The sequence below is a fragment of the Ptiloglossa arizonensis genome, chromosome 11 (genome assembly GCF_051014685.1).
Source record: "Ptiloglossa arizonensis isolate GNS036 chromosome 11, iyPtiAriz1_principal, whole genome shotgun sequence".
Taxonomy (NCBI): domain Eukaryota; kingdom Metazoa; phylum Arthropoda; class Insecta; order Hymenoptera; family Colletidae; genus Ptiloglossa; species Ptiloglossa arizonensis.
This window is the reverse complement of record NC_135058.1, coordinates 3,780,422-4,068,779: the sequence shown is the minus strand read 5'-3', so window position 1 is coordinate 4,068,779 and position 288,358 is coordinate 3,780,422. Positions and strand designations below refer to the sequence as shown.

The window sequence follows — 288,358 nt, the reverse complement described above, 5'->3', positions numbered from 1 at the left end:
TAAGTCGATCAATCTTCTTTTTGGAAGATATTATCTAGATATATCTGGACAAAGAACTGTTTGAAATGCACAATAAGCTTTCAATTATATTATTAAACGATAGTTGGAACGATACTAACTAACTTTAACGGTGTTAATATTCGAACGAGTTAATATTCGATACTCGCGAACGATACTAAGAATGTCGTTACCGAACATTTGCGTAACGAATTGTCTCACTTGTATCGAGTTTGCGATGATTCGTTTTTTTTCGGAAGTCTTTGAAAACAATGGTGAATTTACTTTGTCAAAATTTTAAGGTTACGTTTCTAGATTTGCGGTTAAAGGGTAAAGTAAGGTAATTTTTCAATTTGCTTGGTCACAGCTCGTACAGGTTTCTTAAGAATTGGCACGTGGCTGAGAAATACCAGCTGGTATTCTAAAGGAAAAATCAATGTCCCGAAATCATTATCGGACCTTCGTTCGTCTCTGTCTAAGCGATCAGCAGTCCCGGATTGTCTTGAAAGGAATTGAAACCTTGGAATAATATTGAACCGGTTGGTAAGAATCGAAGAACTTTGCATTCCGTGGCACTTAAGACTTGTTTTCATATTCATACTTTGAACTTCTTATACTATGCACACTTACTACCTTGCGTTTCGTCTGTCGTTCGTACTTCGTTAGCGCCAATAACACGGATATTGTCTGGGAATAAACTTTCCCGTCTTTGCTGGGTAATCGTCTTCATGAACTCCGTGGTAGTTGACATGACCCGTAACGAGATTATGCTACAGTGCTAATGACCTCTACAACGGTGTTGACTTACTTATCCAATTCTAAGCTTTTTCATTTTCTATACAATCTCTGTAATTGTTCTTCCCTCGACGATACGTCAGTATCGTTTCAACTGTCGTTTAATAATATAATTGAAAGCACATTCTGCATTTAAAACAGTTCTTTTTCTAGAAACTTGAGTCTGATTAATAATATCTTCCGAAAAGAAGATTTATCGACTTAGATCGAATTATCCGGATCTGTAGTTCAAGTGATGCACACATGTCAATAAAGACTGTTATTTGAAACATCTGGCTATCTACCAATTTGATCGAAAAAATATCCTATTGAACAAATGCCTTTAAAACGTTTTACGTCATATATTGATAATTACTCATACACGATAAGAGCTCTCGTCGACTCACTCTGTATAGTTAAAAATACAGTTTATTATCTTTAAGGAATTGGTGAGTATTTAGTAACTAACTGACTTGTCTAAAAAAAAAAATGTCTATCGAGTATGGAGGAAAAGTACAGTGTCAATCGTAACGATTCGAGCCCATAAAAAGATCTGTCATGGGGCGAGATACATATTCGATGGTAAGCGATCTGTTCACAATATCGACGATAAGGTGCGATATAATCGAGCAAAGGTTAAACGTCCGCGATTGCAATACGATTCTAAGAAACTCCGTGGTACTATCAAGAGCCAGAACGGAGAATCAGATAACGGATTAGTCGAATGCAGGGTTAAACCGGCGGCTAACGACGAGGCCAGGTGCAAAGGTCCGCAGAGTCCGAAACTTTCGGTAATTAAAGCGCGATATGCCTGTGCACCGTGTCGGGTATAATTGCTAGTAGTTAAAGTCGAGGTTCGACCCGACGACCGCAGCCCTGTGGTCGCGTTACAGTAAAACCGCATGGAGAAAAGTAATTTATATTCGCGAGACAGAGACCAGGAGCATGTCCAGTTTCCAGCTGATGTCAACTTTCGGTGGGGTTAACTACGAAACCGTGGCGTTACCTTTAACCAACCGATGGAAAAGAATATAGAGTGTCGACGATGTGTAATTATTCTTGTCCGACATAGTAATTAATTCGGAATATTCTTTAACCAAACACTTTCAGTGTACAGTCGAAAGAAAGCTGGAAAATTTCTCGTTGGTCGAAATATGTTGTATCAATTTTTGTAGATTCGTGTCGATGAATAATATATTAATTTTATTTCTGGCTCGTAAAAATCTTTGTTTTTTTTTTTTTACATGCAGGAGAATTAAATCGATACACGTTTTACGACGAAGATAACCGATCTTGAGCGAAGCGATTATTCGTATCGGATTGTTATTCGAAAGAAGTTGATCGGTGCGATTGAAGCTTACAGTTTGCAGAGTCAGCGAGAATTGTGGAAAAGTTCAATTAACGAGTAGTATTTCCACGGTGTTTTAGGGATTCGGAGGATTCTAGATTTTCCAGGTTTCCCTCGATCGATCGTTTGTTTCGCGTAGGCTGCGCCATATTGCGGAAAACCGATGAAAAATTGTACCGTTTCCGTCGTTCGCACGGGATCGCTTCGCGAAATGTAAATAATCGATAGAAGCGAGCCGGCAACGTTCCGGGTGAACGTATCGACAGAAGCCAGTTCACCTGTATCAATTTCTGACTAATACATATCGTAGGAAAATAGAATACGCAGGAGATTGAACTTCCGGCGTGCATAATATCTCTTCGGCTGGATGTCCCAGTCGCTTCGATGACATCCATGTGTTCCCGAAACAGGACTCGTTGCATCGATGAAGTATCGTAGGGCACGCGTGTCCGAGATACACGGTGTAGTGTAAATAAAATATAACATTCACGAACGAGCTGGCACACGTATAGGATACTGCGTCGATACTAAATCAATGTTAAACCAAAGAGTAACGCCCTTTCATTTGAATTTATTTGTCGAAATTTATCTTCAAGTATCGATATCGCGTGTACCGAATACCGCAGTATCCGAATGTACCACGGATATATAGGGTGATCTTAATATCGCAACGGTTATTTTTAATAATCGCACAAATTTTCGAATAGAAGTTTTCAAACGAGAAGTTACGACAATATAGGAAATAAAATAATATTTTTTCGGTAGAATGCGATACTCTCTTCTTGAAATATTTTTATCCAGTTATATTTTCCAAAATAATGGAAACACAAAGTGTTATTGATCATCATCGTGTATATAATTAACATTGACAATGTATTTGTATTTAGAGTCGTCAGCGCGACCACGATCGGCCATTAAAGAATAACCGTTTGATAATGAACCGTGCGCGTCGGCCATCATTTTCGTTCACTGGCATAATCTATCGCGCGCGAACGATCTCTGCACGACAGAGATTAAATCTCGTCGAGAGCATTATCCCCGCGTACTAGACGGCGCAGACGAAGCGGTATCATAACGTGGAACGATCCCATAAATTATTTCTCGTTCGGATAACTGTCACTCAAAACAATACACGGAGCAGGGAGCTCAAGGTTACGCCATTGCGCATTTCTACTTCGCGTGTCCCTTCGGAGTTCGAGCCGCGGAAACAACGGGACGCGTGGGGTGATTTTATCGAGAAAAAAAAGAAAGAAGAAACTATGAAACGACTGGCTTATCGTCGGCTATACAGGACTTCGTAATGGTGATCGAAGGTCGGATAGGACACACTTATGTAAGACTATAAAACGCGGCGCGCACTTACGAGATGCACTTATCGAGTTTTACTAACCTCTAATTCCAAGTTAGAGTTTAGCGAAAAGAGATGCTATTAGTGCTTAGAAGAAAAAAAATAATGTAAATCCTGGATAAAAGTAGAGAGAGAGGCGAATCGGGATAATTTTTATAAAATAAAAATAGCATCGATTGTGCGTGCAAGTATATATCTCCATGTATGTACAATATACGATCTATGTAGAAAAAATAATCTAAATGCGAGAGCAAAATGGAAAAGGACGAGCGGGAAGAATTTTTACGAAATAAAAATAGCATCGGTTGTGTGTGTGTAAATAAAAAGTATGTAAAAGTATATGGGGGAAAATTAACAAAATTTAAACGGTTAGAAAAAAACGATCGATGAATTACTTCCGAAATAAAATTGACAATTTAATCTTTCCGAGTGTTTCAAGTGATTTCTTCCTTGAAAATCAACTATTTTTAATTTTTTTACATTTATTCGAGCTTTAATTGAAATTGACAGACTGTAGAATTTTCACGCGACTCGAATGCTTATAATTTTAGTTCAGCAAAAATTTCATATATCGATCTCAATCGAATACGTAATGTATTTCAGTTGGTACGATATTTTTTAAATTATAATTACGGTGCAAACGGCATTTGGAATTTTAATAAAAGATGTCATGTTTTTTTCCTTCGTTAATTCCGCATCGGTAAAAGCATAAAAAGATAGGAAATTCGCCGGTTTAAATAAACCGAAAACCGTACCCAATTAAAGTTCGATTCTCGTTTAGATTATTGTAAACCGATTTTACGAGAGAGATGGACGTGCATTAACCGACGATCAATATGCGGGCACGTTCTAATTTTAACGAATAATCCTGATGACACAACATTTTACCTCATCGGACACTTTTAGTTTATTTCGAGCAAATATTTCTAACCCATTGGACGTAACAAATTACGCGCCGTAATGCGTTTAAATTTGAATTCTAATTTCAGAAGAATATAAAAAGATCTCTCTCGAGATTCAAATTATTGGATATATACTGCGTATGATGCAGTTTCTGTCAAGATTCGTTAGAACCTAAGTCTATTCAAGTTAAGTTTCTATCTCTTCTACACCGATCGTTCGCACAACGATGATACGTGACTCTGTGTATAAATATTAACAAAATTTCAACAGCTGTCGTAATTAAAATCTCATTAAAAAATGACCAAGTTCGTCAAAAACGAATACGTTTATAAACGTTAATTACACCAGCGATTGATCACCGAAACGCCACTCGGTTAAACTATTTTCGATAACGTTCAAAATAATTACAACGGAGTTCAATTCGTAGAATCGCGTTATTAATTTTCCAAACAAGCTTTCTGATTGGACAATACCCGGAGGCGCCACACTGAATTGTGGCGACACCTAGCGGGTCGTACCAAACCGTTATATTGAACGCCATATTGATTTCTTGTTATACACCTAGTCTTTTTTAATTTTCGATCCTTTCGCTATATATAATTAATTATATTGAACACAATATCTATTTCTTGTTGTACATCTAATCCTCTTCACTTTCCGATCCCTCCACGGTATATAATTGCTCACACATTACTTACAATTAGAATAATTCAACCTGTACTTATTCTTATCGGCCAAGGTTTATATCCAAGGGTTGCAAATAGTACTCGAAATCATTTTTTTTTGTTGTAATCCCCTTTATACTTAGTCTTACTAATTTTACACATTTTATACGACTTATATTTTACTCTTCGGTCGCACAATCACTGGTTCAACCCTCTCACTTACAATTACACACACATATATATATATATATATATATATAATATATATATATATAAAACAAATATTCTTTCACAATCGAGAGACTCTTACGATTTGTGTTCACCTTCTCGAAGACGTCCTTCCCTACGTTTCACCTCTCGGGTATATTTCGAGCCAACGAACGATATTTTTACCAACGAGAGGTTCAAATCGGTAAACAATTATAGCGGCCGAAGTAAAGCTTACGAAACTCGTTGGGGTGGTCCCTAAACGAAATCGGTACCTCCCTCGCTACGTCTGCCGTCAGCTCGATATAAACTCAGAGAGAGAAAGAGAGGAAAAGCAATTTCTCGCGAAGATTTGTTGTTACGGTCGGGACGAAGACGTCGAACGAAATTCCAAGTCGATGAAAAGTCAACAACCGAAACGATTCTAGGACCGATAACGGTTTCGCTGTTCGAGCTTGGGAAAACTCCAAGGCAAAGACCGGCTTCGTGTCGACAGTGGAAACGATTACCTATTTTCACGAAAGTCCGATGATTAATAGTGGTCGCGGCCACGGTGGGTCAAGAGGGCGTGGAAACGGTCAAAGGACATTTGGCTTTGTCGGTGGCAGTCGTCGTTTCTCATCTCGATCGCGCTGGAAAGAAGCATGGTTTTATCGCGTCGACGCGAGGTTACCGCAAGTAATGACTTAATACCGACGACGTGAACAAACGATCGGCCATGGTCGTCGCGCCGGTTATAAAACGATGCTCGCATTAGTAGATCGATACCCTCGATGGTGGGGAATCGTAACGGGGATAATATTTTTTTGTCCACCGTACGAACGGCACCTGTTGTAACCGATGAACGGGAAAATCCTCGAAACGTTCCGCGAAAGAGGGTTGAAGCTTATGGAACCGACGTGCGCGGGTGTACGTATCGCGACTGTACAATGTGCGAATAACTTACGATATCGCGAGATTGAAACGTAGACGAAGTTAGTACGTAGCTCCGAATATGTAGTTTTTAGAAGCGTGTAATTAATTTATCTTGCTAGAACGGAGCAGGTGGAGAAAGTAATTCGACGTTGAACGTACGTGGAGAAGAATAGTCGAAATGCTGGAACAAGGTAGAGGGTGGGGATAATTTTGATACGATAATAGTGGCACGATCGAAATTACACTTGCAGAATTAAAGAATCGGTGGAGTTTGAGCGGAAATATTGTAAAATTTTGAATATCTGTAGTTTCGTTAGAAATGGAAATAAAATTATGACTTCTTTTTAACTAAAGCTCAAAGTTTCTATTTTATGACGACTTCTTTTAATTCTTAAGTAACGTGCATTTTTACCAGTGTGATACCTGAAATGTAGGGTATGTTCGTGATACCGAAAAATTGTAAAGTGTAGTATTTTCAATGGAGCTGCAAAAATTTACTTGGCGCGTACCGTTTGCATCATTGTAAAGATCAAATCTTTCTCTGTAATTTGAGTGAAAAATTAAATAATCTTCAAGTCGGTACAATTTTTGGTTATTGTTGAAGATCGATGATTTTTCGACCGAAATTTACCAATGGTTTGCGAGTGTATTTAAAACATACTCGATGAACCATGGTGTGTGAGAAACGACCACGTAGAAAATACTTTGGACTCGTAAAACTATCAAGACACTGAGCTAGGATTAATATGCACCAAAATCCGAGGTAGAAGACTGTCTCGTGCCGAGGAAACTAGGAGGATTACACCCAATGGATAATTCTCCAGTGACCCCGCTGGAATACTGGTGAAAGTGATGGTAACAAACACGTACGAGTATAAGATGAACGAGAGGGTTGAACCAGTGTTTGTGCAAACGAAAAGTAAAATATAAGTCGTATAAAATGTGTAAAATTAGCAATACTAAGAATAAAGGAGATTACACGCAAAAAAAAATGATTTCGAGTACTATTTTCAACCCTTGGATGTAAACCTTGGCCGATAAGAATATGTACAGGTCGAATTATTCTGTCCAAAAATTCATCGAGCTTCTTTAAAATCGGTAATCGAGACTTCGGGTTGGTTTTTTGCACGGTTAATCTTGATCTCGAAGAGAAAGTACGTTCCGTGTACTCGTTGTTACGATTAATGCGAGCAAATGGATTAAAATCAGCTTTAATTAAAACTTCTCGTGACCCCGTGCAGAGCCCATCAACCGCGAGGGTTAAGGATGACTATCGTTCAAACTCGACGATACTTCGCGACCGCCGGCTCGAGTGCTTCGCATAAAGCAGAGCTCTACTCCGGTGAATTCCATAAGCTTGGAGAATTTGTTGAAATTTGAACAACGTGAGCCGAGCGTCACGATTCATCCACCATGGTCGCCATGTGTGTTACGGTGGGCGGTATCGTTACGTTCTAACCTGATACACGTGCTCGTCGCACGATACCGAGACCAATGAGAATTCGATACCACGATTTTGCTTCGTTTTGTTCCCGTAAGAGCATCGTCGTCTCAAAAACTGGAGAGAGGACGAACAAAGAACAAACAAATGACGATACGCAGAAAACGTCCCTCCGTTTGAATATTAAAGATCGAGATTCTTTTGTCCTCCGGTATTCGTAATAAAATATGTCTGGTTGTTGGAAAAATGTCATTTCAGAAACTCTCGATTGCATAAACGAAAAATAAATAAACGACAATGCGAGCGAAATAACGTTCTTTGGTTTTCTTTTTACTCCATTTCAGTTTCTGTACAATCTTCCCCTACGGAAATAAATACGTGTATATTGAGTTTGCAATATCATTCAATTTAAATATCACAGTTTGTGATTTTTTGCTTCCTCGATGTCCTCCGTAAAAAATGTTCAATTATCGGAGCATCGTTTCAAAGACTCCAGAATGCACGAACAAAATAATCTTCAATGTCCATCGGAAAATATTCAGTTATCGATGCAACGTGGCGGAATCTATTTACGTACATACGATTAGACGACGCGAAGAGAAAAACTCGCAATAGGTGTGCAGACGGTATATCACTTTGTTCTCAAATTATCCGACAAAATTTAATCCTGCGATGTCAACCTAGTGTATTACTTTCGAGGTTTAATTGACGCGCGGAACTGGAGCAATTTCGTCGCGTACAAACAGTACACGGTTACTTGCAAAAATTAAACTCGACGTCCATCAAACATCAGGGATTAAGCAAGATACCGTGCATCTTGAACGAGACGAAACTCGTTAAATTTTAATCTTAAAAGATTGATTTTAAGATCAGTCTTTGGATTAAAAATACCCCGAATGAATGAAACTCGTATTTCGAACTTTATAATGCAACGAGAGGACTAATAAAGTACAACCAGTTGCGTCTATTACGATAGCTTTCGCTCTAAAAAAATTATGAACACCCGTTGGGGTCGGAAAAGACCCGAGGAACTCGCTAAGGTTAAGTAGTGCTATCGACACCGGATAAATTCCGTGGAAAGTTCCATTGCCTACCCGACAGAGGAAATATTACTCTTAGTCGTACGTTATCGTGCCGCAGGGATCGCTACAATTTTCGTAAAATCATTTTTCCAAATACCATTTTTCATTTCTTTGAGAAACCGCGACCCACGTCGCTCTTCGAACCCAGCATTTCGATAGACATCGTCCATTGAAGAAACGTGAGATTTACAAACCACTCGAAGAGTCTACGAACCTGATCTTTGAAAAAGAATTCCGTTTCATTTTTTATTCTGCATCGACGCAAACAAATTTCCAACAATCTAGAAACAATCCAGTCCGCGCACCGTAGACAGGAAGATCCACGGATGGACGATATTTGTTACTTCGCAGAGAGCCGATAAATCGTAACAAAAAGAATTCACATCTCGAAACGTTGAAGAACATATACGAAAAGTGACGGGAGGTTTCGTCGAGGTTTTACGTTGGAGAAAAATGACTGAAAATCACTTCTGGTTCAACGTTTTCACTCGAGTCTCCTCCCTTAAGTCGACCACGAGTAAACGCTGAAAGCCGAATTGTAAACGCAATGCCACCAAGAGCTCGTGGTCGGTTAAGACCTGGAATAAATGACGAAAGGTGGGCCGGTCGTTCCGGAAACCGAGAAACAAAGGAGAGTTAATTTCCATTTAACGATGAATTTCTCGCGATCGTGGCCTAGTATCGCTAAAACGCACATTAGTTTTCTCGCATGTTGCGTGTTTCCGAGGATTTCATTTTTTTTCAATGTATCACACGCTCGAGTTCTCCCGAATCCACCGTCTGGTTTACATTTACCACGCTGGATGACACGTGACAGATGTTAAGGTGGATGAGCCGAATCTCGGATTCGAAATAACATTCCTACGGGATCAAACGTCGAACTAGGTGTTACACCCCATTTTAATCTATATTTACCGATACCTTTGTTCAACGCGACAATATCGCGGTTCAAAATCAATCGTCGGTTGATAACTTACCGCAACGTGGTAAATTTTCGTTACGGTGTACGTAATAATAGTAGCTATGTAAAGCTGTATAATAATAGTAGCTCGAATACGATGCAAGAAGAAGCGAATTTGTGCACGAAAATATTAAATTTTTCTAAACATATCGAACTGTACCATCGAGTGTAAAACCTACAAGTGCCTGTCGTTGGGTCTGGGTTAGGTGAGGTCATTAGCAACCTAAGAAGATGCATGTTTTCATCCAAGAAGGAAAAGAAAAATTGTAATAATAATTTGAAATCTCCTTAGTATCCCGATCTAATTTCGGTAATAATTTTGTCACCGTACGCGTATCAGAAAACTATTACATCGATACACTAATCGAGAGTTACAAGGGACAAAGCGATTTCGAATAAAGTTACACGATATCGCGAGAGAAACTTGTTGCACCTTGATTCCATGAATTCGTTACGATCGAATTTACGTACGATTCCTTGTGGATTGTCCGTGGTTTTGTACTTGAGATATCGTAGAAATTTCAAGGAACGTCTCGAGCCGAAAAATACGATACTCTTTGACGAGTAGCGAGTCACAGTGACTTAAATTCCGATGTGAAAAATTTTCCAAGCCACGTTGCAAGCACGCGACGGAGTTACAATAGGTAGAGTGTGGGAACTCCATTATTTAACGCTACTTTGTCGTGTATAGAGAGTTCCTTGGGGGTAAAAAAGGCTGTAGAAAAATAAAAGCTTTTAAATGCACCCTTTGCATGCGGGAACTGACACACTTCAGACCTTACTCGGCGTATCTCACGAATGGCTAACTTAAATGTGCAAGACTCGATACTCGTACTAGTCGTATTCGTTGCAAACTCTCCGGCAGTATTTTACGCAGATAACAAATAACCACTGTCTGAGAAAAATAGCAGGCATTTTCATATCGTCCAATGAATCCACGAAGATTTTTCCACGAAAGCGAATAATGCTTCTCGAAGCAGCTTTTAATGCAACGTACGATACGAGCGAGCAAATTTGAATTATTTACTCCGGAAAGATAATAACAACCGGTGTGTTTACACGGGATTATATATCGCGACGGGTGAAACAATCGACAAGGAGTCGATCTGTATGCAAAAATAAATCGAAAACGCGGAATACAATTTTCTTTTTTCCGCGGGAAGTTTCGTTTTCGAGGAACTCACGGTTCGAAACTAACACGGTTACCGGCACGTTTCAATGGAATTCCGGTTCGATGAATCTCGCTATGGATAACTATTATGTTTGCCCACGGTGAGCAACGATAACAATTTCTCGATAAAGGTACCGCGTTCTTTTAATTGATTCTCCACATTATGCGTAGCTGTATAAATTGGATAAAAATGACATTCGAGATTGATTCTCTCGCAAACGAAACCCCCGATGAGAAATATTTCACCGGAAGTTCTCCATTCGTTTCGAATGCATACGAAGAGCAATCAACCCCTAAGTAAAATGTTATCGTTGCACCCAGATCCACCGTGTAGGTTGTATCGCGGAACTCTATCCGTGTTTAAAGAAACTTTCAATTTTCGACGAACGTTCGAATTCCGAAAGGATCTCGAACTTGGATCGTTTTGTACCGGACAAATCCGCGAATAGATCGAGGGTATCGGTCCGAAGAAAAAAAGAAGTGTTTCAACCCGGTTAGACTAATTCGACACGGAGGATAAATCCGATTCTCGCGGAGCTAATTGATAATTGATACGGTGAACTCTTTCGCTCTATCGAAACTCGGGTGTGTAGGTCGAGGACGAACCGCAGCGTTCGAGGCGCAGAAGCGAAATCCGCTTTCATACTTTTCCTCGTCGTGATCGCGAAAAGAAGAAGAAAAAAAAAAAGGAAAAAAAGAAAGAAAAAAAATGGATAAAACCTTCGCGCCGGGGGAAATAAAAAAATGAGAGGAGAGAAACAAGGGAAATATAATATATAGTCAGCGATAAAAAGCAACGAATGGACGCAAGACTAGTATTTCACGTTCGACGATTCGAGCTTTTTTTTCCAAGCGTCGCGCTAATCGTCGCGTCAACGGAGATATTCATTAACGCCGAGTAAATAATAGTCATCGCTGGTATTCACGGTTGGCCCTCACCGCGCGAGGAATCGATGTTCCCGGTTCAGCGACCTCTTCGCGCTGCCGACATTTTCAAAAATCTCGGCCCGCTTTGGCGGTCGTCTAATCCATCATAGCGGTGGTGGTATTTACGCGCAACCATCCGCCACGGATGCAGCCTAGGTTTTACCTGAAAATACCTTTTCAATCTGATCGAGGCTCTTCAGATATTAACGCGAAATTCCACCGCTCCTTTTCCACCGATAAAGCGTTCTCCGAAGCTACGAAGACCGGATGAAACGCACGAGATCGCACGGCCCCGCCATTGTTCGCCGTTGGGTTCGGTTTCGCCAAACGACGGCTCGCATTAATTACGTAATTTAAGTGAGAGGCTAATTGCGCAACGGTCGTGTACGTTGGATGGCCGATTCAACAGCCGAGGACTCTGGAACAACCGTCGCGAACTACGAACCTAACCGGGCGCTCATGACGGAGATAATTAACGGCATTAATTAGATGCAAGAGTTTCGTATTTTCCCCGACGGGTGTATTATACGTTCATTTGTTCATTTAACCGGGAGGGATGCACTTTTCGCGTAAGATGCGACGGATAAAGGAGAAGGAGAAAGCCAATGTAACATTTTCTCCCGTATCGAACGGATGGGAACAAATGGATGGGAAAAATATATTTTCGATCATTTTGATTCCTCGCGAAGTATTCCACCGTGTCGAGATAAGAGAGACACCGTGTTAATTTTATATAATTTTAATAGAATGTTCAATTGTGAACCTCGGTTTCCATAAAGCGATACATTCCGAGTATTAAAAATACTGAAGCATATTTCATACTAAACGTACCGTATCTGAGATGTTTCAGTGTTTCGCACTGAAGCATGTTCGAAATGTCGGTCACGTGCATCGATGAAACATTGTAGTCTTTGAACTGTTTCGCGATGAAAGTAATAGAAGGAACAAAGTCGTGTAACTCGAAAACGATCAGTTCTAGGGCCGATGTGTTCTTGGTAGTTTTTCACTCGGGATACGGATTTTCAATTCCTTAATGCGCGCGATACGCGTATCTCGTGTAGCAGGTAAACGTGTATTTTAATACACGTGTTTCGAAACCGCGATCTCCGATAGACGCGTACAGATACGAACTGCTGATCAAAATGAAACCAGAAGAACGAAAAAGGAAAGGCGGTCGTGATTTGTAGCTACAACGTACCGAGCACGTAAACACCACGTTTGGCTTCGTCTTACCAGGTGTTTCTCCAGTTGGTTTACACGCGTAAACGTTAAAACCTCGTGTACCTTTATTCGATAATTTCCCCTCACCGTTCGGTACGATGGTTACTTCCCAGAAATCGCGATAAAAGCTTTCTGGCCTCCATGTTCTAGGGTTCAAAAGCTACGCGAATATTTTACGCGGGTTTTTCGGAGGAGCACGGTGCTAAAATCCCGGAAAATTCCGCGAAACATCGCGACCACCGTTGCGAATTAATTCGTTACAGCGATAAAGAAGATTTACCGTTGGATACGCGTTAATCTGCTTTTGCCGTGAATTTATCTTCGCGCTTCATTATTCGTGAAATTAAGGTACGAATGGGAGGGGGCACGATACAATCAGCTGCTGGGCACCAACAGAGAGACTATATTATTCAAACACGCGCGCTTAACGCTTTCTACGAATGGATTCAGAGTTCGAATTAACTTTGGAACGTTTCTCGGGTCATTTTAGACCCGGTTGCATACATCGTTCGGTTGTAGGTATCTCTAAACGTTTCGTACATAAGTGTGGATACAATAGGACATTGATTAACCGGAGTTCGATTATTCAGATTCTCGATTATTCACTGGTTTGGTCTACTGGGGTCTCTATTAGCAAAGGTCTCTATACGTGCAAGAATGGCTACCTCAAAATAATACACAGAAATCACCGAGAGGTATGCAATCGTTGCTCAAAATGAGCCCGAGAATGAAAGTACAGATAATGAACAAATTTGTCATAATGAGCTACGAGTGTTTCAATTTGAAACCAAGTTTAAACCAAGAGCAACGTGACGTTATACTAAAAGAAAATTGATGAATGGTGACAAGTTGGCGCGAGAAACACGTATAAATGGAAAACTAACAAAATAAAATTTAAGCAGATATAAATTTGATTATGATCGCATTACGCAAGGAAATGTATCTTCCGAGAATAAAGAGCTCGTTTTGTAGAGAAAATGAATTTTTAGTTATTTTCCCTCTTTATCCGGACTGCCTTCCGATTAAACCGGTAAATCGAAGCCTTATTGTATATATAATTTTCTATAATTAAACCTATCATCCGTATCCGTCCCGTTGTATTGTAAAGTTAAAAGCATGACTTTTGTACACTTCTGTCATTTTTTGCCCAAAAACTTCCGGTGTACAATCGAGCGCAAAAATTCATTAATGCTAAAGCGACCAATTCGATGCGGTTTACTCTGCGCAACGACGAATACAAAATTTTCATCGTTCAATTCTATTGTAATTTCTCCTCTTGAAATCGACCATGTGAACGAAAGGGGATAAAAAATCGAAGAATGAATATTTCAAGTCACGTTATTAACCCTTGGCATGCCAAATTGGGATGGTCGACGTTCTTTACCAAGAAGAGTTCTTAAAAGAGTCAATAGCTCTTCTATTGTTATATTAGTTACAATCACTTTGTTTCACATCGATCCTATTAATCTGGACAAACCTACAAAAACCACTGCTTCGTTATGACCCAAGCAGGTATAGTTTACAGTTTGGAACAACTCGTATTTCAATATTCCATTTACAATTATCCAAGGTAGAATACAATATCAAACAACTGATTCTCATTCGTTTAGACACCGATACGCATTGTGCACTTTGCCCTATTTTTTATACAAAGCCAACTCATTATCGATACAATTCAATCACCGAAACAATTAAAAGGAAAGAAACTGTACACGATATAAGAAGATTGTAAAGATTTTTAATTTTATTGCACTTTAGTTGATTCTTTCCTTTCTTGCCTCGAAAAGAAAAAGGAAAAACATAGATTAGGGTCTCCGAGGGACTCCAGTCCTGGTACGATAAGGGTTAAGGTATTATAAATTATTGCAAGCTGGAACGACGACCGCGGTGTACGTGCCGCACTCGTACGTAGGGAGTTGAAACTTTTCAGTCCGCGGTCGTTCAAACAAACTTTCAATTACAAGCGGTAAAAACGACATGAACGGGGTTGGAGACGTGCCAGGAGATCTCGGCGCAACACGTATGCGCGAGCGACTCTTCTACCTTCGTCATCGTGTAAACCTAACATCATTTCCAATCATTGTTTCCGCTCGTCAAAGTGAGAGAACCAAGGCCCGAACGTAGCGCCAGCGGAATTAAAAATCGACGTCGATCTCACGCCGCGAAATAATATTATTTCAGCACCCGTTCACTTTTTATTTCGCTGCCTTTACGAGTGCTCGACAAACGGAACAGATCGAGCGGAACACGATTTTGCGGCCAATCTGCCATCGATGGTACAAATCTCCGTGTTCGAACGATCACGTAGCGACGAATTGTCAAAACTCGAAGAGTTTCGCGGATAAAATCGTACACGTTCATTTCGTACCTTAATTTAGCATCCGCATGCTCGACTGCGACCTACTGATAATAAACGAGGCAATCAACTGTAACCGATCTGGACCTATTACGAATTCGAGTGACCAAAGTTTCATCAGTGCGGTGTTAACTTCGTCGAGACGATACACAGCACGAAATGTTTAACGTGGATGAAATATTTCCGGACATAAGATCGACTAGATTAAGACACCGAGAAACGGTGAGAGCGTGTGTTCCAAATTGAATTTTTCTATTCGGGTCTGATGTTAATCGAGTAACTTTTAACTTTGCCACCAAACATATTTTTACTCGACGAATAATTTGGGATTAATTGTAGAGAGATTATTTCTGATTGTAAAATACTTTACCTTTTTTTATGTATGCATAAATCTATTTCATTTTACTGTATTTTATTTAACGAATGTACATTTCTCTTTTTATGAACTTAAAACGATGTAAATGCTGTTTGATTTATCTCGATACGGTTGGGTATCTGACGGGTAACAAAAAATGATGGTATCAAAAAGTATCGAATTTTTTATACAGAAAAGGGTGGAACGATTATTTATACAATGTTTTTTATACAATTATTTATAAGTTTCCTCTCCGTATGAAACAATTCTTTGAAGAATATATATTCGAATGTTCCTGTTCCTCGACTTTCATTAATTTGTAAGATGCATTTACACTGACACGTGTATATGTTACTTTACCAACATTTCACGAATGTACGTACCTCTTCGTCGTAATTCTAACAAGTTCTTAGTCGTTAACCTTCTTTGCAGAATGGAACTCGGCACAAAGAGTTGTAAACGTCTTAATAGACAAAACAATGGAGCTTGGAAAGCAAGCTTTCTATTCACCAGGGAATTTATCTGTTGTGTTGTAACTCTCGGTTAAACGCATTTGGCACCACTTAAAGTACCTAGTAAAATCTCTGCGTCAGGATACAAGCACTGCTGGTTCGACTCTGAATCTTGTCGGATTTTCCTCCAACATTTTCCGTCTTTTACCTCCACCTTCTCACTCGTATTTTCCTCGATCTCTCTTTACATGCACCTTCACAGCTTCCATGACTCCTTCCTACAGTTTCCTAAACTTCCAGTCTTCTACGAGTTCCCTAACTGAGACCCAATCCAGATCTTCGCCAATAATAAAAAAAAACGACAAGAATTTACCTCATGAGCGAAAATATAAAATTTAGCCGAATCGTCGATCATCCACTTCGACCTTTCACTTTCCACGCTTTCACTAAAATTCTATTTTCGCCAAATTACAATAAACTATTATACATAGCGTGCAATTTCATACTCCTACATCGATCACCCGAGATTAATTCGGCACGTGACGCGTGGTCAAACATGACATTCGAACACGAAACACGATTAACAATACTGACGTTTGTCCACAAATTCGCTATGAAGGACAACTATAGTCGATCGGTCGATCGCGTGCGGTAAACGCCCATAGGCGTTCAACGTGTGCGTATACTAGGTACGAGAGAAAGTCTTCCGCACATAACCGATGTTTTGGGTCAAAGTAGTCAAAAAATTAAAAATAAGGGAAAGTTGCTCACAACGGAATACATTTTGCGTAGAAGTAGTCAGAGACTTACAAATAAAGAAAAATCTCATTGGAATATGTTTCACGTCAAAGTGGTCAAAGATTTAACAATAAAGAGAAGTCGCTCGACACGAAAGACATTTTGCGTCAAAGTAGTCAAAGAATTACCAATAAAGAAAAGTCACTCAACATCAAAGACATTTTGCGTGAAAGTAGTCAAAGAGTTACCAATAAAGAAAAGTCACTCGACATGAAAGATATTTAGCGTCAAAGTAGTCAAAGAGTTACCAATAGAGAAAAGTCACTCAACATGAAAGACATTTAGCGTCAAAGTAATGAAAGAATTACCGATAAAGAAAAGTCGCATCGGAGTACGTTTCGCGTACAAGTAATCAAAGAATTACCAATAAAGAAAAGTCACTCAACATCAAAGACATTTTGCGTCGAAGTAGTGAAAGAATTACCGATAAAGAAAAGTCGCATCGGAATACGTTTCGCGTACAAGTAATCAAAGAATTACCAATAAAGAAAAGTCGCTCGACAGAAGGAAATAAGTTTTGCATCGTAGTCGTAATCGTCCGTATGTCGAAACGTTGAAGAAAAACGATCGTCGCTTGAAGAGGAGTTCTCGCGTAACGCTTGGACGAATTCAGCGCGACGAATATTCGTAAGACGAAGAGTGCAGCTCGCATCGTCTCGTCCCCGTTTCGTCGGCTCGATCGCGATCCTTTGATCCCGGGGGCAATCCGTAATATCCTCGACACCGTGAAATGAATTAAAGATCGCGGCGGAGTACGAGTGTTTCAGCGATACTTAGCCAAAGAAAATCGGGAGATGTTCGCTAGCGTGCGCGGGTTACGTGGCTCGCTTCTCGAATAACGTTCGCGGGTTTACCCGGAGCGTGTGCTCCTCTGTCAAGGAATACCGGAGCGGATCGGATGTGGAACGCGCTGAATGTATACACGGCTGGCTAGATTTTCGGGTAGTTCAGAAGCAACAGCGGAAAGCACTTAAAAGCGTTTGAAACCGGAGTATTTCGTTCCCGAAAGCAAGAGAGACACGCTCGGAGAAGAAACGGGTCGAGCGACCGGGAAAAGAGACAACTTATTGCTGGAGCGATTTATGGTTGGTTGGCTGATGGAGGGGAAACTGAACGAGGGGCACGGGCTAGAAAGAAAACGGGAACATCCACTTGGAGGCGCGCGTGGATACGTGTAAAACTGTTCTCACGCTGTTGTCTTCGTAAAAGGTGTACCATTGTCGCTTTTATTACTGTCGCTCGACCGTTCGAGAATCTGCCACTTTCGTCTTTCTGGGTCGTGCTTTACCCCGGGACTCGGTATCGCCATCGTTGCGTCTTCTTTTGCGTCTCGACGTCCACTTTACGGCCCCCTGCGTCCCCGACGTGTTTACGTCCCGAGTCCACCGGGTCTCGAGAATACGTGCGGTCAATCGAAGAACTTGTTCCAAGTTACGCGTACGTGTAGGTGCATCTCGAGACTGTGGCTCGGGAGCTTCGAATGCCGAACACGGTTAGAAAAATAAGATTTGACGCGAGAGGGTCGATTAACTCGAAAGACTCGATCGAAACGTTCGAACGAAGGTGATTTTCGACAATTCTTTGCCCAACGTGGAACCTCGACGAAACTTCTCATCGATTTCCATAGACACGTTCATCAACTATGATATTAATTCTTTTTGTTACATCAGCTACTCGCTGAACATTTATCCAGCGATAAGTGTTATCCCCCATGGAGATTTCTATCCACGACGCCGGAGTCTAGTACTTTTTTATGTCGATCTACAATAGTGTGAAACAATTAAGAGAAGCTTCTTTTGTAACAGAATCGCGCATCGTGTGATTTACATTTCGTATCGCTCCTCGACGCGTACCTTGGCATCTTCTTGGCTCTGGCTTCAGTTTCCAACGATTGTTCAGATCTTTTGGCTGAACGCGCGGTTGTGTTCCGTGAGTTAATAATCTTTGGCAAGCGAGGAATTGTTCGTCGACTGCTCGCGATTGAAATCGTCGTAATGAATTACGAGGGGTTCTGATCGCATTTGCGTGTTTCTTGTTCAGAAGTTCGCCGGAACAAAATTTGAATGCGGAATTAGGTCATCTGAGATACAGCGGGGAATTCCGTAACACGCTGTTTGAGATTACTTTCGAGAGACGCAGTCACAGTTGGCCGGTGTTGCGGCACCAGTGTTCGCGTGCAAGGTTATGCATATGCACTTCTTCTCGCAAATTTGCCGCACTCTCCCGGTGAATTAATTCCAAGCGGGAGTTTACTGGGCCGATTGTCTACAACGGTGTGGATCTTTCTCCAATTTCCTTTTATCACAGAAAAGTCCGAAATCTTCGAATCGTCGATTTTGTATTGAAATTTCGAGTACTGAGAGATTTTGTTGCTCCATTTACGAATATATAGACACCGTTACAAGATTGGATACTCGACATTTGTAAATGGAGCACCAAAGTATGAAAAAATTATCTTGGACTCATCTTGTCGAACGTAGAATGATCCTCTGTAGAGTGGAGCACGGTCTTGGTTTCTCATTCGATACTTTTTTATCACAGAAAAGTCCAAAACCTTCGAATCGTCGATTTTGTATTGAAATTTCGAGCACTGAGAGATTTTGTTGCTCCATTTACGAATATATAGACACCGTTATAAGATTGGATACTCGATTCTTGTAAATGGAGCACCAAAGTCTATCGGTGCTCGAAATCTCGATCAAATCGACGATCAGAAGATCTTGGACTCATCTTGTCGAACGTAGAATGATCATCTGTGCTTACTCTGTAGAGTGGAGCACGGTCTTAGTTTCTCATTCGATACCAGTTTGTTTATAGTTTCAATCTCGTCGAACGATAACATAGAAATCGATGATTATTCTTTACGAGTTTTCCTCGAGTTTCTTTCGATTGACCACGTTGTCGAATCGAGATAAACGATACATTCCTGCGTAATAAACATTACGATTTTCTAATTCGCGTGTTCTACAGAACAATCGTGGAAATCTTGGGAACGGATTGGTTCGTGGGCGTGATATGTTTTTACAGTAATTTTTTACGCAGAAAGAGCCATTCAAAGAATAACTATTGCTCTGAGATTCTTGGAATTCGCTTTTGTTCGATCACAATGTCCCTCGGTCGAGACTGCAGCATACGAGGTATGCAGCTGCCCAATAATTCTGAGTTTCGTTTGGTTTGAAAGCGTAAAAATGAGCCTCGAGTCGCCAAGATCTTCGATTGTCCTATATAAATACAGTGAACTGTACAAAAAGGAATATTTTTCAACTCAATACTCGCCGATCGACCTGTTCCCACAATATACCAATATATTCTCATGAAAATTGAATGCGAAACCTGGTTCATGTATCGTTGTCGATAAAATTGCACAGTAAAGAAATCGAATCCGATCTCCGGATGTTAACTAATGGTACTCGACTTGCACCAAGATTAATTCGTGACCGACGAGAGACTAACCGACTTCAACCACTTCGTACAAGAAGGGTACTAAGGTCTTAACTACAAGTGGAAGGCTTGATGACTCTGGTACAAGGGCTATGAGATGTTTCCAAGTGATCACCGTCCTGATGACTAATGTTACGGAGAGTGTTGCAACAGGGAAGCTAAATCCAACTAGCGAACCGTAATACTGTCGCTCCTATGGAAAATTAATCCTGAGAGCTAATTGGAATCGTATAGAACAACGATGAAGAAATACGATGTATACCATCTCAGTGGGAACTTCGTGAGCTACTACGTGCATCGAAGCACACCCAAGTCCCTACCTACGCGAAATAATTGAATCGTGTGTCATTGAATCTACGCGCATTACTGCTTTCTTCGACAAGAATAAATTGAAACGTGTTCCTCCGACCGTTGTTAATACGCGAAAAAGAGTTCCAAGTTGGAATATTGCTGAAGAAGTTCGATGCGTTTGATTCGTTCGAAAACGTTCCTTACTTTGACAATGCAATTCGCTAACCGTCTAGGATCACTCGAATTCGTCGTCGCGATATTATTTTACTTTCGAAAATCGATACCCTCTCGGATATCTTGGTCCGTCACGGTCAGCGTAGTCAATCACCGCTCGAATCGAATCCCGTGCACACGGTCCGCGGAACGTGGCAGTTAATTGTTTTTCAGCCAGGAGCAGCTCGATTAATTGGTCCCGTGTCAGCCAGAATGCCCGTTTAATGCCATACGGCTGATCTATTAGAGTCTGTTCCGTTGACTTCGCTCCGCGCGGCAAATCAATCCGGCTGAATGCGTCCCGCCGCCGAATCTCGGGGCTGCAGATTGTCCCGTCACCTAGCTACGAGCGAAGTTTCCGGGAGGCTAGAAGTCAATTCCGCAGATCCGACGAACGGTGGCTGACAGATTGCCGAACACAGAGAGCAACGCGGTTGTACAAGGAAGTTATGAAATCGTGAACGGTACCCGGGTCGGACGATTTCACGCTCGAAGGGGAATATCCGCGATCGTGGATACGAAGGAAACGCCGAGACGACGACGAGGAGGGGTGCTAGTCGCTCGCGTTACACGGACAATCGAGAAACCTTGGAAACCTGCCACGTGGAAATTTCTTTGAAGACGTAAGATTTCGGAGGAACGTCGTGCTCGCGGTGGCTTGCGTCGCGGGACTATTTCCGAGCGTATTTACCCGGTGAAGTTGCGTTCAACTGTAGACAAAGAGATTCACCAAGGATTAAGATCCTCGCGAGTGACGGAGAGTCGAATTTTAGGTACTTGACGATTACGAGGGTATCTTGTTATTGCTGGTTGAACGTCTTCGATAGAAGTGACTCTTACGGTGAGGGATACTTTTGATTGTAATCTTTGGATCGATAGGGTTCAAGGCAGTTGGACTGGGTACTCGCGAATGCTGTTAAATGTATAGTTATTCTTGGTTACAACAAGGGCACTTGCTCTGGACATTCGTGAATACGATGAGAGGGTCGAGCCCCTCTAGAGAAGATTTCTACGGGGATAGATATTTATCATGGTGATTATCGGTTCAATAGGGTTTAGGACACTTGCTCTGGGCACTCACGAATACTATGGAAGATCTAGTTATTCCTAGTTAAAATCTCCTGGTAGAGGTGACTTCTATGGGGCTAGATATTTTTGTTCGTTATCTTTGGATCAATGAGATCAAGGGTATTTAATCTAGGCACCCGTGCAGAGAACTTTTTTTGATGGTGTCACGGATGGAATTGCGTTAGACTCTATTGGTACGAATGACTCGAAAATAAACATCCTTGCGACTACAGGAGACTGGAGTTTGTATTCGTTGATTCGAATACCGCGAATTCTACGTATTCCGAATGAAACATCCCTGATAGAGGTGGCCACTGTGTAACTAGATATTCTCGTTCACGATCTTCGGATCAATGGGGTTAAGGGCACTTAGCCTAGGCACCCATAAATACGATAAGAGGTCTAGTTATTCTTAGTCAAACAGCCCTGCTAGAGGTGGCTCCTATGGGGGTAGATATTTCTGTTCGAGATCTTCGGATCAGTGAGGTTAAGGGCACTTGGTCCAGTCATCCATGAACGTAATACACGGAACTTTCTTTAATGAATATCTTGTATAGCTTATCCAGAGGAAGACAGGTAAAAATATCAAGTTGCTATATACGTTCTTCGAGAATAAAACTCGTACAAAGAGAGTTTAATAATATTCTCATCGATACTAATAACGATGAAAGAATCGCAGAAGAGAGATTATTATTACACAATGCTATCCTAAAGGATTCCAACTCGGGTACGGTATAATTTTAATGGTGGCCCGTAACGCAAAGGACAAAAAGAAATAAAACCACCACTGGTCTCTTTCTATTCGACACTTTGTATTCAACGAAGTTACTTCGCTAGAGAATGAACTATTCCGGAAATTCAAACTTTTCTTATCCTTGTATCGACTTAATACACGATCAATGGTTCCGTTGTACCCTGTAACTAGTCAACAAGGAAACAGGAAACTTTTCGGACAGAGCTCGAACAGAGTAACAACGCGTGTAATTATCGATCGGAAACCGCTACTTCTTTTGTTCGTGGTTTTTACAGCAGTAGTCAGGTAGAGGAGTATTTTCAAGAAACGAGCGTTGATAAGACCGTTTCTCACTGGCAATTCAACCGCATCCGATTGTTCGTCCGAGTTGAACTCGGAGAAAGAGGTACGAAGAAGTCGTATTAGGTCGCAAAGTTATCTTCGCCGTTGTTAACCGTATCTTATTTCTCGTATCTTTTAATGTATACAGAGTCGAGGGAGATAACGACGATAAAATTTCACCCGAGTCTCGTGCTATCGTAGCTCCTTCTTGAGAAGACAATACTGTAACACGTTTCTTAGAATCATAACGGGGGAATACCTCGTTCCATGAAATTCTCGTGAACGAGTATATCGAGTAACGTACTCTCGGAATCGCGTCGAAACCCAAATATTTGTAACATTGGCTCTAGAGAATTCCAATGATTTTGTAATTCTATTTTACATATTTCGATTCGATTTCTACTACCATCGAATTCGAGTATACTTCTATTAATTTCTAGGTAAGGACGTTCTTGAGTATGAATTACTGTACTGTCTTTTAGCGAGTTTCCTGAGATTGTACATCGCCACAGAATAATAAATTGACACAAAGATATTACAGGGTAGCGCCAACTCCCGTCGAATGAGCTTCACAGTTTATTTGCACCCTTAACGTACGTCCTTGCGAGAGACTCGAACGTAGGCTTAACTGTGTCAATATGGCGATTGTAACTCTCTCAAGTTGAATGGATACCCTAGTTCGCTCTAATGGTTCCTTGCGTCGAATGGCGTGTCGTTCGAGTCTAAATTGTATCCGAGAAGTTAAATTCTCGCATCCATTCGAATAAGTTGAAATCAGAAAAAAAGGGTACAAAACGGAATCGAATTCTATCCGATGTCTCTATGAGAAAGACTCGAAAGTAGGCCTAACTGTGTCAATGTGACGATTGTAGCACTGTCTCGCAAGTTGAATGGGTACCCTAGTTCCCCGCAATGGTTCCTTGCATCGAACCGAAATTGCATCCGAGGAGCCAGAATCTCGAATAACTATCGTAGAATAAACGAGTTGTCAATGTTTTCATACGATTGAATAAAAATTATAAACAGGAGTCGATATTCTTGTCTATCATTTATCGCATAATAAATCTAATTCTAAGAAGTAACTTTCGTCCGGTAATTTTTTTTCCATATCGTACAATTTTCAAGTTGCAACAAGTAAATGAAAAATAGCTGAATATTTGCGAATCGATTTCTATCCCTTGTTGTGAAATTGGACAATGAAAATAATTACGCGATACGTATCTATATACATCCTACGTACTATCAACGTTTCAGAATTTTTTGTATTTCCAAGTCGGGGATCGTCTCTTGTTAGCCAAGAGCGACAATGTATTTGCGTAAGGGCGCAGCAGTCGCGTCACGACTGATGTTTCTCCTTCCCTCTGTAACTGCTTAGCTTGTAGGACAACGATCAACTTCTCGCGTAGCAGTGGTATACGCCCATCCCTACCAGTTTCCCGTGCTTACACAATCAAGATGCGTTCGGCCACGAGTCGCGACTCACTCGTGCCGTGCGAGAGAACACTCTGGCGCGGTCACCGGTGAAGCAACTCGACGGGAGGCACTCACTAGTAGTCACTATCGCGAGCAACTGTCTCTCGGTTTTCCTTCGTTAATACTAACAGCGCTATCAGAAATGTTTCATTACCGAGGCCCTAGTTTTCGGTCGTATTTAACGAGACTGTGCCGGAATATAGTATACGTCTACACCGTCGATTTTTCGTCGAAAAAAGCTCGCTTGACACAAAAATTCACCGCCGCCACACCCGATGCTCCTTTCTTTTTTTCAACGGAGCGTCAACGATACGCTCTTTCCTTCTGTTTTTGTTTTCTTTTTTCTCGAAGGTTCATTGAAGCGTCGCTGCTCTCGCGACCCGTGAAACGCACGAAACGCGGCGCGTCAGTCGGCGTCAGTGGCGTCGGCAATCAGAAAATCGGTCCTCGTCGTCGACAACGATTTTTACCAACAAAGAACACCGACAACACACGAAATAGAAACGACGAAATGTCGGCACGAGGTCGCGCGGAAACGCAACGATAACAATGACTCGGTTTACTTTTTTATACGGAGAACCAAAATGGCGCACGCCAACGAGACAAGACTGTAATTGGTAGGGGAGAGAGTAGACTGCGAATTAGCGGGGAAAAAGGATACGATTGTTTCGAAGGTTTTTCTTCTTTAGTAATTTACAAGTATCCGGGATTGGGATTACTTTTATTCGACACGGTTTTCTATATCTACTTGTAATTAAAAAGTTCTTCAAGCTCGAGTGAAACGGTGGTTCCTTTAAGCTAAAAGCGTTCTTCTGTTCGAATGTACGCTCAAAGTGTTTGAGTGTTTGGTTACCACAATGTATTGGAATTTGTGTTTTTAACACAATGAGAGAACTGAAGAATTGGATCGATGAGAATTTGCACAAATTATCTTTCAAATTATCTCTCAAGAGTTTGCAGTTTCCGTTTATCGGCGTGTTCGGTATTTACACCTAACGTGTCAAATTTATAGAAAGTACCAATAAAATAGAAATCAGGTACACGAGTGTACCACGTGTCATACACTTGACACTTGGTCAAAGACACGTGGAAAAATATGTCACGTGGTTCTATTTGCGTTACCCGATCTCGTAAAAGTATACACTGGATATTTTCTAAAAGACGCATGGAAAAATATGTCACGTGCTCGTGTTACTCGGTCTCGTGAATGCGTCTATCCGATATTTTTTCAAAGACACGATGAAAGAATGTATTACATATTCATTAGCGAATATATTACATACTCGATACGTTACGGGCTCGTTATTGTGGCGTTTCCTTTCATGAAAATTTATGTGTCACGAGAAACAAGGTTACAAAGTTGGAAAAGAGGATCGAGCTTTCGTTCGGTTGTTTTTACGGTCCCGGAGCGTTTGCAGCGCTGCGAAAGCGTTTAACGAGATACCGGCGTCGTTTACGCCACAATTTTGTCACGAATCAAGTGCTTGATACGCGTATCAAACGGTGGGTGCTAAACTAGCTCTATCGTCGGTGTTTCCCACCGGTTCTTTCGCGATTCGCGCGAACGTCGCGAATATAAACGACCGAAAAGCCGTCGAGCAGGATTTACGACACACGCGACTCCCGTGCGGTGTCAGCGGCCGGGAATTTCTCTACTCCTGACCCAAGCGTTCTCAGTTTACTGGTACACGCGCGGGAAAACTCGAAAATCTAATCGAGGCTCGGAGATCGGGAGTATTTTCTTTCCATAGTCCGCAGGGACATCCAGTTACCTTTCTTCTGTCCTGGAGTTCTAGAGCTTGCTATATGTTGCGTGAAACACAATAAAATTGTATTTTATTGGGACAAGAAACTTTAAGTGTAAAGATTAGCAAAGTTCTGGTGTAGGAAATGATATCCCGGTCCGAGTCGGCGAATGTTGCCGGGCAAAGTTCTTTTGGATTTATAAATGAAACGTAGGGGAAAATTAGCATCCCTTGTGTAGTCGTTAATCTTAAAGAGTTCTTTTATTCGACCGTATATTCAAAGGGTTTGATTAAAAAATATCCCGATAGTGTAAAACGCGTTTTTAACGAAAGGGTTATAGAAATGCAGGACCATTTGGTTACATTTGTTATAATAGTTTCCATCGTAGTAGAGTATGTTTATGATTTAGAAGTAATATGTTTTTCTATCCTCTCGTTTAAAAGGCATGTCGATAAGATCACGAACAGTGTTTTTAGAAGGATAGGTTTTATCAACAGTGCGTCCACGTATTTTAAAAATACAAACACTATCCGTTATTTATACCGAATTCTCGTTCGTTCGAAATCGAAATATCGTTGCATTGTTTGATTTCCATATCACCGGTGTCGAATTAACACGATAGAGAGGATACAGTGTAAATTTTTACATCCGTTCGCTATATATTGTACATATTGGAAATCCTATGCCAATTGGCAAGCATGATTACTCGTGTGTCTTATTATTAAATTTGATTCGATGTTCGCATATGGAATAATCAAGGATGGCTTTTCGCACTTTTTAACTCAACTGTACCTACGATAATTTAAATGCATAATTTCTTCTTTCGAGAGGAGTTCGACACAAAATATGCACACCGTGCATGTTTAATTGCACGAATCGCATAATAATTAATATGAATAAATTTTGCGAGCATGTTGACATTTTCCAATTTACAGGTAGCTTTGTACGTTACGTATATGCAGGATTTCATTAGAGGAATCGATTCAATTATGGACGTTATTATTTTTTGTTATTGCAATTCCGATGTAATTTTTCGTTCACTATTGTTATTACTACTATTATTAAATTGTTAAGAAAGTTCATCATTTTATTTCACTCTTATAAATTATCGTATATTTATATTTTACACTAAAGGGACACCGTACACCAACAATGAAATAAATAAATTATTAAAAACAATGTATTATAAGATAGCGTTGGGTCAAATGCAGTAGGGTTAAAAGAGTACGTAATCCTTAGATTATAGTAATCCTGTATTAACTGAGAATATATATATATATATACATAAAGTGTTGATACGTTTAGTGTTAAGAGAGTATGCCAGTCGTTAAATTGCAGTGGTTATTTTCGAGTAAATCAAAGCTTAATTCTACGTTGAAAAGAATTCAATTCGACTCGCGAACCGACACGACTCGACCGGTGAGACTCCCAAACCGACACGACTGGGTCAACGTTTCCAAGATTCTCGACTTTCACCAATCGGGACATCACATTCTATTTCGTGATTTCTATCTCTGAACCCTCAGTTTTATGATGTTCGCCGAGTCGAACGTTCGAAATTCGTACTTCGAAGATGGGTAACTTCTATCAAACCTTTCGTAAATGAGGTCTCGCGAATCACGGATCCAAAACGAATCGAATACCTACAGAGAAACTGTTACCCTCCAGCCATCGTGTTCCTGTGAACGTTTTCCTACGTCTCGATCAGGTAGTCGGTACCAAAAGCACACAACGAAGTAACGAAGCATCGACTTCTTCGGTGGAACAGCGTTTTCCTCGAGTAACGCTCACTCGTACAGAAAACGAACGAGAAAAAAGAAATTTGTGACAGCACCTCGCTCGTTCCCTCCACTCGACGATCGCGTTGATTTTCGAGCACTTTCCACGATCAATTACGACCAGTTCGGATCGAATCGCGATCGCGAGCAGCGAGGGAATAACCGCGCCTTTGTTGACATCTGCTCGATGCCGCAGCCTCGACTCGATTGAGAAATAAAAACGAAGAGTCGACGCCGAACGGGAAAACGGTGGAGGCGCAATTTTCCACCTGATTTGTCACGACTTATCTTCGATACTGTGGATACAAGTCTGGATTCGAGAAGAATCGGATACCGTGTGGATTATTATCACGTGGCCCGTGACTCGCGAAGGTTACGATCTCTTCGAGGGTTTGGCAGTGGTTGCAAACAATGGTTCGATTCAATTGTTTCTCGACCCCCGTTTTATACACCACTGCGTGTAATTTATTCAGAGTACAATATTAAAAGTTTTTTTCATTTGTTTGTCTCGACTGCACACTTCGTGTACTTGTTTCTATAATTTCATCTCTTTCCGCTATTTCGATTAATTAATCGTTCCTACTCGACCGTCCTTTACGATTTCTTTGTTCCTTACTCTTAAAGGACTTTTATCCTTTTGTAATTTTATCTCTTTCCGAGATACACGTACTTCGATTAATTATTCTTCCCTCCTTAACGATCTTCCATCATTATTTCTTCGTTCCTTACTTATGGAAGATTCTCAAACATATTTAACTGCACCACGGAGTTAAATTCAAAATTAAAGTGGACGAAGCGATTTTATTAAACCCCCTCCGGCATTGTTCAATTGTATTTGTACAAAGTGGACTTTTCGCGACCAGTGAACGAATCAGAATTTTTCTTATCACGGATGATACGATTTCGAGGGATCTTCGAGGTAATGACGTTTGATTTTTTGTACGTCTTCTTTGTGACGAAGGTCTTTCGAAATCGTATCGTCTATGATAAAGAAAATTTGATTCGTCGGTTAATTACAAACAAAAATTGAGTCGATCGAGTCGGATAGTCAACCGTGTACATTGAAATAGTATTTCCTCCGTTCGTTTAATTCTTAAATAAAATTGTTCCTTCGTACGTAGTCTTCGATATCCTCAATGAAGAAAAAAGTGGAATAAAATATCGCGTATACACTTTCTGTCGACGTTGATTAACTCGTCGAACTACGAACCATGAAATTTGAAAAATTATCGATAAAAGATATATTCGATTTGTACTTTTGTTCGCGTCGATTCGATTTCAAACTGTGTACCGAGAAATTGAAAAGAAATTGTCGATAAATGATCAATTCAATCCATAGAAGAGATCTGTACACGTCTTCGAAAATAGTATGCCCAACACCGATCGAGATGCACAATCCACGAAAGTTCGAAATTCAACCATCGACTTCGATCAGCTGCTTTGTATAATATAAAAACAGACGATTCTGAACAGGTGTGCCGATCGTTGCCGATTCGAGGGATCTAAGTTACGAGCCCGCAGCGTCTCGAATTATCTAGCTGGTCCGGTAAGCATCCGAGCCACGCGGTTCGTTCTGCGGAATGTATTCCTATCTCAGCCTAGGCTGACTCGTACTTTATGCAAATGATGCGCTCGACCGGGGAATCGCCAAGTTATCGAGCCCGAATCAAGGAAATACTGCTCACCGTTCCACGAACGCTATCTGCGCTCTCAAACAGAAATCATCCGCCGCGTAGCATCCATTCCGGTCTCGTTTAATCGAGCACGCTCGTAAATTGAAATGTCGTTTTTCCAACGTTTATTGCTTTCGATGCTCACGGGCAATCTTGGTGAACAGATCCCAAACTCGTTCTTCGATCGAAATTCACCGTATGTAAATTTCATCGCTAGTCGACGTTTAACGTGTAGGGTGAAGTTTGAAAAGATTAGGTAGGCAAACCCATTCTTTCAGAGTAGTCAAAATAATAAAGCGAAGTATTGTACCTACTGTATTGTAGTCAGATATTAAAATATAACGTTGTAATTTATACTTGGTATACAGATACAATAGGTACACTAGAAATAGATAGTTGAAAAAATAGACTGAATCTCACGAGCAAGAAGTTTGGAAGAAGACAGAATGGACAGAGTTGGAGAAGTAACTGGTGTACTTATTGTATTAGTATACTAGGTATAAATTACAACCTGACTACAATAGAATAAAAGCACCTGTTACTTCTCTTACTGTATCTAGCCTGCTTTCCTCCACTCCTTACACGTGGAATTCAGCCTGTTTATCAGCGAATTTTGTCATTGTCAAAAATTCAATTCACTCGGTTCTTCGACAAGACTAATTTGCAACGTTGAATTATCGTTTTCTTAAAAACGTCTAGAAGTGTTTAAATAACGATACGGGGTCCTACAGACCCCACCATACGCGACGAAATAATCATTATACCGATTAAGGGTCAACATTGTCTTCGATCTTTAATTTCCATGGGAATTAAAGTTCATTCACGGTATGAACTGGCAGAGAACGAGAGGGGACCTCGAAGCTATAATTTCAATAAAGGAAAACGTCGATGGAAAAATGTTATTTTATCCAACGAACGCGTTCTCACCCGTGCTTCAAACCAGCGTTCAACATAAATCGTCCCGGTATCTCCGCGCGTGTAAAGTGTGAAACGGCTGCGGGTTATCCTGTAAATCAGAAATACACGATTAATCACGATTAGTCGAACCATCCCTGCGAATCTATCCTCGGCCTTGAATATGCATGAATCGATCGATCGAGGATTTTTCACAATCCCTGCCCCCGTAACTCGGGGGAAGTAACGTCGAAATCTTTGTTTTCACAGTTTATCGATGAACCGCTCGCTCTTCGCGGAGAGACGACGAGTTTTTTTTTTTGTTTTTCGTTACGGCTTACCGAACATTGACGACGCGACTGCGACGATATGGAAATTTAAAAAAGTTCGAAACTTTACAGAGACGTATTCCGAGCGATGCTAATAATGTGACTATCTTTTCTTACGGTGATAAAATCGTCCCGAGGGTGAAAACAATCCCTTGTAAAAATTGTAAGATTTTATAGTATCGTAAATATCTGTGAAAAAGCGAAAAGAATATCGAAAAGCAGTGCGAGTCAACGTTTTACGGTTCTCGATATTTTACAATTCAATAAAGAAGAATCTTTGGAGATTTTGCAGAAATTTCGATGTTGTTCGAATAATTCCCAACGCTTTTCACAACGTTGAAGAGACCGTATGATTTTATAGTATCGTAGGAATCTCTGGAAGAGTAAAAAATATTGAAAGAGTAGTATAATTCGAAGTTTTCATGGTTTTTCATATCTTGTAACACGGTGAGAAAGAATCGTTGACCGAATTATTGTAGTTCTTCGAATAATTCTCGTCGTTTCGATGATTGGCCGTGATGTTTGAATTGCAACGGTGCTGCAAGAAATTGCAACCAGTCTATTTCGTTAACGAGAACTTGCTTCGTTATCCGTTTAATACCACAACGCAATTAGGATTCGATGCGTATCGGTGATAATGAGTGAGTCATTTGATTGATCGAATCATTACCGATGATGGGCCAAACCGATGTTCAATTGCGATCTTCGTCGAAAGAAATTCAACGAACGTTCATTACGATGTACGAGGTCGCACGGAATTTATGGGCGAGGCCTTACATGCTCGTTTGGCCTGCATTTAGCTGGCGCTTAATTAATGACACCGGGCTCCCTGAAGTTCAAGTTCCTCGTCTACTGATTTATTCATCGGGCAATAAATTCATTTCCCTGTTCTCCGGGCTATGCACGCTTGTATCTATATAAGCGTTGTCATACGCTTGTCTCGTCGTCTATTTACGCTGTCTAATTTGTTACTCGCGATTCCTTTCACTCGATTGCTTCTCCAAAGATTCATTTCGATGACATTTCGTTATACGTCTTCTATTCTTAATACGAATATTTATCATTGCGTATTTCGATTCATTCGCTCGTCCATTTCTCTGTGTGCTTATTTATATAATATTATTTGGACACAAATATGGGATCGACGAATCACACGTACGTGTATACACGTTTGAATTATTCTGGACGATAGTGAATTGAGTTGAATTTATTCATCCATCGTTTTATACAAATGTCAGAAGATAAAGAAACTATGCTCGCGTGTACGCGCGTTTGAAATACTTTGGACGATAGAGAATCGAGTTTGGAGCCTAATGTTTGGAATTGTACGGAATAGTGCTTGTTTATTTCTAAGGTGTGCGCGTTGTCCTTTTCTTTTACGTGTAAGAGATTTAGAACGAACGAAGCGAGTGAAGAGTCGGTCAAAAGACAGTCTTGGAATAGTTCTTACCAATTCTTTTTGTTTTTTCAATTTAAAATATACCGTCAACCCTATATTCCAACCTCGTAATATCTATCTCTGCCTACAGAACGTACAATACAGAAACGTAATCGTATATTTATTTATCTCATTATTTTCACCATCTAACCGTTATTAAGGTGTCATTTTACTGTCCCTTTTAATTTCATTTTTTATCATTACATAGCTCGTGTCACGAACCACTCGACCATAGCCGTTAAAATTTCGAGAGGATAAAACCGAATGTCACTATACGCTCCGAACGGTTGGACATTTCGTTATTATTTCTCTGGCGGAAAGTGGGTTAAAAATAACACCCGGAATTTCCCTTTCGTATTTTCTGCACTGCGGTATGACTCGTGGATTAAATTTTCTGTGTATTCTGCATAATCGTGCGATATAAATTTCTGCTACAAAGCGGTATTCGTCCGGAACGATGACTATAATTACGACACAATATTCGATTAATGATCCTTCGCCAGCTGCGTTCGCTAAGAAATTAACGTCCTACGTAACCGTTTCGATTATACGTACAAATTAAATTTATAACGCAAAATTATCGATGAAATCGCGCGCGGCCTTTTCGATTGTACGCGCGAATTCATAAATGCACAATCGTTGAAACGTTACTTTTCTTTCCGTTTTATCAAAGAGATTTTAAAGTCTCTACGTTTATCAATTAGGTACGCACAATTCTTGGATAAAATACCCCATAGAACTCCCGTGACTTTTACTCCGATACGTGCCAGCGACAGTTTTCGAGAAAGTAAATGTAAAATCGGTCACGAAAATATTCTAATATAAAGAAATTCTCTTAATCTCTGCGAATAATTTCAATGAAAATGTGAGCATGTAGAGCATAATAATTCATACATGGAACAATCTTTTTGCCCGCGAGAAATTTCTCCAAAAAGGTGAAATCGAGTATCGAAGCTTTCAACGTCTTCTATATTTTTCTAATGCAATTTTTCTTGAGACTTTTCTTTACAACAGAACGATAGAATACAAAGAACATTTTTCCTGCGAAAAGTTTTGCTCCATTTTCCATCACTACGAATTTGTATTCAAAAATGGCGCTTTTTCACTTCGTACGATTAGGGATCTTGCAAGGATTTTCATTTTCTCTTTAACATCGCGAAAGCAAAAACTTTTCGCACAAAAAAAATGTCCAATTTATAGCGTTGTATCGCTCCGAAGTAAAAAAAGTCGCAGAAAAAAATTGTATTAATGAAATTGAAAAATTTTCGGTGTTCGATTTCATCCTCTCATATTTTTCGACAAAAAGATTGTGTTATACATAGACCAAGTATACGCACAACATTTCATTGAAACTGGACTTACAGGTTAGAGGAATTTCCTTGTAATGTAGCGTAGGAATATTTTTACAAGCCACCGTAAAATTCACCGAGTGTGTTGATATTCAAACTTCGTTCCCGGGACACATTCGAAACGATGCCAAATCTCAAAAGAATACGTTGTCCGTCGCGCGGACAGCTACGGGACCGCGCGATAGATGTATTATATTTCTTCATTCGAAATTCAACGTTTCGGTCTCGCACGTGCCCACTTCGTTTCGTTTTCTTTTTTTTTTTTTCTTTCTTTTCCTTTGCACGTGTCTTTCGTCTCGAAATACGTGCCGGAGCGTCGAGAGCGCGTTGATTAATCGACTCGTCGAATATATAACATTCCCCGGAGCAAAGTTCAGACATCTCGCGAGATAAAGGCGAAACAACGAAACGAAGGGAACAGATGGAAGGAAATTGTTCGTTTATACGGGACAATGTTACGCAACTTGAAACGCCCGTGTCAACTGTTTTTCCCGCAATTTGCTATCGGATTTCATTTTAATCTCTTTCTCGATCCATCAGAAAGTAAAGCGTTGATAAAGCGCGCGCTGACACACGGCTCTCGCAATCCCGTGATGTAACTTCGGTTGCTCGCCAGTTTGTTCTTAATCCGTCATTACACGCGAAGAGTGGCGAGAGATCGCTTACTCGAGGAAACATTTTTTTTAAATTCCATTAACGCTTCACGCAACGCGATATCAAACAGTTCTTGTACGTCACTGAAACAATTTACAGATATTTCGGATAAATACAACCGTCTAACTGTAAAAAACGTTACTTTTTCCACGTGGAAAATATTTCACTATAATTTAATTTGCAAATCACGATGGACCACTGTACCGTACACTTCGCATTCGTTCGAAGTCTCTATGTACAAGCCTCTAACATTTCCCTTATATCGCATTTCAAAAATATTTACTTTTAATATTCACCTAATATTGTGTCCAGAAAATATTTCTGTTAGCTAATATTTAAAAAATACTTCCTTTCGTCCAACACTGTGTAACATTCACCCAACACCGTATTTGGAGAAGTATTTGTCTTCGATTGATATTCACGAGATACTGTATTTTGAAAATATTTCTATTCTTGGAAAACACATCCTGAAGGTGTCCATGGTGTTGGTCGGTTACGTACGTTCGGTAACTCGTCGAGTTAAGTCGGACACAGTGTTCGAAATTTCACGAGCTATGGAATTCGGCAACTTGCACGGATTCGACAAGTTGTTCCGCGCCTCGTTGTCGGAATGTCGAACGACGGGTATGGTCGAGCTGGGCTCGCTCGCGTGCCGGATTTACGTGCAGAAACGCAGTCGGACGAAACCAAACGGTGTGTACGATCGGCGACCGTAATGAAGCCTCAATCAAATTGTACGAGACAAATCGTTGGAACGGTGTGATTCGCTTGCCGGCAAATGCAATTACCGATACGCGCAACGAGCCACTGATTTCCGGGAGGACGTGCGGCGGTGGTAACAGGTGCACTTAGCGCGCGGTAATAAGGTACGGGGAAAAATTCGCTGGAATTTATTAAACGGATCGTAATTAAAAGTGTGACTCTCCATTGTTTGTATTGTGTTGCGGCACGCAAAAATCGGCGCAGTCCGTCGAGCCCTACGTTTTATGGCGGGATTAGTACGGGTGCCGAGCATGTCATCGGCGCACATGCTACCCCCCGTCAACTAACTACCCTGCCTGGGTTCTTGGAAGGCTGCTAAGTAGCTGCAAGTAATTAAGGCGACTTTCGCCGTTTTATGATTTTTAGTAACTTTGACTTCCAAGAACCCACGTTTTAAACTAACAATCCCACTCCTGGGATCCCTTTCCTGCACCACCGCTGTCCACCTCCAAATTTCCTCGACCAATCAGATCCTGAGCCGAGTGTATAAAGCGGAGGGTAGAGACGCGAAAAATGTCATTACATCCATTACAGTCATTACACTCTACGTCATTACAGTCACTACGTCATTACACCATTACACTGTTACAAGTGACAAGACTCTTACAAGTTTGCCACGAGTCACCATCACTTACAAGACTTACAAGTTTGCCACAAGTCTATCACTTACAACGTACACACGAAGTCACTGACTTACATATTTGCCAGAAGTCACACTTGAACATTCTTACACTTCGCTTACACAAGTCAACAAGTCAGACTTGAACTACAACTGTGCCAGCAAGTTAGACCAACATTCTTCGCCACATTGTACAAAATATATTATTGTTGAACCACATCGACAATAGTGCATTTTTAATCACCAACCATCTCGAGACCTCTAACGAGCTGTCGAGAAGCGCGGACGACGAGAATCTACAACCATCGACAACTCCCGTCGTCCAAGGCGCAACATATTGGAAGGAACTCGAGCCTCGAATAACGATCGCGCTAGAAGTTAATGAAAGAAAGTTCGATTCTACACCGGTGCACCTGACGCGAAAATGTATCGAGTTGATTCGGATCATCTGGCGATGATAAGAAAGTTGTGAAAAGTTTGGAAAGAGTCTACGTAAAGTGTACGATTAGGTGGTCGGAGTGCTGATTCGACGGGATTGAAATTTAATATTTAGAACCCGTTGGTTAATCATGAGAACCGCGGTGTCCCGTGCTGCTGGTGATATCGCAACTGTGATAAACGAAATTGCGCCTTCGTTGTTTAAAAATCAATTTCTCCCCGTTCTAAATTACGCGGCTGGACGGAAGCGAAGGTTTGCTTGTTCTCGCGTATTTAAATATCGCGACAGTGTTCTCACTCGTGAAATAACGAACAGCTAGTTGCGCTTATTAAATGCGAAATTTCGAATGTAAATAATCGTTAACACGAAAACAGATACATTCCTAGAAGCGAGTCAACGTTTATGGGGAAATCGATACCGCTCTGGCCTGTTGAATTCATTTGTGAAGTTGAAACCGTATTTTACGAAACGACACGCATTAAGAGTAATAATTTGCGCGAAATTTACAAAATTGCGCCGATTCTTCGGAAATTATGGCGCGAATATGTTCGCTACTCGTAACGATTCATCGAATTTGTAATTCTGAAATATATCTTGCTCAATCGAACACGAAATTGCATATGAAATACTAAAATATGATTGAAAGTATGTCATCGGTGGCAACACGCAATGGAAATGATCGAAATGTACTAACAGCGGGTACAAATTGAAAGCGTAGCCAGATTAGAACAAACGTTTAGATAAACCTTTCTCGCTGAAGAAGAAACGTTACAGTCAGCCTTCACGCTGTACATATTCTACTCAAACGTAATACTACAAAGTCAAATTTCCGATCATACAACCGCATTTCAACTTGTCTGACCATACACACGGATACCTGCTCGTCTGATCATATATCTATAATTGTCTGACTATACACTCGTATTTCCACTTGTCCGACCATATACGGATGTAATATCACTTTGTCGGGGGTCTTACTACTCGTCCGACCAAATACAGTGGTCATACCACGTGTCTGATCATAGACGGGTCACACTACTCGAGTACTGTAGGAACGTAGAATTCAGACAGCAACCACTTTGTTAATACTGAACTCAGACTATTGCCACAATAATCAAAGTAAAGCTCAATCCTTCCACTTTCTTCCCATCATGGCCTATTTGATTGTGGTCGATGCACAAGCAAGGAAATCGAAGAGTGGGTTGTCAAATTTTAACACTTGTTTGCCATCGAGGTGGCGTATGGCCCATAAAAAATTCGATATATCGACATTGAGGTACTCTAAATCCGATATATCGAAATTGCGGTGATATGGTCAGACAATTAGATATAAAAGAAAGAGTTAGTAAATTATTGGTCAAATTGTCGCATAGCGCAATCATTTGCCTTTCAAATAAGCGCAAGAACAATAAAATGTTATAACCATTTAACGAAACCGTTGCTTTCTGAGTCCTTGCCTTTTCTTCGTTACTCGAGGGCAAGTAGAATTGCCCCCACCAACGATCAGAAAAGTAAAATTACTCCGTCTATGGTCAGACAAGTAGAATTACCCCGTATACGGTCAGAAAAGTAGTATAACATCCGTCTATGGCCAGACAAGTAGTATTACACCTGTATATGATCAGAAAAGTAGTACAGCCCCCATTTATGATCAGACAAGTAGAATTTCCTCCTTCACGGTTAGACAAGTAATATAACCCCGTCTATGATCAGACAAGCTGTGCAATCCCGTCTATGGCCAGACAAGTTGTATTGCCCCGTATACGATCGGACAAGTAGAATTACCCCGTATATGATCAGAAAAGTAGTATAACCTCCGTCTATGGCCAGACAAGTAGTATTACACCTGTGTATGATCAGAAAAGTAGTATAACCTCCGTTTATAGCCAGACAAGTAGAATTGCCTCGTTCACGGCCAGAGAAGTAGTATAACCCCGTCTATGATCAGACAAGCTGTATAGTCTTGGCTATGGTCAGATAAGTAGTATAAGCCCGTGCGTGACCAGATAAGTAGTATAACCCAATGTATGTGGCCAAACAAGTAGTATGGCTCCCGTCTATGGTCAGACAGGTAGAATTACTCAATATCATCCTCTGTAAACTCCAAAATAATTTCAAGTCTGCTTTTAATTTTTCCATTTCTTTTGATCTCTCTTCTTATACATTTCTTCTCTCTTTCTCGTACCGTGACTATAACCTATTATCTAACGTCTACCAAAAGAAAAACGGTCCCTACGACTAACCCCCAAACACCGAAAATCTCAATTGTATCGACCCCTTTCGGAACACTCGGCTCTCCCAAATCAGCTAAGAAAGTCCACCGCGAACTTCTCGTTCCGTTAATCGAGCCACTTGTGTCGCGGATGCGATTAAACACGGCATAAATCGAACACGGTACAACGTTCACGGGGAAACTGTAATATTTATAGATTCTGGACGGTCGCCAAATAGCTTGTATTAAAGGTTGCCGCGCGTTCGCGATATAATAATACCGTAACTACTCGTTCGTTCTCTACTCTCCCGGGTGGAATTACGAGTTAATAAAGCGACTATTCGACTGTTCACTGGGGCCAGCGATTATTCCGAATTAGCGATCTTCGTTGGTACGGCGTTACTCGATGACCAGAATCACGTTACTCGTTTCGTTTCCTCGAACTTGATGGCGATCCGCAATACCGCCGCGCGTTCGTTGCCCATTTGCATTTTCCCGCGTGTAGGTGCGCGCGAGCGTGCACGCGGGAACGAACCGTCAAATTGAAACCTATGAATTAACGTAATGAATAATGATCGACCGGCTGACCGTGCCCGATTATCGTTGAAATTGATGCCATTCACTGCGCGCGCAATTCGAACCTGTTACCTGTCAATTCCCCGAATCGCAATAATCCTCGCTCGCAGCTACGACAGCTACCGGTATAATGAAATTTCTGCGAGTGTTCCAGCTGCGTCTGGCAATATCACGCAAACGGAACCGTCGGCGGTGGAATTTTTGACGTTACGTTACCTTTCGATCCTTTTTTCCAGCGGATTCTACTTTTCGCGGAGTTACGTAAACATCCGAGCTCGATCGCGCGGTTCGAAGAAGTTTCAGGGGGAGACTTCGTCCGTAGAATAGAATACGATGGGATTACGTTCAAGTGGGTATAACGCACAGGGTGAATGGATTATAGTTATCGTTTGAAGTAAGTAAAGTTACTCGAGACTTTGGGCTTGTATTGCGCACAAAGTGTGCGTAACACGAACGAAGAGTGAATTGTAATTATCGTTTGAAACAATTTATGAGTTATCAGGGATGTAAAGATGCTCGATATTCAGAGCTTGTATCGCAATATTCATCGAACTGGCTCGAATTGTACGATCTTGCGTGTAAAACGATGCGCGTGGCGCCCTTTTGGAAAATTCGTGACCACCGTGACATCTCGAGAAACGCGAAAAACGAAACGAACGGAACGTTCCAGCGAAATCCGTGAAACACGATACGTTTCGAAATCGATAAACATCGTGTTAGTTCGCGCGGGCAACTGTTATCGACTCGGCCCGTATTTGTGCATCCGTTCGCTCCATTTTCTTCGTTCGATTCTTTCTCAGACAGTTGGCAAGATCCTGCACTCGGTGCGCATTACGATAGTTCAAAGAGAAACTTGAAAAGTTTCGAAGCGAGTCATCCGACCGATGTAAATTCACTTCGAAGTTTCCTCCTCGTCTTCGAGTGTCCGCGCGACCGGACTGTCCCCGCTTTTGATTCAACGGGAACGTGCGTGTGTATCGCGAGGAACGAACAAACGCCACTCTTTTATGGAAAATCCATCGCTTCGAAATTCCGTGTAGCTTTGTATCTTTGTTTACGGTACGGCTCGATACGAGCAAGAACAAGCTATAAAGTTCCCATCGGACGAAGACAGATCGGAGGCAACCGTATCGAAGAACGGTTTTATTCCGCCAAGAAAGTTCCACGAAACTTCGTCCCGTTTTCACGAACAGAGAACCACTTCTCGTATTCCCGCGAGAGTGGAGCGTACGAGGCACACACGTATCACCTTCGCGGGTTTGATATTTCACGTGTACTCGCTAACAGCCATAGCTCGGATAGAAAGGTGATTACACTCGGCGTATCGCGTTTTCCCTTCGTACGGGAAGTTTCATCCGAAAAAAAAAAACGAAAAAAAAAACAAAAAACGGGGAAAAAAACCAGTATCGGAGTCGTTCGCGTGACGGTGAACGTTACCTCCGATTCGTTCCCTGATACGAAAAGGGTGACAGGGTTCGGATAATACTCGTCATGAAAAACGAAACGGTTGATAAAGACAATGGCGAAACGATGAAAAGACACGAGTCGACCACCTCGGTGCTGGTTGCCGACTATGAATTTCCACCGTCATCGGCGCGATACACACGATCGTGTGTACAAATGTGCGACACATTTTCGAATAAACGACGACCGATTACCAAGGACTTTCCAGTCACGCGAGTTCGTCGATCTCTCGCAGCCCTGCCAACGTTACGAAGTTTCTCGTATCCTGTCGTCTCGTTCTCGACCACGTTACCAAAACTCCGTTCCCGGTTGTGTATTCCCAACGGGTCGATTTTCTCCTAACCATTGAGCTTCCGACCTTAAATTACTTCCTATTAAGTCAACGTTCACGAGCCACCAATTTCAAAATTGAGCCGGGAACGTTCCTCGGAAGCTCAACGTTGGAGAACCGGTCTCGCCGAGCGCTAAGATTTTCTTGTTAATTGGGCGTTCGGTACGACAACGAAAAACCAATAATGCGGTGTCTTAAGTACGTGCTACGATTTTACGAAACGCTAGAAACAATTCGACGCGACATGTAGATCTCAGGAGAATGGACCGATCCTGGGTCAGACTTTTCACTGTGCAGTTGATAATAAGTTCAAGATACGTTCGATATATTTGAACGCTCGTAACGGCCGAGATGAGTACGATTTGTACGATGTTAGAATTTTATAAAACGCTAGATATAATTTAACGTGATAGTTACAGGTTTCGGGAGAATGATCGAACCACTGTTCAGACATTTTATTACATAGATATGACAATGAATTAAGAATACTCTCGATACGCTTATGGTCCATTTAGCGAGTCGAGTGACCAAATGAAAACAAAAGGTGCTGCGACGAGCAAGAAAGGTACAACCATAAGCCGTAATAACTCGTAAATCGCTGATAGATTGTTAAGATACCAGATGACCATCGATGGTTAAAAATTATGTCGCAACAAGGAACATTGCACTGAAATTTACCGACAATATACATAAAACTAGAAGAAAAAAATGTTAAGAAACATAGGTCTACGGATAGATCTTGTCAGTGATCACTTTCTTTTTTTTTTTTTACTTGGAAAAACATAGCATAGGATTTGTGACACCGTTCTAACCGCCAAAGAACAAAATCGAGCCATACGATGAAATCGAACAATTCTTTCATTTGAAAACGCTCTGGAAAGAACAGAATAGAGCAACACAACAAACGCGGATGGCTGTGTATCGCGTTGAAATTTTCATTGACAAATTCCCTCGTGCATGCTAGTCGCTCACTGTCGCTTTTGTCATTTTGAAGCTGTTAATTGGCCCGAACGATGTCATCGATCTGGTGTACAAAAGAAAAAAGAAGAGCAATCGAGAAGTTTTAGCCGGTCGCGATTAGAGAACTGGCTCTTTGTATTTGGATTTTGTGCACTTCGATCGCTCGAACCGGATCGGCTATTTTTGATAGCGAATTGTACGTTTTCAGTGGAATTGGACTGAGAAGAATTTACCGACGGAACTGGTGACTTTTCTCTTCGAAACACACCCGAATCGGCCATCACGGGTATCAATTAACCCAGGTAGTTGTTTCGTAATGTTCCCCGCGGATTGCCAAGAAATAATTCAACCGGTTTATCAAGAATTTTTTATTTTACACCGCTCAGGTAAAATACGGCATCCAGAGATTGTGGTTGTGCAACGCAAGCAACCTGTATTTCAAACAGGTCTCTGTTATTACGAGCCCTTTTTTCCAGGACATAAAGTCCGCTTTTTACACAAATGCAACACCGTTTAGTCTGGTTCCGCGATGGCCCCCGGTGTTCACGGTAATTATGGTGCTACATAAATCTCCGGAACTTTATTGGACGTGGACGATGCTAACGATGTTAGAGCGCTAGTTTTCGTTCAGTAAAAATTGTACGATAATCGAAACGCGCACGATCGTTTTTCTCCGAATGAAAATCCGGATTCGAAATTCGAGACTTTGGGAGATTCGTTTGTGTTTGGGATAACTTAAATATTGGTAGATAATTGAATTCTAAAAATCCGGATTCGAAGTTCGAGACTTTGGGAGATTCGTTTGTTTTTGGGATAACTTAAATATTGGTAGATAATTGAATTCTAAAAATCCGGATTCGAAGTTCGAGACTTTGGGAGATTCGTTTGTTTTTGGAATAACTTAAATATTGGTAGATAAATGAATTCTAAATTGTTTACCATTCTGTTTTCGAATGGAACAGAAAATAGATTTACAATCATTATTCGTCTGTATAATTTTTTAACAGAGTCCCAGGGAGTATTCAAAAAACACTGTCGAAGAATCACGAATATGATAATGGGAAGAAAGTGGAAGAATTAAACTTTAATTTGATTATTGTGGCAATAGTCTGGGTTCAATATTAACAAAATGGTTGCTATCTGAATTCTACGTTGCTACAGTGCTCGAGTAGAATGATCCGTCTATGGTCAGACAGGCAGTACGACCACTGTATATAATCGAACAAGTAGTAGGAGCCCCGTACATGGTCCGACGAGTGGTATTACATCCGTCTATGGTCAGACAAGTGGAAGTGCGAGTGTATAGTCAGACAATTATGGATGTATGGTCAGACAAGTAGAAATACGTGTGTATGGTCAGACCAGTTGAAATGTGGTTGTATGGTTAGAAATTAGACCTTAATGAACGAAGAATGGGACTAAAAGTGTGAATAGGTGATTAAACATTTTACAACGAAGACGAACAATTTTTTTGTTTCTAAAAATTAAGATACGCAACACCAATGTTTCGTGTAATTAATACCATGCCGATGATCAGAGCAAAGGTAAAATAAATGCGGAAAGAACCAACGGGACAAGCGATACGTCGTCGATATTGAAAGAAATAAAGTAAAAAAAAAAAAGAATAAAAATAAAATGACTATACCTGGCACGTGATCCATTGAAATTCTACGAGACAACCCGATTTCGGTTCGCAAATGGATGGTCTGGACCCTATAATCGATACACACGTGTTCAGAAAACAACATTTCTGCGTTAAAATGTACAATCTAGCGGCTGATACTTGAAATATAGACCCAGGGAGAAATTCGGCGCGCAGAAGTGACACGAAAGTTTGCGCAAACATTCGTTCTATTTAACCCCGTTTCGAAGTGGCGGCCATTTCGATGTTGTAATTTGTCGTTCGCTTCGCGTGCTATTAGAAATTTTCGATAAACACCGGCCTCGACGAGAGAGAACATATCGAAACGGTATATCGGGTATTATGTGTTCGTAAATAATCAACAAGATCGCACCGGGGACATTAAACATTAATTGTAAACGTATTCCAATTAAATGGTCCACGTCGGTGAACCGAGACCGAAATTATTGAAATACCGAGAACGACCGTTTCCTCGGAAACAGGGACAAACGATGCGAAAAATTTATTTTCAGCTTCTCACGTGTTCGAGTGCAAACTCGAGAAAAAGTCCGTTACTAATTTCAAATTGCATTAGGAGATTTCTTCGAGAAAGTGAAATCGATTCACGGGGGTTTCAACGCGTTTTCATTTCGTAATTTTTGTATCTTTCATGCGAAAAGTTTTGCTCCATTTCGAAGTTACATATTCGAAAAATCGAAAAGAACAATGGCGCTGTAAAGGTTGTCTTCGAATGATTTCGTTCGATAAATATGACGAGAGAGCAACGACTTTCATTTTCCTCGTTACTTCGCGATCGTAACGAACAAAGCACTTTCATACAAAAAATGTTGAATATCCAGTACTCCGTCGCTCTTCAGTGAACAATTTCCAGAATGAATTCTATTAAAAATCCCCAAAAAATGTTAAATTTTCAAAACTTGATTCCATCTCCGCGAGAACATTTTCCGTCGATAGAGGAGTTGCATCGTGTGCATCCCAGTACGGCAACTTTTATTAAAATCCGATTTATAGGTTAGAGGAATTTTCGTAGAATACGACCAACGAATATTTTTACGAGCCACTGTATCCGTTCATAACGTACGGTGATGTGCATTTTGACAACTTTGCAAAGAGTTTCCAGTTCACACTGGGAATTTTCTTATTTGTATAAAGAAACAGTGCGAGCGTTATAGAAATCGGCGTGCAACGATCGAGGACTGTCGAACGTTCGCGAATTCTGGCAGCTTCGGTCCGCGTGAAGACAGGGGACGAGCAGAGACGAGTCAATTAAACGGAAATGCAAAGTAACCTGAACACTATTCGCCGGTGGTATCCACGCGGAGCGTATATTTGGTATTCGTATCGGGGTAAACCGAGACCACGGTTCCCGGATTTAACGGCGATTTAGCGTGGAGAAACGCCGCAGAACACCGCCGTAAAATGTAAATCGTGTCATCGGTCGTTCCGATGGTCCACGATTTCCCCGTACCGGTAGTTGCGGAAAGAGTGCTCGATATTCCGCCAAGCGACGGCTACGAGCTTGATATACCCGCGCTGTACGAGACGACTATTAACGATAATTATACCATGAAAATGGTGTCGTCAGCGCGAACGCGCGAGCAACGTCCCTAAGGGGGACGAAGATCGTCGAATTTTGCATACCAACATCGTTCGATGGATACTAGGATTGAACGATGAGCTCGCGACTGGCGAACCTTTTCGAATACGATCGTTGAGAAACAAGATTACGATTCACGCGTCAACTTCCTTTTTCGTCGAATACGATTTTGAGAAAATTATGAAAAAATGTATATATATATACATATATACGGACACCTCTCGTACCCGGAGTCCTCGAAGCGAGCAATATCGAGTTAACGCGATCACGATCCCCATAAAGTGCAATATGCACCAACACGTGTTCTGAATTTATTTCCGATTTATAGACTGTATTCATTACGTACTTTCGGAACTGGTTTCTAATAAGACATTCTTTTTTATCGTGTCGTGACGCGGTAGATAGCAAAGGTTTCTTCGAAGCTTTTATTACATATCTCGTAAAGATATGTAACGGATGATTAAACATTTGTTGCACGCTTCGGATAGTTTGATTCTACATTGAATGTAGATGAAAGGAATGAAATTTTGTTACACGTAGCTTCGTTACTGAGAAAATCGATTTCAAATATTTGTTTATTACCCGTCGCTGGTTATTTCTACTTGTTTCTGTGTTTGAAATCGTCTGACTGGTCACGAGTTATTGTCTTCAAAGTGAAAACAATCAGTACCGAAGCATCGTTAAAGATTCATAAACGCAAGTAGAAATATCGAGCAATGGACGGACACTTGTACGAATTTTCGTACGAAAAATATTTATTTCGCGATTTCGATTCATTTTCACGCGCAGAATTGTATTTTTAATTGTCCCGCGAATTTTATACCACATTTATACAGTAACGTATTTTCAAGAGGTGGTGTCTTTCGTGAGAACAAAGCTACAACTCCTTATTAGAAGGTAACAAGGAATATTCGCTGAGTAGACGACCATGATTTTTACGAAACTGTGGGTTCGTGCCCAAAAATTACGATGGCGTACTATTTTTACCCGCTACGTATGAATTTTAAGGGAAAATCCCTCCTTGAAATTTTAACATCCTGATGCTATCTCGAAAATGATGGAAGATACTTAGAAGTTTTCAGATACCTATTTCGTGCTTTTGAAATATAAAAAAAAAGGAATGTATACAAAAACTTCTAAACTTAACTCACCTTACCTAAAGAAAGTATTTATTTTCGACTGTTCCACAAATCTGTCAAGTTTCGTAAAAATCGAATTCGAAAATCGTGCGAATTTTCTTCGTAAATTTATTTCAACTTGTATAAAGTTTTAACGAGCACACTAGGGAACAAAATAAAATGATTCGTCAACGTACAAATCGCTTATCGTGTGGCTCGGTTGTGTTCTTTCTCAATTCTTGATATTGAAATAAAATTAGAAAATACAATCGAATAGGTAATCATCCGAGAAAAAGAATGATCGTACAACGACGCTGTTTCGCGCGTGTTCACAAATCTCTCGAAATGATCGATAATTCTAAATCGCGACGAAGCTTCGAAATTGTCATCTCCGGTGTCGATCCGCGGTAGTGTATCGGCGGTGCACATCACGTGTATTTAATCATAATCGTATTCGTTGCGACAAACACGTTTACCATCGACGTGCCCAAAGAAACGTGTTATCCTGACACGCTTCTCGCATAACTGTACAGATATAGTACACCGACGTACACAAATTCGAAGACAACGAGAGCACGTTGTCTCTTCGAGGTGAAACTTAAGTTCCTTTCTTTATTTTTACAATAAAGGAAATTTTTGTTCGATTTCCTTTCTATTTTACAATTTCTCCAGCAGGACATTGGACAAATTGTTACATCGAATCCAATAGTAATAACGACACGATAAATTACACATTAAGTAAACTGTTACATCGAACCTAATTAATGTAACGTAACAGTAACGATAACATGGTAAATTATACATTAAGTAAACTGTTGTATATCGTTGTGTCCTACCTAATACTAACGATAACGCGTAGACGTTAGATATTATTTTTCGCTCAAAATTTAGATATTATTTTTCGCTCAAAATTTAGATATTATTTTTCGCTCAAAATTTAGATATTATTTTTCGCTCGAAATTTAGATATTATTTTTCGCTCAAAATTTAGATATTATTTTTCGCTCGAAATTTAGATATTATTTTTCGCTCAAAATATAGATATTATTTTTCGCTCAAAATTTAGATATTATTTTTCGCTCGAATACACAAAATGAAAATATTCATTTCTCTACTAACTAGATCGCAGTATACGGTTTCGTGTGTACGCGTATTGGACGCGTGAAGTGAAGCTTTGCTGTAACGTAAACGCACACCGAAGTGCCCCTCCGTGGAGAAATTGAATAAAATTGTCGGCGTATTGTTCTCGCCTTATCACTTTCACGACGTCCGGGTATACTTACGTTTAATGATTTTGCGCGAAAACTTCATCCATGGGAAGCTAGTACGTTATTTCTGTCGTATCATGGTTTTCAACGGGCGTTTAGGAGCCGGGTATAAACCGGTGCTATCGCATGGCAGACGTTTATTCAAGATCGTAATAATACGCCTGTCTACCCTATTCGCCCACCATCATAATTAAGGACAAAGCATTGTGCGAAGATAAGACTCACCTGCGACCGACGATTTCGCGCCCCGGATCGATACGATTCCCGGAGAAATTGAACAAATATGGTTACTCACCTGCAACAGAAAATAAACATACGATACATTAGACGATCTTCTTCGTAACGATTTGCATAAATAAACTATGTTACGATGCTTATCGTTAATGATAAATTCCTTCTTTTCGGAGAGAATACAATTCGAACGAACCAAGAGGAGTTTGAGTAGCTTCTGAGCAGCCTTTGGTTGTACCTCGCGTTTTAAGAATTATATAAATATTCAGGTACAGAGACATAATGGTAATAATCATAATTTATTTCTTTGAGATTAAAGAAAATGTATAAAAAATGTGACAAGCGATGAGCTTACGTATCATCGTGTATTTTGTCATATTATTGACGTGAAATTTATTTTTCACTTCGTTTATATTTATTTAGAAACGAATTCAAGAGTTTTTTATTTCACGTAATTAGTTGTCTACAAGAATAATAGCGAGGAAGGGTACAATATGTACACGAACTATACAAACAAGATGAATATATATATTAATACTGTAACTTTGGAACTTCGAATGCTTCGTATTCATTTAGAAGCACCAACACCGTATTGATTGTATATATTAAATATTGTATTTCGCAGTTTTGTATTTCGTAAGATGAAATTTCACATACGAGAAATATTGTAAACGATATAACGGCTGTCACGGTGATTTCATAATATTTTTCGCACGCGTAGTATAGTCAGAAGCATAATTGATAACTATACGTAGAGTACATGAATTCATGCATTCACGCCATGAAATACCTTCTACCGTAAAGGACGTCTCGTTTAGAACTCGGCACACATTCAATTAGTTAAATGTCAGAACCATCTCTGAGGAAGTGGGAAACCGACTGATATTCTGGATGGACTTATACATAATGAAAATAAAAATGATCGTTCAAGAATTGCCTTGTTTCTGAATACGTATCGCGTGTAAAATCGGTACATGTAACTGCTCGTACAAATATTAATTAAATACGAAACGGTTAAACTCGATCGCAAAATAAATTTAAGACGATTCGGGGATGATCCAATCTACCGAATATTCGATTCAAAAAATTGTACAAAAAGAAGAAATACACCTCGATGTGGTAAACAAGTTTTGCACAGAAATCTCCATCTAATTTTGCGTTTAAGAAAGTCTAAAAGTAGCAACTGCAACTCTATTTCAATATTTGTTAAAAATTCGAATACCATTATCGTAAGTGGAAATTAAGGCAGAGACAACGGGTGAAAGGTAAATAATTTGTTTATATGAGCTCCACTTCGAGGTGTCCTTATTGCCAGTGAACGAAATGGAAAAGCTTAATATAAATAGAAACGAAAATGACATCGACAGGTCTATTATTATATGCAATTAACTGCATTTAAACGCGGCGTAGCAAGCACAACAAAGCTCGCTTGTAAATATGAACAGACCAGAGAGGCCGTTTTAATTATTCCGTCGTACTCATGAATAAACATGAGCACTGGGTAGAGCGCCGAAAATGTCTCTAGAAACATGTGCTGGAAAAGGGTCTGGGGAGAGATGTATAATTCTCGTGGTGTAAATGAAGAATTGTTCGGTGATCGTGCACGTAAATTGTATTTTTCAAGAAATTCTACTCGGCAATTAAAATTTCAACAGTTCGCGCAACAAGGAACGATAATTGAATGAACATAAATTGGAACAGCGAATGTCCATCGCTGCGAGCATTCGCGCTGGTATATTTACACATTTTTATAACGCGCTCTTAAAATTTGAACTGGAGAACTTTGTAAGTAATTAAATTATCATCTATTCGGGTGTAAATTAATGCGAGACGAGAAGGTCGAGCGCGTCACGCAACTACGAGACCTTAAAACGATACAATGACCGCAACTCGCGATGTTACAGTGGTCGGTGTGATAAATATGCGTGAAAAATTTCAACGCAAGATATTTATTTAATTTTTTTCCGATCTTCTGAATGTCTGTGCACACTTTAGACTTCCTGAAACGCATTTCAAACTAACTATTAAAGTTACTACGGGGCATTCAATTATCGTGTGAATGAATTGAAAATATTTTCGAAACGTAAATGAAATCTTGATAGATCTTTGCTCAATGCCACGTGGACTTAAGCGAACGACCAAATTCATCGAAACAAAATACTCGTAATCAGCGTTACGTATCAGTTCTCGCATAAAAGCATTACGAGAGTGGAATTAAGAATCACGGAATACAAATGAAATATTTCAGAGCCTGGAAAGCTGATCCCGTGGATCCCAAACTCGTGGAACCCGATACCGAGTAGAACAGCACTTAGCGCACGATACTCGGGACTCTGGACACATGAAATGTAACACCGAAGAACTCGGTCTAACGGAAGTCGATTACGACTATCCCGTATCGTGGAAGTCGATTTCGAAGACCTTCGATGACACGAACAAAGAGGTCACGGACGTCGAATGCAAATACGACTGGATGATGGAAAGTGACTTCGAGGTGTCTAGGATCGGAGGACATAATTTGGAGGACACACCAACGTGGAAATCGATCTCGGGGATAACAAGGTCGTACGCGTAGATTTCGGGGATAACAGGATCGTGTAAGTCGACTTGGAGGAGGAACAGGGGCGTATAAGTCGATTTCGAGAATAACAGGGTTGCACGAGTCAATTTCGGGAATAGCAGGCTCGTATGAATCGATTTCAAGGATAACAGGGTCGCGCGACTCGATTTCAGGGATCACAGGTTTCGTACGAATCGATTTCAGGGATAACAGAATCACGCGAGTCGATTCCGAGAGTAACAGCTTCGCACGAGTCGTGTGAGACGATTTCGAGGACGACCGGGTCGTGTAAGTCGATTTCAAGGATAATGGGATCGTATAAATCGATTTCGGGTAGAACAGGGTCGTATAAGTGAATTTTAAGGACATCAGGGTCGTATAAGTGAATTCTAAGGACATCGGGGTCCTGTAAATGGATTCTAAGCACGTCAGGATTGTATTGGTTGATTTCGGAGGTAACAGAGTCGCGCGAGTCGATTTCGGGGACAACGGGGGGACGCAAAAGTGTATTTTGAGAATTCCACGACGATGGACACCGATTGCAACCGGGACAATCGATAGCCCGTAAAACGCAATTCCAAGCGCGATAAGAGTCCAGGATTCCACGAAGTTGAATCCTACAGATGTCAAGGATTCGGAATAGTTTCAAAGGTCTCAGAAACGTCGGACGTTCCAGGGGATTCCAAGGGAATCGGGTGTCTATAAGAAGTCCAGGCGAACCCACCGGCTGCAGGCACCCCGAAGATCTAGAGGGCCCTCGGGATACCTTCGAACCTGGAACATCGCTGAATCTCTGATACCCTCAGGGCCCTCTAGAATCACCTGTGCGCCCTGGAATCTCGAAGACTTCCGGAATTTCTGATAACCTCGAGACTCACAGAATACTTCGGAGCACCTGACACGCTTGGGATCCCAGGAATTCATCATATCGTATTATGAACCGAAACCCTAGGTACCGGGTCTCGTGTACTCGGTGTAACCGAGTTAGAGTCCCGTGTTTCGAGAGTCAGTGATTTGTGTTCTGTAACTCTGCTTTCTTGAATAACAAATCTCGTCGGCTACGGGTATATTCAGTTTCGTGTTTCAACAACCGTCACAATTGTTTCGTATAAATTGACCATTCTGACCGCTGTCGTGTACCCAACCTCAACGATAGCGAATTTTGTGAACACAAGAGACGACATCTCGTTGCACTCTAGATTTTATCATTGACATTTGACGTTGAAAAATTCTTGCGACATTGAAAATAATTCTCTGGCTAGCTAACAAACAATATCGAAACATTGGAAACTTGACGTGCTTTATTATTCTCTCGAAACATAATAACATTGTTCGAGATACAAATTGCCGCATAGCGTCCATTCAAAGGCCCATCAAATTACAGTTAGCAAATGTGTTGATTGCAACGTAAGCCACGTTAAATTCGCATTTGGATCAACGATCGCGCTCGCAGTGCTTTCCGATGTATCCTAATTGCCAGCGTAGATAAACTGTTCTAATAAACGCGCAAACTTATCGCAAAATTTCGCACACTGAACGTGTACCTTTTCGCGTATGCGATCGTTTACGAAAAGGTTCTGTATGAAAATATTTGAAGAAGATTTCGAAAGATTTCTTTTTCGGGCACGAATTATTCAAACTGATATTGAATCACAATTTCTATCGATTTTGCGACGATGTGGCTGTGTTTTACTATTGGAATATTTCAAGGAGTTACATCCACGTTGCAATATTTAAAATATCTCAAATCCTAAATGTATGCATCACTATCCTCGAAAAGATCGAAATTATTTCGAAGACTCGTGTGTTCTATCACTGGAAAATTTATTTAAAATTTTAACCGGTTACTTCCACGTTTCAATATTTAAAATATCTCGAATCCTAAATGTATACATCACTATCCTCGAAAAGATCGAAATTACTTCGACGACTCGTGTGTTCTATCACTGGAAAATTTATTTACAATTTCAAGCGGTTACTTCCACGTTGCAATATTTAAAATATCTCAAATCCTAAGTATATACATCACTATCCTCGAAAAGATCGATTCAAATTACTTCGACGACTCCTGCATCTGCCTTTCGCGTCTTAACGTATGTTTTGCATTGTAGCATCATGTTTGCATTTCCAGTAGCATCGTTACAAATACCCGTCGACACCTACGTGTGTACGTAAGTACAGTATATATATATATATATATACAAACAGAAAGAACACCTACATCGATGTCGAAATACAATTTCGTTCACGTTGAATTTAATCGGGGGGGATTTCATCCCGTGTTCTTCAACCGGAGACGTTTGAAACGATATCCCAGATACGATCGCGCGGAAGAATCTCATAGAAGGGTTATCCACGGGACCATGGGGTGGCTGGAAGACTCGGTAGGGGAAATATTGCGAGAGACTGCGAGAGTACGAGAAAAGACAGTCACTGTCTCGTTTGCCTGACGGAACGGATAAAGGAGACCGTTTTCAGAGATCTGGACCAGAACCAATCGGGCCGATTCAACAGATATGAACATTCTCAAAGGGACCGAGGGACCCCTCCTTTAACTTCTTTCTCGCGGGGCAATCTCTTCTGCAAATACAGAATCGCGGATCCTTTGAAAATTGAAAGGAGCTTGCCCCGGAACCGCTGTGTTTATTCGATGGATAAAAAGCCAGGCACACCGATGGATGTTTCGTTTCCTTCTTAGGCAGATCTCAAAGGTAAGGTGAAATTGTACAGCCCGTGGATGATGCATATATAGGTGCCTACCTACCTATGTACCTACCTACCTACCTACCTATCTACTTACAGCGGAAATACGTGAAAACGTTCCTGGAGTCGAGGTAAATTTTGATTGGACCCTGAGAGATTTAACCCTTTCACGGTTAATGAAATTATGAATATTTCAGTCGAAGGCACCGGCGAAAAGATTTCTTTTCTCTCTTATTTTTAGGTATAATCTCTTTTAAGACTAATGCACCCAGAGCTACCGATTCTACGTCTTTATCGGCTTTGAAGATACACAGGTGACTTGTTTCACTCTCGTAGAGTGTACAAAGTGATACAAAGAGAAGGAGAAAAATGCACTTTTTCCCGTTTAAAAATTCGAGTCGTTGCGTTGACCCCATCGCGGAGGGATTAATCGAACGAACGATAAGTTCCAGATGGGATTAAAACGTGGTCGAACGGGCCGGTTTGAAAATCGCTCTTCCTCGTAATAACGCTCGGCTATACGTTTCACTTCCATGAAATATTCACAGCCTCCGTACTCTCGGAGGATTGAATCAACAAACATCTATACGTATCATTGATCTTCCGCATCTTCCGCGTATCGCGACACAACGTTTTCCTATTACGAATCTTGTGAAGCGAACGATGGGACGAATAACTTTATACGAATTTTACACCGAATGTTTTACATATCTGGGGATATATTTCACCTTGGTGTCTTCCTTGGGTCGTTGTCGATCCACCCCGTTTCATAATATATTATTTTTTTATATATATAATTAAAACTATTGTAATAGATGGGGTGAATAACTTTATACGAATTTTACACCGAATGTTTGATACATACGGAGATATATTCACCCATAGAAGAAACTTAACGTCAATGTCAAGAGCACACGTCGCGACGCACGAGACAGCTAACGCAGTCACCAAAACGCATTCAATAAGAACACACCGGAAACTCCTACAAACGTTACGCGTCCCAGACACACGCTGCTACGGTCACATCGATTAATAAACTGATTCGCACACTACTCGAAACTTGAGTTTTCGAACCTACGAACTATTCACCCGATATTAATTTGTCGCGCGAACCAGGCACAAGAATTTCAATAATCGGGCGTCGAAAATTATACATACTCTCGAGCTCCTGAATTAATTAAAGTCGATCCCAGACTCTTAAAATCCAACAATACGACTCGTATAACCGCGAACAAGTGATCTATCGCTTTTCACGCGTTTTTCAATACCAATAAGAATATAAATTACATCGATTCCGATGTAACAACAATGTACAATTTCCCACATACGTTGGCACACGCATAAAAGTACATCGCTATGGTTACATCTTTAGACACTGGTTTGGAATTGAATCATTCCGAAGAGAATCCAAACTGTAGACTTTTAAACGTTGGACGTTCTAAATTGCTTGCAAACTAACGAGACTTTTAAAATTCAAAATTATTTCTCGTACAACCACGAACAAGTGACCGACTACTTCGTATGCAATTCTTAACACAAATAATTGTACAAATTACGTCCGATTTCAAATTCTGTTCCACAATTCCCTGAACGTGTCACTCTACACATAAAAATACACGTAGATGCTAGTTTCCAAACGTTGAACGTTCGAAATGGCTTGCAAACGACCGAGACGTTCGTGGTTTAATCAAAGTCAGAAAGAACGGTCGACGATTTCGTAAATTGGGGGAGAAAATATTCGAAGCGGCCTGAAAGAAATAAATGCGCGGAAGATCGAGCCGATCTAATAATCTCGAGGTCGCAACAACCGCTCGTAAAGCAATCCGACGAATAAGCCTCGTCGAAAGCGAAGCTTTGCGTCTAACGACCGCCACATTTGTTACCGTGGCATCTTGGTAATAGCGCGAGTCAATCACGCCTAGCGTTAACAAGCGCCAAGAGGATTACTCGCGCCTTGAAGAGCTGGGCAAACCGTGGCTACGGCTGACCACGGAATCAACCTAATCCGAGATCGATCGTTTCTCCGGACCCTATCGAAGTCTCTTCTCTTTCCAAGTATCGTTCGATTACGCACTCGCTTGCCATGAACGAACCGCGCGAGTGCGAGACGAGCATCGTTGCGAACGTGTTCAACTGCGAGAGCATCTGTTCCCGTCAGTGTTCTTCGCTCGTCGAAAGTGTTCTAATTACGAGAGGTGCCGTGTTACGCTCGAACGAAGTACACTCAGGTGCAAAATTGATTTTAGCCATCGACTATGCGACCGAAGTATGTACACTGAGCGTGTCGACTGGCGCGAATCTGTACACACGCGTGCACAGGATCTCGAATCGGGAATTTCAAGAATTTTATTCCAATCTTAGAGTCTGCATTGATGCATATTTTCATCGACTAAGTTTCACAGTAAAAGTACATCGAGTGGAAGATTCACAATTCTTGATTTTCCGCAAACTTCTTACGCGTAATGTATTACGTCAATGGTCGATGACGCGTGTAGGAATTGATGTACGTGTACGTATAGTTTCCATTTTGAATTCACAATTTGTGAATTAGAAGAATTGTATTAAAATATCTATTACATTGTACAATATCGAGTTACAACTCTACAGTGTACATGTTTCATTCGATTCGATGTTATAGTAATAACTTTTTATTGAAAATATTATACGGAAAATGTATATGGCGGACAGCTTTAACCGCGCATCGACAATTCAATTTTCTGTATTTTACGAAATTTTCAATCGCAAAATACTCGTCGTTACGGATCGATAATACGGAACTCGACCGAACAACACAAATAAGAGGAAACAGAAAGTACAATATAAAATTGTTAAAATTGTTACAAGAACGTAGAAATTTCAAGTCCTTATACATCAAATTACGAAGAATTAAAGAAAAATGCTGATCTGACTCAACCCATGGACATTCCGCAACATTGTTTTCAACTCGACATAAATTGGCAAATAACATCAGCATTTATACCGTCCATTTTTTTGTCTATTTTACGCTGCAGTTTCTATACTCGATATTACATAATTGTGTTAATTCCTCTGTTTACCGAATGCTCGATACACGATTAAAAATCATCTCTCATTTCTCCCAATTTGATCACTGAATATAAAAGGGGCCGTTACCAAAAGGGAAAGTGGGCGTAGTCAAAAGGGGAGGGGCGTTGCCAAAAAGGGAGATGGGCGTGTCCAAAGGGGGATGGGGTGGTCAAAAGTGAGTGGGAGCGTGGCCCGAGGGGGCGTGTTCGAAAAGGGTCGTGTTTGAAGGAATAGGCGTGTCTGCAGGAATGGGCGTGTCTGAAGAATTGGACGTGTCTCAAGAAGTGGCCGTGTCTGAAAGAATGGGGGTATTGGGAATGAGATTGAACGATGAAACGTTAGATAGAAACATAAGCTGATTTCTAAGCGCGAGGATTGGGAAAAGTAACATGTGTTTTTATTGTATTGATACACCAAGTATATGGTACAACACGGTATATCTAACTAAAATACAATAGATACATCCGTTACTTTTTCCACCCCGCCCATGCAGCCTTGCCCCACTCCTCACACATGGAATTCTGCTTGCTTTTCTGTTTACGTTGCCGGTGGGTGGATAAATTATTTAAAATTGATAAGTAATAAATGAATCACAGGAAACTTTTCTAAGTGATCGATCTATACATTTCTATGCTTGGAATACATTTTCTGATTGATCTTCCTACCAGACTGCTCGAAAATCCTATTAGACTCTCGTGTTCAAAAATATTACATCGAGTGGAGAGAATTCGTATTTCTTAATTTTCTACAAATTTTTCGCACGCAGCGTATCGCGTAAATAACGCATACCAGTCAATACCAATTTAAAATTTGCAAAGAGTTAAAAGCGATATACTACGAATTATCAGAGTCGCAGTAAAATTTAGAAAATTGCGCGCCGTGGAATTAATATTGTATGGACAAACAGAATATTAAAATAGTTACTTCCATTCGCGAAGAATTTCCGAAAATTTCATTTGCCCCGTTATGAGCGTCAGGCGAGAGACGAAACTGTTACAATTTCAGGAGCGAAAAATAATGTATTATATATCCCAACGAGGCCTGAACTCTGGATTCTATTTTGAAGTTTAGACGGTAGCCACGAGACCACGGTTTCAACCCCGTGGGGCGTTGAAACTTTTTGCAATGCTCGTGTATGCGTTATAATGTTTACGTTGCTGTAAACACGAAATTTTCTTCGAAAGCTGAATTTCACCAATATTTACACGAGAAAAATAAGGTGTATTTATACACCTACGGAGCGCCCCATAGTAATTTACGATTTTATAATCGCAACATGGCGTGCGCTCGAGCAGTTAAGGGGTTAATTATCATCATTATAACGTCTTTATGACGTAAATTAAAAGAAAACGAACGTATCGTAACAAAGAGTAATTACGCACTTGCATGAGGGCGACATAACTTAACCTTAAAGTTGTTCGAAGTTGTAAAACGAAAGGAAACGAGCCGGAATATTAAAAAAGGAGAAAAGTCTCGACCGTAACTGTTACAAAAGAAATGTCTCGATTTCAAGCCGTTAAAAACGAAACGTCTCCATCTAAAACTGTTAAAACTGAAACGTCTCGACCGCAGACTGTTAAAAATATCTGTTTCGTTCTCAAATTATTAAAACGCGGAAGCTCTTGTCCTCGAACTGTTAAAAAGTAAACGTATCATCGCACAAGTCCATAAATCGTAAACAATTTTCACCGAATTTACTCCAAGGTAACGACTCGAAACTGTTAAAAGAAGGAACGTCTCTACTTCGAACTGTAAAAAAAGAAACATCTCGATCTGAAATTGTAAAGAAGAGAAATTCTGAACCGCGAACTGTTCAAAAATAAATAGACCGTACGAGTTCGCAGATCGATACCGGCCACGATCGAATTCACTCCGAAAAAACACTCTTCGCTTCAGGGGGCGGTGTAAAAAAAAGTTGAATCGCATTAAGCGAAACTCGACTCTGAAACGTCATGTTCGTCGACCCCTTTCGAACGACACGACAAATGTTTCGCGATTGCGTGTACCCGGTGACCCTGCTCAATGGAGTAGGACCAGCCGAAACCACGGCGACGCATATGTCTGAGATTTTTTCCCCATTTCCTCCTGGGAACCAGCAGGAAGTGCACAGGTGGTAGGATCGAACTTTATCGTTCGCTGGCAACTTTCTCACACGTACTTCCGCGCCGTGGCACGCTATATCAGCTTTTCCCCGGAAAAGTCGAGCTGGAGGCACAATGGTATTCCGCAGTCGCGATGCCGCACGAGCGGCATATATTTTTGCGGGTTTATCGGTTGGAAGGAGATTGCCGTATTGCCGGCGCGACGATAAATTCCGATTCCCGAAGAGTCTTTGTTTTTGCAGGAACAAGAAGGTACCGGACTACCGGACAGGAAGACACCACCAGTCTGGATCTTTCGTTTACCGGACGACTGATCCAACAGATTGAACCGCGCAGATAGCAGACGAGTGCTTTCTCTCTAAACGTAACATCCAAACACGGCCGTCCATCTACTGCTTAGTTAGCTCGATAAATGTAACGGTGCCCGCCTAAGCGAAACTCGAAGCCCGAAATCACACATAAAATAAACGCTACGTAATGCTCAAACTCGTGGACGTGTTTCCAGTTTACCGTACATTTCGTTACCGGAAGTCCATTGAAATTTTCGATCGAATATCCTGCTGCAGCGAGAATCGTCCGTCTGGAGTAATACAGACGGAAAATAATTAGGAATCTTGGGGAGGAATTCGAATTGTTCCCTAGATTTGAAACTCGATTCGTACTCGGAGAGTAAATATGGACGGAAAGGATGTAATCGAGAATCTTGAATCGGATCGAGTTCGAATTTCTTCTCACCGATCGAAGCTCGATTCGAATTACATATCGGTGGAAAATACGTAATTATGAATCCTGAGTAGAATTCAATACGAATTAATTCCACCGTCTTTTTCTTTTTATCAATTTTATTACAAATATCGTTACGAAACACATCGATAATAAACAAATAAAACAAGAAGTAAGGGAGAGATGTTACGGAAGAGCTGTTACATCTAGAATTTGAATTTTACTTCTCGTTTTAGTCACAGTCGACGGTATTCGAATTGAACCGCGAGGAACGAAGTCAAAATTTCCCGCGAAACTCAGAAACTCTTTTAACAATCGGTCTTGTTACAATTCTTAGAAGTTTGACGCTCGTTGAACTTTCGACGACAGGTTATTGCGCCTTTAACGAGGATAGAATAGAAGAAACAATAGACGGTAATATTCCGATATAATAGAATTCATTCCCATTTTGTCGCGTAGATTCTGGCAGAGGTAGAAACTTTGTTTATTAGAGCCTTTGTATCCATTGTGTACACACATTTTTCCGGGAAACGGAGCATTATTCCCGTCTCCTGTGTATCGTCAGACGCGAACTTTAAAAATGCTCTTTGTACGCGAACCGGTCCAAAGCAAACTGGAAACGCGGGACAAAAATTAAAAGCTCCAACGAAGCACGGGCTTTATGGTGCGCAACGCGGGAGGAAACAGAAATTACTGGGGTCTACGTGACTGTACGGAAAAAAGAAAAGCAAATTTCCAACAGTCCAACTCGCGAGCAGAAGTTAAAGTGACAAGTACCTCCTTCAGGATTTCTGAGAGTCCTTTCGAAATTTCGAGGAACTACAGTCTCGGTCGATTTCAACGACCGTCTGTCCTTCTCATTTTCCACTACAGAGGCCTCCGATGTAGCGTTAAAAACACTCGAGATTCTGACTTTAAACTTCGCCTCGCACTTAGGGAAGTTTATGGGGAACTCTTATGGCGAACGAGGCAAAAATCTCGACTCGAGATGTATTAATTCGGATCGAAGAATTTAAACGAATTGAAGAAATCCAGCAACAATGACTCGAGAAAATCTCTTCTTGTTGGAACACATTGAAAAGTTATGGTGGAAATAATTGTTTGTAAAACACTTTTTACTCACACTTGTATCTATCGTTTTGGGAGGACAAAATGTGACTGTAAAAACCTGGAATATTGTTTACGATAGGAAAAGTATGCGAGAAGAATATTTCTTTTGTAAATAAACGAAAGAAAGTATCCTCCATTTGTTTCGATTTGTTTTTGCTTTTCCTTGTCAGTTTTTAAACGCTCTGCAATTTTGACTCTCAAGCAATAATACTTGCACGTATGTGTTACAATTAGTTAATTTCCAATTTATTTGTTGCGTATATTTAGTTATATAGTTAACTTGAAGTGTATTATAATTTTGATTTGCTTGTGTCGTATCAAAGCAAACTAAGGATATTGTAAATAACCGATGATGTTCCGTGGTAAAACCTACAAGAAGCATATGCATGTGATACATATTTACAAGAGAAAATATATAAATTATTTAAAAGTATTTACATATGGGTCGCTGCGCGTCTAAAATGTATGCCAGGGGGTTGAACGCTCTAAGAGGCAAAAGAAATTTCAAGAAGGTATCGATACACAGCTGGAAAGCAAAGCACGATGGGAAAGGAAACATCAAAGTATGAGAAGCTTCCTGTCGGAAATAACGCTGGAGAATTATTTATGAAACACGTACGATTGACTCTCGAGCCGTACTAAATTTGGGATCTCTGACTGCCTTTATTTTTACTGGAATATTGACCCTCTGCGAGTCTCGATTATTTCCAATATTTTCAGAAATACATTTAACGAGGTTAATTTAACGTTTAATATAAAAAAAAGTGTCAATTTGAACTAACTGGAACAATTTCAAAATGAACAACGTTAATAACAAACATCGAGGTAACGTTACATATTTATCTCGAAATGATTCCAGAGTGGCCAAATAAAAACTTTTTCATCGCGCTTCATCTGTGTTAAAATTTATAAATTACTAAATCATTTTTAAATATTTAATTTCAATTATTTTAATATTCTTAAATATTGAATTTATTTGCGAAACCTTTGATCGATGCAACATATTAACATTGTCGTAAATGTTGCATTACCGTTGTCAAGATACAAGTACTTTGTTCTATACCGGACCTTTGCTAAGGTGACAATGTGGTCCGTAACAACAATGTGGACACGTTAGAAGAGAGTGCCATCGTTAAATTTTCAAGTGCTCCGTTGTTACAACTAGAAGTTGCGATACATCTCATTAGATTGCTATGCAAGTTTCAACCTTCCTATCGGAAGACGGTACTTCGCGAAACTTCACACATCCTCCATAATATCTTAATAAATAAATGATTCGATCTTGATTTGCGAATTTTCTTCACCGTAGATTATCTTCTCGGACTCAAGTTTCATCGGATTGAAATTCGAGGAATTTTTCGTATCGATGAAAGAAAAATAATATCGTTTGCAATAATTATTGGTGTATTCTCGATTACGATAAATATTACAAAGTAACGCGTACAGAACGAATTGAAATTCGTTAATAAAATTAATTAATCGACTATTTTACCCAACAGTTCTATGAGAGCAGTTTTTTCTTTCAGCACGTGCCAAAAATACTAAAATTGATTTTAATTTCGTTTTCGAGTCGCATTATTCCGAAGAATTCCACGATATGGACCTCATTTGCACGCGATCGTAGCAAAAGGAGACAGACTCTGCTGAAATACCGCGAAAAGCACTCGTCTAATTAATCCCATAATATTACGGTAACTACGTTCACAATAAACTTAACCTTTCTAGAGAGAGATTTACAAAGTTAATCGCGAGATAATCCCAAGGCTCGAGAAGTTCTTATGTATCTTATTATATTCGTTACAGTCGACTTCACAGCAGAGACAGATTTCCAACGCTTCAAGGACAAATTACCTGGCGTCTGGAGTTAAACTTCGAATCTCGAACTTTCTTTCCCCACTACCGACATCTCGTTGTTTTAAATTAACGAGGTAACCCTCACCTTTTATAATTTTTTACGTCCCCTGTACAATACGAACACGAACGAAAATGGTTGCAATGTTCGAAACGAATTCAACTGGTTGAGACTATCTCGACTCTGTTATCACTGGTGGAGAATCTACAGATAGTGCAACTGGGTGAAACGCGCGAAGGTGAGGGAAAATTTACAATGTCTAGACTCGTAAATGGAGTGAAACCTGAATCGAAACTATTTTCTCGTGTTTTTCCCGACGTTGAAAAATTGTCGACCGACACGTACGTATGTATGTTAAGTTGCTCACAGTAGCGAGCACGAGACTAGAATCTTTCGTTCGTAATTGATCCGAAAACCACGAAACGAAAATATCTATCCACGTAGAAGTCGCATCTACTAGGGGTATTTCACTTGGAATAACCTTGTGTACAGTTCTCTGGTATTCGAATGATAGAAGATCAGGTAAAGGACACTTTAGATTCCAGTCTGTAACAATTGCAAGGAAATTGGGCCATTTTTGCTGCTCTGGAGTTTAACGAAACTCCATCGAGGATAAACCACCTGGATTATCAGAGGACAAGGTCACCAAATATTGGAAAAACATTCGCCATTGACCCACAGTGTCTAACCGCTCTCCAATGAATTAGATTTTAAAGATTCGTTAAGGAGGTCTTGGATCGAAGATCGGGAAAGGAAGACTTCGATCTAAGAACAGGTAAGGAGGACTTTAGATTCCAGTCTGCAACAATTGCAAGGAAATTGGACCATTTTTACTGCTCTGGAGTTTAATGATTCCATCGAGGATAAACCACCTGGATTATCAGAGGACAAGGTCACCAAATATTGGAAAAACATTCGCCATTGACCCATAGTGTCTAACCGCTCTCCAACGAATTAGATTTCGAAGTCGGTCGATTCCTTGGTAACGAACTAACAACTTTCTCGGCGAGTAGGGAGCACGATCCGAGGCAACAGCCACAACAATAGGTGTTGAGAAGAGAATGCAGGCCATCTGCCGATAGAGAGCACCGTACGAGGGAAAGGGACGGATGCACCATGAATATTTCAAGCTCCGTAAGTGTCTCTCGCCGCGACTGCAGAAGCTGTTTCAAGTTTAACGATACGCTTCTAGTTTTAGCCCCTGCAGCCCCCTCTTGTCTACGGTCGATAGCGTTATTTTTTACCATTAACGCGTGCACGTTCCCCAGGGATAATTTCGTCGATGCCAACGATAAGAGACGCGGCGAACCGTACGTTCGTTTCCTTTTTTCGGTGTATTTCGGCCAGTATTCTGCACAATTTTTCAAAAGAGCGCAACGTGATCCTCTTTCGAGGCAAGGTTTCACGCATCGGGTGATGCTCGATCACCTTCTCGAAATTGGGTTCGAGCAATGTTACACGTTCGCGAACATACACGTACCTACGTTTCGTCGTCGGTTTATTTTTCATTCGGTCGTTTACAGTCGCGTCAGTCACTCGAACGAGGTCACCTTTTATTAGCCACTTGGTTGCAACTGTTGATTACGATACTCCTCGAAAGAATTTTATTCGTTTGGCAAATTTTATTGTGGAAAGTTGGGATGCGCGACAACTCGAAATATCGAGCCGGGTCGGGAACACGACATTTTTTCGGGATCGAGATCGAAAATTTTGATTCTCGAATTTATCGGGATTTTCGAAAGAATCGGGATTCCCAATAGTTTCTTTTTCTCAGCGATACTGCTCAATAGTGTACACAATGTTTATGTACTAAGCATGCAGTCACACGTTTGTTTACATCGGATCGCACGATTCTTAGAATCCGTGTTTCCAATAATTTCACGAAAACTGACGGACGAAATTGGAAAAATGTTGTTCATTGCGAATTCTTTTCAAGTGTCGTATAAAGAAACGTGTGACTGTGTATTTATATATTTTGTGGGCTGTTATACAGCACTGCAGAGTAGGTCGAGAAATGGTAGCCGAGTTCTCGAAATTTTTCGAAATTTCAATTTTTTCGATTCCTTCGGGAATCTCGAAATTTTCATAAACCCGAATCGACCCGATTTGTCCCGACTATCGAGTTCTCGCACACCTCTAATAGAAAGTGAGGTGCTTCTTTGGGATGCGTTAAATTATCTTTCATAAAAGAGAGATTAATGTTAAAGAGCAATCTATCGGGTAGAAAATTTGTTACGATGAAAAATAAGACTGTTTCACGGTAAAATGGAGGCGATGTGTTTGTCATCGGTGATCGTTTAACAAATATTAGCAAGTGTAATACTTCTTTGGAGGATTATATTTCGTAAAAGAGAAATTAATATTAAAGAACAATCTATCGGTAGAAAATGTATCGCAACGAAGAATAAGGGCGACGAAGGGTCAATGACGATATGAAATCTAAAGAATAATATTCTAATACGGGAAACAAAAATTTAAAAATTACAAAGACAGAAAAATATAACCGAACCTTTGCCGATATTAATAAATGTGATTTTTTTTTTCACGATACTTGAACGGTTGTGGTAATAATGTTTGTCGAACCGTGTCCAGATTTCCCATCGCAACTATCGCGAAATGTTGCAACTTCTGGTAACATTTCTTATAAAATTTTACGACTTCGTATACTTTTTTCATTACTCATTTTCAATCCGTGATGTTTGTGGCACACCAGTCAACGGTATCGTGCGGTGTAAACAAAAAGGTAAACAGTGCGGGCTCAACGCTTAACGCGTTAAACAACAAAACCTACAGTATTGAGTAAACAAAGACAAGAGTTTGCGCTGCGTGTCGATGAACGCGTACGTCGATGAACGCAAAATATCGATGTCGGTGAAATGGGGTCTGTAAAAAACAACTTGTCGGTAAAATGATTGTCGGTGATTTCAACGTGATGCAATTTACGAACTCGGAGTCGATGGTTCTCCAAGAGCTCAGGATTCATAACTCTTTTGCTCTTTTTGGGTAACGTACAGGTCAACGCCTTCACGAGGGTGGCCCGAGAAAATCATCGAATCGGACATAACTTAACAAATCGAATGCCAGCAATCCTACCAACGCGAAGTAACGTAATTCTATCGGACAAAATTTAGTCGCGGTTTCCAGTGGGATCTCCTCGACCAGTTTCGGACAGATAGTAAATACGGGAGATAAAAAATATTGAAAAAAATTGTTGCATTTAGAAGAAAGGAGAATAAGCTACGTTCGATAAAATAACTCACACTCGTCACTGTACACGTAATTTTTCTCTGAATACAAAAATAGGAACTGCTCGTGACTGCTCACATATATTTTTCTCTGAATAGAAAAATAGGAAACAATATTTAGTAACGTGTTCGACGATTTCGTTTCTCAACGAATCTAATATCCTCCCAGGTAAAATTCCGAGAAACGGACAAGATGAAAGGTGAAATTTACGGCCGTCTTGAAACACGAATCGGAAAATGGGAAAACGTAACGTGTCGCAAACACGGCACGTATTTTTATTAAAATACACGAGGACAGTTTACTACGTACGCGCGTCAGGTGTTTAAAGAGATTAAAATAGTAACGGGAACGTGTTGCAGGTATTTTCGTCGATATAAAAGCCGCTCGTAATTCCTCGAAAAACGTTTAGAAAGGAAAAGAGTAGGTTGGAGAGTGACTTTTAATCTCGTAACTTGCTTCCTGTAAAGCGGACGATTTTGCGGTGACGAAAGAAATTAGTATGGAGCTGCGTGCGCGATAAATGTATACACCACCGTAAGTGTTCCGTATTCCCGATCGTTCCTCGCTAATATCACCACCTACATTATATCGCACGATGTTTATGGAAGTGAACCGCGTTATGGGATAAGTATCGACTCTATCCCGCACGATAATTCAGATATTCACTTTCTGCACGAAAGAACGTGTCGTTGATTTCAAAATCGAACAATTACCATAGATCTCTGGCCCAATAATATTTCTTTTTTACATCGATACTCTTCTCTAGCTTATCGGCGTATTCGTTTGTTTAAATTGTAACGCTCGCTGAATTTCTACGTATCGTTCTCCGTATTGGAATCTCACTGATGAAAAAATGACGTAACGATCGAAACAATGTAATATGCACAACGTGGTAGTCGATACGATAAAGAAGTGTCTATAAGGATACACTCGTGACCGAAAAAAAGAAAAGCAAACGAACCTAATTACTTCTGCAATTGGAAATTCTACGCAAAACAAAGTCAACTGTATACCAATCTTCTTAGAATACTATTAAATCGATTCGTACGCGTCCTATCGATACCAATCATCTACAAATAAATCATTACTTCTTCGAAGAAAGAATACAGAACGTAACCTCTGTGCGATTTCTCCACAGCAAGAATCTTTCGTTCCCAAAATCACCTTCAAAAACACACTCTACTTCTCCATTTTAAAATTCAAAGCTACTCAGAAAACATATCTTTCGATTGTTCACCTACTTGCCACCGAAATCTTTCGTCCTCGAAATTAACCTCTCGAACACCTCTAATCACCCATCATCGACGAATCTCTCTGAAATTAAACTCGGTCGGTCGACACCATCATTTAGATCAATTTCAGCCTACAACCCCCGGAAGTGAGAACTCTAGGTAGATCTCGAGAGATTTCACTTACGAGATCTCGTTTCAGAGTTCTGGGACTGAAGACCATCATGCGTCTCTGCTTCTTGATGAGTTTGCTGAGCCTCTGTGTTCTCTGGGCGCAGGTTAAGGGTTTCCCGGGTACGTGACACTCGTCCTGGAGCTCGTCCTCGAGGTCCTCGACGCTCTTTTCAACCGGTGGGCTGTGCCTCGGGGTCACCGTGCTCAAAGGTACGGCCCTTGCGATCAGACTTTCGCTCCTCACGCTCCACGTGGAGGCGCCGTATTTCTTCATGTTCATCAGATCGCCTATGCTGCCGCTCACGTATATATTCCCCAGTTGAAGATACGTCCGTGACAAAGCCGGTGAATGAGGAAGCGATTCGGAACACTTCTCCGTGGATCTCACCACGTCCGGTAGCATCGGTTTGCTCTGAAGTTTGTCCAGGTCCGACAACGACGAACCTCGACGTATCTGGGGACTCGGTAGTTGATTTTTCTTGGCTATTCGCTCCTTCTCACGGTTCACGCTCTTGGACGACAACGACGACTTCATCGCGAACAGGCCCGCCTTCAATGGAAACAGCAACGCCCATTCGATGGACTTTTCACGCGCCTCCATCGTGAACTTTCAATCGACTTCGACGGAGATTAGAATCTTTTCACCGTTAGAGCGGTGAAACGATCTTTCGAGTATTAAAACAGCGGAAGAGTTTAAAGAGTTTCGACGTCATTTTTCAGCTCGAACTTCGAACGACGAAGAGAAATCAAGAAGAAATGGTTCGCGATGCAAAAGTCTCTGCAACCACGTACGCACTCAAAATTAAAGTTTCTCGATTATCGGAATAGTAACGAAGAGTTCAACGAATTACGTTGTATCGTTCCTCGAACGAAACTTCAGAGGAAGAAACATTCTCCGCGAGAAGAGTAATATCGAAATGCAGTGGTTCGCGGTACAAGTGTCCCTGCGATTGCACACACGTTACAAGTTGCACGAAAATCAAGGTTTCTCGATCACCGGAGCGGTAACGGAACGTTCAACGAATTTCGATACGGTTGGTCGAGTTGCATCGAGGAAGAAAATCTCTCCGCGAGGAGAGACGTAATAAAAAGCAACGATTCGCGATACAAGAGTCTCTGTAACCGCGCACACACTATTCGTTCACCGTGTTTCGACTGGCAACTACGCGCCAGACTCCCATTATCCGCGTTGATACCGCGACATCCGGTTAGCCGTGCAACTCGTCCGGTCTCGGACCGTTATCGAACTTCCGAAGTTGCAATTTCACGAAACGTGAACGCACTTCTCCAATATTCTCCAACAGCTTCGCGAACGATTCCGCTCGAAATCTTCGCGATCGTTGTCTCCGGTGCACGCAATCGTTTCGTTATATTTTTAAACACTTGGAGGAATACGATCGGTTCGCGGGACACACCGATCAGCCACGACGAGCAGTTTCGGTCGACGTGGACACGTTGGATCTCGCAACGATCACGGAGAAGAAGAGGAGCATCCTGCCTCGAGGAGCAACGCGATCAGACTCTCTGACAGATCGTGCGGGGAATTAAGGCAAAGGAGGTGGTCAGCCTCTGACGGACCTCTTGGTGATATTTTCACTTAAGTTAACACGACCCCCCGTGTTGATGTACCCTCTGCGCGCCATCGACAACACTTCCGTCTAATAAAAGCCTAATAACGATCGATAGCGTCGCCTCACGGAGGTTTTCTCTGCTTTCTCACGGACGTGTGTTTGCCGATTCTTCCTCACGGTTCGTGAACCCCCCCTGAAGCGGACTCGAGACCCGCGCGGCGTGTGGAAGAAAGAAAGGGGGAGTTTACCGGAGAGCCCGCAGACGGTACCGTAAACGAGAACCTTTTTCCGATGGTTTCGCGTGGCCGACGTCCGGTGAACTAATACGCCGATACCGAAAAAGGATGCCAAGTTCGTACGTAATGACAAGCGACAGCTAGATGATAAGAGAATGGCGGGAGGCGCGAGACCTTGTCGCCGAAGGTGATACCACTAACTCTGCGGCTGCCACTCGACATACGGGCTTCCGATTACGGTTGGGCCGACTGGCCTACATAGATTGCGGCCCTACGAGGTCCTATCGCGGCGAAAAAAAAAAACAGAAGAACGCGGTTGCGAGCGGGACAAGGGAACGTGCCGCGCCTTCGAATGCGGATTCGTTTCACGGCTCCTTTGTCGATGGAGAACAACCGAGCCACCTTGTTCCATGCTTTGGCCACGGGTTGTCGGTATTTTTTTCTTTTTTGGAGTACAGAGGTCGATTTGTTTGGAACAGTTACCAGGTATTCGTTAAAGTGATCGATGTAGAAACAGAATGTTGGATTAGGGATTGTACAATTGTACTCGCGATGTCTGTTGGTAGCTGGATGTAGGTTCGAGAAACTTAGCAGAACTATGGTGTGATAAAAGAATGTTGGATTTTGTACTCGCGATGTTTCTTGGTAGCTGGATGTAGGTTCGAGAAACTTAACAGGACTATGGTGTGATAAAAGAATGTTGGATTATGGATTGCACAATTGTACTCGTGAGGTCTGTTAGTAACTGGATGCAAGTTCGAGAAACTTAGCAGAACTATGGTGTGATAAAAGAATGGATTTTGTACTCGCGATGTTTGTTGGTAGCTGGATGCAAGTTCGAGAAACTTAGCAGAACTATGGTGTGATAAAAGAATGTTGGATTATGGATTATTGTACAATTGTACTCGCGAGGTCTGTTGGTAGCTGCATGTAGGTTCGAGAAACTTAGCAGCACCATGATGTGATAAAAGAATGTTGGATTATGGATTGTACAATTGTATTCGCGATGTCTGTTGGTAGCTGGATGCAAGTTCGAGAAACTTAGCAGGCCTATGGTGTGATAAAAGAATGTTGGATTATGGATTGCACAATTGTACTCGTGATGTTTGTTGGTAACTGGATGCAAGTTTGAGAAACTTAGCAGGACTATGGTGTGATAAAAGAATATTGGATTGTACAAATATATTTGTGATGTTTGCTAGTAATTAAATAAAATTTCCAGAAACGAGCGGAATAACTCAAACCATAGATACAAGTCGTCGCTGTTCTTTTCTTTTTCATGTATAGAGATCGTTTTGTTCGAAATAGGTATCGGGTGTGTGTTAAAGCGATAGGTGTAGAAAAGAAGCGTTAATTATATTTAAGAAAACATTGACACAGTTCTGAGCAAGAACGATCGCGGCAGCAATCGATTCTCGTCAACGTTTTTATTAGCTGGCTATCTAAATTTCAGACTCCACGTTCGCACCTTTGACAGAATAAATCGTTTAAATATCTCGCTCCACGTTTCAAATCTGTCTTCGAATCGAACGAGGTACCATTCTCGTAACTCGTTCTCCGTAACAATTCTCCGATAATTTATTGCCGGAGTTTTTCGATGCAAAGGAAATCGCGCAGATCGTACCCAGAGTGTCCCGGTATAAAGAACCCGAGGGAATCCAAATAAAGTGCAGACCGAACACGGTCCAGGAATAGGAAAGTGCATCTTTATGCGAACGATAAAACGGCGCGGAGCTCAGGGAATTCCTCAAATATGAAGTAACGTCGTGAGACCAGCATTTAGAAAGGATAAAATGGCGTCTATACGCGAGAGACGATTCAGGGAATCCGACAGAGGAGACTGTAAAGGTAACAGTCGCCAGGGTTTGCGAGCTCTCTTGCAAATCGTTTCGCTTTTGGATTACGGTTAACAGAAACCGTCATCCAGCTTTATAACATCTCGGACAAACGGTTTTCCCAGTTGTTCCGACCAAGAAGAGATAACGCGACTGTGCATTATCCGTCGAGGAATAATATCGAGGCAAGGGCGAACTTAATTCGTCTTGAAACGTTGCGCGATGGAATTGCTGAACGTTTTCAACGGAAAGTTAAAGTCCCGTAGAAAGTTCCATACTATGGTGGTCCACGTTTTTCAGTAACGTTATCCGATTCTATCGGTTTCTCCACAGGCTGGTGTTCCGAATTACGGTCAATCGACTCTAATTGCTCCTGGATGACAATCAATGAAATCGATGGTCTTCCTGTGACATCTACCGGGTGTCTCTTTTATCTGTACACGATGGAATATCTTACGAGAGATCGAGAAAATATTCTCACGGGCGTTATTCGATACGAAGGAGGATGGAACAATTATTTACATTGCGCAATGTCTTTCTTTGTACCGAACAATTTGTTTAAGGATATATTATTGATACTTTCGATTTTCAAGAGATATTCCACCGTATAGAAGAGACACCCTGTACGAGGGATGTATCGAAACCATAGACGAAGTCTTAACCGACTAATGGAACTGCACGCCCCTAAATTCATTAATCACTTTCTCCGGATGATCCCGCATATATTCTTATTACGTTCGATCATAATACACGGCGCGTAATGAAACATCCCCCGAACCGTTGCACCCTCGACCGCTCGAGCCCTTTTTCTTCTTAACCATCGCTCCCTGGTTACTCCAAATGAACACGTTCATTACCATTATCCGCTTGGAAAACCCACGGACCATCCTACACGTTCGTAGTCATTTTATCTGACGTGGTAGGTTCAAGTATGTACGGCTAAAAATATATTATTCGTTAAATATATTATTAACCCTTTGACTGTGGACGACTTCGACGCAGAACGTACGCCATGTGCGGAGACCTTCTTAAGCATTCAGTGTGCATACATTGTGAACGCCTATAGGCATTCGACGCACACCTATGAGCGTAATTAGTCGATCGAGCGTCAATCGAAGGGTTAAATAAATAAAAAATAACAATTATAGTTTCTCCTACGCGTCAATAGATCATTTTCAAAAGAATGTTCTCTGTTGGGTCAATAAGATCGATAACCGTTGAGCGTTAAATTCAATTCGACGGTTTAGACACGGTCCTTTTTGTGAGTATAACGAATTAGGTTACCAATTTTAGATTGTAACCTCGTTGGGTGTAGTTTGTCACAATTAAAAATAACTAGAAATTTTCTATGTAGGAAAGCGCGTGTGAATACGTCTGTAGACAAATATTATACAAATAAATTTAGCTTTTCAACACCGTGCGCACCGATATCGGGTAGAAGCCAATAAATCGCTGAAAGCAAACATATAGCAACAGGATTGGCACAGCATCGACCATGTTAAAATATGTACATATATTAAATGGACCGGCTGAATGTTTCGAATATTGTATCATACGTATGCGACACTGATATATAGTAAATATTTCGTTCCTCGTAGAGATGTAATTCCGAATATCATCGCTGTCGCTCGTACACGACGTTGATCTCTCCCGAAAATTGTGTATACGGTAGCTGCTCGAAAGTTTGGAACAACCTTCGAAATCGATAGAAACAGAGATTCATTATTCGTGTATTCTCGTTTCATTGAAAATTTTACTCTTTCATAATTGACTACTGGGCCTATTGATCAGCTTCTGTAAATTTATTCAAAGCTCAACGTTTTCGACCAATGGAAAATTAAATTAATGTCCTTCGAACGAGTTTACGATTAAAATAAATACTATCTATACGCGTGCGTGAAAAATTCAAATTCGACTTAAATCGAGCATCACGTGTACAAAATACTGTAAAATAAGAGTTATTTATCACGAGTCGATAATATCGTTAACGCATCCTACCGAGGTGATGAAATTTATATTTTTTTCTTCGCTGGTAATTCCTTTAAAGCGATTAAAAGATCTCTTTGGCTTTTAGAGAAGAAACACGATCTCCGAGGAAAAGCTATTCTTCATTTCGCGCGAAGGGGGACTTAAACTAGTCAAGATAAGGTCTGGCGAAATAAGAATCGTGTGTAATAGATCCTTGTTTACAACTGTTCTTGACATTTTTCTAGGGCAATTTCAATGAAAACATTCAGGGCTTTCGTTTCTGGCTTCCTCGGGCAATTGGTCAATGGTACAAAAGCTTGACAGAATATATAACACTATAGTTCGGTCGTCTCGTAACAACAACTGTACTAGTATTCTACTGTAAGAGCTACAGTAACTGTACTCTATAAAAACTACAATACTTGTACTCTGCTACAAAAACTACAGTAACTGCACTCCACTATAAAAGCTAAACCAACGTTTCTCTATTACAACAATCGAATTTTTCAAAAATTTCGAATCTAAGCAACAGTAGCTCAATTCCATTATCCGATCTACTAAAGACAAAAGATTGGATAATGGAAACGATCGATGAATAATCTCACAAACATTTATCGAGTACCTCTTTAATAGAAACGTGAAGAGACAAATGACAACGATTCGATTCGTTAACGTTTAAAAACATCGCGACACAATTCGAACTACTCTCAATTTACAATTACAAAAGAATTTGGTAACAAGTATCTCTTTGAGTCGCATCGCCATTGCGACAGATCTTATTTTACTAATATTCTAGAATTCTGTTCTACATTTCTCTAATGCTCTAGAAACTACTATTCAAAGTGACTCCAAGAGAAACACGCGAGAAAAAACAAAATCACCTACGAACGAATACAATCGACTCGTTAAGTGTGAACTGTGCTCATAAGCATCCGTTTCGTTGAAAGAAGTTCAACGTGATCGGTTCAACGTTGAAAATTCCACGAACGAGCGGCAACTCGAACAATATCCATGGACGTTCACGTGGCTATTATGCACGCCGTGTAAACAATACGCCGAAGGAGTCGCGTTTTACGCGACCGCATCGCAAACGAGGCTAAACCTCCGTGTTGGGTTTCATGGTGGCCCGAGGTGATCGAGGTTTATTTTACGAATTTCATAATCGCGCGTTTTCGACACACCGGAGCTGGGATTTTGTTTATCGAGGGTGCAACGGGCCGGGTTTCTGGACGATCGATTCGGAAATGCAAATTACTCGCGTTTGTTCGCAAACTGCAGCGACCTGGCCCGTTGGTACAATTTTGAGCGGTGGACTGCGCGAGCAAACAGTAGCCTTCGACGAACTTCGTTCCTCGGCGTCGTTCGGCCCCGCTCGAATTTACATTTTCACGGTGGACGGGATCGGAGGGAAGGTTTCTCGACCGTTAATCGACGACATGGACGACGTCGACGTCCAGGAGCGCGCGCCAGGTGCGTACTTAGGGGGCCACGATTCGGGCGACAAGGTTGAGTTAATGGAAGTTTCGTGTCACTCGCTGTTAATCCGCCACTCGTCGTCGCTCACGGATCGGCCATTTTCAAGGTGACCGATAGCGCGATCACTTTATTCAGGGAATAAAGAGGGGGGGATTCCTTCGTCCCCCGATTTCGAAATATTTTTTTTTTTTTTTTGCACCCCTCCATTTGTTACGCTCTCTAATTTTCTTCTCTCGAAATGCAAACGAATCTGAATTCTTTACGCTCGTCGAATCCGTGCGCGTTTCTCCATACGCGCGGAGGTAATCTCGTATTTTTCTGCCCGCCCCCCTTCCTTTTGCTCTTCTGCTCGTCGATAAAACTTTTAATGAACATTCGTTGTACAGCTTTAACGGCTCGTAAAGATAACGCGCGACTGTTATTCCCAGCGCTTGCGATATCGCGACGACACCGACGATATTTGCCCGGTAATTTATACGATCGTTGCGTCTCTCCTACACGGTACGAGGGTGTGACTAATACGAGTCGAATCGTAATGAAACATCGCGCCCGCTCTTTATTGATATCGAATCGACGACGTCGGATCAAAGCAATTTCCAGACGTTTACTAATACGAGGTCAATTCGGGGCCCTCGGTATAAATTCCGGGCCGTATACGAGATCTTTAATTAAGATCGGTCGATCGGGAGCTCGATCGCGCGAATTTATGATCGTTGCGGAATCTGCGAAACGTTCGATCGAATAACGTTCGCGTTGTCTTTCGAACCGAACGAATTTTTTTAGGGAATTTGTTACGTAACAAGATGTATACGCCGCAATGTGGAAAAATAATTGAATCGTTTAATAAAACGTCGATATGGTAACGTCTGACTCGAATGTTGCACGGATCCATAGAAGGTTAACGTTTAACCGGTACGGTGGTTATTTTGTCGTGTACAAAACCGGTATAATTGTTTAAATATTCCTAGCCATTTTTGAGAAATGTTTGACGTCGAGTACTCTTATCAATTTATTAAGAAACTAAATTGAATTTCTAACTATTTCCAAATGAATCGGGGTCTGTTATACACCACTGTACAAGTTACGGGTTAAATAACATATTTACGAAGATATTACACAAATCTTTCGTGCAATTCAATCTAATAAGAAACGAGTTTCTAATGATATCTCGATGCTAGCCTCTTTCTCTTTAGGTGGCAAATGTCTTGAGAAGCTTTCGCGTTTAAGATCCAAAAGGGGGTAATATTTGGAATTTTCTATTGGAGAAAAATACGCGGTCTATTAAATCGACATTTTTCTTCTTAAATCTTAACCGATTGAATTGAATTTCTTACAATATATTTTGAAATAACCGAGGTCTGTCACACCTCAGCTTAGCCATTGAATTTCTTACAATATATTTCCAAATAACTGAGGTCTGTCAGACTACTTAGCAATTGAATTTCTGACAATATATTTCCAAAGAACTAAGGTCTGTCAGACCCCATTTTAAGAATTGAACTTCTGACAATATATTTCCAAAGAACTGAGGTCTGTCAGACCCCATTTTAGGGACTGAAGTTCTGACAATATATTTCCAAAGAACTGAGGTCTGTCAGACCCTACCTAGCAATTGAATTTCTGACAATATATTGCCATATAACCAAGGTCTGTCAGACCCCACTTTAGTGATTGAATTTCTGACAATATATTTTCAAATAACCGAGGTCTGTCAGACCTCATCTTAAGAATGAAACTTCTGACAATATATTTCCAAAGAACTGAGGTCTGTCAGACCCCATTTTAGGGACTGAATTTCTGACAATATATTTCCAAAGAACTGAGGTCTGTCAGACCCTACCTAGCAATTGAATTTCTGACAATATATTGCCATATAACCAAGGTCTGTCAGACCCCACTTTAGTGATTGAATTTCTGACAATATATTTTCAAATAACCGAGGTCTGTCAGACCCCATTTTAAGAATTGAACTTCTGACAATATATTTCCAAAGAACTGAGGTCTGTCAGACCCCATTTTAGGGACTGAATTTCTGACAATATATTTCCAAAGAACTGAGGTCTGTCAGACCCTACCTAGCAATTGAATTTCTGACAATATATTGCCATATAACCAAGGTCTGTCAGACCCCACTTTAGTGATTGAATTTCTGACAATATATTTTCAAATAACCGAGGTCTGTCAGACCTCATCTTAAGAATGAAACTTCTGACAATATATTTCCAAAGAACTGAGGTCTGTCAGACCCCACCTTAGCAATTGAATTTCTGACAATATATTTCCATATAACCAAGGTTTGTCAGACCCCATCTTAGTGATTGAATTTCTGACAATGTATTTCCATATAACCGAGATCTGTCAGACCCAATTTAGCGATTGAACTTCTGACAATATATTTTGAAATAACCGAGGTCTGTCAGACCTCATCTTAAGAATGAAACTTCTGACAATATATTTCCAAAGAACTGAGGTCTGTCAGACCCCACCTTAGCAATTGAATTTCTGACAATATATTTCCATATAACCAAGGTTTGTCAGACCCCATCTTAGTGATTGAATTTCTGACAATGTATTTCCATATAACCGAGATCTGTCAGACCAAATTTAGCGATTGAACTTCTGACAATCTATTTCCACATAACCGAGGTCTGTCGAACCCCACCTTAGCGATCGAATTTCTGACAATATACTATATTTCCATATAACCGAGGTCTGTAAGACCCCAGCTTACCAGTTAAGAGAAACCGAGAACGTCGATCGCCGCATCGGGAGCGCGCGATTCGTCCGGAGAACAAGAACACGGATCCTTTCGTCCGCCCGGTGAGCGGGCCCGCCACCGATAAATCATTGTCGTCATGAGTCAGACGCGACGCGCGTGTGCATGACTCGCGAAACTGGCGCGGAGGGTCGTTTCGTCGTATCGCGGGCCAGAGATCAACGGACTCGCGGCGACCTTCCGATCCGCGATGAAAGACGGGGGACACACGGGTGATAAACCACCGGCGAACCCGTAGATGCAGTCTTCGCTCGTGACAAGTGTACGTGACGAATCGATACACCGCCGCCGTGAAGGTAACGATCGACAAGGCCAACGTTGTATCTGCGAAGGACTGTCTCGTGAAATGCGGGTCGCCGGGCATCCAGCGCCGCATTTTTCGAAAGGTCGCCCGGTGAGGTCGTTGACTAGCGGCGTTTCGATGAAATGGAAAGTTATTTCCAGTTCGTCGTCGAATCGCAAAACGAGCCTCGATTGCACGACGATTTCCTTGTCGAATTTTCAACAATTATTCACACTTGACGCGAACGATGCTCGTTGACGCGAACAATGCTCGTTTCTTTTCTTATAAATATAATAAGAACTAATGTCGACCGCGCGGACTCTCTCGTGTCAGTTATTTTTTATTGTAGAATAATCTCGTCGAAATATGGACGCTTTGAAAATTAACGCGGGAGGAGATCCAAGTCGACATTGATTCGGATAAATTTGATTAGTATTAATATTAATCGCACACGAGGTCGCGATGTAACGTGTTCCATGTTAACATCGAGATCCGTAGTTGATTTTATTTGAAATCTTTCTTAGAAGTTTCAATATTAAGGACGGTGTCTGTACAGTATAGGAACTCTCGTTAGGTTCTTATCTTAGATGTTAAAACTTCGTTGCCAAAACTTGGACGCTTCTAATACGAGCACATGAGATTCACGCTGACGTGGAAGACCGTGGTTTCTTTAATAAAATTTAACTGATAATATTAACCTACGATAGACGATGTACGAGTACGAACTCTCGTAGCGTTACTATTTTTAAACTTCATTGCCAAAGCTTTAAACATCATCACAGAAGATCCACATTACTTCCTTTCGTTAAAAATTTTCCTCTTAAGACTTAACACCGACTCATCGATAGAAGTGTTTATAGAAAACAAGTCTTTAGAATATTTTCTTGGAAATGTATCGTAAATAAATTGATCACGCTACAGAGCGTATTAGTAACTTAAAAAACTGGTCCTCTTTTATTGTTAACTAATCCCGTAAATTAAATATACGTGACAAATATCCAAAAGCTCGGTTCGTTGATAGATCATAGAAACCCGTATCGTAACGAGCGTACGAAAAACAATTGAGAATTGTGTACCATTCTTAACCATAAAACATTCTTTCGTTCGACTATACACTTAAGATCTATGAGTCAAGTCCCGAATGTATGGAACTCGTGTTTGTGGCATTACAATACAATGAAAGTGCAAAAGAAATACAGGAGCACTCGCCTCTATTATGATACCCTCGATTATAGAAAAACAATACATTGCGAGGACACTATGGGTCGAAGAAGACCCGAGAAACCCACCAGGCTTAAGAAAATACGTAGTCCTCGTTTTGTAGTCATTAGTCTCGAGGAAATCGACTTAGAACCCTACGTTGGTAACAGCTCAAGCGATTCGCACCCCAAACTAGGGTCGATAGAACCTTTCAAGAACGTTCACCTCGTAAACGTGTGCGTTTCTCTACACAATTGATGTTGTTCCTGATAAGGGCCAAAGTCACTCGTCCAAGTCAATGAACCTACTCGTCCATCTACTTTATAATTTCATTACGTGCGTTCTTGTACACAATTGTTGTCATTCCTGGTAAGAACCAGGGTGATCCGCACGAGCCAATAACACCTACTTATTCGCTCGTGTTTCCATAGTGGAGTTATGCGATTACGAAGCGAAGTATAGTTTGTTCGCGTTACTCACCCGCAGCTGCATGACGATTTGGTTGTACGCCCAATGCCATCGTTGCTTCGCCGTCATCTCCGGTCGTTCTTTCAGCTGCGTAGGCACTGGTGCAACCCCGACCATCTCGAGGAGCTCCTCGTCCGGTGGCGGTTCGGGTGGACTCCTCGGTGGAGTGTCCATCTGAACGCTCTCTTCCAACGATGCTTGTTTCGTTATGCTCCCTGTTGGTGGACAACCGAACAATGATCCAACCTCACCACACACAAATCAGGTTGCACTTGAACAGTGACTTACCACGGGGGCTATCGGTGTGCGACATCGGTGGTGTTGTTTTATACGTGTCCACTAACGAGTCTTCCCGAGAGCTACGGAGCATCCCTTCATCGGCTCGCTCGTACCTTGGGGAACGATAAACATATTCCATCGTTAGTATACGGTGAAACGTTCACCAAGTGTAGGAAAACAACGCGAATTACCTTTCGAGAGACTCGTCCCTGATCTTGTAATCGTCGCTGACCGCGTTGCTCAGAGAAACCTCCGGCTCGTCTATAGTCTCTTGGTCTTTGACGTATCCACGCTGATAGCTCTCGGCTCTGGAGATGGGTTGAGGAGTGGTGAAGTTCTGTCCGTAGCTGCCTCTCTTCTGATACGAGTCCGTCCTGGTGAGGGGCGGTTTGAAAGGTTCTTGCGTGATCGAGGAGAAAGAGTCCTTCCTCGTCGGTTGAACGTACGAGCCCCTCCTGCTGTAGGACTCGTCGGGGAAGTGATCGGAGGCGTACGAGTCCCCTCTGGTGAGCTTAGGTTTCTGGGAGTGTTGGCTGTGCTGCGAGTGCTGACTGATCTGACTTTGATGCGATAGCTGCGAGTCCTTCCTCTGCGGTTCCTTGGGTATGATCTCCGGGTACTCCTCATCGTCGATGACCTCCTCTTGATAGAAGTCGCTTCTGGTGAGTCGTTTACCGTTCGTCGTTGCTGTGGTGTGAACCATCGCCGACATCGTCATGCTGGTCGCTACGTGATTGGCAGTCACGTGGTTGACCATCGTGGTCGTTACAGGCTGCACCGTGGTCGGTGGAGACTCGATCAACGTGGAAGCAACAGAGACGGAGTCACCGAGCGTCGCGTAATCGCTGATACCTTTCTTCTGTGGGATGCTGCTGACCGAACTCACGACAGTGTCGATGGACTCCTTCAGCTCGTCGTCCCTGGACTCCAACGAATCGGTGTTCTGTTGCACGAGCTGACTCGGTTCGTGCTGCCCGAGTCTCTTCCTTCTCGCCAGTCCAACCGCCGACACCTCTGGACTCTCCTGGGACGAGTAGAAGTAATTCGGATCGCCCGACTGATAGCCATTTGCTCTCGTCTGACCTCTCGGCGTCGTCACCGACAACTCCGGCACGTCGCTTTGTCTCCTCTCCGTGCTGGCCACTGGACTCTCCTTGTAACGTTCTTCGAATGATCCTTGATACGAGCCGTAATACGACTCCTCGTACTGATCTTGATAATCCTGGTATTGATCCTGATAATCGTTCTTGTAGGTCGTGCTGATGGTCTCCTCCTTACTGTACGGTGGCTCGTAATCAACGTAGTCTTTTTGCTTACTGTACGGATCCTCGTAATTGCTTTGCGACGTAACGGGTGCCTGTTTACCATAGGCATCCTGCTTAGCGTAAGTATCCTGTTTACCGTATGCATCTTGTTTAGCGTAGGCATCCTGTTTACCGTATGCATCCTGTTTAGCGTAGGTATCCTGTTTACCGTAGGCATCCTGTTTAGCGTAGGTATCCTGTTTAGCGTAGGTATCCTGTTTAGCGTAGGTATCCTGTTTAGCATAGGTGTCCTGTTTAGCGTAGATATCCTGTTTACCGTAGGCATCCTGTTTAGCATAGGTATCCTGTTTACCGTAGGCATCCTGTGTAGGGTAAGTGTCCTGTGTAGCGTAGGTATCCTGTTTACCGTAGGTATCTTGTTTACCGTAGGTATCCTGTTTACCGTAGGTATCTTGTTTACCGTAGATATCCTGTTGATTGTAGGTATCTTGTTGGTTGTAAGTGTCTTGTTGGTTGTAAGTATCTTGCTGGTTGTAAGTATCTTGTTGATTGTAAGTATCTTGCTGGTTGTAAGTATCTTGCTGGTTGTAAGTATCCTGTTGGTTGTAAGTATCCTGTTGATTGTAAGTATCCTGTTGGTTGTAGGTATCCTGTTTGTTGTACGTATCTTGTTGGTTGTAGGTGGGCTGCTTATTGTACACATCTTGTTGGTTGTAGGTATCCTGTTTATTGTATGCATCCTGTTGATTGTACGTATCCTGTTGATTGTATGTATCCCGTTGGTTGTAGGTATCCTGTTGATTGTATGTATCTTGTTGATTGTACGTGTCCTGCTGATTGTAGGTATCCTGTTGTTTGTAAGTATCCTGTTGACTGTATGTGTCCTGTTGACTGTAGCTATCCTGTACGTTGTAGGGGTCCTGATTATATGTACTCTGTTTGTACGTGTCCTGATTGTATGTGCCCTGATTGTAGGTGTCTGGATAAGTTTTCTGATAACCGGTCGATGTATTTATATTGTACTGCGAATCGTATTGCTCTGCCTGATACTGATTGTAGGTGTTCGTCACGTTGTTTTGGTCGTATACGCTCGACGGCACGGACACGCCGTAATCGCCGTATTGCTCTTGATACGTATCCTCTTTGTACGAGTGCGTTTTCTTTCTGTTCTTGTGCAGGTTGTTTTGCTCGTAACCCATCACTTGATAATTATCCTCTTTGCTCGTTTTTCTATATTGATCGACGGGCTGGCTGGGATATTGATCGTTCGCTTGACTGGCGTTCGGATATGTCATGTCCTGATACGTTTCCTGATAAACTTGCGTGTTCTGTTGAAGGTAAGGCGTTTGGTACTCGTCCTTGTACGAGTTCTGTAAATATGTTTGATCGTACGGATCCTGGGTCGGTGGCTCTTGATACGAACGACCGTACTGGTCGGCGACCTGAGGCGTGTAACTAGACCCGTATTGACTACCTTCGGGGTATTGAGTTTTCCCTGGGGCGTGCATCTGATCGTAACCACCCTGCTCGGTGTATATGCTGTCAATGTAGGTATCCTGAGGTAAGTTGTCCTGGCTACGATAAGCGTAATTATAGTCCTCGTTGTATTCAGACTTGTAGTAGCTCTCCTCAGAGGGCGTTCTAGTCTTTGGCAGTTGCCTGCTCGGCGTGGCAGGTAAAGAGGCAAGCTTATGGCTGATAATAACATTGCTTGGTTTCGTCGGTGTCGGAGGTAGTTTCTTTCCCGTCCCTTCTTGCCGAGAAGTCGGTCGTTGTTGCGGTTGAAGTGGTTTTCGACGACGGGTACTATGGCCACTGTAAATATAAATAAACGTGTCACTAATACGGCCCAACATTGATTTCTACTTCGATAGAAACTCTCTTTATAGATAGACGTGGGATCGTACACTTTTGGAAAATGATTCTAACCTTTTCTTCCCACGGTAACGCTACGTCATCGAATCACCGAGCTTCGAACGAACACGATTCACGCGCAAATGTCTCCAACTGTTTCGATCGAGCTCATTGTTGCGCGTACACGTAAATTAACGGAAAGAAAGGATAGAATCTTCGATAGTACCTGTAGTTGAGTTCGTCGGATTCGTAACTGCGTTGTCTGGTAACTGTTGGTCTATAATCGGGTCGATGAATACCAATGCTAGATGCAGGCCTCTGTGGAAGCGTTTTTCTATTCCGTTTGTTCTCGTAATAGGTACTTGTTCCTAAATACCACTTCCCTCCGCTGTCCCACTGTCTGTCTTCGTCGTCTTGACCGTATCTAGCAACGCGAACAATGTCAGTTGTAACATCGGATGAGAAAAACCAATACGTATCGCGCTAATAATAGCACGAGAACGACGTTATTCGGACCACTTACCTCTCATCTTGATAAGTGTATCCCGTGATGCTATCGTAGTACTCATTGTATCTGATGTCCGTCTGGCATTCCGAATACGTGGCACTCATTTTCCCGACTCTTCCGTCGGTACAGTATTCATCGGCGTAATAAGAGTGATCGTCGTACAAAGTCATCTGCCTCTCTAAAGATGGCCGTCTATGGGGACCTGTTTACGCGGATAAACGGAGCAAATTATAATATAAAATACCAAGGGTCGTTGCTTGTTGCGCAAGAACAATTATACAGGGTGGACCAAGGAACACGATCAGCTTAGTTTGTTCTGCAGTTAGCCGGCAGGTCGTACGTTCTTTTTATTCGATACAATATGATTCTGGAACACCGAGACAATTGTACGAAATTTGTCCTCGACTCTTTCCCTTTCTCGAATCGTCGAGACGAAACAAACTTTTCATCCACTCGCTGATTCGTGGTCCATCCTGTATAGAAATCGAGTCGATACACAATATTGTGTAAATTGAAAAATAAGTTACTCGTATGGAATCGAACGTTGTTCGATGGTGGAAAAGTTTACGGACGTGTTTTTAAAATCGCAAAGTCGTTTAATTTTTGCTCCTGGAAGCTGAATCTTCTGTCAATTACGACGAAAAAAATATATATATAAGAAGATTAAACGAGTTACGTTGAAATCGAACGATATCGCAAGAAAACTTCGAGAAGGTTGAAATTTCGAAAATCTTGTCCCGCGAAATTGAAATGGCGACACACGAGTTACGTATTCGAGTCGTACGTTACCTCTTCGTCTGGAGCTCGTCGTGGTACTCGGGTAGTACTCCGTATCGCTGTACATCCTCGTTTCGTCGACCCTTGTACCGTGATAGTCGTAACCCTCGCTGTACCAGCCATCTTGGCTGAAACCACGGGACAACGATGAAATAAAGTCGCGATAATCGATAGGGAGCGATAAAAGCGTAGACGAAATGACCCGCGATAAATGACGATGCTCGCTGAAAGTATGGTTGGCGAAAGGACGACACTTCCACCGACTCCCTTGACAACTGCAACGACACTGATTGCACCATGCAACTACCTGTGGATGTTCGGTGCATTCTCTTTGGCCCGTCAAACGCGAACTATTATCATAATCAGCGACGACATTCTCCATCTAGTCACTTCGAACTCTACTCAGCTAAAAAAATCTCTGTAGATATTTCCTTTCGCTGTTCCGCGAGATAACGTATAAAGCGTAATCGTGATTTGCTCGATAAGTATGAACGCGCAATGAGGAGCCAGCCGTGAAAAGGATTCCATCGAGTAATTGCGCGACGTACAAAAGCTATATAAGAACGTTGCTCTATTCCGTGATCGAACGTGCACACACGTGCCTGGCATGTGTGCAACGTTGTTGCATGTAAAATAAGCTACGTTGACGGTGCGCCAAGACACAGGATCGAACTAACAGTGTGGTATCGCTAATGAAAAGAAAAAAAAAGAAACAGAAACATTGCTAGGATGAGTCGTGTGATCTAACATTCGAGTATGCGATGAAAATCGTTGAATTTCTCACGAAAATTGCTGGGGTACTTATTTCGTACCTGTCCTCGTAATCCCACGTGTGCTTCCGTCGTCTGTATCAGGCAAAAAACAATAAACGTTTTTTTTCTTCAAGTACGTCGCGATCGACGACCAGGGCCGTACAACAGATTACGAATTGAATTCAAACGATACAACACCGTAGAGACAAGCACTCGATAGAGAAAGAGAGAGAGAGAGATAGAGAGAGAAAGAAAAGTCTCGACAAAGTGCACGACCCTGTTGATCTTCTCAATAAAAAAAAAAAAGATAGAAAAAAAAGAAGAAACGAAACATCGACTGCGTGCGATTGTCAAAATTGAAAGTGAACAAAGTGACAGCAGTTTCGCAATCCAGAGAGAAAAGGGCGAGAGGAATAAAAGAAAGAGAAGAATTACTATCTGTTTGGTGTATCGTGATTCGACAGCCACGCTCAAAGAAATATTTGCTGTAAGGGAGAACTGTTACCGATCGTGGCGTGTAGGTAGGTACTCTATAATCGATTCTGTGTGTACTTTGTGCTTTAAGGCATGTAAATGTGAAATACCTGTATTCCTTATAGTGTCTTGGTCTACTATTGTAGAATAGTGGCTCGGAAGATTCTGTAGCGTGCTGAGACTGAGAATACCTTTGCGGTGGACCTTCTTCGGGGTACGGTTCGTCATAACGTGGGCTGTGGCCCGATCCACCGTAACTTCCGTAATTACTCGGTGCCAGTCTGCTTCCAACTGTGGCTGGAATCTAACGACACAAACGATTCTTTCGTTACATTCTTCTACGTCGCTAACTTTCATGAATTACCATTCCGGGAATTACGTTTCACGAAGAGAAAACCTTCGTCTTCCATTCGCGAGCAGAATTTTACCACGGTGTTCCTTCACAAAGGGTATGCTCGTTTAACTCGCGAATCTAAAATATTTACATCGTTCGATGATTTTTCAAACCAGTACCGTGAAAAGATATTCGATCGTGCTTTCTTTTTTTTGTCGATTTGAAGTTTGTTCGAAGCGTACAACGAAGAACTTTCTTGTAGTCAGAGTTGGGCGAAATGTATTCGAAAAATAAATCCTTCGGACTGAGGAGAGCAAGAAACAACGAATAAAGATTAATACTTCGGAATTGTTCGTAGAGAAAATTTACGAATAAAGATCAATAGGTGATAGCCACAGATTTATTTACGAATAACGAACAACGATTTTATTCCAGAAAATATTACTCGTTAAAGTAAATCTGTTATTCGTAAGAAATTTATTCGAATACGATATTATTCTTTATTCGAAGGGGCTCAACGACCAATAAATATGACGTCAGGCGACATCGGGTGACGGTGACACGACACGCGACACGCAACACCGACACACGACACACGACACACGACACACGACACCAAATCGGACCTGTCTTACATTCACGAAAGGGTGTTTCGGTGACTGTTAAAAATATGGAGATAACGAAAGATTGACGATGACAGAATTGTATAATTATGATTATTGCGAACAAGAACACAATATTTGCATATCGTACGATATTCGTTATTAATTACCTTAAAGCGAATATATTATCGGATAATATTAAAGTTCTCCTTTTTGTATACATTTGTTAATTAATTAGAAAGTTGAGAAGAGTGAACGGCTACTAATTAAACGATAGAATTTTATTTCTAAAAATATTATGCTGCGTCGAGTGTCGAACATCACCGATATCGTTCATATAAATTACCTTTGTTCGTAGATTTATTCGAATAAAATATCCAACTCTGCCCGTATCGAAACATTTTTGCGACGATTGCACTTATCAATAATGTGGAAAGATACAAGGTTCAATTATACTAATCGTAAAACAACATTTATCAGCGTTTAACGCACGGTAAATACTTTATACGCGATTATTCGTAGTTTCTATAGTCACGTGCGAAATAACTAATTGAAAATACACACGGTTGAAATTCGAAACGAACATCTCCGCGAATTCCTGAAATACGAGATAGCGTTCGCAACGTACAACCTATCGAACACTTGTATTTAAGAGGGTTACTACAACCTAATACTTAGAGCGAAAGAAAACTTCGTTTCGTGAACGGAAGCCAGCGACCCGACGTTATTAGTCTTCCAAGTAGGGTTGCCAGACGTACTCCATTCTAGGGTACAATACCCCATTTGATAAATGATCTCTACACAATACCCCTTTTTAACCGTCTCAAACGGGTTACATACGATACCCTAATTCGATATAACATACATATGCGAGAAGGTGAATTAACACAGAATATTCGTACAAAGACGACTAACAAGCATTAACATTATCAGGGACGAATTAATTTTCTACCATTGTATCCGAATCTATCGATATTGAGACAATATATTTCTCTGTCGTTGGAAAATTTAATATACATTCTCAATTTTAGCGATTACCATCGCGTTAAAATGTTTAAAATTAATTTGAAAATTAACCGTACAATTATTTTCCAGTATCGTTAAAATCTCTTTTGTAAAAGAATAGTGCATCGTTTTGTTTTTCAGAATGTAGGTACGTATCACGAAAACAAATTTTCGATTCGGTAATCCTACTTGCAAGCTTGGCAACTAATAAATAGAGACGGCGTAGCATCGATCGATCAATACCTGATGATCATCCCTCTCGTAGCTATTTTCTCTCGAGGTCTCGAGAGATCTTTGAGGGGTAGCCAATTGGTTGGCAGCGGTACGAAACTGCGAAGCCGAGCTGTTCGCATCTTGTCCGTATACTGGATAATTCAGGTCCGACGTGTAGTCCGAATCCTCCGAGTAGCCCGCTAAAAGGCAATTAAAATTTCAAGTTACTACAGGACAGGGACAAACCTCTCGGCACAATCGTCATCTTTCGAGAGAAACATTTCAACGCGAGGAAATAATTCATTAACTCGTACAAACGAAATCACTTTTCCTATAGATTAACGTCAACCGAAATACAACTCGCTAATTGTCCTTTACCTTCTGTGAAAGTAACGCGAGTGACTAACAAGCGGAAAAATTTACTCGAAAAATATCACCGCGTGTAACATTTTCTTCGAAAGCCGAAACGGAAAGATTTACTCGGAAAATGTCTCCGCGAATACCATTTCTTTGAAAGACTGAGCGGAAAAATTTACTCGGAAAATGTCTCCGCGAGTAACATTTCTTTGAAAGACTGAGCGGAAAAATTTACTCGGAAAATGTCTTCGTGAAAAACATTTTCTTCGAAAGCCTAAACGGAAGAATTTACTCGAAAAATGTTAACGACATCCCTCTCCGCGAATTAACATTTTCTTCGAAAGAAAAAAGGAAAAGCGTGCTTTTTATTCTGTTTTCTTTCTTGTTTTTTGTTTGTTTGTTTTTATTTAGTGTAATTCGAAACCCGTCGTCTCGATAATCCGTCGCGAGAATTTTGCAAAATTTCCCGATGCGGAATTGGTCGATATTGGACGAATCCGAAAATGGAAACGGTGCAACAGCGGGGAGTAGATAGAAATAGTTAATATCCATGCGAGTCCTTGATTAACATCCAAGGTATTTGACGTGTCAGCGGGAGAGTTTAGTATTTTCATTAGAGGGGTGGTGGTGACGGGTCGAGAGGGGGTGGTACAATGGAAATCCATAAACGGGGAGAGCGAGAATAGGCAGACTGATAAATGTTTTTACAAAAAAATAGGGCGAGAGAGAGGTATGAAATTTTCACCATGCCAAAGATGCGATGATCATTAATGGCGAGAGAACTCTAAACGGGGGGTAAGAAATCTACTTAGGGGTAAGTTACCGACGATTTTCAATGGTCGATAACTACAATAGGAGCGGCGTTTCGTACCACGCTTGTTAGATGATGTCATCCACGCGCGGGCTCCGTGGATAATGCAATTGCAATTGCACAAAGTATTCTTATGGTCGCTGATCGCAGATAAAAAGTAGCATGGCGCCGAATCGATTTTTATGCGAAAAACTGGCCAGAACCTTCTTCAGCCGCACCGAAATAGCATTCGAGCGAACTCGTTCCAAAAATCGTGAATAAAAATCTACCGCGATAAAACCGTTAAACTAATCGTAACAACGATACGAATACAAGGGAAATTTGAAAATAATCGAACGATCTCGCCGATTTATAGGGCAGAAAATTTACTGGGGATTCGGCTATCGAGTAACACATCTTAGAAAATGCCTCTATTTGAATCAGCCTGTACATCTCCTCGCTATAAACACAACGGTACGTAAAATTAACAAAAAGTACAATTTCCTTGCGCGTGGTGCTACTTCCGTACACGATCGAACGTAGAAAATTAAAGAACGCAACGAATTCAACGTCCGATCTAACCTGGAAAAATACTTTCCAAATATCGAGGAAATATTTAATACCAAATGGATTAAATTCGAGCCAAGAGGCTCCATTTCTTGAATACATTCACCAACCGTTAAAGGAGTTCAGCGTGGGGAGTCGCGAAACGAAAATAACGTTAGAATTTATTTCGACGGAGTTTCGTCGTATTCTCCGCCCTGAATTCACCGTTTATTCTAATTTACCGATGTCTCGTAATACGGTATCGGAAACGGAACAGTGTAACCGCGAAACGAAATAACAAAGTGCCAGAAACGAAAATTACACGCAAGCGGTGTGTACTAGTATACGTGTGCGCGCATACTTCTACGGGCGACCGATCGGAAAGGAACTCGCAAGCTCGCGGGAACGATGGCGACGCCTATGCCAAATCGCGCCCGCGACACGCAATGCACCGCGGCCGGAAAAGGAAACTGAAATTAGCGCAAGCGACGAGCGCACGGTTGTAATCGAGTCAAGAGTAGCAATTGATCGGGGACATTCCTCTCGTGCTAGAGAGTATTCGAATAAAACAGCAGCCACTTAAACTGTAACTTGGCGAGTACTTACAGTGGCCTATATTGTACAATATCTGTCGTCGTGCCTGTTCGGCTCGTGCTTCCTGGTCCATCATGTTGTTCAGCATTTCCAGCCTCTTCTGCAGATCCACTGCGTCCGCGTTCTCGGGGTCTTTCGGAAAGATAGACATGGGTGGGGATATTGTTAATCGCGAGTCACGACGATCACTACCGTCTCTAATCGGTGTCGATCGCGATACATTCGTACGTTTCGGGACGTTCTCGGTACGCACAGTGACTCGAAAATTCGAGAAAAATGGCGTCTCGTTTCGTACCGGGCGTGCACCGCGTTACGCGACGCCACGCGATTGTTCTTAACGAGCTCACGCGGGTAGTCGTCGAACGTTTTCTTTTTTCTTCTTTTTTTTCTTACGCCGCCAATGGATGCGAATCGAGCAATACGCGCCACTCTTAAAAGGAAACTCGTGTCACGGGTTCTTTATGCATTACGCGTTCGCGATTGTCGGGCATCGTACACGTTGCTTGGAAGTTCGAACGGGGATAAGAAAGCGTCGCTGGTCGCGACCGAACCATTAATCATCGTTCAACGACGCGACGCTGCCTGCTTAAAGATCCGAAACGAATTCGAAAAACTCGAGCCACGATCGCGCGCGATGCGATACGTCGGTCCATTTTTCGAAATTTTCAATCGCATACACGATCCTTTCCGACGCTTAAGGCGCAAGATGCAATTTTTTATTCTTTCTGAAAATTCTCCAATTTTTCATACCCTGTCCAATAGTTTTTTCCCCAATGTTCTCTAATTTCTTATACCCTCTTCAAACGACAGATTTCGCAGTGAAAGGTTGGAAGAATGAACACCTACTTTTCACGGATCTCGTCGTTCAACTTTTCATTCTTCCCAATTTTCCATACCCTCTCGGAACGATAGATTTCGAAGATCACCAATTTGTTACACATTCTCGAAACGACAGATTTCGGCTGAGAAAGGTTCGAAGAATTCATCTCTACTTTTTCACAGTCTGTACAGATCAGTTTTTTATTTGTTTAATTTTTTATATACCCTCGAAGTGACAAATTTCACGGAGAAAGATTCGAAGAGCTCACCTCTACTTTCTCACAGTCTGTACAGCTCAGTTTTTTATTCCTTTAATTTTTTATATACTCTCAAAGTAACAGATTTTACGTAGAAAGGTACGAAGAACTCACCTCTACTTTTTCACGGTCTGTACAGCTCAGTTTTTTATTTGTTTAATTTTCTATACACTCTCGAAGTGACAGATTTCACGTAGAAAGGTTCGAAGAACTCAGCCTTCTTTTTCACGGTGTCGCGTTCTTTTGTTCCCCCCTCGCGACCATAACGGACGGGGATTAACCCTTCGGGTACGGTGCCGATATCTCGTACCGACCCACATGTCTCTGCTAGGGACTGGAGCTTGCACGTCGTACCGACCCACTTGTCTTCGCCAGCGGCCAGAGTCCGACCCACGAGTGTCGCGACCGCGCGTCTCCTCGTCTTTCGTTTCTAAAACCTTTCGTGCGTCGTATAACTGAATTTTTGGAAGCGTCTATGGGTAAAGCACGTCGTTCGAGACACTGTGGAAACGCGGTTCGATCGCTTCGTAGCCACGGCGTCTACGAACGATATCACCGAGAAACAATTGGAAATCGCGAGCGAACGTCGCCAATCTTCGCATTCGGAATGCAAATGCAACGATGTGGTGAACGATCGAACGAATGCAGATGTTATCGCGGATGCACGTTTCGATGCTATAACTTCCGACTACGAAACTCCAAAATGCTGTACGCGCTGTACGCGCGTTCTCCACCGAGACATAAAATCGAAACTCTGAACCATTAAAGGGTTGATCGTCCTACGCCAGTGTACCCTCGAACTAGAGTATGCAGGTGTGCTATAAACGCGTCATCCACTAGAATAGAGAAATAAAGTTCTAAACCGTACCCGGAGGATTGATCGTCTCTCTAGCATGTCCTCGAACGAGAGTGTAAGCGTACACTAGATTGTTCGATAAGTTTTGTTATTTTCTCCATTGTAAAAACATACTATGCCACTTCAACTTTGAATAACTGTAAATATACGAACGAGTCGACATATCTACACGAAACTTCTCACGTGTTCGTCAAACGATACTACCATCTTTGGAAAAATAAAACGACGAACCTGATAGCTCCATTTCTTATCGAACGACGAAACTTATTTAACAACCAATAAGTGTCGAACCCCTGCGTTGCCCACTCGAATAGAAAAACAAAATTCCTCGCTGTACTTAATAGGTCGATCGTCCCACCCTGGTGTGTTCCCCAACGAGAGTGTACACGCGCGTCGTCCACCGGGTTAGAAAAACAAAATTCCACGCTCCACCCAAAATGGTCGATCGTCTCAGCCACGTGTGTCCTGAAACGAGACGTTTCCCGAGCGCGCGTAATAAATTTGGATCAATTACAGCGATAACTCGCGGGCCACTTAGGCCGCGATTAGCGTGTTAATTAACGCGCGATAAGACCCGTGGACCCTTGACATTCTGAAAACAGCAGCTACGATCACCGCACGCCAACCCGGTTGTGTCTAATTTATCCTTAACCGTGATTATATGACGTCGCGCGGAGCGGAGGCATTGTAAAGCCGCGTAAATTGACCCCGCGGTTCCCGCTCGCTTCGGGGGCGGTTAGGTTTATTAATATCGCGACCGAACGAGGTGTATAAGCACCGTCGTCGTTGTCGTCGTCGTCGTCCTTTGGAGATTTCCCTCGTAACGAGCCAGGGGGAGGAGAACGGGTGGATCTCCACGTTGCGCGGTGATGCGAGAGCTTAACAACGATTTATTGCGCAACCCGGTCGGCGCGCGTCGAAACCCTCGACGGCTGGCAAAAGCTTAAGGAAAGAAGGAACGGAAACGTCCGCGACGTCTAACCCGACTTACCGAACCGCTCTCGCTACCGAACCATCGATATCCCGGCGTCACGGCGCGTACGTACGTCTTTCGAGCGTTAACTCCCCGCAACGTTGCCCCCGCTCGGAACTTCGAGCTGCAGCGGAAGCTACTTCTAACTCGATATTCGTGTCGGCTGGGGCGGAAGCAAAACTAGCAACTTAAGCCTTAAATGGAAACTACGTGAGCGTATACCCTACCGATCGTGAACCCGCCCCGACGATCCCCGGATACTTTGAACTTACGGTCAATCGACTCGACTCTTCTCGGGCTCTTTCGCGATGCAAAAGTGGGTCGTCGAAGTTCAACCGAGCACGCGTACATCGACTTTTCGTAGTTTTTCGCCGCGTTTCAGAAGCAATCTGTGTTCCAGGGGTACGATCGTGGTGCGCCCTCCGGGTCTTTCTCGACCCAACGCGTTCTCGCAATATGTATATCAGCTTGTTCGGAAAGTAATTTCGTTTTCCAGAATGGAGAGTGTACAATTTAGTAAAATGTTTACACGCTTTGAAAAAATCGTGTTTCCTTTTGAGTGAAAAAATTAACGACTTTCCGAACAACCAGATATTATTCTTTATAAAATTGAAGTTGTGACGACAAACGCAATTCGATCCTGTGATTTTTTACTCTTTTCATGGTATGAACTTCCGGCCAATCCGGCTATCGATTCTTTTCCGATTCTTTCGCTATATTTCTAATTTTTGTATCATTTTTCTTAAGCGAGCGACGGTACCGAGAATTGTACGCTGTTAACCGAATTACCCGCATCTAGAACACTGTCGGAAGAATATCGCTAACGAGAAACTTCCAAGTTTATTACGTATCGTTGTAAATCGTTAGAAAATTTATCGCAGACGACACAAATCATTTCCGAGGCGGGGCAAGTTCGTCGAAAATTTATGCACGCTCGAGAGGAGGAGATTTCTCAAATTCTGAACGATTTATTCGACATTTTAATTACTGGTAAATTACTTACGAGTAAATGGTATTTCGAAATCGGAGCTTCAGCGGAATCCACTTGGATCATTTTCGAAAATAACCGACGTTTCGTAAATTCACATCGAGCTGATTTCCCATCGACGCTGTCGAACACCTCCCGGCTCGATTTTATTATCAACGGTTTTAAAACGCGTAAACGATTACTTAAGGTCGGTTGTGGTTTAGCGGTAAGTCCGTGCATAAAGTTTTGTTTCTACGTGAAACTCTAATGGCGAGGAAGGTGGTTTCGAACATACGCTCGACAGTGTATATACGACCGCGTCCATTAATCTTTCACGGTGTTGAAAAAAATTATGTGTGTAACGCGATACCGGTGAATATGAAATATGCACAGCTTGGGTGAGTGTCTACGCTAATGCTCTCCAACTATTGCCGGTTACTTCAGCAACCAGGACCCGGTATCGCAACCTTAAGACGGGATTAGGTTGAAGCCCCAATTCGCCGCGACAAATGTTAGATAAACCAGGCGCACGTGGAACGTGGCGTGTGCCGACTAAAAATACAGTTCGAGAACGATACGAAAAAAGAAGGGAAGAAAATTAAAAAATAAAAGGAAAATAAAGAGAAAAAGAAAAAATTTAACCAAATAGTCAAACTTTTTCCAACCGCGTGCTCGTTGAATTATGAAGTGGCGCAATCTGGTTTCCATGTCGTGAAAGTTTTAACGAGACGATTAAGGATTCGGATTTAGATTATTTTCGTGGCTGACCCACTTTGTTTACCGGTTTTTCCACATAGGCTCGGATCACTTAGAAAGCAACCTATGCAAAATTCATCCGGTTCGACTAGTTTTCCATCGACAATCCGACGATGGACTATCGATTGTGTACTATTTCTATCGATTAAAATGCACGAGACGTTGAATAAACGAACGTAGCGGGGAAAAATTGCAACGAAACGATCGACGGACACATCGACCGTCGATTCGTGCACGAGAAGGGAACTGACATTTTTTTTTCATACGAAATACTTCGAAAAGTAACTTCCACGATTGTGTCGCACTCGCGAACGAAAACAGAGGGCCGAAATTGCGACGACACATTTGAAAATTTAAACTCGATACGGCTCGATACGTAAATCCCGAGACAAATACTCGTAAATGGATTCGTGCGTATTTATTAATAGCTTACTTGGTAAATTTAACTCCTTTCGGAGAAATGTATCGTGCACGTGTACCGTGGCTTCGAATGCGACCCAGTCACGCGAATGTTGCTTTTATTGTCGGCATTCGGGCTCGTGTGTCATTCGACAAAATTATTAACCGCTCGTTCGAGAAGGTTAATATTCAGCAAGCCCGTGATCGTGATAATCGCGGATTGCAAATTTCTTGGCCAACACCAACGATACGTAATTCAAGGCAAAGTGAAAAAAAAATAAATGCCCTGTACGTTCAAAGGAATTAAATTTACAAAAGGTTACGCGGCGCAATGGCATCGAGTGAACTTCATAAATGTTATCCTTCGATAAGTGTACACGATCTATAAATGGATATTAGTGCCTGGTTAAAAGTTCTTTTCGAAACGATATTTATGAAAATTTAAAGAAACGTTCACCGACAATCGAGTGTCAACGATGAAAACTCGACTACGTTTTAAAGTTACTGCGTTTCAATTATTGATTAAAAGAATTAATTACAAGAGCTCACCCACGGACGTGATTAATCGGACTTTAGAAATTGTTTCAGACCTTCTTTCGTAATCGTTCGTTTCTATTCGAGTCGGTTTGCACATTTATCGAGAAATATGACCAGAACCCGAGAAAAATTTAAAAATAAATTATATTAACGACTTCGTTGCACGTGATGTTTATACGCGACGAAACCAAAGTGTTTTCTCGGTTCTTCGACGAGTTCCGCAAGAGAAAATCGAACAATTGATCGTGACCGTTAAGAAAACCATACATTATTCTCTGATTGGATCTTTTTACGTAAGTCGGTGAAACTTAAAGCGTTTGATTCTACGAGTACGTTCAACCAACAGTAGTGTCTCGTCGTGAATAATATTTGTAAAAATTAAAAGAAAAACCCCTCGCCAATGTAATTCCAGTACCCATGAGAAAATGACACTTGATGTTTGATTCTTTTCGATAGTCGTCGAAAAATAATTACCAAGAGAAAAGAATTGCCATTATCTACTTTCCAATGAATTTGAATCGATGAGATCTAACAATCAATCGCGTCTTAACTAAACGTTCCACAGGGACAAATCCGATCGAAAGAAACAAAGAATAAAAAAACACCAATTGAACAAAATTCGACATCTCTTTTCACGTTTTGTTTCTTTCGTCGTTCGGTCGAATTTGTCATTGCACGGCGTTCAGTTAGGCCGCAGCCTTAAGAAAACGCTAAATTATTCCCTGATTGGATTTTTTTACGTAAGTCGCAAATCGTTCGGTGAAACTTGTAACGTTTTGTTCCGCGTGTACGTTTATCCAATAGCGGTGTCTCGTCGCGAGTGATATTTTCAGAAATTTAACCGAAAACCATTGCCAACAATTGAATCACCTGCGAGAAAATCACACTCGACGGTTGATCGTCACGATCACCGCGACAAAATAATTACAACATTTTTTTCCGTTCTCCGAGTTCGGACGAAAACAACGAACGATCGATCCTCAACCGTTAAAAAGAACCAATATACTATATCCCAATTGGATCTTTTTACACAAGTCGCGAAACATGTTCCACGAGTAACTTTGTCCGGTAGCAATCGCAAACAATGTTTAGCACGAAATTTAAAGAGAAACCCACGCCGATAAATTCGAGCACTCGCGAGAAAATCGGACTCGACGATCGACGGCTTTTCAGTAACCGCGAAGAAAAGAAGAGAAGAAAAAAAAGAAGAAATAATTACCAGCACTCCTTCGAGCACGATTAAGCGAACGAACTGTTAACGAACATTAAGGACCAAGAGAGACCGGGGAAGCCCTTCTCGAACCGAGGAGAGACCGTCTGGGAGAACCCTAATCCTCCGGGTTCTCGACAAAAATCTCTCGTAATAATATCAGAAGCGTAATACGCCGCCACGAGCCCATTAAACTCGGATTTGAAGTAAGCAAAGAGAGAAAGAGAGGAAAGTGGAGGTGGTGGGAATAGTGAAAAGAGAGAAAGAGAACTGGATGGTCTCGAGCCACGACCCTGACCCACATATTTTGCGTTCCAACCGTTTCCAGCACGGCTCGGGCAACGCGCGGAGGGGACACGTACGATCCGTGGTCTCCTCGAACGTATAATTCGTTCCAGCGAACGACGTTGCGCGGTCCCGTTCCGCGCGGGCGTCTTTCGCTTATTCTTTCTCGTCTTCACTCGAGGAAGGCACCGTTCGCTGTTTCTAACTTTGGTCTGGATGCAATTAAAAAAAGGGTCAAGCCCTGGCAGGAGAGCGTCTCGGCAGCGCGAGTAGTTCTTTTCTTTGAGACCTTCCCAGTCCCTGTTTGGCGAGGGTTTCACCGCGCCAAGCCCCAACCCCTAACCCTCTCCCGAGCAACGGTTCTCTTCGTCGCTCCTCCTACGTTCGTCGGCCAACCCAACAGCTCCGAGTGCATCGGGGTCCTCCACCCTGGTACCGGGACGTGGGACGTCTCTTTAAACTAAAGAAGAAGCGAACGGAGAGAGAAGAAGAAGGAGAGGAAAAATAATGAAAATACACACACCCACCGAGTCTGCACTCGAAGCATTTCCCTGGTACCCTCCAGCCCGTAGGATCAAAGTATTTTGCACTTTCCCCGCGTGACTCGCGCGGCGCGCTCGCGCTCACCGACGATCGATCGTTTCGAAATACGTATACGTAAATGCGACACGTAAGTAGGAACGCCGGTGACGGTTCGTAACAGTTGGCCGTCGATGTATCGACAAACTTTCTAAGAGCGAGACGACGGGAGAGTGGAAACAATCAGAAGAGGAAACGCGTCCACGGAGGGCGAGTTTGTCCAACGGAACCGTCGTCTTTCGTCTTGCGCCGCGAGTTCCGCGTTCCGTTTTTCCTTTGTTCGCTCCCGTCGTCGACAGAGACCACGATCGACCACGCGTACACCGTCACGGTTTTGTTCACGACGATTCACGCGCGGAGAAATGTCGTTAAATCGCCGAGAGACTACCGCTCGTCGCGTATGGAATTCTTTGTGACGAAAGATTAGGTACCGCGGGGAGCTGCCGCGTTTCTTTTGTAACGTGTGGCTAAACTAACGTATCTGATCAATTACGTTACGTGATTTTATTCAGAGAAATTATTCTCGCTGACAACCTCCTCTCAATGTCGATGCGAATTGTATATATAATTTTTGCAAAATTTGTTTTACTTGGAAAGTATTCGAGTAAATAAGTTTGTACGTTCCCTTAGTTGTTAAAGATTTTATTCCTTGAAATTACTTCCTTTGACAATCTCCTCTCAATGTCTATTCGAATTGTGCATACCATTTTTGCAAAATTTGTTTTACTTGGAAAATATTCGAGTAAATAAGTCTGTATGTTTCCTTAGTTGTTAAAGATTTTATCCGTCGAAATTACTTCCTTTGACAATCTCCTCTCAATGTCTATTCGAATTGTGCGTACTATTTTTGCAAAATTTGTTTTACTTGGAAAGTATACGAGTAAGTAAGTCTGTATGTTTCCTTAGTTGTTAAAGATTTTATCCGTCGAAATTACTTCCTTTGACAATCTCCTCTCAATGTCTATTCGAATTGTGCATACTATTTTTGCAAAATTTGTTTTACTTGGAAAATATTCGAGTAAATAAGTCTGTATGTTTCCTTAGTTGTTAAAGATTTTATCCGTCGAAATTACTTCCTTTGACAATCTCCTCTCAATGTCTATTCGAATTGTGCATACCATTTTTGCAAAATTTGTTTTACTTGGAAAATATTCGAGTAAATAAGTTTGTACGTTGCCTTAATTGTCAAAGATTTTATTCGTCGAAATTACTTCCTTTGACAATCCCTCTCAATGTCTATTCGAATCGTGTATACCGTTTTTGTAAAATTCGTCGGTTGAATAAGTTTCTACTAGATTGTTAAAAATGGCTACACTATTTCGTAAATAAAAATCGTGCTTCACGGTTGCTAATAGTGATAACAATATATTTCTGGTTGCTTCTGTCGTTCTTCGATCAAGCTTAAATTTACACAGCACAATCAGAGCAAAATTTTACTTTCACCGAACCATGTTTAACGTTAATACAGCATTCTTTAGAAACAAAACCAGGCGCGATAAAATAACAGACCGTTTATTCAAAATATTTGTGCGTGCAACTTCAAAATTACGGGTCTGTTTGGACCCAGATGTCTCGTACAAGATTCAACTGACTCAAATTACGCTAGGGAAGTAACAAATCTGTCGATATGTAACGTCTGAAGACCAGAAGGAACTACGTAAGAGATACACTGTCGCGAAAAAGTAAATACAAAAGGAAACGACACTGTAAAATGTACCGATCGGTTCGTCGAACTTACAGGAAAATTTACTTTCCACGAATTACTCAACGATCGGAGACGAATCAGTTGTAATTATTATTCCGTGTATTTTCGTCGTGCACGTTTTCATCGGCGCAAGTTCCGTTAATTGGCAGAAATTTTCGGGACGACGAAACATCGATCGCGCTACCTCGTCTACCGACGAGGTAACGTTGAATTCGTAATGAGAAACAGTGATTTTTTCGAAACAAAAGCGATAGAAATGAAATACGGTCGAACTCGGTGTATACCGAGCACGCATACAGCGAGAACGATCCGTAATGGGCACAGATACGACGGTGATGCTGTAACGAGCCGAAGTCTCGATTCGTATTCGATTAGATAGATTTAACACGGTGAGAATTTGTTTCGCGAACAGTGAAAATAAATCTCTTTCGTCCCGACCGTCTGATCACTTTGCACGGTACAATTTCCAACTTACTAATAACCGTGTTACTAACAATCTGTTTATTGAACGTCCCTTGTTACCTTTGTCTCATCTCGAATACCTCGCAGCGCTATCTTCGTACATTCCAAACGTTAGAATTTGCATCGATATGCACCCGTCTGAGATACAATTCGCGCGATCGCAGAACGTAGTAATTATTGCGCGGAAATAAATTGAAAACGTGTAAAATTGTTCCTTCGTACGGGGGCCACGTTTTCGAGAAAATCGATTTGGAAAATTAATCGGACCGCGCGTGCAACGGACTTACATGGCGTGTCTGTCCATTGCTCGTTATTTCTACTTGGGGCGGGTGTTCGTAAGCAATTGGCCACCGTATTATCTACCTTAATTCGTTCTAACTGCCCGTAAGATGGCACGATCGACGGAAAACGGATAATACAGCGGCACAATTAATGTTTACAAAACACACACACACACACAAAAGTGGAAACAACGGATAATGGCCAGACGCGTTAGCCGACACGACGCATTTTCATCGGTGATTCTCCTCGGAAATGGAACCCACCGCGAAAAGAAAAATTCTATTCCACGTTTTCGAACTGTTTTCGCGCGATAAATACCCAGAAATTTTCACCCGGCTCTGTGTAACGCTTAATTGAACCCGCGCGGCGGTAATTCCAAAGCCCCGGTTCGCCGAACTCTGATCATTAAGCGTATTTTCGCGCGGCGATTTTCTCGAACGCGAAGACTCCCGCGTCAAAATTTCATTCCGCGTTCTCTGTTTACCAACGAGCGAAAAATAACTCCCGAGCGTATTTTCGCCCGCCGATTTACTCGAAAACGAAGACCCGGGTGTAAAAATTTCATTTCCAAATTTCTGTTTACCACCGAGCGTAAAATAACTCCCCGGCGTATTTTCGAGCGCCGATTCTCTCGATAACGAAGAGACTCGACCGGCAAAATTTTATTTCGAATTTTCTCTTCGTTCTATCACCGGATGAAATATACCTCCCCGTTAAATTTCATTTCACCTCGATTACAGTTACACCTGGCTTCGTAGATGTAAACAAATTTGAATACAAAAAAAAATAAATAACTACAACTGGCACGCGATGAACGTTCCGGTATCGTTACCGCGTATTGTTACCGATAACGCAATATTCGACGTTCCGTTTTTGTTTCTTTTTTTTTACTTAATTCCGCAAATCTCTCGACTCGTTCCTATCTAATCTCCCGAGCTCCGGTGCGCGATTTAAATCCACGACGGATTCGTCGGGACGACTCCCCGAGTAATTGAATTACACCTGGAAATTTTTACCCGTTATCGATGTCTCTGTTTCGTTAAAAACGGTCGAAGAAACGCTCCGAACGGGAGGAGTGGCGCTCTTCGACAAATATGAACGACGGAGAAAAAACGCTCGAGTCGAGAACCGTTTCGAAGCGAGCGAATTATTCTTTCGCCGCTGCGAGGATCGCGCAAGAAGTTGCGGGCCGTACCGCGAGTTAATCAACTTAATTAAACTCTCCACCGGGACCGTCTGTTTGACTTTTAAAACAGGGCCGTTGCATTTGGACCTTTTGCCCCCTATCCCCCGGTCGCTCGATATTGTTTCGTACCCCCTCCCCCGTCCAGCAAGTAGAAATGGATTAATGTGTTTCGAGTACGGCCCGCATGAGAAGCGCGCGCAACCGCACCGCAGATACCGAGCGGAGGAAAGTTTAAATCCCTGAAAAGTCGTTTCCGTTTCGCTAATCACCCGGCCGCCACCTTTGCCTCTAATCCCCGGCACATCCGGTTTGCCCGTTCGGGTTGTCTGCACGAATGCCCCGGTCGGCCAAAGGCGTGTAATTAGGCTATTTTTGCCCACACGACTTGGTCGTCGACAAGGAAAATTAGAGCGCCTCGGTGAAGGAAGGCAAAACCGCTCGTAACACACGACGCGACGCGACGCGACGCGACGCGACCGCAAACGAAAAACAACGCGACATCGAGGCTCGCTTAACCCTTACCGTACCAAGGAAAGATCCCTCAACGACTTTGATACGTGTTTCTTTTTTCGATCACCTTTCTATAACCGGTGGAAACGTGTAACAATTTCTCAAAGGGTTTCGTGGGTATTTTAAATCGGTGAGGACAGAGAAGAAGAAATCTGCTTAAATTTTTGCGATTAAATTAGAAATTTGTACTTTTGTTTCGTTTTTAATTGTCTCGGTAAATGAGTTGTATTGGTGGTTAGTTGAATTTAGAAGCACAGAGTGCAGTATACGTATCATATGTACTTTCTATAACTGGTGGAAATGTGTAGCAATTTTTCAAAGAGTTTCGTGGCTAATTTAGATCAGTGAGGACAGACAAGGAGAAATCTGCTTAAATTTTTCTAGTTAAATTAGAAATTTGTACTTTTGTTTCTTTTCTAATTTTCTCGGTAAATGAGTTGTATTGGTGGTTAGTTGAATTTAGTAGCACAGAGTGCAGTATACGTATCATATGTACTTTCTATAACTGGTGGAAATGTGTAGCAATTTTTCAAAGGGTTTTGTCGCTAATTTAGATCGGTGAGCACAGAAAAGTAGAAATCTACTTAAATTTTTGCGATTAAATTAGAAACTTGAACGATTTTCTTTGCACTTCTCTCGGTAAATGATTTGTATTGGTAATTATTTGAATTCGTATCGAAATAAAATAGTAGTACAAAGTGCACGATACGTGTGTACATTAAAACCAGTCGTTTGGTAACTTGACAGCGTCTGCTGTGGATAGTTGTGAATAGAATCTAGAGTGATAAGAATCGACCGTTATACATGGTGAAATAAGTGGGTCACCATGGTGATTTTAATAGAATTGTCACGAGTAATATTATCGATGTTCGAAACAAAAATACTGTATTAATAACTAATGTAACGATGAAGAAGCTATGGTGTCCTGGTAAAGAACATTGACCATCTTTTCTAGAAATATTCGATCATGGTAATTTTAATAAATGACATCACGATTAATAGAATGTTCGAAACAAAAGTACTGTATTGATAACTAATGTAACGATGAAAAAGCTGTGGTATCCTGGTAAAGAACATTGACCATCTTTTTTAGAAATATTCGATCATGGTAACTTTAATAAATGACATCACGATTAATAGAATGTTCAAAACAAAAATACTGTATCGATAACTAATGTAACGATAAAGAAGCTATGGTGTCCTGGTAAAGAATATTGACCATCTTTTCTAGAAATATTCGATCATGGTAATTTTAATAAATGACATCACGATTAATAGAATGTTCAAAACAAAAATACTGTATCGATAACTAATGTAAGGATGAAAAAGGTATGGTGTCCTGGTAAAGAATATTGACCATCTTTTCTAGAAATATTCGATCGTGGTAATTTTAATAAATGACATCACGATTAATAAAATGTTCAAAACAAAAATACTGTATCGATAACTAATGTAAGGATGAAAAAGGTATGGTGTCCTGGTAAAGAATATTGACCATCTTTTCTAGAAATATTCGATCATGGTAATTTTAATAAATGACATCACGATTAATAGAATGTTCAAAACAAAAATACTGTATTGATAACTAATGTAACGATGGAGAAGCTATGGTGTCCTGGTAAAGAACATTGACCATCTTTTCTAGAAATATTCGATCATGGTAATTTTAATAAATGACATCACGATTAATAGAATGTTCAAAACAAAAGTACTGTATTGATAACTAATGTAACGATGAAAAAGGTATGGTGTCCTGGTAAAGAATATTGACCATCTTTTCTAGAAATATTCGATCATGGTGATTTTAATAGATTCGTCACGATCAATAGAATGTTTAAAAGAAAAATACTATAAGAATTAATATAACAATGAAAAAGCTACGAGGTATTTCAAACATCCCATCTCGGTACGTCAAGAGTTAATCCGTTATACGGGGTGGCGGTGTCGCGAAAGAATTCCCGCGCGGCACACAAGAACAATAAGAAACCAGCCTCGTATAAATGTTTGTCTCTCCGTGACTTTGTTCAGAGTCGCCGTGTTGTGATTTTTACACACACGCCTATCTCGCTCGCCGAGAAAAAGTGTCGAGTCCCGGACGGATCCGCGCGCTACGAATTTCTTCGCTGTTTTTCAGGTTAAGAGTTTCCATGTATTTTTCTTTTTCACCTCCTCCTCCCCCCCCCCCTGTAGACATTTATAGCCCGGGGAGAACACCGAAAGTTCTAATTAGAACTTGGAAAATTTCGAGCTTTTTTACCACGGTGCGAACACGGGGCTCGAGGATGTCGAGGGCTGGTTTCTCAAAATTTTGGACACGCGCGTGTTAGCGGCCGCTGCGATTGTTTGCCAAAGAGGGATCGAAGTTTTGAAACTCGTAAGGAACGTGACAAAACACTTGGAAAGAAGTCTCCATTCCGGAGATAGCCATTGGTGGCAACGAACGTGGGATACAAAGTGAACCGAAAATTGTATCGCTGAACGGGCAAGATCGACAAGTTGAAGCATTGGAATCGGAGTTATTTTTCCAATGGGCATTATCGAGATTTTTTACTAAACAAAATAAACTATGGTACTGAAACAAAATACTTTTGATTGTCAGCAGTACGTTTAAATCCCTGTACTTAAATCTATACCCAACTGTACATTTAACATGGAACTCGTTAGGACTGTTAATTATTAAATGCATCTCGATCGAATCTCGCCTATCGATACATCAAAGATTCAACGGAGAGATTTATCAGAAAATTTCAACGTGCGATGTTGATAAAAATAGATCAAAATCTCCCCGAATAATCGTTGAACCCTTTTCAGAATCATTGGCGAAACTATTGTAATAATAACAATAATCGAATAGGAGTTGTCAATTCGAGAACCAGATCGGAATTCTTTTATCGTTTCCGCGTACCACAATTACCCCAAGATTTACGCACCTGTTTCGCATTACGCTCTGCGTGGAATGATAAACTTGATATACGAAGTAATAGAAACTTCCCTGAGAATATTATTATTAATTCCTGGGAGCTAATTTATCGCGCGAGTACTATCGCGTTACAAAGTTTCCCGCCAAGTGGTAAATCCGAAAGGTTCCCCCGCATAGTTTTATTGTTAATTTTCCGGTTTCGCAGCCATGGTAGGTAAACCGAATCGGCCGTGGTGGAGCTTGTTCGCTATTTCCATCGGGACGGAATTTTCTTCGCTAGCGAGCAACGTGTACGATCGTCTTGAAAAATTAATCGGCTCGGATTTCGCCCGTAGTATTCTATTTTTCACGAATCGAGCGACGTAACGAGACCGACGTATCCTCGTAAAAATAACACGGCTGGCTCTAACGATAACGAGACGTTTCGCAAACGGGCTGAAACAACGTATGCCTAGGCGACATTTAATACAATTTGTGCTCCTTAATCGTAACGGGGCATCCTTACCGTAAGAAGCGAACGGACGTAACAAATACACACTTCACGATGCTAGGTCATGCGTGAATAAAGTCTAGCTAAGGGTTACTCATTCTAAACAATTTAATCGATTAAACCATACTTAAAATTAGAACGCGTCATCGATCAGTCGATGTCGCCGAAAGTAGTTTTCGGCGTAGCTCGTCTAATAAATCGCGCGACGCAGTGCCACTACTTCGAGCTTCGACGATGAAAATCGTAATACCGGGTGTCCCACCAGAAACGGTTTAACGTGATTATCGTCGCTGTTTCGAATAACGGGGACAAGAATTGTTTACAGAAATCGTATGGTTTCCCAGGTGGGTACACCACGATTGCATTGTTTCCATTGTTTACCTTGTAGGTACTTTGAAAGAGTTAGCGAAGTTTCGCGGTTTAATTTTTCGGTAGTTTGGGAGCAAGGGTGCAGTAACAGAGACTCGAATATCAACCCCCTGTTTCTTTACACGAAATATCCAAAGTTTTCTTTCAGAATGAAAATGTCTCGATTATTTCCTTTCTTTAAATAGAATATTCTTTTCTTTTTAATGCAATATTCACTTTCCTTTTCAAACGGAACATCCTGGTTTTTCAATGAAGCATTCAGTATTTTTCACGATAGAACGAGAGTAAGAAATTTTGGAAATAGAAACATCGCGATAGACGAAATTCTAAAACGAATAGTTTCCGAGATATTCAGCTTCGATGGTGTTCAAATTGGAATCTTTGAAATGCCAGATCGCGTGTACGTCCGGTGCGAAGAAAACTTGTTTACATCCGAAGCGATGAGGCGAACACCTGGCACGGAAAAACTTTTTCATCCTACAGCAGATGCAACGAAAGGCACCAAGCGTGTTCCGACTTCTGATTGGGCCACATTTCTACCAACGAGAAATCTAGATGCACCTAACGTCTTTCGTTGCATTTGCGATACTACGGATAAGTTTCTTTCTGTTGGATCTACCTCGGATGAAAACTAACCGTGGACATTGTCTCGATGCTACACTACGAAATGAATATTTCAGAAACTTGAAACAATCAAAAATTCTCTCGTCATTTCAGCCAATGGGACACTCTTTCAACAAAATAGTACAAGCTTAATGTAAGAATAAATTTCTTTCTTTACGTTTGTATTTTATTCTTATTAAAATAGAACTATTTTCAATGTAATCAAAATCAAATTTCCTCTTCGTTCTTTTAATTTTCATCGATCCACGAAACCTTGGTGGATTGTTATTTTGGTGTCGTCGATAAAGATTCTCTCGACAAAGAAACAGAAATTCTTTTTCTGTTTTCTTATCAACGATACTTCGAGCGAATGGACATTTCGTTCCTTAAAAAGTTTTGGATGCTTTCGTTTCAAAATTCGTTACTCTCTCCGGAAACACCCCGTTGAATGGCCCGTTTGAAGAAAAAAAAAGAGAAATCCAAGGTCGATCTCTGAAATCTCGACACCACACCTACATTGAAACCACTGCAGCCGTGTTGCGTCCCTTCTTCAAAGCCGTGCAATGTTTGCAGACAAAACATCTTCCTATTATTTGAAACAGCAAAGATACCGAGATGGCTTTCCAGTGCAACACCCTGTATATGCATAGTCGTGTAGCAAACAGAGGAACAAGAAAAGAATCGGAAGAAAAGGGGACAAAACGTCTACGGACAAATTGATAACTGATTACAGTGTCGCAGCCATAGCTCGATGCATCTGCAGGTACCCTCTTTTCACATACATTTTCGCGCATCGGAAAAAGATGTTTCACGAGACGATTTCTCTTTGCCGGAGCGACAATTTCCCGTGACAGACATGATTTTCTTTTCCTCGTTCTCGTATCGTACTTTTACTCGTTTATTTTTTTTTTTTTTTGTCATTTTTTGTTCTCTTTATTTTTTCGTTCGGTATTTTCCCCCCTCTTATGCTATCGCCGCGCCACTGCGTGCACGTGCGATTTACGGTGCGCCGAAAGTGTAAGTTTGTGTGCTCAAATAAAATTATGCCTGAAGGGGAGAAAAACACCATGGAGCTCCTTAAATTTCTTTTCTTTTCTTTTCTTTTTTTTTTCATTTTCTTCGCTTTTCTCGTCTCGGTCGATTCTACCGTTTAATATCGACCGATCGAAGGAACTCGTACGTTGTGAGAAGAGTGGGGGAGGGCCTCGATTCGATTAAAAAATCATCAAAGCAACGCGTTTCACGGTAATTCCACGCACCGATCGAATGGAACGCGTTTCGACGACGAAATTGGAAAAATGGGTTATCACGTTTCGAAGTAAAAATTAAACGATCCACTCGACCCGATTTCCTTTGACGGTGCAACGACTCTGGTCGCGTATAACATTTCGCGAGGTGGACGTTGATAAAAAAGAAAAGTAAAAAAAAAAAAAAAAAAAAAAAAAAAATTACATCCGACCCGAAGTATTCGCCACGACCACCCGGAAACGAGACGCAAGCGTGGATCGATTCGCTGGCCCGATGATATCCCGTGTACCGGGAGTCACTTCCTTTCACCTCGTCGCAACTCATTACTATCTTATAAGAAACTCCTAAAGGGATCAAATGAAGTTCTCTTTCCACTACGTGCTTCACTCAACAACACGGTGCTTCCTTCGAAGGGCACGCAACGTTCGGTACGCTACATCGACCGACCGTTACCTTCAACGACGAATTCCCCGATTGAAAATGAATTACACTCGAGAACAATAACGAGAACAAGCTGTTACGTTTGCACGTTGCGAGCCCGTTCCGTTTCCTCGCGAAGCAGTGAGTGACAACGACGCGTCACGATCTTGTGACGACGTTCGATATAAAAGTACAGACAGACAAACAGAAGAACAGACACAGTAATAGAAAGTGAGAAGGACGAGGAACGAGCGGTGGAACGCGGAGAGGATCGTTTAAGCGGGGCGAGCTCGTCGAGCGGTCTCTGGTTCTCGAACCGGCACCCAGATGTCTCTCGAAACGAAGAACTCGATCCCGTGTCTCGTGGGGAGCTTGTGCTCGCGCGATATCGAACGTTTTTACCTCGGATCGCGCGCGACGATCGGTTCGCATGCCAAGACGCGATAAGCGGCCGGCTAACGGAAATAATAGGACCGAGTATCGACCGATATTGCAACCGACGGTGATTTTCGCGGTTGAGAACTTCCACGAGCGGACGCGGCCATACCGGTGATGGCATAATTAAAGTCGTTTAATCGAGCACGAAATCGTATCAAAGTACACCGGCAAACGACCGAAACGAGTTTCGATAGCGTGACCGGCGTGTCCGACACGCGTGCACGGTGAACTCAAAGAAGTGTACAATTAAATTAATTAAACGGGCTCGAAGAGACGGAGATACGCGAGACAAGGAACACCCGGGAGACCGAAATTCACGATAGGGGAAGAAAAAATAAAAAAGGACGGAGGAAACGACCACCCCTCCCCGGAGCCACGAAAACAACGGAAAGTGTGTCATTCCGGTGAACTCGATGAATGTAAAATAAATTCACGCCGAAGGGAACTCGTCCTCGTCGATCGTACCGAGAGTCGACCGTGTTTACGTAATTTCGCGGATCGCGTTCGATAATACGGTTAATAGAATTTTACCAGCCGATGATATTTTCTTTTAATATAATTTCGCGAAGGAAATCCCACGATGAGGTGATTCCTCGAGTCGTTCTCGACGATACCCGGGATATTCGATTGAGTGTATCCTTCCTGTTTCGTATCGTCGGGGAACCGATACGTACGATTTCGGATATCGCGTCTCTCGTGCGAGTTTTCCCTTCGTAAATGGCGATCCTTTGTCTCGTCGGTGGCCGGTCCTCGTATTTCTTACATCGACACCTTCGATTAAGTGTTGCTTAGCCGTCGATAATCCATTAATCTTGTACCGGGACGTTTTTTACCGACTCGACGGTTTCCTCTGCGTAAGAAGAGTCGCAAGGAAAACGATTTTTGACGTTTCTCGATAAAAGGGATCGAAAATTGTTTTCTCTCGCGATTTTTCCCGCGTCGCTAAACATTGCACGTTTTTCAGATAAATTATTCGACTTTGCGGGATGAACGACAGCGTCTTGGAGAACGGAAACTGTACTCGAAATTCTCGACGATCGTTACTCCGTTTTCGATCGGTGAAAAACTGGTGATATATACGTAATATATAAATTCACATCAGAGTCCTTTTCTTTTGCAAGAATCTATTTTTTATCCATCGTTCCATCGAGTGGCCTGAAAAACGCTTTCCGTCACTTGTCAAACTTGTCAACAATTCCATATTGTTGTCGATTTGTGACCAATCCTCCGTCTTGCTCGTTTTTATCGAAATTGCACTCATTATTCTCCATCCTGTTGAACCATTTTAAAACAGGTTGCTCGTCAATTGCGCGCTAGATTTTCTTGGATTTGAAAATTGAATGTCATTAAACGTGGAAACGGAATTTCACGGTTAATTATATTCGAACGAATTCAAACGGTTAGAGCTTCAAGATCGGTTTCGAGAAACAATATTTCAAGACGTTTTCCAAGAAACTTGACCATCTCCAAGGCAACTTATTCAATTCGGGTCTTCCATTTTCATTCGTTGTCTCACGGTAGATTCTCCATTATCCAAATTTCCATTATTCCAATATGTTTCTATTTGAATAATCCGTTAACCGAACGGTGCACGTTCTCCTAAAATGTTCTCTTGAAAAATTCTCCCAACAATTGGAACTGATTACCTAATTAACTGATTAGCGTGGTGTGTAACTCGTAGAACTACGTACAAAAATACGGCGCGAGATATTTCCAAAAATTGAAAATCAGCAACAGTATTGTAAAAGTTACTTGCATCGAAGAAAAACGTACGTTAAAAATGTACGAAACGTTCCTGACATTGGTGAAAAAATTCAGATGATTTTAAGCGCAAACGGAAGGAAATTATACGTGATCGAGTGTAATGCAAAATTTATGCATTAATTTTAAGAGAATCGGTTCCTGTATTTTTTCTCACCCTTTTTAGCAATGTCTCTGTTATTTTACTTGAAACGCAAAGTGTGCCAGGAAGAAACCGACAAATATTTCCACCGTGTTTAACAGGTTGACTGCCATGTCACTTGGATCTGGGTGACGCGCGTGTCTCCGCAGAGACCGCATCACCCATTTCTGAGAACGAATCTTAATGTATACATATATTTATATGTACATACGTGTAAAAGTATATGTACCTACTTCTAAAAACAGACCTTGTATATTTATATAACATATACATAATATATATATAAATATACACTATATATTTATACACATTTATGTATTACATATATACTAATGTATTTTTGAATTCGAAAGTCTAATAGGATTCTCGAGCAGTCTAATTGGAAGATCGATCGGAAAATGTATTCCAAGTATAAAAATGTATAGATCGACCACTTGGAAAAAATTCCTGCGATGGGAGGAGCTTGATCCAGACCTCTTCTCCCACCATGCATCGCCACAGACTCTAGCTACTCGATGGTGCCTCGTGCTATTCTAATTCGTTTAATTGGTCGGCACCTTCGTTTATTACTTATCAATTTTAAACAATTTATCCATGAGCCTCCCTCTAGACCACGTGCCCTCCCCCTTTCGGACAGACCCTCCTTTTCGGACACGCCTTCCTTCTTGGACACGCCCTATTTTATATTCGGTGATCAAAATGGGAGAAATGTGAGATGATTTTTAATCGTGTATCGAGTATTCGTTAAATGACAGAATTAAGACAAAAATGTAATATCGAGTATAGAATCTGCAGCGTAAAATAGAGAAAAAAAATGTTACGTAAATATGATAACGGTACAACTACTGATGTTAGTTGCCGAGTTATGTCCGTGAGTTGAGATTTTTCTTTAATTCTTCGTAATTTGATGTACGAGGCTTGAAATTTCTACGTTCTTGTGACAATTTTAACAATTTTATATCGTAGTTTCTGTTTCCTCTTACTTGTGTAGTTTCGTCAAGTTCTGTATTATCGATCTGTAACGACGAATATTTTACGAATTGAAAATTTGGTAAAATACAAAAAATTGAATTGTAGATGCGCGGTTAAAGCTGTTCACCCTATACATTTTTCGTAATGTATTTATATATATATACATAAACATTTCCAGAAATGGATACATATACAACACTTTTACATAACGTTATTGTCGTCAGGAATATTACCCCATATACTGTTGCCCCGTAAAATATTATTGACAGTCAAAGTGTTAACAGTTGTTTCGGAACCAACAATCTCATATTACGTTATGAGTACACTACTCGCGAGGATTTTATTCCTTACGATGATGGAGAAAGCGTTGCGTAGTTTCGATGACAGATGAAGAAAGCATTGCGTGTCCTCGAGTACAGACGGACAAAGCATAACACAGCCTCGATGATAATTATGACAGTGGCAACTATCCACGAAGAACGTAGACTGTCCCTAAGGCTCATTGTCAGTCCACTTTCACGCTTCTCTAATCTACATTGATCCATCGTGCACGATGTACCGTACGATCTTAAACGCAAGATACACCATTCTGTACGATGCGGGATGAAATATGACGATGAGAAAAGAAGCTGGTCTGGCTTAGGTGACACCCAATACGGACATGCTCCGAAGAATTCATCCGATCCGGTCCCAAGACGCTCAATATAAAATCGTTAATCTCGGCGCACACTGTCTCTATAGAATCGTTACCATCGGAAAGGTAAACGGCGTGTTATCCGGAAACCCCTTTGTCCGAATCCTCGAATCTCTGGCCGCAAGGAGCGAACGGAGTCCGGATAATGGAGATTCTACCGATGCGCGTCTCCTCTCATTGAATTTGCATTACGTCGTTAGTCTTCATAGTTCAAAACCACCAATCCCCCGTCGACTTAGAATCGGTTCGGGTCCGAGTAATCCCTCTTTCCTCGGCGGTGAGTTTTATCGTCCTTTGAGTTTAAGCGCCACGATCTCGAGAGCTCCTGCTCGACGCCTCCAACTCGAGTTTATTCCCGTTCGATTAATGTACACCGTGACGCGTGCACACGCGCGATACACGGGAACGATCATCGGCATAAATAAAATAGGATCACGAATTTCCAATCGGCGCGGAGCGTTTCGCTCGATTCCCTTCTTCCCTTCGACGGAAAGTAATGCATAACTTTCGTGATTAACGATGATGGGTTCCCTCGGCGCTCGCTACCATGGACTATCTAAAGCGGTTTTCGATATCCGGGCGAACCGACCAATCGCGAAGAGGAAGTAGGATGAAGTGATAGAGACAGAGATAGAGAAAGAGACGGCACGGAGTTCGCGCGATCGAGGTGAGGGACGGGGCTGGTGTAGGAGAGAGAAAGAAGGTGTAGAGAAAATTAGAGAATCGTAGTACAGAAATCTCAGGTGCAGTGGCTGACGAGCAAGAAGGGGTTTATGTAATCGCTAATTACGTACAAACAGCGTGGATTCTATTTCTCGTGGATCGTGGACTCTCTGCTCTTCGAAAAGTTTCTCTCGTCGCGTTAAATCCGCGACAAAGCCGGGATCAAAGATAACCCGTTCGTAGAAACTACGATCCCACCCACCATCGCGCAACCATGGACTCGGAACACGTTCGCGCGATTTTCACGGAAATCTCGAGAGCGTTCGAAGACGCTTACCTCCCTCCCCCTCTTCCCCTGGTGTGTAACCTAAAAAGGAAATAAAAAGAAAAAAAAAAAAGAAAAGAAGGACATTTATCGGAAAGTTTCGTTGATTTCGCGATCGGTGTGGCCGCACGATCGACGAGAAATCCACATGACGTGGAAGTCAGATGCATTGGTCAGAAAGAACCAGGATATTAAGCGAAACGAAGATCTCGGGATCAAGGACGATCCTGAAGTCAGGACGGTCCTACGATCGGGACCAAGGATCTTGACGAGGGTACCTGAGCCACACATGGGCCGGGCTGCTCGCAACTGCATTGCCGTTTCACTCGTTAGCAGGGCTTTCCATCTCGTTCGTTGTTCGCACTTTCCTGATTGGTCAGAGACTGATCAGACTGAAGATCCGGGCGTGCATGATCCGATTTCGCGATCATGTCCTAATTTCTCAGCCCTTGAACGTTCGAGATCTCTTGCGTGCGAGCGATTACCAAAAGCGATCGTTTGCCACGCGGTTTAACCGGTTTTCGATCGCGCTCCAATCTTTCCCTCGTTTATAATTCTGATCCAATTCTGACGGCTAACCGTCACAGTACCCTTTTACAAGGTACACCTAATTTCGATACCAAGTCTCAGCCCCCCCCGATTCTACCCCCTCGAATACTCAAATACTCCTCGAACAATCGGATTTATCGCAAGGTGATAAAGGAAAAAGGGATCCAAGACTTCGAGGACGTCGAGAGGAAAGAAATATGTGCAATCGATACGAGTAGATCTCACGATAGATCCCTTCGAGGTTAAAGTAACTTTTGTTGTTTGCCAATATTCGATATCGTGAGTCCGTTCGAAGTGTAATACTTTGAATGTAAATAGAGAAACTAGGTTCAGAACTATCGGGTCAAGGTAGTCGCCGCGAGAACACTAATATCGACAAAGATCACGTTACAGAAGCAAACGTAACACGCATCTTCGATATCCGTTTAGCATCGAGAGTTACAAGCGTTCATCTCGTGTTATTAAGATTTTTTTTTTTCGCTCCAGTCCTGTCGAGTTGACAAGAAATGTGCGCAATTGGGTTTATCAAGAGAGACGGTGAGAATGTTAAGTTAGATTAATAATGTGTTGGATTTACAACGAACAGGAGATGCGTGTCGTACGATACAAGGCGCGGGAGTATTTGAAAATATGTGATGGTTCATGATGCATATATGTAAGATGTGGGTTCAAATGAAAGGAAGACATATCGAATCTTTGCTGATATTAGTGCTCTCGTGTCGACAAACTCGAATTAACGTACTTTTAACGAACCGATCCCTGTTTATATTCAACGTACTGCGAAAAGACTCGCTTACGATATCGAACGTTCGTGAATAATAAAAGTTAATCCTACCTCGGATGAATTTATTATAAAACCTATATCGATTAGATATTTTTTGTTCCTCTTGGGTACTATAAGTCCTTGATGTTCTAGATTCTTTTTTTACCATCCTGTATAAAAATATACAAGATGGTCTTTTACGGCAAATTCTTCATGGTTTTTAACCGAGAGCAGCATCGATGATGGAATTAAGAGAAAAATCAAAGGATCACCTTTCGCCGTCTATCGAAATTGTCGAAAAGACGATCCATCGAGCTACTTTTATTTTACACTCACGATTAACGAGTATATTTAGTACAATCGAAAATGTAAAATGAAAAATTGTAGAAATTTGCTCATGGATACGTAACGCGGACAACAGTATTTACAAGTAACTTTTCAATCTTTTTATTAATTACGCACCGTCCTATTTACCTTGAAAATCCTCCTTGAATTTGTTCGGAAGATTGTTCCGATAATTTGGAAGACAGCATCGAAAGGTTGAAAGCGTAGATTAAAATCGAGGTGTGGGACACTTTACAGATGTTGCTCGTTAGGAGAAAAATCGTAAAATCACTCGATACGGGCAACGATAGCTTCGTCTTTCTTCGATAAGAAATTGTTAACCGTTACTCCGAACGATTGTCTGTTCGTTCGAAGCTGTAAAGCAACGTGTTATATAATTTACACGACGTTCGTGCGCGACGCTACGTAGTTTACGAATCAATAATAAATAGAGGAGGGAAGATCTAGAGGAACAATAACACTCTCAATTTGCAGCGAATATTTCTTCTCTTCGCGGTTATTTCGATCGAACTTCAGCAGCGTATATGACAATTCCGTCGCGCGCGAGAAAGAGGTAGAAAGAGGTCAGAGTTATAGAAATTTTCTGTTCGTATTCGCCGTATCTGGGATCTATTACGAGTCGTGTGTGTACAAGAGCACCCGTACGTCCGCAATACTATATTTTTCAAATGTACCTACGATGAAACTCGTACTCTACAACGATTCGTTACGATTTGTTGCGATAGCGGTTATCGTTGTTAATTCGTACCGGTCGAAGCGAGATCTCGACCGCGGGAATACTTAAGGGAAATTCACCGATAAAATTGTGAACTACCCCAATGTGTCAAAAACTGAATTATAGAAATTCGATACAATTAATCGGATCGTCGTTGTTAATTTCTCTCTCTTGCACGAGGTAAAGTCTCGACGGTGAGGATACTTCGGAGAAATTAATCGAAAAAATGGTAAACCGCGCGAATATGAAAAAAAAAAAAATAAAATAACTGAACCGCAGCAATGTGAAAAAACTGAACTACACCGATTCGTTGTGATCAATCGGATAGCGGTTGGTCGTTGTTAATTCGTCCAGGTCGTGGTGAGGTCTCGACCGCGAGGATATTTATTAAAACGAATTAACAATGAAATGTATCGTCGCCGCGATAAGAGTCGGCCTATTTCGTTTTCGGGACGCGAAAACTTTGAAAGTCCGTCCGCGGAACTTTCCATTCGCTGAACCTTTTCGAAGATTCCGATCTCTTTATCGAGTTCTGATGAAAATTCTTACGAGCAACTCTATCACGGGGACTCGCAATTTTTCACTCACGGAACCCATCTTAGCCAGCCGCCGATGATGCGATTAAACATTCCGTTTAGCGACGAAGCACCAACGAGCCTGTACGTCGTCGCGGCGATAGTCATCTTGCTTTTTCATCGTCATGAACGCGTCCTACCGAACATGTCGATACTTTCCACGATAAACAGACTCTCGACTTCCCGTCGATCGTATCGAGCAAAACTTCCCTCTATCTATTTTCTGATACTTATTTCTCTCCTCTTTGTGCCAGCGAAACGACGGGGAGACGAGGAAGAAATGGAGGGAGACCGAGCGAGAGAGAACGAAAGAGTGGAAGCGACAAGGTGACGGAGCAACGGAAAAAGAGTGAGAGTAAGAGAACGAAATTAAGAGAGCGAGACTAAGAGAGCGAGACTGAAAGAGTAAGAGCGAGAGAGCGAGACTGAAGGAGTGAGAGCAAGGGAACGAGAGAATAAAAGAGTGGGAAAGTTAGAGAGTGAGAGTAAAAGAGGAAGAGATAGAGAGTCTGAGTGAAAGAGGAATAGAGAGAGAGAGAGTCTGAGTGAAAGAGGAATAGAGAGAGAGTGTCAGAGTAAAAGAGGAATAGAGAGAGAAAGAGAGTCAGAGTGAAAGAGGAAAAGAGAGAGAGTCAAAGTGAAAGAGGAATAGAGAGAGAGAGAGAGAAAGAGAGTCAGAGTGAAAGAGAAAAAGAGAGAGAAAGAGTCAGAGTGAAAGAGGAATAGAGAGAGAGAGTCAGAGTGAAAGAGGAATAGAGAGAAAGAGAGAGTCAGAGTAAAAGGAGAATAGAGAGAGAGAGAGTCAGAGTGAAAGAGGAATAGAGAGGGAAAGAAAGAGAGTCAGAGTGAAAGAGGAAAAGAGAGAGAGTCAGAGTGAAAGACGAATAGAGAGGGAGAGAAAGAGAGTCAGAGTGAAAGAGGAAAAGAGAGAGAGTCAAAGTGAAAGAGGAATAGAGAGAGAGAGAAAGAGAGTCAGAGTGAAAGAGGAAAAGAGAGAGAAAGAGTCAGAGTGAAAGAGGAATAGAGAGAGAGAGAGAGAGTCAGAGTGAAAGAGGAATAGAGAGAAAGAGAGAGTCAGAGTAAAAGAAGAATAGAGAGAGAGAGAGTCAGAGTGAAAGAGGAATAGAGAGGGAGAGAAAGAGAGTCAGAGTGAAAGAGGAAAAGAGAGAGAGTCAGAGTGAAAGAGGAAAAGAGAGAGAGTCAGAGTGAAAGAGGAATAGAGAGAGAGTCAGAGTGAAAGAGGAATAGAGAGAGAGAGGGGGAGAGAGAGGAGAGAAGAGAGTTGAAAAAAGAGAGAGAGAGAGAATCAGAGAGAGCGAGTAATAGGGCGAGTAAGAGAGAAAGATGGAACGAAATGCGGCCAGGTCGATCTTCCCGGAGGGATAACGTTCAAGAGCAATGAAAAGGGAAAGATGAGTGGGGTGAATCTGGTTGGCGAGGGTATGAGGTAAAGGAAACAAACGAAAAGATAGAGACAGGGACAAAATGGGGAGGGAGTCGCTCAGTTCTTTCGCGAGAAAAGATCTTATCCGACGCGGTAGGGATCTAAAGTGAAGGGAGTAACGCCGATGACTCGATACCGGGGCTGCATGCTACCAGTAAGTGAATAGCGATTTATAAGGGTCAGATTCGACTGTCCAAGTGCCCGAAATAACTGTTCTCGTCGCTCGAGACCTCGGCCCGAGATACAGAAAGCCACGGTTTACCATCCTGTACAAGAATATACAAGATGGTCTTTTGCAGAAAATTCTTTATGGTTTTTAACGGAAAGTAACATCGGTGAAGAAAGTAAGAGAAAAATTGCGTGCCACTCGAGCAACGCTCAAACAACGGATTCTGGACAACGAATGATGGATTGATATTTGTTCCAAAATATCGGTGTAAGATCGCTAAGACAAAATCGTCGCCAGAAACGAACTCCGATAAAGTATTTTAAACAAACATTACACTTGTCAAACACGTGCATTTCTCTGTCAAGATCCGTACCATTGTTCGAAGGAATGACACGAATAAGCGGAAACGTGGCTTTAGGTGATTTTGTTTTAACGTTCGACTCAAATCTGGACGCGACACTCGATTTTACGTATTTCTGTTCTTGCGAGGGAAAGATCGCAATCGGAACGAGCACTTCGCAAACGGAACCTGAATCAAATTTTGTTAAATCGATTCGTATAAACAAACCGAAGATCATCAGTGGTACTTAGTCGAGAATTTCTGTTACAAAGAATAGCTTCGATTACTTTCCTCTCATTGTAATTGTAGCTTTTAATCAATGTTACGAGTGTTTCGACAGCATCGTTAATTTTACGTGCATCGTAACGTTGAAAAGCGAGGGAATCAAATTCTGTACTCGTCGATTAATAGAAGCAATTAATAGGAAGCTATCTTTCATAGAAATATTCAACTCGACGTTGAAGAATTTCGTTCGCAACCACCGGCTCCGGCAACTTGAACTCCATCTCGTTGAAAAAATGCTCGTCCTAATCGCGAATAACGGATCCAGTCACGGAAATCAAGGAAGCATAAAGAATTTTTCGGGTCATCGACGAATTGAATCGAAACGTACGCGATTTGAAAAGCGAAGAAAGGAAATTAGTACGATATCGAAATCATCGAGGGAGCCCCTTTATCCGCGTTTAACGCGGGGCTCTAATTAGACTTTAATCGAGGATCGTTTCTTCCCTCTTGCTTCCTATATTTGTCGAAAAGTATTGCCACGGTAACCGAGGAAAAATAATTACCCCTGCGAATGAACTATAAAGAACGGATTCTCGGACGATTCACCGGTCCGAGTCGAAACAATACATCCACCTGGTCAGTCGATAAAAAAAAAATTAACAATTTCGACCAGTTGATTCCGGTGCAAAGACGCGGATTAAAGTACATCACTTTTCCTTAATTACAATCTACCACGAAATCGAGAAAAGGATTAGACCGTTCGTACGGAACACGGTCGTTTGAAAACGAATCGCGGCTGGGGTGGGGTGAAATTTTTCTCTTCCCGGTTGCTTACGATAAAATTTGCATTTAAACCGAAGTTCAAGTTTTAACGTAGGAAACGCCAATGAAACGTGCGCGAAAAACACGGAGAACAGTGCGCGGCATTCAGTGAAATTCCATTAAACTAGTTGGCGCGGTTCGGAAACCCGAAGGAACACGCCGAGAGGAAAATGAGAAAGAGGGAAAAAACGAGGAACCGGATCAAAAAAAAAAAAAAAAATGAAAAAAAAAGAAAGAAAAAAAAATAGGGGAGAAGGAAGGAGTGGTAGGTGAAACGTCAGCTTTCGTTGCCGGTAGGTTTATTATAAACGGCCTCGTTTTTCTCATTTCGCAACACGGTCAAGTGGAGCATCGCGTGGCGAAAAATAATTTGCGCCTTTACGTCGAGGAACGCCCGTTTACCGAACCGAGTTCTTTGGAACGGAAACACTCGCCTGGGAAACACATTTCCCGCGTACCCTGCCCCGAGAAGAATTCACGAATCGGTCGTACGTACGCGTCTTTCCCCGCGTGTTAAACTTTCATTTCATTTCGCGACGGTTGCGAAATTCCGAGGTTCGTTATGAAAAAAGTTTCGCCGATCGACCGGCCGGTTTGTAACCGTTTCAACGAGTCACCGACAATATTATCATCGAACCGCGTATACGACGTGCGTTCGAAACTTTGTCGAAAAGTAGACAGTTATCGAATATTTATCAGTTTCGACCGACAACCGTTGTTCAAGCACCGATCGAGGAACCTCGATTGGTGCTTCACGACGATAGATAAACGTCAACAATCTCGTAGCAATGGCGGATGTTCCACATAGGAGATAAACATTGTCGTTGATATTTACGCGGTTTCTATTTTGTTCAACGTCTTTGTTGCTGCAAGAAGGGACGCTGTTGTCGAAATCTAACCGGTATATTTTCAACCTGTGCGAAAGTAAACATCACCGATAATTGGCGAACGAAATATCGAAGGATAAGGACGAATTGGACGGAAATATTAAGAAAAGAGTGTAATAAAAAATTTTTGCAAGCTTAAACGAGGTACATATGAAAATATATACTTTATACGATTGAAAGACAATTTATTCGCGGTATTGACAACACGTGAGATGAAATTATTCGTGTATCGTTACGTACACTGTCGAATAATAAAAATACATTTAAAAATAGTCCTTGACGTTCGAAATTGAACATTCCTTACTGTGCGTTGTGTACGCGTTCTCTTAAGACCCGTGATAAATATTTTAAAATAATAATAATCTCTTTGAATTGCGTAAGGTTGTGTCCCACGAATAAAAGTAATCTCGTGAAATCCGAGAGAAATTTAATTTTTCGTGTTCGTGGAATCTAAGAAATCCGAGTGGCCAAGAAGAAATGCGGTCGAATCGCAACATGTCGTTAACCCTATTTCGAGAGAGCGAGGGATCGATAGTAATGGATCGTTGATGTGCCGGTGACCGGGGAATGGATGAAAGCACGCCACTTCCGGGAACGGGGAACCGGACGAATCCTTCTCTATCCATCCCTCGGGAATAAAGAGTTCGATGAAAGTCGCGCACTTGCCGCGTACCTGTGCAGAAATTGCAAAACAAATAAAAAATATAAAAAAATATACGAATCGAACTTGTTGCTAGGTTTGAAAAATACGACGAGAACTAACGAAACGAAAACAACTCGAAAGATGAAAGATAATCGCGATCGATGTTCGTCCGTCGTGTCGTTTATGATAAATTTGTCGCGATGAAAAATCGCGAGACGATTTCTTCTTTTTTTTTTTTCGTTCGTTCATTAAGTCCAGGCGAATTGTTTTTTTTTTTTTCGAAATTGTTTACGTTCACGATAAACGTGCAATTTGTTTAAAAATATATCGTTTATCTGTTGCTCTAAATCAGTTAAAAGTACAGTTTCTAAGCCACGAGAAGCCCGATTTACATTTTTCCGCAGTTATTCAGGCCTTCCATAAATAATGCATGGGCGCTTGCATTGCAATGCGTATGGTTGATCAACGGATCAGATTGACGCGTTTATGTAGGTGTTCATAGCAATGGTACTTTTTTCTGGCACGAAAGTCAGTCGTTGGTTTAACGTCGATCGATCGTTCGGGATTAAGAAAGTTGCGATGTAAGGGGAAACGAGTGGAACGGAACGATTTTAAATTAAGCTGTACACATTGATCGGAGAATGCTTTTTCCCAGAAGAAAAGCGGTTCTGCTCCTTGGTGTTGAGCGGGGTTGTACCGATAACTTCGTAGATATTAATTTTAACGAAAATCGGTTCGGGAAAGTATTGCATAATTCGCACCGTACAATGCCTTATTGAATTTTTCGATCGCGTTTAAGATTTCGAGATAATGGAAAAGTTTACGAAGGTAATTATAAAAAGAATTTTAACACGTAAATCTATGTTCATATATATATACATAAAAGTAAGTAAGTAAAAAGTAAATTACGTTAATTCTGTACCGTCGAATAATAAAAATAAAAAGATAAAACCAATTTGATGCAATTCTTTGAGTTGAAATATATAAAAAAATTTCGTTGGAAATATTAAATCTACGTTTAGACTTTCATACGATCTTATTGTTCGTAAGGATCGAGACGTTGTGCAAAATATACAGTACCGCTATTCAAAAAATTTACATCGTTATTACAGAAAAAAAATTGATTTCCATTCAAAGAAGGATCTCGAAGGTAAATTTCTAAAAAACGATTAGACGTCTAATTTTCTATACGAAAAAGATTACTTTAGAATAATTCGATTCGGAAACATAAATTTCTCTACAAAGACTAAAAAAAGATATACCTCTAACTAGAGGATATTAAAAATCAACTTCCATTTGAACGAATATACAAAAAAAAATTTCTTTAGAATAATTCGATTCGGAAACATAAATTTCTCTATAAGGACTAAAAAAAAACTAGTATACCTCTAACTAGAGGATATCAAAAACCAACTTCCATTTGAACAAACAATAAAAAAAAAAATTACTTTAGAATAATTCGATTCGAAAACATAAATTTCTCTACAAAGACTAAAAAAAGATATACCTCTAACTAGAGGATATTAAAGACCAACTTCCATTTGAACGAATATACAAAAAAAAATTTCTTTAGAATAATTCGATTCGGAAACATAAATTTCTCTATAAGGACTAAAAAAAAACTAGTATACCTCTAACTAGAGGATATCAAAAACCAACTTCCATTTGAAGGAACATTCGCCGACAAGTTCCGAGGGTAACGCCCTGCACTCCGGATTCGCCGGTCGCACCGATACGCAGTCGCATCGCGAGCGAAAAGTTTCGCACATTAAATTCCGCCCCCGGTTGATGGTGGATTTAATATTGCAGGACCTCGTTTTGAGAACTCCGAACTACCGTCTCTTCCCTTCGAAGGGAAGCACGAAGAAGTCCAACGACCAGAACCGTTTCCGGTTTAGCGTTAATTTTTCAGTCCGCGATAGAGGGCACGGTTGGCAGACACGATTGTTGTAACGGAAACGGCGACGGAAGCTCGAGTGTACGAAAAGTTCGCGCTTCCATTTTCTTCGAAGCTGGCCCGTAGACTCACGAGTTCCGTTTCTTTCCGTTCACGGTTCCCTCGTGCAACTTCCAAGATCTCGAGCACCGAAATAATCCGCGCAGAGGACGTGCGTGAGTACTTACATACATACGCTCGCGCAGCAGCGTTACGGAGCCACGGCTCGCGATGTGTACGTACGACGGAGGAACGAACCGTGGGGCGAGCCAAAGCCTCGACAAGTTTCTAGACGTACTCAATTAAAAGTTCGAACCGCTCGAACGAAGTAGCGCGGAGGAGGTTGGTTGCCACGGGGCGAGGAGACGCGGCACAGAACCCATTCTGTCTTCGTTTTTTCCTCGAGTGGGATCTACGTCGATCACAGGGAACGACACGATCCGCTGGCATTTCATTATCGCCTCGATTACACGAGTGCTTCTGGTTACTGCCAGGCAATTTCACTCGACCCTTTCGGAATCAACCGCCGCGACGCGACACGACGCGACGCGACGCGACGCGAGCCATCCCCACCACCGCCGATACCCCCACCACCGGCCACGTTCCTTTATCTCCGTTTAACCTCTGTCTCTACCTCTTTCTTACGGTGATTCAACGTCCACGGTTTGTTGTCACCGATTACGCTCGGTGGTTCGATCCGATTCGATCCGGTTCGATCGTTCTACCCCTCTGATTCCACGCTGGTTTCAACCGCTTTTGGCAATCGCTTCACGCTCGACGATGTCTCACGCGGTAAAGAGCACAAATCTACTTGTATCGCGTCACCGTAACGTTTACCATCGCAATGGAAAGCATGGCGCATATTGCGTGCACCATGATCACCTTTCGCACAGGGTATCACTGGGGATGTGGCGAACGAATAGAAAGTGGTACGATCGCGACAACGCGTTACTCGCGATGTCGTATACGGAAAGCTTTTTGAGAAATTTCAACCGTTGCCAGCCCGATGTTCGCGCGATAGCGTTTCGGAAATTATGGGACGTAGCGCGAAACGCGTACAGCGGTTACAGGCTGAGAGAAAATGTTGGCTCGAGTTGGTTTGCAATCCGAGACACCGTGTTTGAGATACGAGCGGTTAAAATTTTGGGATACGCGAACGAGCAGAAGCATGCGCAGCTGTACGATTATGTTCACGTATACGATATTAACAATTCTGTTCTGAATACGATTCCAGGGAGTAGGGTTTCGCGGAACGTTAGGAGTGGCGGTTGAATTAGGAATATTTTATTAGGCAGGAAAGATGAACGGAGCTTAGAATAGTTTCTTAGGTACGATGGTTGAACGAAACTTGGAATATTTTCTTGGATCGATAAGATAGAAAATAAAATATTTCTTTCGGATGTTAGGATATTGGGATGGAATATTTGCTCAGGATATTAGGGTTGAATATTTTCTTAGAGCGTTGGGATAGACAGAATATTTTCTTAGGATTTTAGGATAGATAGAATATTCTCTTAGAGTCTTAGGATAGATAGAATATTCTCTTAGGATGCTAGGATGGGTAGAATATTTTCTCAGGATGCTGGATAAGTAGAATTGAGAATTTTTTTCGAAACCTATAAAATACTTGGAATTGAGAAGTTCTATGTATTCTAACATCTCGATAAAATATCGTTCGATCTATCCTAACGTCTCGATGAAATATTCAAAAGTCTATCTACTCGAACATCTTACTAATATACTGTACACTCTACCTATCGTAACGTATTTGGAAAATATTCCAAATTCTATCTACTCTAGGAACCTAAGAAAATGTTCTAGATTCTAACCGTACGTTCTATAAAAATATTGCAAATTCCTTCTATTCGAATGTTTCGACAATCTGTTCAAAGTATCGTTTATTTTAAACTCGAATCTCGTGGATAGATGGAACTTGAAGTATCATTCTACGTGTCTAGAGTAGGTAGAACATTTTTTGGGATATTTTCTACAAATGGTAGACTAAATTAAGCTCGTTAGTATATTTTATGCCACTACGATACGCGAGAACAAGAATATTTTATTAAGATGTTACGTTGGATAGAAGGTACAATATTTCCCGAGGCTGCTACGATAGATGGAATTTAGAATACCTTCTTAAGCTACTAGAATATGCAAAGCGTAGAGTATCTTCTTAATTTGACGGGTTAAATGAGATTTCGAATATTTTATTAAAATCGTTATAACCGATGGAAATAGTCCGGATAATACTCAATTCTCCGGGAAGGAAAATATTCAAAGTCGAAATCATTTTTAATAGACTACATTTAATGGAGACACAGTCGGTGCGATACCGTCTACGGTACATGTGTGAACTAGGGTTCAAACAGGCGTTAAATTTTAATTGCTTGCATTTCGAATACGTAGTCTCAGATTGCAGAACGGTGAAAGAATTTTTACTCTTTTGGCGTAAAAAAATTCGCACGTTTCGGCTTGTCCCGTTATTTCGAAACACTCTGTGTAGTATAGTATACCCGATGGAAAGATATATACGACCTCGGTAAAAGTATCGTAGTTGTTAAGACGAGCGAATAAAGCTTTCACGGTTAGAGACGCCGATATTATTTTAATTTGAACTCGTTCTACCAATTATTTAACCGGAATTTCGATACAGTTGTCGATCGAAGTGGATTCAAAATGTTTGTTCCACGATTAACGAAACGGTTAAAAAAGAAAACAATCTCGGTGCAAAGAACAGTCTCAAAATGTTTAAACAACCGTCGAAACACTTTACCCAAGAACGAGAGCAATTAAAGTTTCCGTTTAAACGAAGGAAGTTCACCTCGACGGATCTATTCTCGGGCAATAATGGAAACGTATTAACGACAAGTCTTCCACGCTTTTATTTGAATTACAAAACAACGCCCCGACCGATACTCCGCATTTACGAGCAATATTTTACTCCTCCGAGTCGATTGAACCCTCCTCTTGGAAGCTTCAAAAAGACTGAAATAATAAATAGCGAATCCATATCGTGGAAATAGAATGGACGTCTTGCAGTTGCATTAAATACCGTATGGACGCTCACCTTGAATCAATTATGTATATTCGAATAATAAGAAGCTTTATTCGATCGACGATTTTCGTTCGAAACACAAACGCTCGAGAGGTCGTATACCGATAGCAAAAGGGGCATTTATCGTCCCGATCGAATTGCATTTGTTTTTCTTTCTGATTTTCTTTTCTTTTTCGATCATTCCATCGAAGTATTTGTCGCGGCTCGTTAAAAATTCGCCGATAGTTTGCGTTCCATTGCCGATACAACTTTTCTATTCATTTACCATTACGATGCGGGTACACATACGTTCGCGAGCACGTACGCTTACATTCGACAGGCATGCTTCACCACTGGTCTACATCGAATAAGGAAAATTTTCTGCTGACTTACCGAAAGGAAGTTCCAAATGGCAGTCTATGAAAAGAGAGTGCCCGGTTGGCTTTTTTGTGCCGATGATTTCGGCACCTCTCATTTCGAGCTCCGAATCTAGACTGACCCATTGTCCAGGAGCCTCCTGAAAGGAAAATCAGAACACCAAACATTGGTAACAAGAAATCCCAGCGAAGCGCCGCTCCATTACAGAATAATTGAACAGATTAAACACAAAGAGATGCAAATGCGCGTAATCAAGCTCCGCGGGAACTCAATTTCAACTTATTGTGTTCCATAAAATCTCAAATAAAATCCTGCTTCAGCGGCGAACGTTCGCGGCTACAACGTTGTTCAAAAGTCCCGGGACACCCCCGTCGTCTATTTTCACGTCGAACGTCGACTCGTTCGATCGTTTCTCGATTTCGAAATTGGATTCGGTGACAATTTTATTCTCGTTGGAAAAATTACCCCAACAACGAATCATCGACTACCGTCACTATTCAAATAATTGATCAATTGACCCACCGAGTGTCGAATTATTCTTTCTTCAAAACTGATGGTCATATTCCCAATATTGCGTTCGAAAGTACTTCACCGATCAGGGAAACCAATATTCTCCTACAGATTTCTTTCGAGTTACAACGTGTTTCGTAAAAAGGACACTGGTACCCAGAAGAATCCAACAACGTTAAGATTTTTTTCCATAAACGTTTTTTAGTTAAAAATCGTAACACCGTGAGACAGAGACGTTAACCAAGATGTGTAATATCCTCCGGACCGGAAATATCGAATCAATTACCCCTGAATACAATTCCTGTTTCTTTGGTACAGATATTAGAGAATATGTTAGAGAAACACCATTTCCAAGTATACAGAAACACATTTCCGTGAAGTCGAGGGAAAACTCAACACTCTTGAGATACGACGATCGGCGAAACATAGAAATTTTGTTCACCGAGTAACGAGTGGCAAACTTTTAAACAATGGTTCAGCCGTCGTAAGCTTCGGTAACCGCGGACTTGCGTACGTATTCGTGGCGGCTAAATCGTCAGCCGTTTCTCCCCGAAAGCACCGATGCGCGCTAACGCGATTAATGCGATACAAGACGTGCATATAATATACAAGCGCTCGTTAGCGCGCGAGCGATTTCGAGTGCGCCGAATTCCGTTAATGTTCCATCTAAATTCTAAACCTCGCGCCGGGGAGGGGGCCTGGGGAATCGGTACGCGATTCGATGGGCGAGCAAAATTATCAATCGATGGCGAAACGGTGTCTTACCTCGCTTAAACAACGCTCGGAATAAATTAATAGGATTGGCGACACTCGCGCCGATTGTTCCGCGACCGCGAGATATAATTCGCGAGAGAGAGAGAAACAATCGCTCGCGTTGAGCTCGCGGCCTGGCGTTCGAGTGGATGCAATTATTAGATACGAGCCCGGGGGAGTAATTTGCGTAACTGAAAGTTACTACATCGAAACCATTCTTCCCGCGTTACGTACACGTCTGCAACTGTGTACACGTACATTTGTACAAGTGAGCCGATAAGAACTGTCCGATATATTTCGTAAATCGATTCGACGAAAAGAACACATATCGCGGGAAATGCCTCGTGTACCAAGAATGGCGTTTAATCGTTCAGGTGTATATTTTCGGAGCAATCGTGGACACTTTGAGTTTCTCGAACGATATTGAATATTTTTCTAAAGGTTCAAAGGGATTTTGCACGGTGAGTTTACCCTCTTATCGGTTGAATAAGGTACAGTATCGTTTTAAAAGCTCAACGTTACGTCGATGTACTCGAGAATTTGAGATCTGAAAGATTGAAACGTTCTCTTGAATACAATTTGTCTCGAAAGATTTTTCGATCGAGTCGAACAAGGTAATGTTACAGTTTGGAGAGCAATTCTCATCGACTCACCCTGTATATTAACGGTTGTACCATCGAAGCAACGGCACGGACTAGTAATGGCTATGTACCCGCGGGTACGGGCACGTAACGCGTGTACATAAATTCTGGAAAGGTCTCTCTCTCTCTCTCTCTCTCTCTCTCTCTCTCTCTTTCTCCCTCTCTCTGGCGCCGTGCACCAAACCGTCCCGTACTCTCCAGAAATGAGCTGCGAAGCATGGCTGTCAAAGTGCGCGCGCGGGGCTGTTTGCAAATGGCAGGCCCGTAATTAAAGCAATTCTCTTTTATCCGCAGCTGCCGCCACCACCGCCTCCGCCGCCACGACTTACAACCGGAACGAAACGCAGCCGCATCGTATTTCTCCGCTCGGTACGCGTAGCCCGGGGGCTTAACGGCGTTTCGTCTTAATTATTTTGTAACGAGATCACGTTGACAAATTAGCTCTTTGCACGGGAGCCGAGCCGTCCGATCGAAACGAATCCGCGCGAGGGTTCGTGACACGCGACGAGTGCTGCCCGACCGCTTCCAACCGACCGAATACACTCGTAACTCCGGTATCCCTTGATTGGGCCAAATTGTCCGCCCCCGTCGCGCCAATTGGATTTCGTAATAAATTCGGTTTGTAACGAGACTTTCCAGCGTGTTGTTGAAATAATGTTTGATATCGACGTACAGGGGGTTACAGAGGGAGTGCTCGCGAAAGCGAACAACTGGGGGTATCGGTGGTGGTTTGAGGAAGATGGATTCGTAAGAAGTGGAAATTGGATTTCGATGAGCACCCTTGATGATTTCGTAATGAATTCGGTTTGTAACGTGACCTTCCAACGTGTTGTTGAAATAATGTTTGTTATCCACGTACAAGGGGTTACAGAGGAAGCGTTCGAGAAAGCAAGGAAGGGGTGTATCGGTGGTTTTTAACCCTTTGCACTGGAAGCTTCTCTGCTATCCGAAACTAACACCTCGATGAAATCCTTCGAATCGTATAATTAATTTCAAACGTAACATTTTCATTTCAACATTTCATATTAATTTAAATTCCAAACTACGATCGTTTTCCGAATTGGACAATGTACACCGAATTAAGTGGCGTTCGAGGATCGCCTCTCGAGTGGAAAGGGTTAATAAGGATGGATTCGTAAGAAGTGGAAATTGGATTTCGTAATAAATTCGGTTTGTAACGAGACTTTCCAACGCGTTGTTGAAACGATGTTTGTTAGCGTCGTACAGGGGTTCGCAGAGCGAGTGTTCGCGAAAGCGAAGAATAATGTGTATCGGTGATTTTTTAATAAAGATGGATTCGTAAGAAGTAAAAATTGGACTTTGTAACAAATTTGATTCGTAACGAGGCTCGGGGTGTTATTGAAACAATATTTCACAGCATCGTATAGGGCGCTACAGAGGGAGTGTTCGCGAAAGCGAAGAACAGGGTGTATCGGTGGTGTTTTTAATAAAGATGGATTCGTAAGAAGTGGAAATTGAATTTTGTAATAAATGCGTTTTGTAACGAGACTTTCCAACGGTGTTGTCGATACAGTGCTCGATAGGGTTGTACAGGGTGTTTCGAAGGGAGTATTTGTAAAAGTGAAGAATCGGTGGATCGATAAACTTCGTTTCTGTATCACGATTCCACTGCGCAGAGCTCGATTCGCAATAAGTGGAAATTGGATTTTGTAATAAATTCGGTTTGTTAGCGTGACTTTCCAACGGTGTTGTTGAAATAATGCTCGATGACGTTCACCTCGTGTACGGTGTTTCGGAGGCAGTGTTCGTAAAAATGAAGAACCGTAGAATCGATAAACTTGGTTAGTCGCTGTGACACAAGGTATTTGCAGTTTCTAAATAAAGCTCGATTCGTGACGAGCGTTACAAAGGGAACGATCGAAAATTTGCGCGGCGTGACGCGAGCTAAACGTTCAAAGAATTCTGATCGAAGAATTGTTAACGCATCGACCGTCGCGACGATTTCACGAAACGGTTGTGCACAAATTTCGGTAGAGATCGTACTTTTAAAAGTCCATTGAAATCTAGAGAAAATTCTTTAAATACGACGCCCCAAAAAATGGCCACCGAATAAGATGGAAGTTGAACTTTCGATCTTTGCACGAATTTGGTCTTTGAATTGAAAAAGTACGACGGGTAACAACGTAAATGATACTTCTCAGCTAAATGGACAAACTCGAGAAAGATACCGTACTCGTTAGAATGGTATACAGTTGTAAAGATAAATTTGCAAACGCTTCGTGCTCGAGTTATCGATGTCAAAATTCGTATATTAATAGTCGATTCCAGCATTCGAACGAACTGGCGAGCACCAGAATAGAAACAAGGAACGTTAAATAGGGAATATCGACGAGAATCGTCGTATCGATTAAGTTTAAGTTCGCCTCCTTATTCATGCGGGCTACATTTACTTCCTCCAAAAGCGTAACGTTAATAGGCCATAATTTCAAAGGAAACCTACATTTATACGACATTTCATTATCGTTACAATGACTGGAATACACCCCTGGAGTTTCGCCGCTTATTTTAGGAACACCCTAAATTTCGAGGATTCGAGGGGAAGACCCTCCACTGCTCGAGAGTAACTAACTTCCCGATTGATAACATCGTTGCCCTTGTTATCTAACACAATCGTCCGCATTTCGCGAACCGAACGCGGGACGAGCGTTCGACTCTCCGATTTTAGATCGTACGAGACGATAAAACGAACTCTGCCAAAGTAGGTACCGACTTTGTGACATAGACGTGAAATCGTGATAATCCGATACCACCGTACCGTGTACAAAATCGTCGGAGAACATCACGGAACAATAAAACGAATACCGGGAGAACACCGACAGAAATAACGTTCGCTGGACGAACGAGACACGTCGATGAAAGAAAAGCTGCACAAAGGTGACAATGTCGGTGAAAAATACTAATGAAAAAGAAAATATCATTGTTCGCGATGATAATATTCCAAAAGGTTAATCATTCTCTCTCGTTGTATTTCACGCGATAAGAAAATGTATGTACTCCGATTAACGCGTTCGGTGAAACTAAAAAAATTGTATAAGAATAAGAAAATCGATGAAAAATACCAATGAAAAAGAAAATATCATCGTTCGCGAGGATAACGCTCCGTAAGGATAATTGTTCGTTCTGTCGTTGAATTTCACGCGATAACAAAACGTGCAAGTCGTACCACGATGCACGTGTTCGATGAAAGTTTCGGTGTTCGCTAACACGGTGACAATAATAACAGATTTATACACCTGAAGAGGCCAGCAGACGATGATTCCCGTTGAGGATAGAAGTTTAATTCGTATCTACGTGTTTCCACCAATATCAATTCCATTCATGCATAAAGAGCGAGTTCGAATCAAAGTTTCATGCAAATGTTTCCAGAGCGTCCCCGCTTCTGGAAACACGGATGCAGCATTGATACCGTATTGACGCGTTTATGGTTACGACGTGGAACGTGGTGCCGCGCGCCGCGAATTTGTTTCGCGGCGCTGCTAAGATCGCGGACGTCGCGATATCGGTGCAAACATAATGGAAGCACGGGAAACGTAAATCCAGTTCAATTGGATTACTACGATGCCACTTCCCATTTACTGCGCTGCCTCTGCAAGTAAAGACACCTGCTTGCACCTGTTGTATCCAGCCGGAATGCATTCTCCCGCTGTTGATATTCGACCGACATACACGCGATATTCTCATGAGGTTGCGGTGATTAGTTCTCCCCGAATCCGAGTGAACCACCGACCGACACTTAAGTCTATTAATCATTCGATGCGGCGATCGACCGAGGAAAGTATCGAATTGATCATCGAAGCCACCGACTCGTTTTTATTGATACTTCTCGACGTCGTACAGTACCAACAGGAAGCATATTCTCTTTCCATAAGATGGATAAGAAAATACTGGTTTTATTACTTTTCCAAATATCTCTATCTATAATACATAGGAAACTCTGGTGAAATTTGGAATTTTTATCAACGATAGCGAAAAAATTCTTATTTTGTACATTAAATGATTTATTCTCGTCTCCGCGTACGTTGCATTAGACGGTATATTTTCTAGCCTGTACTATAAATCGTTGATCGAAGAAATTTGTTTAAGAAAACACATCGTACTGCGTACCGTCACTTTCCGTACGCTTGAATAACTTGGAATGTTCGAAACTTTCGTCGTAAGTTCGACGGAAACATCGATACTGTATTTCACCGTGATTCCGAAATCCGAAAATTCGGAAAAATCGTGTTTGCGGGAGTTCGTGTCGCGAACGAATCGAGAAAGATCTATCGGTGCGGTACTTAGAATTTGATGTATCCGAGCAGTTGCAAGTTCAACGTGGACAATTTCAGCAATCCATTGCAAACGCGTATCGAATATGAATCAGATCGTTGGTATGCGATAGCAATTAGTCGCCAGCAGCGAGCTAACGTTGGAACGTTAACAAATCATTAAAATTAACCGCAATCGGTGCACGGTCGTTATCAAATCAAATGGATTGTTATGCGTGATTACAGAACCGTAAAAAATTCAATGGATCGCCCCGTCGGAATGGGTGACGCTGTAAAACCTCCATATATTTGGCCGTTTAAAAAAAAGCACAACCTCAAGCTCCAGCGGATTTGCGGCTTAAACGCTTGGTGACGGCTGAACGATCGAATCAATCACGCTCGAGCGAGACCTTTGTTCCCGTTAATTTGGATTTTTACGTGCAGAACCGATCCTTTTCGACAATCTGTTCGTATATTTAAAGGTCATCTGGCTTCTCCACTTAACAGCACGCAGAAAATCGAACGCAGATATTCGTTAACAATTTGACCGCGGGACCGCGATTACTCCACCGGTGGATTCGATTAATTTTAACGGTTACCTTGAACGAACGAGGATCGTCGTATTGAAACGAATGAAAGACAAATCAGAGGAAGATACTCATAAATTTTATCCACGATTAAGTTCGACATGGTAAATTCGTATTATTTTTAACAAAAATGTAAAATAGGTTCCAATATGTAATTATATTTCTATAATCGAAATACAATATTAAGATTCCCAGTTGTCTTCAAAGGAAATTTGGAAACTCGAATAATAAGATACACAGTATCGTCGAGGAATGGAGCGTTACTTTGAAATAAAAGAAAACAATTGACAAAATGATCCCAGGAATCGTCCTCGAAATAAGATGTACAAGGACCCGGATTGACTCGCGTTCGTCTCGTGGAAAAATCAAATCCACCTGTATACGAAACATGTGGGACCGAGCTAACAGTTCGAACATAGTATACTGGGTGGGTGCCAGAAATATGAACGACAGAAGTCGATTCTCAGACCTCGATCCTTTATATACTATAATTTAAGAAAAAGAAACGAGAAACTCGGCTGTATTTGCCGGATACCGTTCTCTCGGAAAATGCAACTCGGATGAAAGAGTGCCACTACCTCGCTCAGCGAAGAAAACAAGGATTGTTTTGAAAGGTACCGATTTCGTGAAAGGGAACAATATTTTTCAAACGTACTTTCACCAAAATGGATCTGTTTATCGCGAAAAATTTGGCGCGAGTAATAGGACCGTGGCGAGAAAATAGTTGGGAATTTGGAATCGAGTGCACGGTGGGCGGTTTCGTTGCCGAACACTCAAGAATTCTGTTCCCGATACGAAAGTATCTGAGTTGAAAATAACGTAACTGTATCCACGAAAGCGCAATACTGCGAGAAACGTGCACACATACGAATAAAAGCAATTTCGGTATATTAAGAAACGGAGCTGTTCTCTATTCGCGCAGTAACTTACTATGTTGCGAACTGGTCGAGATTTGTAATATTTATTTCCTCTGGTGTGGATTTTGGGGTTGTACGACCACGTGCAATTAAGTGAGAAGAAGCTTCGTAGAAACGACCCAGAATCGAGGGGATCCGAAACCAACGACTCCGACCCTGTGAAATCCGATGCAGATATTCCCGGACTCGTGAATTCTAACCTCTTCGCGCACGAACTATTCAGCTTCGAATATACAGAAATTTAAACTGAACTCGTGACACTTGTCGAGCTAACGATATTGCCGTGTTACAGTATGGAGATGTTTGATCGCGAATGGATATGGACAAATTCGGTCGTTGTTTCTACGCTGGAACGTTTTATACAACTCTGAGTTCAGAAGTCAAGATGTCCATGAAGAATTCAACACGAACAACTCCGATCCTGTCGAAAGACAACAGAATGATTCAAGAATCGCGAAGTCTGTTACGTAGGAACTTTAGATACGTCTTGAAGTCTGAATCGTAAACGAATAAATTTAGACTCGTGAGACTCGATGTAAAGAGATTTAGATGCACGGGTTAGGGTAAAAACCAACATCGAATACACGGTACTCAATATCAGCAACCTTGGCTTCGCGAAAGACGATACAGAGAATTTCAGGAATCTCGGGAGCCTCAAAGGTTCCAAGCATACCAAGAGATCCGGGGGATTGAAACCGGCACGTTTGCACCAGGGTTTTCGGAAAGTTCTGGAGAACCTGAATGTACTAGCAATTTCAGAGGTCCAAAGGATCTCGTGGTTACCGGAGAGTTTCGGGTGACACGGGAATATCATTGATTCTGGGATGTTTCGATGGTCCAAAGCACCAGATACCTAACCCCTGAGACTCCTGAAACCGTTTCGAACGACTAGGTACCAGCGGAGCTCTTAAAATTCAAGTTCTTTCGGGAATCTCGGAGTCTTCGGGAACTTTCGAAAGCCTGTGCTTTTTTTTAGATACCTCCAGGAGTCTCGAAGTACCAGATCGTTCCAGAATTTCTCAATCTTTGAAACCTCTTCCAATTTTTAGGTACCTCCAGGACTCTCGAAGTTCCAAACCATTCCAGAATATCCGAATCTTTCGAGATCTTCGAAAACATTTCGAACTTCTCGGTACTTCTACTCTCGAAGTTCCAAACCATTTCAGAATATCCGAATCTTTCGAGATCTTCGAAAACACTTCGAACTTCTCGGTACTTCTACTCTCGAAGTTCCAAACCATTTCAGAATATTCGAATCATTCGAGATCTTTGAAAACCCTTCGAACTTCTCGATACTTCTAGAACTCTCGAAGTTCCAAACCATTTCAGAATATTCGAATCTTTCGAGATCTTCGAAAACACTTCGAACTTCTCGGTACTTCTACTCTCGAAGTTCCAAACCATTTCAGAATATTCGAATCATTCGAGATCTTTGAAAACCCTTCGAACTTCTCGATACTTCTAGAACTCTCGAAGTTCCAAACCATTCCAGAATATTCGAATCTTTCGAGAACTTTGAAAACTCTTCGAACTTCTCGATACTTCTAGAATTCTTGGAATTCCAGATCTCTTCGGAATTCTTTAGAGACCTTTGGTGTCTCCAGAAACCTCTACAATACCTGATACCTCGAAAGTTTTCAGAATCATTCTGAATTGAAGATATTCTCCGAATTCGGAGAACTACCCTGAACTCCAGACACCCCAGAAACACTTCCATTCCACCTCAAGAACTTGTGGATTTGGATTCATGGGATTTCGAAATCTTGTGTATCGTTTTAGACTACTTCGATCGTGAGACCGATCAGGATCAATGTACAGTGGTACACCCTGTACATAAATAGCTTATAATCCCACTCCAAACACAATCAATAGTTACCTAGTACCATTTATTAAACCTACATTATTCGAATTTGAAATTTATACCCATTTGTTGTTCCCTCGAGTTAAATAGACCACATTCGCGCTACATCAAGTGGCATCGGTGTTAACGGTCCGTGTCAAGCTCCAGCAACGCGAATAACAAAAATCTACCATACAGAGTTGCGAACAAAGAAGCTCGATTTTCAGGCTGCTAATTGTCGTACCTGTTGGACGAATAATTTTACTTTCAGCACGTTATCGTACAAACGTGTTTACGCAACAACGTCGCTCTAAACGAACCGACGACTCTGATTCAACGCCGTGCAAAAAGGAAACTGTTGAAAATAAACCGTGTTCTCTCCGACTGTAAAACTCTGTTATGGAGCACAATTTCTGTTTGTCACGCAAACTCGTGTATCCACCGTTCTGTGTCACCAAATGGTAAGTTCCCTCGTTGAGACGTTACTTTACACCTGCAACATCCACTGCGAACGAGGATCTTCGATGATAAAACTTACACGTGCTGTTCGTTCGCGAGAAGAAGGCAAACGAGTGTTTACATCCCCATTCTAGCGTACAAGTCTACCAGTTACCCCATCGTTTCACGCTTGATTGTTATTGACAGAGAACGGTGACGAAGATCGGCAACGAATTTTTTACATACTCGAATCGGACCATCGTACTATCCGAGAATGGATTCGAATCTAGGAATGAACATCGTCTAGGTATGGTGTGCGAGAACACGAAACGTCGAGTCGGCTCGAGTACGCGAAATTGTTTCGGAATCGGGACAAGTGACTGAAAATTTCGAGATTTACGAATTTATCGGGATTCTCGAAAAAGACAAGATTCTCGAAAGAATCTTAGTATCTCAATACTAACGCAATATTCAAGTACCAAATGCGCAGTCGCTGATTTGTTTACATCAGATCACACGATTCTTAGAATCAGTGCAACTTCACGAAGAACTGACAGAAGAAACCGAAAGAATGTTATTTATCGTGAATTCTTTTCAAGAGTGTCGTGCAAACAAACGCGTGACTCTGTATTTAGATATTTTTTAAACTGTAGTACACCACTACGGAGATTCCTTCGAGAATCTCAAAATTTTCGGGTTCTCGCGCATCTCGGGTGCAATCTAGGAAATTTTCAGTAAAAAGTAACAATAATTTGTTCCACGTTCCACGATAACCTTTCGTTTCGAAATAAAACGGTTTGCATTTTTTATTGTCAGTTTCGCGATACGTTTCGCGTGCTAATGTATTCGTCGTCGAGATCGCTCGGCGGCGAGAGTAATATATTTTTCTCGCGATAACGAATTCGAATCGTTGCGCGATGCAAGCCGCGACCGTTCGAGAGATTCGAGGAGATTTCGTTATCGAGGGTGTATTTTTAACAATACGTTACAGTCGGCACAGTCACGCAAAAGTGGACGTTATTCGTCATTGTGCAATAAACAATTTTCACGACTTCTGATATACGTTCGAGCCGGCCGCGATGGATGTCGGATAATAAGTCGGTGCAATTTCGTGAAAAATAAACGCTCGTTATTCGCGTGGCTAATAAGCGGGTGGCAACATTGTTTAATATTTTCGATAGTAATCCCCATCGTTAAACGTATCAAGACGTAATCCGATGGTATAATGCGCCACTTTTACGTACCCCGGTTCTGTTTCTAATAATAAACAAGTTAATTCACGTGTTAATTTCAATGATCGTGAAATATCGCCACGGGGAGTCCGGCCGTGAATTACTTTACGGTCGTTCGTTGCGAAGCTGCGTTATAAAACGGGTGTGTGTGTGTGTGTGTGTGTGGAGGGGGTAGTTGAATTCGAAACGCACATTGTTTCCGTAGAAAGGCAATTCGGAATGATCGTTATTACACGTGGGAGTTATCTTCGATGGTGAAATATTTTTGCACGCGCGGTGCACGAAAATTTGCAAGGAAAACGCGAACACGGCCACGGCAACGATCGTTCGCGGAACGTTTTATTAAAATCTATTGACTGTCGAAACGGCAACGAGTCGTGTCCGCGCGATATAAAGTGTAAACGTGCGAGCGGGTAACCGGTATTGATTTTTCGCCGATCCGAACTGACGTAGAATTTAATTTTCTAAATTGGATATGAGAAAGACGAGAGAGAACGGGAACGAACGTTCCTCGAATCCGCGACGATGAAAAGCAATGAAATCCACGACGATGGACGGAAAGACGAGAGGAAGGGGATGGAAAATCTTCGAAAGGCAAGGAACTGCGCGTATAATTGCTCGTTACTTGAAATAATCGCCCTCAGCAGCTCCCGGAACCTGCACTTTGTTCCGTGCTCGAAAACTTTGCTAGGAGCTACGCTCGATCACACGGTTGCGTTTCGACTTGCTTCACGACACGCTACCAACGAAACCAATTAAATAACACATTAATACGATATCGGTATCAATCCCCCGTGCACCGTGTTGACATTTCCCGCGGTATCGATACGAATCGAAACATCGAGTATCATCGAGACCGCGACGAATCAACGACGTACGATATCGAACAAATGTATCCCGACGAATGCTAATATTACGATACGTCTAATTGTTGCTCGTTCGTCGTTAAACAAACCGGCCTCGGTTTCATCGTTATCAATATTATTATTATCGTCGAACGTATACATCGCGCAGATACTTGAAACTCTTCGTAGGTATTATTGTATACACTGTATCGTATTTAATACAGAACCTTTACCGTGGATACTGCTCTCGTTTCTAATATCGTTTAAACGATACTCTCCAACTTTGAAACGAAACTCCTCCTCGCGTATCTTTCCATAGGTTTCTCCGCGATACTCTCCGTGGAATCCTTCGACGTATCGTTTATTCGAACACCGTCGTTATTCGCGAAACATTATATCGGCCAAATGACCGTCTCTGGCCGTGTTACAAATTCCAGCCGCCTTCCATCGTACATTTCACCCTATCCGGTACGTTCCAAGGGTAATTTGTTCAATTTTGTCGCGAACGTTTTACCTGAATCGTCGACCGGTCGGCGTGGCCACCTTCGAGAATCAAATTCGCGTAATTAATGGCCACGGTGGTCTCGACGGGTCTCTCGAATCGCCCGAGACGTTCCACGATTCGATACAAGGTATCGGTTTCGAGCACAAACCTATCGAAACGCGCGCCACTCCCATCGCTGCCAACAATGTTCCAATTTCCCAGAACCGCGAACATAATCGTCCCCGGTCCGTTCCCGCGTATGGTCGTTACGAAATCGTAACTTCGTTTCCGACCGGGTGCCGCCGGAGCGGCGATCACCGGAAGCTGGCCGACATTTCCGGCGCTGCGCGAGGGTAAAAGTGCGGCCCGCCGATTCTACACGATCATGGTAGCGGGGAGCTGCGAATTAGGTTAGCAGTCACGAAAACTGCTCTGACGCACGCCGTACACTCTCTCTCTTTCCCTCTCGCTCGATCTCTCGCTTTCTAACTCTCTCGCCATTTCACCCTCTCGTTTTCTCATTCTTTCTCACTTTTTTTCTCTCCACCTCTCTCTTACTCTCTTCTTCCTCTTCCCCTTTTAATCCCTCTCTCTCTCTCTCTCTCTCTCTCTCTCTCTCTCTCTCTCTCTATTCTACTTCTCTCTCGTTCTCACTCTCTTACTCTCGTACTGTCACCCTCTCGCTTTCTTATTTTCTTATTGTCACCTTCTCACTCTCTTACTCTCTTATTGTCACCTTCTCACTCTCTTACTCTCTTATTGTCACCTTCTCACTCCCTCACTCTCTTAGTGTCACCCTCTCACTCTCTTATTCTTTTACTGTCACCCTTTCACACTCTTACTCTCTTATTGTCACCTTCTCGCTCTCTTACTCTCTTATTGTCACTTTCTCACTCTCTTACTCTCTTATTATCATCCTCTCGCTCTTTTAATCTCTTATTGTCACTCTCTCACTCTCTTAGTGTCACCCTCTCACTCCCTCACTCTCTTATTGTCACCTTCTCACTCTCTTACTCTCTTATTGTCACCTTCTCACTCTCTTACTCTCTTATTGTCACCTTCTCACTCCCTCACTCTCTTAGTGTCACCCTCTCACTCTCTTATTCTTTTACTGTCACCCTTTCACACTCTTACTCTCTTATTGTCACCTTCTCGCTCTCTTACTCTCTTATTGTCACTTTCTCACTCTCTTACTCTCTTATTGTCACTTTCTCACTCTCTTACTCTCTTATTGTCACCTTCTCACTCTCTTACTCTCTTATTGTTACCTTCTCACTCTCTTACTGTAACCCACTCACTCTCTCACTCTCTTACTCTCTTATTGTTACCTTCTCACTCTCTTACTGTAACCCACTCACTCTCTCGCTCTCTTACTCTCTTATCGTCACCCTCTCGGTCTCTCGCTCTCTTATTGTCACCCTCTCGCTCTCTTACTCTCTTATTGTCGCTCTCTCGTTCTCGCTCTCGTACTCTCTCGTAGCCTTCCGATCCTAATCTGTTTCCGAGCAACCGAGTCCAATTATCGCGACGATCTTGCGAGAAGAAATAAGAGGCTGCCAAGCCGAATAGGGTGCAAGTCACGAGGGAGAGACGCACCTGACTACCCCACGGTTGCATAGACCGGGAGAGCGAGCACGGGCCGATCGATCTCGTCCACTTACGAAACCAATATGTACTTTCATCAGCCGTCGGGAAAAATATGATTTCTCAACGAGCTTCCGCCGCGGAGGAAACAAGTTTTCTTCAATTTATCGGCTGCCGTTGCCTTCCATCCCTTCCCACCCTTTTCCCTCGATCTTTCTTTCTCGTTCCGCGTTGGAAAAATTCTCAATCCCAAACAGCTGTAATGGACCCTCCATTCGAATCACCGAGAGATTGGAAGTCCCGTATCGACCTTCCAAAATCATTTCCAACGTGAAATGTAGTTTTAACGGTACGGAATATGAATTTTCGGAGAGCATCGATTTAATTTTCTTAAAGCGAGTGATTTTTCAACGATCACTGTGGAAAATTTCTCGGTGATTTCGGTAAAGAGTAGATCACCACGAAAGGGTTTAGAATTGAAAATTTTTTCAATACAGAGAGAGAGAGAAAGCTGGTATAGATGGTATACAATGTTTGCGAAGAATATTGCGGGAACGAATCGCGAATCTTTTGCAAGAACTTCCATTCTTGAAACTCGCTACAGTGTCTTCAATTTTTACGATATTGCAACGAAAACTACTATTAGACAATTTCGAAAGTCTCTTATTTAACTATGCGAACTTTTGGCTCAAAGTACCGTTCTACTTTGCACTCAGTCCTCCACCGATCGTTTAGACAAGTTTCGACAAAATGGTTGATATTTGACGATAACGGTTGTTGTATTTTCGTTGGGTGTACTTTGCTTTTCGAATTTTCTAACGGAGAACGTGTTACGCAAGCTGTTGCGAGTATTGCAAAAATTTATGGTGGCGTTTTATTCCAGAGCATTTCGAAAATCAAAATCTGTAACGACTTGGACACTTTGAAACTGACACTGGACAAGTGTTCAAGTATTGAATAATTTATTGCTACTTTTTTATTTACACAAGCCAAAATTAGGTTTCTTTCTGCAATTTAATCGCTTCGTTACTTTCGCGATGTTACTGTCGTCATTGTGATATAGCATTGGTATATTTTCTGCGCTTAAAATATATAATTAGTCCAATCTAATAAATGGTCATCTTCCGTTCGTAAACGTTCGCGATACGAGCAAAATACGATTCAACGCATCGTTGAATTTTCGTGGCAAAATTTTTGTAAATAATTTCCACCGGCGAAAAGGTATCTGTTTAAAATGTAAACTCTCGTTGACAAGATCAACGAAATCAGGCGTGGGATATTAGAGCACGATGCTCGTGAAATATGAAGCGAACGAGTGCAAACAAATTGCGACCCGTTTATTCGAACTGCACGAATATCCATGTCGGTTCAATAATGCGGATATCCGTATTATCTGGCCTATATGATGGTACAATCGCTCGAAATAATCGCAAGATTGTATCGTCGATTCAGTATCTACACGAAACAGTAGCTACGATCGTGTATGCAATGTGTTGATACCCGAACGTCCTTTTAGACTACACCTCGTTAATTTGCACGTAATTTCGAATAAATATCGAATACCTCTCTGTGTATTTTACTTACTCTTACCCTTAAATTCCTTTAACGCGGCCGGCTGATTTTTCAGTTAAATCGTTCGTCGAATAAAATGACTAAACATATTTTCTTTTACGATTACCCATCAATTTCGAAGAAGTGGATAAACGATTCGCAGAAAGAAATCGCCTAATGGAAATAATTGTTTCTTAGACGACAACGTCCAGGAGGATTGTATTATCCAAACGTTAACTCCGGTTACGTGCACGGAATGTTACACTTTTTATTTCGCAAGACAACAGCCCATTTCGTTCCATTATGGGATGCAAAAATCGCTAAATTGCAACGAAATCTCAACGACTCTTTAAACGTGTAACAACAACGAAGCTGAGAACGTACACCGTGAAATAATATACGAGATGTTTCTCCCGTTTTACTCTTTTCTTCGAGTGCTGTTATCAGACATCTTTACGTATTCTCTTTCAGGGCACAGGTTCTCTCGAAACTGGAAACGTAGACGTGTCCGAGCAAGAGATACTACACTCGAGGTTCTCTCTCGTAAACCTCTTACAACGCGCGAGCGGTCCCGCGAAATTGTAAGTCTGGAAAACGAAATTGACCTTAAGTTCACCTTAACGCCTCCACCTTCGAATCAATCTTACCCACGACGCGACATTCTCCTCCCAATACTTTCCGTATCAATAGTCTTTCCGTGTGTCCTTAAGCTTCGTGGATAATCGTATCAGTCATTTCGTAAGGATTCATTATACAGGCTGAGCTAAAAGGAGGGAGCAAAGTATCGGGCGCAAGTACCCGACAAGTGTTCGATTAATGTGTATTCGTAAATTGATCAAGTATCCGGAGTTATTCGTTAAATGTTGCATCTACGTACACAATTGTTAGAATTCTATCAAAGCTGTGCTTGGATATTGCATTTCCAGATTATTTGAATTCTATCAAAGCTGTGCTTGGAAATTACATTACCGAATTATTAGAATTCTATCGAACCTGTGCTTGGAAATTACCATTTCCAGTTGTTTGCGCGTAATTCGTCATTGTGCTACGAATAAAGTCAACGACGATACTTGATGAAAATATTTGACGAATAATAGTGAATAAGTTACTCGATTCGCAGAAACTTACGTGTTACTTCTACTGGAAACTTTTCGACCATTTTTTCGAGAATAATTCTCAACTAATTGCTCCGTTTTTAAATCACGTTTTGTAATAATACGGGAAAACGATCGACTATATTTACTCGTCACCGGCAATTCATTGTTAAACGCTTTCGAGAAATTGTTGTGGTAATTCAATACTGAACGAAGGTTACAGTACACGATAAAGGAACAGGTACAAATGCAGGAATGTGATAGTAACGTAAAGAAATGTAGATTTTACAACGTGGTCCGATTGTAAATAAAACTATATACTTCGAAGTTAAAGTTAGAAGAAAAAGCATGTAAACGGGGCGATTGTTATCGATACGGGTGGTATTATGCATGAAAATATATACTCGAAGAAAAAGTTCAAGAAAGAAGTGAACAAACAAGGGTAATTGTTATCGAAATGGGCGTCCCATTACCCGGTACAATATGTCCTGATTGTATACAAAAATATATATTCAAAATCAATTTAAAGATAAAGATACGTAAACAAGGGCAATTGTCATCGAGATTAGCATCCTATTACCTAGTACGATTTGTTCCAATTATAAATAAACGTATATATTCGAAATCAAGATGAAAAGAAGAAACATGTAAACAGGACAATTGTTATCGATACGGACATCCTATTATCCAGTACAGTGTGTCCCCATCAGAAATGAAAAATATATACTCGTTTAAATAAAGAAATTGTTCTCGATACGAGTACCCTATACCCTGGTAAAATCTATTCTCGTTGTGAATAAAAGTCCATTCCCAAAAATCAAAGGTAAAGGAAAAGACGCGCAAACAAGGGTAACCGTTATCGAGATGGGCGTCCTATTACCCGATACATTCGCGATAAGAATCGCGAAACAGTTTGAAATAGTTTCTGAACCACTGGTACGAAAAACGCGACAACGAGATCAAACTTACGAGGGAACAGCCGGCTCGTAAATACGATGAACGAAATTTGTACAAGGACACTAATATTCTTCGTTAAAAATAAGCTGCGTATTCTCTTCAACGATCACACCGTGTAAGTGTACATATTACCTTCTGTATAGTTTTTACCGTAATTTTTCTTCAATTTCCAAAAATTATGACGAAAAAAATTAAACGATATAATCGTCCGAACGATTACTAGGTTGTTCGATAAATTTTTCCCTTTTTCCATTGTAAAGAAATACCACGACGCTTAAATATTGAACAACTGTAAATACAGTTTGCAGAGAGATCTGCACGAAACTTCACACGTACTCATCAAACATTAACACCGTCTTTTGAAAAATAAAACGACGAATCTAATCCAAAACTGATCGATCGATCTATAGTACCGAGTAAACGTTGTTGTCCCTATAAAAATTCCCTACCTCCCTCGGAGTTAATTCTCGCGTTTACGTTTCGAGTGCCAGAAACTCGTGTTACACTTTCGTGCACGCAACGATGCCACCGGTGTGACCGACACCGGTTTTTAATGTCGTTTCGCGTCTATCGCGTTCCACCCTCTTCGCGTTGCACTTGTATCTTTTTTTGCAGGCCACTCGTTGGTGTAAAGATTCGCGATGCAGTCGTCGTCGTCGTCGGGGACAAAAAGAGAATTACGGTGGGCGCGACGCCTGGCGGATGGGACAAGACGCCCCCGCAATTAAGCGACCGACGACACAATGACTCTCTCCGCTCCCCTCGAACGGCAACCTAGAAATGATTACGGACGCCACGCGGATTCATCGCGCAAGGCCAACGAATACGACGATTTCCGTCTTCGCTTCAAGGAGCTGCCGCCGGTGAAGTGTATTAATGGCGGCCGTTTCGCCTCGCGAGAAACGGGACGTGTTCTGCGAAGACAAACACGGCGCATCGTTCTCCACGGTTTAGAAATTAAGAAACGGGATAACGAAACCGTTCCTTCGACCAGATGTGAACCATTCGCGAACGATCGCACACGGTCTTGCAAACTTTCCCGCGAAATATCGTTCCGTATCTCTTAAGCTTCACACCGAAATGATAAGGCTTGGGAAGTGGTTCACGAGTATCTGGCTCGCGAGTCGAAGGAGCGGTTTCGTTATCCCGTTTCTTAATTTCTAAACCGTGGAGAACGATGCGCCGTGTTTGTCTTTGCAGAACACGTCCCGTTGCTCCAAGAGGGGTTCGCGATGAAAAATTCCCGAAAAGAGCTTCTTCGACGTTGTATCGGTTATTATCGGGGCATCGTTGTTTCAACATCGATCGTATTAATTGTGCATCGTTTATCTATTGCACCATTCACGTTCTTTGCCCGAAGCGAGTTCTTGAGAAGTAGCTTTCTCATTGTCGTATCGGTTATTTTTGTAAGTTTTCTTTCGAGATCGGTGGTATTGAATCTACTAAGACTATCGTTGTGACCACCACTCGAACGCATTCTGAGGTAGGCTTTCGTCGAGTAGCAGGTTTTACGAATACAGAAAGAAGCATTTCGAACGCGAGAAGTGTAAACTACTATATAGGCGATTTATATAATATCGAATTTATATAATATGTTTTGTTACTCGTGTTCGACGATAAATCTGTTCCAAGAATTCTGTGTGTCGAGGGAAACACCGTGCTCAAAGAAACGTATCGGAAAGTGACTCGTTCGATTGTACAGAATACTTTCGATCGATCCTCGATCGCCACTCAATTCGATGTACTTTGTCCAATTCGAAACCATCGTAATTTGAAATTTAAATTAAAATTCAATTATTCCTTTCTTATAATATATAAGCATACGTATATGAAATGTTGAAATGAAAATATTTCGTTTTAAATTAATTAGACGATTCGAAGGATTTCATCGAACTCTGGAATTCTAACTAAGGAAACTAAGGAATTCTGTTACCTTTTCTGGTAACAGAAAAGTTTCGAGTGCAAAGGGTTAACAGAGTAGATCGTAGAGATATCGGACGATTTTTGAACGAGATCGAAGCAATAAAGATGCGACGCAGAATGATCTACGACCCGGTTGGAAGCCGCGTAAACGCGGCGTTACGAGGATAGCATTTGCCTACTTAAGCGGAATATGTGTATATTCATCACGCGCATCCGAAGACACGCGCTCCAACGTCTGACGTTTGCAGGCCTGCATCTACTTACAGGCACATTTGTTACGGGCGACAAGACCGACGATCTGTCTGACATGTGCAACGGAGTTTCTCCTTGCGCGAGGCATTATTTCGCTCGAGGTTGATGCGAAATGCAAATCATCGGGAGACGAACGATAACGCGTTTCGCTTAATCGAACGAGAAATTAAAACTGCACGGAGCTCCGCGATCCACGTATACAAGAGAATCTCTCGGGCGTAATTAACAACACGGTGTGCACAGTCTCTGCATAATTTACCGAGAACGTGTAGAATTGGACCGAAAAATGTTCGCGCGTTCCAGCAAGTTCGGTAACGAATGAAAATTGCGCGCTAGATCGGAAAATTACGACGAATGGGAAACTATTTGGATACGCGCGAATAAAGTGGAAACAAAGTAGAGGGAATAAAAATAGTCGCGGTAAAATCCACGATAGAGTAGGGATAGTATCTCGATGCGAGCGGATAGTGGAAATAAAGTAGTTGAAGTAAAATTTTTTACAGAGTAGGGAGAGTAGCTCGATACGAGCGGGTAGTGGAAATAAAGTAGTCGAAGTAAAATTTTCGATAGAGTGGAGAGAGAGAGTATCTTAATACGTGCAAATAGTAGAAACGAAATACTCGATAAAGTAGAGAAAGTACCTCGATACGTAGAAATAGTAGAAATAAAGTAGTAAAAATAAAATTCTTGATAGTGTAAGGAAAGTATTTCGATAGAGTAGAGAAAGTATCTCGATACGTGCAAATAGTAGAAATAAAATTCACAATAAAGTAGAGAAAGTATCAAGATACGTGCATATAGTAGAAATAAAGTAGTGAAAATAAAATTCCTGATAGCGTAAGGAAAGTATTTCGATACGAACAAATGGTGGAAATAAAGTAATAAAAATCAAATTCTTGATAGTGTAAGGAAAGTATTTCGATACGAGCAGGTAGTGGAAATGAAAGAGTAGAAATCAAATTCTCGATAGAGTAGAGAAAGTATCTCGATAGGTCTAATTAAGGTTTACGAAGATTTAATTTAAACACTCTGCAACCAGAATCGACCATACTCTAATCGCGTTTAAAGCAAGGTTCGCCGAATCAACCTTACTAACGAGTCGACCAGCGAAACCTGAACGAAACGGCAATTTATTTATCTATTTCGATCGAACAAACCCGAAACGAATTTTACCGATTGTTCGAACAATCGTGTAAGCGTACCCCCACAATTCTGTACAACGATTTCGATAGAAAGGGTCATGCTCTTGGGAGTTTTTCTTCCCTTGATTATCGATCGGTTTGCTAAATATTAAAATTGTTCGATACTGCAACCTCATGTTACCGCGTGTATAAATTAGCGGACAGAGAATAAAACATCGTATATCTTTCAAATCTCAAGAGCAACGGCAAACAGGTCGTTAGTTATCTTGCGGACAACTAACAGCTGTCCATCTCCATTTACTGACACAATTCGGTGGAACATAATAAATCATCGTAACACGTATAACAGTACCATCCCAGTGTTTTCGTTCCGTAGAGAGCCACGGTGAAATTTGAAAAACCCGAACCGGACGAACAGGAGTAAAACAAGTGAAATCGAAGGATTCGAAAAAATGTGCAAAGTTCCACGTGTACGAAATAATTTTTCGTAGGCTGTTAACAACGCGTACGATCGGGAAAAATTCGTCCGGTTCGACGAGTGGGATAAACCTGTCGCCTTAATTGTTTAAGCACCTGTCACTCGACGATATTGTGGATTCGGTATTGCCGAAAAGCTAGACGGAGAGCGGAGATTGACCGCGATTGTCCAATCAAATACTCGGCCACGGTACCGATGTGTTCTCCGTGAGCCAACGAACCGTTCCGGAGGGATTGGAAGAGCGGACGGAAGAAAAGAAGAGAGGAAGAACCGCAACGGTGGTCGTTGGTCGATTCCTCGAGTCAATAGTATGCGTAGCAAAGGCACGCGAACTCGTCCCGTGATGAGCAAACAGGGTAAACTCGAGTTCCCCCTGGTCGGTTCGTTGCAAATGAAAATCCATCGAAAACGTTCCGAGGTCGCTGACGGGTTCGTTCGGTCGGAACCCTGGTAACGAGCGTGCAACGAGCGAACTATCCACCACCTCGGACCGTGTGTCGACCGTTCGTGATTTTTCGAGGATCAGAGGGTACGATTTAGAGCCGACTCCTTCGCTCGAGGCACCACCGAGAGGGAAACGAAAGCGGAATAAGCGCGAAAGGGATGAAGGGAAGCCGGATCGATCCGTGTGACTTCCTTTTGCTCCGGTACGAACCACCGGTTAGCAAGGAATCATCCATCAGTCCGAGATCTACCATGGATCACGAAGATGATCCTGGATCCTTTTTCCATCAAGCCCGGTAAGATCACCCGAACCTCCCTAACGTTCTCTCTTACCGAGAGATGTTTAGATCGCGGCCTCGACGTATCCGAGTAATTTTTCCCTCCTTCTGCTTTCGATCCATTTAATTCCGTTTCGATGAAAAACAAAAGAAAAACTCCTTCAATATCCTCCCGATTAACAGTCCTTCCACCGAAAAGGAAGGGAACACTGTTGACGGAGCACTCTTGAACGAGACTTAAGCCGTTAATGAAAATGCAAATTCTGAAATGTAATCTCCTCGAAGGAGCTGGAGAACTCGAATCGTCGAGGGATCGATCTTCTTATCCTGACCGTCGAATCGTTTCTACGAGCGTTATTTTTGCCAGAGGGTCGCGAGGTCGACCCGAGAACAATGATAAGTCAATTTCTCGTCCGAAGAATCGTGGAACGAGAGATTCCCGAGTCTCGCGACCCAAGTGTTCGGGATAAGGTTTCGAGGGGTGCGTGTTGACGTACGAGAGACGCTTGCGAGGGTGTGTGCGCGCGTCCTTGCGCGGGGGTGGTCGCCCTTAACCCTCCAACGACGGACGCTTGTGGCAACGACCCGAAGATACGAACGCGTAGCGTCTTCTTTTGTACGCATTCCGAAATAGACTGCACGGCCACTGACTTTGTCTCTCGATTTCAACAAGTTTCTTCTTCGATGGCGTATCACAGTATTCGTGTCCACTTACATTTGTTATCGACCGTGGTAACCGGTGACGGTTGTCGATGTTGACTCTGGAACGAGCAACATTCGTACCAAGACCGAATTATCCTCCGTGATCTGCGGACTTAACTCCATGGGAGTTTTTTGTATTAAAAGACCCGGAAAAGAAAGTGTCTACGACGAGACTCTTAACGACCTTCGTGTAAGCGTGCAAATGGCGCAATAGTGCATTCGTTCTTTCATAGAAAGGTATAACGATTCTCTCTGGACTCGTTTCGAACGAATTGTATAATAATCACGATTTCGTACATACGTGGAGATACTTTTGGATGAGAAATTTGTTTCTTTCACGGTTCCAAATTCCTATACCAAGCTTAATCATTTAACCCCGAAACACTATGCACATTGTATCGTTCGAAGCATCTGTTTCATCTCGATTCGGTGCATTATCTCGCGTAGAACTCTATCGAGAATATGTCTGGAGAAAATTATTCGGTAGGAAAACTATATTATCGAACAAATGATTCAATACGAATATGGACATCACGCGATATAAATAATATTCTCCCTCTCCTTCGTACCAAACGACAAAATGTGTTCTTAGATCTATTCGAGTATCGTCGATCGGCTCCTGGGATAATCCAGCTGGATAAAACGGACACCCTGTAGGTTATAATTTACGAACCGGTACGGATAACATCGATTCGGTATCATTTCCATTGCTACGATTCAACGTACCGAAACCTTCTAGGTAAATGCTTCTACTCCCACTTGACCTGTCGCTGCGTCTGCCGTATCTACATCGTGTAAACCATCCGCATTATTCGAACGCTGCGTCATCGAATGCTGATTTATGTACGGAAAGATTATATCCTAAAGCTTGTCCTGTCCCGTACCAGCCTCGCTCTGATCTCGAGTTCCTCGAGAACCTAAGCGACTTCTACACACGGATCGCGTTTCGACTTTGCATCGTTACCGATTTTATTTCCAATTGGGAATTCGTGTTCCACGTCGCCGCTAGTTTCTCCTTGTATCGTTATTGCATCAGAGACCGGGGGAAATTCTGTTAGAACTTACGGTCGAGTTTAGTAGCACTGAAGTTGAACCTTGCCTTTTACATCGCTCCGCGTGGATACTTTCTTCCGTACGATCCAATAAAGACGTTATTATTATCGTTATCGGTACTAATGGCGTTTAGAACCTTACGAGTTTCCTTGCAGTTACACCTTTCTTTTTTTCTTCTTTTTACACTCTTCAATGAAAACTCTTTACGGTTCCGAGATAAGCGTCGACTCGAACGTTACGCGTCGGTCTTCAACGTTCGAGTCCAGGGTCTGAGGACACGTGAACACTTTCGAGAAATCGTTACCTCGATCTCCGTATGGTCGAGTGACGATCCACACTTGCTCCTCCACCGAAAGAGACACTTCTCCTAAGTCGGTGGTTCTGGCTGTTTACAGTTTCATATTTCACGCCAAGAGTAAACGCTGAAGTTGCACGTTTGTCAACCACCGCGAAACAACTCCATTCGAGGATGTCCGGAATCGTGGATAGTTTAAACTCCGAGATTCCGATCGGTTACGGGCACGAGAGAACCTCGTTCTACCCGATGGAAGATTCGACTCGCGTTCCGCGAACGTTGTTTAAAGTTAGAATTTTTAAGAACGTAACATGAATACAACGTGTACAGGGAAATGTGCAACGGTTTGTAAAAGATTCTCATTGGACGTTTAACGCGATCCTCTGAGCGAATTGGTAGGTAAAATTGTACCTACTTGTACTCTCTTTTCGAATAAATTTTGAAACTCTTGAAATTTATCTTCTTTAGCGTGTATTCGGTTAACCACGTCACTTTTAGGATATTATATCGATCAAACTAACGCCTCTGACCGCGTTGCAAATACGGGTTCTATTTATCGCGCAATATCGTCCGGTATTGACGGTAGCGGAATTTTCATCTTCGAAAACAAATGGTCGAACGATGCCTCCGGCTCAAATTTCACACCAGTCGTTTTACCCGCATCGACCTTGGATATTTTGATCGCCCCGAAACAATTGTTTCGTTAGGTATCTGTTCGTATTCAAATGAGCTCTGTCGTTCGCGAGGAAATTTTTGAAAAACTAATTACGCATGTACGTGTATATGCAATATATAACAAAAGGTTTTCGTTACATATTTATGCTTCGTTAGGTGTCTACGTAACGGTGTATAATAGTTTTCGCAATAAATACACGTATACATATATATGTATTTATGGAACAAAAGGACACAACACGATATTTTTCATACTTCTCGATGTGTTTCTTCAAATTAATTATAACATACTGTGGTATTGGAATTTTCCGTTTCCATTTGGGCCTGTTTCGAGTGCAGGCCCAGAAGTATGCAGTATGTATTGCATACTGCAACTGTATGTATTGTATGCAGAAAACACTTGGACGCCAGGTCTTCCGAAGGGCACGAACGACCCTTCACAGGGGGTCCTCCGAGACGACCGGGCATGGGAGCGCACGAGAGTGAAAGGAAATGCGTGTGGTCTGGAGAAAGTGAAGAGCGTTTGGAAAAGATGAGCGATTGAGACGAGCGAACGTGACCGGATGAAGTGAGGGAGACCGAGGATTAGAATGAAAAGGCACGAACGCGTGTGAAGATATAAGGTTTGAGGGAAGAGCGTTTTGAGCAGCTTTTAGTCGTTGAGAGTTCTTGGAAAAGCGCGTCTTGTCGCGTAAAGAAGGAATAGCGTAGTCAGAGTAATCAGCGTAGTCAGCGAAGTCAGCGAAGTCAGAGTAGTCAGAGTAAGTCCGTGAAGTCAACGTAGTCAGGGTAGTCAGAATAATCAGAGTAATCAGCGAAGTCAGAGTAGTCAGAGTAATCAGAGTAGTCAGCATAATCAGCGAAGTCAGAGTAGTCAGAGTAATCAGAGTAATCAGCGAAGTCAGAGTAGTCAGAGTAATCAGAGTAGTCAGCATAATCAGCGAAGTCAGAGTAGTCAGAGTAATCAGAGTAGTCAGAGTAGTCAGCGTAATTATCGAAGTCAGAGTAGTCAGAGTAGTCAGAGTAATCAGTGTAGTCAGAGTAGTCAGAGTAGTCAGTGTAGTCCGCGAAGTCAGGGTAATCAGGATAAGCAGCGTAGTGAAGGTAGCAGCGTAGCATTGAGCATAGTTAGCGTAGTCATTAATTTTGTGATTTGTTAATATTTTGTTCCTACCGCTACATTATTCGATATACGTATATCCTAGAACCGTATTCACCCTTATTCTACAACCACCATCACTAACGAATTAAATAAACAAATCCTACAATACGTGCGTTTACTTATATACCAGATTGTTCGGTAAGTTTTGTCGTTTTTTCCATCGTAAAGAAATACTATGACACTTCAACATCGAACAACCGTAAATATACGAACGAGTCGACAAATCTACACGAAACTTCACGTATGTTCATCAAACGGTAGCACCGTCTCTAGAAAAATAAAACGACGAACCTGACAGCTCCGTTTCGTCTCGAGCGACAAAACTTAAACACGCAAAAGAAAAACAGCTTCGAGTACACCGTCGAAAAGAGTTCACCGTCAAAGGATTAACAGCGAGAAACTCTCGGCCAAGTCCAAAAGCGTCTTCCATGATTCGTTGGAAGAACGAACGCAGAAGCAGAAGAACAGAGTGAACGACGCGGAATATTTCCGAAAGGATCGACGCGGCGCGGCGCGGCGCCGCGTCCCCGTACGGAGATATTATATTCCAACTATTCGGGAAATATTCCGCGGCGACGTGTAACGAAAGGGACGTTGGAACGACACGGAATTCCTTTCGCGGAGGCACGCCTTTCGCGGTTGAACTTTCATTTTCAAGACGCGACACGTCGTCCCGCGGTGAAATCCCCGACTCCTGTCCCCACTCCGCAAAAGCTTTCTTCAGACCCGGGCTGGAATCAAGGATTTTGTCGTCGGCCACGACGTGTGCAGCCCCGGAGCAGCCAGAAATGGCAGACCGTCACCAGCGCGGGACAGGAAAATGGAAGCGGAGGGTGTCGGTAAGAGCTTTGTCAAGCCTCTGTCGGAAACGAGTGGGTGTACACCAACACCGATCCACATTGTGGATCACCGACACACACGGGAACGAATCAGCCGCGGCGTTGCCCGTCCGCGGCGATGTCTCATCGTCATCCCTCTAGAGTTACTTGACATACCCCAGTCAGCGCATTTCTAATGTGAATCGAACCGGTCGTACGTGGATCTCGCGTGCAGCTTTATGAATATTTTAAGCCAGGCTTGACCCAGATTGTCCTCGCAACAGGAAAAGCAACCTGGCCTCGGCTACCCCGAGCTGGTTCTACTTCGTTCCTCGGGCTTTTGCTACTTTCTTCTCGTTTCTTCCCTCCCTTCCTTCCTTTCTTTCTTCTTCGTTCTCCGTGTTTACCCTTCTCCGTCGCGATCACCACTCCGCCCCTTTCTCGTCTCTGGTCTCTTTGTTACGCTCTCCATCGTCGCGTACGTGCCTCCGTCGCATCCTCCTCGTCCTCCGGCTCCTCGTTCACCGTTTCTCGTTTACTTTCGTCTTCGTCTCGTTTCGGTGGAGTCTCCGGTAGCGTCTACTCGTTTCCGGTAGCGTCTACTCTCCTCTCGTTCGTCTCACTCAAATTTGTCTCCTCCGTATTCGAGTAGCTTTGGTGGAGCCTTCACGACCGTTTACTCGTCGTGTTCGTCTTTCTTACATTATTCTCGATTACCTTCGTCTGGTTTTGGTATACTCTCCACGACAGTCTACTTGATTTCTGTACCGTCATCTTTGTCTCTTTCTAATTTTTCTCGACCATCTTCATCTCGTTTTGGTATACTCTCCACGACGGTCTATTCGATTTCTGTACCGTCACCTACGTTTTCCTCTAGTTGTTCTCAACCGTCTTCGTCTCGCTTTTGTGGAGTCTCCGTGACCGTCTACTCGTTTCCGGTAGCATCTACTCTCGCCGCGTTCGTCTCTGAAATTTGTCTCTTTCGTTCTCGAAGGTTTTCGTTAGCTTTAGTGGAGCCTTTGCAACCGTTTACTCGTTTACTCTCAAATTTTTCTCGACCACCCGCGTCTCGTTTCGATGGACAATCTACACAATGTCTATACCGTCACGTTGGTCCCTCTCTAATTGTTCTCCACCGTCTTCGTCTCGTTTTATGAAATCTCCGCAACCGTCTACTCGTTTCCGTACCGTCACGTTCGTCGCTCAAATTTTTCTCATCCATCTCCATCTCGTTTCGGCGAAATCTCCGTAACCGTCTACTCGTTCTCCATACAGTCTCGTTCGCCTCTCTCAATTTTTTCTCGTCCATCTTCATCCAGCTTGGGCGCAGTCTCCGCGACCGTCTACTCGTCTCCCGTGCAATCTGTTCCCGACGTTTTCGTCTCTTGCCTCATTTTTCTCGTCCGTCTTTGTCTAACTTTCACAGGATCTACGCGATCGTCTACTCGGTATCCGTGAGGTCGCGATGCGTCTCCTTTGAATTTTTCTCGTCCGTCTTCGTCCAGCTTCGTCGTGTTCTCCGCGGTGGTCTACTCGGTTTCCGTAGCATCGCGTTCGTCCCTCTTCGATGTTTCTCGTTCGTCTTTCACCGGTGTTACTCGTCTCTCTCCGGTACGGTCTCTTCGGTCGGTAGCCAGGTTGGTCGTCGCCTCTCTCCGTGAGCGTCGGGCTGCGCCGGGGTACGGTCGATCGATCGTCCAGAAACGCGAAAGAACGACGTGTTTCGCCCGTGATTCATCGATCCTGTTCACCGTGGCCAGGATCGACCCGCGATTCGAAACGTGTGCGAGTGAAAAAAGGATCGTAACGGCATTGACGCGTGCACGCGAAACGGACGGTGAAACGAGTCCTCGATCGGTAGGGGAACTGGTTCTCGGTCGTTGTATCGCGTCGAGTGATCGCGAATGGCTTGTTTTTTTTTTTTCTCTCTCGCGCCTCTCTTTCCTTTTTCAATAACAATCGCGCGGTAAACGCGCGCCGACGCGACTTCGACGAGATATCAAACGAGCGCGCCGCGCGTTAACCCGTGCCGCGATTAAAGAGCCGGGAATTTTTCTCCCCGCCCCGTTCTTTCGATTCGTTGCGGCTCCGTGTCCGCGGACCTTTTACGAAATTTTTATTCATTCGCCCGAAACGTGACTCTCGGTCACCGCGGGCGGTATCGCGCTTCCCGGGGCTCGGTTGTAATTTCGAATATCAAACGTGGAAGTTTTCCAAGCGCTCTCTCTCTCTATATATATATCCTTCTCTGTCTCGCTCTCATCGATCCCGAATTGTCCTCGATGCTCTCTCCCGGTCTCTTTCCTTCTCCATGTCTTTTTCTCTCTCGTCGATCCCGAGTTGTCCGCTCGACTCTTTCTCTCTCTCTCGTCAATCCCGAATTGTCCTCTCGACGCATTCTCTAGTCCTCTCTCTCATCGATCCCAAATTGTCCTCTCGATGCATTCTCCAGTGCTCTCTCTCTCCCTCTCGCTCTCGTAGCTCCCAAATTGTCCACTCGTCGCTCTCTCTCTATCTCATCGATCCCAAATTGTCCTTTCGACGCATTCTCTAGTCCTCTCTCTCTTTCTCTCTTCCTCTCTTGCTCTCGTAGCTTCCAAATTGTCCACTCGTCGCTCCCTTCCTCTCTTTCTTTTTCTCTCTCTCATCGATCCCAAATTGTCCTCTCGACGCATTCTCTATTCCTCTCTCTCTCTCTCTCTCTCTCTTTCTCTCTCTCTCTCCCCCAACTCTCTCCCAAATTGTCCACTCGTCGCTCCCTTCCTCTCTTTCTTTTTCTCTCTCTCATCGATCCCAAATTGTTCTCTCGACGCATTCTCTATACCTCTTTCTCTCTCTCTCTCTCTCTCTCTCTCTCTCTCTCTCTTGCTCTCGTAGCTCCCAAATTGTCCACTCGTCGCTCTCTCTCTCTATCTCATCGATCCCAAATTGTCCTCTCGAACCTTTCCCACTCCTCTCTCTCTCGTCAATCCCGAATTACCCTCACGACGCATTCTCCCGCTCTCTGTCTCTCACTCGTCGCTCCGAAATTGTTCCGCTCGTCTCTTTCGCTCTCTCTGTTTCGCGATCTCCCTCTCCACCTCTCTCTTTTATTCTCGATTCGACAGCGAGTGAACGCGAACGCGAGAGACCCGAACCCGTGCGATCGCGCCGCGCGAGGAACGCGCGCGCTGTCGAATCCAGGAAATCTTTTGTCAAGGTCGTTGCCACAGTCCAGTTCGAATGTGTGCACGCAGCATAACGCCGTCGCGGCGCGCCGCGTCGTAAAGCTACGTCAACCACGTCGCCTTGGCTTCCACCGACCGTTTCATTGAGCGTCGCGAGTCCTGGCTATGCGCCAAGTGACGTCACCGCCAGAAGAGAACTCGGAGGGATTGTCAGCGGGTGATGGTGATGGAACCATGGTCTTCTAGCGTGGTTCCAAGAGAGAGAGAGAGAGAGTTAGAGAGAGAGTAAAGAGGTACAAACCGAGAGACGTGCGCGATAGCTCTCCTTCTTTCCAGAGAGGAAAGCCCTAAAGAAATACCGACCTTAAACGAGACGAACGTCCGCGACCGGCTCGTAATTCAATTTGTCCCATTCTCCACCGCCGTAATTTCCCGGTAAACGCAGCGAGGTACTTTCCTCCGTTCCCTCTGTCCGTGACACCGTCAGGGGACGCGTCGTTATTGACCATTTTCGCGATCTCCGTACCGAGAACGACCGGTTCGCTCCGGCACCCCTCTCGATACAAATTTTCTACGTTTCTCTTGTTCCACGAGCGCCGTTATACGCTCGTAAAGCCGAATATCGCGTTCAACGTCGACGAAGACGGGACACGTTCAATACGAACGAACGTTTCAACGACTGCGAAACGCCCCTGTCGGTACGAAGTTCGTTTCACCGAGCGTTCGTTCGAATTCGGTCTCGGTGTCGTTCGTCCCTTGGCCACGAAATAGAAATCGAACGATCGCGGTCTTTGGTCGAAAACTCTGCACGATTGTACTCGTTTCGCGTGTCCCCTTGGTTGGTCCCTCGTTGACTCGAGGGCCACCGAATCGAACGCGGAAACGTTCCGAGTTTCGCGCGACAAGGTTCAAGCGTATCGTTCGCTCGAACGCTTACAAGCAGATTAGGAGAAATCTGTGCGCGAGGGTGACTCGCGAGTCTCGTCCACGGGCCGAACAACGACGCGGGTATTCGAGCGTGTATAAAAGCCAAAGGGGCGGTATCACCGGCGCACGTGACCGAATTGCACCCCTATCCGAGGTAAGGCTGCTCTCTAATTTAATTTGTACGAACCCTCCGTCGAAAGATAAGATGCACTTGGTGCACTTCGTGCGGAAAAAACAAACAGAGCCTTTTCAGTTTTCACTTTCTTTCGTTCGCGCGCTCGTCCCACCGCCACCACCCCTCCGACTCCGCGATGTCTGCGATCTCTCTCGTCCACCACCCTCTCGGTCCATTTTGAATTCACGAGCTCGAAACGTAACGTCCTATTTAAGCGAAACGACGCTCATCGTCGTCGTCGTCGTCGTCGTCGTCGTCGTCGTATCGACCTCGTTGAACCTACGAGTTCCCCGATCCCGTTTAACGCGGAACGTGCAACAATTTTTTCATCCGCGACTCGTTTCGTACGAAATTATACGAAACACGGTACAAGTTACGAACACATCGTTTCAGCGATTTTCCTTTCGTGGAAACATCGGACTCGTCCATTGTCGAGCGTTTACGTAACACGTTACGGCGCGAACAATTCCCGAGGAAGCGCGAACTCGGTCCCCGATGGAAGATCGCTGTTTTAAAATCGAATGGATGCAAAATATGCGCCGTTGCGCGTCGTGGAATCGAATCGAACGTCGTTTCGTAAATACGGGAAGAAACTGTTACCAGACTTTGAAAATACGGGAGAAGAAATTACGAGCGAGATCGAAACGCTGTTATCTGTCTCGAATGTCTCGTCGCGTCGTTTACAGAATCGTTGAGCATTGTACCAGAAACCTCTCGTTATTAATTATAATATTCTGGGAAATCGATTACCAATTTCGTACCTTCCGGAGCAATAATTATATTCCCGTTCTTTTCGCTGTTCGGGTAAAGGAAACGTTTCGTCGATTTAATCGGCGCGAGCTATCTTTTACCAATTCGTGCGTTATTTGTATCGTTGGTCGTTGAAGGTATCAATTTGATCGCGATTGTTTCGTTAAATTCATCGAATTGGATTAACTGTAACAGTGTATTTCTTTCTTGACTATCGGGACGCATAAAATGTACTTTTGTTTCACGTCGATTTAATACTATAATTGTTCATCCCTCTCTTTGATTATAATTTTTATTTTTATATACATAGAGAGAGAGAGAGAGAGAGACAGGGATAAAAATTATCCCGTTAAATCGACGTAAAACTAAAATCGTAATGTATAGTATTTCGTATGCACCTCGATAGTTAAGAAAGAAATTCCTCGAAGTATTAAACGCTGATAAATGACACGTTTCGATCAATCATCGAACGTGAAACGAGCCTCTTTGGTTATTTTCGCGACACCCTGCGCGTAAAATATTTCCATTCCACGTTCAACGATTCCGAGAGATTTCTTGACCCCGTTGAGCAGACACTTGTCTCAAAAACCGTAACACCGAGAGAACCGTTAAATTCGCGAATAAACGTTTCGTAATTAAATTCCCCGGCGATGCAACACGAGGCGATATCGTCTCTAAATTGAACGAGTCGATCGCGATTTGAATTTTTATTTATCGCGGGGCGATTCGTTCCCGAAGAGCTCAATTAACGAATTTGAATTCGGGGACGCGACGAAACGCACGGTGTCGCATCTCGAACGAACGACGAGAGCGAACGATCTTAAAACGTTAATGGTAATTCGAACGACGAAAAAAGGTCTTCGCAGGATGCACCCGGTCGTCGCGCCCTCGTTTCTTTCCCTCGTCTCTTCTAGATAAAGAAGCCGTCCAATTTAATTAGCACGAATTCCCCTTTAACGTCGTACGGAGGTGCAGTGGACCGTATCTCTCGAACGAAGAAAGAACGAAAGATAAAGGGAATTCCTAGGTCGAAATTCATCCCGAGGAAATATTCCAGGGGTTGAAGAACCTCGAGGAACAGCCGGAAGATTCCGGAGGTAACCGATCTTAATTTCGCCGTAGCCTTCGCACCCTTTTGTTTCAACGACGTCGTTGCGGTGGAAGAAAAAGAAAGAAAAAAAAGGGAGAGAGAAAAAAAACGGAAAGAATCTTTCGGATTCTTCTTTCCACGTGCGAACGACTTCAAAGGGAAACAATTTAAACGGGGAGACCACGTTCGAGAAATTATTCATATATCTCGGAAGACCTTCATTACGCGAAACAAACGGACGAAGATTAAGAAGTACAAAGATGTCTCACGAATGCCACAAATTGACCTTACGGAGAAAATGTGGAAAATATCGACGAAGTCCGTCGCGATGGAAAATATCTACATCGTTCGAGAAATTGTTCGCGTATCTGGGAAGACCTTCATTACGCGAAACAAACGGACGAAGATTAAGAGGTACAAAGATGTCTTACGAATGCCACAAATCGACCTTACGGAGAAAATGTGGAAAACACGAACGACCAAAGACCATCGCGTTGGAAAATATCTACATCGAGAAATTGTTCGCATATCTGGGAAGACCTTCGTTACGCGAAACAAACGGACGAAGATTAAGAGGTACAAAGATGTCTTACGAATGCCACAAATCGACCTTACGGAGAAAATGTGGAAAACACGAACGACCAAAGTCCGTCGCGTTGGAAAATATCTGCATCGTTCGAGAAATTGTTCGCGTATCTCGGATGATCTTTATTGCGCGGAACAAACGGACGATAATTAAGAAAACGTGTGCAAGGATGTCTCGCGAATGCACGGATCGAGTTCACGGATAACACGTGAAAGAAACATCGAGAAACGTGGCCCGGTCGCGATGAAAAATATCCAGGAGAACGATCGTTAACAGCTCGAGAAATTCATCGGTTAGAATCACCCTACGCGACCAATTTGTCGCGCGGTATCTAAGTAGCGGGGAACGTTATATGCAAATCGATATCGTCGAGTTTCTCGGACCGTGTGTTTCGCGGAACGAAGAAATATCCACGACGGAACGAACGACAAGTGAAATTACGTCTCGCGGCAGCATTAACGTCCGGGTGTTAATTATTAATAGCGAGAATTATCATAATATGAATTGTAAATCCATGGCGGAAACCGCGACGGGTTGGAAGTAAATCGTCGAGGTCGTGGTCGTGGTCGTCGGACACGGTTTTCTCAATTTTCCGACGATAATTATTCGGCGTTTGGTTCCGTCGCGAAAACTATCCCCGTTCCATCCTTCGAACGCGGAATCGATCGCGGATGAATGGCCTCGATATTCACCGGGGACAATGCGAGGCAGTTTCCTTTGACGGCAAAGAGGTCCCTCTGCGTGCGGACGTTTCGTTCTTTTACGAGTTTGACTTCGAGTTCATCGCGAAACTTTCATCGTTCCTCGGCTCGACGAACGATTTTCCGGCGCGGCGCGCTGTCGGTGACGGGGAACGAAAAAGAAAAGAAAATAGAAAGAAAGAAAGAAAGAGAGAAAAAAAAATAGCCGCGACGAAAGCAACGGGAAGTCAGTCAGTCGGTTTCTCCCCTGGTTTCTTTTTCTCGCGTCGAAACGACACCAACGATCCTACCGATGAACGGTCGATCGGTTCCATCGACGTTAACACGGCACGAGTCTAATCCCGGGATCGATTATGACGGTCGACGAGCGCTACCGCTGACCGTACGAGTTACCGCGTTACCGTCGCGAGTTGCGAACGTGAGCCGCATGAAACGCGGATCGCTCGGACGTGTTTCGAGAGTCGCGCGATAAGCTGACGTGATTTTTTTTTTTCGCGATCGACAGCTCCCGCTCAACGTTTTATACCGTTCCGAGGGTAATTGTTATAAATCCGAGTCGATCGAGCGAAACTCACCATTGCTCGTACGGAGACACTCGATCGGGGATCGAACAACTCGAGGCTAGCATTTGTGCGTTACGCGCCAGGTTGGTCGGTATTTTCTCAATTGTACAGAGTGTTCCATGAACACGTGTCTATACTTCGTTTTGACCAATTAGACCGCGGGTTTCTCCCGCAAGACTTACCAATCGTGCACGGATACGATATAACGTACGTTCGATATTTTGTACGCACGAAATATGGGACACTTATCTCTGGAACACCTTGCATCGACGTTGCGGCACGTATCGCGCGACCGATGAAGTATCGTCGGTCGGAAAATCGTACGTTTTTCTCACGATATGGATCGTAAATTATGCAGAGACCCGTAACACGCGCGTGGAAATTTTGCTCGAATTTCGGATAGAACGTGTTCGCGAAGTCGACGTCAAAGGAGCGGAAACATCCGCGTTAAGATACCTGAGCGAGTAAGTGAATTGAATGCTAAACGTGGATACTCGTACGAGCCATTACCTCCGAGGAGGTTAGGGCTTTCGTGGTTCAAGTTTTTGCGCTCGATGGCGCGCGAGGCTTCCGTGTACGAGCCGTGTCCTTTTGGAAATGCGACACCCGGTGCGATATCGTCCGTACCCACGCGGAAGCTGACGAAAGGTCGCGACGTTTCTCGAAAAGGACACTGGATGCCACGGTATCGACCAATAGTGTTCGATGATCAAATGTCGTGGAAATATAGAAATTGTAGGCGGTCGTCGAAAGCCACACCGACGCGCCAAAGGCTATCCACGGGGAGATTCGAGCGTTTAAACGATAAACGAGCGTGTAACAATTATTCGAGATTGCTCGAACAGTGAAATGCGAATAAACGTGGATGAAAATCGAATAACGATAACGATAACGGTGCCCGGCGAACACCTTACTTTCGAAGTATTGAAAAGTGCAAAACTTTCCACCGATACATCGCTCGATAAAACGAACCGATCGGCTTGGATAAATAATCCACATCGACCGAACAGCTCTATCGCGCGTACGTCGGATTTACCGGAAACGAATCTCGATGTTTCGTAACGTTACGGTACAAATATACGTATACACTCGCGAGATAATTCTGACAGAAGTATACCATTTCAAAACGCGTAATCGCAATTTCAACCGCGTGGAACGCGTCGGTTGAGAATTTTTAGCCAATACTCCCGTTTCGAGAGAAAAAATCGATTCGATTTATTCTCGTCGATTATCGATCGTTTTCAGAAGGGCAACGACCTCGTCGTAAGCACGTCCCGTAATTAGCCACGAAATCAATCGCGTCGATTAAGACGCGAAACGCATCGTTGCATCGGCACGTGGCTATGTAGGTGCATACCAGGTCGGGCAATTCCCTGGCAAGATGGTACCGATTAATCCACCGAATTAGCAAGAAATATCACGGGCGAGCTCGACATCGCGGAAATTGGAAATAGAAGCTCGAGAACCGTGCAACGTTTGTTCGCGACGGACCGACAGATCGGATCAGCGATATTATCTTTGCTCTCCAATTACCAAAGGAACGGGAAATAGAACCGAATTAGGAAAATCCTCGATTCCGCTGATCAAACAATTTGTGTGCGCGCACCGGACGGACGTTCGGCGATCGTGGTGAACTGTTTTCTCTTTTTTTTTTTTTCTTTTTTTTTCTTCTTCCCCGTTCGACGATTAAATTAATTCCAAGCGACGCGGAAACCGGCTAGTTCCTCCGCGAGCGGAAATTTCAAGATATTACATTTTATTTCCCCCCCGGTGCGCGGACCGGTCACGGAGGAGACAAACACGGTGTCCACCGGTAATCGCATTATCGATCGGCTTGGACCGATGCACAGGACCAATCCGGCGCATTCGACGGCATCATGGAAGCTAACCTAAAACTCGTTACACACTTCCCCATCGAACGTACAACTGCCGTCAATTGGTTCGGGCTCGTTCGACGTGTAAACACTCGTTTCAGTTTCATTTCACGTGCGCCCGGCTCGTACGCCGGATACGCGAGTATGTATCTCGTACCGATGATCCCCTCGAACCGCGCGCGATATTTCCTCCAATCGTGAACGGACCGATACTTCTCCGAAACCGATTCGCGCGAACGAAAGATTTGCGTTACGCTCGCGACAACGATACGTGGAACATCGCCCGACGAGCGGTGTACAACCGGACCAAAGGATTATTCTACGCGCGAAAATAAGTCAGGGAGAATTGGACAACGTGTTTTTTCGGGGACTCTTTTTTACTGGGAAATTTGATCAGCTCGCTGGGAAATATTCTTCCGATCGATTCAAATTTTCTCACAGCGAAAATATGTTGGAACAAAGGACTTCTTTTCACGGGGGAATACTTAATCTGCGCGTTAATATATATTTCTTTAATCAATTCATATCGTTGAGCGTGAAAGCAAGTTGGGGAGAAAGGATGATGTTTCTTTCGAGGCCTCTTTTACGGGAAAATACTCTATCGAGTTATCTACGCGTTGATCGGTTCGCTACAAAATATTTTCTCTCGAGAGTCACTTCGAACGGTCCACTTAATAACGTAATTCACATCGTTGGGCGTAAAAATAAGTCGGGGGAAAAAGGATAACATTTCTTCGAGGCCTCTTTCATAGGAAAATACCCAATCGAGTTATCTGCGCGTTGATCAATTTGCTATCAAATATTTTCTTCCGAGAGTCACTTTAAACGATTCACTTGACAGTGTAATTTACATTGTTTCGGATAACGGATCGTAAGACTTTACGCGATAAAAGTTTGCTTCTAGGGCTTACTTTGGTACAAGCTTTGACATTTGTTTTCGTGGTAATCGAATTTGGATCATTTTTATTTAGCGTCGCGGCGCTTTCGGTCGAGCTTAAAGTCCGAATATAAACTCGAGTTATCGAACGCGTGTAACTTTCGGTACTGTGACCATATTTAGAGGGATTGATGGTGATGCGCTTCCTTCGAGAATTATAAAACGAATACTATAAATAGTTCATAGAGAACGATTGAAAGAAAGTGATTTGTTCCAACGAAATCTACTCGCACAAACAGATTCTATCTATGGAAGGATGACTTGTGACAAATACGATTGGACAAATACGACACATGCGACAAACATGAATAGAAGCACCAAGGACATTCTAACGGATTGTCCATTTTGTTCGGACACAATTCGATGGACGGTACATTTTTAAAATAAAGCTATTAAGGAACATCTGTTCTAAAACAGTCTCCGAGTTATACCACCGCTAGAAGTTGAATACCTGGAGAACTTTTCGTTCGAAGATGCTTTGTTACTATTGTCTTCAAACGCGTCGCTATACGTCATTAAAGGACTGTACACTCCTCTTCGAACGTATAATTGACCTTGAAACTTCTTTGACAGTTTTGTCCACGAACTAAACCTGTCCATCGCGCAAGGTGTCACCCCACGAACGAAATAGTTCTCTTCTTATCTTCGAATTTCCAAAGTAACTTCATCGAGTCGCTTAATATTAATCACTCTTTAACGCTACTCTGACGGTGGTCGAGAAAAGCTTTCCTTTCGAGGTACAAACACTTTTGTAACCGTCGTGCAAGTTTCGTGTAAATATTCCGCGGAGCTAGAGTCGCGAGTTTCGTTGTCGTTCACTTGGCGTAGCAGACGATCGAGATATTTATTGCGACGAAATAAGTCGAAATTGCTATATCTGTGACGAAGAAAGCGCCTATATAGACCAAACTTGTATCCTGTTAGGCTTTCTCGCAAGACTCGAACGAACGATATTCACAAGTTGCGAAAAGGAAACGTTTCGAGGAAAATCATCGCGCGACCATTTCTCATCTTCCGGGTAACTGGTATAAGTTTCCAAAGTTTGGTCATTTATTACCGGATGACGAGACAACACTTGGGCTTGATTAGGAAGCACGTGGTATACGATTGGACGACACTTGTGGATCGATTGGACTATTAATTATTTTATAATTGCCTCTCGGAGCTGGTTAGGGTACCAGTAGTTGCAGTAAGGTACAAGTAGGGTACCGGTAGGGTAATTGCTTTGGAGTATCGTAGAATTTCTAAAAAGAAACATCGAACTTCGATTCATATATTATTTGCGATACCTTCGTAGAAGGTAGCGGTTTTATTCGGTGTTTATAATATTCCGTGCGATAACATCGTCGCTTAGATTTAGAAAACAACCTTTGATCGTGCCCCGTTTTTATCGGCTGTGCAGCAATTTCTTGTTACAATTCTTTCTTGCATTCGCGTAATAAGGACGTTACGATAATAATACATACCGCGGATATGAAACGACTCGATGCGAGAGCGCGATGTAATTTTTACGTCCTCTATCGAATTTCCGATCGTGCCGAGCTTTTAACTGTGCAGTTCGTGCTTATCATTTACGACTCGCATCGTCAACACGTAAAATGCATTCTGTTTTTATACGTGCCGTCAATCTGACAATCTACGATCCACCACGTGACCTTACCGGCGCAAAATTTATACTCGGTAAAGTGTACACAATACGACGTACATTCACGTGTATACGCGACGCATAAAGGTAATGAAAAAAAAAAAAGTTTACGTCAATCGTTCTCAACGATCTCTATCTACGGCGCGTTCGTTCCATTCGTCTTTGTTGTCTATCCGTGGCACGCAAACGTGTACGTTCGTTTCAAAGAGAATGCTGAAAAATGTTAAGTACGATTCTTGTGATGTACCGCGTTAATCCGAATTTCCAAGATGCGATTGTCCACGTACAATTATTATTCGTACACCGGTACGAATTTTTCGTATTTTCGTTCCTTCGAGAAGATTCGCGTTTTCGCGCGTAAATCGAAGAGTTGAATCATTTCTATAAAATCGTTCTAGAAATTTTTTGTTTAAGTTTCTTAATTTCTTAAAGATCGCTATGTGGTTGCATTTCTTCAGGAAAGAGAAGAGGCAAGAGCACTCTTTGATATTTAGCTCCGTTACGCTGAAAGGTAGTTGCAATTTAATTTTCGATACATTTCGAATTAGTTTCGTTCTTTATTGGTCGTACAATTTGCATTACCAGACTACGTAATTTACATTCTCTCTTTCCTGAATACAACTGCAGTTTGGTCCGTTAGTAATGTTAACTCGAGCGAGAGAAGCAGCTAGGTTACAGTGGTCTGCTCTAATTCGATTCATTGTTACAATTCTCGGTATTTTTCCACCTGGAAACCATGCTTTCTCGCGGTCATTAAAACACCATTGAAGATATTTTTCTGCTTTATTACCTTGCTCTTTAACCACCTCCTTTGCATTACGTTTACCTTTATTTCGAAATGTTGGCACAAGAAATTTTGGTAACGTCGAGAATGTTGAAATTTTTTGCTCTCTTGGCTAAGGGGTCTCGTTACATCTTCTACAAGGAATGGGATCCAAAAAAATTTAATAAAGATCTAATGGAGCAGTCGTTAGCAATTTCTTGGATTAGAATTTTGGTAACGTCGAGAGGTTGGTATTTGTTGTTCTTTCGGCTAAGGAATCTCGTTAACCGTTCTGTATAAAACGGAATGCAAAAAATTTAATAAAAAAATTTAACGGAGCAGTCGTTAGCTGTTTCTTGGACTAGAATTTTGGTAACGTCGAGAGGTTGGTATTTGTTGTTCTTTCGGCTAAGGAATCTCGTTAACCGTTCTGTATAAAACGGAATGCAAAAAATTTAATAAAAAAATTTAACGGAGCAGTCGTTAGCTGTTTCTTGGACTAGAATTTTGGTAACGTCGAGAGGTTGGAGTTTGTCGTACTCTCGGCCAAGGAATCTCGTTATCTGTTCTATACAGAATAGAATTAAAAAAAATTTAACGGAACAGTCGTTAATTCTTTCTTACATCAGTCCCTAAACTTTCTTCTCCGTGTCTAAGATGTATATATCGGTTTTTGTACACCCTTCAGGAGCAGCTCGACCTTCGAAGTTACCAGTTCGATGCAAACCTTGTAACACGGTGTAAAAAAATTTCAAACGATCAATTATACATACTTTCCCTTCTCTTTGCGGCGAACAACGTTTCTCGATCAGTTGTATTCGCGCGCGATGCCATTTGAAACGCTTCGGTCGCGATTTCGAATTTTCCACAACCCGGTTTCGTCTCCCTTACAAAATCGAGACGGGTTCGTTCGTGTTCGATGGAGCGCGATGGAGCGCCCATTTACGGGAAAATTGTTGTAAAATAATGACAGAAGGTGTGTGACCGTTCTCATCGCGAATAAAATATTCGCGACGCTTATTCGACGAGGTTTCACCGATTGGTTTCGCGTCGACGTGTAAACAGTCGTCGAATTTCTAGTCGACTCTCGCCATCGAGATTGCGACGATTCGCGAAAAGGGGTTAGACTTTTCGACTACGCCCGGTCGTTCCTTTAAAAACGATTCCCCCATCCTGGAAGTTAAACAGCGAACGGAGAATCGAGATCGAGTTTTTTTCTTTTTTTTTTTTCTTTTCACCCCCCACCACGAAATCCAAGACACACCACCGACGCCAAAGTCACCGATTCGGTGGTAGCTTCGACGAAAGGAATTCTACTCTTTCGTTCGACGACTACGGCTGTGCTTCTACGACGTATCGTATTATCGACAAAGCGAAGAAGCGTTTGCCCTCCCGGACGTGCTTCCACTTTCTAGTTGCTTAGAGCCAGATCCGGAATCGATCGCGAGATACTGTTCCGCGAGAAACGGTTAGACGATACGATACTTAGCCCGGAGATACTTTCTTAGAGTATAAGCGATGCGTTTGCGCGGTGTACCGCGAATCGCGGGAATCGAATCTCGATTATCCGGGTCGCGAGCTTTGGGGAAACATTGAACATTTCTGGCACACGGAACCGCGCGAAATTCAACGCTTCGATCCTGGGAACACTTCGCGAAAACCGAGCGATGTTTTACCGGCGATAGTTTATTAGACGTTTAAGCGAGTGTCGATGTCCAATAGTTTATTAGATGTTTAGACGAGTGTCGACGGCCGATAATTTATTAGATATTACTCTCGTTACTACGATCTTCTCCGCTGGAACGCCTCGACAAAAGTGTACACATTGCGCGCGAACAGTTCCCCGCATTTAAATTTCGGTCTCTAAAGAAGTTTCTTTCGCAATGATTTTTGCAAAGAAGAACTTTGGTCTCGTGTATTTTTCCTCGTTATTTTTCATTCCTCGTTATTTGTCGGATTAACCAAATTCTAAATTACTCCTCGTTTACAAATTTTCACGTAGGTCCCTCGTAAGCGTGAATATCTTCGATCTCTTATATTTTCTCTATTGTTTTACGTTTTATGTTGGATTAACCAAATTCTAAATCACTCTTAATACCAAACTTTTCACACTGTTCCCTCGTAAGCGTAAAAATCTTCAATCTCCTATATTTTTTCTATTGTTTTACGTTCTGTGCCGCATTAACCAAATTCTAAATTATTTTTAATTCCAAAATTTTACAATTCCCTCGTAAACGTAAAAATCTTCGATCTCCTATATTTTCTCTATTGTTTTTCGTTCCGTATCAGACTAACCAAATTCTAAATTACTCTTAATACCAAAATGTTCACATTATTCCCTCATAAGCATAAAAATCTTCAATCTCCTATATTTTCTCTATTGTTTTACGTTCTGTGTCGAATTAACCAAATTCTAAATCACTCTTAATACCAAACTTTTCACACTATTCCCTAGTAAGCGTACAAATTTTCGACCTCCTATATTTTCTCCATTCATTTTCATTTTATGCTGGATTAACCAAATTCTAAATTATTCCTAATATACAAATTTTCACATTATTCCCTCGTAAGCGTGAAAATCTTCGCTCTCCTATATTTTCTCCATTGTCTTTCGTTCTGTGCCGGATTAACCAAATTCTAAATTCCTCCTAATATACAAATTTTCGCGCGATTCCCTCCTAAGCGTGAAAATCTTTCGTTTCACCCGATCTCCTATATTTTTCCCGGTTGTTTTTCGTTCTGTGTCGAACACATCGTGAATAACGAACGAGGCTCGTCGAATGTGCTCGACGTCCAACGTACACGATAGATCTAGTCGCGATAAACGCGCCACGTGTACGGAATATCGGGACGGCCGCTTAATCGACGTCCCCGAATAATAGAAACCGCTTCCAACGTTCACGTGGATAATCGAGATTTTACTGCACCGCGATTGGAAGCACGACATCGCGCCCGGCCGCGCCAGAGGGCGGGAGATGCACCGTTCGAATTAATCCGAAAGGGTGCTCGTTTAAGACGGAAATTCTAGGTAGGTGCATGTATCAATTAGTGTACCGTGTTGGTGATGTCTGGTGGCTGTGTATTGCTGTTCGTGTCGCGCATGCTGTCAGGGGATATGTGTCGTTGTTCTTGTTTCCCTGTCGATATCGTGGCGGATGTATTGTAGGATTGCTTAGACGTTACCTCATTCACGTAGGACACTTCTGATAATGGGACGTAGTAGTAGCCCAGGAAACGATCCCATAGGAAACCTTTGCACCAGACCTCGACCAGAAGGCCTACGTTTATTTCGCTCGTTTCGCTAGATAACAAACGAATTTCTCGATTAGTTACACAACAATTTCGAACAATCGGTTACAGCTAAAGAGGAAATGGTGGAAAGTGGAGGAAAACAACGGTGCACGGATCATTTGTAATTCCGATCGAGGAATAAGTTCGCTCGAATTTTCATTATGTTTGCGCCAACAATGACCAATCGATAGCGTGTACACGTGGCCGTGTTCTATAACCTTTCGTCGTGCCTCGATTGATTCGCACACGTACACGTTCCAGTTGACGTAAAACAAAAAACTTTCGCTTTTGTTTTTCGAAACGCGCGATTTTCTCACATCGAAGACGTTGCACGAATTTCGTTCGGCGCGAACTCTGTCGTTACGACGTGTCGCATGCTTCGAAAAGCAACGAAGACAAAAAATCACGGAAAAGAATTTTGCAACTTCGAAACCTAGGAAACGGAACAGACCGTAACAGTGTTCCTGAATTATTCGCGGTGTTATCGGTTTATAAATAGTAACATACGCGAGCAACGTTCGCAAATAACGTTTCTATGCCTTAGACTTCCGAACGAACTTCTTACTCGACCTAATATTAGGTACACGCATTGTACCGAGTTTATAATTAGCTGTACAGGATGTTTCAGGAAACGTGGTCGCGATTTGAAAAATATTCACGGTACAACCCGTGCAACCTTCTTTCCGAGGTATAACTGTTTTAATGTTGCAACTGTTCGCCCGTCTTTACACAACGCGCTATCGTAAACTTCCGATAGGAACTCTTTGTCGAACGAGCGCGTTCAAACGATTCGTTCGAAAATCGCTGGAACTCGCGATAAGATCGTACCGAGAAACATCGAGAGATTATCTTACAAATACTCGTGAATCATCGAAAGCGACCAATTTAAATCGTAACTCGAAAATACCAGCCGAGCGATTTGTGAAAACATTCCGTTTTTATTTGTGCACGCGCGATTCGCTTCGAAAGTCGTCCACTCGTTTCGCGAAACATCCTGTACAAGTTGGTTACAACTCCGCGTATTTCGTCGAGTTTGTACAGCCGATACGAGAGGCTCTAAATAGAGAGAAATTGATCGGTACATCCCCGGGATGCATATTTTTAGGCAGCTATTTCGTCACAGGTTAAATAAATACGATTTAAAAGCGGCCCGAGCCCACGTAGACGCGCGTCAAAGGAAAAGTAGGTTAAAGGTTCGCAACTTGGCAAGTAAGGATTTAGCGGCGCCAGTAGGGATATTTCCGAGAGCTAAGATCCAAAATTCTCCTGTTTTCTACCGCCACGGACTCGCGATTGTCCTCCTTATATATTTTCAACGCTCGATCAATAGCGTGTTCTTCATCTCGAGCACTTGACGCGGTCTTATTCTTCCTACGACAAAGGAAACGCTCGAGTGTGATTAAAAATGTAGCCCGGAATAAAATTAATCGTCTTCCGGCGGCCAACGAGAGGCCAGCGATTAAACATTAATTATCAACGAACCTAGTAGCATCGAGAAATCATTTTTCCTTCTATCTTCTACTTTACGGAATCGTCCTAAATTATTATCGACGAAACCGTGACGCTGTTCGGCGCGATCCGTTCTCCCTTGACGAATTATTACAACGTTCGATATTCGGCTAGGTATCGTAACAAAGATGTGGATCGAGTTATTAAAAATGTATCTTGTAATAAAATTAATCGCCTTACAACGGCCAGCGATTAAACCTTAATTATCAACGAACCTAGCAGCATCGAAAAATAATTTTTTCTTCTATTTTCTACTGTATGAAATCGTCCTAAATTATTATCGACGAAACCGTGACGCTGTTCCGCGCGATCCGTTCTCCCTTGACGAATTGGTACAACGTTCGATATTTGGCTAGGTATCGTAACAAAGATGTGGATCGAGTTATTAAAAATGTACCTCGTAATAAAATTAATCGTCTTCCAACGGCCAACGAAAGGCCAACGATTAAACGTTAATTATCAACGAATCTAATAACATCGAGATATCATTTCTCCTTCTATCTTCTACTTCGTGGAATCGTCCTAAATTATTATCGACGAAATCGCGATGTCGTTCCGATTCGTTCTCTCTTGACGAATTAGTGCATCGTTCGTTAGTTGAACGACGTAGATCACGTATAGTTATCCTAACGGAGATACGGATCTAGTTAATAATGTCGCGCGACTCGGTGAAACTCGATGGACCCCCATTCGTCTTTGGTAACCCGACTCGAGTCTCTCGCGAGCGCAAAAACGACACGCGAGCTCTCTTTCCTCGCGAGACCCCGAGCGGTGAATTCTGCGTCGAAAGTTTACGTCGAAACCCCGCCGGACCACTTGTCATCTCGAATTCATTTGCTATTTTCGTAATCTCGATTCATCCCTACGGACCATTAATCTTTTTAACATGGCGAACAGGTTCGCGCGCAATCCTCCTCGCTCGCGATTCGTCCCGACACCTCGAGTTTCGTATTTTGTAAAATCGCGAGAAATTTTTGACTCGCGTAATCTTCGAATCGATGCGAAAACGCGCCTTGTTTACTCGATGAAATTTCGATGTTTTTTCGATGAAACTATCCGTGATACTCTCTACACCGCGAACTTCGATACTTCTTCCAGGAGGAAGTGGAATTTTCAGATTACGACCATTCCAACGAAAAAATCGACTTGGACGATCTCCAGGATACTCGTAACGAAGGATCTGAAACGTTTCGTCGTTTCACGATCGATAGATTTACCATCTGTAAGACGGTTATTAGAATTTTAGTTTCTTTCGAGGATGCATAATAGAAGTACTCTAGTGCCTCGATTATCCGATCTAATATGGATGAAAGTTGGTCGGAAAATCGGGAAATTTCTTCCATTGTGACAATTGGTAGGTATTTATAATCGAGGATCGAATGATCGAAGAACAATTGTACTTCTTTCTATCGAATAGCAAGGTTGTCGAACGATAACCATTGCAGATGTGTATCTGAAAGTTTGTTCCTTCGAGTAGCCACTTCGACGAAATAAACCAGAGTAGCGTTAAAACGACAATAAGAAATATTGTACGTAAAGTGTTTTACGGATAGTATTTCTTTCTTCTGGATCGCACGGTTATCGAACTATAACCTTGCAATTAGTTTTACCCGGATATTCGTGTATAATATTTCTTATTACCGTTTCAAAGCTACTCTGGTTCATCTCGTGGATGTAGTCACTCGAAGGAACAAAGTTTCGCGCGATACGCTCGATCCCATCGCTACTTTCGTCGAATTCCGTCATATTCTATACATCCGTGTCATCAGCCAAAGCAGCGAGAGAAGAAAGAGGACACCTTCTCTTCAACAGGACAATCGATGGTACGTTCTTCCAAATCGATTCTTTCGTTCACTCGGCCATAATCGCGTCTAAGGAAGGATTTACTAGACAAAGCGTTACTAATAGGTCCAATTAGCGAATTCGGGACAAAACGACCCGCAGGACCAATTCCGTCGATTATACACTTCCCGTTGGAAAGCTTCGAATTCCATTTCCATGCAATTGTTTCGATTCCACCGGTTAATTGTAAAAATTATTCTCCGACTGGTGGAAAATCGTTTCGAATACCGCGACACGTCGAGTACGAGAGAATGTTATCCTCGAGATCGTTTGTTATAGTTCACGCAGTATCGGACGAGGTAGAGCGTAATTGATCAATATTGCAAACAAAGATATCGGCGTTTCCGTGAACAGGAATAGGTTCTTTCCGCCGCGAGAGAAGAATGTTGTATCAATTTATACAAATTTTACGATACACCGAACGGACTTCCGATATACTCCAACGTAACGCCACAAGTTTAACACGCTGTTCAATAAACCGAACAAACTTCCAATATATTCCAAGTTTACGCCACAAATTTAAATACCGTTCATTAAAGTCGTTATTCGATGAACAATTTCTTAACGCTGAAACCACCAACGGTGAACGTATGTATTTCTATTTCCATCAAACTTCGTACGTACCTTCGAAAATGGAAAGAGAAAAGGCCAATTAATTTACGAATACGATTAGTGTTCTATTTCGATAATTGTCACCGAATATTGCTGACAAAGCGTCGTTAACGATCGGGTAACTTTAAAAAGAAATTCAAAACGGCTCGTACGAACCCTTTGGTAGTTTCAGTGTCAGATTCCATTGAATAAAATCGGTAAACAATTCCTCAATTCCGAAGACGGTGGTTTATTTATTTTGAAAAACGATTCGTACCTCGAAACCGCGTTACCTTAACTTTCGTTCAGATAGGCCCTAGGATCTCGCCACGGTGAACAAAATAACCGTGGAAACGCGGTTATAAAAATCCGGCTAATAATAAAGAAACGATCGCAAATACTGAAAGAACGCAATCGCGTCGCTCGATTTTGTTTATAAATAAATCAATGTCGAGTTCCGCGACACGTTACCAGCGTGGTCGCGCGAGCATCGTATCGACGAGCCGGTGCAGCGAAAAAGGGCGTCGACGAAAAATCATTATTAAACACATAATTATATCGCGGCTACGACGCGCCGCGGTGACGGTAAAAGGAGAAAACGAATCTGCTTTGTCGACCGGAAGGACCGAGAAATCGATACGTACACGTACGTGGGTTACAGCCACGGTGGGGAAAATATCACGAGGGCGAGGAAAAAAGATTAAAATGTGAAACATAACTCCCGATTAGCTAATCGCGCTATCGTGAACGCGCTATCCCATTGTGCTGGCTAAGCACCTATTTATATATCGGCTATGAATCGGATTACCTCTTAAGGGGGTTCGATAGTCGATCGCGAAACTCCGCTGTTTCCGAACCTTGACGCAAACTCGGTAACGAACGCGGCCCGATAACGCGCACGCTTCGACCGTGACAATTTCCACCGGCCCTTATCATTTTTATTCAACAACCGGTATCACCTGCCCGGCACGAAACTTTTTAACCGTCGAGGATGTACCGTGGATCGCGAAACTTTCAATTCGAAATTTTAAATTCGAAATTGAAATGCTCGTTCTCCGTCTATCTTCGATTCCCCCGGTGTGTCTCCATCGAGGGAACCGAGTCCGTTTTTCTTTTTTTTTTCTTTTTTCTTTATCGGCCCGTCGCTGGCGCGGAAAAATTCGTGAAAAACTCTCGAAAGTTTCCCAGCGATCTCTCCCCGAGCCTCGCGTCGTAAAACCGTTCCGCCGCAGTTGGTAACGGGGTTCGCGAGCGTGTACTTACAAAAGAAATCAGTCCGAAAGGTTTTTACGGGAATAGGTGTGAATAAACCGTGCATTTAAGTACCGAGTTCGACCGAAATCCTAGGTATCTCAATTCTATCGAGTGTACTATGGGGAAAAATTGTACAACGATCGCGTTAGGTGGATATCAATCCCGATGGTAAAATTATACTCAAACGCGCGTTCCTTTCGGAGATAAGAAAGGCAATTCCGGGGAATCGTTCGCGGAAGATGTACGCACTTGATGCGTTTAAAAAATAATTCTGACATTGTTTTTCTCTAACGAAACAGTGAGAAACTGTGAAAGAAACCACGCGTAAAAGTGATCTTCCAGGAACACACTTCTAAATAAATTTCTTCGTCAAGAAGGCGATAAAAATCATAGATCCTAGGAAGTTATTCACAGAAGACGCGCAAGTGTGTATATACACTCGGCTGGATACTAATTTAAGTACAAATTTAATATCGTTGAAAAACAATTTTCACAATATTCTCTCTAACGAAAGAATAAAAAGAACTTTGAAAGAACGCGTGAAAAATTACCCTAAAAAATCGTGTGTTGTAAAACACACCTAGGTACATATTCCAAGATACCACGATCCGTCTCACCGACGAAGAGACATTCGAAACCAATTCTCGACTCCGAATTCTCGCAATTTTTCGCCACGGTGCGCTCGATAGAATTGAAATTCGAAACTCTATGTACCTTTGTACACGGTGCGTTACTCGCACCTGTGTGAAAAATCATCTCGTATCGATCGATGGATCGTCGCTCGTTTAAATACTCATCTTGCGCGTTACTTACAAAAGAAAGTCTTGCTCCCAGCATGGATTGGCCCCTTTCACAGTGACTGTCGTTGACTTCACGTTCTGCAGCTTCAGCGTTACGTAGGAGTTGAACTGTTCCGCTGAAAATCGTCGTGGATCGTTTTGTGTTTCTCTCTCTCTCTCTCTCTCTCTCTCTCTCTCTCTCTCTCTCTCTTTCTCTCTGGTTTTTTTCTCTCCGAACCGGGACGGACAGTTCCTGGCGATTGTTTCGCTTGCCACGAGGTTGGATCGCGAGAGGCCGCGTCGGTGTTGTCGATGGTTCGACTCCGATTGATCGCGCGAAGGGACGCGGTGCTAGCCGCGCGACCGCTCGTAAAAGAAACCTGTCCCGCGAAAATGGAAACGTCGACGTTGACAAATAATACCCGGGGCCACGCTCGGCCGCGAGTCTCGCGTCAAGGTATCGCGCGACGGGCAAAAATTATTTACGATCGGATAAACTGGGATTTATTCCGCGAGCCCGATAAATTAAACGCTACCTCCTCGCACGAGCGGAGCGGAGCGTCGCTCGGCAGTTTTTCAACGCGTCGAGGAGAGCTCGTTCCCTCGTACCGGGGCGTAGCTTGACGCGCGAAGGGGAAATCGAATAACTTTCGTGCACTTCGATCTATTCCCGACGCGTACAAATATTTCCAAACCGTAAAGGTGGACCGTTCGTTACGTAACGTCGCGCGCAACCGAGAGCGATTCGTACAACGTTTTCGGCCATCATTTTAGCGTAATTTTCGCCGCGATACCGTTGTTTAACCTTTCAACCTCGAACTGCAACGTATTTGTTTTTCGTTCGTCGACGAAACGTTATTAGATACCGGGATCGTGTGTCCCTACCGTTGCGTTTCCGTAACGGATTTTTTAACGAATTTTTTTCTGCTTTTTTTTTTATTCGTTCCCCAGTCGATACCGAAATAATTGTTCGCTCGTGACTTTTGAAAAAGAATTTGACTAGCAAAGATTGTATGGTATGCGTTGCGAAGATAATCGAGAACTTTGGATCGATCGTTTCTCGCGCGTAGAAATTTCCAACTTGCAAGTTTTATTTTTCGAGTAACTTCCACGGTGACGTTACCGTAGCGAATATTTAAGGCTCGTAAATGATCCACGTGGCGACAAATGGGTATTTACGAGGAGCGACGTTTTGTCGCGTTATTTAAAAGAGAAAGAAAATTAAAGGTACTCGTGAAACGAAGGTAATGTAACGAATGCTTGCCGCAAATGTGACAGAAAATTCGAATATTACTCGCAACAGTGTGCACCATCGGTGGTTCAACTGAAATATTTTCGTTCGACGATGTTTCTCCATTACTGGAAATACTCTTTCGAATCTGTAACACGTCCTCCAGTTTGTCCAACGTTTCGTCCGGAAATAATTCTTCCCGAATCGAGAAGTACGGTCTCTATTCTCCCCTGCCACCTCGTGCAATTAATTAATCGGTCCAAGCGTAACTCACAAATGGAATTTACAGTTCGAGAAACACTTCGATGCATTTCGTCCGAGTTGAATTAAAGAATTTACTTCGAGGACGTTTCCAGCTGCCCGCGAACATCGAAATATCGATAAATGGTTCGTTTACACGGTAAGCAAGGAATTACCAATTTCAACGTTTCCCTAGCATTGCGGTGACTACGCGACCTTAATTAAAAAATATTTTAATCGCCGCAAAAACCGACCGACCGGATTTTCACTCGGATTTCGTTGCAGTAACAAAACGGTTTCCGTATCGACGAAATTATTTGCGATGATTCGTAATAAAAATCGACCGCTGCGGCTACGTGTGTGACTCTGGTCGTTTCACCGTGGAAAAATTGAACGTTATTTATGGAAATTACACGGGCCATTACTTTCAGCGTTCTTTCGCGTACAATTATACAGAAACGAACTACCGGTGGTCCGGAAAAATATTTTCCAATAACCTCTCAGAGCCTGACCCGTCTAACAACCTATGTCGACGGAAAACATTTATAAGTCAACGTCGTCGAATCGATAAGAGACGGGTACACACGTATGTGTACAAGTTGTGTATATGTGTTTGTGTATATATATATATATATATATATAATATATATACATATATATAACGTAACATTTCTCGAGGAACTGGCTGTCGTTTCTCAATTTACGAAGGATACGGTCTTTCGGGCCGTCGTCTGTGCGTCTGGGAAATGGCGCAGACGAACCGTAAAGCTCTGCGAGCTTTCACCCACGCTGTCCGTGCACGCGTGTACTATTATTCCGGCTGCGAGCTCTCGATAACTCGCGCAAAAGGAAGAAAAAAGAGGAAACAACTTCGAACCCGAGCGTGTTTCAAACACCGCGGCTGTTGTCGCGCGCAGCCCGATGAGATTGTCCCGACGAACGGTGAATCCTTGTCCGATGATTTCGTCGTGGAAGAATGTCGCCGTAGCCAACGAGACGACGAACGAATCCACGAGAAGACTACACGGAACGAGAAACGAAGACGAGCGTCTAGGAGCCCGCGAAAGAATCGAAACGAGCGTCGAGAAAACGAGGAAAATGAAATTTCGTTCGTCGCGGTCCGGTGAAAAAGCGAGAGAAGAGTATCGATTAGGACGACGAATCGTCGAGAAGAAACGAGAGTACATCGGTATGAATCTTGCGTGATCGTTGCGAAATTTACAACGTGTAGAAGAACTCGAGAGATCGTGAAACGGTTATCGATCGAAGGAACGAACAACGGATAACGTTTCGGTAGCTCGAAGAGCAGGGATTTTTGAAATGTAATCTTTGTTCGGTTATAAGAGGGAAAATACCGGAAAATACTCCGAGGGTCTCCAACGTGAGGATTTTCGTTATCGGTGAAGGTTTAATTGCAGTTGACTCAACAACCCTCGGACGAGTTAATGACGATTACGGAGACGGTCGTTTAATTGAAACGTAGAGTCACGAGCCACGGGTCGTTCCGTAGTATCGTGACACTTGTTACGGCCTTATTCCGTCCGAAATCTTGTCCGTATTTCCCTGCGGTACGTTGTCGCGAATAAAGAACACTTTGGTCCGACTCTGGCACGATTTACCGCCCGCCATTGCGATTCTCGCGGACAATTTCTCGTTCGCCGGTCCCGTGAACTACGGTAATTCGGTCCGACGAGTATACGGGGGAAATACTTTGGGGAGAAAAAAAAAAACACCTACAAAATTTGCTATTCAAATACGCGTATATTTTAATCTCTTTTGGACGCGTCCGGAACGAAAAGCACAGTACAAACGGCGCGCGTGTTCAAGCGTTTTAACGTCCACGGTGTCACGATAAACGGGAGCGAAAGGCGACCGAAACAATTGAAATCGAAAACAGTTATGTTGGAGGAGCGACGCGGTGCTTTTTGCGATTGAAAACACGCAAAAAAAAAAAAAAGGAAAAAAAAAAACAAAACGGAGCACGTAATCCGTGGAACACGATGGATGGAGGACTTTGGATTCGTGGTACTTGAAGTTGACCGCTCCAATCTCGTGAAACCCAATATCGACGATATCGAATCGATCGAATCTCATACAGAAATTCCGGTTTGTACAATTTACAGTTCATTAAACGGAATACAAGCTTCGCGCGTTCCCGATGCGAACGTGAAACGTAGAATTCGGTAAAGAACTTTCGACCTGTAGATTCGGACACGAACGTTACAGAGCACGTTGGACCCGATACGAACGATTTCTAAATTTATAAATCACGGTATAAACAATTTACGGCGCGTAAAATCTAACGCGATGGCTTCCAAATCCGTGGCTATCGATAAAAAAATTTCAAAGACTATGAGATTAGCGAGTGCGGATTCGAACGTTCCAAATCGCATCGATATCGTTGCAAAGGATTCTCGAATCTATCTGCACGAACACGTAGGACCCAACGCGAACGGCTTCCAAGTAGCTTTTATAAAAAGAAAATATCGGAGCGTGAAAGGCCCAACGAGTAGAATCGTAAAATCATCGGGTACAAAAGTACCCGATACAAAAGTTTCAAATTGCATCGACAATCGTTACTAATACGAACATACTAGCGCAAGTAGAACCCAATACAAATGATTTTCAAATCTGTAACTCTGAAAATTTCTAGAGCACGCGAGGCCCAATATATAGAACCACGAGGTTAGTAAAAAATCCTTGTGCGAACCGTGTATTTCGAAATCGCATCGACATCGTGACAGGGCACCTACGAATCTATGGTTATCTGTAGGAACGTTTCGGAGCAGCCAGAAATCGATACACGAGCCCCGAAGATGTCAAACTCGGTATAAACGATCTCGGAGTGGCGCGATCCGATAATAATAACTCCGACTTCTTTAAATCCCGAGTAGATGACACCGAAACCGTGAAATACGATACAGATGACCCGTGGGACCGTAGAATACGACATCCTCCGTCCTGTGGACCCTCGTACCGGCTATGCCTGGCTAAGAAAGCCCGAGGGATCTCGAGTACAACGAAGGGCTGGAAGGTTTCAAGGGTTCTGGAGTTTCAACACCCACCCTTAATCGATGGGCACCGAATCTCTCATAACCTGTTAGACTTGGAAAACCGCACCGCCTTTTAACTCACAGGATCTCCTCGAATATCCGATATCCTCGAGACTCCCCGTAATCGATACACGGTACCAACGGATCGGAATCCCCGACACCTATGGGCCTGATCCGTTCACGTCCCGTTTCACAATATCAGAATTGTCTCCACCGATTTCTACCAGCTTCGGTACTCGTTCGACTCTCGCGACACCGGGATAACTGGTCCGTCGTCTCTAAGGTCGGATGTAACGAATTGGTACAAACGATCCCGTATATTTCAACAGCATCGGATCTCCCACGGGTAACGGAGGATATTCGCGTGATCTCAAGTGGATGGAGTCTCAGTACGTCCTTCGAGTTCGGCGTTAGATTCCATCGTAGAAACTAATTACGAGGATCGCGCGCGACACCAGGTCCAAAGCAATCCATGCGAAACGAGATAATTGATATTCGCGTCGGTTCTTCGTCGAGGATCGTTCCACGGGCGATTCTTTCCAGCGTGTTCGAGGAACTTTCGGTCTGGAGCGAGTGAACGAGTTCGATGTCGCGACGTATGGCTCTATCGGGATTACTCGTCTCGAATACGATGGATTTAATATCCGTGAAAGTACAGTTTCGAACGGAGCCACGTTCTCAAGACGTAACATTAATCCAACGTGGTCCGGGTTAGCGTCGCGCGAATTCGCGACGCCCGATGGAAATTTCCGTCTTTTTGTACCGTGACGCGTGTACAACGAGGGAACGCCGTGGTGTATAAACGTTGAATCCTTCAGTTGTTCCACCACGTGTGACGTTCACGGAAAATAATGATTCTCGTGGCCGTAGCCAGTACGACGATGCCGCGCACACGTGCCGGGGATGCGCGTGGACAGGAAAAGATGCGCAATACGAATGCGAAGTCACCGAATGTCTCGAGGATTTTATACGTCGTTGCGGAAATAAACGCGAAACAACGCGTGGCGAAACGTCTGCGAGACGTAACGGGAAATTACCGCGTACTGAGAAAATTTCAACGTTAAACATTCTATGTAAAAGGCCGCCCGTGGTGGTTGCATCGCGGTAAATAATGCAACGCTAGAAACCGTGACTCTGCGCAAATAGCAAACGGTTCGTTTTAGTCCCGTGCCGGTGGATTGTTTCGCGTTGAAATAAAAAGGGAGAGGGAGAGAGAGAGAGAGAGAGAGAGAGGGAGAGAAGAAAAAAAAGAACGGCAATGTTTCCGGCCGATGTAAGCTGTTCGAACGAGATAGCGCATCGCGCGAGAGTGAGAAATTGTTGAATGCAAAATAGGACAATTTAAAACTTTGAATAATAAATAGACGCGCATTCAGAGCCGAGCGGTTAAACTTGAACGCTTTCATCAACGAATCGCGCGAGACGCGCACAATGAACGCTTTAAGATATACATCACCCGTTACCGACCATTCCTTGAATATTCAAATCTTTTTTTTTTCTTTCACTTCGTTTTCCACGAAATAGCGTTTTACAAGAACGGGGGGAATCGTCCTTGTTAACGATGTAATCGCTTCTAAGTGATAATTGAGAAAGCAAAGACGGAACTCGAGAATAATTTCCCCGGGAAGACGCGACTGGGTTATTAATGGACGGGGATTGTTTACAAAATGTGCGTTTGTAAACTTCCCGACGCTACGGACTCGAGCCCTTTTCGAAACGTGGCGCGGCAATTTATCGCGATAAACTTCACGCGGACAAAGAAAGAAACAGAATGCAAACGAACAGAGCAGAGGGAACTTGAACAAGCAGAAATGCATCAAACGTGGAATGAAATTAGTTCGGAATATAAAACTATAATACAAAACAGCAAGGGGCATCATTCACCACTCTTTCTTTTCAAATTCCCTACAATCGATCTTTCCGATTACAAAAGAAACTTTTCTTACTATATTCTCGTTAAATAACATGCGCGAGCAGTTACACCGAAGAGGGCCCAAATCGTTTCTCCATACACACTTTCAAAAATATTTACAATCACGCGCAAACCGATATTTTCTCATATATTTCCTTCGAAGGTTTTCGCCCCCAGAATCGTTTCTTCGTCGAAATAAAATTCAATAATAAGGGTGTTCGAACTTTCGCGCGGTTTCAAAATTTGCCCAAGGTTCCACGTCGGTCCGGGTTCCGTAAAGATTTCGGTGCGTGCGAAAAGCACACGTTACTCGACTCGGTGTCGGCGAACCGTGGCAGTTCAATTTGTTTTGGAAATATTTCTTCGTCGTCGCGTTCTATCGTGCCGATCTGCATAACGAGGCGCGAACGAAAAGGCAGCTTCGCGTGCTTCGAGACAAACGTAGAACCGTAGAACCTTTCGAGAAATTTGGCGTACGTAAGGTCGCGTTGTCGCGACGATCTTGCCCGCCGCCGTGGAAAAATTATTTCGGCATGAACAGAACATCGCGATATTCCGGTTGAGGAGTCAGGTAGCCTTTAACTTGGAACGGTTCCAATCGGAGTGCAACAAATTTTGCGCGGACTTCAGAACTGGAGCGTGAGTAAGGGTTCCTCCTCCCCCTCCGCCCCATGACGGTTTTATGAAAGTATCGGTTCGATTCCAATTTTGGGAACAATCGAACGACGACGTCGGATCGCTCACAGTTTGCACGCGACTTTTGCGCCCCGCTCGTGCAAGCTTTGAGAATCGGCCAGGAACAGTCAGACGCAGCTCGGTCGTTCCTCGTCCCGGATCTCGATCGATCCGTCCTCTTCGTCCTCTGTCCTTTCGCATACAAACCTTCCTCGCAGACGAACCGCGCCTTCTTCACTGCAACAGAAGCCAGACGAGTAAATCAGTGATCCGCGATTCGTTTCGGGTGTTTGCTCAACGGGACGCCGGCTGACGGATAATATTAACCGATTGACGACCGCGAACGTATCGATAGGTTTTTTTCTTTCTTTTTTCTTTCAAATAGAAGTGATTTTCGGCGATTTTTTTCGTAACGTAGAACCTCGAACTTTTCTTAACGTTCTTCTATTGTTGGACAATTTATCTACTTTTTCAGAAATAATAAATGTTACTCTCTGTGTAACTTCCTGTCGTCAACGGTCTAGCAAAAGATCGAACCAAAGGAGAACATTCATATCGTGGAATCTTAAAGTATACATTCTCACTCATGATTGGCCGTTAAGGTCATTGTTGGACAATTTATCTGCTTTTTCAAAAATAATAAATGTTACTCCCTATGTACCTTCCTGTCGTCAACGATCTAGCAAAAGATCGAACGAAAAGAAAAACCTTTATATCGTGGAATGTTAAAGAATATATTCTCACTCATAATAGGCCGTTATTGTTGGACAATTTATCTGCTTTTTCAGAAATAATAAATCTTACTCTCTATTCGTATGTACCTTCCTGTCGTTAACCGTCTAGCAAAAGATCGAACGAAAAGAAAAACATTCATATCGTGGAATGTTAAAGAATATATTCTCTCTCATAATAGGCCGTTATTGTTGGACAATTTATCTGCTTTTTCAGAAATAATAAATGTTACTCCCTGTGTACCTTCCTGTCGCCAACGGTCTAGCAAAAGGTCGAACGAAAAGAAAAACATTCATATCGTGGAACGTTAAAGAATATATTTTCTTTTGTGATTGGCCGTTAACGTCTTAAGTGTTAAGACGTTTCTCGTCATCAATACACTTTCTCGTAACTGAGAAGTCTCCGTAGAAGATTGACGCGTTGCGTTAACAATCTTCGTGGCGTGTCAACGCACAGTGTACACGGTCTTCGAATCGAGTGAACGAGCAGGGATAATAATTGTCAATGGGTGAACGGTTCGCGAACCGCTTTATTTCGTTGAATCACCTCGAAACGAATCCGCTCGGGCGCGCAAACTCACGCCCGCGCTCGCACGACCATAAATGAAACGAGACCAAAGCGTCGGCTCGATTAAAAGCGTACGTACACTCGCAATCTGGACGTTCGGTATAATTAAAACGAAAGTGGGTTATTCCACTTATTTGTCTTAACGCAAACGGGTTGATGGGTAATTTCATTCCGCCCGAGATCGAGCCGGCCGTGGATCAAAAAGAGACAGGGAACCGGTAATTGCGTTTACATAAATATTTCCGCGTTACTCAACGACCACCGCTAGTCGTTAACCGCGATTCGATGTTTCGCGTTTGATCGGGACGGTAACGATATTCTGGAATCGATCGAAAAATCGAGACTGGCTCGTTTCTAAGTCGATACGGATCGTACAACGAACGAGGGACGATGTCGCGTCGTTTAATATCTATTTTCATCCGACAACGATACAATCGTGCAATGCAAAATAAATGTAAATTGATTCTTGACATCGTTCCGCGCGCAAAGTTGTTAAGCGTGCCGAAAGGATATACGAGATTCGTCGTGAAAATGTTTCGCCGTTACGAATATTTATGCATCGAATAGAAACGTGAGCACTGTTCACGTACCGTCGAATACTTTTCTCGAATACGGTTTACGATTCGTGACATTTCGAGTAGAAATTCGATTCCGAGAACAATATTACCGTACACGATGCGCTCTTACAATCTTGAACGCGGACGTACGCAATCTTACGGGAACGTAGGTGTATTTCGAAATTGAAACGCGCGTGAAAATATTCGTTCCTTCCGTGCTCTCACCTCCGTGAGAATCGTGTTACTATAATTTTCCAAGAAGAACTACAATTTCACTTTGCGCGTAATAAACTAGCGAAACACAACCCCACTTTTAAAAAAGAAGTACAAGTTTCACTTCGTACACGATCAACTAGCGAAAATGCAACCCTACTATATTTTTCAGGAAAGAACTACAATTTCTCTTCGTACATAATAAAATGGTAGAATACTCCCCCATTGTATCATTTGAAAAGAAAACTAAAATTGCTCTTTCTACATAATAGAATAGTCTGCAGAAGATACTAATCTTTTAAATATTTTCTCCGAAGACCGTGCAATAATTCTCAAATCCCTAAATTAACGTTCGAACGCACAGATCGACGTAAACACCGACGCATGGAAATTACCAATAATATCATCGATCGGATCTCTTTTCGAATTCGGAAACGTTCGTATGGGCATCGTGGGCCACGAGATGCAAATCGACGCGAAAATCACTCGTTCCCATAGTCGATGCAGTTTCGAGTGCGGTTCCACGGCCGGTAACGACGAATAGAGAAGCAATCAATGCCAATAAGATTTTTTACATCGAGGCACGGTTGTGTCGGGCGGGTTTAAAAATAGGGTACCGCTCTTAAATGCATCTTGAGGCCGAAGACATACGCGCGGAAATTGAAGCCGTTGTGCTCGTGAATTCGATCTCGAGGTTCCACGATTTTCTATTGAACATCCACTATCTGAATAAATCAATTCGCCGCAATTCACGTGTGACACTTCACCGACAATGAGCCTGCCTTGAAACGGCTTCCATATATGCATTCGCCGAACGCGTAGACAGATAGTCCCGCACACACGTACACGGGCGCACACCGATCGAACTATTCGAACACGAGAAGGGAATTCAATTTCTTCCGGGGGGAAAGCATCGGTAACGACACATAAAATGCACTTGACCGACTGCTCTCGTATCGATAGAAAATTGTGTCCCGCTAACGAACCGATCGATCCAACCAACGACGCGAGAATTATAATTATTACCCGTTCGCCGTAAATTCGGTGATAATTAATCGTTTGTGTCTTAACGTTCGTGAAATCAACGGCCCGTGGAGATATTCGAAAACAATCTGCTCGCGTACAATAACCGTTGTTGGATTCCGCCTCGATCTAATCTCGCGAAAACGTATGTACGAGCGGTTGTTGCAAAGCTCTGGGACCAGCCGTGGTTATCCGAGAAATCGCGAAACGACGAGATTTACAATTTACGTGCATTTATTATTTGTTTGCACAAGCGGAGGGAATAAACGGTACACGTCCGTAATATTTCGAAATTGAAATTGTCGCAAGTTTGATGGGGAAAAAAAAAGAAAACGTCCGTATTTGTCGCGATCTCCGCGAGCTTTACGGCGCACTTTGAGTATTATTAAAAAGAAAAAGTTAAAAGGTCCGCAGGGAGTAACGCAACGATGAATGTGACCCGATACAATTTATTTTAAACGTTCGTTTAATCGACTTTGTATTCCTCGAGGTGTCTCCTTTTCTTTTCTTTTTTTTTCATTTTAGAAAGTTTTGATATCCTATTTAACAAAGTGTTTCGTGCACGTTTCCAGTATATATGTGCATAGGTATGCATATAGTTCCAGTAATCTTGAGAAAGCTGTCACGGGTTTTTCATGTCGGAGCTTTCATTAAAGAGACACCGAGTTGCAACTCGAGTATAAAGAAAGATCGTTCGCTCCAAGTTTTGCAAAATTTTGCAACCTACTGTCGGGGCTAACGACGTCATATTATCCGTAAAATGAGCGAAATAACGCTCGGTTATTTAATCGCGGTTGCTTAAAAATCTAAAACCGATTCTCTCGATCGACGAACAATGGAGATATTTCTATTAAACGAAATTGCAAATACGTTTACTTTACACGTTTGCTCGTACGTTCGCAAACACGTTCGCTTTAAACGTGGTGCAATTTTATTACTCCGTTCTCAACGAAAATAATATTTGATTCGAGGGATGCTTACAAAAATGAGCTTACTGTCCAAGACAACCGATGTATAGAAATAAATTGATCGGTGCTTATACGCCGTTTTATATCGTTGAAATACAAACCAGAAAATACTTCGAAACACGAAAAACTTGGATCATTTCCTAAAATAGCTACTCGACCACGACGATCTATTTCCATCGAACAGATAAAGGATCACGTTCCCAATAAAAATGCTTTCCCCACTTCAATACCGTCTGAACAAGTATTTTGACTTTCATATTCTTGAGGCGACTAACCTCATATTTCGCACGCTCGGCGCAGACTTATGGTAAATTCTTAGACCTCTCTCTCTACCTGTTGAGAACAAACTATAAGCGAGGCAAAAAATTGAATACGAAGAACGATAAACGAACGCGACCCAAAGTCTTCCAACTCCAATGTTGCTACCGTTAAAAGTATCCTATTTTTGCGAACATTTTGTCAGATAGTTTCAAGAGTACGACAATGTACAATCGAACAGAGATTGACGATTCCCGCTAGCTACGGATATTAAATATTCCATTTTCACGGATCGATCTATAAAATTTCAACAACCACGAGCCGGTGCGTGTCGCGTCACTCCTACAGCAACAAAGTCAATATTTCACTGGGTCAAATACTATGTCGTGCACGAATAATGTACCTTTATCGTGAAAAGAAAAAAAGAAGTTAATTCGAGTTGACTCTCTGACGGCTGGAACACGAAATTTGACACGAAGATGTAATACAGTGCTACGCGTGTACCCCGACATTGCAACGTTGCTGTTTCAACACGTTTTATCGAACTGTAGACGGTCCGATTAGACTTAATAAGATTCAAAGAGGCCTCTAGGTCAAGCAGTCCAAGTACGCGTGAATTTCTATACCTATCGAAGCAATAACGCGAGTACAGCCGGTGAATAATGTATACTAATACTCGTCACTTTCCCGATCAACCTATATCGTCGAGTGAACCAATGAAAACGAACGAGTTGGAAACACCGTCGGATCTATATACGAGAAAAGAGGGATAATTAATCGGTGTAAGGTATTTAAATGTCCCCATTACCGACCAGTTCATTCGTTTTACGATATCGATGTGGCAATTGGAATCGAAAAGCTGAAATATTGCGATCAAAAGTATATATAGTAGCGTCTATTATTCCAGACAGTTTGTCATTCTATTATGTATGCATCAAAGAAACAGATGCGTATAACAAATAGAATGAAAAAGAAGTAATAATAACGAGGACGAGAGGTGGTAGACAAAAGATACAAATAGGTCGAAAATGAGGACATCGTAAGGAATGTAATTTTTGTTACAAATACAAATAGTTGAATAACATTCCGACATCGAGTTACTCGCAAAACCAAGGACTCCGGTGATTACAGCGATCCATATTTTATTCGATTATCTCGTATTCTCGGTAAAATGTTAGCGTCCCTGGACAAGCACACTCTTTAGAAGTACAGTGACAGGGACATTCACCTTGCGTGAAATGTGATTTTTCTAAAGTTTAAATTTTCCCGTGCGACTTCAATTGCTATGCATCCGAGGAGCAGAAGTTTCGTATCAAGGGGTGCGCTCCAACTTTCGAAAAAAGTTCCCCAGTTTGTTATTTAACATTTCCACGTTTCGTATCATGAATAATCGGGATGTTCGAGTGGCCCCTCTTTAGAAATTTAAATTGGACGGTAACGCTGCGAAAACGACGCTTTAAGTAAATTCGGTGTTTGGAGAAGATTACGTTGACGTAAGAAGTGCACAATACCGGACTTCAAAATTCAGAGCCAACGCTACTGTATAACCGGGAGCTGAACCGAGAAGGAGACTCGACGAGATCGTGGACCATAAAATTTTGAAAAGGACCGTTGAAAAGTAATGCGCGTCCATTCGCGCGTAAGACAACCCGGCGAATCGTTATTAATCATTTTAGCGTAGTTGTTCCCGTCGGTTGGCAAACATCGTAACGAAGATGTACGTGTAAATGGATCCTGCACGAATCGAGGGACGTTGAAACGCTTACGCGAATGGAAATGACTGTTGGCTCGCAAATCAAACTCGCGCCTCAAGTAGAACGTTTATTGCCCGCGATACATCGTAACTCGGGATTCTTGGACAGCTGTACGAGGACCTGACCATGGGACGTTTCGACATAAATTACTTCTCGAGTTAATTTCCAGGAATCCTGGAACAATACTTGGAAGGGATAGTCGGAGAGCCTCGGTTCGGAGACACAACGCTAACGCGTGTCACGTCCAACGACGCAAACGTACAAGTCGGGTATAAATACATCCACCTCGGCTAGGTAAAAGCAGACCAATGGGAAACGGTGAACCGTAGCGAAGAATCGCCAGCACGGGCACATTAATTACGCTACGAAAAGTAAACAACCTGTACAGGTCATTAATTAGAAGGAATACGTTTATTTCTGATCGTTTCTTCTCTCGTATTAATACGTACATTTTTGATCGTTTCTTTTCTCGAATGGGTTTGACCTTTCGAACAGTTTAACTCTTTCCTCGACGGATCTTTCGTGTTTCATATCCACAGACAACGGAGATATTTCGGTGTTCCCATTCAAATGGTACCTACCGTGTATGCAAAGCTACCGTTACGTCACATCTTCTTCACCGCGGTCCCACACCATCCAATCCCGAACTAACCTTCGCGACATTAATTTGTACCGAGAACACTGGTAGGTCGCGAGAAACATCACCGATCGCTGCTCTATGACGTAACAATAGCTGTCGCGTTACTTCGGAGGAACGGGCTCCACTTTTAACACAAATCGTCACCCGTTACCAAGGATTCGTTCCACAATGGGTAACGATCGGCGAAACCGCAAGACGGAGAGGAACGGATCGAACGTGTGGTAACAACAAATTGAACAAAAGCAGACGAAACGAACAGACGGACAATTTGTATTAATGAATAGCAGGTGGAAATCGATTTTGTTACGCGGCAAACCTTCGGACATTTAGAACGATCAAGTGGTAAATTTGCTCGATTAGGCCAGGAAACTTGATCACATCCTTTGTTCCAACGATGACTTGCCAATCAATTTTCAATTCTTTGCGCATCGATTCTTCGTCACGAACTGAATTACTCCGTAATGTCTAATCCATGGAAGAAGCAACATTTGAAAATTCTTTATCCTTCAGAACGTTTTAATTTTTATCCACCATGAAGCCAAATCGTTGGAGAACGATACAAAGGATGTGTACAAATACTGGCCAACAGTTTGCGAAATGAACAAATGCCATTAACTGTGTGAAATGTTTATCCCGTTACCTTTGATCGTACACATTTACGATACATCGAACGATAGAACTCTTAGTACTTTAGACGCGGCGCGTGATTTAAGAGCGCGTTATTAAAGCCTCTGGAAAACTCGGTCGATCTATTTTTTAATATCAATCTACAATTTTAACGAGTTACCGGGTATATCGGTCGACGGGTTGTAAAATCTTCGGGTATCTATCGTTTATAGGCAAATAATCGGGGCTTATAGATCCGTGGAGCTCCGTCAATGATCTTTTTTTAATGAGGTTCTAATGAAAAGGTCACGAAGCGACCCGTATGGTATAACCTCGTCGTGCGAGCCGGTGCGGTTGACGTGTCGTCGGTTCGTGCTTCCCTGTGCTTGCGACTAAATACTTGTAGGCGGACAAACGGTCATCTAACGAACCAAGAGAGACTTAAAGCAATGACCTGTACTAATAAATGCCAGACAATGCGCTGGAATCTATACGAGCGAGTAACTGGCCTAAGGTTAACTGCGATACACAAGAATGGCTTCACCGAAGTTACCATGCTACACATGCAGCCCAGCGTTCATTCGCACCGGCGAGCGTGTAATCCGAACTGCCGTAGGACGATAATCGAGAGTATTTATTCCGTCATGCGAAAAAGTACTCCTCTAATGCATTCCAAACTGGGAACGGTATCACTTTGAAAGAATCGTGGCTCGTAACGCGAATTTGTTCATTCGTCGCGTTGTCTTTTGTGTCTTTTAGCTCGCGTCGAAATTATTTTTCTCGCCAGTTCTCTTTTTTTTTTTTTATATAGAAGAAAATTTTTTAGATCGACGACTCTTGTGTCTGAGATTTAATTGGATCTGCATCGTCCTCCATAGTTTTTTAATTCGTGTCCAGGTAATTTTTGTCACGAACAGTTTCTACTTTTATAGAAGAAAATCATTTACCCTCGCGTCCGGGGCTAGTTTGGATCTGTACGGGTTCAGATTAGATGCACAAGAAATAATTTAAATCAAGATTATGTCCGAGGTAAGATCACGAGTTTCTGATTCATCGACCTCTTTTTTTTTATCCCAAAGAGTTCCCTCTTTTTTATAGCAGAACATTATTTATTCGTGTGTCTGGAACTGGATTCGGTCTGTATCCGGTTTAGATTAGATCCGTATCGGACTATTCGAATCGAGGTTATGTCCGAAGTAAGATCATAAATTTCTCATTCGTCGCTTCCAGTAACTTTTAGTTCGCGTTGAAATGATCTCTGTAGTCGTGAATACTTTTTAATATAACAAAATTATTTACTCTCGCAGCTATGTAGGTTCGCGTCTAATCCGTGTTAAATCTAGGCTACGACAGATAGTTCGGTTTGAGGTTACGTGCGAAATACACTGCGCCGGGTCTGGGTCGGACAGTGTTGGATCTGGATTAGGCTCGAGTTCGATTCAGGTTAGGTTGACTGACTTTACCGCGATTGAACGATCAAAGTAAGTAAATGCATTCGTAGATGGTTTCATTAAGTCGCTCGTTTCGGTGAAAGACTCCGTGACACGAAAGGACATCTCGATAGTAATTTTTTCCCGGTTAACGCAATCGCTTCGCTAAACCGCGCGCAACACATTCCCCTAATTATGTAACAGGGCATGGTTACGCGAAACAGCTTTACGATTCCTGGAAGGTGTAATCCATAAGTGCATAAAATACTCCGGGGCGTTGAAGTTACATTCGACCCGCATTGATTTCTTCCTCTCGGTAAGCTCTTCAACACGTAACGTACATTAGATACGCACCGGTTCGATAAAAACTGCTCCCACCGTTGGAAACGTACAAGGAGGAATATAAATTAGCTCATCCGTTAAATATAAACATTGTTACGCCTCCCGCGTTCATTATTTGCTTCCCTTTTCTGTTTTCTTTTTTTTTTTTTTAATATAGTAGCAAACTTCCGCGTATTAGTTTATCAATAATTCAACGGGATAGCTCCAATTTGTACCGGGAGCGGGAACAATGAAGTAAAAGGGTACGTATATCGGTAAAACTAGGAACGTAACATTTATCCGGGAGGCGATGTCGTTGTTTGTATCGGGGTGCAAAAGTTCGTGTACACGGCTGGAAGTTTTCGTAAAACAATATTGGTAACCGCGATAGGGAATAATAATTTAAAACGAGCATACATTTCGACATCGCTGGCACAAATATGTGTTTTCGAAGCTCGCAACAAGCGGACCATGGATACCACCAACAGGTGCATATCACTTAATTACCTTTTCTTTTACGAATTAATTACTCTCAGCCACTTAAAATTACCTGCGCTCGCGTACATGACGCCATTTGATATCTATACAAGTTGGCGTGCGGCCAGATACGATTGAAACCCAATATGCAACGAGAAAACCGCGGAAAAAATTTCGCTGCTATTAAATCGAGTCTGAAATATTATTAAATGAAACAGAAGCTCGACGTATTTTGGGAGGCAAAGACGACGTGTATAGGGTGACCTGAAAAAATTCGGAGAATTTAAGCAAGCGTGCAGCCAGTTGATCTAATTTTGAGGAATCTATAGGAAATTTAAAGAGATTCGATGATTCATGAAGTTTGCAACAGGGGATGGAAAATGGTTGTTCAATGACACGACACGAGTTGGGGATTTTTTAAAGGCGCGCGTATAAAAGTTGTTTCTCAGACATTTGTATCGATATTATATGCGTCTAAATTCTACGATATACCATGAATCACTTGTTAGGGAAAATTTGTATAGAAATGAACGTGGTTAAACAATAAGTGCATCGTGATTCTAACACTTAAAATTTCTCTTTGTGGTATTGGATAGTGTAGAGTGGAAAAAAATCGAACGAAAATAAAATAAGACTCGAACTGTGGTCTTATATATAATTGGATATATTTAACGAATGATACACATTGTTACGAACAATTGAGAGCTTACAATAGGGGATCACAATTTTTTTACACTTTGTCGCTGCAATTACCTACGAAGTTCTGTTTAAAAGCAGCCTTTCCAACTACCTCGCCTTTACACAATTATGTAATTACCCTGGTGTAATGTGTACATGGGGGGTTTTTCTTCTAATTTGCTTAATAACGGTAAAAAAAAAAAGTATGAAGATCGTTCTGGAAAATGAGAGAGATATCAAGGTTGAAAGAAGTTCTGTGCATTTAATGCGATAGTAATCTTACTCGACGTTTAATTGGTACTGTATCGTCGACACAGAAGTTTTAAATTATTCACTCGCAAAACCGTTTGAAAAACACCTTCAATTATTACCTGTACCGTTCCACCGTTGTATCGTAACATCAAACTTAAGATATATGCTAAGAGAAGAATTTTAAAACGCATTGCATAAAAAATCAGTTTACTCTGCATCTGTTTTGTCGATAAATACACTCAACACGTGCTACAAGGAAACCATATTACAAAAGGCCTGTCGTAATTCTTGCACCGTGTTATAAGAGGGTGTACTTAAAAAAAATCCTGGAGGAAAAATAGAACAAAGTTTGAACAACAACCAAAAAAATCAAAATACATTCTACGATTCGACAATTCTACCAACCATATCACAATATACCACAATATACCAGAACCAAATATCAGTGACCGATCACATTCTGTATGATTCTAAAGAAACCGAATTACTAACAAAGAATGATTCACAAGTCGGAAATTAAAAGAATTCTGAAACTTTAGGGCTATATAAGCCAATGTATAGATACGTACCGTGCAATTCTTTTTACGATTATCTACTCGACTCTACAATATTCTTAGCTTCCTCCGTGAGTAATCATCGATCCCATAGATAATCGTACACTCGACTCTACAATATTCTTAGCTTCCTCTGTGAGTAATCATCGATCCCATAGATAATCGTACACTCGACTCTACAATATTCTTAGCTTCCTCCACGAGTAATAATCCATTCCACCGACAATCGTACACTCGACTCTAGAATATTCTTAGCTTCCTCCGCGAGTAATCATCGATCCCATAGATAATCGTACACTCGACTCTACAATATTAGCTTCCTCCATGAGTAATCATCGATCCCATAGATAATCGTACACTCGACTCTACAATATTAGCTTCCTCCATGAATAATCATCGATTCCATAGATCATCGTACACTCGACTCTAGAATATTCTTACCTTCCTCCGTGAGCAATCATCGATCCCATAGATAATCGTACACTCGACTCTAAAATATTCTCAGCTTCCTCCCAAACTTCGAAAAGCGTCGATCTCAGTACTCGACGAAAACTATCGTCGACGTTAAAGAAAGTCGCACGCGACGCACGTTAAAGAAAGAACCGGCATAAGAAAAACACAGGTCCAGTGGTCGGTGTTCTTTGAGCCTCTTCCGCGCCTCGAGCACACGAGGAGGTGTAAAAACGCTCACCGTGCCGCGTCAAAGAAGCTCAACCGCCATCCCGTGCGAGGAAGCTGTCTTCGAGTAATGCGAACAAAGCGAAACGTCCGTAAACTAAAAAACGCGACCGCGAAAGGATGACGATGGGTGGGTTAGGTATACAGGGGACGAAGGACGGGTAGGGATAGGGCGAAGACAAGCGCACCCGAAGCGGAGGGGCAAATGATGGTCGAGGAGCGACAAATTCCATGGAAAACGCGGCGGCGGGTATATCTCCGTGCACGAAGTTACGCGTGGTGTCTTTTACCTTCGAACAACTCGAGACAATAGGCGTCTACGTATGAATACCAGTCGAGAAGTTCTTGTCGGCGTTCTCGTCGTCATTGTGTCGCACACCGGGTACCGCATTGTATCTGTTTCCACGGACGCTGGGCCCGTGTGAGCGTGTCGCGCGAGCGTGTGACGCGAGCGTGCATACGCTAATGGGATACTTTCCACCCTATACTTTTTCTCCCCCGGTGGTGCGCATTTCAATGGTATGAAAACGCGACCCGGCGGCGAACCAACGACGGGAACACACGGGAAACATCGCGTCGCGGGCCCGCGGAAAAACCTGAACGTTATTTATAACCAACGCCATATTAGAGACAATATTTACGCGACGCGTATATCCGATACGTTATCGCGGCTTATCGTGCCATCGTCGAGGATCCTACGATGGCCAGCGCGCGTCTCGCTCGAAACCGACCCCCCAACAGTCAACTCGCCGGTTATAAAATGTTAAAGTGACTTCGTCGAGGATTCCAAGCCGCGCGAGAATCAACCGGGAACGGAGGATTTTTTTCACCCCGGTCCCGCACCAGACCGAAGCGTCGCTCGTTTTATTTACCGGCGGGGAAAAAAACTGTTTCGAATTCACGGCCCGCGGGATCCTTCGTGGAGAACTTTGCGAATACGTCGCCCGTGTAAACGCTGCTTACGCGAGTGCACGCCTATTCGGATCGACGAAACATTTTTTTTCGCTTTTTCCTTTTTCGAAGGAAAAGAAGACACTCGGCGTTCGAAGTCTAGAGCGTTAGCTCGATGAAAATCAAACTATACCCACTGCTTGCAATTTTTTATTTTCTTAATTTTTAATTTCAATGGTTCTCATTGTACCTTAACAAGAGTATTTTTCATCGATCGGTGGGTTCTCCCCGTTGAAAATCAGTCCGAACACGACCTTGTGTGCACTATTTTCAATTAAAGGTAATTGAAATTTTTTTTGAAAATTACTCGAATAACACGAAATTGAACATATTCTGGAATCGTTCGTCGATCCATTGGTAACGCGCGAACACGTAATGGAAAATATATTAATTTTTATTTCGCGTCGATTGCAATTAAACAACGCGTCTAGAATCTTTGTTCGTCTCTCTCATTGTCGGTGTGGGCTGTTCGTTCTCGTCGAGATAAAAAAAAGATCGATTCAGGACCGGAAAGGAACGAGACTTTCCGTCCAGCCCGGTATATAAAATCAGAATGTTGTACCGAGGAGAATATTGTTCTTAAGTCGAGAAAAACTGAACTCCTCCGTAGCCAGTGGATTGTATTTTTCGTTCGTAAACGAAGTAACGGCAAGGTGAAATTATAAACGAACGCAGGTATTACTTTTCAAAGAAGACACCAGCCACTTTGTGCTCCATTTCCTGTGTCATTAACGAGGGCAGAATATGCATGTCACGCGATATCTTATCGATTTTATCGCGTAATTGTGGGTATATAAATACATTTTATATATTTCCCTTAAATCTTTTATCGCGACATATACCATGGAACGGCGGCGTGCCCGCGCAGGAATCGATTTCTCCAGAAAGTCGCGGGGCGCAACATCGTGTGTGCGCGCACACGAGGAACAACCGGCGGACGTTCGAAATTTCATACTCGATAGAAAAATATGCGCCCAACAAGGTACACTCTGACACTTTCTCCGAAAGTACATTCAAACTTGGCGAACATTTGACATCGATAAATTTGAAATATCTGTCCCTATCGCGTGAAAATTATTCACCTATTTCGAGGATAATGTAACACTCGATACACTTTACAAGTATCGAGTAAAACGGAATAATCAACTTTAATAAAATACACACTCAATTTTAAGAATCAAATCCATCCGACTAAAAATTCACAGTGTTGAAAAGTATCCCCGTTTATCGACGCTTCGATTCAAAGGTATTCGCGATTCGTAGACTTCGGATTTCGTGTTTCTGTCCATTGGACGCTGCAGCGACTGCTTGAGAACACTCGAGTGCTTGTTCCTAACACGGAAAGGGCTTACGAAAAATTCTTCGCGAAGCACGAAGAGCGATGGAAACACGCGCGCGGTGGAGATTCTACCGGCAAAAGAATTCCACTTCGAAGCAACATTTTTCATCCGTCTGACAATAAAAGAACGAACGAACGAACGAACGAACGAACGAACGAACGAACGAACGAACGAACGACTTTCTCGCGTTTCGACATTCTGTGTTTTCGCTATCTGGTTTCTATTTCAATAGAAATGTTATTCGCGTACTCCGCGAGTGATAAGCGCAAACAGCTACGCCGCGGTGGAAAACACGGGGACGAGTGTCTGGCGCACCGTGGATGGAACAAGTGTCGGCCGTATTCGTTGTATAAAAAAAAACTGAACGCGGAAAAGGGACGGAGAACGACGGACGATGCGAAAAAAAAGAAAAAAAAAAAAAAAACGAGAGAATCCCCGTACGCGAGACACCCCTTATTAGATTCAGGAGATACGCAAGTCCGTAAGCGTAGCGGCGCTTTGTCGTTGTTTCCTTACGAAACGGGCACGACGCGGCGTCTTTCCGTATGACGCCGAGCATTACGACCGGTTTGCATGTGCCCGGTGTACGGACGATTCTGCACGATCAGCTGCACAATATCCCCGCCAGTTCGATACGCGTATTCGTGTACCGTTACGTGTACGAAAAAAAAAGAGTAAAATGATCCGAACGGAAAGGTTAATGAGGCGATATCGAAGGAAGATAAAGGCCGCGGTCTGGCTAGATAAGCCATTGATTTTCAAAAGAACCAATCCAGACGAAACTCGGGAAATTCCAGGGACGTTAAAAATTAACGTGAACGTGTACTCTCGCCGCGAATAATAAGAATCGTGGAACCACGAATTCGTAGACGCGCAACATCGTCTACGACGTGCGCGAGAATTCTTTTTTCGCGTGCTTCTTTCGACTGGAGAAATTGAACCGCGTTTTTTGCTAACTGTATTTGCGAAATGATGTCGCGGAGTTTCGAGGCGTGTAGTATTTGAAAAAATTTATTACGAGCTTGCGAGTCAACCATAGTGGGGAGAAATATTGTCATTTTCTTGTCTACGATCTAATCGAAATTCATCGTTCAAGGACACTTTTACTACTTTGAATCACGGCGGGATTTGAAACGGTCTTTCATCGTTTTAACAATCGTTAAGGATCGTGTCGTTTTCGTAAAATTTACGATCCATCGAGTCCCCGCAATATATTCTTTTGCCACGATTGGAGCATAATTGTAACAGATTCAACTCGATGCTCTTCTGTTACTTTAATTCTCCTTTAACTTTGAAGAAATGAGTGCCGCGCGATCGGAACATTTTTGATCCAAAGACTTCGAGCGTACAACGAAACGCGAGAACGTTTCAATGTTAATTATACTCGCTCTTCTCGTCTTGTCTATTCTCGCGTGCGTAAATTTTTTCCAAATTTTCCGCTCCTTTGTTTTCGAGTTCGCTCTGCATGTAACGAAGCCGGAAGGGTTATGAGAAACGGTCGTAAAGTTGCCTGGTCCGCGGTATACTTTCTTTCAATTGTATTATCGCGACTGTTTCCTTTTTCGTTCAACTATGACAAACACGAACGGGAAGAGATATTTCTAACGAGCTCGTAAAGTTTTACACAAGCGTGATCGACCTTTGAATCTCTCTTTCGTAGCCAGACACAGGTGCAGCGCCCAAGATTCATTCGTAATTACGGAATCGCTAATGAGATAAATCAAAGGAGCCTTCGTACCCTACAGAACGAATTAATTACTTCAGTTGCGAAGTTACGTGCTCCGCTGACGATCTTACTCGTGATTTCAACGGCGATTCGTCATCGATAAAACTGCCGGCTAGGCATTAACGAGTGTAGTCATTACGTTGAATCAATAATACAATTCGGTCGTTCTACTTTAAGTTGTCTGGCGATATTAATCGTCCGTGAGGGATTATTCTACACCGAATATTTGAATCGAATACATCACCCCGTGTATCCGAAATGTCAATGAGATTAACGTCGTCGTTAACGCTAAATAATAACGTACACGGAACGATCGATAGTATCGACCTTTGCGCGAAAAAAACAAATCGAAACCGAGCCGCTTTAACTCCACCGTAATGGTTTCGCTCGCCAATAAATTTAATATCGTGCTGTGCCACGATGTGCAAGAATTTTTCCGTAAACGTTGCAATTGAATACCGAATTGCCGATAGCTACGCGTTAAAGAAAAAAAAAACGTACGTAACTCTCAACCCGAATCCTTTCAACTTACGATATTCCTCCACTCGTACGATGCATATTTATACGCGTATGTGCACGGTTCTGCAAACGGATAAAAAAATGGTATTAAACGGAGAATTTACAATGAAATTCCATCGATCGCTTGGAACACAGGAGTAACAATCAATGTCTATAAATCTGACTCAATGGCGTTCTAAATGTCCCAGACACGACGTACAAGGAAGATAAGATAACTATATTTGCGATTATCGTCCATCACGGTTTTTCCAGAATCACCCTTAAGTGAACATATGGCTTTATTGATGCGACGTGTATATTTTAAGAAACAACAAACTAAGACAATTCCTTCGGTAATTACATACTTGCCGCGATGTTACAAATTTTCAAGTTGGTCGAATATTTACGAGAACGCGAAAAAATACTATTAGAAACGGTAAGAAAAATTGAGAAAGTTGGAAAATATATTTCACAAGTTACGACACTGAGTATCGTTGGCGTAAATTTGAGTCGACTTCGTAGCGAGAATTTTGGTTTCGGTTAGGTTTCGTGCCCGGAATGGTGACACGCGATTATATATCCCGCCAAAGTGATTCGAACGAATTCCCGAGATCGGGGATATGATGTCTTATCCCTTTTTATCGTAAGGGTTCCTAAAACCCCTTGAGAACCAATAAAACGTGCCGGTTCCCTCCCTCGATAAAGTCAAACAGTTTGATGTCCCAGAATGAGATTCTAATTTATTCAGAGCCCAGTCCTGCGCGATACGACCTGTCTTTGCACTTCGTAACATTTCCAACTACGAATGATTTCGTATTATCAGTTTCCCTGGAACTATTATTTCTAGTCACCGGAGACACTTCTATTATACCATCGTAGTACGAAATTACAGTTTTCGACCACTTTGTTCGGTTCGAGCGATAAATTGGAAAAAGTGTACGGTAAAGGAACGTAATCTTCCGTTTAAGGAATAATTATTTATCGGGCACTCCGAAACGTTGTTACGCGATGATCTTTCGAAATAGAAAAGAGAAAAGGAAAGAGGAAACGCCTGTAAAAGTATTCCGAAGAATCCGACACGTATCTCTCCTTATACTTTATCCAATTGGTCGTTTACATCCTGCAATGGTCGCAAACTTTCGGAAGGAAAAATTAATCGAAGACCATTAATTTTTTCGCGGACGGTGCGATATCTCGTATTACCGCTTACTCCTTATTCCCTCGTTTTGCGAAAAACATAAATCACGATAGACATTTATCTGTCTTCATCCTAGCGTGAAATCCAATATCTCGTATGCGAAACTTACGATTTTATGCAAACTGACGATGAATCGTATTCGAAGCTCGTATAATCGATAAATCTTTGTCCTCGAGTACAGTCATCAATAATGCGAACAGTATGAAAATACGGAGCTCCTTTACTGCCGCGATAAATTACCCGTGGGAGGAAATTTTTCGAGCTCTTTCGCGCTTTCGTTAATATCGGTCGTTGAACTCATAAACTAAGACAAATCGATATCGCGACCCCTGTGTTTCGTGCGAGATAAGACCCTCGAATATTAAGAATTCACCGTGTGAAACACGCAAATTCGCGATTCACAAGTCGACGACGCAACTTCGTCCCGTGAAACGTTCGATTTCGAACATTACCAAACCCTTTCTCGTAAAAGTTCACGGTTAACGATTTCGTTCTACCGATCGGTGACTATTTGTTCGCGCGTTTGTTCGACTTGACGCCGAGTTTTTCATTTTAACACGAATTCGTACGTTACAGCGAGAAGATCGTTGCGAACTTGTTCGTCGAGTTGCGAACAGTTCGATACACTTTTTCCGTTCGGGCGCAACAAACATTTCACATTAACGAGCGGTAACTATTCTAAATGGTTCCGAAAGGCACCGCGTATATTGCGGTATTAAGCTTGTGGCCTATTACCGCAGAAAATTGTGCAGCTACTTACCCTGGGAATCCCGCTGATAAGGGCAAAAGTAATTACAAGATCGTAGCACGAGACCGAACAATCTCCAAACTGGTGCGAATCTTCTGCTACGAAAGCGTGATTTACATTTTCTTTTTTTTTTCCCCCTCCGTCGGGAAACTCGTCTCTTTCACTTTTTCCTTCCCACAAAATGGATAAAGTTATACACGTTTCGTAATAAATTAAATTTCCAGAGGAGGAAAAATATTATAATAAACGAGCAATAAGCAAAAGTAAATGAGGATTTCATATATTCCGCGTAAACTTTCAAATATTTTAGGTAAATTTTCAAATATTTTATGGAGATTTTCAGACGCGTACACACCGATGGCAATTAATTATAACGTGTACATAAATGAACAAACTTCCACGCAGATTGCACCGACTTTCAGTTTTCAGATTATTCATAATGTATTTAGTAATTAACACGTCGAAGGATACCGTCGTACCAGAAAATGACGTAAAATGAAAATTTATCGATATTTAAAGTTCCGTTGAATATTACAAATGTCGCTTGTAGCTTCACAGATATTGTAAATGCTTTTATGGAACTGTAAATTATGCATAATTGTAATTACAAGCATCCAGTAATGGCGTATTTCTGTTAAATTTTTAACGATAACAATTTATAATTAAACAACAAACAAACCGCCATTACTGGAAACCATCCCACTTGCCGCCCACCGGAATAATAAAGATGAAATTTTCCGTTTATTAAAAGTAAACAACACTATTCTGCTTACATACAACAAACGCTTTCTCGTAAAAGTTTTCACTGATCCATTTTAACCGTCCGAGTTGACTATCCATCGCGACAAACGGTTCGTAATGAAGCCTTTAATTTTCTAAATTACGAAAACAAACGCGTATGTGCCACGTAACTGTGACGTTACACCTCGAATCGATCGAAGATACGAACAAAGTGATGAGCAAGAGAATCAAATGTTTTCAGGTACTCCACGTTAACCTTCCACATTGTATCGCATTGTTTCCTTTAACGAAATAATACCGTTCGACACACTTATTAATTTATTCCACATACAAAAGTATAAGATGGTGTCGCAAGAATCGATCAAATTAAGAAGTATTTCAATATTAAATTTACAAAGTATTTTGTAAATGTACAAAATGTTACGAAATTTTCTTACTTCGACAGATACAAGATTAAAATATCTTTTACGCAAATGGTGGCTACCCACCGTGCGAAATTGAAGTTAAAACAATTGTCCGCAACAATGGGTTCACGAAACATAAAATTACGGTTGGAAGTAAGTGTATACGTAACGTAAATTCTTAACGGCAGTATTAAAAGACGAAACACTGCAAAACGTACAATTTTACCTCCCCACTTTCCTTCGAGTCGCTAATCTCTTCGATGAAACAGCCTGTCCCAGATCCGTGGGACAGGTTACACGCCTATAATACAGGGTAGGTCGAGACGAGTAGTACAACCTGTCGGATAGTGAATCCTCGTACGAAACTAAGTCGAAAATGTAGAACAAAATTTCGTGTCCGTGAAGCTTCGTTAACGAAGATTCCGAATTTCAACATTTTTCGCGCACACTTACACGTCTGACCCAACGAATCCGCGCGAAATATACATGTCAATTAACGAACCCGTCGACCCGACTATCATAGAAATTTTAACCCGGAACATCGAAGACACGTGGACTAACATCAACGAAGGTATGATTACTTTTTCAGACCGGATTTTTACACGACTTACGCAATATTAAATTTACAGACTATTTCCTTCGCAAAATTACTTTTTCTAAAATCATTATCCCAGAAACGTAATAACAGATAACATCGAGGGTGAAGACACCCCTTTGCAAAGTATAAACAAAGAATATTGTGTCTAACGATATACAATGCAAACATACGTTTTTTTCACTAACATTGTCATTACGTTACATTCCTCATATTCTCTGCTACACCCCCCTGTCACATTAAATCCATATATAGTACCTCGAACAATTCCAAAGTTCTCCCCATTTGTTCCGAAAGTATTGAACTTCGATTTTCGAATTTCGATAACACCGATATAAAGATCCCCGAGTTTTTCACCGGTTGCTCGTTCGTCGAATTTGAATTTTCAATATCGACATCCCCGAAAACAAAGCTTCCATAGGAAAGGAATTCGTTCGTACATTTTCGACTCGCTTTTGCACGCGAGATCGCCCACCGGCGTGTTCCCGAACCATCCTGTACAATACTTCCCCTAATAAAAGGGAAATATGCATCGACGAGACAAAATCTCGAGCAAAGCCGAGCACGGTAAAGAGATTAAACGGGCAAGAAGAACGTTATAAAATTTTCAAGGGAACAGAGGTCCCGTTGAATCCGGGCAATTGGCCGTCCGCCTAAATAATTTATATCGTGCACTACATTTACGCGGAGGAGGCTGGTAATGAGCGGCCCCGTCGGCCCAGCACTTAACGGAGTTTCGCTCTCCTGTCCGATAATTCGTTCGATAATATTGTTTTCGCGCGTAATTAACTCCCTGGCTAGTACGTGAACCCGCAGGGTCCTCCGTTCGACCCTCTTCTCTCGTGAAATTTTCGATTGCCAGCTGCTCCATAAAACCAATAACCGTCAACATTGTTACCTACGTGCACGACCACGCGAAAATTACCCGCTCCGACGCGGATGGTACCCGCCGTGTAACCGTGGCAGGATGATAGGAACGCGTTCCGCGGAATAAGGTGTATAGATCGATCGACGTCGATAAGAAGGAGATAAGGGAACGTTGTTACGCTCTCGCACCGGCGTTCTCGAAGAATCTTACGTACGTTGGAAAAATCGAGAGCGGAGGAGTTTCGCGAAAATACGTTTACCGCTACGCTTCGAGTCGGTGCGGAACGAACCTGCCTAACCGCGCGTCTTGCAAGAAAAATATCGGCAGTGGTAAGTGGAAACGTTTCGTTCGAAACTCCCACGGAGGAAAAAACCATTCCGTACGTTTCGACGGATCAAAGATTAATCGGTTTGAGTAACCTGTTGTACCTGTCTCGTCCCGATGAACGCCACCGACACGCGGAAGCGTTTAACCGGTTAACAGATTAGTCCTGGAGAAACGAAGGCGACGAAAACGCGCACGAATGGCTTTTTCCTTCTACCCTATTGCACGAGGTAGGAAGGGCGATACGATCGGGCGAAGGGTGACTTCCTTGCGCGGAAACGAATGGAAATCGCAGCTTGGCTGACGGAGTCACGTGTACGTAACAGCGGGCGTCGATGTTTTACGCGAAAGACTCGTCTATTATCGAGACCGTTACGGTGGTGTTCTTTCTTTTCTGGATATAAAAATACTGATTTTTCTCTCGATCGTTCTCCGCGAGTGTACGAGGTGTGGAAAGTGCGCGCGTGTTAAACGTTGCATCGAATTTCGAAATACGAGTAAAAAGAGCGTGGAACACGTGTTTTAAATATTCTATCGAAATTCGAAGTGCGAGTATACAGGGTGTAAGATGTATGCGTTAAATGTTACATCGAAATTCGAAATACGAGTATACAGGGTGTAAGATGTATGCGTTAAATGTTACATCGAAATTCGAAATACGAGTATACAAGGTGTAGAGTGTGTGCGTTAAATGTTACACCGAAATTCGAAATACGAGTATACAGGGTGTAAGATGTATGCGTTAAATGTTACATCGAAATTCGAAATACGAGTATACAAGGTGTAGAGTGTGTGCGTTAAATGTTACACCGAAATTCGAAATACGAGTATACAGGGTGTCGAATGTGTGCGTTAAATGTTACCTCGAAATTCGAAATACGAGTATACAAGGTGTAGAGTGTGTGCGTTAAATGTTACATTGAAATTCGAAATACGAACGAAATTACGTCTTTCCGGACCAAGGGAATACCAGCCACGTGGGTATGATTCAAGTTCCAACTAACAAAATTTTAAACGTTACCAATTTTTCTATACATGAAAATTTGTACATCCTTTCCGAAAAGTTCGATCGAAATACGATGGTAAACTCTACGAGAAAGAAAATTACGATCGAGGTGTTTTTGGCCCGAAAAAAAAAAGAACAATATCCTCTTGGAATGTAAAGCCAACGATACGAAATAAATTGTACCGTTCAAGGACCGAATTAACGTCGGTATTAAAATAATGCACACGGATTGAATTGAACAATACTATCCGTCGCGCGTTGATAACGTACTAGCTGTTGAAATTTGTTCGCAGCAATTCTGATTTCGGTAGGTCGTGACGGATTTTCTCCGTTTATCGGAAATAAATAGGAGCGAAGAGAACCGAACGAGAAAGGAACGAAAGACGGACGATCGAGACAGAGAGAGAGATTACGGAGAATGGAAAGAGACAGAGGAGAATCCATACCCCGCTGTCTGGCAGCAGTCAAGCTATTGCCGTCTCGGTTTCTCTCTTCTTTCCTTCAACGTCCTATCCCCACCAGGAGTTCAAAGCACCCCATTTATAATGACGATGCCCGTATCCTTAACCAAGGACGATCCTTCCTGCGGCTACAAATTCCCACAGGATCCTCATATTGGATTCCACCATCCCTCTCCGCTCCAAAACCCCACGATACCTAGTTATCCGGCTCCGAATGCCAGAAAATAGAGACGTATCGCCTCGTTTACAGGTGCATGACCGACAAGTACATATATAATCGTTAACAATTTATCGGGGATAATCTCGACGAGCTCGCGGCTCGGAAGCGTTACCAATTTACAGGTTGGTGGGGGATGGAGGGGGGACAGGAGCGAGAGAAACAGCAATTCCGCTAACGATCCTGCGAACGAACATGTCCAACCTCGAACGGTAAGGAATAGTTATGCGTTTGCACTGGCACACGATCGTTACAAGACTGTCCGCGCAATTGTAATCTGTAAAATGCTCGGGCATGGATTTAACCATTTCTTCGTGAAATGGTTTTCAGGTAATGCATATTTATGACTGAAACTAAAGTTCGTTTCGCGTGCAACTTCCGTGTCCCGAAGAAAAATGTTCCCGGCGCGAAAAAGCTGGGCATACCGGCGTTAAACTGTTTCCATAATTGGAGAATTGTACTCGTTAGAATCTCGTCGCATTACCACGCGTCGCGAAACGGTTCCGCGGAGTTTACTTTCACGGTTCTGAGATATCGTTTCGGTCGGTTCGAGTTTACCGGCTGCGACTATTGTAAACGATCTACGACCAAAGTGTTACACTCGCTGGAATAATTTATCTCGGTTAGAATCGCTCGGGAATATTTCCATCTGATTTTGTTCACCGTCGTCGCGAAGCGGTGGAATAATTTTTTACGATATCTCACATTGTGGGCTTCGAGGAATTCTTCGAAAGGTAGTATTTTAGGTTTATTAGGCATACCTTTGAATATCTTGATTAAAATCGCTCGAGAATATTTCCATCCGATTTTGTTTATCGTCGTCGCGAAGCGGAGGGATCGTATGTTACAATATCTGAAATTGTAGATTTCGAGAAATTTATCAAAAGGTATCTTTTAGGTTTATCGGCGCGACCATCCCTTTCCGGGGGATAAATATCTTGGTTAGAATCGCCTGAATATATTTCCATCCGGCTTTGTTCGCCGTAATTGCAAAGCAGGTGAATAATTTGTCAGTGCGCCTGAAATTGTTGGCTTCGAAGAACTTTTCGAAAGATATCTTTTAGATTTATCAATACCCCCATTCATTTCCGGGGGATAAATGTGTTTAAAGAGCGAAATTTGAAATGCATAGAACACCGATGTCCGAACAAGCGCACAGCGTCCAAAACGGGTTATGAATATTCATTTCGGGATCAAAAATAACGCGAGACTTCTCGCTAAACAACGTCGATGTCTCGTCGATACGAGAATCTCGAAAACATCACCTGCAACTCGGCTTGCCTTGAAAACGTGACGACGATGTACGGTCCAAAAGGAAGGCACTTGTTAAAAAAAACTCGACACACGATACAACCCTTTGATTACTACCTGTGTCTACGGACGATCGATCGTTCACTAAACATCTATGAACGTGAGTGAATAGTAACGTACGGTTAACTTTCGTAAGATTTGGAATCGATTGATCAGTGAAAATATAAAATGGTGTATTTTTCGTAGAACCGAACTCAAACATTACTCGACGAAGAGACAGAATGATTGTAACAGAAAAATAATTAAATAAACATAATTACATCGAGCGACGTTGACCATAATAGAACAATAATCGTGCAATGTACAAAATGTTACAGTCGGTAGTTGTCGTTTTATCTTTCTGAAATCGATACCGATACACTCTTCGAATTCTTCCGAGTAAAACGAGTCCAAACACGACACAAATCGGACTACTTTTAATATATACAGTATGGCGCGATACGTGATGCGTTTTTCCTTTTTTTCTATTGGCTCGGTTTCGTTGAGTTCGAAACTCTGAGTGGTAGAGATCGTAGAGGGGACGAATCGTGAGAGCAAACCGTGGAAATTTTAACGAAAGTCGATCGTGCATTGCCGTATTCTCGATACCCGAGATTTTTCTCGTAATCGAACGTTTGAAAATCGTCTCTCGATCGATCGTCTAATTTTCGAGTTCTTGGATACGTGCACCGTGTCACCGTGAATTCACGGAACCGAACAACAGGTATTACGACACGCACGCTTCGCGATCTCGAATTATCGGATAAACTTTTCCCATCGTAGGGGAACATTTTACACGGTATCTTGAGCGCGTTACACGCATTTGAAAATTTCGAGAACGGTGAAGAAAATTCGTAATTTCCAAGTTTCATCGAACCACCTGTCGTACACCTACACGGTATTAACTGCCGATCGATTTCGAGGGCGGACTACTCTTTTCGTGTAGGGAGAGCAGGGGGACTATCGTAATATATCGACGTCAGTGTAGGGGACACAAAGTGCCAACGGCAGCTTAGATCAAAGCGTTCCTAAAGTTCATTCCGGGCGAGTCCACAGGGTAACGCCGATGCCAAGCCATCGGACAGTTTCGTCGAAGATAAGCACGAATTCTACGACGTGTAGACCCTTTGGAGGGCATCGACGACAACGATGGCGTCCATGACTACGGCCAATCGTTATTTTTAGCGGTTAGCCTACTCGAAAACCGCTTCCTATTTGCTTGCGCGAGCCGTCTGCCCTTTCAATCAACCTAAGTGGACCGGCATCGAAACCGGTAACCCAAAGAAGACCCTCCGGAAACGAGGAGCCGGAATAAGGAAAGCTTTTCGAAATTATTGTCCGAGCGTACCATCCGGTACCCCGCCGCCATCCACCCTCTCATTCTAAAAAGAAACTCGCAGAGCGCAGCCCGGTAACCGTTTCGACGTTGCGAGTTTCTGTTCCACGAAGCTGGCTTCCGTCGCCTTTGGAAACTTCCCGGTGCAACGCTTCGGTCCCATCGCTTCGCGTTGTCTCAAAGGTGAAACGATCGATCGATTACTCGAAAAGTAACCGTAAATGGAAACAACCCGCGCGTCGAGCTACGCGCGAAAAAGTTATCAAGTCTGTAGAAGCTTCGGGGCATGGACGACGATTTAACTCCCGCGTCAACGTCTCGTCATCCACTTCTACGACGTCATTGCATTCGGTTGACGTCACTGCGTTATCAGATAAGGTCGCGCACCGACCGAGAGTGCAACTTTTTTCTCTGCGATGTAAAGTCACGGTACGCGGATCTTTTCCAAACAATTTACGGCCCTTCGCGATACCGTTTCCTTTTGATCGTTTCGCGCAAGACGAGCCGGCCGTGATTCTTCCCCGAACTAATTCATTTATACACAGTTTGAACAGTTATCGATGTCGACCCGATGTGTATTGTTTCATTGTTCATTGATTGTTCGAAAAGTCATTTCGTTTTTTTTTTTTTTTTTTTTGGTGAAAATGAAACACGATTCTTTTAGAGCGTGTAAACGTTTTATTAAATTACACATTCTCCATTTTGGAAAACGAAACGATTTTACGAACAACCCAATATTTTCATCCATTGATTTTGGTTTTTTCTTTCGTTTCTGACTTACACGGTACGGTACAACGAAAAGTCGATATCGGTGAATAAGTTAATTCGTGCCCGAGATTGTTATAATTGTTGAATTTTATCGTTCTATGGTTATTTTAAAGCGATTCGTTTCTCGATACCGATCTCTGTACCGGGTAACCAATTCCCTGAAAACGTTCGAATTATTTTTTTTTGGGGTGGGGAAACGAAATAACATTAAACTCGGTTTAAATTGGCGTCTTGTAGGTATTCGCGCCGAAGCAAACAATCGAATTGGGTGGAGTGTCTCGTTTTAGAGAGCTCGAGAGAAAATGTCCGGAAAATATCGTTCGCGGAGGAAGACAAGATCTACCTTCGTTTGCGAACGGTAACTATGGGATGGTTTCCGTGCCCGATAACGTTTCCTAGTCTCATTCTAAAGGAACTACGCCACTCGACTATATTCTCATCCGCGCGCACGGTCGGTGTCAGCGCGCGTGTGCGTGCCACTTTAAGCGGTCTAGGATACCGCAAATCAACTACGGAAATTCTTACCTGAGCAGTTCGAGCACCGAGAAGAAATAACAGAAACAGAATAATACGCAGTTGCATCGGAGCGACATTTCTCTGAAAGGGAAGATTCTATCAAGGGAAATTCACGGAATCGAAACGTTTACAGCCGCGTATAACTCGCATGGAAATGCAATTTCATATTCCTGTTATGGCTCGCATTGTCTAGAACGCGCGGAATTAAATTCTTCGGTAAATAGCAAGGATATCGGGTATCGAAGATATCTCTCGTTGTTACTTGACAAAGAAACCGGGCCCCGTGTATTTTAACGGGCAATTTTTCTCGTTAATCGCTTCCGTAGTCGGAATTTTCTTGCTCCGTGATTCAACGGAGCGAGCGTAAACGAAAAAGAGTACAAGTTATTCGAGTTACCGATGAACGCGCAACAATGCATTCGTTTTTCGTTTTCCGCGTGGCGCCGATCCCGCTAAACGTTAATAATTCCGCGCGTTTAAAGAGACCGCGTAACCGACATTTCTCCGTGGAACGCGATCGTTTTTATTCATATGGAGTTTCGCGCGAAACAATGATACCGTGCGCATACAACCGTTCGCAAAGGTTCGCGTACCGTCTCATTTTCAAAAACATGCAACGCGCGTTATAGCGCGAGGCGTTTCGGTCGGGGCAAAAACTCACCGTTGCGAATGAAACGATATCGGATTAGAAACGAGTGTGCGAAAAAAAATACAAAGTATGGAAAATCGACGAAAAGTTAGGAAAATGTTTTAAGTTATCCGTACGACGAAACATTTCAGTGAATGGTTAAACGGAGAACGGTGTCTACAAGTTTGATAAAAATACAATTTTACTTTCGTGCGAGATCGTGAGAAAATATCTAAAGAGAAATTGTAAAGGCAATGATATAAGAACTCGTTGGAAAAATATTCCGACTTGTGTTCGCGATTATCTTTAAAGAAATTCCATAACGACAATGAGCAAATTATTTCTGGAAGATAAATAAAATTCCATTGTTCCAGTCTTTTGGAAGGATTCGTAACGCGTGACGCATCTTTCGACCGTCAACGCGATATAGGGTAACTGTGAATATTAAATTGGACTCTCGACGTCCAGGGTCTGACAATATCGGTTCGCTATTAGTCAAGATGCACTCTTAACGTTTATGGACGCCAGTGTATTTCGGTTCTTCCATGGTAACGATTCTGCGTGCCGTCAGACCGAAATAAAGTTTGGTCGGCCTTTACGAGTGTAAAATAGATTGTCCTCGTTATTGTAGGCGATGCATCTCCATTAACGATGACACATTTCCACGACATGGTGAAAAACGCGGGCGTTCAAATGCAACGTTGTTCCCTTTCTAAGTGCGAGTTGCAAAAAGTAGGTCTCTGGCGGAGAGACATTGTCATTGAAAATATTATACGCAGTGAATGGGGGGAGAAAAAAAAAAAGCTCAAGCGGAGGATTTGCAAGCGCGAATCCTTTGAGTGTACAACAAAGAAGGGGGGAGGATGGGGGGGAAGGAAAATGAAGCGTGAAAAAAAAAGGAGGAATATAATAGTCGGAGTAAACAGTAGCTGGACTCTTTTCTCGCGTCTCTTTTGTTTTTATTCGATTCGTTCGATTCGTATACACCGTTCAACAAATTGCCCGTATAATCTCGGACGAAATTTATCATCGTAACCGCGCCTCGACCTTTCGGTTCCTGTGGCATTACCGCGAAAATATGCACGCGAATAGAGGAACGTTCTATGCACCGTGTCAACAACGGTTACCCGGTTGCGTGTCCGTGGAACAACGCTCCGCCCAAATATTAACAACCCTATGACAATGATACGCCTGGTAGGTAATCCTTTAAATATACATAGAAGCATAATGCAGCCCGACCGTGTGAATGCATCGTTCGAGCGCAGTGGCGAGAGCCCGATACGTAAAGAATGCATTCCGAAGCACCGAACAACCCGTTATATTCTTTTTCCGTCAATAACGTGTCGTTGCACTGGGAACTCTTTCCATTCCGTTTTCCAACCGCCCCTCTGCTCCTTCATCCCCCTCCTCGTTCCCCACCCCACGAGATTTCTCGACGCCCCGGCATTGTTACATCTACATGTTCTTTGTGACGATAGCGGCAAGAATTCGCACTTTCATGTTCACGAATAAATTAACGCGGCTCGCGTTCGTTCGCGCCCCCGAACCCACTGTTCTCTAAGAAAATGTTCTCGACTGTGTCCCATTTTCTTCACTTTCATTTTTATAATAACTCGCGAGGCACACGTAATCAGAAATGCCGTGAAAGCATTCCTTTATTAGTCTCGTTTCCCTCGACGTATTTGGATTTCGAGGTGACCTGAATAACCTGCGTCACCGCGCCGCTCGAAAATATACACCTAAAAATATTCCACACCATGATCCATCGATTCATCGGATCGAAACCAACGGAATACTTATGTCGTTTCGTCGTCAATCTCCCCGATGATCTTTTCCGACAACAAACACCGGGTCTAAACGCTCCGCGGGACGACATCTTCCGAATGGAATCGCGAAGAACCGAGACGTCGACATTTTTCGTCGCATCAGCCGACCTATTTTTATCGTCAATACACCAGAGGCAAATAAATAAAACTACGAGCTCGAACTGTAGTCACCCGGCGATAAATAACGCGGCAACATAAATTCTTGTTACATTTAAATTTCATCCGTGTAATCTCCAGAACTGCAAATCCTGAAGGATTTTCCTATTAATCTTGCTCGAGTTCTCGACACTGGTTTCCCATCAATTCCAAGAAAATCAATGCAGGGGTGAAAAAAAAGGGATCGTGCGCGCGGTGCCCATCGATCGAATTCCGTTGAATATTTCAAGTTCGAAAATTTCGTTCGAGTAGTTTCCACCCCGGCTGTCCAACTCTGTTCCACGTCCGGTAGATTTTCACATTTTTCCCCGGCAAGTGTTTCCTACCTTTCGATATTCAAGTATACCCGCAAGACGTTTCGCATTCTCTCGCAATATCTGCGTAATTTCCTAGCGAGACAAATTTCCCATCGAGTACGAAAGAAAACGAAAAAAAAGAAAAACACCGCTGTCTATCGTAGCGGAACAATGTTTAAACGAAACAAACGAACAAAAAAGTAGCAAATAGTCCCGTGAATTAAACCGCGCATTCTAAAGCTCGAGTAACAACGTTCGTATTTACCTAAATTGCTCTCGGGGCTCGGGTCAGACCGCGTCGCAGCGACCGTATCACAATTCTCGGGCAGCACGGCGCAGAGGTTAAGCTACTGACTCCTTCGGGGCGCGATGGGCTCGATCATTAGCTCGAGTAGCGCTCAGAAGTATCCCGATACACGCTAGAGTTGATCGCGATCAACATTACCATAAATCAAACATCCGACGAGTTATTACACGTCTTCCAGACTGACGGGCAAAGGAAGAAGATCTAGGCGGAGCTACGGGCCCGCGATCGTCCCCTGTCGGCCCGATATATGCACAGGAGTTTACGTTCCCGTAGCACCTCGTAGCTACATCGCTGGCTGGGCGAGCGAGAGGAGAGTGGAGTTGCGTGGTCGTGATGGCAGCGTCGGCGGAGAATACGAGGATGAGAAGGGGTGGAGAAGCCAGCGGTAGTAGGGGCGGTAGGTGAACGGTAGAACTGGATGGCGGTGGGGGGTCGGTGGTGGTTGAAGAAGGGAATGACCCCGTGTACCGGGGTCAACCGTTGCACTATGCTCTCCTCTTTCTCCTCTCGCTGTCCCGTAGCCATAGACGAACACTCATGCGCTTTGTTATCAGTGTATACCGACTGCGTACTGTCGGAGGAACGTTACCACCTGAATACACTGACACGCGCGGTCCGTACACGTGCGTCTACGTGACTAGATGAACAGGAAGACTTTGAACGGGGGACTGGACGATATTTATGACTAGATATGGGACAGAGATAAAAGAACCATCGGGAATTACCCCACGCTTATACCCCTCGCGCTTGGTCAATAACGTACCTTAACGTTCGGGCGAGTTCCGTTCGTGGAAAAGATTGCCCGGGATGGCTCCTTATAGGCAATGGTGTTTCCGCATTGATTTTTCCACGGAAAGCGCGACAAGGAGAGGAATGAATTTTCCATCGACCGCGGTTGATCGCCTTCGCGCTTACTTCGAATTAAACCAGCACCGCCTTCGTTCGCGATGTGATTTCTGCGGTGTCGTTGACAGCTCGATGCCAGACACAGAAACGTACTTAAATTACGGTACGACGAATCGATTCCGTTTTCTGGGAGCAAATTTTTCGCAGTCCCTCAAGAATCGTTCGAGATACATTGTGCACAATCCGCGTTGTAAATGGATTTTACGGATATACGAGAAACCAATGGATGACTGACAGACGATTCACTTGTCTTTTACGATATCTTTCCACGGATTTGTATTCTGTTTCGTTACTGCGAATCGTTAAATAAAACAGCCGGAATTTTTATTCTTCACGCGTACATCGGAGTATATACTATGTATACATATACGTGTATATATACGTACACATACGTACGAATAGGTATAAAAATAAAATACAGCCGGGATACGTACGCGCGTGCGAGACACGGTGCAGTTGAAACTGCTGTTATAAAACCTAACCTCGATGTATCGGCTAACCTGAGGATGGAATTTTTGGTACAAGAGCGCTTTAAATGCTCGAGTGGTAGCAAGAATGTGTTATTCTCGGTTTGCGAAAATGTCTTGTAAGACTTTTATGCAGCAATGTATGCGCAATGTTTTGTATATACGTATGCGGGTATATACATATATATATATATATATAGGTGCAAGCTCAGTGTATATTTGAAAAGATACATTAGAGTGTATCGGTCGTAGTCAATGGCCGATCCTGACTAACCCAGAAATACCTTTTGAAGCAACTCTTCCCTCGGCGGTTTATACTACTGGGTTAAAGCGTTCAATAACCGGACCATGCGAGCCCGAATACAAAAGTCGGAATAGAGAGAAAATCCCAGATACTTCGCGGCGAAGTTAACACGACTATAAATATTAGAAAACGAAGTACATTTGTATATACGTCGAAAGGAAAGTACAAAAATACTACGATCGAATATTCCGCTATACGAGTTTCAGTCCGCGCGGTAGATTCCAGTGGCAACGACCTCCGTTGTACAATTCGAAATTTCAAATGTGGCGAACGCGATAATCCGGTTAATCGCATCAATTTTCTAGTACGGTAAGATCGCTGGAATCGATTGAGCAACGAAAGTCGAATTAATAATCGATCGAAAGATTAGTCACCGATTGGCTCCGAGAAACAACGAAACGCGGATGAAACAAGTTTCGACGTTTACTCGTAAAAATAAAAGAACGTTAACCCGATCGTTTATTACCAGATACCAATGAAATTATCGTGTCGACTCTTAACACTACTCCTAGTTCTCTATATCCCCATCTTCGAATGGTTTTCCAATAAAAAGGACTTCCTATCTACCTCGTACGAACGCTAGGGTTGTGTAAAACGTAATTTCTAACTTTGATCATTTTGGTAATTGTTACGCGGCGAGAAAGTCCGCGCGTAATTTAAAGTTTGGAAATAATTCACGGGATTCCCGTTACAAAATTTCTATAGCTTTTTAAACTTACGTTCTACCCTTGTATTCAATTGTTTGCAAAGAAAATATCCTCACCGGCGGAACAAATTTGCTTTGCGTTTCGTATCTTTTTCATTCGCTGGAAAGCACCACTGGTATCTGGATGTATAATCTATTCACGTGAGAAATGTTTTTCCAGGTAGAACTCGTTCGTGGAGTCCAACAGAGGAGAATGAGTAGATAAGAACAAGTGGAAGTTACAGAACGGAGGAAAAATTGCAAGTTGCCGGTTTAATTATAAATTTATACATACGCGCCGAGTAGAAATTACTTTTCGTAAACTGTAGCCACCTCTTGGAGACAATCCAACGTTCGCGAAGGATTGCTCCATCTCGAAGTATTATATTCATTCGATATTTTAAACCATCGCTGTGTAAACTTGTAACGTAATATCGGATAGAACGATAAAAGATCAAATAATAACGTTTCACGAACGTTACAATTTTCTTTGATAACTTCACGGAAATGGTAACCTGGCGGAATTTTCGCTAAATCGTAATTAAAAAAATACTTCGTTGTACATTCTAAACATGGAAGGCAGAATATGAGACTACGAAATGCATGTCAAGTACCGCTGCAGGTGCGACCCGTAAAAAGGGCAGAAAAACGTCGAAGAACTGCAGAAAGAAATGCTAGTTATAAAAAATAAAAATGAAAATTTACCAGCATCGTAAACCCTTGCTCCGGACTTCTATTTACTAAACAATGGCAGCGTAAGAAGAGAGGAAAGAAAATCCGTAGGACTACAATTTCTCGTATTCTTGTGCAATCGAGCAAGAAAGTACGCTGCATTTGCACTTTTCAGTGAAAAGACGAGGAATTAAGTGCAATTATCGTTTGCGCGGATGTAGCGACGTTAGAAAAAATATGTAAAGAAATACACGGTGATAAAAAAATTGCTTTCCGTATTTAAAATTAAACCAGAGGCGGTAGTTATCTTTGGTGTTAATATAATTAATGTCTTCGTTAAGATTAATTAATTCTCGCATTTTTTGCCTCGTTTAACGTTCCATCTACGCGTCTTAGAAATTTTTTCCCGTTGCTGCGCCACGTTTCGAGTACTCTACGTCTATTTCCGTAGCTTCGTCTGGGATCATTCGCTTCCCTCAAACGGCTTATTCGGAAAAGAAAAAAAGAAAAAAAAAGGAGAGGGTGGAGGGGGGAACAGGAAAAAGTTTTAAATCTGACGAGGGCGCCGTAAAATATTCGGGCCGTTTCGAGGCAGCCATCCTTGCACGGTGCTCTAACCTTACTTTATCGCCAGCTCTATAACTGTATTTCACGGTCTTCCAGGAGATTTCGAATAAAGCGGCGCGGAAGAAAATATCCTAATTAACGGCTACGGACGTTATACCGAAACAACAACGGCGTACAATTTTAAACGCTTCAACGTCAAAAATTTCGTCGCGAGATTTTAACCTCAATTGCACGGTACGTGATGCAATCTTTCTCAATTAACGAATTTTGCGCCCACGGAACCGAGAAACAACTACGAATTTAAAGGCGAACGATGGAATAACAATCTCGCTTGGAAAAGAAAAGTAATAAGAAAAAGAGAAAAGAAAACATCGCGAAGAAATTCATCCGGGCGAAGATCGACCTACTCGTTTTTCGTCGTGGTCCCGAGCCGGCGTCCACGTATACGCGAAACATCGGAAAAAGAACGAATTAAGAAGCGCAAAGACTCACCCGTGACGCTGAGCAGCGACATGTTCGAAGATCTTCGGGTAGATCGGCTTAACGCTGAGAGTTTCGCTTAATTGGCCGAGCGGCACTTGACGTGGCGTGGAGATCCGTAGGAAAGTGATGCAGCTATATAACGAGACACGCCGGATCGAAGGAGCACACTCGCGTATACGACGTACAACCCCCTTTCCGCACCGATATTACTATTTTCTTTCGCACTGTGCGCCTGGGTACCCACGTATAACGTATGAATGCGGGACACGCGTGTGTTTATACGTGCATATATATATGTACTCGTATATATGTATGTATGTATATAATACGTATGTATATATATGTAAATATTACGGAGTAAGGGAAATAGAGGGAGAAGAAATAGAGAGAGATAGAGAGATAGAGAGAAAGAGAGAAGTAGAGAGAGACGGACAAGGCGGACAAACAGATAGAGAAGGATACAATATGTATATATGTGTCGCGATATGGCGCTACACGAATCGAAATTTCAGGGCAGGAGTACAAATGCAACGGGCAGTCGATATCACACTTCTCCCGTTCTTTTGTTCTGCTTTTTTTTTTCTCCTTTTTTTTTCCTTTTTTTACGTGCGTACGCGTGTACGTGTGTGTGTACGTGTATGTGTATATGCTCGTGTACGTGTGTGTGTTCTATGCTCCTTCGTCGTTCGAACTACGAGTCGCACAGCGTGTCCTTTGCCCGCGACGAGTGTTTCTCCGTCGCGCCGGCACGCGTGCACCGTCAACAACGAGGATACGCGTAACCTCGTCCCCTTTCACCGGCGAACCTTCTCTCTGTGTATTTCACGCGGCCGGCGACTTCCTCGTATTCGCGCGTACTTGGACCGACTTTTCCGAACCGTCGAAACTTCCTTCAGACGCGCACACTGTTTTCGAACACTGGGGGCTTCTTATACACGATACGAGATCACGCGCGTGCTTCGTTCCGTAATTCCCGTACAGTGACAATGACGACGACGACGATAACAACAACAACAACGACGACGACGACGGCGACGACGACGGCGACGACGAGAGAACGTATCTCTCTCTCTCTGTCGGTGAAAATGCTCGCTGAATGGACCGATCGGCGACGCGTGGTGTGTGTATCACTGTCGTGCACGAGGATCCCCACCGTTATCGGTCGTGACCGTTACACGTAAAACCGGTACCACGTGAATCGCACCCGCGATCCAAATCGACTCGGCGTAACAGCGAGGGGCTGTTGGTCACGCGCAAAATCGTGCGCCTCGCACGTTCTGCCGGCTAAGGCGGCGGTTACTGTCCACGCTCTCGGGCACCGTTACTACCTCCTCTTTCGTTCCTCTCGGCGCGTTCTCCTGTTCCTGTACGCCGTGCACCGCTACGTCCTGTTGCTCCTCCGCTTTCAGCTCGGTCGATGCTGCTGCTATTGGTGCTTCCGCTGCTGCTGCTGCTGGTGACGATGCTCTTACTCCAGGAATCGGGCTCGTTGGTCCCGGTCGCGGTACGTCGTTCCACGTATTCGTCAGCGGCGAGTAACAATCGTCGTCCTCGTGGTCGTCGACGAGCGTGCAGCGTTCTGACTTGTAGAAGAGCGAGGCGGCGATCCCAGCACGAGGGCAGTAGCGATAGTAGTACGGGAACGGCAACGACAGCGCCAACGCGACGCAGCTGCTGATCATCCGCAGGTCGGTGGCCACGGTGTTGTCGGTGTCGGTGTCGGTGTCGATGTTGTCATCTACCAGCCGGCCGGGACGGGGCAGCATTGCCGTGGCACCGCGGGGTGCTTGTTCTGACCGCTTTTGTGCACCGTAGTTTCGGCCGAGCGCCTCTCGCTTCAGGAGGAGCGCCCACCGTGCCACCTTTCTCGTTATTATCATAGTAGCAGGGGCTGCAGTGCATGCGCCGGTTCGCACGTATCCCGTGCTCGTCAAGGAACCGTACACCAACGACAACCGCCTCTTCGTCGTCGTCGTCGCGAGCCACGACCGGTTACGGGCATTTCACCGGGATCAGAGTGAGGGGAACACGGAACGGACGCGGAACAAACTGGACGGGGGGAGGGAGGAGGGGGGAGAAAGAAAGAAAGAAATAAGGAACACGCGCGTGTATGTATGCGTACTGGTGGAGCTTTTCGAGGAACTGTGAAGAAAAGAGAGAAGGTTACAAAATAGGGAGAGAGAAAGAAACAGAGAGAGAGAGAGAAAGAGGGGGGGAGAGGGAGAGAGAGAGCGAGAGAGAGAGGGGTAGATAGAGCGAAAGAGAAATAGATAGGTAGATAGAGAGACAGAGACAGCCAGAGAGAGAAAGAAACGGAGGGAAAAGGAAAGAGGAAGAACGAGGGTGTAAGGGGGACACGGGAGGGAACGAGTAGCACGCACCACGAAAGAAATCAACGAGGAACGTCGCGAACGGGACGATCGAGTTCACACTGCTCTATGTACACCGCGGTGCTCGCACTGATCGCGACGTCCCGTCGTATGCGTGTCGTTTACTCTGATTGTTGATGACGTTCTCTACGTTGCGATTGACGAGACTGCACCGTGGCCTCGGACGTGAACGGTGCTCCGGATGCACTACCACATTAATGCGGTGAAACGTTGTTGCGAACGTACGCGGACTGCTCGACGTCGAGCACTGTGCGGACGGAGACGCCTCCGACACGCCGCCGCCATCTTGCTACGTCAAGCGGGTGGCATAGCGCCGGCGCGGTGCGACCGAGGGATCCCGAGCGCCGTCGACCGCGGCCGATCGTTTCGGCGAGCGACCATGAATCCAGCAGCCACCCCTTTCGACTGTCCTCGCGGAACTGCCGTGCATTTCGCTCCGATTGTTTCCTCATTTCTAATTCGACGTTTCTGTCGGCGATTACACGGCTCGATTGATGCTCGGTCGACCCTCTTCTCGGACCTTTTCGCGACGGCTCTCGCTCAGCCACTCGTCACGGTACGACCCAAACAAACCCCGAGCCTACGCTTTATTATATATTTTCACGGTGCGTTATATTCGTTTCGGACGCAATACGCAGACGCGTGTACACGCTGTTAATTATTGCGATAGGCATCGTGCCAGATAGAGTTTAAACGCCTTTCGCATACAGGAATCCCCACGTGGAACGTTACACGAGAAATTGATTAAGCGAGGCACGCGTTCGGGTTCGGAATCTGTATCTTTAATGGGTTCGTTCCTTCGGTTTCCGCTCGAGCGCTTCGTTTATTCTGGCGTTCCTAATGCACGGGGCAGTAGTTCCGCCGCTATCTCTGCACACGAGAGAACTCGAGCCTCGGGAAAAGGTGTTCGAGTGGTTTCCTACCAGCGTTTCAATTAATTTCCCGGCGTTATGAAATCGATTTAAGACGCGTCGGGCCCCCGGGGAGGACGAGTAGCTTCTCTCGAATTCACGATATCCGCGAGTCGTTTCAGCCGTGCTCCTTAAGAGTATTCCCAGCTAAGGAAATTTTCTGAAAAGATTACCCTCCTCGTATCGAATCCAAAGCCACTCCCCGGCTTCGAATCCCCGATCTTACGGGATTTTCGATGCAACGAACAACGCGCAACATTCGTTCGTTGAGTTCGCGTTTAATGCTCAAAATACACCGAACGCGTGTACATATTGGGTAGAAAATTGGTTCGTTCGTACAACCGCACGTAAAGCGTTCCCGGTTCGCGTGCGAAGCAACCGTAATATAAAGTTGAACGAGCCGGAGGACACGCAATGTCTGGAATTTTCAGTTCTTGCGAATCGCATCCGAAATAGAACGATGTATCGTTCACTGGGACTAATGATATTCTCGACGCGATCGCGATGCAAAACTCGATGGAAATACCGTACGATAATCTCATTCCGAAACGATAATTTCAGTTACGGCCTATTTTCCCGTGGAAGTTCGGGCTTAAATTAACCGATACGTGGACACAGGTAAGCAGATCCGCGATACCGAAGTATCGGTAACAGGTTCATTACTCCCTGGCTAGCACACGCGTCGAATGCTGACTTGTACTACTGTGAAATCGTTTCGCTTGCTCTGTGGTAATACTACTAGCTCGTATCCTCGGCACGGCAATACGTTGCTATGTAGTTACCGACATGTCTGACCATACACTTCCTAAGCCTACTCGATCTCGTGCAACGTGTTACACGTTACGCGACACGAACAACTACACACATACGCGTGGCTATTGAAATATTGCGTTCTCCTCCGAAAAGTACAAACAAAAGAACATTTTTATTGCATCGTGACGCTCGCGACTGGCCATGGATAGAAAATAAATATTTATGCGACCGTGTGAAACATTCCGTGCGAGCGCGGTTCGTTACGCAACGTGCTCCGTGTAAATCAACTTTTGAAAAAAAAAAAAAGGAACAACGTTGGCACGATCTATGGTAATTTAACGCTAGCAGTCGTAAAGACTTGCACGATGTCGCGTTATCGATAAGAGGTATTCTCCGCGCGCAATACCATGGATGTGTGCCATTGGTGTACTCTTTACCGAGAATTCTCGAACGTGGACTAAATGTACAAAGTATTGTGTAATCGACGATACGAATGTAAAGTGTGATTTCGCGCGAGAAAATTAATCGAAAGTGTGAAATAACGTTTTCTCGTACGAGCTTTCATTTTCGTGGAAAGTAATTTTGAAAATCCAACGGATACGCGTACGCGATTAAACACGGCTCGACTAACGTGCCCGATTATTATTCGTTGTTTCTACTTGTGTCGGTGATTGCAAACATCGACGGTGATACGATACGACCTGTTTTAACTGGTTCTAACTAGTTTGAAAATAGTAACGCCGACGGAAAACAGATAATACCATATCGCGATCAATATTTACAAACGGTAACAGAAGTAGAAATAACGAGCGATGGCCAGACACGGTAGCCAAGTTCTATCCAATCGTACGCGTGCTCGATAAAATTCTGGACGTTGATTTTCGCGAAAACGTGGCCTCGTACGAAAACACGTTATTCCGTATTTTCTATTCAACCTTCGCAATCATCCATCTCCTCGCTCGTACCGCCTGTACAGGTCTTCATTAGACACCGGTGGAACGTTCCGACCGTTAATTAATAAGATGTACCACCGATTAATTCGTTCGTTACGAAATACCACCGTATAAATTCTGTTCAGTTCTCCCCCTCGTTCTGTTCGTGGTTTTTATAATTCTCCGTCTATAGACAATGATCAGCCGACCGAATACAGCCCTTACGTGAGCTTCGTATATAAATATGTTTCTGGCCATATAACAGGCTCGCCGGACCTTGTGGCCCATACCGAGAAAAATATTTCTGAAAAGTAGTCGGTATACGGTCGAAGAAAAGCGGAACTTTTGTGGCTCGCTTTCAATGCGTCGTGTTGGTGGTCGTCTTACTCGTTTCAGGCATCACACGAAAACCATTTTATCCGGATCCTCTCTCAACTCCAGCCCCGACATCTGATCATTCGCCCACGTCTGCCTTCCTAAGTGCAAGAATGACGTAATATACAAACGTTCCCCTTGTGCCCCGGACCGCCACTTGGAAACGTCTTATTTCTATCTATTTTTATCTCGCGCCAACCCCGTTGCGTCGAACGATGCGCGTGTCGCATTACAAACGCGTGTGCCAATACGAGATACATAATGGTACGCAAAAGCAAAACAGTACAATCCGATGGTATTAATTTCACCGCGAGGTAAGAGACAGTCGAACGGAGGAAATAAAGTTTTACATCGTACCGTGACGTTTACAGTTACGAGATCTAACATCGAAACCCGGTAATTTTATAACCCATTGCCGCATGGAGTTCCTTTAAGTTCGAACGAAACTTCCCAAATAGAAAATAAGAGAAAAGTTGCGAAATAAAAGTTTGAAAAATTATTTTCTACATTTTATTCGCGATACTTTTAAGAACAATCGGTTGTAACTCGTACGATACGTTACGTGATTAGTGTACCGATTCGTGTTGAAAAACGGGCTGCACGATTGCGGTTTAACAATGTAGGTGTGTATTGCGTTTATTAACGACTCACGATATACCCCCATTATGCGGAGAAATTTTCTTCGTACGACGACGTCCGTGAAAGAAAATAAAATTGTTACGCAATCGGTTAAAGATGAACGAATTGTTCGCAAAAATCAGTGGACGATCGTACATAGAACGTTATAACGAATTATAGGTACAGAATTGTACAAAGAAATTGATTAATATTCGAAGCAGGTTCCAAGTGGTCTTCCGCAAGACTGAAACTCGCGATAGAAACCGCGCTTCGTTCATTTTCTTCGTCCAACTTGACGAAACTTTGCCAACGAAGTTTCTCCTACTGATTTCCCTGGGTTCCATTGTGATACGTTGCCTTTTCCTTGAATGGAGTAACCGCTCTTGTTACAGCTTTATTTAGTAATTCGATTGTCAGTGGTTCTACACGGTATTGTCCACGGAAGTGTTCGAAATATGCGACATTTTATTAAGCGTGTGTACTTAAAAAAAAAAAAGAAAAAAGAAATACAACATTTGCTCGTGTAAAACAAGATAAAACATTATGCGCGGGACTCGTCGGAAACTGTTATAAATTTCAGCGCGTGATTGTGCAACCATTTTTCCCATTTAAAAACGAATACTCGAAACAGCTCTGCGGCGATTAAATTAAATGTCCACCTAGGCGAATATCCACGCATGACATTTACAATACACGTTTCATATGATACCGCAGATAAACGAAATGTTATATGTAATCCAGACTTTATCACGTTCGGGCAGATTAAAATGTTTGCCCGACCGGAGAAGAATTAAACAAGACACGAAAGGCATACGTTGATGATCAGCTGAAAAGAAGGAATAGGATAACATCGTTGCTTTTATTACTGCAGCGGTGCTTTGCCGTTCTTAGAGTGGATACAAAATTCAATAACCAAGCCCAGAATCTTAAAGAAACATAAAAAGTGGTACTTAGAATGTGGAGCCGGTCGTCAACGACATTGACTGCGTAAGTCGTAAAAACGTGTCCTATTCAGTGTGGGATATCACTTTCTTGTTAAAATACCCTTTAAAAATAAGTGCGGCGTATCTAGACCGGAGTATAGTGCTCCGAATAAATTGCTATTTATTGTAACGGAAGAGCAGAATTGAAAAATTAACATCGCGAGTATTTCCTCTAGAAATGAGTTTCAATCTTCGAAGATTCTTTGCGAAGAAAATTTCCAATAGAAATTGATATTCTCGTAAACGGTGATCCAACGAATTTGGAAAGCGAACAACGTGTAAAAACTATTTAAAGTTACAAAACAAACGCGTCGTTGCTTCGGTCGTCGAAACGATTATTACACGAGCCTCGAGAAAGACCAAAAAGGACATTGAAACAATACACGATAAACGATTCTTCGACACGTTCGGGCTCCCCTTAAAATAGCTTAATTTATTCATACACCAAAATCCAATTCAACTTGGTTTAAAAAATAAACTACCAAAAGTAACTCTGGCCCGCCTGGCCTACATCCAACCCACACAAATCCTTCCTGACCCCTGCAGAATTGCTAACACAATTCCAAATACATACCACAGATCTGGGAGAGGTCTAAAGTCGCCTGAATCTATTTCATCATAATTGAATCGTTCCCGGTGTGTATCGAACCCTTATGAACTCCTCGGTCACATTAGAAATCTACACTCGAACATGTTGACCATTCGCGTAATCCTTATTACGAAAACCCTCGCTGATAGAGACGTTCGTTGCTCGCGCGGAATTATGTTTACCGAGCTAATCGTAATGGAAAACACAGCGACACGAAACTGCCGCGAACGTTACGCTAACCGTGACTTCGTTCTCGATCCACGGGTACTGATTCGGGTAACAAGACAGTCGATAGTATCGCAACGCCTACACGAAAACGTATATTAACGATAACGTGGTCGTAAAACACGATGAAGATATAGAAGGGAGGATGAAAGATCGAGAACTGCGAGTAAGACGTTTTAGTCAGTCTCTGCAAGATCCGTGACTAAACGGAAAAGAATCGACGCGTGGAATCTCGTAAAAAGTTGCTGCTCCGAAATTTCATCTCGTGTCGTCTATATTACACGAAACGTAACCGAATCGATGGTACGTAAACGGTGGATTCGACCATCTAGGCTAAAAGAAAGACACCGATAAGAACTACGGGTCGGTGAACCTTCTCAGTCTCTTGTTACCGAAACTATAAGGATGAAATGCAAACAAGATTCAAATTCCTTCAAAACACATACAAGCTTCCGTATCGCACGCGAATGCGCAGAGAACGTTATTCACGACGTGTATGCGCAAGTGGTCATTACTCAGAGGATATGCGAAACATTTATCAAGATGTTGCGCGTTCTACCGACTTTTTTAGATCCGGTCTTGCAAAAAAGGAAAAGGACAAAGACACATGGTATTTCTAAAACCGGTGACTCGTGAAGTTTCAATCTAGTCTGGTGAATTTGTTGCGCAAACCCGTGTATCGTATATACACTCTGGAAACGAAAGTCGTTATTTCTTTGCCAAGTTTCGAGGCTCGATTTTACCAATTCATCGATGGCACTTGCCACTGTTGTAAATTAATGTACAACAAACCAATTCGTTTTGCAAAGGGTTTTCATCCCTTTTATACGATAAAATAATCCACGGTGTTCTAATATTACGAAAAATGTATAAATGTTCCGAACATTTATGTTACATTTATGTCGGAACGTGCGTAAATTTCATTAACAATCGCGTGGATGAACAAAAATTCACTACAACCGTTCCCCTTCGCAGACTTCGCAATATCTTGCTGTTCATTCGTTATAACAATTAACAACCGTCGTAGGACCATAGTGTGAACAATTATTATCAATATCCTGGTATAACCGAGGGAGGCATCGATGATTTATTCGACGTCCATATTACCAGAATGGAAGCATTGGAACCATCTCTTTGCTGTTGCACTCGATACTGTATTGGGTCCATAAACAGCACAAATTCTTTTGTCTCCGCTTTTTCCCCTTGGTCATAGTGGTACTGAAGAATGTATCGAATTTTCTCTTTTTTTACCTCCATTTTGGAACGCTCTAACACACAACTGGATTCACTAAACACAAAACTGTCGGAGAACTTTTTTTAAAGCATTGTGTCGCCTTTGAGTCGCAGTATAGAATGACAAGATGCAACGTATACATCGTGAGATATGGCTCACTAAAGCCATCTAACGAAAAACGCTCAAAACTTTTTACTTTGCCCATTACGAAAAATGTATAGCGTGGACAATTCAATTTTCCGTATTTTACAAAATTTTCAATTCGTAAAGTATTCTACGTTACAGATCGATAATACTGAACTCGACGAAACTACACAAGAAGAAACAGAAACTACGATATTAATTTGTTAAAACTGTTGTAACACCGTAGAAATTGCAAGTCTCGTACGTCACATTACGAAGAATTAAAGAAAAATGTACTCGATGCTGATCTGGCTCCTTACACATGAAATTCAGCTTACTTTTCTGTCTACGTTGCCGGTAAGTGAATAAATTGTTTAAAATTGATAAGTAACGAATGAAAGTAACGACCGATTAAACGAATTAGAATAGTATGAGGCGTCATCGAGGAGCTAGAGTCCGTGGCGATGATTGGTGGGAGAAGAGGTCTGGACCAAGCTCCTCCCATCGCAGGAATATTTTCTAAGTGGTCGATCTATACATTTCTATGCTTGGAATACATTTTCTAATTGATCTTTCTATTAGACTGTTCGAGAATCCTATTAGACTTTCGAATTTAATAATATTTATTTATGAACAGGGGTGTACGTAGGTGGACGAAAATATTCTAAATCTGGGTAGTGAAGTATTTGCATAGCTTTCGCATTAATAACAACGTACGCTCTATTAATCATTTGCACCGTGTTGAAAAGGATGATTAATGTATTCTACTTCTACATAAACTCGTAACAATTGCCATCGAAGAATCGCAGAAATTTTAACCGTAAACTGCGATCGCGAATTGTAATTTATCGATGATTCGTCTTACGATTTGGAAATTATTTATCTGCGTACGATACTAATGAACGCAAGATGGGCTATTTCGTGGTCGCAACTGTATCGATTGGCCGGACTGCCAGTTTCGTTAATGTTGACACGAAGAGAACACCAATACCAAAATTCTACGTTACACGTCATCCATTAATTGGGCATGTATAACATTCCATTACTATATTCCCAGACACCTATCTCGATCAGGACACTACGTTATGACGTCTATCCATCATTGATCGACGCTGAATCATCTCCGTCACGGTAAGGCCAATTTCACTAATACGTGAAAACAATACGCCATATAGTTACTGAAAGAAACCAAAGAAATCTTCTCAATCGTCACTTTTCTGCCAGTACTTTCGAATACGAAACAAATCGACACGTTGGTTAAAATTGCATAATAGATATTAGAAAACACCGCGAATTTGTTACGGTTAACCGATTAATTCGTCGAACGCATCGACGTGCGCATTATCAACGTCTGTCGTGATTGTAGGGGGTAGGGGGAGGGTCCTCACGCGCGTTAATTACGCATAACCATCTCTAAGCTCGTTCTAGGATGCATACTAACTCTACGGACGCACGCGTGTGCACACGCGGATGTGTACAGCGACACGGTGGCGCGAAGTAACGAGATAACTTTGTAACAATAATGAAATACATTCGCGTAATGCAAAACGAATGACGCGCGGACCGTAACGGTGGAAACTCTATCTGTAAAATCGGATTCGTTAAGCGCCAATGGAAAATCACATATTTCAAGTTGCGTCGATCGATGCCCGTGGTTTATTACCGAGCCGGATGCACGCGAGGAAACACGGCGTTATGATTGCACGTGAAAGGAATGCATAGAATCGAGTTACATTAATAAACGTTGGTTAATCGAATCGATTAAGAATCTGAACACGCGCCGCCCCGATTCGATACTGCAACGCACGAACGCAATGCGTAACAAATTGCCTCGCGATAAAACGCGAAAGATTATCACCGCTCGTTGCGGTGCTTTCTCGTAAGGACGAGATCTGCGATTGTTGTCCGTTAGGAGAGACTCCCATGCGCGGACTTTGCCAGAAAAAGAAATTCATTCGAAAGTTCTCGACGCCGCAAAATTCACGAAGGCGATCGTGAGATGGCATGTGGCGGCGCTACCCACGCTTGCCACCAGAGGGAACTGACCACCGACCATTTCCCGCAAGTTCCCGTACCTGCTCCGATCGGTATATATACGATCCGTTATCGATATCTCAATGTCCCGGCGTATAAGGCAGGGCCTTCTAGGTTGCTTTACTGATTAGTCCACCATCAGGCCCTTCTCCTTTTCCACCTTCGATACCCTTTAGGACCGTTAAAGACAGAACTTCGGTAGATATATTTTATTTAACGATAATCGGAAACGTAATACGATTAGAAACGTATGGTTGGTGACTGGATGAAGTGATTTGTGTGTAACGTAACGTAAATGGTAGAAGTGCTCGGGGCATCCACGATATTTGTTAAAGTCTTTCGGTATTCGAGAAGTATTTCTCGATTGATGCCTAAAGATGTGTTTTCATACGTGCTATATTATTGAACCCTTCAGGATGTCGAATGCACCGTAATTGAACACACGGGATATATTTTTAAATCTTATAGTCGAACATTTAGAGTATTCAAGTTAGTGTGTTATACACTCTTTAGAGTATTCTAAATTCAACATGATTCTAACGTGTCGTAGTTAGTGTGTTACACTCTTTAGAGTACTCTAAATTCAACATGATTCTAATGGATGATTACTTATTCAAGAGCAAGCATGCGAACCATCTTCTTGGAAAGAAGTTAAAAGGAAAGTTTTAAATATTGATACAGTCGGAAGATGCTCGACTTGAATTTATCGCGTAAAAATTGAAGAAACTTTATTCAAAATGTATCGTACTTGAACCACTCGAGGTATTCTTAATATCCTTCCATTGAACTCGGTTCTGACAAAGTTCAAGCTTCCTCCCACCATCCACGAAAGACCGTGTATTTAGCCGTGAACACGTTAGAGTAGAAGATGAAAATTGAAGCAGTTCGTTCATCGCGCAACGTCTACAAGATCAAGTGCAATCGCCCTGCAACAAGGCTACGAAGGGACGTTGCACGCGGAATCGTTTCTTCGAGAGAAAACCATCCTATGACATTGGCATAATTCGTTCACCGTGCGTGGACCCACGATGATGCATCGAGTGGCGTTCAAAGCATGGTTGAACTCTTTCCTGGAGAAAGTTAGCCTGATACTTTTCCAACAGTGCCCCAACAGTCCTTGAAAACGCGAACAACTTTCTAAATAACGGAAGGACAGTCTCAAAAACTACGCAACGTAAACCTGACCCCACGTGTTCTTAACAGTCACACTGTTGATGTTGTCTCGCGGATGTAAAGTTGAAATCAAAGTCAAAGTCGATGTTGACAATCGTGTCAATGTTGATACGGTCCTCTCGGACGCACGGTTTCTCGTGGAAGCACGAGAAAGACCAACTCAGCCGTGTTTAACGTGTACCTAACCTCCTCGTAAAGAGAATTCCACGACGTTGGTTTCGATTTATCGAACATCGGTCGTGCCGTATCCTTTCGACGCGATTGGTTTTCAAGAATGTATAAGATCGTTCTGGAGCTCAAAGTGACGCGCAGGTCGAAAGAAGAGACACAACGCGAGAACGATATAGACCGTAAACAAATCTAACCCTAGTATCGATCGAGGCAAATGTCTCGACACCACGTGCCCCGCGTTCGCGCTGTTCGACTATACGGAGTAGTATCTTTCCGTTCCAAAAACAACATTTTCCGTCGTAATAACATCTCTCAAGTCCGCGTAAACGACGACGCAACAGAGAGCTTCTATCGATAGCCGCAACTGACGGCTCTCTCCTTGCGTTTTTCTCACGGGCCTTCAAATTTTCCGATCGCACGTACGTAAGTACGTACCGTTGGAAAAACCGTGTACCCTTGGATAGCCTGACTCTCGATTTACGATTTCACGGGTAAATATACTTACGCATTTATGTAAAATCCTAAACGCTTTGGCGAATATTTTGTCATCGCGTTTGACAAGTATTGACTGGCCACCAACTTCCACGCGTACGAAACTTTGAAGGTTAAAACGATAACTAACGAGAGAATTCGTTTTCAAAAGTCGCGAGTCGCGAGTCGTGACAAGTTACCGCTCGTCCCGCAACACTCGCGGGCATCGAAAACTTTTAGTACGTCATAAATTACCGGCTGCGTGTATTACCGTACCTCGATGCGTTGCGTAATGCCGCTATATTTGATCATTTGTACAGAGTGCACTCCCTGCACCGAGATTATATGGCTTTATCGCGAGAAAAAGTACATTCGAGCAACAGTATACGATTACGGAACTCGTTTAAAGTTAAGAGTACAAATTTACATTATTGACAATAATGTAATTTGGGTCCACGAATCAATTCGGTACTTTCTTTTTTGGGCGCGGAATCTAGGAATTGTCTTTTGAGTTCACCCTAATTTACGTAGGCGATAGGAAATCGTTTTTCGACTTACCTCGAGCTCTCGAGCAAATTCCTTTTCCACCCGAGCACGATTTCCTTCCAAAAGAAGCTGCAATTCCTCATCTTTAAATTTTTGTAGCATTCCAAGACTCTCGCGATACTAAAGATCGAAATCATTGAAACCACATCCTTCACGTTTTATGCGTTACAACACTTTCTTCCATAGATACACAAATCATTTCGCGGCATTTTTTCTTTGCTCAGTCGCTCTCGTGCTCGCTATTGATTTTTGAAGTTTTATCGATAGTATCGCTCGATCATTGTCGTTTCCTTTAGTTGAAGGTTGGCTGTATTGACACTTTTAAACACCGGAACGGCGAACAAAAACTTGATATCAAAAACATAGTGATAAATAACTAATTTTAAGTACAAAGACACCGAGTAAACTTGCAGACTTCATAAATTCTAACGGATGAACAAAATACAAGAACCGATGAGATATAGGACAGATTGAAAATTCATTACGAATTTGTATCACGGATGAGATATACATAAAGTTAACGTTTCATTTTACGAGAGCTGCTCTCACACGATCTGAAATACCGACCTCGTAATTAAGACTGGATTCGCAGCGACGTCAACGTTTAAGAAGAATAATTCCAGGAACTGTGTTCAACAGCACCGTCGAAGTCGATACAGGTAGAGAGGATTTTTAACAATTGCTTGTAAAATCGCTTAATAAGATGATTTTGCGCTTACATAGTGCAAGTGGCGCAATTTGTGGCTATTCTCCCAAGTTTTTCGAGGAATAATTGCTATTCAGGACGCTAGATGCTGACACAAGGACTATCTTTACCGTCTACTAGATTTAAATCGCTCTTTTACGGAAACAAACTAATTGGAGTACCTTAAAAACCTAGCACAAATCAATTCGTGCTATAGAGTCACTAGCAATTGAAAAATTTCATTACTTATCATGAATTCTTATAGGGGTGTATCAGTATCCAGGATAAGACCCCTCTCTTCGTCATCCTTCGTGAGTTAGGTCCACGCTTAGCGTGTGCTCCTGATGCGAAGTTGGGATAAACAGGGCACTCTAGAAGAGTGGAGGCGTCGCGCATTTCCTCTTTAATCGGGCCCAGTGAGGAGAACAGGACCGACTTAGTAGAACCAACTCCACGGTACGCGTCGCGACTTTCCCAATTTTGCCTCATTTTTTCCATATTGCTTAGTTCGACTTAGTTTGACAGAACTAAGTCGAAGGAACTTTGATTCCTTCCATCTTCCCGGTTTAGTAATTTTGTTAGTATTGCGTGTCGAGGGAGATCGATGTATTGATATCTTTGAATAAATTCATTTTTAATAACAACAAAAGTTTATTTTTACCCATTATTTGCCTCCAATTCCTTAACCAGATCCTATCACATTGCTAAATTACCAAAAATTTCAAAATCGTCGAAAAATTTGGCCAAAGTTCAGAAATTCATTCGAAAATCTCGCAAAATCTCAATTCGCGGAAATTCTTGGAATTTGACGTCATTTCCAGAAATCCCCGAAATAAGAATACCTTCTCGACTATCATGTTATCCTGTTACCAAAGACCAAAATCGACGAAAATTTCCAGCAAAAGTTCGGAAATTCATTCGAAAATCCCGCAAAATCTCAATTTGCGGAAATTCTTAGAATTTGACGTCATTTCGATGAATCCTCCTCGAGGAAGAATGAGAATATCTCCTCGGCTATTATGTTATCCTGATACCAAAGTTCCGAAGTAGACGAAAAATATGTCAAAAGTTCAGAGATTCATACGAAATTCTCGTAAAATCTTAATTCGTAAAGATTCTTGGAATTTGACGTCATTTCCAAGAATCTGCGAAAATATGCCACTTCCTCGCATATCATGTGCTCCTGATACCAAAGTCCGAAAATTAGACAAAAATTTTAGAAAATGTCCGATTTTAAGACTCGGTATTAGGAGAACATGATACTCGAGGTGTATCTTATTCCACGGATTCATGGAAATAACGTTCTTCAATTATTGGTGACGTGACTCATGACAATACAGAAAAGGAAGAAGAAGGTTGTAATTAAGAAACAGGATATATTCTGAATATGTGTCGTTTGTTTAGTATAAGATACAAATTTCTTCCAGTTACAATCATACAATTAGTTATCGCCATACTTTAAGAATCATACATTCTTATGCGCCTCAAAAATTTTTCTGCTCTACAATATACAATTTATTCTTATACATTAAATAACTAGTCTAAGTACAAAGCCGATTAGCTCGGCATTAGTAGCGATGTAAAATCTTTCCAAGTGAAAGAAGCTTTCTGACATGTTCCTTAATGATAGAAAACATGGAAATAATGACACATCAACCACAGATAGATTAACTTTACATTTGCTTAACTCTTATAACGTAAACGATAAAATCAATTCTAAATTCGCAGCCAATTAGCTCGGTACTACCCACGACGAAGAATTATTGTTCGTCGCGAGTAATACCGATTACCAGGTCTCACCGCGTGGAGGTTGCTGCGAGCGGAGACCCGGAGAGAGATAGATGGAATCAAAGTTCCATCGATCTCCCTCGATACGCGGTACAAACGAAATTACTAAACTCCAGAGATAGAAGGAAACAATGTTCCTTCGATCTCCTCGTTTAGTTCTGCCAAGCAATTATATTATGGAAAAATTAGGCAAAATTGGGAAAGACGCGACACGAACCGTGCAGTTGGTCCTACTAGGTCGGTCCCGTTTCCCCTCAGTGGGCTCGATTAAACAGGAAATGCACGACGCCGTCCACTCATATAGAGTGCCCCGTTTCTCCCAACTCCGCGTCAGGAACCACGCAAAGCGTGGACCTAACTTACGAAGGATGACGAAGAGAGGGTCTTATGGCACAGGGCTTCCACAGGGACCGATGCGAACACCTGTCCCTGCGTTCGCAGCATGTTCTCTCTGGAAGCGGACGCACCAGAAGAGACGGCGATCGACCGTTCGGACCGCCTACACGGCCGGTCACTTGCTTATGCAACAAGCAGTGGTGACCGGACGGAGATACGAGCAAGCGAGCAAAAATAAACTAAAGATTGGATAATTGCTTGACAGATAACAGATATTTGTACACGGTGGCCTTAAAATTAACTTATTCCAAGCTTAACCAAAGATCCCACGGCGGTTGCGACGATAGTGTCCTCTTCATTCTTCGTTCTTCGTTCTTCGTTCTTCGCTCTTCGTTCTTCGTTCTTCGTTCTTCGTTCTTCGTTCTTCGTTCTTCGTTCTTCGTTCTTCGTTCTTCGTTCTTCGTTCTTCGTTCTTCGTTCTTCGTTCTTCGTTCTTCGTTCTTCGTTCTTCGTTCTTCGTTCTTCGTTCTTCGTTCTTCGTTCTTCGTTCTTCGTTCTTCGTTCTTCGTTCTTCGTTCTTCGTTCTTCGTTCTTCGATCTTCGTTCTTCGTTCTCCGGTGTGCCTACCTAAGAGAAACCTAAAGTCAAGGCATGATAAAAAAATGATAGAAAATAGAAATGAAGTTGGTTAGTGATTAAATACAGTCATGCAGTAACAAAGGAAATAAAAGCAAGAATGACAAAAAAATAAACATGGAAAAGCAAGTACAAAGTAAAATCAGAGAACAAATAAAATAAATTACAGAAAGAAACAATTAAAAACCAAAGAAAGGATTGAGAGAGTGGTCGCCAGTACTGACCACCGCCTACCGGCGGCCAGTGCCGGTTACCAAGGTGGGGGTCCCCCTTCCATAAACCTAAAACGACGCGATCCATCCACCTCCGAGGCTCCAGGAAGAATGAAATTTTAAACAACCGGGGGCTCCTTATATACCCTCCGTAAGGTCACTTACCGGTTCTTCCATTGTCTTTGTTCGATCTAATCGAAATTTTCGAAGGCGAACGGTTTCGGTGAATGTTCGTTCATTTCCGTGATTGTTACTAACATTTATACATGTTCCCAATATTGATCGAACAATGTGCATCTTATTTATGTATTGCAATTAATTAAGAAACTTATAGAAATTGATTTTGATCGAGACTCGATGTTAAAACGTATTTCGTAAAGTTTTTAAGCATGGAAAGTAACAATTGTTCATTAAATGCATTAAGTTAACATTTGTTTAATTCTTATAATTTACACAATACGCGTAGAAGTTGTGTTTTTTACATAAAAGTGCCGAAATTCAATTAATCGCTTTTTTAGATAGAAAAATCATCGCGATAAATACTTGTGAATCGATAATCGATACGTGTAGCCTTGAGAATGTCAGTTGGATCTCAAGGAAAAATTCCTTCGCGAACAAGGAATATTTCAACGAAATGATATTTTAAGGCATTATTTATACTAGGACATTGTTAATAATTGTCTAATGTATAATCCTACGACGGTTGTTAATAATTATGATAAACAAACATCAAGATATTGCAAAATCTGCGAAGACGAACGGTTTCGGTGAATGTTTGTTCATTTCCGCGATTGTTACTAACATTTATGCATGTTCCCAATATTGATCGAACAATATGCATCTTATTTAGGTATCATAAATCATTAGTTAGTTTTCAGAAATTAATTGATTTCGAAAATGAAAGCAAAATATTGATATTCATATATTTCTCGATTTGCAACCTAAATTAATCTTTATAAGCAAATTATTCATTTACAATGCAAAAGAAAATGCATTTTGTAACATTCATATTCCCAAATTTTACAGTGCAAACCATTAATTAGTTTACAAAAGTTAATTTTCATAAAAAATGGAGAAATATGTGTATACCAAACTCTTCGTTAAATTTTCCGATAAAATTTAATTCACATACTGTAACATAAAAGTTCGGAACGTGGAAAAATGTTTCTAACAATCGCCTAGAGACATAAACATTCGCTAAAGCAATTCGCCTTCCCAGATTTCGCAATATCTTGATGTTTGTTTATCATAATTATTAACAACCGTCGTAGGACCGTAGATTAAACAATTATTAACAATGTCCTAGTATAAATAATGGCTTAAAATATCATTTCGTTGAAATATTCTTTGTTCGCGATGGAATTGTTCTTATTGAGATCAAACCGACATTGTCAAGGCTGGAAATGTTTATCGATTCACAAACGTCTATCACGATGGTTTTTCTATCTAGAAAAGCGATTAATTGAATTTCGACGCTTTTACATCAAGAATACAGCTTCCACGCATAATCCGAAAATTATAAGAACGAAACAAATGTTAAATTAATGTATCTAATAAACAATTGTTACTTTCCATGCTTTGAAACATTAAGAAACACGTTTATACCTCGAATCTCGGTCAAAATTAATTGCTGTAGGCGAATCAATCATATTTAATGCATAAATAAGATGCATATTGTAAGATAAATGTTCGGAGCATGTATAAATGTTGGTAACAATCGCGGAAATGAACAAACATTCACCGAAACCGTTCGCCTTCGCAGATTTCGCAATATCCTGACGTTCATTTATCATATTTATTAACAATCGTCGTAGGATTGTAGATTAAACCATTATTAACAATTTCCTAGTATAAATAATGGTTTAAAATATCATTTCGTTGAAATATTCTTTGTTCAGGAAGGAATTTTTCATTGAGGTGCAACCGACATTCTCAAGGCTACACGTATCGATCATCGCGAAGATTTTTCTATTTAGAAAAGCGATTAATTGAATTTCGCCGCTTTGGAGTAAAAAATGAAACTTCTACGCGTATTGTGTAAATTATAAAAATTAAACAAATGTTAAATTAATGTATCTAATAAACAATTGTTACTTTCCATGCTTTAAAACTTTCCGAAACACGTTTTACTATGAATCTCGATCAAAAACAATTTCTGTAAGTTACTTAATCATTTTTAATGCATAAATAAGATGCACATTGTTCAATTAATATCGAGAACATGCATAAATGTTAGTAACAATCGCGGAAATGAACAAACATTCACCGAAACCGTTCGTCTTCGCAGATTTTGCAATATCTTGATGTTTGTTTATCATAATTATTAACAACCGTCGTAGGATTATACATTAGACAATTATTAACAATGTCCTAGTATAAATAATGCCTTAAAATATCATTTCGTTGAAATATTCCTTGTTCGCGAAGGAATTTTTCCTTGAGATCCAACTGACATTCTCAAGGCTACACGTATCGATTATCGATTCACAAGTATTTATCGCGGCGATTTTTCTATCTAAAAAAGCGATTAATTGAATTTTGGCACTTTTGTGTAAAAAATACCACTTCTACGCGTATTGTGTAAATTATAAGAATTAAACAAATGTTAAATTAATGTATCTAATGAACAATTGTTACTTTCCGTGCTTTAAAACTTTACGAAACACGTTTTAACGTGGAGTCTCGATCAAAATCAATTTCGATAAGTTTCTTAATTAATTGCAATACATAAATAAGATGCACATTGTTCGATCAATATAGGGAACATGCGTAAATGTTAATAGCAATCGCTGAAATGAACAAACATTCACTGAAACCGTTCGCCTTCGCAGACTTCGCAATATCTTGACATTTATTTATCATAATTATTAACAACCGTCGTTGGACCGTAGATTAAACAATTTTTGACAATGTTTCGGTATAAAAAGCCATCAATTTCTTGAAATATTTGGTTAGATCGAACAAATACGATCGAAGAAGCCGTGGGATAAAATAAATGAATATTCCTCTACATATCGGAATTATAGTTTGTATGTATGCAAATATATTCTGAACCCGCAATTACAAATCCCTGTAACGTGGTAATTACATGGGTTGCCATCTATTGGAGAAAGGGTTAAACTACACTTAAGGGGTGAAAACACCTGGCGGAGAAACGCTCAAGTTTGTCGAGGAATTGTTCTAATTTCCACAAATAGATGGCGCGACAAGTACAATTTACCGACATTAGAGATAAGTATTTCCATTTGTATGATATTCCCTACCGTGCGATAAAATAAATAAATACATTTGTACAAAGTATTGTATGTTTCATCTTTCGAATAAATGCAAAATTAAACCTTCCACGGTAAATTCTATTCTTGAATTTATTAATGTTTCTAGGACGATTTATTTCAGTATAAAGAGTGATATAGGTGGGAAATTTGTGTACATAATAATTATTGGGTATAAAATAATTTTTCTTTTACTAGAGGTTAATATATTAAATAAGCAAGAAGAGTTAATCTTTATTATTTGAAATATAAAAATTAAAATTAAAGAAATGATTGAATATAAAATGAAATATGTTAAAAATGTATTTTTGTTAATTATTAATAAAATAACTATAATAGATGTTTGTATAACAGATGACTATCCTATAATTATTATGATTGATTTTTTTGTTTAAGCAAATGATAGGGGCAATAATTACATTAATTAGGCAAATAAAATAAATTTCATTATTAAATTTTAATATGAGTTCTATCAAATTTATAGGGATTAATTTTATTAAAGTTATTATAAAGAATAGATTAATTCAATTTAATGAATAAATTAAAGAAATGAATCGAACATTTAACGAGTACATGCCAATTTTTAAGATAAGCGAAAAAAAAAATGATTATGATAAATAAATAATTAGATTTATTTCCGATTCTGTGTAAATTATTATATATAGTAAATAGTATAAATAAAATTCTTCTGGAGGCTAAAGAGATTAAAAAATATATTAAATATGTATTCAGAGTATTAGTGTATAATTTAACTATAGCTCAAATGATTTATAATAGAAATTATAACTATTACACTCATTTAATCGAAACGGAGAAACGGAGAAACGGAGAAACGGAGAAACGGAGAAACGGAGAAACGGAGAAACGAAGAAACGAAGGAAGAAACGGGGAAACGAAGAAAGAAACGGAGAAACGAAGAAAGAAACTGAGAAACGAAGAAAGAAACGGAGAAACGAAGAAAGAAACGGAGAATCGGAGAAATAAATGGAGAAACGAAGAAATAAACCGAGAAACGGAGAAAGAAACGGAGAAACGAACAAAGAAACGGAGAAACGAACAAAGAAACGGAGAAACGAACAAAGAAACGAAGAAACGTAGAAAGAAACGGAGAATCGGAGAAATAAATGGAGAAACGAAGAAATAAACCGAGAAACGGAAAAGAAACGGAGAAACGGAGAAATAAATGGAGAAACTAAGAAATAAACGGAGCAACGAAGAAAGAAACGGAGAAACGAAGAAAGAAACAGAGTAACAATAAAAGAAACGGAGAATTGAAGAAGTAAATGGAGAAACGGAGAAACGAAGAAAGAAACGTAGAAAAAAATGGAGAAACGAACAAAGAAACGGAGAAACGGAGAAACGAACAAAGAAACGGGGAAGCGAAGAAAGAAACGGAGAAACGAAGAAAGAAACGGAGTTACGCAGAAAGAAACGAAGAATCAGAGAAAGAAACGGAGAATCGGAGAAATAAATGGAGAAACGAAGAAATAAACCGAGAAACGGAGAAACGAACAAAGAAACGGAGAAACGAAGAAAGAAACGGAGAAACGAACAAAGAAACGGAGAAACGAACAAAGAAACGGAGAAACGAAGAAAGAAACGGAGAAACGGAGAAATAAATGGAGAAACGAAGAAATAAACGGAGCAACGAAGAAAGAAACGGAGAAACGAAGAAAGAAACGGAGTAACAAAGAAAGAAGCGGAGAATCGGAGAAATAAATGGAGAAACGAAGAAATAAACGGAGAAACGAAGAAAGAAACGGAGAAACGAACAAAGAAACGGAGAAACGAAGAAAGAAACGGAGAAACGAACAAAGAAACGGAGAAACGAAGAAAGAAACAGAGTAACAATAAAAGAAACGGAGAATTGAAGAAGTAAATGGAGAAACGGAGAAACGAAGAAAGAAACGTAGAAAAAAACGGAGAAACGAACAAAGAAACGGAGAAACGAAGAAAGAAACGGAGAAACGGAGAAATAAATGGAGAAACGAAGAAATAAACGGAGAAACGAAGAAAGAAACGGAGAAACGAACAAAGAAACGGAGAAACGAAGAAAGAAACGGAGAAACGAACAAAGAAACGGAGAAACGAAGAAAGAAACGGAGAAACGAACAAAGAAACGGAGAAACGTAGAAATAAATAGAGATACGAAGAAACAAACGGAGAAACGAAGAAAGAAACGGAGAAACGAACAAAGAAACGGAGAAACGAAGAAAGAAACGGAGAAACGAAGAAAGAAACGGAGAATCGGAGAAATAAATGGAGAAACGAAGAAATAAACCGAGAAACGGAGAAAGAAACGGAGAAACGAACAAAGAAACGGAGAAACGAAGAAAGAAACGGAGAAACGAACAAAGAAACGGAGAAACGAAGAAATAAACCGAGAAACGGAGAAAGAAACGGAGACACGAAGAAAGAAACGGAGAAACGAACACAGAAACGGAGAAACGAAGAAAGAAACGCAGAAACGGAGAAATAAACGGAGAAACGAAGAAAGAAACGGAGAAACGAAGAAAGAAACGGAGACACGAAGAAAGAAACGGAGAAACCAACAAAGAAACGGAGAAACGAAGAAAGAAACGGAGAAACGGAGAAATAAATGCAGAAACGAAGGAATAAACGGAGAAACGAAGAATGAAACGGAGAAACAAAGAAAGAAACGGAGAAACGAAGAAAGAAACGAAGAAACGAAGAAAGAAACGGAGAAACGATGAAAGAAACGAAGAAAGAAACGAAGAAACGAAGAAAGAAACGGAGAAACGAAGAAAGAAACGGAGAAACGAAGAAAGAAACGGATTAACGAAGAAAGAAACGAAGAAACGTAGAAAGAAACGGAGAATCGGAGAAATAAATGGAGAAACGAAGAAATAAACCGAGAAACGGAAAAGAAACGGAGAAACGGAGAAATAAATGGAGAAACGAAGAAATAAATGGAGCAACGAAGAAAGAAACGGAGAAACGAAGAAAGAAACAGAGTAACAAAGAAAGAAACGGAGAATTGAAGAAGTAAATGGAGAAACGGAGAAACGAAGAAAGAAACGTAGAAAAAAACGGAGAAACGAACAAAGAAACGGAGAAACGGAGAAACGAACAAAGAAACGGAGAAACGAACAAAGAAACGGGGAAGCGAAGAAAGAAACGGAGAAACGAAGAAAGAAACGGAGTTACGAAGAAAGAAACGAAGAATCAGAGAAAGAAACGGAGAATCGGAGAAATAAATGGAGAAACGAAGAAATAAACCGAGAAACGGAGAAACGAACAAAGAAACGGAGAAACGAACAAAGAAACGGGGAAACGAAGAAAGAAACGGAGAAACGAAGAAAGAAACGAAGACAGAAACGAAGAAACGAAGAAAGAAACGGAGAAACGAAGAAAGAAACGGAGAAACGAACAAAGAAACGGAGAAACGAAGAAAGAAACGGAGAAACGAACAAAGAAACGGAGAAACGAACAAAGAAACGGAGAAACGAAGAAAGAAACGGAAAAATAAATGGAGAAACGAAGAAATAAACGGAGCAACGAAGAAAGAAACGGAGAAACGAAGAAAGAAACGGAGTAACAAAGAAAGAAGCGGAGAATTGAAGAAGTAAATGGAGAAAAGGAGAAACGAAGAAAGAAACGTAGAAAAAAACGGAGAAACGAAGAAAGAAACGGAGAAACGAAGAAAGAAACGGAGAAACGGAGAAATAAATGGAGAAACGAAGAAATAAACGGAGAAACGAAGAAAGAAACGGAGAAACGAACAAAGAAACGGAGAAACGAAGAAAGAAACGGAGAAACGAACAAAGAAACGGAGAAACGAAGAAAGAAACGGAGAAACGTAGAAATAAATAGAGATACGAAGAAACAAACGGAGAAACGAAGAAAGAAACGGAGAAACGAACAAAGAAACGGAGAAACGAAGAAAGAAACGGAGAAACGAAGAAAGAAACGGAGAATCGGAGAAATAAATGGAGAAACGAAGAAATAAACCGAGAAACGGAGAAAGAAACGGAGAAACGAACAAAGAAACGGAGAAACGAAGAAAGAAACGGAGAAACGAACAAAGAAACGGAGAAACGAAGAAATAAACCGAGAAACGGAGAAAGAAACGGAGACACGAAGAAAGAAACGGAGAAACGAACACAGAAACGGAGAAACGAAGAAAGAAACGCAGAAACGGAGAAATAAACGGAGAAACGAAGAAAGAAACGGAGAAACGAAGAAAGAAACGGAGACACGAAGAAAGAAACGGAGAAACCAACAAAGAAACGGAGAAACGAAGAAAGAAACGGAGAAACGGAGAAATAAATGCAGAAACGAAGGAATAAACGGAGAAACGAAGAATGAAACGGAGAAACAAAGAAAGAAACGGAGAAACGAAGAAAGAAACGAAGAAACGAAGAAAGAAACGGAGAAACGATGAAAGAAACGAAGAAAGAAACGAAGAAACGAAGAAAGAAACGGAGAAACGAAGAAAGAAACGGAGAAACGAAGAAAGAAACGGATTAACGAAGAAAGAAACGAAGAAACGTAGAAAGAAACGGAGAATCGGAGAAATAAATGGAGAAACGAAGAAATAAACCGAGAAACGGAAAAGAAACGGAGAAACGGAGAAATAAATGGAGAAACGAAGAAATAAACGGAGCAACGAAGAAAGAAACGGAGAAACGAAGAAAGAAACAGAGTAACAAAGAAAGAAACGGAGAATTGAAGAAGTAAATGGAGAAACGGAGAAACGAAGAAAGAAACGTAGAAAAAAACGGAGAAACGAACAAAGAAACGGAGAAACGGAGAAACGAACAAAGAAACGGAGAAACGAACAAAGAAACGGGGAAGCGAAGAAAGAAACGGAGAAACGAAGAAAGAAACGGAGTTACGAAGAAAGAAACGAAGAATCAGAGAAAGAAACGGAGAATCGGAGAAATAAATGGAGAAACGAAGAAATAAACCGAGAAACGGAGAAACGAACAAAGAAACGGAGAAACGAACAAAGAAACGGGGAAACGAAGAAAGAAACGGAGAAACGAAGAAAGAAACGAAGACAGAAACGAAGAAACGAAGAAAGAAACGGAGAAACGAAGAAAGAAACGGAGAAACGAACAAAGAAACGGAGAAACGAAGAAAGAAACGGAGAAACGAACAAAGAAACGGAGAAACGAACAAAGAAACGGAGAAACGAAGAAAGAAACGGAAAAATAAATGGAGAAACGAAGAAATAAACGGAGCAACGAAGAAAGAAACGGAGAAACGAAGAAAGAAACGGAGTAACAAAGAAAGAAGCGGAGAATTGAAGAAGTAAATGGAGAAACGGAGAAACGAAGAAAGAAACGTAGAAAAAAACGGAGAAACGAAGAAAGAAACGGAGAAACGAAGAAAGAAACGGAGAAACGGAGAAATAAATGGAGAAACGAAGAAATAAACGGAGAAACGAAGAAAGAAACGGAGAAACGAACAAAGAAACGGAGAAACGAAGAAAGAAACGGAGAAACGAACAAAGAAACGGAGAAACGAAGAAAGAAACGGAGAAACGTAGAAATAAATAGAGATACGAAGAAACAAACGGAGAAACGAAGAAAGAAACGGAGAAACGAACAAAGAAACGGAGAAACGAAGAAAGAAACGGAGAAACGAAGAAAGAAACGGAGAATCGGAGAAATAAATGGAGAAACGAAGAAATAAACCGAGAAACGGAGAAAGAAACGGAGAAACGAACAAAGAAACGGAGAAACGAAGAAAGAAACGGAGAAACGAACAAAGAAACGGAGAAACGAAGAAATAAACCGAGAAACGGAGAAAGAAACGGAGACACGAAGAAAGAAACGGAGAAACGAACACAGAAACGGAGAAACGAAGAAAGAAACGCAGAAACGGAGAAATAAGCGGAGAAACGAAGAAAGAAACGGAGAAACGAAGAAAGAAACGGAGACACGAAGAAAGAAACGGAGAAACCAACAAAGAAACGGAGAAACGAAGAAAGAAACGGAGAAACGGAGAAATAAATGCAGAAACGAAGGAATAAACGGAGAAACGAAGAATGAAACGGAGAAACATAGAAAGAAACGGAGAAACGAAGAAAGAAACGAAGAAACGAGGAAAGAAACGGAGAAACGATGAAAGAAACGAAGAAAGAAACGAAGAAACGAAGAAAGAAACGGAGAAACGAAGAAAGAAACGGAGAAACGAAGAAAGAAACGGATTAACGAAGAAAGAAACGAAGAAACGTAGAAAGAAACGGAGAATCGGAGAAATAAATGGAGAAACGAAGAAATAAACCGAGAAACGGAAAAGAAACGGAGAAACGGAGAAATAAATGGAGAAACGAAGAAATAAACGGAGCAACGAAGAAAGAAACGGAGAAACGAAGAAAGAAACAGAGTAACAAAGAAAGAAACGGAGAATTGAAGAAGTAAATGGAGAAACGGAGAAACGAAGAAAGAAACGTAGAAAAAAACGGAGAAACGAACAAAGAAACGGAGAAACGGAGAAACGAACAAAGAAACGGAGAAACGAACAAAGAAACGGGGAAGCGAAGAAAGAAACGGAGAAACGAAGAAAGAAACAGAGAAACGAACAAAGAAACGGAGAAACGTTTCTCCGTTTCTCGGTTTCTCCGTTTCTCCGTTTCTCGGTTTCTCCGTTTCTCCGTTTCTCGGTTTCTCCGTTTCTCCGTTTCTCCGTTTCTCCGTTTCTCCGTTTCTCGGTTTGTCCGTTTCACGGTTTCTCCGTTTCTCGGTTTCTCCGTTTCTCCGTTGCTCCGTTTCTCCGTTTCTACGTTTCTCCGTTTCTCAGTTTCTCTGTTTCTCCGTTTCTCCGTTTCTCGGTTTCTCCGTTTCTCCGTTTCTCCGTTTCTCGGTTTCTCCGTATCTCCGTTTCACCGTTTCTCCGTTTCTCGGTTTCTCCGTTTCTCCGTCTCTCGGTTTCTCCGTTTCTCCGTTTCTCGGTTTCTCCGCTTCTCCGTTTCTCGGGTTTTCCGTTTCTCCGTTTCTCCGTTTCACCGTTTTTTGTTCGTTTCTCCATTTATTTCTCCGATTCTCCGTTTTACCGTTTTTTGTTCGTTTCTCCATTTACTTCTCCGATTCTCCGTTTCTTTCTTCGTTTCTCCGTTTCTTTCTTCGTTTCTTCGTTTCTTTCTTTGTATCTCCGTTTCTTCCATCGTTTCTCCGTTTCTTTCTTCGTTTCTCCGTTTCTATCTTCGTATCTCCGTTTCTTTCTTCGTTTCTCCGTTTCTATCTTCGTATCTCCGCTCCTTTCTTCGTTTCTCCGTTTATTTCTTCGTTTTTCCATTTATTTCTCCGTTTCTCCGTTTCTTTCTTCGTTTCTCCGTTTCTTTCTTCGTTTCTCCATTTCTTTGTTCGTTTCCCCATTTATTTCCCCGTTTCGCCGTTTCTTTCTTCGTTTCTCCGTTTCTTTCTTGTTTCTCCGTTTCTTTGTTCGTTTCTCCGTTTCTTTGTTCGTTTCTCCGTCTCTTTGTTCGTTTCTCCGTTTCTTTCTTCGTTTCTCCGTTTCTGTCTTCGTTTCTTCGTTTCTCCGTTTCTTTCTTCGTTTCTCGGTTTATTTCTTCGTTTCTCCATTTATTTCTCCGATTATCCGTTTCTTTCTTCGTTTCTTCGTTTCTTTCTTCGTTACTCCGTTTCTTTCTTCGTTTCTCCGTTTCTTTTTTCCTTTCTCCGTTTCTTTCTTCCTTTCTCCGTTTCTTTCTTCGTTAGTCCGTTTCTTTCTTCGTTTCTCCGTTTCTTTCTTCGTTTCTCCGTTTCTTTCTTCGTTTCTCCGTTTATTTCTTCGTTGCTCCATTTATTTCTCCGTTTCTCCTTTTCTTTCTTCGTTTCTCCGTTTCTTTGTTCGTTTCTCCGTTTCTTTCTTTGTTTTTCCGTTTCTTTCTTCATTTCTCCTTTTCTTTCTTCGTTTCTCCGTTTCTTCCTTCGTTTCATCGTTTCTCCGTTTCTCCGTTTCTCCGTTTCGATTAAATGAGTATAATAGTTATAATTTCTATTATAAATCATTTGAGCTATAGTTAAATTATACACTAATACTCTGAATACATATTTAATATATTTTTTAATCTCTTTAGCCTCCAGAAGAATTTTATTTATACTATTTACTGTATATAATAATTTACACAGAATCGGAAATAAATCTAATTATTTATTTATAATAATTATTTTTTATTCACTTATTTTAAAAATTGGGATGTACTCTTTAAATGTTCGATTCATTTCTTTAATTTATTCATTAAATTGAATTAATCTATTCTTTATAATAACTTTAATAAAATTAATCCCTATAATTATTAGAGAACCCATATTAAAATTTAATAATGAAATTTATTTTATTTGCCTAATTAATGTAATTATTGCCCCTATCATTTGCTTAAATAAAAAATCAACCAAAATAATTATAGGATATTCATCTGTTATACAAACATCTATTATAGTTATTTTATTAATAATTAACAAAAATACATTTTTAACATATTTCATTTTATATTCAATAATTTCTTAACTTTTAATTTTCATATTTAAAATAATAAAGATTAATTCTTCTTCCTTATTTAACATATTAATCTCTAATAAAGATAATTATTTTATACTCAATAATTATTATGTACACAAATTTCCCACCTATAGCACTCTTTATACTGAAATGAATCGTCCTAGAAACATTAATAAATTCAAGAATAAAATTTATACTTTTAATAATTGTATATCTTTTTATAAGATTAATTACATCATGAAATTATTTAAATATATCCTTCTTATATTTTTTCCCTTCAATTAAATAAAAAATATATAACAAAATTAACCTTAATTTTCTAAACTATTATCTATTTATAACTTTTTTAATATTTATATTTATATTTATGATATACAGGTTATATTAATTTTTAACATAATTAATATATGTATTCAACAAATCACAAAAATATTGGGATATTACATTTCATATCAGCTATATGGTCTGGTATAATTGGTTCTTCTTTAAGGATACTAATTCGAATAGAATTAAATAGGCCAGGAACTTGAATTAATAACGACCAAATTTATAACTCAATTGTAACATCACATGCTTTTGTAATAATTTTTTTTATAGTTTTACCATTTATAATCGGAGGATTCGGAAACTGAATAATTCCCTTAATAATTGGATCCCCTGATACAGCATTTCCCCGAATAAATAATATAAGATTGTGACTAATCCCCCCTTCATTATTAGTTTTAATTCTTACAACACTATTATTCCCAGGCTCGGGAACTGGATGAACAATCTACCCTCCTTTGTCATCAAATCTTTATCACCCATCTTCATCTATAGACTTAACAATTTTTTCTTTGCATATTGCAGGTATCTCTTCAATTATAGGATCTATTAATTTTATTGTTACAATTCTTAAAATAAAAAATAATGCTTTAAAATTCGATCAAATATCCTTATTTGCTTGGTCAGTATTAATTACTACAATTTTGCTTCTTCTCTCACTACCTGTATTAGCCGGAGCTATTACTATGTTATTAACAGACCGAAATTTAAATACTTCCTTCTTTGATCCTACTGGGGGAGGGGACCCAATTTTATTTCAACATTAATTTGATTTTTTGAGCATCCTGAAGTCTATATTTTAATTTTACCCGGGTTTGGATTAATCTCCCATATCATTTTCAATGAAAGAGGGAAAAAGGAAACTTTTGGGAACCTAGGGATAGTTTATGCAATACTCGGAATTGGATTTCTAGGAGTTAGCACATCACATATTCACAGTAGGCTTAGATGTAGACACACGAGCTTATTTCACTTCGGCAACTATAATCATTGCAATTCCCACAGGAATCAAAGTATTTAGATGACTAGCTACGTACTACGGGTCAAAACTTATTATTAATCCTTCTATTATTTGATAATTTGGCTTTATTTTTTTATTTACAATAGGAGGATTAACAGGAATTATATTATCAAACTCATCTATTGATATTATACTACATGATACATACTATGTTGTCTCTCATTTCCACTATGTACTGTCAATAGGAGCAGTATTTTCTATTATTGCTTCATTAATTCATTGATTCCCTTTATTCACAGGATTTACCCTAAATCAATTTTATCTTAAAACTCAATTTTATATAATATTTATTGGGGTAAATATAACTTTTTTCCTTCAGCATTTTTTAGGAATGATAGGAGTACCTCGACGTTATTCAGATTACCCGGATTCCTACTACTGTGAAAATTTATTATCATCTATTGGCTCAATAATTTCATTCAAAAGAATAATTTTACTCTTGTTTATTATATTGGAGAGATTTATAACTAAACGTCTAGCTATATTTAAATTTAATCAATCATCACTAGAATGACCCCAAAACTTTTCCCCAAAAGACCACTCATTCCTCTCTATTCCTCTAATTATTAAAAACAAATCTTAATATGGCAGATTAGTGCATGAACTTAAGATTCATTTATAAAATTTAATATTTTTATTGAAAATGTCCCATTGAAAAATAATTAATTTCCAAGACCCCAATTCGCCATATGCCGATAATTTAAATCTTTTTCCCAACTTCACAATAATTATAATAATTATAATCTCTTCATTAACTCTAATAATTATATTAGATATTTTTACTAATAAATTTATCAATCGATTTTTACTTAAAAATCATCATATTGAAATTGTATGAACTTTACTCCCAATAATAATTTTAGGAGTAATTGCACTTCCTTCTTTAAAAACCCTATATTTTATTGATGAACTATGAATACCCGTATACTTAACAATCAATTCAATTGGGCACCAATGATATTGATCCTATGAATACCCAGAATTTAATAATTTAAATTTTGACTCCTATATGGATAAAGATTTAAATAATATTTACATTTTTCGTCTCCTAGACGTAGATAATCGAATAATTATTCCATCTAATACACTAATTCGAATATTAACAACATCAAACGACGTAATTCACTCTTGAACTGTTCCGTCTTTAGGCTTAAAAATAGACTCAGTACCAGGGCGAATTAACCAAATAAATTTAATTACTAATCGACCTGGAGTATTTTTCGGACAATGTTCTGAAATCTGCGGAGCTAATCACAGATTTATGCCAATTGTTGTGGAAAGAACTAATTATTCAAACTTTATTAATTGAATTAACAACCAAAATTAAATTTTAACCTACTCATATAATATTTAATTAAATCAAATCATTAGATGTCTGACAAAAGAATTGATTTTTTAAATCAAATTATAGTAATAAATTACTTCACTTTTTATTTTAAAACTTTAAGAATCATCTCTTTACTTCGAAGCTTGATCAAAATTAATTTCTATAAGTTCTTAATCATTTGTAATGCATCAATAAGATGAACATTGCTCGATTAATATTGGGAACATGCATGAATGTTAGTAAAACTCGCGGAAATGAATAAACATTCACCGAAACTATTCGCCTTCGCAGATTTTGCAATATCTTGACGTTTGTTTATCATAATTATTAACAATTGTCGTAGTACCATAGTTTAAATAATTATTAACAATGCCCTAGTATAAATAAAGGCTTAAAATATAATTTCATCGAAATATTCATTGCTCGCAATGGAATTTTTCGTTTAGATCAAACTGACATTCTCAAGGCTACACGTATCGATGATCGATTCACAAGCGTTCATCGCTATGATTGTTGTATCTAGAAAAGCGATTAATTGAATTTCAGCGCTTTTAAATAAAAAATGCAACTACTACGCGTATTGTGTAAATTATAAGAATTAAGCAAATGTTAAATTAATGTATTTAATAAACAATTGTTACTTTCCCTGCTATAAAACTTTACGAAACACGTTTTACTTTGAATCTAGATCCAAATTAATTTCTATGAAGTACTTAATCATTTTCAATGCATAAATAGGATGCACATTGCTCGATTAATATTGGGAACATACATAAATGTTAGTAACAATGGCGGAAATGAACAAACATTCACCGAAACCGTTCGCCTTCGCAGATTTCGCAATATCTTGACGTTTATTTATCATAATTATTAACAACCGTCGTTGGACCGTAGATTAAACAATTTTTCACAATGTTCCGGTATAAATAATGGCTATAAAGCCATCAATTTCTTGAAGTATTTGGTTAGATCGAACAAATACAATCGAAGAAACCGTGCGATAAAATAAATGAATATTTCTCTACATATCGGAATTATAGTTTGTATGTATGCAAATATATTCTGAACCCGCAATTACAAATCCCTGTAACGAGGTAATTACATGGGTTGCCATCTATTGGAGAAAGGGTTAAACTACACTTAAGGGGTGAAAACACCTGGCGGAGAAACGCTCAAGTTTGTCGAGGAATTGTTCTAATTTCCACAAATAGATGGCGAGACAAGTACAATTTACCGACATTAGAGATAAGTATTTCCATTTGTATGATATTCCCTACCGTGCGATAAAATAAATAAATACTTTTGTACAAACTTTTGTATGTTTCATCTTTCGAATAAATGTAAAATTAAACCTTCCACGGTATATTCTAGCTTTCCTTTATACATTTAAAAATCTTTAATACCTCGAAATCAAGGCTTCACGTATCGATTATCAACTCACAAGTGTTTATCACGACCATTTTTCTATATATTAGGGGGACCGGAAAGTAATGTCGTTTCCTTACATTAAATTCAAACATAAATTTTTAACGAGTGTTTATTTTTAATCAATGATATAATCACCCTCATTATCAACAACCTTTTGCCATCTAGTGTGCAAATTTTCAATGCCGGATCGATAAAAATCAATTGGTTTTTGAGCAAAATATACAGAGATGGCATTTTGAATATCATCCAAATTTGCAAATTTTTTGCCACTTAGAAAGTGTTGAAGCGATCGGAATAAATGGAAATCCGATGGTGCAACATCGGGCGAGTATGGTGGGTGAGGCAGTACCTCCCACCCCAATTCATTAATTTTTGCCAAGGTTCGTCTTGCGCAGTGCGGTCTTGCATTATCGTGTTGCAGAATAACGCCTTTTCTGTTTACAATCGCTGGCCACTTTTCAATTAAAGATTTATTTACACGATCTAATTGTTCACAGTAAAGGTCTGCATTCACAGTCTGTCCAGGTTTCAGCACTTCAAAATGAACAACGCCGCGAATACTCCACCAAACACACAAAAGGGCCTTTTTGGGGTGTAAACCTGGCTTAGCAGTACTTTGTGGCGATTCATTTGGAGAGAGCCACTGCCTTTTGCGTTTTGGATTATCATAAAGAACCCACTTTTCGGTTAGCCTTGTTCTCTTCGGACAGATTATGCGGGACCCAAACACCTGCTCTGCTTACTTTCCCAATCTGCTGCAAATGTTCTTGGATGGTCGACCAAGGTTGGTTAAGACTGTTTGACAATTCCTAGATTGTCTGACACGGATTTGCTTCCACTTCCGCACTTAACACGTCATTGTCTAACGTTGTTGGTCTTCCTGATCGATACGAGTCGGAAAAATCAAAATTACCGGATTTGAACTTGGAAAACCACCTTTCGCATTTACGAACGTCTAATGCATTTGGATAAACATCGCAAATGTTTTTGGTAGCAACTGTTGCGTTACTACCCTTGCGAAACTCAAAAAGCATGCAATGCCGGATATGTACCTCTTCTGGTATTTGGCTGGCCATTTCACCCAAAATTGTAGAGAAAAATTTTAAATTTAATTATTTACAACTAAACAAGTCACTATAACCTCAGAATGTCTTTGCTACGACTTTAATGTACACAATGAGCTGACAAATGACAATCAAATAGTGACATGCGCAGAAACGACATTACTTTCCGGTCCACCTAATAGAAAAGCGATTAATCGAATTTCAGCACTTTTGAGTATAAAATATAACTTCTACGCGTACTGTGTAAAGTATGAAAATTAAATAAATGTTAAATTATTGGACTAATGCACAATTATTACTTTTCATGCTTTTGATCTTTACTAAACAAGTTTTTACATTGAATCTCGATCAAAATCATTTTCTATAAGTATAATTATTTATAATGCATAAATAAGATACACATTGTTCGATTAATATTGAGAACATGCATAAATGTTAACAGAAATCGCGAAAATTAACGAACCTGTTCTCCAATAGAGAACAACCCATATAATTACCACGCTACAAATGTTTGGAATTGCGCGTTCAGAATATATTTGCATCCATACAAACAATAATTTCGATATGTAGAGAAATATTCATTTATTTTATCGCACGGTAGGCAATGGCATTCGAAAGGGGATACTCATCTGTAATGTCGGTAGATAATGCTTGTGGAGCCATCTATTGATGAAAGTCAGAACAATTCCTCGACAAACTTGAGCGTTTCTCCGCCAGGTGTTTTCACCCCTTAAGTGTAGTTTAACCCTTTCTCCAATAGATGGCAACCCATGTAATTACCACGTTACAGGGATTTGTAATTGCGGGTTCAGAATATATTTGCATACATACAAACTATAATTCCGATATGTAGAGAAATATTCATTTATTTTATCCCACGGCTTCTTCGATCGTATTTGTTCGATCTAACCAAATATTTCAAGAAATTGATGGCTTTTTATACCGAAACATTGTCAAAAATTGTTTAATCTGCGGTCCAACGACGGTTGTTAATAATTATGATAAACAAACAACAAGATATTGCGAAATCTACGAAGGCGAACGGTTTCGGTGAATGTTTGTTCATTTCCACGATTGTTACTAACATTTATGCATGTTTCCAATATTGATCGAACAATGTGCATCTTATTTATGTATTGCAATTAATTAAGAAACTTATAGAAATTTATTTTGATCGAGGCTCGATGTTAAAACTTGTTTCTTAATGTTTCAAAGCATGGAAAGTGACAATTGTTTGTTAGATACATTAATTTAACATTTGTTTTATTCTTATAATTTACACAATACGCGTAGAAGTGGTATTTTTTACATAAAAGTGCCAAAATTTAATTAATCGCTGTTCCGGATAGAAAAATCACCGCGATGAATACTTGTGAATCGATAATCGATACGTGTAGCCTTGAGAATGTCAGTTGGATCTCAGCGAAAAATTCCTCCGCGAACACAGAATATTTCAACGAAATGATATTTTAAGGCATTATTTATACTAGGACATTGTTAATAATTGTCTAAAGTATGGTTCTACGACGCTTGTTAATAAATATGATAAATAAACATCGAGATTTTGCAAAATCTGCGAAGACGAACGGTTTCGGGGAATGTTTGTTCATTTCTGCGATTGTTACTAACATTTATACATGTTCCGAACATTTATCTTACAATATGCATCTTATTTATGCATTAAATATGATTTGTTCGCCTACAGCAATTAATTTTGACCGAGATTCGAGGTATAAACGTGTTTCTTAATGTTTCAAAGCATGGGAAGTGGCAATTGTTTATTAGATACATTAATTTAACATTTGTTTCGTTCTTATAATTTTTGGAATACGCGTGGAAGCTTTATTCTTTAAGTAAAAGCGTCGAAATTCAATTAATCGCTTTTCTAGATAGAAAAATCATCGTGATGGACGTTTGTGAATCGATAAACATTTCCAGCCTTGACAATGTCGGTTCGATCTCAATAACAACTATTCCATCGCGAAAAAAGAATATTTCAACGAAATGATATTTTAAGCCATGATTTATATTAGGACATTGTTAATAATTGTCTAAAGTATGGTCCTACGACGGTTGTTAATAATTATGACAAACAAACCCCGAGATATTGCGATATCTGGGAAGGCGAACGGTTTCGGTGAATATTTGTCCATTTCCGCTATTGTTACTAACATTTATGCATGTTCCCAATATTGATCGAATAATGTGCATCTTACTTAGGCATCATAAATCATTAGTTAGTTTTCAGAAATTAATTGCGATCGGAAATGAAAGTAAAATATTTGTATTCATATATTTCTCGATTTGCAACCAATATTTATCTTCATAGGGAAATTATTGATTTACAATGCAAAAGAAAATGCATTTTGTAAAATTAATAATCCCAACTTTTACAGTGCAAACCATTAATTAGTTTACAAATATTAATTTTCATAAAAAATCGAGAAATATATGTATACCAAACTATTAGTTAAATTTTCCGATAAAATTTAATTTTCATACTGTAATATAAAAGTTGGGAACTTGCAAAAATGTTTATAACAATCGCTTAGAGACATAAACATTCGCTATAGCAATACGCCTTCGCAGATTTCGCAATATCTTGATGTTTGTTTACATTATTATTAACAACCGCCGTAGGATCATACATTAGACAATTTTTAACAATGTCCTAGTATAAATAATGCCTTAAAATATCATTTCGTTGAAATATTCTGTGTTCGCGGAGGAATTTTTCGCTGAGATCCAACGGACATTCTCAAGGCTACACGTATCGATTATCGATTCACAAGTATTCATCGCGGTGATTTTTCTATCCAGAACAGCGATTAATTAAATTTTGGCACTTTTATGTAAAAAATACCACTTCTACGCGTATTGTGTAAATTATAAGAATGAAACAAATGTTAAATTAATGTATCTAATAAGCAATTGTCACTTTCCATGCTTTGAAACATTAAGAAACACGTTTTAACATCGAGCCTCGATCAAAATAAATTTCTATAAGTATCTTAATTAATTGCAATTCATAAATAAGATGCACATTGTTCGATCAATATTGGGAACATGCATAAATGTTAGTAACAATCGTGGAAATGAACAAACATTCACCGAAACCGTTCGCCTTCGTAGATTTCGCAATATCTTGTTGTTTATTTATCATGTTTATTAACAACCGTCGTAGGACCGTAGATTAAACAATTATTAACAATGTTCTAGTATAAATAATGGCTAAAAAGCCATCAATTTGTTGAAATATTCGATTAGATCGAACAAAGACAATGGAAGTAACGGTAAGTCACTGCTAAGTGACCTTGCGGTGGGTATATAAGGAGCCGCCGATTGTTTAAAATTTCATTCTTCCTGGAGGCTCCGAGATGGACGGATCTCTTCGTTTTAGGTTTATGGAAGGGGGACCCCCCACCTTGGTAACCGGTACTGGCCGCCGGTAGGCGGTGGTCAGTACTGGCGACCACTCTCTCAATCCTTTCTTTTTTTTTTTAATTGTTTCTTTGTCTAATTCATTTCATTTGTTCTCTGATTTTAATTTCTACTTGTTTTTACATGTTTATTCTTTTCCACTAACCAAATTCATTTCTATTTTCTATTATGCCTTGACTTTAGGTTTCTCTTAGGTTTCTCTTAGATACATTCTCTTAGATGTATCGGAAAACGAAGAACGAAGAACGAAGAGGACTGATGTATTGCATCCTCCGCGGGGCTGTTAATTCCAAGTATAGACTAAGTTAGTTTTAAGGTCACCATGTACGAATATCTGTCATCTGCCGAGCAATTATCCAATCTTTAGCTTCTTTTTGCTCGCCTGCTCGTATCTCAGTCCGGCCACCTCTGCTTGTTGCATAAGCAAGTGACCGGCCGTGGAGGTGGACCGAACGCTCGATCGCCGTCTCTTCTGGTGCGTCCGCTTTGAGAGAGAATATGCTGCGAACACAGGGGCAGGTGTTCGCACCGGTCCCTGCGGAAGCCCTTGTGCCACAAGACCCTCTCTTCGTCATCCTCCGTAAGTCAGGTCCACGCTTTGCGTGGTTCCTGACGCGGAGTTGGGAGAAACGGGGCACTCTATATGAGTGGACGGCGTCGTGCATTTCCTCTTTAATCGGCCCACTGAGGGGAAACGGGACCGGCCTAGTAGGACCAACTGCACGGTTCGTGTCGCGTCTTTCCCAATTTTGCCTAATTTTTCCATAATGTAATTGCTCGGCAGAATTAAACGAGGAGATCGAAGGAAAATTGATTCCTTCTATCTCTGCAGTTAGAATAAGTTAGTTTTAAGGCTGTTATCTGCCAAGCAATTATCCAATCTTTAGCTTAATTTTGCTCGCTTCCTCGTTCCTCGGTCCGGTCACCACTGCTTCTTGTACAAGCAAGTGGCCGGCCGTGTAAGTAGTCCGAACGGTCTATCGCCGTCTCTTTCGGTGTGTCCGCTTCCAGAGGGGGCATGTTGCGAGCACAGGAGCAGGCATTTTTGCCGGTCCCTGCGAAAGCCTCCAAAATAAGACCCTCTCGTCGTAAAGATGGAGAAACGGGGCACTCCTCTAGGAGAGTGGTAGGCGTCGTTCGTTTTCTCTGGAATCGGAACCACGGAGGGGAAACGGGATAGACCTAGTAGGACCAACTGCACGGTTCGTGTCGCGTCTTTCCCAATTTTGCCTAATTTTTCCATAATGTAATTGCTTGGCAGAACTAAACAAGGAGATCGAAGGAACATTGATTCCTTCCATCTCTTTGGTTTAGTATCTTCGTTTGTATCGCGTGTCGAAGGAGATCGATGGAACTTTGATTCCATCTATCTCTCTCCGGGTCTCCGCTCGCAGCAACCTCCACGTGGTGAGACCTGGTAATCGGTATTACTCGCGACGAACAATAATTATTCGTCGTGGGTAGTACCGAGCTAATCGGCTGCGAATTTAGAATAGTAATTTTTACGGTACAGTAGAGTACTTTACGGTACAGTACTTTCTACAAGTAGAGTACTTTAAAGAACAACATTTTTGTAATGAGTATGAAAGTGCGAATATGTTAATGGATCGAAGAAAAGCGATTGTATTTCCGATGAATTGATGTATTGAAATAAAATCAATTTCACTGACAACGGAAACTTTATTTTTGTCCATTATTTGTTTCCATTTCTTTAACCCTATCCTATAAAACTGGTAAAACAACTTAAAACTATATGTCCTCGACTATCATGTTCTCCTGATACAAAGAAAATCCGGATCCATGATTCAGAAATTCGTTCGAAAGTCCTACAAATTTCCGATTCGCGGAAATTCTTGGAACTTGACGTCAATTCGAAGAATCCGCGAAATCGTGCCACTTCCTCGCATATCGTATACTGACACCAAGAGTCCAAAAATCAAACATTTCCTAAAATTTATGCCTGAATTTCAACCTTTGGTATCAGGAAAATACCAAAAATTTCGATTCTTCATGTATTAATCAAACGTTATATTGATATATCTCATAGACAATTATTACTTTCCAGGTTTTAATACTTTAAGAAACACCTCTTTACTTTGAAGTTCGATCAAAATCAATTGCTAGAGGCGAATCAATCATTTTTAATGCATAAATAAGATGCACATTGTTCGATCAATATAGGGAACATGCGTAAATGTTAATAACAATCGCTGAAATGAACAAACATTCACCGAAACCATTCGCCCTCGAAGATTTCGCAATATCTTGATGTCTGTTTATCATAATTATTAACAACCGTCGTAGGATCATACATTAGACTATTATTAACAATGTCCTAGTATAAATAATGGCTTAAAATATCATTTCGTTGAAATATTCCTTGTTTGCGAAGGAATTTTTCCTTGAGATCCAACTGACATTCTCAAGGCTACAGGTATCGATTATCGATTCACAAGTATCTATCGCGGTGATTTTTCTATCTAAAAAAGCGATTAATTGAATTTTGGCACTTTTGTGTGAAAAATACCACTTCTACGCATATTGTGTAAATTGTAAGAAATAAACAAATGTTAAATTAATATATCTAATGAACAATTGTTACTTTCCGTGCTTTAAAACTCTACGAAACACGTTTTCACGTGGAGTCTCGATCAAAATCAATTTCGATTAGTTTCTTAATTAATTGCAATACATAAATAAGATGCACATTGTTCGATCAAAATAGGGAACATGCGTAAATGTTAATAACAATCGCTGAAATTAACAATCATTCACTGAAACCGTTCGCCTTCGCAGACTTCGCAATATCTTGACATTTATTTATCATAATTATTAACAACCGTCGTCGGACCGTAGATGAAACAATTTTTGACAATGTTTCGGTATAAAAAGCCATCAATTCCTTGAAATATTTGGTTAGACCGAATAAATACGATCGAAGAAGCCGTGGGATAAAGTAAATGAATATTTCTCTACATATCGGAATTGTAGTTTGTATGTATGTAAATATATTCTGAACCCGCAATTACAAATCCCTGTAACGTGGTAATTACATGGGTTGCCATCTATTGGAGAAGGGGCTAAACTACACTTAAGGGGTGAAAACACCTGGCGGAGAAACGCTCAAGTTTGTCGAGGAATTGTTCTAATTTCCACAAATAGATGTCGCGACAAGTACAATTTACCAACATTAGAGATAAGTATCTCCATTTGTATGATATTCCCTACCGTCCGATAAAATAAATAAATACTTTTGTTCAAACTTTTGTATGTTTCATCTTTCGAATAAAGGTAAAATTAAACCTTCCACGGTAAATTTTATTCTTGAATTTATTAATGCTTCTAGGACGATTTATTTCAATATAAAGAGTGCTATAGGTGGGAAATTTGTGTACATAATAATTATTGAGTATAAAATAATTTTTCTTTTATTAGAGGTTAATATATTAAATAAGGAAGAAGAGTTAATCCTTATTATTTTAAATATAAAAATTAAAATTAAAGAAATTATTGAATATAACATGAAATATGTTAAAAATGTATTTTTGTTAATTATTAATAAAATAACTATAATAGATGTTTGTATAAGAGATGAATATCCTATAATTATTTTGATTGATTTTTTATTTAAGCAAATGATAGGGGCAATAATTACATTAATTAGGCAAATAAAATAAATTTCATTATTAAATTTTAATATGAGATCTATAATAATTATAGGGATTAATTTTATTAAAGTTATTATAAAGAATGGATTAATTCAATTTAATGAATAAATTAAAGAAATGAATCGAACATTTAAAGAGTGCATCCCAATTTTGAAGATAAGTGAAAAAAAATAATTATTATAAATAAATAACTAGATTTCTTTCCGGTTCTGTGTAAATTATTATATATAGTAAATAGTATAAATAAAATTCTTCTGGAGGCTAAAGAGATTAAAAAATATATTAAATACGTATTTAGAGTATTAGTGTCTAATTTAACTATAGATCAAATGATTTATAATAGAAATTATAAATATTATAATCATTTAATCGAAACGGAGAAAAGGAGAAACGGAGAAACGATGAAACGAAGGAAGAAGCCGAGAAACAAAGAAAGAAACGGAGAATCGGAGAAATAAATGGAGAAACGGAGAAACGAAGAAAGAAACGTAGAAAGAAACGGAGAAACGAACAAAGAAACGGAGAAACGAACAAAGAAACGGAGAAACGAACAAAGAACCGGAGAAACGAACAAACAAACGGAGAAACGAAGAAAGAAACGGAGAAACGGAGAAATAAATGGAGAAACGAAGAAATAAACGGAGAAACGAAGAAAGGAACGGAGAAACGAAGAAAGAAACGGAGAAACGAAGAAAGAAACGGATTGACGAAGAAAGAAACGAAGAAAGAAACGGAGAATCGGAAAATCGGAGAAATAAATGGAGAAACAAAGAAAGAAACGGAGAAACGAAGAAAGAAACGGAGAAACGTACAAAGAAACGGAGAAACGAAGAAAGAAACGGAGAAACGAAGAAACAAACGGAGAAACGAAGAAAGAAACGGAGAAACGAAGAAAGAAACAGAGATACGAAGAAAGAAACGGAGAAACGAACAAAGAAACGGAGTAACGAAGAAAGAAACGAAGAAACGAAGAAAGAAACGGAGAATCGGAGAAATAAATGGAGAAACGGAGAAACGAAGAATGAAACGTAGAAAGAAACGGAGAAACGAACAAAGAAACGGAGAAACGAACAAAGAAACGGAGAAACGAACAAAGAACCGGAGAAACGAACAAACAAACGGAGAAACGAAGAAAGAAACGGAGAAACGGAGAAATAAATGGAGAAACGAAGGAATAAACGGAGAAACGAAGAAAGGAACGGAGAAACGAACAAAGAAACGGAGAAACGATGAAAGAAACGGAGAAACGGAGAAAGAAACGAAGAAACGAAGAAACGAAGAAAGAAACGGAGAAACGAACAAAGAAACGGAGAAACGAAGAAAGAAACGGAGAAACGAACAAAGAAACGGAGAAACGAAGAAAGAAACAGAGATACGAAGAAAGAAACGGAGAAACGAACAAAGAAACGGAGTAACGAAGAAAGAAACGAAGAAACGAAGAAAGAAACGGAGAATCGGAGAAATAAATGGAGAAACGGAGAAACGAAGAATGAAACGTAGAAAGAAACGGAGAAACGAACAAAGAAACGGAGAAACGAACAAAGAAACGGAGAAACGAACAAAGAACCGGAGAAACGAACAAACAAACGGAGAAACGAAGAAAGAAACGGAGAAACGGAGAAATAAATGGAGAAACGAAGGAATAAACGGAGAAACGAAGAAAGGAACGGAGAAACGAACAAAGAAACGGAGAAACGATGAAAGAAACGGAGAAACGGAGAAAGAAACGAAGAAACGAAGAAACGAAGAAAGAAACGGAGAAACGAACAAAGAAACGGAGAAACGAAGAAAGAAACGGAGAAACGAACAAAGAAACGGAGAAACGAAGACAGAAACGGAGAAAAGAGGAAAGAAACGGAGAAACGGAGAAATAAATGGAGAAACGAAGAAATAAACGGAGAAACGAACAAAGAAACTTAGAAACGGAGAAACGAAGAAAGAAGCGAAGAAACGATGAAAGAAACGGAGAAACGAACAAAGAAACGGAGAAACGAACAAAGAAACGAAGACACGGAGAAGTAAATGGAGAAACGAACAAAGAAACGGAGAAACGGAGAAATAAATGGAGAAACGAAGAAATAAATGGAGAAACGGAGAAAGAAACGGAGAAACGAACAAAGAAACGGAGAAACGAAGAAAGAAACGGAGAAACGAAGAAAGAAACGGAGAAACGAAGAAAGAAACGAAGAAACGAAGAAGGAAACGGAGTAACGATGAAAGAAACGAAGAAACGAAGAAAGAAACGGAGAAACGAACAAAGAAACGGAGAAACGAAGAAAGAAACGGAGAAACGACGAAAGAAACAAAGAAACGAAGAAAGAAACGGAGAAACGGAGAAATAAATGGAGAAACGAAGAAATAAACGGAGAATCGAAGAAAGAAACGGAGATACAAAGAAAGAAACGGAGAAACGAACAAAGAAACGGAGAAACGAACAAAGAAACGGAGAAACGAAGAAAGAAACGGAGGAACGTTTCTCCGTTTCTTTCTTCGTTTCCCCGTTTCTTCCTTCGTTTCTCCGTTTCTCCGTTTCTCCGTTTCTCCGTTTCTCCGTTTCTCCGTTTCGATTAAATGAGTATAATAGTTATAATTTCTATTATAAATCATTTGAGCTATAGTTAAATTATACACTAATACGTACTAATTACGTATTTAATATATTTTTTAATCTCTTTAGCCTCCAGTAGAATTTTATTTATACTATTTACTGTATATAATATGTTACACAGAATCGGAAATTATTCTAATTATTTATTTATAATAATTATTTTTTGTTCACTTATTTTACCAAAAATTTCGATTCTTCATGTATTAATCAAACGTTATATTGATATATCTCATAGACAATTATTACTTTCCAGGTTTTAATACTTTAAGAAACACCTCTTTACTTTGAAGTTCGATCAAAATCAATTGCTAGAGGCGAATCAATCATTTTTAATGCATAAATAAGATGCACATTGTTCGATCAATATAGGGAACATGCGTAAATGTTAATAACAATCGCTGAATTGAACAAACATTCACCGAAACCATTCGCCCTCGAAGATTTCGCAATATCTTGATGTCTGTTTATCATAATTATTAACAACCGTCGTAGGATCATACATTAGACTATTATTAACAATGTCCTAGTATAAATAATGGCTTAAAATATCATTTCGTTGAAATATTCCTTGTTCGCGAAGGAATTTTTCCTTGAGATCCAACCGACATTCTCAAGGCTACACGTATCGATTATCGATTCATAAGTATTTATCGCGGTGATTTTTCTATCTAAAAAAGCGATTAATTGAATTTTGGCACTTTTGTGTAAAGAATACCACTTCTACGCGTATTGTGTAAATTGTAAGAATTAAACAAATGTTAAATTAATGTATCTAATGAACAATTGTTACTTTCCGTGCTTTAAAACTTTACGAAACACGTTTTAACGTGGAGTCTCGATCAAAATCAATTTCGATAAGTTTCTTAATTAATTGCAATACATAAATAAGATGCACGTTGTTCGATCAATATAGGGATCATGCGTAAATGTTAATAACAATCGCTGAAATGAACAAATATTCAATGAAACCGTTCGCCTTCGCAGACTTCGCAATATCTTGACATTTATTTATCATAATTATTAACAACCGTCGTTGGACCGTAGATTAAACAATTTTTGACAATGTTTCGGTACAAAAAGCCATCAATTTCGTGAAATATTTGCTTAGATCGAACAAATACGATCGAAGAAGCCGTGGGATAAAATAAATGAATATTTCTCTACATATCGGAATTATAGTTTGTATGTATGCAAATATATTCTGAACCCGCAATTACAAATCCCTGTAACGTGGTAATTACATGGGTTGCCATCTATTGGAGAAAGGGTTAAACTACACTTAAGGGGTGAAAACACCTGGCGGAGAAACGCTCAAGTTTGTCGAGGAATTGTTCTAATTTCCACAAATAGATGGCGCGACAAGTACAATTTACCGACATTAGAGATAAGTATTTCCATTTGTATGATATTCCCGACCGTGTGATAAAATAAATAAATACTTTTGTACAAACTTTTGTATGTTTCATCTTTCGAATAAATGTATAATTAAACATTCCACGGTAAATTTTATTCTTGAATTTATTAATGCTTCTAGGACGATTTATTTCAATATAAAGAGTGCTATAGGTGGGAAATTTGTGTACATAATAATTATTGAGTATAAAATAATTTTTCTTTTATTAGAGGTTAATATATTAAATAAGGAAGAAGAGTTAATCTTTATTATTTTAAATATAAAAATTAAAATTAAAGATGTTATTGAATATAAAATGAAATATGTTAAAAATGTATTTTTCTTAATTATTAATAAAATAACTATAATATATGTTTGTATAATAGATGAATATCCTATAATTATTATGATAGATTTTTTTGTTTAAGCAAATGAGAGGGGCAATAATTACATTAACTAGGCAAATAAAATAAATTTCATTATTAAATTTTAATATGAGTTCTATAATAATTATAGGGATTAATTTGATTAAAGTTATTATAAAGCATAGATTAATTCAATTTAATGAATAAATTAAAGAAATGAATCGAACATTTAAAGAGTACATCCCAATTTTTAAGATAAGTGAAAAAAAAAATTATTATACGTAAATAATTAGATTTATTTCCGATTCTGTGTAAATTATTATCTATAGTAAATGGTATAAATAAAATTCTTCTGGAGGCAAAGAGATTAAAAAATATATTAAATATGTATTTAGATTATTAGTGTCTAATTTAACCGTAGATCAAATGATTTATAATAGAAATTATAAATATGATAATCATTTAATCGAAACGGAGAAACGAAGAAACGGAGAAACGAAGAAAGAAACGGAGAAACGAAGAAAGAAACGAAGAAACGAAGAAAGAAACGGAGAAACGGAGAAAGAAACGAAGAAACGAAGAAACGAAGAAAGAAACGGAGAAACGAAGAAAGAAACGGAGAATCGGAGAAATAAATGGAGAAACGAAGAAATAAACGGAGAAACGAAGAAAGAAACAGAGAAACGAACAAAGAAACGCTGAAACGAAGAATGAAACGGAGAAACGAAGAAATAAACGGAGAAATGAAGAAAGAAACGGAGAAGCGAAGAAACGATGAAAGAAACGGAGAAACGAAGAAAGAAACGGAGAAACGAAGAAAGAAACGGAGAAACGAAGAAAGAAACGGAGAAACGGAGAAGCAAACGAAGAAAGAAACGGAGAAACGAACAAAGAAACGGAGAAACGAACAAAGAAACGGAGAAACGAAGAAAGAAACGGAGACACGAAGAAAGAAACGGAGAAACCAACAACGAAACGGAGAAACGAAGAACGAAACGGAGAAACGGAGAAATAAATGCAGAAACGAAGAAGTAAACGGAGAAACGAACAAAGAAACGGAGTGACGAAGAAAGAATCGAAGAAACGAAGAAAGAAACGGAGAATCGGAGAAATAAATGGAGAAACGGAGAAACGAAGAAAGAAACGTAGAAAGAAACGGAGAAACGAACAAAGAAACGGAGAAACGAACAAAGAAACGGAGAAACGAACAAAGAACCGGAGAAACGAACAAACAAACGGAGAAACGAAGAAAGAAACGGAGAAACGGAGAAATAAATGGAGAAACGAAGAAATAAACGGAGAAACGAAGAAAGGAACGGAGAAACGAACAAAGAAACGGAGAAACGATGAAAGAAACGGAGAAACGGAGAAAGAAACGAAGAAACGAAGAAACGAAGAAAGAAACGGAGAAACGAAGAAAGAAACGGAGAATCGGAGAAATAAATGGAGAAACGAAGAAATAAACCGAGAAACGGAGAAAGAAACGGAGAAACGAAGAATGAAACGGAGAAACGAAGAAAGAAACGGAGAAACGGTGAAATAAATGGAGAAACGGTGAAATAAATGGAGAAACGAAGAAATAAACGGAGAAACGAAGAAAGAAACGGAGAAACAAAGGAAGAAACGGAGAAACGGAGAAAGAAACGAAGAAACGAAGAAAGAAACGGAGAAACGGAGAAAGAAACGAAGAAACGAAGAAACGAAGAAAGAAACGGAGAAACGAAGAAAGAAACGGAGAATCGGAGAAATAAATGGAGAAACGAAGAAATAAACCGAGAAACGGAGAAAGAAACGGAGAAACGAAGAAAGAAACGGAGAAACGAAGAAAGAAACTGAGGAACGAAGAAAGAAACGGAGAATCGGAGAAATAAAGGGAGAAACGTATAAAGAAACGGAGAAACGAAGAAAGAAACGAAGAAACGAAGATGGAAACGGAGTAACGATGAAAGAAACGAAGAAACGAAGAAAGAAACGGAGAATCGGGGAAATAAATGGAGAAACGAAGAAATAAACCGAGAAACGGAGAAAGAAACGGAGAAACGAACAAAGAAACGGAGAAACGAAGAGAGAAACGAAGAAACGGAGAAAGAAACGGTGAAACGAAGAAAGAAACGGAGAAACGAACAAAGAGACGGAGGAACGAAGAAAGAAACGGAGAAACGAAGAAAGAAACGGAGAAACGAAGATAGAAACGGAGAAACGGAGAAGGAAACGGAGTAACGATGAAAGAAACGAAGAAAGGAAGAAAGAAACGGAGAATCGGAGAAATGAATGGAGAAACGAAGAAATAAACCGAGAAACGGAGAAAGAAACGGAGAAACGAACAAAGAAACGGAGAAACGAACAAAGAAACGGAGAATCGGAGAAATAAATGGAGAAATGAAGAAATAAACGGAGAAACGAAGAAAGAAACGGAGAAACAAAGAAAGAAACGGAGAAACGAAGAAAGAAACGGAGAAACGAACAAAGAAACGGAGAAACGAACAAAGAAATGAAGAAACGGAGAAACGGAGAAACGGAGAAACCGAGAAACGGAGAAACGGGAAAACCGTGAAACGGAGAAACCGAGTAACGGAGAAACGGAGAAGCGGAGAAGCGGAGAAACCGAGAAACGGAGAAACGGAGAAACCGAGAAACGGAGAAACGGAGAAACCGATCATCGGAGAAACCGAGAAACGGAGAAACGGAGAAACGGAGAAACGGAGAAACCGAGAAACGGAGAAACGGAGAAACCGAGAAACGGAGAAACGTTTCTCCGTTTATTTCTTCGTTTCTCCATTTATTTCTCCGTTTCTCCGTTTCTTTGTTCCTTTCTCCGTTTCTTTGTTCGTTTCTCAGTTTCTTCGTTTCTTTGTTCGTTTCTCCGTTTCTTTCTTCGTCTCTTCGTTTCTTTCTTCGTTTCTCCGTTTCTTTCATCGTTTCTCCGTTTCTTTGTTCGTATCTCCGTTTGTTTCTTCGTTTCTGCGTTTCTTTGTTTGTTTCTCCGTTTCTTTCTTCGTTTCTCCGTTTCTTTCTTCGTTTCTTCGTTTCTTTCTTCGTTTCTCAGTTTCTTTCTTCGTTTCTCCGTTTATTTCTTCGTTTCTCCATTTATTTCTTCGTTTCTCCGTTTCTTTCTTCGTTTCTCCGTTTCTTTCTTCGTTTCTCCATTTCTTTCTTCGTTTCCCCGTTTCCTCCTTCGTTTCTTCGTTTCTCCGTTTCTTTCTTCGTTTCTCCGTTTCTTTCTTCGTTTTTCCGTTTCTTTGTTCGTTTCTCCATTTCTTTGTTTGCTTCCCCATTTATTTTTGCGTTTCGCCGTTTCTTTCTTCGTTTCTCCGTTTCTTTCATCGTTTCTCCGTTTCTTTGTTCGTATCTCCGTTTGTTTCTTCGTTTCTGCGTTTCTTTGTTTGTTTCTCCGTTTCTTTCTTCGTTTCTCCGTTTCTTTCTTCGTTTCTTCGTTTCTTTCTTCGTTTCTCAGTTTCTTTCTTCGTTTCTCCGTTTATTTCTTCGTTTCTCCATTTATTTCTTCGTTTCTCCGTTTCTTTCTTCGTTTCTCCGTTTCTTTCTTCGTTTCTCCATTTCTTTCTTCGTTTCCCCGTTTCCTCCTTCGTTTCTTCGTTTCTCCGTTTCTTTCTTCATTTCTCCGTTTCTTTCTTCGTTTTTCCGTTTCTTTGTTCGTTTCTCCATTTCTTTGTTTGCTTCCCCATTTATTTTTGCGTTTCGCCGTTTCTTTCTTCGTTTCTCCGTTTCTTTGTTCGTTTCTCCGTTTCTTTGTTCGTTTCTTCGTTTCTTTGTTCGTTACTCCGTTTCTTTCATAGTTTCTCCGTTTCTTTGTTCCTTTCTCCGTTTCTTTGTTCGTTTCTCCGTTTCTTTCTCCGTTTCTCCGTTTCTTTCTTCGTTTCTCCGTTTCTTTCTTCGTTTCTCCGTTTCTTTGTTCGTCTCTCCGTTTCTTTGTTCGTTTCTTCGTTTCTTTCATAGTTACTCCGTTTCTTTCTTCGTTTCTCCGCTTCTTTCTTCGTTTCTTCCTTTCTCCGTTTTTTTCTTCGTTTCTCCGTTTATTTCTTCGTTTCTCCAATTATTTCTCCGTTTCTCCGTTTCTTTCATCGTTTCTCCGTTTATTTCTCCGTGTCTTCGTTTCTTTGTTCGTTTCTCCGTTTCTTTGTTCGTTTCTCCGTTTCTTTCTCCGTTTCTCCGTTTCTTTCTTCGTTTCTCCGTTTCTTTCTTCGTTTCTCCGTTTCATTGTTCGTTTCTCCGTTTCTTTGTTCGTTTCTCCGTTTCTTTCTCCGTTTCTCGGTTTATTGCTTCGTTTCTCCATTTATTTCACCGATTCTCCGTTTCTTTCTTCGTTTCTTCGTTTCTTTGTTCGTTTCTCCGTTTCTTTCTTCGTTTCTCCGTTTCTTTGTTCGTTTCTCCGTTTATTTCTTCCTTTCTCCATTTATTTCTCCGTTTCTCCGTTTCTTTGTTCGTTTCTCCGTTTCTTTGTTCGTTTCTCCGTTTCTTTGTTCGTTTCTCCGTTTCTTTCTTCGTTTCTCCGTTTATTTCTTCGTTTCTCCATTTATTTCTCCGTTTCTCCGTTTCTTTCTTCGTTTCTCCGTTTCTTTGTTCGTTTCTCTGTTTCTTTCTTCGTATCTCCGTTTCTTTCTTCGTTTCTCCGTTTCTTTCTTCGTTTCTCCGTTTCTTTCATCGTTTCTCCGTTTCTGTGTTCGTTTCTCCGTTTCTTTGTTCGTTTATCCGTTTCTTTCTTCGTTTCTCCGTTTCTTTCTTCGTTTCTCCGTTTCTTTGTTCGTTTCTCCGTTTCTTTCTTCGTTTCTCCGTTTCTTTCTTAGTTTCTCCGTTTATTTCTTCGTTTCTCCAATTATTTCTCCGTTTCTCTGTTTCTTTCATCGTTTCTCCGTTTATTTCTCCGTGTCATCGTTTCTTTCATCGTTTCTCCGTTTCTTTGTTCGTTTCTCCGTTTCTTTGTTCGTTTCTCCGTTTCTTTATTCGTTTCTTCGTTTCTTTCTTCGTTTCTCCGTTTCTTTCATCGTTTCTCCGTTTCTTTGTTCGTTTCTCCGTTTCTTTGTTCGTTTCTACGTTTCTTTGTTCGTTTCTCTGTTTCTTTGTTCGTTTCTCCGTTTCTTTGTTCGTTTCTCCGTTTCTTTGTTCGTTTCTCCGTTTCTTTGTTCGTTTCTCCGTTTCTTTGTTCGTTTCTCCGTTGCTTTGTTCGTTTCTCCGTTTCTTCGTTTCTTTGTTCGTTTCTCCGTTTCTTTCTTAGTTTCTTTGTTTCTTTGTTCGTTTCTCCGTTTCTTTCTTCGTTTCTTCGTGTCTTTCTTCGTTTCTTCGTTTCTTTCATCGTTTCTCCGTTTCTTTCTTCGTTTCTACGTTTCTTTGTTCGTTTCTCCGTTTCTTTGTTCGTTTCTCCGTTTCTTTGTTCGTTTCTCAGTTTCTTTGTTCGTTTCTCCGTTTCTTTGTTCGTTTCTCCGTTGCTTTGTTCGTTTCTCCGTTTCTTCGTTTCTTTGTTCGTTTCTCCGTTTCTTTCTTAGTTTCTTCGTTTCTTTCTTCGTTTCTCCGTTTCTTTCTTCGTTTCTCCGTTTCTTTGTTCGTTTCTCCGTTTCTTTCTTCGTTTCTCCGTTTCTTTCTTCGTTTCTCCGTTTATTTCTTCGTTTCTCCAATTATTTCTCCGTTTCTCTGTTTCTTTTATCGTTTCTCCGTTTATTTCTCCGTGTCATCGTTTCTTTGTTCGTTTCTCCGTTTCTTTCTTCGTTTCTCCGTTTCTTTGTTCGTTTCTCCGTTTCTTTCTTCGTTTCTTCGTTTCTTTCTTCGTTTCTCCGTTTCTTTCATCGTTTCTCCGTTTCTTTGTTCGTTTCTCCGTTTCTTTGTTCGTTTCTACGTTTCTTTGTTCGTTTCTCCGTTTCTTTGTTCGTTTCTCCGTTTCTTTCTTCGTTTCTCCGTTTCTTTGTTCGTTTCTCCGTTTCTTTGTTCGTTTCTCCGTTTCTTTGTTCGTTTCTCCGTTGCTTTGTTCGTTTCTCCGTTTCTTCGTTTCTTTGTTCGTTTCTCCGTTTCTTTCTTAGTTTCTTTGTTTCTTTGTTCGTTTCTCCGTTTCTTTCTTCGTTTCTTCGTGTCTTTCTTCGTTTCTCCGTTTCTTTCATCGTTTCTCCGTTTCTTTCTTCGTTTCTACGTTTCTTTGTTCGTTTCTCCGTTTCTTTGTTCGTTTCTCCGTTTCTTTGTTCGTTTCTCCGTTTCTTTGTTCGTTTCTCCGTTTCTTTCTTCGTTTCTCCGTTTCTTTCTTCGTTTCTCCGTTTCTTTGTTCGTTTCTCCGTTTCTTTCTTCGTTTCTCCGTTTCTTTCTTCGTTTCTCCGTTTATTTCTTCGTTTCTCCAATTATTTCTCCGTTTCTCTGTTTCTTTCATCGTTTCTCCGTTTATTTCTCCGTGTCATCGTTTCTTTGTTCGTTTCTCCGTTTCTTTGTTCGTTTCTCCGTTTCTTTGTTCGTTTCTCCGTTTCTTTCTTCGTTTCTTCGTTTCTTTCTTCGTTTCTCCGTTTCTTTCATCGTTTCTCCGTTTCTTTGTTCGTTTCTCCGTTTCTTTGTTCGTTTCTACGTTTCTTTGTTCGTTTCTCCGTTTCTTTGTTCGTTTCACCGTTTCTTTCATCGTTTCTCCGTTTCTTTCTTCGTTTCTACGTTTCTTTCTTCGTTTCTCCGTTTCTTTGTTCGTTTCTCCGTTTCTTTGTTCGTTTCTCCGTTTCTTTGTTCGTTTCTCAGTTTCTTTGTTCGTTTCTCCGTTTCTTTGTTCGTTTCTCCGTTGCTTTGTTCGTTTCTCCGTTTCTTTGTTTCTTTGTTCGTTTCTCCGTTTCTTTCTTAGTTTCTTCGTTTCTTTCTTCGTTTCTCCGTTTCTTTCATCGTTTCTCCGTTTCTTTGTTCGTTTCTCCGTTTCTTTCTTCGTTTCTCCGTTTCTTTGTTCGTTACTCCGTTTCTTTCTTCGTTTCTCCGTTTCTTTCTTCGTTTCTCCGTTTCTTTCTTCGTTTCTCCAATTATTTCTCCGTTTCTCTGTTTCTTTCATCGTTTCTCCGTTTATTTCTCCGTGTCATCGTTTCTTTGTTCGTTTCTCCGTTTCTTTCTTCGTTTCTCCGTTTCTTTGTTCGTTTCTCCGTTTCTTTCTTCGTTTCTTCGTTTCTTTCTTCGTTTCTCCGTTTCTTTCATCGTTTCTCCGTTTCTTTGTTCGTTTCTCCGTTTCTTTGTTCGTTTCTACGTTTCTTTGTTCGTTTCTCCGTTTCTTTGTTCGTTTCTCCGTTTCTTTCTTCGTTTCTCCGTTTCTTTGTTCGTTTCTCCGTTTCTTTGTTCGTTTCTCCGTTTCTTTGTTCGTTTCTCCGTTGCTTTGTTCGTTTCTCCGTTTCTTCGTTTCTTTGTTCGTTTCTCCGTTTCTTTCTTAGTTTCTTTGTTTCTTTGTTCGTTTCTCCGTTTCTTTCTTCGTTTCTTCGTGTCTTTCTTCGTTTCTCCGTTTCTTTCATCGTTTCTCCGTTTCTTTCTTCGTTTCTACGTTTCTTTGTTCGTTTCTCCGTTTCTTTGTTCGTTTCTCCGTTTCTTTGTTCGTTTCTCCGTTTCTTTGTTCGTTACTCCGTTTCTTTCTTCGTTTCTCCGTTTCTTTCTTCGTTTCTCCGTTTCTTTCTTCGTTTCTCCGTTTATTTCTTCGTTTCTCCATTTATTTCTTCGTTTCTCCATTTATTTCTCCGTTTCTCCGTTTCTTTGTTCGTTTCTCCATTTATTTCTCCGTGTCTTCATTTCTTTGTTCGTTTCTCCGTTTCTTTGTTCGTTTCTCCGTTTCTTTGTTCGTTTCTCCGTTTCTTTCTTCGTTTCTCCGTTTCTTTGTTCGTTTCTCAGTTTCTTTGTTCGTTTCTCCGTTTCTTTCTTCGTTTCTACGTTTCTTTCTTCGTTTCTCCGTTTCTTTCTTCGTTTCTTCGTTTCTTTCTTCGTTTCTCCGTTTCTTTCATCATTTCTCCGTTTCTTTGTTCGTTTCTCCGTTTCTTTGTTAGTTTCTCAGTTTCTTTGTTCGTTTCTCCGTTTCTTTGTTTGTTTCTCCGTTGCTTTGTTCGTTTCTCCGTTTCTTCGTTTCTTTGTTCGTTTCTCCGTTTCTTTCTTAGTTTCTTCGTTTCTCCGTTTCTTTGTTCGTTTCTCAGTTTCTTTGTTCGTTTCTCCGTTTCTTTCTTCGTTTCTCCGTTTCTTTGTTCGTTACTCCGTTTCTTTCCTCGTTTCTCCGTTTCTTTCTTCGTTTCTCCGTTTATTTCTTCGTTTCTCCGTTTATTTCTTCGTTTCTCCATTTGTTTCTTCGTTTCTCCATTTATTTCTCCGTTTCCCCGTCTCTTTGTTCGTTTCTCCATTTATTTCTCCGTGTCCTCATTTCTTTGTTCGTTTCTCCGTTTCTTTGTTCGTTTCTCCGTTTCTTTGCTCGTTTCTCAGTTTCTTTGTTCGTTTCTCCGTTTCTTTCTTCGTTTCTCCGTTTCTTTCTTCGTTTCTCCGTTTATTTCTTCGTTTCTCCATGTATTTCTTCGTTTCTCCGTTTCTTTCTTCGTTTCTCCGTTTCTTTCTTCGTTTCTCCGTTTCTTCCTTCGTTTCTTGGTTTCTCCGTTTCTCCGTTTCTCCGTTTCTCCGTTTCTCCGTTTCGATTAAATGATTATAATAGTTATAATTTCTATTATAAATCATTTGAATTATAGTTAAATTATACACTAATACTCTAAATACATATTTAATATATTTTTTGATCTCTTTAGCCTCCAGAAGAATTTTATTTATACTATTTACTGTATATAATAATTTACACACAATCGTAAATAAATCTAATTATTTATTTATAATAATTATTTTTTATTTACTTATTTTACCAAAAATTTCGATTCTTCGTGTATTAATCAAATGTTAAATTGATATATCTCATAGACAATTATTACTTTCCATGTTTTAAAACTTTAAGAAACATCTCTTTACTTTGAAGTTCGATCAAAATCAATTGCTAGAGGCGAATCAATCATTTTTAATGCATAAATAAGATGCACATTGTTCGTTCAATATAGGGAACATGCGTAAATGTTAATAACAATCGCTGAAATGAACAAACATTCACCGAAACCATTCGCCCTCGAAGATTTCGCAATATCTTGATGTCTGTTTATCATAATTATTAACAACCGTCGTAGGATCATACATTAGACTATTATTAACAATGTCCTAGCATAAATAATGGCTTAAAATATCATTTCGTTGAAATATTCCTTGTTCGCGAAGGAATTTTTCCTTGAGATCCAACTGACATTCTCAAGGCTACAGGTATCGATTATCGATTCACAAGTATTTATCGCGGTGATTTTTCTATCTAAAAAAGCGATTAATTGAATTTTGGGACCTTTGTTGTAAAAAATACCACTTCCACGCGTATTGTGTAAATTATAAGAATTAAACAAATGTTAAATTAATGTATCTAATGAACAATTGTCACTTTCCGTGCTTTAAAACTTTACGAAACACGTTTTAACGTGTAGTCTCGATCAAAATCAATTTCGATTAGTTTCTTAATTAATTGCAATACATAAATAAGATGCACATTGTTCGATCAATATAGGGAACATGCGTAAATGTTAATAACAATCGCTAAAATGAACAATCATTCACTGAAACCGTTCGCCTTCGCAGACTTCGCAATATCTTGACATTTATTTATCATAAATATTAACAACCGTCGTTGGACCGTAGATTAAACAATTTTTGACAATGTTTCGATATAAAAAGCCATCAATTTCTTGAAATATTTGGTTAGACCGAATAAATACGATCGAAGAAGCCGTGGGATAAAGTAAATGAATACTTCTCTACATATCGGAATTGTAGTTTGTATGTATGCAAATTTATTCTGAACCCGCAATTACAAATCCCTGTAACGTGGTAATTACATGGGTTGCCATCTATTGGAGAAAGGGTTAAACTACACTTAAGGGGTGAAAACACCTGGCGGAGAAACGCTCAAGTTTGTCGAGGAATTGTTCTAATTTCCACAAATAGATGGCGCGACAAGTACAATTTACCGACATTAGAGATAAGTATCTCCATTTGTATGATATTCCCTACCGTGCGATAAAATAAATAAATTCTTTTCTACAAACTTTTGTATGTTTCATCTTTCGAATAAATGTAAAATTAAACCTTCCACGGTAAATTTTATTCTTGAATTTATTAATGTTTCTAGGACGATTTATATCAGTATAAAGAGGGCTATAGGTGGGAAATTTGTATACATAATAATTATTGAGACCTAAATAATTTTTCTTTTATTAGAGGTTATTATATTAAATAAGGAAGAAGAGTTAATCTTTATTATTTTAAATATAAAAATTAATATTAAAGAAATTATTGAATATAAAATGAAATATGTTAAAAATGTATTTTTGTTAATTATTAATAAAATAACTATAATAGATGTTTGTATAACAGATGAATATCCTATAATTATTATGCTTGATTTCTTTGTTTAAGCAAATGATAGAAGCAATAATTACATTAATTAGACAAATAAAATAAATTTCATTATTAAATTTTAATATGACTTCTATAATAATTATAGGGATTAATATTATTAAAGTTATTATATAGAATAGATTAATTCAACTTAATGAATAAATTAAAGAAATGAATCGAACATTTAAATAGTACGTCCCAATTTTTAAAATAAGTGAATAAAAAATAATTATTATAAATAAATAATTAGATTTATTTCCGATTCTGTGTAAATTATTATATACAGTAAATAGTACAAATAAAACTCTTCTGGAGGCTAAAGAGATTAAAAAATATATTATACATGTATTTAGAGCATTAGTGTCTATTTTAACTATAGATCAAATGATTTATAATAGAAATTACAAATATTATAATCATTTAATCGAAACGGAGAAAAGGAGAAACGGAGAATCGATGAAACGAAGGAAGAAGCCGAGAAACAAAGAAAGAAACGGAGAAACGAAGAAAGAAACGGAGAAACGAAGAAAGAAACGGAAAAACGAAGAAAGAAACGTAGAAATGGAGAAATAAATGGAGAAACGAAGAAATAAACGGAGAAACGAAGAAAGAAACGGAGAATCGAAGAAAGAAACGGAGAAACGAAGAAAGAAGCGGAGTAACAATGAAAGAAACGAAGAAACGAAGAAAGAAACGGAGAAGCGAACAAAGAAACGGAGTAACGAAGAAAGAAACGAACAAACGAAGAAAGAAACGGAGAAACGGAGAAATAAAAGGAGAAACGAAGAAATAAACCGAGAAACGAAGAAAGAAACGGAGAAACGAAGAAAGATACGGAGTAACGAAGAAAGAAACGAAGAAACGAAGAAAGAAACGGAGAATCGGAGAAATAAATGGAGAAACATAGAAATAAACCGAGAAACGGAGAAAGAAACGGAGAAACGAAGAAAGAAACGGAGAAACGAAGAAAGAAACGGAAAAACGAAGAAAGAAACGTAGAAATGGAGAAATAAATGGAGAAACGAAGAAATAAACGGAGAAACGAAGAAAGAAACGGAGAAACGAAGAAAGAAACGGAGAAACGAAGAAAGAAGCGGACTAACGATGAAAGAAACGAAGAAACGAAGAAAGAAACGGAGAAGCGAACAAAGAAACGGAGAAACGAAGAAAGAAACGGAGAAACGAACAAAGAAATAGAGAAACGAACAAAGAAACGGAGAATCGAACAAAGAAACGGAGAAACGAACAAAGAAACGGAGAAACGACCAAAAAACGGAGAAACGAACAAAGAAACGGAGAATCGGAGAAATAAATGGAGAAATGAAGAAAGAAACGGAGAAACGAACAAAGAAACGGAGAAACAAAGAAAGAAACGGAGGAACGAGCAAAGAAACGAAGAATCGAAGAAAGAAACGGGAAACGGAGAAAGAACCGGAGAAACGAAGAAAGTAACGGAGAAACGAGGAAAGAAACGGAGAAACGAAGAAAGAAACGGAGAAACGAACAAAGAAATACAGAAACGAACAAAGAAGTACAGAAACGAACAAAGAAACGGAGAAACGAACAAAGAAACGGAGAAACGAAGAGAGAAACGGAGAAAAGAAGAAAGAAACGGAGAAACGGAGAAATAAATGGAGAAACGAAGAAATAAACGGAGAAACGAACAAAGAAACGGGGAAACGAACAAAGAAACAGAGAATCGGAGAAATAAATGGAGAAACGAAGAAATAAACCGAGAAACGGAGAAAGAAACGGAGAAACGAACAAAGAAACAGAGGAACGAAAAAGAAACGGAGAAACGAACAAAGAAACGCAGAAACGAACAAAGAAACGGAGAAACGAACAAAGAAACGGAGAAACGGAGAAATAAATGGAGAAACGAAGCAATAAACGGAGAAACGAAGAAAGAAACGGAGAAACGAAGAAAGAAACGGAGAAACGAAGAAAGGAACGGAGTAACGAAGAAAGAAACGAAGAAAGAAACGGAGAATCGGAGAAATAAATGGAGAAACGAAGAAATAAACCGAGAAACGGAGAAAGAAACGGAGAAACGAAGAAAGAAACGGAGAAACGAAGAAAGAAACGGAGAAACGAAGAAAGAAACGGTGAAACGAACAAAGAAACGGAGTAACGAAGAAAGAAGCGAAGAAACGAAGAAAGAAACGGAGAAACGAACAAAGAAACGGAGAAACGAAGAAAGAAACGGAGAAACGAAGGAAGAAACGGAGAAACGAAGAAAGAAACGGAGTAACGAAGAAAGAAACGAAGAAACGAAGAAGGAAACGGTGAAACGAACAAAGAAACGGAGAAACGAACAAAGAAACGGAGAAACGAAGAAAGAAACGGAGAAACGACGGAAGAAACGGAGAAACGAAGAAAGAAACGGAGAAACGGGGAAATAAATGGAGAAACGAAGAAATACACCGAGAAACGAAGAAAGGAACGGAGAAGCGATCAAAGAAACGGAGAAACGATGAAAGAAACGGAGAAACGATGAAAGAAACGGAGAAACGAAGAAAGAAACGGAGAAACGAAGAAAGAAACGAAGATACGAAGAAACGAAGAAAGAAAGGGAGAAACGAAGAAAGAAACGGAGAAACGAAGAAAGAATCGGAGAAACGGAGAAATAAATGGAGAAACGGAGAAATAAACGGAGAAACGAAGAAAGAAACGGAGAAACGAAGAAAGAAACGGAGTAACGAAGAAAGAAGCGAAGAAACGAAGAAAGAAACGGAGAAACGAACAAAGAAACGGAGAAACGAAGAAAGAAACGGAGAAACGATGAAAGAAACGGAGAAACGAAGAAAGAAACGGAGTAACGAAGAAAGAAACGAAGAAACGAAGAAAGAAACGGAGAAACGAACAAAGAAACGGAGAAACGAAGAAAGAAACGGAGAAACGAAGAAAGAAGCGGAGAAACGAAGAAAGAAACAGAGAAACGAAGGAAGAAAGGGAGAAACGGAGAAGGAAACGGAGTAACGATGAAAGAAACGAAGAAACGAAGAAAGAAACGGAGAATCGGAGAAATAAATGGAGAAACGAAGAAATAAACCGAGAAACGGAGGAAGAAACGGAGAAACGAACAAAGAAACGGAGAAACGAAGAAAGAAACGGAGAAACGCACAAAGAAAGGGAGAAACGAACAAAGAAACGGAGAAACGAAGAAAGAATCGGAGAAACGGAGAAATAAATGGAGAAACGAAGAAAGAAACGGAGAAACGAAGAAAGAAACGGAGAAACGGAGAAGGAAACGGAGTAACGATGAAAGAAACGAAGAAACGAAGAAAGAAACGGAGAATCGGGGAAATAAATGGAGGAACGAAGAAATAAACCGAGAAACGGAGAAACGAACAAAGAAACGGAGAAACGAACAAAGAAACGGAGAAACGAACAAAGAAACGGAGAAACGAACAAAGAAACGGAGAAACGAAGAAAGAAACGGAGAAACGAAGAAAGAAACAAAGAAACGAAGAAAGAAACGGAGAAACGGAGAAATAAATGGAGATACGATGAAATAAACGGAGAATCGAAGAAAGAAACGGAGATACAAAGAAAGAAACGGAGAAACGAAGAAAGAAACGGAGAAACGCACAAAGAAACGGAGAAACGAACAAAGAAACGGAGAAACGAACAAAGAATCGGAGAAAGAGAAATAAATGGAGAAACGAAGAAATAAACAGAGAAACGAAGAAATAAACCGAGAAACGGAGAAGGAAACGGAGAAACGAACAAAGAAACGGAGAAACGAACAAAGAAACGGAGAAACCAACAAAGAAACGGAGAAACGGAGAAATAAGTGGAGGTACGAAGAAATAAACGGAGAATCGAAGAAAGAAACGGAGAAACGAACAAAGAAACGGAGAAACGAACAAAGAAACGGAGAAACGAACAAAGAAACGGAGAAACGAACAAAGAAACGGAGAAACGTTTCTCCGTTTCTCCGTTTCTCCGTTTCACGGTTTCTCCGTTTCTCTGTTTCTCGGTTTCTACGTTTCTCCGTTTCTCCGTTTTTCGGTTTCCCCGTTTCTCCGTTTCTCGGTTTCTCCGTTTCTCGGTTTCTCCGTTCCTCTGTTTCTCCGTTTCTCCGTTTCACCGTTTCTCGGTTTCTCCGATTCTCGGTTTCTCCGTTTCTCCGTTTCTCGGTTTCTCCGTTTCTCCGTTTCTCCGTTTCACGGTTTCTCCGTTTCTCCGTTTCTCCGTTTCTCGGTTTCTCCGTTTCTCCGTTTCTCGGTTTTTCCGTTTCTCCGTTTCTCCGTTTCCCCGTTTGTTTCTTCGTTTCTCCATTTATTTCTTCGTTTCTCCATTTCTTTCTTCGTTTCTCCGTTTCTTTCTTCGTTTCTCCGTTTATTTCTCCGTTTCTCCACTTATTTCTTCGTTTCTCCGTTTCTTTCTTGGTTTCTCCGTTTCTTTCTTCGTTTCTCCGTTTCATTCTTCGTTTCTCCGTTTCTTTCTCCGTTTCTCCGTTTCTTTGTTCGTTTCTCCATTTATTTCACCGTGTCTTCGTTTCTTTGTTTGTTTCTCCGTTTCTTTCTTCGTTTCTCCGTTTCTTTCTTCGTTTCTCCCTTTATTTCTTCGTTTCTCCATTTATTTCTTCGTTTCTCCGTTTCTTTCTTCGTTTCTCCGTTTCTTTCTTCGTTTCTTCGTTTCTCCGTTTATTTCTTCGTTTCTCCATTTATTTCTCCGTTTCTCCGTTTCTTTCTTCGTTTCTCCGTTCCTTCGTTGGTTTCTCCGTTTCTCCGTTTCTCGGTTTCTCCGATTCTCGGTTTCTCCGTTTCTCCGTTTCTCGGTTGCTCTGTTTCTCCATTTCTCCGTTTCTCGGTTGCTCCGTTTCTCGGTTTCTCCGTTTCTCGGTTTCTCCGTTTCTTTCTTCGTTTCTCCGTTTCTCCGTTTCACCGTTTTCTGTTCGTTCCTCCGTTTCTTTCTTCGATTCTCCGTTTATTTCTTCGTTTCTTCGTTTCTCCGTTTTTTTCTTCGTTTCTCCGTTTATTTCTTCGTTTCTCCAATTATTTTTCCGTTTCTCCGTTTCTTTCTTCGTTTCTCCGTTTATTTCTTCGTTTCTCCATTTATTTCTTCGTTTCTCCGTTTCTTTCTTCGTTTCTCCGTTTCTTTGTTGGTTTCTCCATTTCTCCGTTTCTCGGTTTCTCCGATTCTCGGTTTCTCCGTTTCTCCGTTTCTCGGTTGCTCTGTTTCTCCATTTCTCCGTTTCTCGGTTGCTCCGTTTCTCCGTTTCCCCGTTTCTCCGTTTCTCCGTTTCTCCGTTTCTCCGTTTCTCCGTTTCTCCGTTTCTCCGTTTCTCCGTTTCTCCGTTTCTCCGTTTCTCCGTTTCTCCATTTCTCCGTTTCTCGGTTTCTCCGTTTCTCGGTTTCTCCGTTTGTCCGTTTCTCGGTTTTTCCGCTACTCCGTTTCTCCGTTTCACCGTTTTTTGTTCGTTCCTCCGTTTCTTTCTTCGATTCTCCGTTTATTTCTTCGTTTCTCCATTTATTTTTCCGTTTCTCCGTTTCTTTGTTCGTTTCTCCGTTTTTTTCTTCGTTTCTCCGTTTCTCCGTTTCTTTCTTCGTTTCTCCGTTTCTTTCTTCGTTTCTTCGGTTCTTTGTTCGTCTCTCCATTTCTTTGTTCGTTTCTCCGTTTGTTTCTTCGTTTCTCCATTTATTTCTCCGTTTCTCCATTTCTTTCTTCGTTTCTCCGTTTCTTTCTTCGTTTCTCCGTTTATTTCTTCGTTTCTCCACTTATTTCTTCGTTTCTCCGTTTCTTTCTTGGTTTCTCCGTTTCTTTCTTCATTTCTCCGTTTCATTCTTCGTTTCTCCGTTTCCTTCTCCGTTTCTCCGTTTCTTTGTTCGTTTCTCCATTTATTTCACTGTGTCTTCGTTTCTTTGTTTGTTTCTCCGTTTCTTTCTTCGTTTCTCCGTTTCTTTCTTCGTTTCTCCGTTTATTTCTTCGTTTCTCCATTTATTTCTTCGTTTCTCCGTTTCTTTCTTCGTTTCTCCGTTTCTTTGTCCTCGTTTCTTCGTTTCTCCGTTTTTTTCTTCGTTTCTCCGTTTATTTCTTCGTTTCTCCAATTATTTTTCCGTTTCTCCGTTTCTTTCTTCGTTTCTCCGTTTATTTCTTCGTTTCTCCATTTATTTCTTCGTTTCTCCGTTTCTTTCTTCGTTTCTCCCTTTCTTTCTTCGTTTCTTCGTTCCTTTCTTCGTTTCTCCGTTTATTTCTTCGTTTCTCCATTTATTTCTACGTTTCTCCGTTTCTTTCTTCGTTTCTCCGTTCCTTCGTTGGTTTCTCCGTTTCTCCGTTTCTCCGTTTCTCCGTTTCTCCGTTTCTCCGTTTCTCCGTTTCTCCATTTCTCCGTTTCTCGGTTTCTCCGTTTCTCCGTTTCTCCGTTTCTCCGTTTCTCCGTTTCTCCGTTTCTCCGTTTCTCCGTTTCTCCGTTTCTCCGTTTCTCCGTTTCTCCGTTTCTCCGTTTCTCCGTTTCTCCGTTTCTCCGTTTCTCCGTTTCTCCGTTTCTCCGTTTCTCCGTTTCTCCGTTTCTCCGTTTCTCCGTTTCTCCGTTTCTCCGTTTCTCCGTTTCTCCGTTTCTCCGTTTCTCCGTTTCTCCGTTTCTCCGTTTCTCCGTTTCTCCGTTTCTCCGTTTCTCCGTTTCTCCGTTTCTCCGTTTCTCCGTTTCTCCGTTTCTCCGTTTCTCCGTTTCTCCGTTTCTCCGTTTCTCCGTTTCTCCGTTTCTCCGTTTCTCCGTTTCTCCGTTTCTCCGTTTCTCCGTTTCTCCGTTTCTCCGTTTCTCCGTTTCTCCGTTTCTCCGTTTCTCCGTTTCTCCGTTTCTCGGTTTCTCTGTTTTTCCGTTTCTCCGTTTCTCCGTTTCTCCGTTTTTTGTTCGTTTCTCCATCTATTCCTCCGATTCTCCGTTTCTTTCTTCGTTTCTCCGTTTCTTTCTTCGGTTCTTCGTTTCTTTCTTTGTTTCTCCGTTTCTTTCATCGTTTCTCCGTTTCTTTCTTCGTTCCTCCGTTTCTTTCTTCGATTCTCCGTTTATTTCTTCGTTTCTCCATTTATTTCTCCGTTTCTTCGTTTCTTTGTTCGTTTCTCCATTTATTTCTCCGTGTCTTCGTTTCTTTGTTCGTTTCTCCATTTCTTTGTTCGTTTCTCCGTTTCTTTCTTCGTTTCTCCGTTTCTTTCTTCGGTTCTTCGTTTCTTTCTTTGTTTCTCCGTTTCTTTCATCGTTTCTCCGTTTCTTTCTTCGTTCCTCCGTTTCTTTCTTCGATTCTCCGTTTATTTCTTCGTTTCTCCATTTATTTCTCCGTTTCTTCGTTTCTTTGTTCGTTTCTCCATTTATTTCTCCGTGTCTTCGTTTCTTTGTTCGTTTCTCCATTTCTTTGTTCGTTTCTCCGTTTCTTTCTTCGTTTCTACGTTTCTTCCTTCGTTTCTCCGTTTCTTTCTTCGTTTCTCCGTTTCTCCGTTTCTCGGTTTCACGGTTTCTCTGTTTCTCCGTTTCTCCGTTTCTCGGTTTCTCCGTTTCTCCGTTTCTCCGTTTCTCCGCTTCTCCGTTTCTCCGTTTCTCCGTTTCTCCGTTTCTCCGTTTCTCCGTTTCTCCGTTTCTCCGTTTCTCGGTTTCTCCGTTTCTCCGTCTCTCGGTTTCTCCGTTTCTCGGTTTCTCCGTTTCTCCGTTTCACCGTTTTTTGTTCGTTCCTCCGTTTCTTTGTTCGTTTCTCCGTTTCTTTGTTCGTTTCTCCGTTTCTTTGTTCGTTTCTCCGTTTCTTTGTTCGTTTCTCCGTTTCTTTGTTCATTTCTCCGCTTCTTTGTTCGTTTCTCCGTCTCGTTCTTCGTTTCTCCATTTATTTCTCCGTTTCTCCGTTTCTTTCTTCGTTTCTTCGTTTCTTTCTTCGTTTCTCCGTTTCTTTCTTCGTTTCTTCGTTTCTTTCTTCGTTTCTCCGTTTCTTTTTTCGTTTCACCGTTTGTTTGCTCGTTTCTCCGTTTTTTGGTCGTTTCTCCGTTTCTTTGTTCGTTTCTCCGTTTCTTTCTTCGTTTCTTCGTTTCTTTCTTCATTTCTCCGTTTCTTTCTTCGTTTCTCCGTTTCTCCGTTTCTCCGTTTCGATTAAATGATTAGAATATTTATAATTTCTATTATAAATCATTTGATCTACAGTTAAATTAGACACTAATACTCTAAATACATATTTAATATATTTTTTAATCTCTTTAGCCTCCAGAAGAATTTTATTTATACCATTTACTATATATAATAATTTACACAGAATCGGAAATAAATCTAATTATTTATTTATAATAATTACTTTTTTTTCACTTATCTTAATTATTGGGATGTACTCTTTAAATGTTCGATTCATTTCTTGAATTTATTCATTAAATTGAATTAATCTATTCGTTACAATAACTTTAATAAAATTAATCCCTATAATTATTACAGAACTCATATTAAAATTTAATAATGAAATTTATTTTATTTGCCTAATTAATGTAATTATTGCCCCTAGCATTTGCTTAAACAAAAAAATCAATCATAATAATTATAGGATATTCATCTGTTATACAAACAGCTATTATAGTTATTTTATTAATAATTAACAAAAATACATTTTTAACATATTTCATTTTATATTGGATAATTTCTCTAATTTTAATTTTTATATTTAAAATAATAAAGATTAACTCTTCGTCCTTATTTAATATATTAACCTCTAATAAAAGAAAAATTATTTTATACTCAATAATTATTATGTACACAAATTTCCCACCTATAGCACCCTTTATACTGAAAGAAATCGTCCTAGAAACATTAATAAATTCAAGAATAAAATTCACCATGGAAGGTTTAATTTTACATTTATTCGAAAGATGAAACATACAAAAGTTTGTACAAAAGTATTTATTTATTTTATCGCACGGTAAGGAATATCATACAAACGGAAATACTTATCTCTAATGTCGGTAAATTGTACTTGTCGCGCCATCTATTTGTGGAAATTGGAACAATTCCTCGACAAACTTGAGCGTTTCTCCGCCAGGTGTTTTCACCCCTTAAGTGTAGTTTAACCCTTTCTCCAATAGATGGCAACCCATGTAATTACCACGTTACAGGGATTTGTAATTGCGGGTTCAGAATATATTTGCATACATACAAACTATAATTCCGATATGTAGAGAAATATTCATTTATTTTATCCCACGGCTTCTTCGATCGTATTTATTTGGTCTAGCCAAATATTTCAAGAAATTGACGGCTTTTTGTACCGAAACATTGTTAAAAATTGTTTAATCTACGGTCCAACGACGGTTGAAATAATTATGATAAATAAATGTCAAATATTGCGAAGTTTGCGAAGGCGAACGGTTTCAGTGAATGTTTGTTCATTTCAGCGATTGTTATTAACATTTACACATGTTCCCTATATTGATCGAACAATGTGCATCTTATTTATGCATCAAAAATGATTGATTCGCCTCTAGCAATTGATTTTGATCGAACTTCAAAGTAAGGAGATGTTTCTTAAAGTTTTAAAACATGTGAAGTAATAATTGTCTATGAGATATATCAATTTAACATTTGATTAGTACATGAAGAATCCAAATTTTTGGTAAAATAAGTGAATAAAAAATAATTATTATAAATAAATAATTAGATTTATTTCCGATTCTGGGTAAATTATTATATACAGTAAATAGTATAAATAAAATTCTTCTGGAGGTTAAAGAGATTAAAAAATATATTAAATATGTATTTAGAGTATTAGTGTATAATTTAACTATAGCTCAAATGATTTATAATAGAAACTATAAATATTATAATCATTTAATCGAAACGGAGAAACGGAGAAACGGAGAAACGGAGAAACGGAGAAACGAAGAAACGAAGAAAGAAACGGAGAAACGAAGAAAGAAACGGGGAAACGAAGAAAGAAACGGAGAAACGAAGAAATAAATGGAGAAACGAAGAAATAAACGGAGAAACGAAGAAATAAATGGAGAAACGAAGAAATAAACGGAGAAACGAAGAAAGAAACGGAGAAACGAAGAAAGAAACGGAGAAACGAAGAAAGAAACGGAGTAACCTAGAAAGAAACGAAGAAACGAAGAAAGAAACGGAGATACAAACAAAGAAACGGAGAAAAGAAGAAACAAACGGAGAAACGAACAAAGAAACGGAGAAACGATGAAAGAAACGGAGAAACGAAGAAAGAAACGAAGAAACGAAGAAAGAAACTGAGAAACGAACAAAGAAATGAAGTAACGGAGAAACGAACAAAGAAACGGAGAAACGAACAAAGAAACTGAGAAACGAACAAAGAAACGGAGAAACGAACAAAGAAACGGAGAAACGAACAAAGACTGAGAAACGAACAAAGAAACGGAGAAACGAACAAAGAAACGGAGAAACGAACAAAGAAACGGAGAAACGAACAAAGACTGAGAAACGAACAAAGAAACGGAGAAACGAACAAAGAAACGGAGAAACGAACAAAGAAACTGAGAAACGAACAAAGAAACGGAGAAACGAACAAAGAAACGGAGAAACGAACAAAGAAACGGAGAAACGATGAAAGAAACGGAGAAACGAAGAAAGAAACGAAGAAACGGAGAAACGAACAATGAAACGGAGAAACGAACAAAGAAACGAAGACACGGAGAAATAAACGGAGAAACGATGAAAGAAACGGAGAAACGGAAAAATAATTGGAGAAACGAAGAAATAAACGGAGAAACGAAGAAAAAAACGGAGAAAAGAAGAAACGAAGAAAGAAACGGAGTAACGAAGAAAGAAACGGAGAAACGAAGAAATAAATGGAGAAACGAAGAAATAAACGGAGAAACGAAGAAAGAAACGGAGAAACGAATAAAGAAACTGAGAAACGAACAAAGAAACGGAGAAACGAACAAAGAAACGAAGAAACGGAGAAACGAACAAAGAAACGGAGAAACGAACAAAGAAACGGAGAAACGAATAAAGAAACTGAGAAACGAACAAAGAAACGGAGAAACGAACAAAGAAACGAAGAAACGATGAAAGAAACGGAGAAACGAAGAAAGATACGAAGAAACGAAGAAAGAAACGGAGAAACGAACAAAGAAACGGAGAAACGAACAAAGAAACGAAGAAACGAAGAAAGAAACGGAGAAACGAACAAAGAAACGGAGAAACGGAGAAATAAATGGAGAAACGAAGAAATAAACCGAGAAACGGAGAAAGAAACGGAGAAACGAACAAAGAAACGGAGAAACGAAGAAAGAAACGGAGAAACAAACAAAGAAATGGAGAAACGACGAAAGAAACGGAGAAACGAAGAAAGAAACGAAGAAACGAAGAAAGAAACGGAGAATCGGAGAAATAAATGGAGAAACGAAGAAAGAAACGGAGAAACGGAGAAAGAAACGGAGAAACGAAGAAAGAAACGGAGAAACGAAGAAAGAAAAGGAGAAACGAAGAAAGAAACGAAGAAACGAAGAAAGAAACGGAGAATCGGAGAAATAACTGGAGAAACGGAGAAACGAAGAAAGAAACGTAGAAAGAAACGGAGAAACGAAGAAAGAAACGGAGAAACGAAGAAAGAAATGGAGAAACGAAGAAAGAAACGGAGAAACGGAGAAATAAATGAAGAAACGAAGAAATAAACGGAGAAACGAAGAAAGAAACGGAGAAACAAAGAAAGAAACGGAGTAACGAAGAAAGAAACGAAGAAACGAAGAAAGAAACGGAGAATCGGAGAAATAACTGGAGAAACGGAGAAACGAAGAAAGAAACGTAGAAAGAAACGGAGAAACGAAGAAAGAAACGGAGAAACGAAGAAAGAAATGGAGAAACGAAGAAAGAAACGGAGAAACGGAGAAATAGATGAAGAAACGAAGAAATAAACGGAGAAACGAACAAAGAAACGGAGAAACGGAGAAATAAATGGAGAAACGAAGAAATAAACGGAGAATTGAAGAAAGAAACGACGAAACGAAGAAAGAAAAGGAGAAACGAAGAAAGAAACGAAGAAACGAAGAAAGAAACGGAGAATCGGAGAAATAACTGGAGAAACGGAGAAACGAAGAAAGAAACGTAGAAAGAAACGGAGAAACGAAGAAAGAAACGGAGAAACGAAGAAAGAAACGGAGTAACGAAGAAAGAAACGAAGAAACGAAGAAAGAAGCGGAGAATCGGAGAAATAAATGGAGAACGGAGAAACGAAGAAAGAAACGTAGAAAGAAACGGAGAAACGAACAAAGAAACAGAGAAACGAAGAAAGAAACGGAGAAACGAAGAAAGAAACGGAGTAACGAAGAAAGAAACGAAGAAACGAACAAAGAAACGGAGTAACGAAGAAAGAAACGAAGAAACGAAGAAAGAAACGGAGAATCGGAGAAATAAATGGAGAAACGAAGAAAGAAACGAAGAATGAAACGGAGAAACGGAGAAAGAAACGGAGAAATGAACAAAGAATCGGAGAAACGAAGAAAGAAATGGAGAAACGAAGAAAGAAACGGAGAAACGGAGAAATAAATGAAGAAACGAAGAAATAAACGGAGAAACGTAGAAAGAAACGGAGAAACAAAGAAAGAAACGGAGAAACGAAGAAAGAAACGGAGTAACGAAGAAAGAAACGAAGAAACGAAGAAAGAAACGGAGAAACGAACAAAGAAACGGAGTAACGAAGAAAGAAACGAAGAAACGAAGAAAGAAACGGAGAATCGGAGAAATAAATGGAGAAACGGAGAAACGAAGAAAGAAACGTAGAAAGAAACGAAGAAACGGAGAAACGAACAAAGAAACGGCGAAACGAACAAAGAAACGGAGAAACGGAGAAAAGAAGAAAGAAACGGAGAAACGGAGAAACCGGGAAACGGAGAAACCGAGAAACGGAGAAACCGAGAAACGGAGAAACGGAGAAACAGAGAAACGGTGAAACGGAGAAACGAAGAAAGAAATGGAGAAACGAAGAAGGAAACGGAGAAACGAAGAAAGAAACGGAGAAACGAAGAAATAAATGGAGAAACGAAGAAAGAAACGGAGAAACGAAGAAAGAAACGGAGAAACAAACAAAAAAACGGAGAAACGAACAAAGAAACGGAGTAACGAAGAGAGAAACGAAGAAAGAATCGGAGAAACGAACAAAGAAACGGAGAAACGAAGAAAGAAACGGAGAAACGAAGAAAGAAACGGAGTAACGAAGAAAGAAACGAAGAAACGACGAAAGAAACGGAGAATCGGAGAAATAAATGGAGAAACGAAGAAATAAACCGAGAAACGGAGAAAGAAACGGAGAAACGAACAAAGAAACGGAGAAACGAAGAAAGAAACGGAGAAACAAACAAAGAAATGGAGAAACGACGAAAGAAACGGAGAAACGAAGAAAGAAACGAAGAAACGAAGAAAGAAACGGAGAATCGGAGAAATAAATGGAGAAACGTAGAAACGAAGAAAGAAACGTAGAAAGAAACGAAGAAACGAACAAAGAAACGGAGAAACGAACAAAGAAACGGCGAAACGAACAAAGAAACGGAGAAACGAAGAAAGAAACGGAGAAAAGAAGAAAGAAACGGAGAAACGGAGAAACGGAGAAACGGAGAAACCGAGAAACGGGGAAACGGAGAAACGGAGAAACGGAGAAACGGAGAAACTGAGAAACCGAGAAACGGAGGAACGGAGAAACGGAGAAACGGAGAAACCGAGAAACGGAGAAACGGAGAAACGGAGAAACGGAGAAACGGAGAAACGGAGAAACGGAGAAACGGAGAAACGGAGAAACCGAGAAACGGAGAAACGGAGAAACGGAGAAACGGAGAAACCGGGAAACGGAGAAACCGAGAAACGGAGAAACCGAGAAACGGAGAAACGGAGAAACCGGGAAACGGGGAAACCGAGAAACGGAGAAACCGAGAAACGGAGAAACGGAGAAACAGAGAAACGGTGAAACGGAGAAACGAAGAAAGAAATGGAGTAACGAAGAAGGAAACGGAGAAACGAAGAAAGAAACGGAGAAACGAAGAAATAAATGGAGAAACGAAGAAATAAACGGAGAAACGATGAAAGAAACGGAGAAACGAACAAAGAAACGGAGAAACGAACAAAGAAACGGAGAAACGAACAAAGAAACGGAGAAACGAAGAAAGAAACGGAGAAACGAAGAAAGAAACGGAGAAACGGAGAAACGAAGAAGGAAACGGAGTAACGATGAAAGAAACGAAGAAACAAAAAAACGGAGAAACGAACAAAGAAACGGAGTAACGAAGAGAGAAACGAAGAAACGAAGAAAGAATCGGAGAAACGAACAAAGAAACGGAGAAACGAAGAAAGAAACGGAGAAACGAAGAAAGAAACGGAGTAACGAAGAAAGAAACGAAGAAACGACGAAAGAAACGGAGAATCGGAGAAATAAACGGAGAAACGAAGAAATAAACCGAGAAACGGAGAAAGAAACGGAGAAACGAACAAAGAAACGGAGAAACGAACAAAGAAACGGAGAAACGTTTCTCCGTTTCTCCGTTTCTCCGTTTCTCGGTTTCTCCGTTTCTCTGTTTCTCGGTTTCTACGTTTCTCCGTTTCTCCGTTTTTCGGTTTCCCCGTTTCTCTGTTTCTCGGTTTCTCCGTTTCTCCGTTTCTTTGTTCGTTTCTCCGTTTCTTTTTTCGTTTCTCCGTTTCTTTGTTCGTTTCTCCGTTTCTTTCTCCGTTTCTAGGTTTATTTCTTCGTTTCTCCATTTATTTCTCCGTTTCTCCGTTTCTTTCTTCGTTTCTTCGTTTCTTTCTTCGTTTCTCTGTTTGTTTCTTCGTTTCTCCATTTATTTCTCCGTTTCTCCGTTTTTTTGTTCGTTTCTCCGTTTCTTTGTTCGTTTCTCCGTTTCTTTTTTCGTTTCTCCGTCTCGTTCTTCGTTTCTCTATTTATTTCTCCGTTTCTCCGTTTCTTTCTCCGTTTCTCCGTTTCTCCGTTTCTCCGTTTCTCCGTTTCTCCGTTTCTCCGTTTCTCCGTTTCTCCGTTTCTCCGTTTCTCCGTTTCTCCGTTTCTCCGTTTCTCCGTTTCTCCGTTTCTCCGTTTCTCCGTTTCTCCGTTTCTCCGTTTCTCCGTTTCTCCGTTTCTCCGTTTCTCCGTTTCTCCGTTTCTCCGTTTCTCCGTTTCTCCGTTTCTCCGTTTCTCCGTTTCTCCGTTTCTCCGTTTCTCCGTTTCTCCGTTTCTCCGTTTCTCCGTTTCTCCGTTTCTCCGTTTCTCCGTTTCTCCGTTTCTCCGTTTCTCCGTTTCTCCGTTTCTCCGTTTCTCCGTTTCTCCGTTTCTCCGTTTCTCCGTTTCTCCGTTTCTCCGTTTCTCCGTTTCTCCGTTTCTCCGTTTCTCCGTTTCTCCGTTTCTCCGTTTCTCCGTTTCTCCGTTTCTCCGTTTCTCCGTTTCTCCGTTTCTCCGTTTCTCCGTTTCTCCGTTTCTCCGTTTCTCCGTTTCTCCGTTTCTCCGTTTCTCCGTTTCTCCGTTTCTCCGTTTCTCCGTTTCTCCGTTTCTCCGTTTCTCCGTTTCTCCGTTTCTCCGTTTCTCCGTTTCTCCGTTTCTCCGTTTCTCCGTTTCTCCGTTTCTCCGTTTCTCCGTTTCTCCGTTTCTCCGTTTCTCCGTTTCTCCGTTTCTCCGTTTCTCCGTTTCTCCGTTTCTCCGTTTCTCCGTTTCTCCGTTTCTCCGTTTCTCCGTTTCTCCGTTTCTCCGTTTCTCCGTTTCTCCGTTTCTCCGTTTCTCCGTTTCTCCGTTTCTCCGTTTCTCCGTTTCTCCGTTTCTCCGTTTCTCCGTTTCTCCGTTTCTCCGTTTCTCCGTTTCTCCGTTTCTCCGTTTCTCCGTTTCTCCGTTTCTCCGTTTCTCCGTTTCTCCGTTTCTCCGTTTCTCCGTTTCTCCGTTTCTCCGTTTCTCCGTTTCTCCGTTTCTCCGTTTCTCCGTTTCTCCGTTTCTCCGTTTCTCCGTTTCTCCGTTTCTCCGTTTCTCCGTTTCTCCGTTTCTCCGTTTCTCCGTTTCTCCGTTTCTCCGTTTCTCCGTTTCTCCGTTTCTCCGTTTCTCCGTTTCTCCGTTTCTCCGTTTCTCCGTTTCTCCGTTTCTCCGTTTCTCCGTTTCTCCGTTTCTCCGTTTCTCCGTTTCTCCGTTTCTCCGTTTCTCCGTTTCTCCGTTTCTCCGTTTCTCCGTTTCTCCGTTTCTCCGTTTCTCCGTTTCTCCGTTTCTCCGTTTCTCCGTTTCTCCGTTTCTCCGTTTCTCCGTTTCTCCGTTTCTCCGTTTCTCCGTTTCTCCGTTTCTCCGTTTCTCCGTTTCTCCGTTTCTCCGTTTCTCCGTTTCTCCGTTTCTCCGTTTCTCCGTTTCTCCGTTTCTCCGTTTCTCCGTTTCTCCGTTTCTCCTTTTCACCGTTTTTTGTTCGTTTCTCCATTTATTTCTCCGATTCTCCGTTTCACCGTTTTTGTTCGTTTCTCCATTTATTTCTCCGATTCTCCGTTTCTTTCTTCGTTTCTCCGTTTCTTTCTTCGTTCCTCCGTTTCTTTCTTCGATTCTCCGTTTATTTCTTCGTTTCTGCATTTATTTCTCCGTTTCTCCGTTTCTTTGTTCGTTTCTCCGTTTCTTTCTTCGTTTCTCCGTTTCTTTCTTCGTTTCTTCGTTTCTTTCTTCGTTTCTCCGTTTCTTTCATCGTTTCTCCGTTTCTTTGTTCGTTTCTCCGTTTCTTTGTTCGTTTCTCAGTTTCTTTGTTCGTTTCTCCGTTTCTTTGTTCGTTTCTCCGTTTCTTTGTTCGTTTCTCCGTTTCTTTGTTCGTTTCTCCGTTTCTTCGTTTCTTTGTTCCTTTCTCCGTTTCTTTCTTCGTTTCTTCGTTTCTTTCTTCGTTTCTCTGTTTCTTTCATCGCTTCTCCGTTTCTTTGTTCGTTTCTCCGTTTCTTTGTTCGTTTCTCCGTTTCTTTCTTCGTTTCTTTGTTTCTTTCTTCGTTTCTCAGTTTCTTTCATCGTTTCTCCGTTTCTTTGTTCGTTTCTCCGTTTCTTTGTTCGCTTCTCAGTTTCTTTGTTCGTTTCTCCGTTTCTTTGTTCGTTTCTCCGTTTCTTTGTTCGTTTCTCCGTTTCTTCGTTTCTTTGTTCCTTTCTCCGTTTCTTTCTTCGTTTCTTCGTTTCTTTCTTCGTTTCTCCGTTTCTTTCATCGCTTCTCCGTTTCTTTGTTCGTTTCTCCGTTTCTTTCTTCGTTTCTCCGTTTCTTGCTTCGTTTCTTCGTTTCTCCGTTTCTCCGTTTCTCCGTTTCGATTAAATGATTATAATAGTTATAGTTTCTATTATAAATCATTTGAGCTATAGTTAAATTATACACTAATACTCTAAATACATATTTAATATATTTTTTAATCTCTTTAGCCTCCAGAAGAATTTTATTTATACTATTTACTTTATATAATGATTTACACAGAATCGGAAATAAATCTAATTATTTATTTATAATAATTATTTTTTATTCACTTATTTTACCAAAAATTTCGTTTCTTCATGTATTAATCAAATGTTAAATTGATATATCTCATAGACAATTATTACTTTCCATGTTTTAAAACTTTAACAAACATCTCTTTACATTGACGTTCGATCAAAATCAATTGCTAGGTGCGAATCAATCATTTTTAATGCATAAATAAGATGCACATTGTTCGATCAATATAGGGAACATGCGTAAATGTTAATAACAATCGCTGAAATGAACAAACATTCACCGAAACCATTCGTCCTCGAAGATTTCGCAATTTCATGATGTTTATTTATCATATTTATTAACAATCGTTGTGGGACCGTAG

General features: G+C 41.2%; 5 protein-coding genes across 6 annotated transcripts; all 5 read right to left on the bottom strand.

Annotated features, from left to right (window-relative positions):
* Nucleotides 1-66,250: 66,250 nt before the first annotated feature.
* Nucleotides 66,251-67,158, bottom strand: LOC143152564 (uncharacterized). Its single transcript, XM_076322862.1, has one exon. It carries the CDS (start codon nt 66,905-66,907, stop codon nt 66,251-66,253), a length of 657 nt encoding a protein of 218 aa, XP_076178977.1. The 5' UTR covers nt 66,908-67,158.
* Nucleotides 67,159-80,843: 13,685 nt separating this feature from the next.
* Nucleotides 80,844-82,195, bottom strand: LOC143152563 (uncharacterized). Its single transcript, XM_076322861.1, has 4 exons — nt 82,041-82,195; nt 81,937-82,000; nt 81,744-81,885; nt 80,844-81,478 (listed from the first exon to the last, which is right to left on the bottom strand). Exons 1-4 carry the CDS (start codon nt 82,193-82,195, stop codon nt 80,955-80,957), a joined length of 885 nt encoding a protein of 294 aa, XP_076178976.1. The 3' UTR covers nt 80,844-80,954.
* On the bottom strand, nt 82,098-124,189 carry LOC143152704 (uncharacterized). Of its 2 annotated transcripts, none has more exons than XM_076323100.1 (6): nt 124,138-124,189; nt 86,213-86,382; nt 84,139-84,332; nt 83,615-83,647; nt 82,815-82,930; nt 82,098-82,227 (listed from the first exon to the last, which is right to left on the bottom strand). In XM_076323100.1, the coding sequence occupies exons 2-6, from the start codon at nt 86,320-86,322 to the stop codon at nt 82,204-82,206; spliced, it is 477 nt and encodes a 158-aa protein (XP_076179215.1). In that variant the 5' UTR covers nt 86,323-86,382; nt 124,138-124,189; the 3' UTR covers nt 82,098-82,203. The 2 variants fall into 2 exon arrangements, with proteins under 2 accessions (XP_076179215.1, XP_076179214.1); XM_076323099.1 differs by lacking the exon at nt 124,138-124,189 and adding an exon at nt 88,482-88,557.
* Nucleotides 123,996-214,686, bottom strand: LOC143152703 (protein unc-13 homolog A-like). Its single transcript, XM_076323098.1, has 5 exons — nt 214,602-214,686; nt 180,808-180,837; nt 173,524-173,626; nt 167,278-167,524; nt 123,996-124,261 (listed from the first exon to the last, which is right to left on the bottom strand). Exons 1-5 carry the CDS (start codon nt 214,621-214,623, stop codon nt 124,103-124,105), a joined length of 561 nt encoding a protein of 186 aa, XP_076179213.1. The 5' UTR covers nt 214,624-214,686; the 3' UTR covers nt 123,996-124,102.
* A 1,153-nt stretch (nt 214,687-215,839) lies between these two features.
* Nucleotides 215,840-216,610, bottom strand: LOC143152702 (uncharacterized). Its single transcript, XM_076323097.1, has one exon. The coding sequence runs from the start codon at nt 216,470-216,472 to the stop codon at nt 215,840-215,842; it is 633 nt and encodes a 210-aa protein (XP_076179212.1). The 5' UTR covers nt 216,473-216,610.
* Between the last annotated feature and the right edge of the window lie 71,748 nt (nt 216,611-288,358).

Coding starts and splice junctions, on each gene's coding strand:
- LOC143152564 (XM_076322862.1), bottom strand. CDS start 66,907: ATGGAGGCGCGTGAAAAGTCCATCGAATGGGCGTTGCTGTTTCCATTG.
- LOC143152563 (XM_076322861.1), bottom strand. CDS start 82,195: ATGACTTTGTACGACGATCACTCTTATTACGCCGATGAATACTGTACC. Junction 82,001..82,040: donor TACACTTATCAAGATGAGAG/GTAAGTGGTCCG, acceptor TGCTATTATTAG/CGCGATACGTATTGGTTTTT. Junction 81,479..81,743: donor TCCGACGAACTCAACTACAG/GTACTATCGAAG, acceptor TTATATTTACAG/TGGCCATAGTACCCGTCGTC.
- LOC143152704 (XM_076323100.1), bottom strand. CDS start 86,322: ATGCGAACAGCTCGGCTTCGCAGTTTCGTACCGCTGCCAACCAATTGG. Junction 83,648..84,138: donor AGACACTATAAGGAATACAG/GTATTTCACATT, acceptor TGCCTGATACAG/ACGACGGAAGCACACGTGGG. Junction 82,228..82,814: donor GACGAGCTCCAGACGAAGAG/GTAACGTACGAC, acceptor CCGCGTAAACAG/GTCCCCATAGACGGCCATCT.
- LOC143152703 (XM_076323098.1), bottom strand. CDS start 214,623: ATGTCGCTGCTCAGCGTCACGG. Junction 180,838..214,601: donor GTCGCTGCTCAGCGTCACGG/GTGAGTCTTTGC, acceptor CTTCTGTTGCAG/TGAAGAAGGCGCGGTTCGTC. Junction 167,525..173,523: donor TGGGAGCAAGACTTTCTTTT/GTAAGTAACGCG, acceptor TTTGTTATCTAG/CGAAACGAGCGAAATAAACG.
- LOC143152702 (XM_076323097.1), bottom strand. CDS start 216,472: ATGATAATAACGAGAAAGGTGGCACGGTGGGCGCTCCTCCTGAAGCGA.